We start from the raw sequence: 254,287 nt of genomic DNA, 5'->3' as shown, positions 1-254,287 counted from the left end.
AAATGTGAATAGCTTAAACAATCCATGTATGTGTGTGTGATATAGTGATAAATTAGATAAGAAAACCAGATCTTACAATCTCTTGCCTGTGAGAAACATACTTTATTAAAAGAATAAAAGGGGGAGAGTGGAGTGATTATGCATCAGATAAATCTAAAAATGCAGGAGTTGCAATCATACTGTCAGATAAAGCAAAGACATTCAAAGCAAAAAGGATGAACAAAACTACATTATACTGAAATGAACCATAGACGACAACGAAATTTATATCCTCCGAATGCCAATATCATCCAAATCCACGAAGGAAATAATAACTGAGCTACATGATGGCATAGTAACAAAGTGATAGGAAACTTAAATATCTTTCTGAATCTTGGATAAGTAAGATCATCAACAGAGAAATTATGGAATTGAACAAATTTCTAGGTAAACTACAGAGTTAAAAGACTTAGGACACCTAAATGGGACTGCAAAAGGAAACATTTTCTTGACACTACATGGAACTTTTCTAGAAATTGACCACGTGTTAGGAAAAAAGAAATAATATGAAAAACAAATGTAAAAAGACAGACTAGTAAATAACACTTTTTCTAGACCACTACAATAAAAATGGGCATCAGTTCAGACACCACAAACAGAAGACACAAACTCAAGAGATAATAAGTCCTAAATACTGAATGGTTGCAGAGAATAAATAAAAAGTGTGCAAAAGAAAATGATAATGATTAAACAGTATATTAAAATGTCTGAGATGCAACTGAAGACAGTCCTCAGGGCAAACGTGCATTAAAAAAATAAAGTATTAATGAACTACATGTGATTTTTTAAAATTAGTTAACAAACAAGCACAAAAGTGGAAATAAGATAAACTAGAAACTAAAAACTGTAGAAATTATCATATAAGAGTTAATTTTTAAGACACTAATAAAATCAATAAGCCTTTAATCAATCTAATTAAAAAGAAGACAGAAAACCAACCATAAAGTAGAAAATGAACTCGGTGAAATCACAACAAAGCCAAAAGAAACCTAAGAAATGATCAGAACTTATTACACATGGTTGTGTGCTAATAACACTGAGAAACTGAAATAGAGAAATACTATTAAAAATAGAAAAAACCCAAACTGACAGAAGACCAAATAGAGATCTTACATAACCCAAACTCAGAAAAGGAAATAGAAATGTAAAGAAACTACCAAAACAGAGAACTAATCCCGAAGGATTCACAGGAGAATTTTAGCTAAGTTTTACGAAAAGGATATAATTGGTCATTTTAAACACAAAAACACCTAAAAACCTGTGTTTATCTCAATAGATAGAGAAAAACAAAACGTCTGACAAAGCAGAACACTGATCCTTTAAAAAGTATAGGCATAAAGAGGCCCTTTATAATACCAAAAGTATCTAAAATTAAACACAAGCATCATATGCAATCAAAATACACCAGAATCTTTTCCAGTAAATGTGGAAGTGAAATAAGGATATTCACTCTTCCCACTATTCTTTAATGCAGTTCTGGAAATGATTGCAACAATGATAAAACAAGACAAGAAAATGAAAGGCATACAGACAAATAAAGAATAGATATAATTGTCCCTATTTCCTGATCATCTGTTCCATACTTGGAAATCTTAGGGAATCAGGAAAGAAATTATCAAGTCAATAGTTTAGGCAAAATGGCAGGCTACAAAATAAACCCTCAAAAATCATAAATTTATATATGATACAATGAAAATTCAAAAGAATGATAGAAAGTAAAATCCATATAACTGCAAGATCAATAAAGTATTTGAAGATCAGTCTACCAAAGATGCAAAAGACTTGTATAGATTCAATTACAAAGTGTTCCTTAAAGAAATAAAGAACATTTTAAATAGCTAGAAGAATATCAGTGTTCATGGCTACGCCATGACAATATAATAGAAATAATACTACCAAAGTTAATGTATATTTTAATACTATACCATTTGAATTATGAAAGGGATGCTTTAGAAAACTTAATAAGATAATTTATTTTCAATAAAGTCTAGACTATCAATTGAGGCTAAGGGATAGAAGGCTGGGCTTGGAGTTAGGAAGACCTGAATTCAAATACAGCTGCAGACACTTACCACTTTGTGACTGAGCAAATCACTTAAGCCCATTTGCCTAACTCTTGTCCTTCTGTCTTGGAGTTGTTACTAAGACAGAAAGTAAAGGTTTGAGGGTTTTTTTAGCTTCTATACAGAAAGTTTACCTAATATTAAAATGGGAACAGTACCATATCTCTAATAGTAAGAGAAATGCAGATCACAACAATCCCCAGATTTCACCTCACACCCTACTAACAGTCAAAAGTGGAAAAGTTGGCACCAGACCTTGTTGGAGGGATTGCGGGGAAATGGGATCACTGGTGAGCTTGTGAACTTCTGATATAACTTTTGGAAAACCATCTGGAATCATGCAACATGACTAAAACATGCACACCCTTAAACCCAGATACTGCATTATATTCAAAGGAAGCCATTGATAAGAAAAAAGTCCCCATATTTTTCAAATATTTATAGCAGCACTTTTTCTGATAACAAATAATTGGACACAAAGTAGATGCTCTTCAATGGAAGGATAGTTAAACAAGTTGTAATGCAGGTGTGTAATGGAATCAATGTGATGAATACAGAGAAGCATGGAAAAATATACATGAAGTGATACAGATTGAAATAAGCAGAGTTGGGCAGCTGGGTAGCTCAGTGAATTGAGAGCCAGTCCTAGAGATGGGAGGTCCTAGGTTCAAATCTGGCCTCAGACACTTCCCAGCTGGGTGACCCTGGGCAAGTCACTTGACCCCCATAGCCTAGCCCTTACCACTCTTCTGCCTTGGAGCCAATACACAGTATTGACTCCAAGACGGAAGGTAAGGGTTTAAAAAAAAAATAAGCAGAGTCAAGGAAAAAATGTTCAAAATAACCATAGCAATAACGGAAAGAATAAAACACACACACACACACACACACAGACACACCAAAAAATGAACTCTGCAAAAATTTTAAAGAATAAGGATGCTTAGGAAAAGGACTTCCTGAATTTGGAAGGTCCACAGGTGTTGTACATTACATATGTTTTTTGGACTTATTCAATTGATTGATTGTGTTGATTTTTTCCCCTTCTTTCTCTCTCTCTTTCTTGAATCTTTAGAAAATGCTTTTTGTTAAATGGGATGACTTTCTGGAAGGTATATTGGAGAGATACTCTAGAAAACTGGTGATATAAAAAGCAAGAGAGATGAAAACTTATTTAAAAAAAAAAAGAAATGATTGACTTTGCTAATACAAGACAATCCAAAGGGACTTATGAGAAAGAATGCTGTCCGCATCGAGAGAAAGACTGTGGGAATAGAAACACAAAAGAAAAACAAATGAGTTAACATTTGTTTATATGGATATTGTAAGGAGGGAAAGGGCTTATTTTTAAAAAATTTTAACTGTATTATTTAAGAGTGTGGTTGCCAGGAATTTATATTTATCCCAAAGAGATTTATTTATAATTTATTTATAAAATGTAGAAAGAGGGAAGTAAGAAAATCAGAGAGAGGATAGGGTAAGATATCTAGCTTAAGCTCTAAGTAATTTACTCAGGCCCCTGGCTCAACCTGGGGGAAAAAAAGCAAAGCCAAGGACTTGGGAAGTCTCTCTCAAGAGGTAAGTCTCTTCTGAGGATAGTTTTTTCAGGAAATCCAGCAGTTAAGAGTCAGTTTTTCACTTACCATGTGTCAGTTCAAAGGAAAAGATTTTTGACCAGCTTCACCAGGAACAGGGCCTTGGGTCCAGCCTCCACTCCAAAGAATGTCTCCAGTCTCCACCACTCCAAAGAATGTCTCCAGTCTCCACTTCCAAAGAATGAAGAACTCTCTCTCTCACAGGAAGTGGCAGCTCCTTTTAAAGAGGGTTCTTTTGCGCCACTTCCTATGTCTCCCCCTAATTTTACATCTACTAATCACAGTTGAAGCTTTGCTTTAGGACTGCCCAGGGGCAGTTAGTTTAATTCTTATTCATCACTCACTATTGCACATGTGGGTCACAGACCTCGCACTTAATGATTAAGTGGGATACACTTTTGGTGATTAGATCTAAAAATGGGCTGATCTCCATACTTTTAAGTATGGTATTTAAATTAAATTAATTTAAATTAAATTAAATCTAAAAATAGGCAGGGGTTACAATTTTAATCTTCACAATCAAGGAGACTTAATTTTAATCTTCACAATCCCCCCTGATGATCATTGGGAGACTAGTCTCCCCACTGATCATTTAACATAATCATCTTGTACCCCTAAAAATTTCTAACTACAGATGTATATAATATTTCACTTTCTAAGAGGAAAACTATAATAGTTAGAGATAAGAGGGAAATAGAAGAGAAAGAAAGCAAAACCCTAGTTGGACAAGAACCTCTCAATTTTTTAAGATAGCCTAAACTTTTTTAAGCCACATTTCTCCTGCCAATGCTTTTCACCCACCCCATTCACCCTCGCAAAATTCAAACTCTCTTTGGAACTGCTTCCCTTTTCTTTCCCTACTTTTTGCCCAGTTGCTCTCCCTACTGGCTGTGCTATTTTTAGCTGGGGGACTCTTGGCAAAGAGGAGATAATCCACTTCTCTCACCAATCTGCTTGAACTCATATTCCTCAGTTCCTACCTGCTGCCTCTGGCATTGCTGCTGCTGATACTGCCTGCTCCTGCTTCTGCTCCTACTCCTGAATCCTCCTCCTGATCTCTGGCCCCAACCCCAACTGCTATTGTTGGTCCTGCTGGGCTGCTGGTAGTTGCTGATGTGTCTTTGGAACTCACAACCTTCGAGCATATCTCTGGGCAACTGATAAAAACTGGGGTGTATTTTCCTTAGGCAACATTAGCCTCCTAACTCCCTCTCCATGTGGCTGGGGAAACTAGTGTTTTACCTCAGGGGGAATGGAAGAAGGAAGTTACTCTTCCAAACAGGAAGTAAATTGCAAGCATGGCATACTCTATGAAAGAGCAGTACCTTGCCTATTTCAAACAGCTTCTACCATTCATGAGTGCACTGATCCTTTCACTTATCTTGCCTGAGATTCAGGGGAGAGATTCATCTCTCTATAACCCTTTGCCATTTGGGCCTGCCAAATCTCTAAGATTCATCCAGTTTGAGATTCCTCAAATCCATGTTCTCCCTTGTTATGGGAAATACCACAGTTCTGACAAAAGGAATCTGAATGGAGAGAGAAAGAAATTTTAAAGAGACTGGACGTGAAAATTTTAAGGCTCTTCAGACTTCACTGTTTTATGAAAGTCTCTGTATTTTATTGTATTTTGCTGATTGTCTGCTTTAAGATTTAATTTTGTTGTTTTAAGTTCCTATAGTAATCTGATCAATACTATTCTATTCCACTGAATCATTTTAATCTGCTGTGTTTTAACTATTAAATATATTCTGTTACCTTTCCTCTATGACTACTGAACAAAATATTGTAAAAGCCCATAAACAGCTTTTTTTCCCATTTTGCATTTGTTAATTGTCACATAGATGATGGATGGACTCAACCTGGCTAGCAACCTTTGGAGAATGACCTAATTTAATGACCTAAGAATTTAAATGGTAATTCTTATATTCTTATATATTATATTATATTATTAAAAATGTAGTATTAAAGGTAGAGAAACAAAGAAATGTTCCTATCAAGGTGTTTCTATGAAGCAGGAAGGCAAAGAGCTACTGTAAAACTCTTCAGTTTAATTTACTCTGTCAGAACAATCTAGATTTCCTGGTGATGTTCTAGACCCAAATAAGTTTTACTTTGTTTAAACATATATTTGTCAAGGTTGAAATATTTTCTACATCTGTAAAAAATTTGACAAATATCCATCAGTTCATAGTTTGTTTTTTGTCATACAGCAACTTATATGAAATATGATAGTGGGTTCATTTGCTATTGTAATTAACTGGGCAATTGTGAATTTTAGGGACTTTGGTACTTCTTTGAATGTGCATTATCTACTATATTAGTGTTTTATTCTGAAAATCATTTGTATTCACACAGTTGTTAAGTTAAAAAGGAAATGCATCTCATTTTTTTGGTGAGAAACCTTTGTATTCTACCTCTCCTTGGCTGACAGTGTGTCACTGATTGTAAGCTATATATTTTTGACTTTTAAAACTCTTTTATTATTGTTTTTCTTTGATGTGCAATTTGTATGAGTTTTATTTTTTTCTCTTTTTGTATTTGAAGCACATCACCAGTATTAAGATTTTCTTTAACTTTTTTGATTTTGCAGTACTATAAGTTTAAAATACATTTGCCCTGATGTCAATACATAATAACCAAATACATACCCAAAAAGCTTTAGATTATAAAAATGATGCCATTGATTGTTTAAAAAAATTATGGGACTTTGCTTAATGATTCTGTCTGATTTCAGGAGAAGTAAATACAAAAAGAGTCATTGCACAGTACCAAAAAAACACAAAGCTACTTGCATAGTGCCAATAGTACACAAGGTCAAAGAGATCAAACCAATCCTATGTGGATTGATAACATTCAGTGCAAAGAGCGCAAGGACTTAATCATGTGTGAGACTCGAGGTTTTGGCTGTTTGACTTGTGTAAAATGCAGGTGTTCCTTGTACCACACCCTCTATATAAAATACATAACATTGATTATTCTGGCTCCATTCTGACTCTCATTTGCTCCTATAATCTAGACCCTTTTCTCTCTTATAGGATAACAACTTCCTGTAGTCTTGGCTGCAAATGGGTAAGTGAAATATTACTACATTTTGTCCTATAGACTTGTGGGATAGGAATTACTTTAATTGGGCCCTGATTCAATGGCCTTTTATAACTTTATTTTTCTTTTACTTAGAGGTTTTACACATAAGACTGTGATAGTCTGTATTTCATCCAGAAGTTATTTTGTCTCTTTTATTTGGATTTTTTTATGTTTTCGATTTTCTCTTGCCAATTGATTCATATACCTCATAACTCAGCCATGCATCCCTAAGTGATCCCTGTGTTTTTCAATCATCCTCTTCAATGGGGAATGTATTAATTATTCTAAAATGCAAAATTTAAATTCTTTTTGAGAGTAATTTTAGGGTAAGAAACACGCTACCTCTCTGAATCCAGAAAGTGAACTGTTTGGAGAAGGCACCATGAAGATGCCTCTACAGACCACACACTGCACTGGAAGATCCAGAGTGAACTGTGGGATGTAGTGATTTGAACTGTGTGGGGTTGAATGCATTTGTTTTGTATGTATACTCTTATGCCAAAGGGGACTGCCCCCTAACTGACTTTTTGTCAAAGTACTTAGCAATAATTGATTTTGTTCTCTTTTCCTTTTATCCCCAAATTATTGTAATTTAAAAGTTGGTTATGTTTACAAGATCCATTGGAGAGACCATTCTTCCACAGATCTCAGGAGGGAATGTATAATTGAAAATCTGTTATCCTAAAAAAAGAACTACATTTCCCAGGAGCCCACTGACTTCCTGTCATTACGTACTTCCTGTAGACAGGGGACATTAGGTGAGGATGTGGAGGGTCCCACCCTCTTTGGCTTCTTGGCTCAATGGTGGTAAATTGGATTTTCAACAGGTTAATCAGTCATGGGCATGTGGTCTTTATTTTGTATTCCCTTTATTCCTTGATTTCTAATGATCGTTAATAAATCTCCTAAAATATAATATTTTTATATTTGAGATCTAATTTTAATTTTTAAAATATATAATTTGGGATTGGTTTTAAAAGATTGCTTTATTGCAAAAACGAATAATATGGAAATAGGTTTAATTGATAACATTTGTATAGTCCAATGGAAGTGCTTATTGGATCCAGAGAGGGGAAGGAAGAGGAGAGGGAAAAAAATGAAATATGTAAACATGGGAAAATATTTTTAAAATAAAAATAAAATCAAATGGCAAAAAAGAATGAAAAATTACTAAAGAGAATCCATGAGAATATGAACTAAATGCAAAATGAAGGGAATAAAACCAGGAGAATTATTTTTTAATAGCAACACTAAATAAAAACAGCTTTGAAAGACTTAAGAATGCAATGATATTCTGTTTCTCCTGTTACTCACCTACTGAAAGAGTGGTAACAGACTCAATATGCAGAGAAGATACAAAGCTTTTCAACATGGCCACTGTGGATTTTGTTTTATCTGATTAGGGTTTATTCTTTCAGTTTTTAATTGGGGAAAGGGAGGTTATGATAATTATTTTTAAAAAGGGTTATTAACGTGTTAATATATAGAAAAAAAGTTTAAAAGGAAGCACAGACAGTACAGTTTTGAATGTAGTAGTAGTAGTAGTAGTAGTCTCTTGGTAACCGAGGATAACGATTGTCTTTGTGCTCTTTCATCTGTGATGTAGATGAGTGTGCACAAAAACACTTGTGCGTGAAGGAGATTTAAGTGGAAAAGTCGATGCACAGAGACAGTCCCACTCTCTTGGCGTTGGAAGCCTGGGTACACCTGGAGACTTCCTCAGCTGCATTGGATGGCCGTGTTGTCTTTTGTGCTCCATCATGCTCTAAGCACTCCACAGTGCTTTGCTGTGTTGCCATCTAAGCTGTTGAACCTTTTATTGGTTTCTTCCGTCTGTTCCGCCAAAGCAGTCTTCACATGCTGGGTGAGCAAAGCCCTGGTTCACCAGGGGTCGGTGACAACCTGATGGCTACCCTCACAAGGTTTAGCCAGCCTGTTGAAGCCGTTGCCCAGGGTGTGGCCGCTGCCACATGCTAGCAGCTACTGGGAGCCACAAGTGAGAGCTGGGTGTCAGGTGGGGGTCAGAGGCTAGAGAGCTGACCTAGGAGGGTACGACAAGCCCTCCATACCAGAAATACTACCCCTCCCTAAGCACCCCATACACCCCTTTGAAAGTAGAATATGGAATTTATTTTACATATACATTCTTAGAAGTTAGTGGTAACCCAGCTATGTGACTCTGGGCAAGTCACTTAACCCCCATTGCCTAGCCCTTACCACTCAGTACAATACACAGTATTGATTCCAAAATGGAAGGTAAGGGATTTAATTAAAAATAATAGTGATAATAAAAAAGTTAGTGGTAAGAAGAGATTTATATGTTCATGTAGTCTTTTTATGTTCTATATATTATATAAAAAAGTATTCTGTATTTTTTATATTTAAGCTAAGATTTTTTTTAAGATTAAAAAAAGAGTGGAGCTGCATGTCCCTAAACTAGTATTCTTTCTACATTATTAAACCTCTTTTTGTTAACTGTTAGATTGACTATAAAGTGACTTATTTCATTTAAATATTGAACATGAAATTCAAAAACTGCGTTTAGCCTAACTCACATTATTTTGGTGTAGAACGCAGGATTTGATGGAAATGATATTATGATTAACATCTTGGGTGAAATAGGGGAAAAGCAAGTGAGTTAAGATAAAACTAAGTGGAGAATCCCCTAGTTATTGTTAATGATCCTAGAGTTCTAGGTTATCAACATAAAGAAAATGGAAATAAGTTGACCCAGTACATTCAGAAATTAAAGATGGAGTTCTTTGATTCTAAGGCGTGTACCTTGAAGGCAGAGGAATGCCCAAAGGACCTGGTAAAAACCAATGTAATAAGATATAGTCAGCTAGATGGAGAGAGCACTGGACCAGAATCAGAAAAATTCATCAGACACATAATAGCTGTGTGACTCTGGGCAAGTCATATAACCCTGTTTTCCTCAGTTTCCTCATCTGTGAAATGATCTAGAGACTGAAATGGGAAACAGCCCCAGGATCCCTAACCAAGAAAACCCCAGATGGAGTCACAAAAAGTTAGACACAACTGAAATGATTGAACAATAATAAATGAGATGAAAACTGGTAAGCCATATGGGGAGTTTGGTTTCTAACCCCAAAGTCTTACTGGAATCTCACTAAATGAGAACTACAAGGTAACAGAATGGAAGCAGGGGTGAAGATGAGGACTAGGAATCTGGCCCCAAACTGAGAGCCTTGGAATAGCCTATTAATATCTCCAGGAGGTAGGGAACACAGAAGGTGAGCAGGCTTTTGCCACCCAGAAAGTTAGGAAGGTGCAGAAGTTTAAATAGGAGCCTAATGAGTTGACCTAATGAGGGTGATTGGAAATTGCTTCCCAGAACAAAATTCCATCAGCTTGGGGAAATGACAAATGACAAAATTACTTTTACAAAGCCAGTTAATAAATCAATTAGAGACTCTGATGGAGAACATTGTTTCTTTGTCACTGTCTCTCTTCTCTCTTTCTCTTTCTTCTTTTTGGTGCCTAAGCTGAGAAGTTGGAGAGTAGGGCAGTGAAAATCCTAAAAGGGATGAGTCCAATAGACTAAATCTGTGGGCTTCTCACTCCCTAATGAGTCTACTACTCCCTATGGCCAACCTACCACAAAGAAATTAATGAGAACCTTCTAGAAAGAGACTGCCCAAGTGGCTTCAAGCTTGATCTCTGGGGGTCCCCCACCACACCTCCATACATACATGGACAGATAAACTGATAAAATATAAATAGCAGATAAGGACAGCTGTCCTGGGTAAATATAGTTATCAATGCAAACAGACTCTCTTAGCATGGTGCAGAAGCCACAGAGCCTGCCTTCTTAATAGATAGGTGAATAATGGCAACACCCGCTCCCAGAGAGAGCTTTGGGTCTGGTAAAACTGAAAAATAATATGTAGAATTTGGTCATTAAGAGCACATTAACCCCACCAAGTGCAGATCTGACAATCATCTATATGGAGAGGATAACCACTGGAACTGATGAGGCCACCACGTGAAATTGTTTAGCATGAGGATAGAGCTTGAGGGAACCCCCAGGATTAGTGACCACAAGATGAATGAAGAAACAGCAAAGGAGAATGAGGATTGGTTGGACAGAAAGAAGACCAAGAGCATTATTTCACAAAAACTTAGACAGTAGTGACTCTATAGGAGGAGAAAGTGATCAACAGTGAAGAGAAGATCTGATAACCCAAGCATAAACCTATATTTCAAGTTTAGTACAGAAGAAAGGAACTGGATGCTAGCTAGTGAAAATGGTAGGATCAAGTGAGAAGTTTTCAAGAAAGAGGTAGACATTGGAGTGTTTGTAAGAAGCAGAGAGAGACTGAAGACAGAATTGGGATAATAGTGTTTGAAATCTGTTAAAGATGACAGGAGGCTTTGACCCAGCCATAGCACTGCTGGGTTTGTACCCCAAAGAGATAATAAGGAAAAAGACATGTACAAGAATATTCATAGCCCCACTCTTTGTGGTGGCCAAAAATTGGAAAACGAGGGGATGCCCATCAATTGGGGAATGGCTGAACAAATTGTGGTATATGTTGGTGATGGAATACTATTGTGCTCAAAGGAATAATAAAGTGGAGGAATTCCATGGAGACTGGAACAACCTCCAGGAATTGATGCAGAGTGAGAGGAGCAGAACAAGAAGAGCACTGTACACAAAAAGTAAAACATGTTGGAACAATCCGATGTAATGGACTTAATATGAGTAGCAATGCAACAAGCCAGGATACTCCTGAAAGACTTATTTATGTTAAAGAATGCTATCCACATTGAAAGAAGGAACTATGGGAGTAGAAATGCAAAAGCAAAATATATGATATCATTTGTCACATGTATATATGGGTATGGTATTTGGGGCTTAGGTTTTAAAAGCTCACTCTATAGCAAAAATGAATAATATGGAAATATGGAAATAGGTATCAAGGGACAACATTAGTACAACCCAGCTTGTCGGCTCTGTGAGCTTTGAGGGAAGAGGGGAGGGAAAGAAAATGAATCATGTAAATATGGAAAAATATTCTAAAAAATAAATAAAATGAAGACAGGAGGGGATGGAATCAAGAGTTCTTATAGAGGGCTGAAATTGGCAAGGAAAAAAGCGACTTCTTCATCAGGGATTGAATTTAAAGAGGAAATAGTAAGAGGAAATGTCTGAATAACATGAAAAAGAAGTAAGGAGGCAGAAAAGGGAGCCATCAATGAGTGGCCTCAATATTTTGGTGAATGGGCTCTTAACTGACAGAGTGGGGAGAAGGGCTGGCTGTGAGAGGCTTCTGAAGTGTGCTGTAGAAAGTAGGGTAGGACGTTGATTTGGGGATGAGAATGTTTATGTACTTTAGGGGAATATGGCACATCTAACTTCATTCGGCTGCACATGACTAGGGGGAGAAAGGGGATGGCTGAGGGGACTAATCCAGGAGTTTGGCAAGTCATCAGTGATAAAACAAGGAGGCAGGGGGGCTTAGAGGAGAGGGCAAAGTAGAATTACATTGTGTATTAGGTGGTTGATCTTTAAGGGTTATGGTGATGTGGAATCAGATCTGCCACCCAATCATTCATAATTGTCTCACTAAGGGGAAAACATTGTAGAAAAGAGGAGAAAGTGTAACCAGTGTGAAGATGAAGATGTGGGAAAGAGCTGAGAACTAGCAAGAGTAAAGATCATGGTACTGAAAAAGAAAAGAGCTAAGGGTTGTAAAACAAGGAAAGATGGGTTGATAAAAGATTATGGACAGAGAAAGGAATTTTAGAGTTTGTAAATAGGGAAATGGAACACTTGTAGGAACACAGTAGTAACAAAGTAATTGGGAAACAAAAGGTGCTACCAGCAACGGTAGAGATCTGAATGAGTTTCCACTTGGAAGACATGAGTTCCATGGAGTGGAGGTGAAAAGGAACAAAAAGGGGAACATTTTGTACAAAGACTGAGACTCAAGTAGCAGCATTATGTATGAAGAACAGCATCTAGGCTAGTTTGACTGAGAGCCCCCTGAAAAGCCAGATTATTAAAGGGTTTAAAAGAAAAACAATTGTGTGTGTGTTATAGTAGAACTGTATTGGCAAACCTATGGCACATATGCCAGAGGGGGGCTGCTCCCCTCCCCTTTTCCACATACATCTGAGAACATTTTTCACATAACCCACCCCTCTGCTCAGCAGCCTTACGGGAGTACTTCCTCCCTCTCCTATCCGGGATAAGGGGGTGACTCACATGTAGCATGAGAGTTGCAGTTTGGGCACTTTGTCTCTAAAAGGTTCATCATCACTGGCCTAGAGACAAGAGGTTACCTACCTTCTGGAGCTGGTGAGCGACATGGTCAGACCATGCTTTGGAAACACCGGTATGGCAGCCGTGTAAAAAAAAAAAATGAGTTTAATATAATAAGAAGATTGAATTCAATTCCAAAAACAAGATGTAGCCATCATACATGAAGCACTGAGCCAGGCACTCACTAAGGAGAAAATTAGTATAAGAAGTAAAAAAAAAAAAGCAAAAACAGACCCTGTTTTATTGAAGCATAAATTCTATTGGGTGTAAGGGGAGATAATAATAATAATAGCTGGCATTTATATAGTGTTTTAAAGCTTGCAAAGCTCTTTGCATCTATTATCTCATTTGGGAGGTACTCTCATTATCACTCTTTTGCAGAAGAGGAAAAAGGCTGAGAGAAGTTTATAGGAGAGATTAAAATCCCTAGTAGGTGACTGAGGCAAATTTTGAATTCGTCTTTCTGACTCCAAATACAATTATGGCATTACCTGCCTCTAAAAAAAATAACAAAACAAATATAAGAGAGAAGAGCACCTGGATACATACAAGGCGGAATGTAATGAGTGCAAAATAAGTCTTAGTTGCTATTTATACGTATTCATTCATTCACTAAACAAGCATTTTTTAAAACCTTACCTTTATAGAATCAATATTAAGCGATTCTAAGGCAGAAGAAGGGTAAGTAAGGGCTAGGAACTGGGGTTAAGTGGCTTGCCAAGGGTCACACAGCTAAGAAGTGTCTGAGTTCAAATTTGAATTCAGGACCTCCTGTCTCCAGGCCTGACTCTTTATGCATGTAGTCACCTAGCTTCCCCAAACAAGAATTTATTAGGCACCTACTGTGTACTTCTGTACCTCCAGCTAAGTGATGGCCATACAAAAAAATGCAAGGCAAAGCTCAAAAAAAGTCCCTGGTCTCAAGAAACTCACAGCCTAATATTATGCTTCCTTTATAAACAAGAGTAAAGCAGGTACATTGGTGAGTCACATATCATTAAACAATAGATGTGGATGTATATATACCCACCCACACATATGTATACATAAACAACTATAAATGTATGGGTGAATATATAGTAACATATATATACTGCCATCATTATTTTTTGTCAGGGTGGTAGAGTGTAATTTTGCCCAGATTTGTTTGTATTTTGTTTACCTTCTTTGGAAGACTTTTCCTGAGTACTTGCAAATATTTAATGATATTTGGAGAAGTGTCTATTGCAATCAAGCTCTTCTGCGTGTTTGTGTTAATTACATACTCCAAATTTCTCTGGAGATTCCTTTTGCCAACTTAATGACTCATTGAGTCCCAGGCATTATTCATCAAAAGGAAGAGCAATTCTCAGGATTAAAAGTAGGAAATATACCATATGCTTTCTAACTCCTTGATGTGTGTGTGTGTGTGTGTGTGTGCGTGCCAGAGCACACAATGATCTAGTTTGGGATGTCTCAGAAATGATTTTTTATTTTAAAAAAGGGATTCTCTGAGATGTGTGCTGTCATCTTGCTTTTATTTTTTTTAATAATGTATTATGCTTTTATTACTAACAAAAGTATTTCTCAGTACAATCTATTACCACCAGCTTCTCCATCACCTCTTCTGTAACCCTTTCTCTTCACTCACATTTGGATTTGTAGCCACATTTTTCTTCTCATATAACCATGTATTTTGTTTTTAAAATGCCGTAATTCTGGCAGGCCACAGCCAGGGCTGTGTGGCAGCCACCAAGCTCTCACATGCTCCCAAGAGACCGTGAAATTTTCAGTGTGAGCATTTGTAGCTGGGAAATTGTCAAACACTACAAATCAAGGCTTGATTGATTGTTTTGTTGATTGCCTAGAGAAAGTGATGGAGAATATAAGACTATAGACTAAACTTAAAAATGTCTTGTGGGTACATTTTTTAGAGTCAATCATTAATCGTTTACCAGAGGACCCTGAAGGTGACTGCTGCAAAAATATTCCTAGACCATTATTCTCTTTCATTAACAGGTCTGTCTTTTTGTTTAACTGCCTCACCCACATCTCCCAACCAATCTCTCTGTCTCTGTCTCTGCCTCTTTCTGTCTTTCTCCATCTCTGTCTCTCTGGTTTTACCTGTCTCTGCTTCTCCATCTCTTTCTCTCTGTCCTCTTGTCTTTGTCTTTCTCTGTCTTTCTGTTTCTCTCTCTGTTTTTCTGTCTCCATCTCTGCCTCTGTGTCTCTGTTTGCCTCCATCTCTGTGTGTCTCTGTCTCCATGTTGGGTGCTTCTTTCTCTGTCCCCACGCCCCAGCACTCTAACACGTTAGTGTGATGTTAATAGGAGTTAAGTTGGTTTTCTTTCCTTTACATATGGCCCCATGAAATGAGTAAACGCTTCGACTTTCTAGGATATTTGGGGAGATTTCCAGAATTATCGTTAATTGATTTTACTTGAGAACTCTTTGGTTGTCCAGGAGAGGGCAGGACAACACTGATGCATTAGCCATCTTAGCTTCTCAGACTTCTCTGTAGTAAAGAAATACCTTTAAAGGGGTCCCCATTCAGCAGGTGTTGGTTGGAGCACTGCACGGGCTGCCCTTTGACAACACCTCAATTCATGCAGGATCACAATCAGCCTGTGTTGATGCTCCATGAGAATGGTTATCGCTTCTTGTCATTTCCTAACAGTAGGTTACACCCTCCAAAAGACAACTCTTCCTGCCTTTTCCAATTAGCTTTGCTCACAGTGTCTACCATTCTCAACCTGTAGCCCCACTTTCCCTCTTCAAACCCTCCCCTAACAACAGGCATCTTATCTATTGATTTCCTGAAGTAAGGCTTCAGATATGAAGAGTCCCACCTACCCGCGAGCTCACTTCTAAAGTTCCTGAATCTACCTAGAACAGAAAGGTAGCCTAGAAGTAGTATTAGACAATCAGTCTAATAGTGTGAGATGTTGTATGCAGAAATGCTTTTGCAAAGGGCTATCAGTTAATCAATAAACATTTACTGAGCTCCTATTATGTGCCAAACACTATGCTAAGCAAGGGAGACACAAAAAAGGTTGAGAAAAATCTCTATCCTCAAAGAGGATGGGGGGGGGGGGGGGGCGCGGGGGGAACAGCATGCAAATATATACAAAGCAAACTCGATATAGGTTAAATAGGAAAGAATTAAGAGACAGAAGGTACTAAAGAAGTAGAAGACTCCTGTCAGCTAATCTCTCCACTTTTATCCCTTCTTCTACTTCAACTGTCCCTTTTCCCTCAGATCTCTCTGTCTCTCTGTCTCTCTCTCTGTCTCTCTCTTTCTCTTTCTCTGTGTGTGTGTCTGTCTGTCTCTGAGTGCTTGTCTCTGTATCTCTCTCTGTCTCTGTCTCTCTCTGTGTCTGTGTGTGTGTGTGTCTGTCTGCCTCTCTCTCTCTCTCTCATTCTCTCTCTCTCTCCGTGTCTCTATCTCTCTGTGTCTCTGTGTGTGTCTGTCTCTGTCTGCCTCTCTCTCTCTTTCTGTGTATGTGTGTCTGTCTCTGTTTCTCTAGGTGTCTCTCTGTCTGTCTGCTTCTCTCTCTGTGTGTCTCTGTGTCTCTCTCTGTCTCTTTCTCTGTCTCTGTGTATGTCTATCTGTCTGTCTGTCTGCCTCTCTCTCACTCTGTCTCTCTGTGTCTCTGTCTCTCTATGTGTGTCTGTCTGCCTCTCTCTCTCTCTCTCTCTCTCTCTCTCTCTCCATCTCTCTCTCTCTCTCTCTCTCCATCTCTCTCTCTCTCCCTCTCTCTCTCTCTCTCTCTCTCTCTCCCTCTCCCTCTCTCTCTCTCTCTCTCTCTCTCTCTCTCTCTCTCTCTCTCTCTCTCTCTCTCTCTCTCTCTCTCTCTCTCCTCTTTCCTTATGTAACACCCATTGTGGACCAGATCTTGCTTTACCTGCAAGATACAGTCTGATTTTCTGCCTACTGACGCAGGTAGGTGGTATCATAGATAAGAGTGCTAGATTTGAAGTCAGGAATGCCTGAATTCAAATCCTGCCTAAAGACATGTACTAGCTGGCCAATTCAAGGCAAATAACTTAGTCTCTCTCTCAGCCTCAATTTCCTAATCTGTAAAATGGGGATAATGAGACCACCTTCCACAGAGGATAATTATGATAAAGTGAGATACCATGTCAGCGACATTTCAAAATTGCAAGCTAGCCTTAATATCACTAATTTTTTTTAGAGATAGTGTGATAAAAGCTTCCCTATCACTTATCTGTTTCATAGTCATTTATAACAGAAGCAAGTAGATGGCTCACTGGATGGAGCACAGGCCAGGAGTTAGGAAGACTAATCTTCCTGAGTTCAAATCTGGCCTCAGACATTTATTGTGACCTTGGGTAAATCACTTAATGCTGTTTATCTGTTTCCTTATCTGTAAAATGAGCTGGAGAAGGAAACAGTAAATCACTCTAATATATCTGCCAAGAAACCCCCAAAATGGAGTCAGGGAGAGATGGACACAACTGAACAACTTCTCCTTTTCTCCAGTTCCTACCTTTAGATTTGGGGATTTCAACTGTTATAAATAAGAGAGTTATAGCATGAGAGGGTGGTCTGCAGGGGACAGATACAGTGGATGGAGGCAGGAGACAAATAGGGAAAGGATTTTGGAATGTTGAAAAGAGAGTTGAGCTGAAAAACTGAGAAGCAGTGAGAGTCTCTCTGGGGGTTTGCTGACTGCAAGTATCTAGGGGGCTTTGCTGCCAAGCAAATAATAAATAAATAAAGTTTGATTATTACATTGTGAGAGGAGATTTTGGAAAGGCAACATGATTACAAGCACAATGACATAGAATTCTGTGAAACAAGAGAGACAGGGGTTAACCCTGTTAGAATCTTGAGGAGAGGAGAATGCTGGGATTCCAAAGCCAGCCAGTGTATAAATGGAAATGTTCTACCTTTGAGCTATGTTCCCCAGCATTCCTTTTGTATTTCCCAGCATCCTTTTCCCTTCGTTTACATGCGTCTTTACTATGATTCATAACTTTCTGTGACTCCTCTCTCTTTCTCGTATTTATCTAGATTAAATGAGGTTGGTTGCTGAACACTTTCTAGAATTCTTCACTTTCATCTTCTCCTTCGATAGAGTCTGTACCTACTTCCTCATATTCCTTCTCCAGGGCAGCCAAATCTTCCTGGGCCTCAAAGAATTCTCCCTCCTCCATGCCTTCACCCACGTACCAGTGTACAAATGCCTGCTTTGCATACATAAGGTCAAACTTGTGATCTAGGTGGGCCCATGCCTCAGCAATGGCACTCAAGTTACTTAGCATGCATACTGCCTGCTGCACTTCCTCCAGGTCTCCTCCGGGCACCACAGTTGCGGGATGGTAGTTGATGCCAATCTTGAAGCCAGTGGGACACCAATCTACAAACTGAATGGTTCTCTTGGTCTTGATTGTGGCAATGGCAGCGTTGACATCCTTAGGTACCACATCACCTCAGTAGAACATGCAGCAAGCCATGTACTTGCCATGACGAGGGTCGCACTTCACCATCTGGTTGGAGGGATCAAAGCAGGCATTGGAGATCTACAGAGAGCTACTCATGATAGTCCTTTTCAGCAGTGAGTAAGGATAAGGCACCAGTTTGGTCTGGAACTCAGTGAGGTCTACATTAAGGGTGCCATGAAAGTATAGGGTGGCAGTGATAGAGGAAACTATCTGGCCGATGAGTCAGTTGAGATTGGTGTAGGTAGGGCGCTCAATGTCCAGGTTCCGGTGGCAGATGTCATAGATGACTTCGTTGTCCACCCTGAAGGCACAGTCTGAGTGCTCCAGTGTGGTGTGAGTGGTTAGGATGGAGTTATAAGGTTCTACCACAGCTGTGGATACCTATGGGGCTGGGTAGATGGAAAATTCCAGCTCAGACTTCTTGCCATAGTCAACAGAGAGTCTCTCCATCAGGAGAGAGGTGAAGCCTGAAGCGGTGCCACCCCCAAAGCTGTGAAATATCAGAAATCCCTGCAGTTCTGTGCATTGGTCCGACAGTTCAGATGTGCTCCAATACAAGATCAATTATTTCCTTCCCTGTAGTATAATGGCCCCGGGCATAGCTATTAGCACCATCTTCCTTGCCAGAGATCAGCTGCTCTGGGTGAAACAGTTGTTTATAGATGCTGGTCTGAACCTCATCTATTACAGCAGACTCCGAGTCTACAAAGACTGCTCTGGGTGCCTGCTTGCCAGCCCCAGTCTCACTGAAGAAGGTATTGAAAGAGTCATCAACCCCCTCTCCCCCCAAGGTCCTGTCACTGGATACTGGCTCTAGAGAGCTCCTTTTTTACTCTAGCTTTTTAATTTTAATAAATCGTATAAATATGATGCTGGATTTATTGCATATTAATTTTAATTCTCACATTTTGGCTTACCACATAGGGATAGAATTCTAAAAAAAGAAAATTTAAGGCTTTGTAGAGAAATTTTTTAAGCCATGGTTTCTCTCACCCATCCGCTTGAGCCAGCATTCCCCACTGACTGTGCTCCTGTATCTTTTCAACACACAGCCTGAGAGTTCTTAAGAACCAGGTGGAGTATAAATCCCTTTACTCCACCCATCAATTTGGGTTTCCAACCTGTCCTAGCCATTATTCAGCAGGGGAAAAGTAAACCTGGCTATTCAGCCCCTCCCTCCTTCTAGTTTCTAAGCTGATTTCTTAAACTGACCCTTTACTCCTGGCTTACAATTCAGGATTTTTCACAGGAAGGACACTCCCCTGCCATTTCTTTCTTTCTTTCTTTCCACCCTACATTCCAACATGAGAGAGAGGGCAGTTAGCCCAAATCAGTGGATTTGAAGTCAGAATTTTGGGGAAGAAAGCCTGATTTTTTTTTTAACCTAAAACACCAAGGAGTACTCTTTCTCTCATATGCAAATACACTATTGTTTCCCCTCACTATAAATTTTCACTATAAGTTTTGCCCCTAGGGAAGAGGCAAAAAAACTAATACTTTTCCAAGCCTCCTAGCTTGTTTTCACTGTAAATAGAATCCATTCTGCTTTTTTTGAGGGCTAATTCTATTAGGAAGCATGCTTGAAACTCTGAAACAACAGTTTGAGTTGGAAAAGCTGACAACTGGCTCTGTTTAATTCTTTTATTGGCATTGTTTATTTTCACTGGAGATTTCCCATTTTATTTCTCCTTAAAAATATGCAGCAGCAAGGTAGGCTGCTTGAATTCTAGACTAAACTGGAATATTTTGAAAAAGTTTTGAAAATCTTAAATCTCTCAACATGCAGAATGGAGATTCTGTCCAGTGCATGTATGAGGAACTCCAGAGGGGTAGCAACAGAAATGCAAATGGATGATAAATACTGGGGAGCAGAATGAACCTTAAAGATATATGGAAGTTATTGCTTGCTAACTATTTTGAGTTTATTCCCCTCCATAATAATGAAGAAGTCTATTGGAATTGGAGAAAAAAGGATTATTGAATTCATTGCCTATACCCTGTCAATGCTTCTTTTATTTTACTGATTGCTTTAAGGTTTAATTTTTTTAAGTTCATATATTTATCTAATCAATATATTCTGTTACATGACTTTTATTTGTATTTTTTCCCTATGACTGTACTGAAGAACATATCATTGAGAAAAAGCCCATAAGCACCTTTTTCATTAGCAAAACCTTAACTTCTTTGAGATACAGCATTTGTTACCTTATTCATTGAGGTCACATGTTGCCTAAACAGCCTTTGTTCCTTTTTTAATTTCTTAATTATCACATAGATGATGATGGATGGACTTCATAAAAAAAAAAAAACAACTGGTTACAACCTATATACAACTTTTGTAGAATTTAATGAGCTAAAATTTTAAATTAATGTTAAAGAATCTTCAGAAATTATTTTAAAATAACTAGTAGCTTCTGAATGTATAGTTTTATATATATATATATGTATATATATATATATATACATATATTACAAGGAATGTTGAATTAAAATATAGAGAACAAAATAGAAGTTCTTGCCATAAAAATGTTATATAAAGCATGAAGCCAAAGTAAGCTTCTGCATGGTTTTTTGAACTCTTCAGTTTAATCTACTTCCACCAGAGCAATCTAGATTTCTTGGTGATGTTATAGATCCCAAAAGGTTTTCATCAGCAGTATAGAGATCTGTGTTTTTTCTGGGCTCTTCTGCCAAATTTTGGAATAATGGCAGTAATAGGTTTTGTTAAAAATATCTTTGCCAAGGTTGAAAGATTTACTACACCTGTAAAACTTGTGACAAGCATCCATTAGCTTCTAAGGTTTATTAAATGTAATATAGCAAGAGGCTATATAGCAACTCATATGAATCCTATATGATAGTGTGTTTATTTGCTATTTTCATTAACTGGGCTATTGTGAATTTGGGGAATTTTTGGTACTTTCTTTAAATGTGCATTACTTGTTATACTAATGTTTTATAAGGCTGTTACTTTGTGAAGTCATTTGCACTCACACAGTGGTTCATGGCCAGGTTAAAAAGGAAACGGATCTCATTTTGAGGGGAGAAACCTTTGTATTCTACCTCTCCTTGGCTGACACAGTATGTCACTGGTTGTAAACTATATATATATATATATATATATATATATTTAAACTTTTTTATTATTATTTTTCTTTGCATGTGCAATATAATATTTGAGTTTTATTTTTTCTCTCCTTTTTATATTTGAAGCACATGTCACCAGTATTGAGAAGATTTTCTTTAATTTTTTTTATTTTACAGTAATCTAAGTTTACAATACATTTGCCCCAATGTCAATGCATATCCCAAAAGCTTTAGACTATGAAAATGATACCACTGATTGTTTAAAAAATTATGGGACTTTGTTTAATTATTCTGTTTGATTCCAGAAGAAGGGGAAAAAAAGAACCACTGCACAGTGCCAAAAAAGCACAAAGCTACCAGCATAGTGCCAATAGAGCACAAGATCAAAAAGACCAACTAATCCCAGTGGGATTGATGAAATTTTGAGCCAAGACAATAGGACTTTAACTTTTGGAGGGTTCAAGATTGAGGCTGTTTGACATATGTCAGAGGCAGGTCTTCCTCATCCTACGTTATTATATCAAGCACCTCACTTTAGCTCCTACCTGTCTCCCATAATCTAGTCCCTTTTCTGTCTTTCATAGTGTGGCAAACTTTCTGTAGTCCTAGCTACTGATTGGGTAAGTGCATAGTAGCTTAAATAACTTTAATTGGACCTTGATTCAAGGACCTGTTATAGGTTTGTTTTTCCTTTACTTATATTTTTAGACATAAGAGTTTGATATTTTATATTTCATCCATAAGTTATTTTTTCTCTTTTATTTGGATTTTTTAATGGTTTTGATTTTCTTTTGCCAATTGATTCATATACCTCATAACTTAGCCATGTATCCCTGAGTGATCCCTGGGTTTATCATCATCTTCCTCAGGGGAATTCTCTTGAGAGTAATTTTAGTACAAGAAACTTGCTACCTCCGTGAACTGAGAAAGTGAACTGTTTTGAGAAGGCACCAAAAGATGCCTACAGAGGTCACATGCTGCACCAGAATATACAGAGTGAATTTTGGGATGTGTTAAATTGAACTTTGGGGGGTTGAATGCATTTATTTTTAATGTACACTCTTATGTCAAAGTGGACTGCCCCCAAATTAGCTATTTGTCAGTGTAGCAATCATTGGTTTTGTTCTCTTTTCCTTTTATCCACAAATTATTGCAATTTATATGTTGGTTATGTTTTAAATGATCCCTTTAGGGAGACTGGTCTCCCAAAAAGATCACAGGGAGTATGTAGAAGTGAAAATTTTCTACCTTTGAACTATGTTCCCTAGAATTTCTTTTGTATTTCCCAGTATCTTTTCGTTTATTTACTTGTGTCTTTATGTTATGGTTTATAACTTTCTGTGACTCTTCCCTCTTTCTCTTCTTTATCAAGACCATGGCTTAAGTTAGCTCCCTTTTAACTCTAGTTTTTATTTTAATAAATATTATAAATATAATACTTGAGTTATTGTATATTAATTTTAATTCTCACACTGGGGGGGGGGGTTGGTTCCTGACTCTGGAGGCATAACCATATCAAAAACCCAGCTCTGATCCTTAGGAAATTCAAATTGTTCCTGAGAGATAATTTGACAAGAGCCAGAAGATCACTGAAGTTTATAACTCTCCTGTTAATCTGAGAAGATCAAATCTGATAGGGAGATGAAACTATTCAGTCCTGCCTTTGGTAGGCTCAGCCTCTCCAGACTAGACACGATCACTTCTGATTCCTGACTTCACCTTTATTTCAATCTATATTCTAGAGACTTGTTCCTACTTGGATTTAGCCTAGATTTAGTTAGAATAGAGGGGAAGTTATCAGGCAGAGAGAATAATCAGAGTATCCCCAGCTTGCTGAGGACCAAAAGAACTTTAAAGCAAAGTCATTTTGGTGTGTAATAAGTTAAAGTTATTTGAGTTAGAGAATAATACACTTGCCATGTCCATTATCCCCATATCTAGTTACAAACTTTATTAAACCCTGTTAACTTGAAGAAGCATTCAGATTGGTCACTTACTGGCCTGAGTCAGAGAGTACAGCCATTTTTGCTCTCTGTCCTTAAAGAGACTACCCTGTCAGACCAGGTTAAGCAAAACCCCAGTCATCCATTTACACCATCTTTACAAGGGCTCTCTTTACCTTAACAATATCAATGAATGTACCTCCTATCAGTTCTCATTAGCATACATAGCAGTAAATGGGTTTCATTCATGTACTGTGCATTGCCACAGGCATTCTGAACCCCTCCCCAGTCCTACTTAGATCACTGCCTCTCCCCTGCACACCACAGGCATAGAAGAGTCTCTTTTTTCTCCTTTATAATCAGCATAAGGTACACTTCAGAAAGCCTGACCCAGAGTACACTATGTGACTGTAATCTTTGCCCCAAGAACACAAATCCCTTGTTAGAACTCTGGCTAATGGTCCTCAAAGCTTGGTTTGAGAGAAGGCCAAAATAAATTTTCTATTCCCATAAATTATTTTTAGGAGTTGTATTTATGTAGAGAGAAATTCAGATGTTTCTTCTTTTTGTTGGTGACAGACTGTGAGGAAAATAAAAGGCCTATTTTCTTGGAGTTTCTGCATGTTGTAGAAATTTTTGACGGAAAACATAGGATTCGTTTAAGGACTAGACCTATGATTTCATTGATATAGGAAATTCCTAGATTAAGAAATTCCCTTTACCAATGCAGGTCAGCACCTTCTCAATAATTTATAGTCTTAGAGAGTTTCCTAGAACAGCACTAATGTAATGGGGAAATGGAGTTAATTTTAAAAGGGTTGGACTTGTTTATGTAAGAGTGTGTTTGCCAGGAATCTAATTAATTACAAATAGATTTTATTTACAAAACGTAGAAAGAGTAAAGTAAGAAATCAGAGAGAAGATAAGGTAAGATATCTAGCCTAAACACTAAGTAATTACTACTGGCCCCTGGGCAGGGAGGGTGAGTTCTTAACTGAAGAGTCCTCAGCCCTTGTAGCTGAGGCCCTGGGGATGCAGGGAATCTCTCTCAAGAGGATAGGTCTCTCCTGAGGTTAGTCTTTTCTGAATATCCAGCAGTTAAGAGTCATCTTTCACTCACCATGTGTCAGTCTAAAGAAACAGGGTGTCAGGTCCAGTCAGCAGATCCTTCTGCCCCCCTTCATCAGTCTCAACTTGAAAGCATGAAGAATTGACTCCTTTCAGGAAGCTGTCACTCCCTTTTAAAGACATTTTCTTTTGCATCACTTCCTGTGCCTTCCCCTATTTCTACGTCTACCAATCACAGTTGACACTCTGCTCTAGGACTGCCCAGAAGGCAGTCAGTCGATCCTGATTCTTCACCCGCTATCACACACGTGGGTCACAGACCTCCCACTCAATGATTAAGTGTGATGTTTACAGTTTTGGTGATTACATCTAAAAATGGTTAGATCTTCCTACTCAACTTTTAAGTAGGGTGTTTACACTTTCGGTGACTAAGTCTAAAAATATGAAAGGATTACAATTTATTCTTCACAATCAGGGGAGAGTTAATTAATTTCATTGTTATAACCAGGGGAGAGTTAGATTTAATCTTCACACTAAGAAATTAAATCACTTACATAATCTATATGTCAGAGATGAAAATTGAACCCAAGTCTTCCTAGTTCTTTAAGGACAGTTCTCTAGCTATTGTGCCATTCTGCTTCTCTTTGACAGATTTCAGATTACATAAGGTGACTGAACTGAATAATTTTATCAGAGAACTGGATAATTCTCTGCTTTCTGAATCTTGAGCCTTTCATAATTTTGAAATGGGAAGGGCAATTAATCTATACAGTGTTTATATTATTTTTGAGAGGTAAATGTCAAGTATCTGTTGCAGTTCTCTCCTTTGTAAGGATAATATTAGAAAATAAGTATTGTTTTATTAGTTTAGAGATAAAAAGTAGAGTGCAGGCTTCAGAAAGAATTGGAGTTTGAAGCAGAGCTGAGAGAGCATCTTGATTTCAGATGTTGACAGATATAACCGTTTTTCTGTGTCAATTACTTGCTCTGGAAGTTGGGAGTTGGTCTCTGTCAGTTGGCAGAGACACGCTCTCAGAGACTCTCTCAGGGCTGGAAGAGGTAAAGTCTTTGCCTTTTTCTCTGTCCAAGGGAAAGATATGAAGGAGCTCAGTGTTTTCCTTTCCCAATTTGGGAAACACTATTGAATATTTATTGTGGTTTTATAGGTTGTTTAACTCTGAGAAGACCAAAGAAAAACTTGGTCTTTGGTTTGGATTTTGGACTCTCAGACTGTTAAGACTTAACAGACTCAGAGTCCTAACTTGACTCTTGTTAAGACTCAAACAGCTAGCCTTTGCTATTTTATAATTTGAAGGTGAAGTTAAGAATTATAAGGATAATAGCAGTAGTTTTTATTTAGATAGTATAAATTTGGGTTAGTCAGATCAGGGAGGATTAGTGTAACCTGTAAAACACAGGAGAAGTGGTTATTTGTGGAACCTGGGAGTGTATTTGGGTGGATTTTGAATCCCTTAGAATTAGAAATCCTCCATTATCCTTCTATATTTCAATAAATATTTTATTTTTATAATAAGAGTCTCTTTAGTGTCCTTGATCCTGGCCCTGAAAGGAAGTTCACATTTGAGCTTTACTTCGTCACTAAGTATACTTTTGATTACATCTATCAAAAGTATCCAAACAGTTATTTTTTAAATTTTATTTTAATTTAATTTGGTCAATTTTAAACATTATTCCTTGGTTACAAAATTAATATTCTATTCCTCCCCCCCTCCCACCCTTCCCATAGCCAATGTTCAATTCCACTGGGTATTACTTGTGTCATTGATCAGAACATATTTCCATGCTGTTGATGTTTACACTAGGATGTTCCATTACAGTCTACAACCCCAATCATATATCCCTCAACCCATCAAGCAATTGGTTTTCTTTGGTGTTTTTACTCCCACAGTTTTTCCTCTGCATGGTGGATAGTGTTCTTTCTCATAGATCCCTCTGGGTTGTTCATGATAACTGCATTGCCACTAATGGAGAAGTCCATTACATTCAATTGTACCACAGTATATTGGTCTCTGTGTACAATGTTCTCCTGGTTCTGCTTCTTTTGCTCTGCATCACTTCCTGGAGGTTGTTCTAGTTCCCATTGAATTCCTCCACTTTTTTATTCCTTTGAGCACAATAGTATTCCATCACCAATTTATGCCACAATTTGTTCAGCCATTCCCCAATTGAAGGGCATCCCCTCATTTTCCAACTTTTGGTCACCACAAAGAGCACAGCTATAAATATTCTTGTACAAGTTTTTTTCTTTATTATCTCTTTGGGATACAAACCCAAGAGTGCTATGGCTGGATCAAAGGGCAGACAGTCTTTTAGCGCCCTATGTGCATAGTTCCAAATTGCCCTCCAGAATGGTTGGATCAATTCACAACTCCACCAGCAATGCATTAATGTCCCCACTTTGCCACATCCCCCTCCAGCATTCATTACTTTCCTTTGCTGTCATGTTAGCCAATCTGCTAGATGTGAGGTGATACCTCAAAGTTGTTTTGATTTGCATCTCTCTGATTAAAGAGATTTAGAACATTTTTTCCTGTGCTTATTAATAGTTTTGATTTCTTTGACTGAAAATTACTTATTCATATCCCTTGCCCATTTATCAATTGGAGAATGGCTTGATTTTTTGTACAATTGATTTAGCTCTTTGTAAATTTGAGTAATTAGACCTTTGTCAGAGGTTTTGTTTATGAAGATTATTTCCCGATTTGTTACTTCCCTTTTAATTTTGGTTACATTTGTTTTGTTTCTACAAAAACTTTTTAAGTTGATGTAATCAAAATTATTTATTTTACATTTTGTGATTTTTTCTAACTAAGTCTTGCTTGGTTTTAAACTCTTTCCTTTCCTAAAGGTCTGACATGTATGCTATTCTGTGTTCAACTAATTTGCTTATATATTCCTTCTTTATGTTCAAGTCATTCACCCATTCTGAGTTTATCTTGGTGTAGTGTATGAGGTGTTGATCCAAACCTAATCTCTCCTACTCTGTCTTCCAATTTTCCCAGAAGTTTTTATCAAATAGTGGATTTTTGTCCCCAAAGCTGGGGTCTTTGAGCTTGTCATAGACTGTCTTTCTGAGGTCACTTATCCCAAGTCTATTCCACTGATCATCCTTTCTGTCTCTCAGACAGTACCATATTGTTTTGATGACCACTGCTTTATAGTATTGTTTGAGATCTGGTTCTGCAAGGCCACCTTCCTTTGCATTTTTTTCCATTATTTCCCTGGATATCCTTGATCTTTTGTTCTTCCAAATGAACTTTGTTATGGTTTTTTCCTAACTCAGTAAAAAAGTTTTTTTGGTAGTTCGATTGGTATGGCACTAAGTAAGTAAATTAATTTGGGTAGGATGGTCATTTTTATTATGTTAGCTCATCCTATCCATGAGCAATCAATGTTTTTACAATTGTTTAGATCTAGTTTTAATTGTTTGGAGAATGTTTTGTAGTTGTGTTCATATAGTTCCTCTGTTTGTCTCAGCAGATAGATTCCTTATCCAAACAGTTTTGAACCTATATTGTACAGTTTTTCCATCTAAATATTTTATTTTTACAACTCGCCAATTTATTTTTACACCTTTAACAATAATGATGTGCAGAAGATAACACAAAAGTAGAGTCACAATCTAGAGCATTGACAGTATAATATGTCTACACAATATGAAGTGATCATAATAGGGAGTGTTCACAATCTAGTATGATTTATGAAAACTAAATTTTTTCATTTAGAATATGTCCACCTGTCAGAGTTCACTTATTCTTCACTCTGCTCAAAGTGAATTATTTGGCCGCTGCCTTTCCACAATGAAACATCATAAGAAAAGCTGAGTCCCTTAATCTCATTCTACTTTCTGAATATATCCAACTTTTGGGTCAGTTTTTGCTGTAAAAATGGATATTTGAACCCCAGACTTCAATTCCCAAAAGTCCTTGGTAGCTCCCAGAATTCCCTATAATTCGACCTGAATTCCCACCTGGGCCAAGAAGAGAAATTGTATTTAAGCTGACTCTCCACCTACTTCGGGCTCTCTGCTTCCACTTCTAGACCCATGTGTCTCTCAAGATGTAGAGTAAATGGCTGTGAATGGTCTCTGTGCCTAGGCACGTGCTTTCTTATTTTGTATTTGCTTTATTTCTTAATCTTTAATAAACCTCTAAAAATATAATACTTTTAATAAACCTCTAAAAATATAAACAGAGAAATTAAATTTTTAATCATAACAGTTATGGCGACCACTAGATTGGATGAGAACTTCTCAAATTTTTTAGCCTAGATAATGATTTCTAAGCCACGTTTCTCCAAGATGCTTTTTAGAAAACCATCTTGATCAGCTTCTGCCTGCAGCCATTCACTTCAGACTTTCTTGATTCATTATTGCTCATCTGGTCCCAGCCCTTCCGGCCTGGCTCCTGTTGCCTGTAATATGGACCTGCTTCATTCAGATCGCTCACCTGGTCCCTGCCCTGCCCACACTGGATGCCCGCTCCGGCTCTGGCTCTTACTCCTGGCTCTTACTCTCTTGCTCACCTGGCCCAGCTGATCCTGGCCCAGCAACCCTGGCCTCAAAACAGATTACTCATCGCCCCAGGCCCAAGACTTGCTTCTACCAGCTGGAAAAAAGGGGGGGGGGGTGATTTTTCTTTAGGCTACGATTAGCCTCCATGTGGACTGGGGGCAGGGGATCACAGGGAGGGGGGGAGAAGAGGAAAGAAGGAAGAGACTTTTGAACTTAAAGCATGGCTACTTTAAAAGGATATCTTTTGACTGCATTGATCCTTTCATTTACTTCACCTGAGTTTCAGGGGAAACATTCAACTCCCTGCAACTCTTTAGCCAAATCTGGGGAGGCATCTGCGTGGCTCAGTGAATTGAGAGTCAGGCCTAGAGACCTTAGTTGAAATCTGGCCTCAGACACTTCCCAGCTGTGTGGCCCTGGAAGGGTTGTGTAAACCCCATTGCCCACCCATTACCAATCTTCTACCTTCTGACAATAGGTATCTAAATGGATAAAAAACCAAGGAACTTTAAAGAGACTGGAGGTTATATTTTTAAGGCATTTCAGACTCTAGTGTTTTATAAAAATCTCTGTATTTTATTGCATTTTATTCATTGTTTTGTTTAAGATTTAACTTTGTGATTTTAAGTTCATATATTACTGCATTCAATACTATTCTGTTACACTGAATCATTTTAATGTACTGGGTTTTAACTACTGTTAAATTCTGTTGCTTTCCCCTTATAACTACTGAACAAACATTATTGAGTAAGCCCATATAACAACAGTTTTTCTATTTTTAACTTTGTAAATTGTCACATAGAGGATAGATGGACTCCATCAGAAAATTGCTATAACAACCTTTGGAAAATTCAATGAACTAAATATCTCAAATTGATTTTAAGGGTTCTGTTACCTTGTAAAATTAATTTGCTTGTACTCACAGTGGATCATGGGCAGATATGAAGAGGAAATGGATCTCATTTTTGGTGAGAAAGCCTTGTATTCTATATTTTCTTAGCTGACACAGTGTGTCAATGATTATAAGCTGTATTTTTGAATTTTAAAACTCTTTTATTATATTTTTCTTGCATGTTCAATATACTATTTTAGTATTTATTCCTCTCCTTTTTATATTTGAAGCACATGTCACCAGTATTAAGATTTTCTTTAACTTTTTGATTTAGCAGTAATATAAGTTTTAAATACATTTGCCATAATGTCAATTATGGCAAAGCTTGAGACTATAAAAATGAAGTCACTAATTGTTAAAAAAAATTATGGGACTTTACTTAATGATTCTGTCTGATTCCAGGACAAGATATAGAAAAGAGCCGTTGCACAGAGCCAATGAAGCACAAAACTAAACCTGATTAGTGCAGGATATATTAATGTGGACCCAAGGTTGTGATGCTTAACATACGTTAAGATGTAGGCTTTCCTTGTATCCACACTCTTTGTGAAAATACTTACAGACGAGTATCCCTAACTTGGCTCCTACTTGGTTTCTATAATCTAGTCCCCTTTCTGTCTTTCATAGTGTGGCAAACTTTCTGTAGTCCTAGCTACTGACTGGGTAAATGCTTACTTGCTTAGATCATTTTAATTGGGCCCTGATTCAAGGACCTGTTATAGATTTACTTTTCCTTTACTTAGACTTTTTATACATAAGACTTTGATAGTCTCTATTTTCATCCAGAAATTTTCTTTTTTTATTTGGATTTTTCTGATGTCTTTTTAATTTCTCTTATCAATTGATTCATATACCTCATAACTCAGCCATGTATCCCTAAATGATCCCTGTGTTTTTCAATCACTCTCTTCACGGGGAAATGTAAAAATATTATTATTTTAAATTGCAAAGTTTAAATTCCCTTTGAGAAGAATTTTAGGTTAAGAAACATGCTACCTCTCCAAATCCAGAAACTGAACTGTTTGGAGAAGACACTATGAAGATGCCTCTAGACCACAAGCTTTACGAGAAGATCAAGAATGAACTTTGGGTGTGGTTGATTGAACATTTATTTGTATGTATACTTTCATGCCAAAGGGGACTGCCCCCTAACTGGCTTTTTGTCAATGTGTCTAGCAATTATTGCTTTTGTTCTTTTTTTCCCCCTCTTATCTTCAAATTATTGTAATGTTTAAGTTGATTATGTTTTCATGATCCATTTTGGGGAAACCCCCAATAACGATCAGATGGGGTAATGTAAAAATGGAGATTTGAACCCCGGACTTCAATTCCCAGAAGTCCTTGGTAGCTTCCAGAATTCCTTATAACCCCACCTGAATTCCCACCTGGGCCGAGAACAGAAATTGTATTTAAGCTGACTCTCTGCCTACTTCAGGATCTCTGCTTCTGCTTCTAGATACATGCGTCTCTCAAGATGTAGAGTAAGTGGCTGTGAATGGCCTCTGTGCCTAGGCACATGCTTTCTTATTTTGTATTTTCTTTATTTCTTAATCTTTAATAAACCTCTAAAAATATAATACTTTGAGCAGAGAAACTAAATTTTTAATCATAACATTGCCAAGAATGTCTCATATAACATTAAAGTTCAATTTCTTACAAGTAATGCAAAATGAACTGTCCATAGAATTTATCCCAAAGAAGAAGGAAGGTATTATTATATGTTTTTCTTCTCATTTCCACTTTGGTGAATTCAAGATTAATTACTTTATGCTTGTATTTCCATTTAAAATTTCATGGTATTTAGTAAGCCTAATGGAGTACCAAATGTAATACCAACAGTATTGGTTCTGAATTTTTGCACAAACCTAGACATAATAATAACTAAAATTTATAGTGTGCTTACTATATAATTTCTCATTTGATCCTCACATCAACCCTGAGAGGAAAGTGCTATTATCACTATTCCTTACTTTCTATCTAAGTAACAACTCTAAGATAGAGGACAAGGACTAGGCAAATGGAATTAAATGACTTACCCAGGGCCACATGACTAGGAAATGTCTGAAGCTAGAATGGAACCCTGGCCTGGCTCTCTATGCACTGTGCTACCTAGCTGCCCCTTATTATCTTCATTTTACAGCTGAGGCAACTGAAGCAAAGAGAGGTTAAGTTATTTGCCCCGTGTAACACAGCTAGGAAGTGTCTTGGGCTGAATTTGAACTCAGGCCTCTGATTCTATCCACTGTGTCACCTAATCACCTCATAATGAAAATTGTGCTAAAAAAAATTTTTTTTAAATACTTCTTAAAATGTGGTCTATGAGCAACCAGTGGACCCTTTAAAAAAAAAAAAAAACTAATGTTTTATATTGTGGGAAATAAAAAGAATTAATTTGTTCTTCTCAGGGTGGACATCCATCCTACCCCTTGAACCCCTAATTAGGGATGAAAATCTGTTCAGAGTTGCAAAATAAGACCTCAAGGACATTTTATTATTGCCACAGGTCCTGTGAGTTGGGAGGACTCTTATCTCATTTCAAGGATGAAAGCCACTAGGCTTTCCTACTTCCTTATGTCCTCATACCTTTAGAAACTAAGGGAGTTACTCTGGAGGACATGGCTACCTCTCCATAACCTGACTCCTCCCTGGTGGAAGCTTGTGATGAGCTCACTATATGCAGCTTGCTGTTTTCTGATTGGGACAGAAGTCATTGCTCCTAGATTGCAGTCTCAACTCCTAGACAACAGGGCATCAGACAGAAGAGGGAGGGGGTCTTGTATCAGGAACCTATATGATGTTTTATTGCCATTTGCCATTAGGACCTTGTCCCCTTTCTCAGGAAGAAGAATAAAGACTGCTTCTTCTACTCTCACTCTCTGACTCCAGGTTTGTGGTTTTAATTTCAGTGAGTGGTCATTTTTATCCCACTCAATATTAATATTTACAATAACTCATGCCAAGCAGACAACAACAACAAGCATTTATTTGGTACCTACTGTGTGCTGGGCACCATACTAAGCTGAGGACATACAAAGACAAAAGACAGCCCTGCTCTCAAGGAGTTTGCAGTCTAAAGGAGGAGATAATAAGCAAACAACTTTACAGGAAAAATCTCAGAAAGAAAAGGATTGCCATTTTATCACTAATTATAAAAGCTCCTATGGCATTGTTCCAGTTTCCTGAATTTGACTAGATCTCATAAATAGCATAGACTAGGTTATTCACAAGATCTCTTCTGGTTTTGAAAGCTGTAGTTCTATTTTTTTCTCCTTATGGCATTCTTTTGTTATTGGGAAAGATAACAAAGGTGAAGAAAGGCAGACAAGGAAGGGAGGAGAAAAATTAATAAAGCAGTCTTCTCAATCAGATTCCTTGATGTTCTAGGAGCAGCCTTGGGTCTCAGGAGTGCTAGTATTTGGGTGTTTGAAGAGTCAATTAGTTGGCAAATGGGACAGTAAATATTAGAAACCCAGAGGAATGGAGTGATTATGAAAGGTTCAAGGATAACATAACTTAAGAGAGAAATGCTAATATTTGATTGCCTTTTTTGCAGCAGATTACAGATTGTGTCCTATGAGAGAATTTTTAAAATTTAAGTTGAAATATAAAATGTAGATGTAAGAGCAAATACAAAATGCAAGGAGAAAGGAAAGGAGGAGGTTTGGGAAGAAACCCAAATCCCTTAAATATAATTATGGACTAGCTACAAAAGAGGCAGACCTATGGTGGAAATGTTTAATGAAGAGCTTAACTTGCATTTATTGTATTTATTTCAGTTAATTTCTTTTCATATAATTTAGTATATTTCTTTAAGTAGTATATGAAACTAGAGTATCAGAAAGGTTAGTCTCAGTTGTTAATTAACTGTGAAGAAGAACTCAAGAGCTCCTGTTATAAGCCTTCTTATGTTAGGTACACATCTTTACCATCTCCTGATTCCTAATAAAGATAACAGAAGCAATCATATAGCTAGTTGTAAACTTAGGAATTTATTGTTAGTATTTGCTTTTCTAGAAATTTATATCCATAGTAGGTTCCTCAGATTTTATGACTCAAAGAGACAACTTTGTATATCTTTAAGTTTCTTCTTGTGAATTATTGTCTGTAAGTCTTTTCCTACAACATTTCTGAGGATATTAGTGACAGGATCAATAAAGTGCTTGGACCCTGTACTAGAATTTATTAATTATAGCTAACATACTTTGACTATTTGGTTTGTTAATCAATGTTTTCATTCAACTCTTAAAATCCTATAAAAATAAACTATGAACATCTATGAGAAGTCTTTTCATTACAGAGTATGGGTGATGGGACCACTGACTCTATTTACTCATGAATAAAATCAGTTTTCAGCTTAGAATTATGGCCCAGAGATTTCTTTATTTCTTACAACAATAACTGTCTCTCTGGTTCAAAAAATGTTTTTATGTTTATTATTATATTATATACTATCATGTATTATTATTAATCACTTTTTTCCACCTACACAATCAACAAAACAATAAATCTGTCCTGATTTGTAATGTTTGCTGATTTTTGAGGTATAAATGCTTGCACCTGAAATTTAGCAATTGGATCCAGAAAGCTTGTCCAGTTGACTCCAGCACACCTCTGGCTGTAACATATACAACACATGTTCATCTGGCCTGTACTTGAAGACTAGTGAGAGGAAAACCCCTACCACCAAAGACAACTCATTCTACTTTGGAAGGAAATTCCACTGTTAGGAAGTTTTCCCAAAAAAGTAATCCTAAACACACCTTCTGACAAGTTCCATCCATTGTTCCTGGAAAATGATTGTCTAATTAGGACAGAGTTCACATCACCAGCCTCCTTAGGATCCTAGAAACAATGCCCCTCTTCCTGAAAGCCAAGATTGCATTAGCTTTTGTAGCCATCTTATCGCATTGTCAACTTTTATTGAGGTTGTAGTCAACTAAAACTTCTTATCTTTTCCTGACAAACCACTATTAAGCCATGCTTTCCCCAATTCATGCCTGTTAAGGGTGTTTTTTTTTAAACCCAAGTATAAAAATTTACATTTATCTCTATAGCATTTTGTCTTACTTGATTTAATCCCATACTATAACCTGTTAAGATTGTTTTAGATCCTGACTGTCATATAATCCTTACTTCCTTTGTGTTGTCTGCAAATTTTGTAATCAGATTTGTTGGGGACCAAAACTTATCTTAGTTAATTAACATTCCCTGGGGCCTTGATTAAGTAAGGCAATCCTATTATTCCTCTTGATTCTCTATCCTACTACCTGTTGAGTCTCTGTCATCTCATTTCTGACCTAGCTACATTCCACTTTGGACTTACTTGACTTCTCTGGCAGCATTTATTTTATATTTCTATGGCTTCTGTACTATGCTTCCACACCACACACTGTCTCCCTTCCTCACTATCTCCTTTCAACTTTCTTTTATGTATTGTCTTCTCCCATTAGATTGTAAACTCCTTGAAGGCAGGAATTATCTTTCTTCTACTTTAAAAAAAAAATTGTATCCCTAAGACAGTGATGGGCAACATTTTGAGGTTGGTATGTCAAAATTCGCCAAAAAATCAATCATAACTTGAGTGGTGTGCCACTTTGAGAAAAAAAACATAATTTCATGATATTTATAGTTTAAAAAACAAAAAATGTATAATTGTAATATATAGTTGTATTTAATAAACCAAAAACTGGTTATTTAACTTGCCTTCTTAGTCACTTCTTTGTTCATCTTTCATCCAGTTTCTTTTGTTGGTCTTGATATTATTTAACTTGTGTGGGGTGCCATGAACTAAGATAAGTGAGGGAGAGGAGGAATTCTTTAACTAACCTGCCTATTAGTGACTTTTTTATTGCTGAATTTCATTGGCTAAATCTTCAGTTGAAGGTTGGTATTTTGTACTTCAAGATCAAGCAAGTGTTACTAACTTCATCTGTCAATCTGTTTCTTTTGTTGGTTTTGATATTATTTAATGCTGAGAATAAGGTCTCACAAAAGTGTGTAGAGGGAAAAATTGTGAGTAAAGCCATTGCTATATTTTTCCGGGTGCTAAAGTGTCTGGTAATCAGTTACAGGCACCCTTCTATTGCATGTGGGCCAGAGCCCTGCCCAGTCTTCCACAGGCCTGGCCATGCCACACCCCTCACCAGCTGACTGGCCCTGGGGCCTTGCAACCAGCCTACCTGCCCCAATGCACTCCTTCCATGCTGGTGCTCCACCTCCCTGCCCCTGTGGGAGTCCCATGCACCCCAGCCACCAAAGGCGTGCTGAGCCCGCATGCAGCTGCATGTCATTGAAAATGGCTACATGTGTCAGTGCTGACACATGTGTCATAGGTTCGCCATCACAGTCCTAAGACTTAGCACAGTGCCTGGCACATAGTAGGTGTTTAATACGTGTTTGTTTACTATTGACAATTGTTCAGAACCTTCTCTTCTTTCTTCAAGCCTCCCAAGTGCCTGTGTTTCCAGATGACTTATCTTAATTTTTAAGTTCTTTTCCCAATTGTCTTCAGTCTCTCTTGATTGTGTTTTGAGTTCTTTTGAGTGTTTTGAGTGTTTTGAGTCCACAGCCTGTATCCAGTTCGCTGGGATTTCTGATTTTTCATTTGCTGATCTCTCCCCCTCTGTTCTGTTTGCTGAATAGAATTTGTCTATTGTAGTTTCTTCCTTCTTTTTCTGTTGTTTGCTCATATTCACCCCTTCTTTACTCCCCATATTGGTCTGTGCTCTTGCTCCTCTCATTTTTTTGGTTTTGGGGGCTTCTGTCAGTCTCCCCTCTTGGAACTTTAACAGAAGACCTCTCTCTCTCTCTCTCTCTCTCTCTCTCTCTCTCTCTCTCTCTCTCTCTCTCTTTCTGTGTGTGTGTGTGTGTGTATGTCTCTGTCTCTGTCTGTCTCTGTCTGTCTGTCTGTCTGTCTCTGTCTGTCTGTCTGTCTGTCTGTCTGTCTGTCTCTCGGTGTAGTCTCTGGGGGAGGGTTGTTGGGGGTTTGAGCTTCCCTGTCTTCTGGAGGCTTTTGCTTGGATTAAAGTCCAGCAGTCAATGAGGATGGGTGTGGAGCCTGGGTTTCCCTGAGTTCCGGAGACTTTTGATGAAATTAAGTTCAGCTTTGGTGGGCTGGGTGTGCTCTGAGTCGAAAACCTCCTGGAAGGCTGGAGCAAATTGGAGGATCTCCACAGCTCTGGCCAAGCTGCCAGGTCTATGCTCCCTCTCTAGTTCCTTCCCTGCCATCTGTGTTGGATGCACAGCCCTGCCCACAAGGTACACCCTCCAGACCAGCACCTTTGCCAACCCAGAAGTTCCCACTACCACTGGAGTCTCAGCACTCTGGGTGGGCAGGGGGATGGGTCCTGGGACCTTCCTTCTGTCTTCCCCTTAAACCCAAGTGTTCTCGGATTCTGGCTTTTCAGGGAACATACATTTTGAATTAAGTACAGCAGGAGGGTTCCTTGACTCTGTCTTGTTGTTAAGTTTGATTTTCGGTTCCCTAGGAGCATTCAGTTTGTGATCGGTAAGGAAGGATATTCAGAGGTCTGAACTTCTGCTCCTTCTAGGCCACCATCTTGACTCCGCCTCTTTCAATGGATTTCTTGATTTAATGAGCCAATCAGGGTGAATAAAATTTAGAGACCTCTATTTAATTAACCAAAGATATAAATTAGGTCTGAGCAGATCCTTAAACAATTGGAGCTATTTGAGAAAGCTACAGAAAATGTATTGAGAGATTGGTCTAAAGAATTAAAGTGATCTCGGTCTATTTCAGAGAGGTATAAGAGAGGGAAATCAGATTAAGCATTAAAAAGAGCAACCCAAGTGGTGTAGGAGCAAGGAAGAAAGAGAAGTCCAGGAAGGAAAAGGAAGATCTGAGAAGATTCAAAGCAGTTACTTCACTTCTTGTTGGGAACTCCTCCAAAGTGGGTGGTCAAAGAGAAAATTCTGAGACAGAAGACCTCCAGAGCATTAACCATTTCTCATTGAACTAAACCCCTTGGATCCAGCTATAGGAAAAAGGGATGGATGGGACTTTATTATAAAGTCATCCACACAAAGAAGATTTTCCTCTCTCTATTCCCTAAAGTTGTCCTGTGAACTTCATGCTACAACTTGGATAGAAAGAAGTCAGGACAGGGATTACAACTGACCAAGGAGAGTCAGGCAAACAGCCCGAACCTCAGAATTTAGGGAGGAGGGTCAGTTGTCCGTTCTTAGGGATCTCCTATTTACCACGTTCCACTTCCCTTACTCAACAATTCTATTCTCCCTGTCTTTGTGTGTCCCTTTTAGAATAAAAGAATTATTCTTCACAGATCAAGTTGCCTGTTTCATAATACCCAAGAAGAGATCTGAAGCTTGAGGAGGAAAGCTATACTCTCTCATCAAGAGGGAGAGTTCAACTTCAGTCCTTGACTCTATACTCAACTCAGGTACTGAAGGGACATATTCTGTCCCTCCAAAAGACAACTTGTTCTGTCTTCACTGGGCAAAGAGAAAGGAAGACCAATCTATCCCCCCTCTCCACCTTCTGGCTCCATCCCACCTCTTTTACTCCCAAGAATCAAAGTAAAAGTCGTGGGTGACTCCATTCTCCCATCCATTACAGGAATTTAAGGAATTTAAATTTGGAAAATGTCAAGCATTGAGACTTCTAGAAAAGACAAACCCTTCGTGCCTATATCAGAGGACTACAGTGAGGGTGGGAGGAAGCAGTAAGTCCAGGGGCAGTATTACATTCCTCCCTTGCCCTTGAGAATTTTAAAAGGTCGAGGGATTTAAAGTCACCATGGGTATCTTCAGTAGCAATATCTCTGTAGCAATAGGTAATGAAGGCAGGGAATATCAGGATATCAGGATACAAGGAAAGAAGAAAAAAAAGAAGAGGAGAAAGAGTAAGCTAACCACTCCTGACTCTTCTACCTTCTTTTGGGGAATACTGATTGAAGCTTAATTTATGAAGTAAGTTTGACCCCATTGAAGAGATTTGAGAAGGCACCTCTCCTTGCCCTGCAGAGGAGGGGAGGAATCTGAGGTTGGGGAAGTAGTCTGTGGGTGTCGAACACTGAATATAATGTCAGACTTTCTCAATATGCTGGAAAGGTTTTGTGGAACATTTTTTCCTCCTTTTTTTATTCTTCTTTATAAAGGTTGACCCTGGGAGACATTAAAGGAATAATACATTGGAAAATATAGATTATGTAAAAACAAAAGTTAACAAAAATGTATTTTAAAAATAAATTTATATCAGACTAATGAAAGGAGCAAAAGAAGAGCTACAGAACTCCATATAGAAAGAAAAAAATAAGCAATAACACTATAAACAAATGACATATATAATCTGGCCACCGAGCTTCGTGAATGATAAAATGCTGAGCAATTTTCCTAAGTGAGACTAAGAATTGTGGGAGACTAGTCTCAGCAGAAGTGGTACTACAAATAGAACTCCAAACTTAGTCCCTATTTTTTTGGCTTTTATTGAAGACTATATCATTGCTAATCAGGTTGCTAGTATGATTTGATTTGATGTTGACATTGACAGCAATGCCTCTCTCCCATCAAAATCCGTCCTTTGAGCCATTAGAGAATCAACCCTTTGGAGATGGAATGCTTTTCTTCAAGAGCTCCCTTATTAAATTCTCAGCTAAGCTTAAAGGCAATTAGTTTAACATCTAGCTGACTGAGAGTAAGAGGAGAGTAGGAGAGAGGGCTAGTAAGGATCCAGAGAGGAGCAGTGGAGACTGAAAACGGAGATAGAGAGCTACTAGCCCCAGATGTTCTCAAAATACCAATTTGCCCATTTTATTTTAAGGATTGTCTCTTTTAATAAAACAATGTCCTTGCAGACTCTATACAGAAAAAAGTAAAGCAAAGAAGAAATAGAAATTCATGTTCTGGTCTAGAAGCTGGAGGGTAGACTCAATCAACAAGCATTTATCACCTACTCTGTGCCATGCATTGTGCTAGCTGCTAAGTTACAAGTACCAAGAATGAAACAATCCCTCATCACAAGGAGCTTAAGATAGACATTCTCCTGTTCCAACTGCATTAATCTTCAGTTATTTCATATTCCCATTGATGAACTATTTGAAATGGGATTTCATCTTTATTTTATGAAGAATATTGACTGAGACATTGACATATAATATAGAGAGATGAGTTTACAGTTTGGGAAATAAACACAAAGCAGAATAAAAAAGAAATTATTTCAATAAAATGTAAATATTCCCCTAAAAATTTAAAAACTCCTTTTTATGTTTAATGAAAACAAGAACTCAAAATTTGCTTAATTGTGAATCTTCTATAATTTTCTTTTGTGGTTATTTATTTGTTCATACTACAGAGAGTATTTGCAGTCTGTTGAAGCATATAATTTAACTATTCAAGAAGTTATAATTAAGACTAAAAATTAAAATTTAGGAGATTACATAGGAACATGCTTTAGAAAGTAAAGAGATGTGTAATATGTAGCAAGAGACTTTAAATGCTCATGCCACATAAAAAGGGATCACCCAGTGAGGGATTAAGTTTGATGTTTCACATGTATAGAAATAAATGAAGGATGATGGAACAGTGGAATCTAGGAGAGCCTCCCCTGAAAGTCTTTCTTCTATTCTCCCTCAATCCTGAATTGCAATTCTCCTTAGATTCCTAATATTTCATTGCTTATCACCTTTAGCTGTTTAGAAAACTGTTACAGAAGTTCCAATGTGTTGTGATTTCTCCAGAAAAAGCCCAGGATATAGCTGCTGACCTCATATTTCCTTCTGGAAGGGATAGGAATAAAAGGCAGGGAAATAGACAAATCTTTTTCTCTTATTCCAGGCTCACCTTTGTTCCCCACCTCTGACCCACAAATACATTGGTACACAAAAAGAAGGGGAAGAGGAAGGGAAGGATGCTCATTTCTTTTAGCTAGCACTGGGATAACCAATAGCAAGGGGGATAGACACAAGTCTCAGGGACAGGGAGGAGGATAGTACAGAGAGCTGGCCAGCACAGTTCATTGACAATAACAGCAGTCAGTGACTAGAAGGACAGGAAATGATTTTATCCTCCTTGGACCCTGGAGAGGGGCAATTAACAGAGGGGCTTTCTCTGAGGCTCAGAGTAGAAGCAGAGAGAAAATATTTATCTGGAATAGTCTCACTGAATGAGGTCCATTCAGCAACACAGCATCATCAGTGCCATCGATAACTCTTGGCATCAAGAACAGCTATTCATCATAGTTTCTCAGAAGGAAAGAACTGGAGCAAGCAACCCTGAGTGTCTCTTCACATTTATTCTCCACATGGAGGACACACCTAAAGGCACCAGACTCTACTTAATCCTCCTTCTAGACTCTTCTTTCCACAACTCTCCACATAGGATCCTGGACACCTTACTACAACTCTCCCAGGACCCCCAGTTCCAAAACATCTATTGTTGGTATAGGGTATGTATCAGAAGGAAGAGTTACACTAGCTATGCTTTCACTCAGATAAGTTCTACAGTGAGGGGAAGGAATGTGGGGACCAGGCTGGCTTCCATGTTGCTTCTTGATTAGCTGGAGACACTGGTGTTAAACTAATTAGTGTTCTTAATGCTAGAAAGTAGAAGATAGGTTGATCCTAAGGTCAACCTGAAGGGTACTAGAAAGGAGATATGGAAACAAAGTAGATGACAAAAATGGGGGAAGTGGGGTGGTGGAATATCAAAACAAAATGTAGTATGCATGTAAGAATGTGGTCAAAGTCATTCCATTCTATTTCAGCTTGAGGACACAGATCATAAATTACTAATAATCTTCTAATGGACAAATATAATGGCCTTTTCTTAGTTTTCATTATTGTGATTATTATTTACCTCTGCAGTCTTTGACATTATAGACCACTCTCTTTTCCTTAATACCTATTTCTCTCTAGATTTTTGTAATAGTACTCTCTCCTGCTTTTCCTCTGCCTGTCTGACTATTCCCTTCCAGCCAGCTTCCTGTGCAGGATCTTTATCCAGGTATCCAGGTCATGTCTAAATAGATGAGTATCCCCAAGGCTCTCTCCTAGGCCCTCTTCTTTTCCCTTTTTCTATAATTTCCCTTGGTGATCTCATTCTTTTCACAGATTTAACTATCATTTTTATGTAGGTGATTCTCACATTTAACTGTCAAGCTACAATATCTCTCCTGACCTTCAGTATCATATCTCAAGTTGCTTATTAGACATTTTGAATTGAATGTGTCCAGAACTAAATTCCCCCTAAATCATCACCTCTTCCTAATTTCCCTAATTTCCTATTACCATCCTACCCAGTTACCCAGCAGCCCAAATATCTTCCTTAATCCTTACTCTCTTATGCCCTCCGCACCCCATCCAATCATTTGCTAAGTCCTCATATCACTCATTGTCTCCTCTGACACTACCACATTAACTCATGTAAAATTAGGCAACAGGAGGCAACTCATCAAGTAGAGAACAAAAGGGATCATTTGGAGGAAGCTGCTTTTCTAACGCCTGTCCTTTTGAAACTCCCACTCTTTGGTGTCCAGCAGGCACGCCTGCCAAGTTTTGAGCCAGCAAGAGATGTAGTGGAAGTGGAAGGTATGATTGCAGACTCCCCAAGTGACAGACTCCCCACTCCCACTCTGACACAGGCCTTTACCATCTCCTTCCTGAACTATTTCAATAGCTTGCAGATTAGTCTCCAGGTCTCAAATCTCTCCCTGCTCCAGACATCCTACACTCAGCTGTCAAATCAATTTTTCTTTGAAAGTCTGACCCTATCACCCCCTAATCAGGACTCCCTATTGTTTCTAGAATCCTATATAAAGTATCCTAGCTTTTAAAGATGTCCATAACTTGGTACCTTCTTACCTTTCCTTTCCACACCCCCCACCAATAGTACATGATCTAGGGACCCTCTCTTCCTTGCTATTCTTTACACAAGACATTCCATCTTCCAACTCTGGGCTTCTTTGATAGTTTAATTGTCAGGACACTGAATAAGTTAATTAATTTAGGTAGGATTGTCATTTTGTTATATTATATATGTATAGTTATATTTGTTATATATATATATGTGTGTGTGTGTGTGTATATGTTGGCCTACCTATGAGCAATTAATTTTTCGCCAATAGTTTAGCTCTGTCTTTATTTATGTGAATAGTGTTTTGTGATTTTGTTCATATAGTTTCTGTGTGTGTCTTGGTAGATGAATTCCCAAGTATTTTAAACTATCTGGGCTCCTTCCTTAATTGGAAGTATTGAGAAGGGCTCTTTCTAGAATTAGCCTCAAAGTCGGGAAGACCTAGGTTCAAGTTCCACCTCTTAAATATACTGACTATGGGACTCAGTGGTGTAGGACAGGTAATGCTTTTTTAAATACCTTTATTTACAAAGATGAAGTAAAATGAGCATTATCATATATTGCTGGGAGCCATCAAAGACCAGGCTGTTTCACATGGTCACACATGGAAACCAGGGAATGCAAAGCAGCCCCTAGGAAGGATGGAAACACCCACTGAAACCTACCTAAGTGACTTTCCTTATTAACATCCCTTTATTATTGGAATTGCTATGATTATTATTCTTATTTAGCCCCAGGAAAAATAGATGAGAACAACATGATTGCAGGGTTAATACAGATGTCCCACTCTGTCCCCCCAGAATATTACCAGGAGAGCCTACTTTCAAAATTAAATCTAAGAATTCTTATATACTCACTTCTTATAGGACCTTCTTTTCTAGGCATAAAAACTTCTGGCAAATATGTGCTCTGAATTTCCCAATCTATATCTGGGTCATGTTGATTCTACCCTCTGACCCTGTACTTAGCAACAATGTTTTGTTGACTCTCTCCTTAGGCTTTGAGTTTGTTGTTAGGTTCTATGGAGACATGTATGTTGAAAAATGATTGTGTGCCAGAAAAGCATATACTCACTGAAGTCATAAAATAAACAAACCCCATGTAATGGCAGAACACTAAGTGACACCTAAGCACAGGTCTGAGCACTCAGTCATCTTTCATCTCTTATTCACCTGACTACTCCACCTAGTCAGAAGGACCCTCCTCTTTGGGAGACTGTGGGTTCAACTATCAAAAATGTATAAAGTAGATCAGATGAGAATTATTCATGAAACTGTGAATATCTTAGTTATAGCTTACTTTTCTTTTAAAATACATAATAAATTCAATGACACTTTCAATACTATTGTGAAGATTGGATTTGGCTCTCCCCTGACTGTAACAATGAAGGTACTTTATTACTTTATTGTGAAGATTAAATTGTAATTCCCTGTCTATTTTTAGATTCTAACTCCCCAGGTGTAAACCCACTACTAAAAGTAAATTACCCATTTTAACCACAAAAGAGGTATGAACTAACTACAAAAAAATGTGTGAACTAACCACAAAAGGTTTGAACACCCATTTCATACATTGAGTGGGAGGTCTGTGACCCATGTGTGAAAGAGTGGGCAGGGGAGGTGACACAAGAGAAAAGGGTCTTTAAATAATGGAAAAAAGGGACACACAGATTGATCATGATCAGTCACTAGGAGTTGGACTTGGATTGAATAGTCACTTGGAGTTGGAGTGAAGAGAGACACTTGAGGAGAGACTGGAAGACAGTCACTCGGACTTGGAGTGAAGCCACTTGACTGTGGTACTGGACCTCTGGAGGAGCTCCTGCAGGAGACCTCAGACTGCTTTCTTTTTAGATGGTCACCATGGTGAGTGTAAAGGCTGACTTAGTTTCTTGTCCTTTCTGGAGGTGTGAACCTCTGGCTTCCTCTCTCTCTCCTCTCTCCCCTTTTCTCTCTTTCTTAATATCTTCCCTCTATTGTAAAAACAAACTACCATAAATTCCACTTGACTTTAGTAATTCACTTTGGGATTTAGAAATTAAATACCTGGTGACCACCAATTAAATATTCAGATCCAACTATAAATCTAATACTATCCTGATCATCTGAATTTACTTCTGAACTTCCTTTTGTTCATTTCTGTGAATGTTCTTTTCTTTTTAAAAAATTATTTATTTACCAATTTCATGTAATAATAAATTTCCACATAAGTTTTGCAAAGTTATATAATCTAAACTGTCACCTTCCCTTCTTCCCTCTCCCATCCTGGAGTTTTCAAGCAATTCAATCTGTGTTATATGTGTATTATCATACAAAACATGTTTCCATATTATTCATTTTTCTAAGTGAATAATCTTATAAAACCAAAACCCCAAAACATATACCCCAACAAACAAGTGATAAATTATCTGCATTTATACTCCAACAGTTCTTTCTCTGGAGGTTTGTAGAATTCTTTTTCATAAGTCCTTTAGAATTGCCCTTGATCATTTTATTGCTGATAATAGCTAAGTCTGTCAGATTTTATTATTCCACAATGTTTTAGTTGCTGTGTACAATGTTTTCCCGGTTCTGCTTATTTCTTTTTTTTTTTAAACCCTTACCTTCCATCTTGGAGTCAATACTGTGTATTGGCTTCAAGGCAGAAGAGTGGTAAGGGCTAGGCAATGGGGGTCAAGTGACTTGCCCAGGGTTACACAGCTAGGAAGTGGCTGAGGCCAGATTTGAACCTAGGACCTCCCATCTCTAGGCCTGGTTCTCAATCCACTGAGCTACCCATCTGCCCCCTGGTTCTGCTTATTTCACTCCACATCAGTTCATGTAGGTCTTTGCAGTTCTTCCTGAAATCATCTTGTTCATCATTCTTACTTATAGCACAATAGTACTCCATCACCATCATATACCACAATTTGTTCAGCCATTCCCCAATTGAAGAACATACCTCTATTTCCAATTCTTTGCCACCACAAAAAGAGCTGCTACAAAATATCTTTCCCATTAAAAAAAATCTCTTTGGAATATAGACCTCCTATTTGTATTCATGGATCAACGGTATGCATTGTTTTATAGTCCTTTGGGCATAATTCCAAATCGACCTCCAGAATGATTGATCACAACCTCCATCAGGAATGCATTAGTGTAGGACAAATAACTCTTGAAGACTAAGTTGCTGGCCTGCATTGGTAGAGGGAGCTTCCTCACCTGAAAATTCTCTATGCCCTGTTCATCACAATTCTAGTCCCCATCCCCTATATTTATTTATATATCCTGTCACTCTATAATATTTTTTAAAGCACAGATAACTGATCAAAACAAAACAAAAAAGAGAATTAACATTTTTTCTAAGTGGGAACCAATTCTTCAATTGACATAAATCTTTGGTTCAGATTTAGTTCAACAATTAATAAAATATTGCAATATCTTCAAGTTTGTTCTTGGAAGACCCAAAGATAATGGGTATAAATTTATCCAATTCAATGATGGTACAGAATCAATTCACTGAAAAATGCTATAATAAACGAAATAGCTTTCTAATGAATTATAAATTCCTAAATGATAAAATAAAAAAATGACTGAATCTGGCTTTCATTTATGAATAAATCCTTTTAAAAGAAAAAATACATTTCATAAAATCTTTTCAAGGGAAAAAAGAATGGCATTTGTGAGGGTTGGTTATCATGGGCAAAGTTCTGAGGGACTCTTCAATGAACTCAATCTTATTGCCAAATGAAAGGGACAAGCTAAACAGATAGGAGGGTGAAATAGTTCTATCTTTTCTGAGTTGAGCTTAAAACCACAACAAGAGAATTAGATTGATATGCTCTGTGGACAGTGGGAGATATGAGATTAAATAACAGGGTTAGGAGAATATAGTGAAGGTTCATTTAAGCATTGTTTGCATGTCATAATTAAAATGAAAAAAGTTATTTTTAAAGTTTTTTTTTTAAATTTACACATAGAAACAATTTTAGACAAATGTTTCCTGTCATTTTACAATTCAGATTCTCTCCCATGTTTCCTCCCCCACCCCAAGGTAATAAACGGTCTGATATGCTACACCAGTGTTTTCATGCAATACATATTTCCATATTGCTACTGCTGTGAAAGAAAGCACATTTCACACATACAATAAAAATCTTATGAAGAAAATAAAGTGGAAGATGGCATGCTTTGATCTGCAATCAGACTCTGATAGTTCCCTCATTAGCTGTGGATAGCATCCTTCAAACCTGACTTCCTTGTGGATATCTTGGAAACTTGCTTTGCTGATAACAGTTTAGTCTTTCACAGTTGACCATCATACAATATTTCTGTTACTGTATACAGCATTATTCTGGTTCTGCTCACTTCACTTTGCATCAGTTCATATAAGTCTTTCCAGGTTTTTCTGAAATCATCCTGTTCATCATTTCTAATGGCGCAACAGTATTCCATTACAACCATATACCACAACTTATTCATCTGATCCCCAAGTGATGGACAACCCCGGAGTTACCAATTCTTTGCCACTACAAAAAGATCTACTAAAATATTTTTGTACAGGTAAGCCCTTTTCCCTTGTCTCTGATCTCTTTAAGATACAGACTCTGTAGTGATATTTCTGGGTCAACGCATATGCATAGTTTTATGATCTTTTGGGCATAAAAACCCAAACAATTATTTGAGAATAACAATGGCAGTTAGAACTTTCCAAAGTTGTAATCCAGGCCTGATTTTGAAGATATGATGGTTAAAGTTTGGAATTAAAATGAGATATATATCATTGTAAACTGAGGGAGGAACTATATGGAATTTAGGTCTCTATTTCTCCCAAGGGGGAACAAACACCCTGAGGTACCCTGAGAAACCTCCATCCCACTTTCCTAGAACAGGAAGGTAACCAAGAAATATGATGCCTTTAAGATTAAGATAATTTTTATTAAACAAGGACATACATGTGCAAGTGAAGGATAGTACAGACCGAAGGATTTAGTACAAAAAGCTCAAAATTTAGCCAGTCAGTGGATATACTTATAATTCTTAACAAAGGGAGGCAGAGAAGGGACTGATCCAGGGAAGGATCTGCAGTAATGTGGGTGGAGAGTTCCCAGGAACAGTAATGACATAATGCCAGTTGCAAGGGGGAACAGAGATATCTCTGATTCATATTTTTGGTATAAGACATGAAGATAAAAGTATGAAGTAAAGTCTCAAGATTTTAGAAATACATTGGGCAGAGAGTCTTAGGGTCAAGTGTACCATAATTGAAGCCAAGTGTTAATAGGGATAGAGAGTATAGAGCCCAGACTTCAAGGTGGCTTTGCTATCTCATCCCAGAGACCATGAGAGCTGGCTGGTGGGATGAGCCAGTTGTTGTCCAGTATGGAAGAGATATTGGAAAGGCATGCAGCAAGACAAGAAGCAGTGGCTGAGTGGTGACCTGACCATCAATCAAATGAAGATTCTGATTTGGAATGTTACTGGGAAAGGCAGTTTGGAGTCAAACCAACTGCTGACTGAATTCTGAACTTAGCTGATGCTGGTTGCCTTTGAGTCAGAGTCCTGACTGATTTCCTGGTTGTCTTTGAATCAGGGAAGGAAGAAGTTGGGTTTATCTCTGGGACTTGGGATAATCAAGCTGGAGGTGGCCTGGTGACTTTGAAGGCAGAAGAAGAGGGACAATAGTCCATATATCTCTCTGACTTGCTCTGTTGGTGATAGTGACTGAAATACTAGACCTATCAACCATTTCTCTCAATATCCTCTACTCTAAGGCTAATTATAGAAGTAGGGAAACCCCCAACCCTTTTACCTCCATCACCCATCTTTTCCAATCTTCCCCAAATAAACCCTTACTTAATATAAAAGAAGATAGAGAGTATTTTCATTTAAAACATCATTAACTCACCCTGACTAATTTAGAAACCAGAAGAAGAACAGGGGAAGGGGAAATTGAAGGGAAGAAGAGGGGAGGAAGGGAGGCTGGAAGAGGGAGGAAGGGAGGAATAAAGGGAGGAGGGTAGGCAAAAGAAGATAACTACCTGATTTATTAGTTATAATTTATTCATCAAATAAACCCCCCTCAATATTATCTATTACACTAGCCTAGTGTCCCAGAACTAAGAGAACTGGTTTTCATGGTTCCTTCATCTAGGCGGTTACTTTCAAAGATAGTTTTTTCAAGTTACTCTGGGTCCTAAAGACAGTCAGTGTCTCCAAATCACTCTGAGTCCCAGATAAACAGAGTCAGTCTTACATATCTTCAACACCCAAATGCAGGGTAACTAAAACATATCAAAATAATGATCAACCTAATTTATAGATCACCTACCAGTTAAAGTAAGTTTACTTAGCCCCAGCATGGAAAAGATACTCAGTAAGGATAAAACATCTCTGTAGTTTTCCTTCCCTGACTGTTGACCATACAGGTCCATCAGTCAAATGTCTGTTGGAGTTGTTTCTAATTTCTCATATGTTTGGCTTTTATACTTAGAACACAGGAAGCTATATCACTGATTCGACCTAAATTTCCTGGACCAATTGAGACTCAAGGATGGCTTCAATACATTTTTTTTTTTAAGAAACACATGGGGAGTAACGCGAACTCTGAGGAAGTAAGAGGAACAAGAGGACAGGTGGGGAGTATCAACCCCTTGATACCCCTATAGACAATAGAGTCTGAACCACAATGGGAAGCTTTGGGGGCGACTGCGGTGCTAGAAAACTGAGGGGAGTCACCACTCCTTAGCGCTGAGGCACTGGGGCGACAGGGTCGCCAAGAAAGGTGGGAGTCAACTGATTGGTGCCTACTATCTCAATAGGAGGCACTGGGGTCGCTAGGAAAGAGATACAGAGAAGCAAGAGTGGTAAGAGGAGAAGATGACAAGGGGGAGAGAGAGAGAGAGGCAGTGAAGGCCGAAGGGCCTGGTCAGAGAGAGCTGGCAAGAGAGAGCAAGAGAGGAGTTAGTAAGGGAGTTCCTAGGAGAATGCAAGAGAGAGCCTTGCTCCAGATCCCTGTATTCACTGAGGGTTCTAGGAATGCATATGCATCATGACATAGGTTCTAACATTGGTTGAATTGACAGTGACAAGATCAAAGAAGTAGAGTTCAATCCATCCCTCACCTTTGCAAATGAAGTCCAAGCTGGCAACGCCCTGATTCAAACTGCACTATGTTAATGATCTTGCTCCTAGAAGAGACAGTGTGGCTGTCTCCACACACAGCCCAAGAATTTTCCCGTCCTTTGCTAGTGCCTAGGACTGTCCCTTCAACATCAAGAGTTCTGACCATGCGTCTGGTAGTACAATGTCAATACATGAATCATACTTCCCAAATGCTAATACACCTGGCATGCTACATATCCCCCCTTTCATTTAAAAATAAAAACAAGAGTGTATAATGTTAAAAATAAAGAATTATAAAACTCAATCAAAAATAAAAGTAGTAGTGAGTATAGCAAAATTAATAAATCAAAAATGAATTCCAAATCAAATAGCAAAAATTAAATGTAAAAATTATGTAGGATTAATAATAAAAGTAAAAATTATCTTAACAGTAAAAATGCTGTAAAAATGAGAAGAAAGAATGATCTTCATATCCACTTAGCAAAATCACAGGTAAAAAGTTTCATCAAAAACCAAAATATTAAAAATTAATAATAAAATGACCTTCACTCTTTAGTGATCCTGAATTAATGTGATATCAGTCCCATAGTCCATAAGATAGGTGCATTAATACATCATCTTACCCATGTGCTATAAGAAGTTGTCAGACCTTTAATAGATAAAGAAAAGGACTATGTCTTGAGATGAGAGGGAATTCATTTCCTTCCCTTGTTCTGATCAAGCATAGACTTAGGTATAAAGAAGCCAAGATGCCTGCCACATAGATATATGGTTGGAACTTTGGTACCAGGCTGACCTGTGTATGAGGATATCAAAACACTGCACCCTTATACCACCAACCTAATCAAGCAATATATATCCATCTTACATGGAATATATATCTGTCTGTGGCTTAGGCTGTCTGGCCAAGTATAAGGTATCCATTGCAATCCCTTTTTATGCAATCAGGCACAATAGCTCAGAATAGTCCCATGAAGTTTAACAAATGCTGTCATGTTCCTACAGTCTCAAGCTTATGGGTATATACAAAAATAAAATTTCAGATTCATAGTTCAGGATCAGAGTATTACTAGTACTTGCAATGTACTTCAAGTATTATCAAAGTTGTGAAAAAAGAAAGAAAAATGAATAATAAAAAGTATTCAGCAAAAAGAAAGTAAAAGAAAAACCAGAAAATGTTCAATTAAAAATAATAATAGAATAATGATAATCTAAAAAAAAAAATTTTTGAGCCATATGGCAATGTGTCAATTAATTCACATTGTAACAGGAAGAATTCATCTCCCAAAATGCATCTTCCATGCCTAATATTAGATGGTCAGTATTCATGGAGCAAGCATACCAAATATATTAGCATGTAACAAATTTTTCAAAACATTAATGCAATCATTAATGTAACTCTTAAAAAGTACTGTCATTTTCTTAAACATCACATTCTGAATGACTGTAGTTCAGTTTCATCAGACAATAAATGATGAGAATGATGAGACAGAGCCACTTCTGGCTGTATATTTCTGATATGAGCCCTATTTCTACAACCTTTCCTGCAAAGGATGATTAAACCAATAACCAAAATAGTAAAGATTATAATATTGACAATGTTTGTCAAATTAATTCTGCCAAACCAGTTACTAGGATTCAAGGAAGCTAAAGTTGCTTCCCATTTGGATGTAATTTTTACCGCTTCTTGTTCATATACAATTTGGTCTAACTTAATTTCTTGCTGTAAATGCATAATGTCCAAAGTGCTGTTATGATGTCCCCAAGCACCTTTAATGTGCTCTACTACAGTTTGCCATCCATATGAGACATTATCATATTTTAAAGGTGTAATGCAATATCTAGTTTAATTGAAATGACATGGATAAGTAATTCTAGTGTCTAAAGCTTCAACCTCTTTTCCTAACCAAAATACAGCATCTTTCAAAGTTTCCAATTCATTTTAAAAGCTAAGTCAAGACTTTGCTGTGTGTGCCACAATTCAGATGAATTAGACATAACCTCTTGTATAAAATCATGGTTCTGAATGGAATTAGTGCAATGGTTGCTGTGGTTAATGCCATAATCATAGCAATGGTGGACACTACTGCTCCTATAATTAACAATATAAAATGTTTGGAGTGATGCACAATGATGTTAAATGCTTTTTGAACAAGATGGACAGTTGGAGTGGTTGCCCATCTCTGTAAGATTGACAGGTAACCACACCAATGGTGGTTGGTACATAATAGCTATAAAGGTATTATCATGCCTGGAATTTATACATTGATGTAGGTGACAATTTGGGCATAGAATCTCATACAGTCCCTTCTTGTTCCTAGAAATGTTTAGAGTGTTACCTACTAACATCACATAGGGAGCAAATACACATGCTGTGATGTTGATGTAGGTGGTATTTTCAAGATAGATCCCTGAATTTGTTATTTTTACCTGAAATTTACGAATTGACTATGTGGCAGCCATTATTTTCCATTGGGTATTTTGAATGGAACCTGCATCAATAGCAAGTCTGGGATCTGATATATCAGCCTGTGGAAATTCTTCAATCCTATGCTGTGTTGTGCATGGAATGCACCATCTCTCATATCCTCTAGTTCCATTTAAACGTGTCAGTAAATCATAAAATCCACAATGTAATCTTGGTCCCCAATTATAAATCTCAAAGTCTATTTTACCTGGCATCTCCACCTTCCTAGGAGACTGGACAGAGCAATTTGTCCAATGCAAATCCCTGTGCATATTCAAGCACAACCTCTTGTTCTCAGGATGGTGGTGTTTATGAGGTGGCTGAGATCTTCTATCCCCTTTTCCTATTACACCCATACCAATGCCTATATAATTGTTATCAGTAGCATTTTTTACAATCCAAGTTTGAATTCTACGTGGTATACAGAATGCATTTCTTTTTTCAGCACGCATAGTAGACACACAAAATGGAAGGTATACAGTAGAACCCTTCAGATTCTAAAGGAATGTCTTTGGCTAAAATTGGATATGATAGCCATTTGGTGTCATTAACATACACAAGTAGGGGCTTGTCCATCCAAGTTAACATTCTTAATATAGGAGGTTTAGATATTATAGACCAATAGACTTCAGCATGACAAGTGTCCATCAGTAGGATAATAGTAAATGTCATTAAAAGCAGTGTAACACCAGTCTTTGGTGTGTGTGTGTGTGTGTGTGTGTGTGTGTGTGTGTGTGTGTGTGTGTAGTCACCAGTGATGTTTTCATCCAGTGTGTCTGGAGTGTGGCTGGTGTGCAGCTAACTGATGTCATCAGTGTTGTTCGTCTGCTTCTCTTCCTGGTCCTGTGTCACATGGCATGGTGTGCTTTGTGGGTGACCAGATGTTTTCACTATCTGTAGAAATACAAACAAACCCTCAATCCAAAGTTATCAACCTGTTGTTATCAGTTGATGTCCAATAGATTTGGCCCCATCCTCTTACTTTGACCCTATGTGTGTCTACCTTCCTCATGTGTGTTTCTTGTAGACAGCATATAGTAGGGTTTTGATTTCTAATCCACTCTGCTATTTGCTTGTGTTTTATGAGTGAGTTCATTCCATTCACATTCAGAGTTATGATTACTAGCTGTGTATTTCCTAGCATTTTGATTTCTACTCCTATTCCTACCTTTTCTTCATTCACTATTTCCTTCTACACCAATAAATGTGATCCTGTTAGTGATTTCTTAAAGAGTAAAAGTAAAAATACTTTCCTCAACTTTTATTTAATATAGACTGCCTAGATTTAGCCCAAAGCTACATGGTATCTGTTTCTCTAGGGACAGATTAGAGTGCAACTCTTTAAAAATGTTATAAACTGCAAAGTAGAGGTGCCAATCACATTCTAAGAAATATTAATAATCATACACTTTTTTGGATAATGTATAAATTTCAACTATCTTAATGGTATTTCCTTTTAGATACACTCAATAAATATTTTCCAAGGCATATTGAAATATACTACACAGATAAAAAATAATGAATACAAAAATGTATTTAGGTGTTCTGGAATTCATAATATGTAATATATGCTCTGAAAATACTATGAATCCTAGTTGAAAACCGGTTGCACAAATGTAAAATGAATGATTTTGATTATATTAAATTAAAAATATTTTATGCAAATAAAACCAATGCAACCAAAATTAGAAGGAAAGCAACAAACTAGAGAACATTTTTATAACAAAACTTTGACAAAGGTTTAATTTCCCAACTATATAAGGAACTAAGTCACATTTACAAAAAATCAAGCCATTTCCCAATCAGCAAATGGTCAAGGGACATGAATAGGCAGTTTTCACATGATGAAATCAAAGCTATTAATAAGTACACGAAAAATTGTTCTAAATCCCTCCTGATTAGAGAAATGCAAATTAAAACAACTCTGAAGTACCATCTCACACCTAGCAAACTGGCCAATATGACAGCAAAGGAAGGTGATAAGTATTAAAGGAGATGTGGCAAAATTGGGACACTAATACACTGTTGGTGGAGTTGTGAATTGATCCAACCATTCTGGAGGGCAATTTGGAACTATGTGAAAAGGGCTTTAAAAGACTGTCTACCCTTTGATTTAGCTATACCACTGCTGGGTTTGTATCCCAAAGAGATAATAAGGAGCAAAATGTATACAAAAATATTTATAGCTGCCTCCTTTGTGGAACAAAAAATTGGACAATGAGGGGTGTCCATCGATTGGGAATGGCTGAATAAATAGTGGTATCTGTTGTTGATGGAATATTATTGTGCTAAATGGAATAAAGAACTGGAGGAATTCCATGGGAACTGGAATGACCTCCAGGAATTGATGCAGAGTGAAAGGAGCAGAACCAGTAAAACATTGTACATAGAGACGGATACATTGTGGCACAATCAAATGTAATAGACTTCTCTACTAGCAGCAATGCAATGATCCTGGACAATTCTGAGAGACTTATGAGAAAGAACACTATCCACATCCAGAGAAAGAACTATGGGAGCAGAAACATATTAGGAGCACAACTGCTCAGTCACAAGGGTAGATGGGGGATATGATTGGGGATGGAGACTCTAAATGATCACTTGAGTGCAACTATCAATAGTATGGAAATGGGTCTTGATCAATGACATGTAAAAACCAGTGGAATTTTGCGTTGGCTATAGGAGGGGTTGGGGGCGGGGGGGAGGAAAAGAACATGAATCTTGTAACCATGGTAAAATATTCTAAATTAATTAATTAAATAAAAATTTCCAAATAACATATGAAGTAGTGTGATAGGGATGTGATTGGGGTTTTGATGTTAAAGTATCACACTACTACAAATATGAATAACATGGAAATAGGTTTTGAACAATGATATGTATATAACCCAGTGGAACTGCTTGTTGGATTTGGGAAGGGGGAGGAAAGAGCTAGGGGTTGGGGATCATGAATCATGTAACCATGGAAAAATTTCTAAATTAATTTTTTTTATTTGGTCAATTTCAAACATTATTCCTTGGTTACAAAAATCATATTCTATTCCTCCCCCTGCCCTTCCTGTAGCCGATGTGCAACTCCACTGGATATTACATGTGACCTTGATCAGAACCTATTTCCATGTTGTTGATGTTTGCACTAGGATGTTCGTTTAGGGTCTATATCCCCAATCATATCCCCCTTGACCCATGTAATCAAACAGTTATTTTTCTTCGGTGTTTCTACTCCCGCAGTTTTTCCTCTGAATGTGGATAGTGTTCTTTCTCGTAGATTCCTCCAAGTTGTTCAGGATCACTGCATTGCCACTAATGGAGAAGTCCATTACATTCAATTGTACCACAGTGTATCAGTCTTTGTGTACAATGTTCTCCTGGTTCTGCTCCTTTTGCTCTGCATCACTTCCTGGGGGTTGTTCTAGTTCTTATGGAATTCCTCCAATTTATTAAAATATTCTAAATTTTAAAAAATTAAAAAAATAAAAGAAAGCTGGTTGTACAAAGTAGATGTCCATCAATTGGAAAAGGTTAAACAAATTGTGGCATACAGATGTAATGGAATATTTCTGTGCTCTAAAAAATGACAAATGTGATGAATACAAGGAAACATGGAAGATTTAGATGAACCGATAGATGAACTGATACAGAGTGAAATGAGTAGAGCCAAGAAAACTATACACAATGACTTTTGTTGTTGTTCATTCATTTCAGTAATTCTGTGACTTCATGTAAGGTTAGTTCTTAGCAAAGACACTGGAGTGGCTTGCCATTTCCTTCTTCAACTCATTTTGCAAACAAGGAAATTGAGGCAAACAGGGATAAGTGGCTAGACCAGGGTCACATGGCTAGAAAGTGTCTGCGGTCAGATTTGAACTCAGGAAGAATCTTCCTGACTCCAGGTCCAGCACTCTATATACTATACTCTATACACTACCCAGCTGTCCATACACTATAATTACAATGGAAATGGAAATAACACCCCCAAGAAGTCAGGAGAAAAATAACAAAATTATAAAGATCAAGTGTGACTCTAATGATGCAATAGAAGAAACCCTCAACTTTTTGTGGAGGTGGAAGGTCCACAGATGTTACCCATTGCACATGTTTTTTTTCACTTCCTGAACGTATTAATCAGCTAGGCTAACTTCTTTTTCCTCTCTTGAAAAAAAACAAAACAAACCACTATTTGTCATAAGGAATGGCTCTCTGGGAGTAGGAGGGGGAGGGATATGTGGAACAGTATGGTGATGTAAGAAATAGAAAACATCAATAAAACATTTTAAAAAAGAGAGTTGGCTGCATTGAGTGAGACAGTATTGGGTAACAACATATTTTACTCTACGGTAAGCTTTTAAATAGATACCAAAGCTTTTAAAAAATAAAATATAACATAGAAACCTAAAAAAAAACCCATATCTGTCAGGTCTTCCTTCCTTCATAAAATCCATAGATCCAGTAATTAAAACCACAATTATAACTAGCATTTATATAGCTTTTTAAGGTTTGCAAAACACATATGTTTGTCACACATCAAGCATACTCCATTAAGCCTATCCGGTCTCCCTAGTGTCCATAATTGGTGTTCATAATTGTGAAATTAGGAGTGAATGTTTCAAAGCACTACCCCAGAAACTCCTTATGACCTGTTGGCTAATAAGCCCCTCCTTGCATTTCTGCTGCAATTTTTCACTGACATGGAAGCCTGACTCAATCCGGTTGGCAGCTACTATGATTATCCCATCATTGCATTATACCATTAAATCATTACTTTTCCCAGCCAGCTTCTTTCTGTGTAGATATTTCTATCTTCCAAGCTTTTCTTCTCTCCAACTTTTCTGGCACTGAAACATTTTTAGCCAGGAAAAGCTGATCCTAGATGGTCAGCTTATGTCAGTGTTGATTTCTAGATCATGAGTGTTGTCCTAGAGTGGGAGGGACTGCAAAAAGAAGAGGCATTGAGGAATACACAATTATCCTCCAATTTGCAACATCTCTTCTGTGGGATTGTAACTGAACTCAGAAACACTGAAAAGAGGTATTTTTAATACTCAGACACATACTCCCCACACATTGTTTAGCACTATGAAATACTCTCCTAGTAGGCAGGACTGAGGGCATAAGGAAGCCAAGGAAATGAAGGAATGAGAATGAAAAGGGTAAGAAAAAAACTAATCCAAAGGAGGAGTTCAAAATGTTAAAAATGTTTAAATGCTAAAGTAAGTACTGTCCTTAGATAGGAAGTATTCCCTGACTTATTCTTCTAGAGCTAGGTTGACTATATCTTCCCCTTTAGCTTTTACAGAAGACTATTAATTTTTTTTTTCTATTTTTTTATTGACATTCAAAACAAATTTCCACATCGGTCATTGTTGTAAGAGCAAAGTCATACATAACTGACCCCCCCCCCCCCGATAAAACCAAAGATACCCTCATATGAAAGAAGGTTCCAACAGTTCTTTCTTGGACGGTGGAGAGAAGAGAGAATTTCAAAGATGCAAGAAGAATGAACGTACCAACATGTTCCCCCTACCGTCTTGGTGGCAGATTTGTCTCTTATTTCACCTTAATCTCAGGATAGGAAAGTGAGCTCAGACTTAGTTTAATTCTTTTATATCAAGTTCATGTACAGATACAGCATGACTGGCAGAGGAATGCCAGCTACCACTGCGAAGGATCACAAAAGTCACTCCTAAAGGACACTTCTTGCTCACTGCTCGTATCAGTTCTGATTTTCATTTAAACTATCTTTCTTCATTTTCTTCTGAACAATTATTCTGGGATGGGGCAATCTCTTGGTGTTTTAAGTTTAAAAGTTGGAGCAAAATGAGATACTATTAAGTCATTCAACAGCTAATTAAATGTGTGGTTTAATTAGCCATAGAAAGAGAAGGATGTTCAACATTGAGAACACCTTGGGCTGATTCAGGGGAGCAATCCCCTTTCCCCATATCCATGGTGACTTACCAGCTACACATCAGAGCTCCCCTCTACCATCTGATGTATTCTTTGTACTTAGGTGACGAAGATGTGATGTCAACAGTATGATCCTTTTAGTCTCAAGAACCAACCAACTATTTTTAGATAGATGCTTTCTTGAGTCATGTTTCAATATCTTTTAGGGGGAAGCTAACCTAATTTCCAAGAAGGAAAGGGTTAGAATATTGCTCCTACCACAACAAAATTATTCCATTATAATCATATATCAGAATATGCTCAGCCATTCCCAAATTTTTGCATAGCCCCAGAGTTTCTGATAATATGCTACCACAAAAAACTGCTATAAATATTTTCATATATTTAGGTTCTTGTCCTCTTTATTTAATCACCATGGGTTATAGACTGAGTAGTATTACTGCAAAGTCAAAATTTATGCAGTTTAATAACTCTTGGGACACAGTTTCAATATCACTTTCTAAAGTCTCACCAAAATGCATCAATGTACCTGTATCTCTTTATTATTTTAAAAATAAAACCCCTTTCTGTCTTAGAATAAATACTGTGTCTTGGTTCTAAGGCAGAAGAGCAGTTGGGCCAGGCAGTCAGTGTTAAGTGACTTGTTTAAGGTCACACAGTTTGGAAGTGTCTGAATCCAAATTTGAACCCAGTACCTTCCATCTCTGAGCCTGGGTCTCAATCCACTGGGTCATTTAGCTGCTCACCACCTGTACTTATTTTCCCGATGCACAACCACCATTTGTCATTCTCCTTTTTTATCAGTTTTGCTAAAATGATGAACATGAAGAATAATCTCAATGCTGTTTTATTTTGCATTCCCCTAATTATTTGGAGCTCCCCCCCCCCAGGTGGCTATAGATTGCTTAAATTTCTTCTCTAGAGAACAGCCTATTTATAAAATTCCTTGACCATTTATCAATTGAGGAATGACTTTTATTCTTATAAATCTGAATAAATTCCTTATATATCTTGGAAGTGAGAACTTTAGGAGAGGAGTTTTATTGGATTTACTTTTTAAAAGATGTTTACATTTTATATTTTTACCTCCATCATATTATCTTTCCTTTCTTGCTTCTTGATTTCTTTAAATAGAAGAGGAGTATAAATCAGGAGTGTGCTCAACACTAAAGAATTTGATGCAGATAGCTTCTATTCCTCTGCCCCTCCTTTATTCCCCTCACCCTGACCCCAAACATAGGTTCTTACTTAATCCTTCTTTTTTTTCTTTTTAGACCACTCTTTATAATTTCCATTCTGCACTTAAACTTTATTTTACTTATTACCACTCCTTTCTCATGTCTGGCCTCCATTTCCCTCTTCTGTTTCATCATTTACCCACTGAGGGTTTTTCTAAGCCAAACTCTTTGTGTATTTTTGTGTGGGTATGTGTGTGTATGCATCCTAACCTTCTTTGACCAGATAAGATAAAAGTAAGGTTCAAGTGGTGCCCATTCCTCTTCCTCTTCATTCTTCTCCTTTTCTTCCCTAATGTAATCTTTATTCTCATTCCTTCTCTTTCTTCTTTTAATGTCATCAAAATATAATAACAAGAAAAATTCCTAGATCCTTTATCTTACTTGACTCCCTCTATGGCCCTGATGATATTTTAGAATTTAAACACTTCATCCTTACCTGATTTTTTCAATTTTTATTATATTATTATTATTATTAAATATGTTTGCCTTTTGTGTTTCTCTTGATATGCTTGTACTTCAAAGATTTTACTCTTATATTTTTATCAGGAATGCTTGGGAGTCTTTTATTTAATTAAAGTTCTATACCGGCTCCTTCCTCTGTCCCCTCCCCCATAGGATTTTATTCCAAGTATCACTCTTAGTTGTAAACCTGTCCTTTTGGAATATCATATTCCATGCTCTCCATCCATTTATAGTGTAGCTGCAATATCTTGTATGATCCCTTGTATGATCCTTGTATGATTACTTAGTACTTGCCACCTTTCTTTTTCGATGCTTGCTGTTTTTTTTTTCTTACATGCTTTAGATTTTGGATATGATGTTGGTTTTCATTTGGGGGTTTGTTTTAAGATGACTGAAATATTTTCACTTTGCCCTATTGTTTTAAGAGAACTAGGGAATTTCCTTTCATTATTTTTTGAAATACAGCTATGCTTTTTTTGGGTGAGGGAAGGAATAGAAGTCATGCCTTTCAGGTAATCCAGTGATTCTCAATTTTTCCCCCTTGTTTTGTTTTTCAGGTCAGTTTTTAAAAATTAAGATAATTTATATTTTCTTCTATTTCTTCTATATTTTCCATTTTGTTTTAATATTTCTTGTCTCATTAAGTCATTAATTTATGTTAGGTTCATTCTAATTTTCAGGGAGTCTGATATCAGGAAATCAAAAGTAAGATTCTAAATCTCTCTTCCATAAATAATTTCTTTTCAGTTCCTTCCTCTAATTTCATTAATATTATTTTAAATTTAAAAAACAGTTTTTTAAATTTAAAATTTTAACTCTTTTAAAAATTTTTCTATAATTTGAATTGATCTGTGGACAAGTTGTTTTTCTTCAAGGCTTTTACTTGTGGCTGTTTCAAAGTTATTCTTCCTTTCTGGGTTTGTGTCTTGGATATCTCTGATCTCAATCATTTTGTATCTTGTTTTCTCATTCTTCCAGATATCTGCTCTGGGAAACCATAGCCTGGCATAACTGAGAGCTCTAGGCATCCAGTTCAAACTCCTGACCCCACTGGAGACTGCTGCCTGATGGTTCTAGGGATGAGACCCTGATGTTTGGTCTTGGGTAACTTGTTCTACCAGCATTAACCCTGAACTCTCAACACCGAATCCATCATCCTGGTTGATCCTTGTCTCAAAATTCCTACCTAGCCATTTACCTGTAGGCCAAATTTGTGGTTCTGAGTTGGAAAGATGACTTTAGTTTTTCCTTTGATTTTCCTATCACTGATTGGTTTGGTATTCTTAGATCATTAATGGATAAGTTGTAGGTTGTACTATTTCTTTATTCATTCATCTTGGCTCAATCTCTTATTAGTCCTTCTTTTAATACATCTGTAATCAAATTTGGTTGGAACCTTTAATTGACCATGTGCCTAGCTGACTAGAATAACCTGCAAAATACCTACACAAGTTCCATCTTTCCAAAGTCCTTCCATGAAACCATTACATATCATGATTCTCTTGGAAGCAGGTTCCTATCTTCCATTTGGAGAAACACCTTCAGAGGTATTTGGGGTATATGACAATCCCCATTAAATAGAATTACATTATTTTTTTTAAACCTTATCTCCCATCTTGGAATCAATACAATCAATATTGGTTCCAAGTCAGAAGAGTGGTAAAGGCTAGGCAATGGGGGTTAAGTGACTTGCCCAGGGTCACACAGCTAGGAAGTATCTGAGGCCAAATTTGAACCCAGGACCTCCCTTCTCTGGGTCTGGCTCCCAATCCACTGAGCAACCCAGCTGCCCCCTAGAATTGCATTCTTAATATTTCCAATAATATTCCATATTTATCTTCTAGTTAAATTCTTAATCTAGTAAGTGTGGATTTCAACTACTCAGGACTGCTGAATTATGTGTGCTGCCCTGCTAGGGCTGTCGCCTAGATGTTTTCAGGTAAATGCCTTCTGGGATACTGAAGTTTTTGGGGACCATGAGAGACCTTATCCAACTGGAGGCTTAAGGAGGCTGCCATCTGGTGGACAATTCAGATATGACCTATAGTATAGTGGTAGTCTCTCGGTGATCGAGTATGACTATTGTCTTTGTGCAGTTTCATCTACGGTGTACCCTCATGTGGCTTTGGAGTCCAAAGGCTGAGGCACAGAGTTTGTGGCACATGGGGCATGGGACGCCAGTTGTGACGGGAGGTGCGGTTGTGGCCTGGTGTCGGCGTTCACGCGCAGCGGCAAGACGTCGACGTCGCTCATCTTCAAAGGTGGTGGCGGCACGGTTAATGTGGGCTCACCAGCTGCTTCTGACAGAGGCAGCGAGTTCTAGTGGCTTTGGTGTCATGCCAGCCCACTTCAAGTTGGACTTTAGCTGATCCTTGAATCTTCTCTTTGGCCGTCCTTGTTTCCTGAGTCCGGCTGACAGTTCACCATAGAATACCTGTCTTGGTATTCGCTGTGGGTCCATGCGGATGACGTGTCCAGACCATCGTAGCTGGGTTTTGAGGACCAGGACTTCGATGCTGGTGGAGTTGGCTCTGTTGAGGACTTCCTGGTTGGTGATTCGGTCCTGCCATCGGATCCTCATGATTGACTGGAGGGAGCGTTGGTGGAATTGCTCCAGCTGCTTCATGTGCTTCCGGTACAGTGTCCATGTCTCACAACCATACAGGAGCGAGCTGAGGACCACTGCATTATACACTTTGAGCTTCGTCCCAGTGCTTACACCTCTGTGTTGGAGGACTTTGCAGCGCAGCTGCCCGAGTGCCTGGCTGGCCTTTTGGATCCTGGCATTAATCTCGTGGTCTAGGGACCTGTCGTTGGCGATGGTGCTGTCCAGGTACTTGAAAGTGTTGACGTTAGAAAGCTGCATGCCGTCGATTGTAATGCACGGCTGGTTCGTTGGCCTCCCTGGTGCAGGTTGGAACAGCACTTCTGTTTTGCTGAGGCTGATAGTCAGGCCAAACAGTTTTGTTGCGGTGGAGAACCTGTCCACAATGGTTTGGAGATGATTTTCTTGGTGGGCCATGAGAGCACAGTCATCTGCAAAGAGAGCTTCCAGGATGAGTCTCTCTGTTGTCTTTGTTTTTGCAGTCAGGCGGCAAAGGTCAAATAGTGAGCCATCCAGTCGGTATTTGATGTAGACGCCCAGGTCTAGATCCATCACAGCATGTCGTAATACTTGGGTGAAAAATAGATTGACTAGTACTGGAGTGAGGACACAGCCTTGTTTCACGCCATTGGAGATGTTGAAGCGATCGGAAGTCTCCACCAGATAGGACTTCCCCTGTCATGTTGACATGAAAGAGCTGGATCAGTTTGATGAATTTTGCTGGGCAACTGAGCTTGCTGAGGATCACTCACAATGCGTCCCTGTTCACTGTGTTGAACGCCTTTGTCAGGTCTATGAAGACAATGTAGAGACTCAGGTTCTGCTCAAGGCATTTTTCCTGCATTTGCTTCACCGTGAAGACCATGTCGATGGTGCTGCGATCTGGTCGGAAGCCACATTGTGATTCAGGCAGGTTCTGCTCTGAAACAGATGACAGGAGTCTGTTGAGTATAACACGGACGAAGATCTTTCCAGCAGTGGAGAGTAGTGAGATGCCTCTGTAGTTGTCACAGGCTGCTTGTGAGCCTTTGTTCTTGTATAGGGCTACGATGGAGGCATCTCTGAGTTCTGGGGGCATGTCTTCCTCTTCCCATATGCTGGTCAGCACTATGTGGAATGCCTGGAGTGCCTTTCCATGTAAGGCCTTGTACACCTCGGTTGGGATCCTGTCTTTACCGGGTACCTTGCCTGTACTCATTTGTTTAATGGCTTTTTGGACTTCCTCTATTGAAGGAGGGACGTCAAGTTGTTCAATGGTGCGGTTTGGGGGGATCTGGTCAAGGGCGCTTTGGTCGACTGAAGAGGGTCGGCTGAGAAGCTGACTGAAGTGTTCTTTCCACCTGTTGCTGATGCCTTTTTTTTATCTTTTATGAGAGTGTCACCGTCAGAGGATAGCAAGGGAGTGGTGGTGGGTTTTAATGGCCCATAGACAGTCTTGAGGGCACTGAAAAATTGTTTGTAGTTTTCCCTGACCTACCATGGGATAATTAATAGAGATAAACACATAGTTAAGGAAGACAGTCCACCTGCCCATTAGGCTGCTTCTATTACTAGTGTTTGAAGTGTTAGATGTTTCATACTCCAAAAAGAAGGTAAACTCTTTAAGGGGAGAGTTATTTCCATTTTGTCTTTGTATCTTCAGTGCCTTGCCCAGAATAGGTATTGTTGATTATTCTGAATCAAACTTAATTTAGCATAGTAATTAGAGAGCCACCCTAAACCTGAATACCAGTTGGTCTTTGCCACATACTGACTAAATAATTCTGGGCAAGTCATTTAAACTCTCAGTGCCCCAGGGAACTCTGTAAAACTATAAAACTGCAGAGGAGCTGACCATCTGGTTTAACAGATGGGGTATCCCCAATGTGGATGAAATTATAAGTCCAGCTCAAATATTTTTAGTAGCACAGATTTAGAGGCTGGAGGGGATCTCAGAGGCCATCCTGTCATAGTCTTATTTAAGAGATGTGTAAACTGGGACTGAGAAAATTTAAGTAACTTGCTCAGGATCAAACAACCTAGATCTGAACTCAGTTCTTAAGTCCAGCCAACCTGCACTGAATCGAGTTGGACCAGGAGTCAGAAAAACAAGGGTTTAAATCTAGTTTAGGCAATGGCCCTAGGCAAGTCATTTAACCTGACTGCCTTAGTTTCCTTATTTGTGAAAAAGGCATAACAATTGCCCCTACTTTCATGTATTATTGCAGGACCAAGTGGGATATTTCTAAAGAGCTTTCCAAACCACAAAGCATTCTATAAATACTATCTATTGTTTCTTCTAAAAAGTTAGAAGGGAAATTTGAAAACAGTTCCTTCAGGCTCCAACTTTATCACACTTTCCACTGAACCCAGACTAGCTCCCAGTGGTGCCAATTGTACCACCTCTTACACAGTAGGTGCTTAATGTCCGTTGAACTGAAAGTTGTTGGTCTAAATAGCTATCATTTATCTAGCTTTAACGTTTGCAAAACACTTTACAAGCAACTCAAGCATCATTATCTTCTCACAGAGACTCTTGGAGGTTGGTGCTATTTATTATTATTATTAATTTCTTTAAACTCTTCTGTTCCATCTTAGAACCAATACTGTGTATCAGTTCCAAGGCATAAGAGCGGTGGGGGTTGTCAATGGGGGTTAAGTGACTTGCCTTGGGTCTCACAGTTAGGAAGAGTTTGAGCTGAATTTGAACACAGGATCTCCCATCTCTAAGCCTGGCTCTCAATTCAGTGAGCCACTAGCTGTCTCAACCCTATTTTTTAAATTAATGATAATAATGGTAGCTGGTATTTTATATTATCTTAGTTATTTACTATTTATTTATTGTAAAGTGCTTTGCAAAAGCGCTTTACCTAAACATATCAGCTAAACTGAGACAGGGAGAGATTAAAGATTAAGCCCAAGGGTACACAGCCAGGAAATGTCTAAGGCGACTTCTCAACCCCAGGACTTCCCGACTCTAGGTCTGGTTCTCCAATCACTGCGCCATCTAGCTGTTATTTATTATCGATCCCACTTGACACATAAGGAAGCTGAGATTCCGTGATTTGCCTCAGACCTCAAAGGTATTCTCAGAGTCTTGGATAGAATTGCGGATACGAAGTTCCAACTCGCCCACCTATAATGAACCCTGCATGAAGGAATGGGCGGGAACCTCAAGCTTCACGCCTTTCGGATAGTACCACTCCATCAAGTCTGGAGGCTTCTGGATAAGAATGTCCAGGATAGTGGGAGCCTGCGCACTGAGCCCCAGCGTACTCGCCCCGCCCCTCCGCGCCCCCGCCGTAAGCTCAGGTAACGAGAGCGGCCGCTCTGTGCGGAAGTGCGGCTGACGTGTCTCGGCCGCGCGGAGGATTGTGGGGGGGGCGATTCGACTAATGGCGACGGGGGCGGCGGGACGAGGCACCGGGCGCAGCGGACGCTGAAGCTTCCTGCCCCGTTGGCGGCTGGACCGTCGCAGCTGGCGGAAGCGGCTGGGGTTGGCCGCCAGTGACCCCAACAGCCGCCTGGAGCTGAAGCAAAAGAGCCACGCTTGCAGGCCCGCCAGAGCCGAAGGACCGGGAGGGGGGAATAAGGCTAGCGGAGAGGCGGCTGTGGGGGGCCGCAGCCTCGGCTCTCCGCCGCCACGGAGCCCGGAGCGAGACTGCTGCTGAGGGTGTGTGAGTCAGCAACCGGGAGTCGGCCCGCCCGGAGCTCGGGAGAATCATGTCCGGGACCAACAGCCCCGAGGCGGTCAAGAAGCTGCTGGAGAACATGCAGAGCGACCTGCGGGCCCTGTCGCTGGAGTGCAAGAAGAAATTCCCACCTGTCAAGGAGGTAGGAGGGGCTCGGCCACGCCCCCAGAAGGTCCCTTCCCCCATCCCCGACGGGCCCTTCACCTCTCTCCTTGCATTCCGAGGACTAGTTTGGGAAGGGAGCAGGGTCCGTCGTCCTGGTGGCTCCCGCCTGTGGCTGCCCTCTCGGTCCCCTGCCTTCCCGCACCCCCCCCCCCCTTTTTCTTTTCACCTTCCAAGCTGACTTTTGAGTTTCTGAGATTTGAGCCTTCACCCGTCCCACTAGGATGAAAGCGGTATCATTCAGCATTACAGAGTATCACACCCATGGTGTCCCAAAAGGCTAAAAGCCGGGTGGGGAATCCTCTTTTGCACTAAGATTTTGGGGACACCTTTGTGAGCTCTTAGTGGCTTAAAATGTCTCTTAAGAGTTTTGAGATACCCTTTGGGAACGAACGTACTTGTTAATCCTGGAAGGGACCTTAGAAATGATCTTAGCTATGAGTTCTTAACTTTTTTCGTATCTTTTTGCCAATCTGATGAAATTTATGGATCTCCTCAAAATAATGTTTTTGAGTGTATAAAATAAAATACATGAGACTGAAAAAAGAAATCAGTTATAATGAAATGCAATTATCTATATCTATTTACACTGCATCTTAGAATTAATACTGTGTATTGGTTCCCAGACAGAACGGTAAGAGTTAGGCTTTGGGGGTTAAGGGACTTACCCAGGGACACACAGCTACATAGTGCCTGAGGCCAGATTTGAACCTGGGACTTGTAGGTCTCTGGGCCAGGCTCTCAATCCACCTAGCTACCCCCTATCAATATATATATGTCTTTTTTTAAAAAAATAGTAGTTAAGGATAGGTACTCCTTAATTTAACTCCCAGGTTAAGAGCCCCTCCCTCAGTTTATAGATGGCAACTGAAGCCCCAAGAGGCTAAATTATGCCTAATGAGTGACAGAACGGAGATGTTAGATACTGGTACTTATTTTAATTTTAGTATCAGGAAGCATTAATGAACTGATGAACACTATCTAAACTTTGGTGACTTTAATTATTATCTCTGTGCTGATGACTTGCTGATCATATTTTTCCAACCTGTCTCAAATCACCAATTAGATTTCCAATTGTATATCTCATAGGTATCCTAAACTCATTGTGGTCATCACCAAACTTAGTATCTGTTTCCCCCCTCCCCTTCCCCCCCCCCCCCCAGCTTCCACTTTTCTCAACCATCCTATTTCTGTCAAGGGCATCACAGTGGCTAAGGTGACTTGATGCCTCCTCAACTCACTCAGTACAGACTTATTAGATGCCCACTACATGCTAGGCACAAGGGATTCAAAAAGAAGCAAGAGTGCTGCCCTCAAAGAGCTTACAGTCTGAGTGGGGAGACAACATACAAATAGGTAAAAATATACAAAGCAAACTATATATAGGATAAATAGAAAATATCAATGGGAAGGCATTGATGAAAGTTGTATTGTCTTGTTCATGGAACAGCTGTATCACTGGATCAAAGAGGAGTTGAGAGTAAGATGAAGCAGAACTGGCTAGGTAGGAGGGGGCTAGATTATCAAGGTCTTTGAATGTCAGAGCATTTTGTATTTGATCTTTTAGGCAATAGGAAGCCACTGGAGCTTAATGAGTAGTGGGGTGCCATACATGATCAACCCTGCACTTTAGGAAAATCAATTTAGTGGCTGAATAGAAGATGGGTTAGAATAGGGAGAGACTTGAGGGTCTTTCTTGCATGCACTCCATATATCCACTATGTTGTTAAATCATGTTTCAATCTTTCCAATATTCTATGCATTATTCACTAGTCTTACCACCTTAGTTCATATCCTTTTCACCTCTTGCTTGGAGTATTGCAATAGCCTCCTATTGATCTCCTGTCTTGAGACTCTCCCTATTCCTAAACAGAATAGCAAAAGTGATATTTCTTAAGTGTAGGTTTTGTAGCACCTTTTCTCTACAATAACTTCTCACCTCTTGAATCAAATATAATCCACTATGCGCCCCTTTTTTAAGTTTTTTCACATCCTGGCCCCAGCGTACTTTCCAACTTTGCCCTTACTCTTCACTTCTTGCATTCTCCAGTTCAGCCAAATTGGCCTTCTTGCAGTTCCTTACACAAGTTACTTGAGCTCCTCTGTCAGTATGTTTGCAGTGATTGTCTCTCATTCTTGGAATGTGCTCCCTCCTTGTCCCTGTCCCATGTTTCCTTTAAAATTTAGTTCAACAACTGCAAGAAGCATTTCTTGTTCCCACCCTTCCTCTAAAATAGCCTGTATGTGTGTGTGTGTGTATTTTGTATACATCCTGTGTGTATTTTATTCTCATGCATGTTTCTCAATGGACCATAAACTCAAATTACTTAACCTTCCTAACCTTCAATTTTCTCATTTGTAAAATGACTGGCTTGGATTAGATGGCCTCAGAAATCCCATCTAGCTCTGGATTTGTTGAATTCCTGTAAGGCAGCAGGAACAGTTTCCTTTTATTTTTTTTACTTTATAACCTTTCTGCCTACCTCAGTGCCTGGTGAATAGTAGGTACTTAATAAATGCTTTTTGCTTGATTGCTCCTGGGGTAAAACTACATGTCTATATGTACTTATTTTTCAGCCATGTCTGATTCTTTGTAGCCCCACTTGGGATTTTCTTGGCAAAGATATTGGAGTGGTTTACAGTTAATGTCTAAGCCTAGATTTTAACTCAGGTCTTTTGACTCGAGGCCCTGTGCTCTATACTACAACATCTAATTGTCCTTTATCTTCATGTATGTAGAAAACTAAATGCAAAGCAATTTTAAATTCAGAGAAGCATTAACTGAGAGAGTCAGGAAAAGATTGAAAACCATAAAAGAAAGAGTCCTGGAATATATTCCTGGATATCTGGGTTTAAACTCAGAATTTAAAATGTATCAGCTCTGTGATAATTCTTAAGTCATTTGTCTTTTCTGACTCTTAAGTTTTTCATATGTAAAATGGGGATAATATAATAACTGTTATCTGTCTCACAAGATTCTTGTCAAAATGCATAAGATATATAAAACAGTTTTAAGGAATTTTAAAAATCATGAAGTATTTTGCAATTAAGAAAATTAGGCTGTAGGTCAATATACTGAGTTTGAGCAGTGATTCATAGAAGACAATTTTTGTTACTGCGGATTTTAAAACTAGCCAAATCATTACGTTACATTGAACATACTATTTACAAATGTTCTTGTTTGATCATTTTAAACTTCATATAGCTAATATAAATACTCTTGTGGACTTTGTTGAAAGAGATTTGTAGATCTAGAATCATAGATTTAAGATCTGTAAGGGGCCTTAGGGGCCATTGAGTTCACTTTTTGTTTTATAAATGAGTAAAGAAAAGCCCTGAAGGGTAAAGTGGTTCCTAGGTGTCTCAGGTGAAATGTGACCCCAGGTCTTCTGGCTTTTATCCTCTTTTGGAGCCTCTCCCTTCTTCAAAAGATTGTGTTTAACAAACTACATTTTCCTTTCTGCCTCAGTTTCTTCATCTGTAAAACGAGAGGATTGGACTAGATGTCTTAAAAGACTATCCAATGGTCCACAAGTGTATAAGAAAGCACATTGTTAATGTGTTGTGCAGCTTTAGGATATAAAATTAAATTGTGTGTACTATTCAAACATAAAGTTATTATTGACTTTACTGTACTTTTCTTTAATTCAAAGGACCTATTATACCCTGGAAGGGATACAGAGTTTAGCTAAGATATAATTCCTATTCCCTTGGGATTCTAGAAAGTGAGTTTCATAGTTAAAATCACTTAAATGCTTTTGAGAGGTTGTTTAAAACAAAATGCTTTGTGTGGTGGGGAGGATGAGGACAGAGGGGAAAAGAGTCAACTATAGAACTAACTAAAAACAGATTAAGTGATGGCATGTCTAACAAACATTAGAAGAAGCAGCTCTTTTAGTGGGAAAGATAATAGGTTCATTTCTGAACTTGTTGAATTTGAAATGCCTTATGTATGAATATTTATTTGAGACTTGGTGTAACTATTAGTTTCTTCCCTTCCCCCCCCCCATTTGAATTAGTTTATTTAGTCATTTTAGAACATTATTCCTTGGTTACAATAATCACATTATTTCCCTTCCTCCCATTCACTCACCCTTCCTGCAGCCAATGAGCAATTTCATTGGGTGTTACTTGTGTCCTAGATCAGAACCTATTTCCATGTTGTTGATGTTTGTACTAGGATGTTCATTTAGAGTCTATATCCCCAATCATAGCCCATGGATCCATGTATTCAAGCAGTTGTTTTTCTTCTGTGTTTCTACTCCCACAGTGTTTCCTCTGAATGTGGATTGTGGTTTTTCTTGTAGATTCCTCCAAGTTGTTCAGGATCACTGCATTGCCACTAATGGAGAAGTTCATTAATCTTGATTGTACCACAGTGTATCAGTCTCCATGTACAATGTTCTCCTGGTTCTGCTCCTTTTGCTCTGCATCAATTCCTGGATGTTGTTCCAGTCTCCATGGAATTCCTCCACTTTATTATTCCTTTGAGCACAATAGTATTCCATCACCAACATATACCACAATTTGTTCAGCCATTCCCCAATTGAAGGGCTTCCCCTCATTTTCCAATTTTTGGCCACCACAAAGAGCGCAGCTATGAATATTCTTGTACAGGTCTTTTTCCTTATTATCTCTTTGGGGTACAAACCCAGCAGTGCTATGGCTGGATCAAAGGGCAGACAGTCTTTTAGTGCCCTTTGGGCATAGTTCCAAATTGCCCTTCAGAATGGTTGGATCAATTCACAACTCCACCAGCAATGAATTAGTGTCCCTACTTTGCCACATCCCCTCCAGCATTCATTACTTTCCTTTGCTGTCATGTTAGCCAATCTGCTAGGTGTGAGGTGATACCTCAGAGTTGTTTTGATTTTTCCTGTGCTTATTAATAGTTTTGATTTCTTTAACTGAAAATTGCCTATTAGTTTCTTTTCTGAGACTTTTTTAGCTGGGGCTGTAGCACCTTTAGGAGCTGTTGCTAGACTATATCTCCATCAGAGTTCCTTCCCAGGATGACTGAAAATTTGTGGTTGAAATCATTGCTCTTCTCAAGGCTTTTTTGTTCATGGTTCTGGGCTCTTTTGGGTCAGGTTGGTAGCCTGGCATATGTGGCTACCTTTCCTGCCTTGTTTTTGAAACATTGTTTAGCAGTGTAGTGACTGATGAAAATCAAGAATTTCCTCCTAGCTTTGAGAACTGGTCTGGAAGCAGGATAGGTGCTCTGGGGATTTGCTATCAATTCCTAGGACCTCTGTGCGTATTTGTATCAACAGTTGTTCCTGGTGGTGGGGAGGAAGGTGGGGCTCCTCCTCCACCATGATTTTTTACCTCAATGATGTCTACACTGTCATTCCTGGGCCACTTGAGTTGAGAGTTCTGGGGTTTGACTTGCCTGGCCTATTCTGCCTCCTCTCTACCTGCTTTGGCAGAGGCTTTGATTACTTGGGCTTCTCACTTAGCTTTTTTTTAAACTCGTTTTCTTCTGCTTCTTGCTGTTTTATAGTGCAATACATATCATTTTTACCATTTTTTTTCTGCTAAGTTCTATGTATGAATTTGTATTCTAGAATAGTGTTTGCTTTTGTTGACATGCCTTTCCATGTGGCTAATGTAGTTTTTAGGGATTTCTTCATTATGACTTTTAATTTATGTTGGTTAGTATGAATAAAATTGGTCTGGTCATTATTACCATCCTTCCCTTTTGTTTCCCACTTTGGGGCATCAATACCATATAAAGTTTGGTTTGGAGTAGTTAAATTAAAATTGACTTTATCTTTTTCTTATAATTATTCTTCCTTTGCGCTTTATACTAATTTTGATCCAGTTGGTTTTTTTGGGTCTATTTATAGACAGCTGATTCAGGATGACTTTCACATTAATAATAGAGTGTCTTTTCTGGACTCTAAACATATTATATTTCATTTTTTTGGTGATGTTAGTGTTAATCATGTCTACTTCCTACTGGTTCATGAAGAGAAAGTGTTCCAGTCATACCAGACATGAGAATTCTGTGTGGATTGAGAGCCTTTATCTGCATTATTTTTGACCCTTGGTTTTCAGTATACTTTTTTCATTATCTAATTTGCTTTTGCATTGATGTTACCGAGTATCAAACTGTATCTTCATTTAATTTACTTAGATATTTTTTTCCTTAGAAATTGAATTAGAGAAAGAAAGAACTGGGGTAAGAACAGTTTGGATAGAAGTTGCAGTTATTTTCATAGTGGTCTTTTTGTAAATACTTGTCATGAACTATGCAATAGTGATGACCAAATAGTCTATAAAATTATGTTTGTTGATCTGGATTCATGATAAAGCCATCTCATTTACTTACCTCTCCAAGAAGAACCTGTGATCCTTTTCATTTATTATTAACTTCCCTCTGTGTATAGAAATAAGAATGACAAGATTGACATAGTTCAGTCCCTGAAATAGTATATCAGTTTGTTCATCATTGCATAAGGATTTCATATTTTAGTATATTAATAGTGAAGTTAATGTTTATAAATGCCCCCCAAACCATGTGATTCTTAGCAGTCTTTGCCCCTTCATTCCTTCACTCTACCACTGACCCTGCAAAAGTGAAAGGAAGTTGCTTAGGACTGTGGGCCATTATGTATTTTTCTGTGTTTTCATGTGTTGCCATGATTTACCGGGGACCAATCTAGTAGTAATGAAACAGACTAAGCCAGGCTAGTCCTCTGAAAATACAGTGTTGGGAAGACTATAGTTGAGCCCCTACCAGGATATAGTTATAGTCATAGTAACCTAGTGCCAAGGTCTTTGCAAAGTGCTAAGGGTACCCAGCCCCTCCCCTCAAGGAACTCACAGTTAATCAAGGAGAAATCATGCAGATAACAATGTGCACATAAGATCTGTACAGGATAAATTGGGAGGTAGTTAGAAAGGGAAGGCCCCAAGATTAAGCATTGGGAAGGACTTTTAGCAGAAGATGGGACTTTACAGCTGATACTTGAAGTCTAGGGAAATGAGGAGGTAGAGATGAGGAGGCAGAGTGTTCCAGGTATGGTAGACAACTAGTGAAACATACTCATTAGACTGTGAGTTCCTTCTTGGCATATCTTAGGTGTCTTGATATTTATTGACTGATCTACCTATATGGTGGAGAAATGCTGTTTTGTGCCTAGACCAGCCTAGACCTAGAGGTCAGTGCCAATGGATTGAATAGTGCTTTGAATAGTGAAGAAGAGTCAGTTGAGAAGACTGGAAAGGTAGGAAGGGGCCCCAAGAGGAGTTTACATTTGACACTGGAGATGATAGAGTCTCTGAACCATTAAATAGGAGATAATATAGTGAGACCCAAACTTTATGAAGACCAGTCAATCTGATGTCTTGAGTAGAGGACAGGCTGAGTGGGTGCAGACTTGAGGTGAAGACATCAATCAGAAGCTAACACAGAAGTCCAGACTCAAAGTGATGAGGACTGCACTGGAGCTGTGGCAGTGCCAGGGAAGGGGCCATGTAGGAGGGATGTGCCTGGGCCATCATGATGGCTAATTGATGTGGGGGAGGGGATTAAGGGATGAGGGAATCCGGGAGCATGGTAGTACTCTTGAAATGTATAGGGAGATTAGGGAAAGTGGAGGGTTGGGGAGGAAAGAATGAGTTCAGTTTTAGACATGGCTTAAAGATGACTGTGGAACATTCAGCCTTTTTTCTGAGTACTAATTATCTTTAATATTCTTAAAATCATTTAGGGATGATGGGGTTGGAAAATGTAGGAAGTAGGGATGATGGTATAGAATGGGGATCACCACCAGTTTGAAGAGTTAGCAAGCTTTTCTGATCTACTGATGATTTACAGAATTAACAGTGAGTTATAGCAATACAATATACTAGAAGGAATGAATCTTTAATAAGGTTTGAGAAATTTGTTTGTAATAGTAACTGATCTTGGGACGCTCCAGTTTAGGATCCAGACAGATTCATATAATTAGGGACATACATTTTTTTTTCCATACATCCAACTGAAAGGGGAGGGAAGAGGAAAAGATGAATGCAACAGGAGACTTCCATGGACACACTGCAAAAATATAACCCAGTATGTAACCTGGGGTTTTCCTCTTAAATGGGGAAAGATTCCCTTTCTAAAACAGTCAGAGAGAGACAGAGACAGAGACAAGAGTGGTGCTTCTAAGCCAGAATTAGAGATCCTAAAACATTTTCTTCCATTAGGGGAGGATAAAATAAGATCTACCATCAGAGGATCATTGATAAAGCATATTGTAAACCTTACATCTTATGTGTCATCTAACATGAAATCACAGGTTCAGTCTCTATCCATATATTACTCAGGGCTTGTGGAGATCAGGACCTGATAATTCATTCTGTGAAGGAAACTCTACTGTGAGGAAATGCTCTCTGCCAATGCATATGAACAACTTCCTGGTATTCAAAATTCTGTCTCACACCACTTTGCCTTTGCTCTGACTATTCTCTGGAAGTCAAATGTTCTCTCTTCCAAACTCTGTCTCTTAGAATACCTATTTCCTTTAAGATTCCATTCAAGTACCAATTTCTCCAGCAGACTTTTCCTTGTGCTGCTTCCCTCTCTTCCCTCCAATAGCTAGTACCTACCATCTATTCAAGTTTCCTTCCATCTGCCTTAACCAAAGTTTTTAATTGTGTAAAGTAAAATACATTGAATTACAAAGGAAACCAATTATATTGAAAGGCTTATTAAAATATTCTTTTAAAAATTATTTTATTTATTTTTAACATTCTTTAAAAAAAACTTTGACTTCTGAATTTTTTCTTTCCTGTCTACCCCCACCCATTAAGACAAGAAATTTATATTCATTATATATATGAATTCATGCAAAACTTATTTCCACATAAGCCATGTTGCCCCAAAACAAGAAAAATAAAATGAAAAAATTATACTTCAATCTCCATTCAGACTACCAATTTATTTATTTGTTTATTTCATCACCTGCCTTATGTCTTAGTATCTTTTCTAAGAAGAGTCGCAAAAATTAGGCAATTGGAGTTAAGTGACTTGCCCAAGGTCACACAGCTAGGACTTGTCTGAAGTTAAATGTGAATCCACTCTTCTGACTCCAGGCCTGGCATTCTATCAACTCTTTGCCCTTCCATCAGTTCTTTGTTGTTGGATAGCATTTTTCATAAATCTTTTGGAATAATTTGGATCATTGTATTGATCAGAATAGCTAATGACTCATAGTTGATCATTGAACAGTATTGTTACTGTGTAGATTGTTTTTCTAGTTCTGTTCACTTCATTTTGTATCAGTTCATATAAACTTCCTTGGTTTTTCTGAAACCATTCTGCTTGTCATTTGAAAGAGCACAGTAATAATCCATCATAATCATCTACTACAACTTTCTCAGCCTGATGGACATCCCCTCATTTTTCAATTCTTTGCCACCACAAAAAGCTGCTAAAGTATTTTGTGTGGATAATTCCTTTTCCTTTAATTTCTTTGGGATACATACCCTATTACTGGGTCAAAAGGTATGCAAAGTTTTCTAGTCCTTTGGGCATAGTTCCAAATTGTTCTCCAGGATGATTGGATCAGCTTGCAACTCTACCAACAGTGCATTAGTGTCCTTCCTGATTTTGTCACATTCTCTCCAACATTTGTCATTTCCTTTTCTGTCATATGAGCCAATCTGTTAGGTGTGAGGTGGCACCTCAGAGTTGTTTTATTTTGCATTTCTCTAGTCAGTAGTGATTTAGAATGTGTTTTCATATGATTATATATGGCTTTGATTTTTTTCTTTTGAAAATTGGCTGTTCATATCCTTTGACTATCAAATGGGGAATGATTCACGTTCTTATAAATTTGACTCAGTTCTCTATATATTTAAGAAACTGGACCTTTAGTTAAAAAACTTGAAATAAAATTTTTTTCCTGCTTTCCCTCTAATTTTGGCTGCATTGGTTTTTGTGTGTGAAATCTTTATTTAATGTAATCATAACTATCCATTTTACCTCCTTTAATCCTCTCTGTATCTTGTTTAGTAATAATCTCTTTGCTTATCCATAGATCTGACAACTAATTTTTTTTAAACCCTCACCTTCTGCCTTGGAACCACTACTATGTATTGGTTCCAAGGCAGAAGAATGGTAAGGACTAGGAAAGGGGGGTTAAGTGACTTGCCCAGGGTCATATAGCTAAGAAGTGTCCGAGGTCAAATTTGAACCCAGGACCCCTTGTCCCTAGGTCTAGTTCTCAAGCCACTGAGCTACCTAGCTGCCTCCAAGTAAATTTTTTTTAATGATTTGCTAATTTACTTTAGACATCGCCCTTTATGTCTAAATCATGTACACATTTGACCTCTTGGGCTGTATCTAGCTTTTGTCAAATGGCTTTCTAGTTTTCCCAGAAAATTCTTCTCCCCAAAAGCTAGATTTTGGAATTTATCAAACACTAGATTACTATGATCATTTACTGCTATGTATTATATAACTAGTCTATTCCCCTGATCTCTTAGGCAGTACCAGATTGTAACTCTTTCTCTTAGGCAGTATCAGATTTTTAAAAAAATTTTATTTGTTTATTTAAAAAATATTTTTACATGTTTATATGATTCATTTTCTTTCCCTCCTCTATTCCCACCCCGCTCCCAGAGCCTACAACCATCTGATTGTACAAATATTATCACTTGATACCCATTTCCATATTATTCATTTTTTCTATAGAGCTATATTTTAAAGCCTAAAATTCAAATCACATACCCATATATACATGTGATAAGTGATGTTGTATGTTTTGCTTTTGCATTTCCACTCCCATAATTCCTTTTCTCAGTGTGGATAGCATTCTTTTACGTAAATCCTTCAGGAGAGTCCTGCCTTGTTGCATTGCTACTAATAGCAAAGTCCATTACATTGGATTGTTCCACAATGTTTTACTTTCTGTGTAGTGTTGTTCTGGTTATGCTCATGTCATTGAGCTTTTCCCAGTTCATATGGAAAGCCTCCAAATCATCAATCTTTATAGCACAATAGTATTCCATCACCATCATATACCACAATTTGTTCAGCCATTCCCCAACCGAGTAACACCCCCTAATTTTCCATTTTTTGCCACCACAAAGAGTGCAGCTAGGAGTATTTTTGTACAAGTATTTTTCTTTATTATCTCTTTAGGGTACAAACCCAGCAGTAGTACCAGATTGTTTTGATGATTACCACTTTGTAATACAGGTTGGGATCCAGTACTAGTAGACCTAAATTTTTGGGGTGGTTTTTTTCACATTGATTCCCTTTTGATATTCTTGGCCTTTTGTTCTTCCAGATGAATTTTGTAATTTTTTTCTACATCTATGAAATATTTTTTTTTAACATTTGATGTGGTACTGAGTAATAAAATTAATTTAGATAGAATTGTCATTTTTATTATATTTTGTAGGCCTATCCATGAGCTATTAATATTTCTCCAATTGTTTAGATTCATATTTGTTGGAAAATGTTAATAATTGTGTTCATATAGTTTCTGTGTCTTGAAAGGTAGACTCAAATATTTTATATTGTTTACAGTTACATTAAATGGAATTTTTCTTTTTATCTCTTACCGTTGGACTATTGGTAATATAGGAATGCTGATGATTTATGTGAATTTATCTTATAACTTAAAAATTTCCTAAAATTGTTCATTGTTTTAGAGCCAGTTCTTTAGACATACCATCATATTGTCTGCAAAGAGAGATTGTTTTGTTTCCACATTGTTTATTCTAATACCTTCAATTTCTTTTACTTGTCTTATTGCTATAACTAGCATTTCTAGTACAATATTGAAAAATAGTAGTGATAATAGCTCTACTTGCTTCACCCCTGATCATTTTGGGAAGGGTATCTTATTTCCATTACAGATGATGCTTGTTGATGGTTTTAGACAGATTTTTTTTAGGGAAAGTTCTATTTATTCCTCTTTTAATTAGATGTATTTTTGCATTTGATTTGAGATCATGATCGCTACCCCTGCCCTTTTTACTTTAGTTGAAGCATAATAGATTCTACTCTGGCTGTCTTTCTCTCTCTTTCAGGTGTATTTCTTGTGAACAAAATATTGTTGAATTTTGGTTTCTAATTCAATCTGCTTCCATTTTAGGGTGAGTTCATCTCATTCATATTCACAGTTATAATTACTAGCTCTGTCTTTCCCTCCATCCTATTTTTCTGCTTCCTGTTCAGTCTCAGAAGTCTATTTTGCTTCTGGGCATTGCCTCCCTTAATTCATCCTCCCTTCTGTCCATAACCCCTCTGCCTTTTTCTCTTATCCACCTTCCCTGTTGGAGAAGATTGATTTCTATAATGATTTGAATGTATATGTTTTTCTCTCTTTGAACAAATTCTGATAAGAGTAAGTAAGTTTCAAGCTTTGCCAACATCCCCATTTTCCCTTCCACTCAAAAACTCTTCTTTGTGGCCCTCTTTTATGTAATTTCCTCTGTTGTTTTCCCTTCTCCCTTCTTCAAATGCATCCTTCTTTCCTTTATTTTTTTAGAACTTCCCATTATTGTCAATTAATACCCATGCCCTCTGCTTCTGTATACTTCTTTTAACTGCCCCAATAATGATAATGTTCTTAGGAATTAGAAGTATCATTTTCCACAAACAATTTTACCATATCAATAAGCACTTTAAGATTTCTCTTTTATGTTTATCTTTTTATGCTTCTCTTGAGTATTGTGACTAAATGCCTTATTTCCTGTTCAGCTTTGGTCTTTTCATTAAGAATGCTTGAAAGTGCTCTATTTCATTAAACATCAATTCCCACCCCCGGAGTTTTGCTCCGGTTATTCTTGGTTGTAATCCTAGCTCCTTTACCTTCTGGATTATCATATTCCAAGCCCTCTGTTCCTGTAACATAGAAGCTGCTAAATCTTATATCATCCTAAAGCTTCCTCAGAGGGGAGAGAGAAGCTTTAAGGTAGGAAGAGAGAGAAAGGATAGAAGTTTTAGATACCATGAGGGGGATGACGGAGTCAAAGTAGAGATATGAGGTGGCAGGAATGAGTCTTTATTAATTACCAATAAGGCACAGCCAAGCTCTGATCAAAGGACCCTTCCAAAGGCTTTTACCAGTCCAGAGATCCAGATTCAATACCACACAGGTCCGAGAGATGATAGAGAAAGATTAAAGATGGAGCCTGGCCAAAGGCCAGACTCCGACAAGGACAGCCATCAGTGCGAGCTGGAAGGGAGCAAGAGCAGAAGAGAGAAAGGCGGAGTTGACTGGGCCCTATTTAATCTCTTTGATATGCAAATATACACAGTACATAGGGATGATCATCATTGGTAAATGACAAGGTATAGGTGTGGTTTCTCTTAACCAGGTGAGCACAAAGAAACCTGTGTTCCCGCCAAACCTGGGGGAAGCTGGGGTCAAGGGTCAGAGGCTTTCCCAGCCATGTGCAATACTGAGCATGCTCAAGACTGAGCATGCTCTCTTCTAAGGCAATCTGTACATACCAACTGTTTCCCTTGCCCATAGCTAGGGGTGGACTGCTACACATCCTGATGCTGGCCCCACAATATTTGTATTGTTTCTTTTTGACTGCTTGCAATATTTTTTCTGTAACCTCAGAATTTCAGAGAAAACCTCAGAAATTTGCCTGTAATATTCCTGGGAGTTTTCATTTGGGGTTTTCTTTAACGAGGTAATTCAGTTCTATTTTATTATCAGATTCTAGGATATCACAGCAGTTTTCCTTGATAATTCTTGAAATATAATGCCGGGACTCTTATTTTTGATCATGAGTTTAGGGTCATCCAGGAATTCTTAAATTATGTCTCTTTGATCTATTTTCCAGATTAGCTATTTTTCTTATGAGATATTTTGTTTTCTTCTACTTTTTCATTCTTTTGACTTTTTGTTGTTGTTTCTTAGTGTCTCATGGAGTCTGCTCTCCCATTTCTCATTTTTAAGAAATTTATTTTATTCATTGATCTTTTGTGCCTCTTTTTCCATTTGGACAATTCTACTCTTTAAAGAGTTTTTTCTTCAGTGGATTTTTGCGCCTCTTCCACCATTTGGCCAATTCTCTTTTCAAGATATTATTGTTTTTTTCCAGTATTTTGTGTGTGTGTGTGTGTGTGTGCTACTTTTACCAAGCTGCTGACTCTTTAATTTTCTTATCCTTTTTAAGCTCTTTGATGAATTTTTGTTGACTTTGTGGCCTATTCACATTTTCTTTAAAATTTCTTTAAAAAACAACATCTTGCATGTAACAGATTCCAAGACCAAGGTAAAGGACTATGGGAAATCTGAGGTAGAAAATTGCGTTTGTCTGTAGGAGTCAAGAAAGGTTTCTCAGATAAGAAATTTGAAGAGGACCTTTTGGCATGGTTAGCATGTTGAGAAAGGGAGGAAAGGAAAGATAGGAAAGAGGAAAAGGGAAAAGAATCTCTCCTACCCCCCCCCCAAAAGGCAATTAAAAATAAAACTCCTTACTTTCTGTCTTAGAATCAATACTAATTTTTGATTCTAAGGCAGAATAGTGGTAAAGGCTGGGCAGTTGAGGTTAAGTTGACTTGCATAGGGTCATACACCTAGGAAGTATCTGAGGCTGTATTTGGACCTGGGGCCTCCTATGATTCCCTATCTCCTGAGCCACCTAAAAAAAAGCAAGTTCTTAAGCCTGATCTTAACTTCTGTCTACTCTCTTTTCCTTTTTATTCTGGTTTTTTATATATGTTGTTTTTCTCAGTAAAAAATACGCTTCTTCAATGCTGAGACTCATTGCTTTTTATTTAGTGTGTGACACATAGTAAATGCTTAATAATGCTTGTTAATTGCATTCTCTCTCATATCTCTGCCTCTCTTCACAGTGTTTCCTGTATTTGAAATACCTTTTCCTATATCTTCCATTTTCCATGCATTGGAAACTTTCCTTTTTTCACTGCCCTCTTCAAATTCCAGCTCATCTGTGAAACCTTTGCTGACTCCTACAGACAAGAGATCATTTTCTTCCTCACATTTCCCACAGTCCTTTCCCTAACTGGCTTCAGTATCTGTTGCATGCAAGATTTCATTGTTTTTTTTTTAATTTAATTTTTAATTTTTTTTTCCAAATCAGTCTGGTCCAACTCTTCATAAATCCAGAGACTGTAGCATTCAAGGCCCTTCTGTCCTCTTATTATCTCCCAAATTCTATCCAAGCTTATGTTCATTACTTCTATAACACTATTTATACATCTCATTCCCTGCTATCTTCTTTTCCTTTTGTCTTCACTCTTTCCCCAAATCAGGGTCTTAGATGAACAGAGTATTTAAATTTCAACCTCAGTGTTAGACTGTCTAGTGAGTAGTCTGAATTAATTTAAGTATTGACCTATTTAATTGATCTTCTTGCTGTCCAGAGGACTCTCAAAAGTCTGGCACCACAATTCAAAAGTGTTGATTCTTCAGTGTCCAGTTTTCCTATACTTCAATTTTCAAAACCATACATTGCTACTGGAATAACCATAGCTTTGATTATACATATCTTTGTTGTATAGTGATATCTCTGCTTTTTCAGGGAGGCAAATATCTTTTAATTTCATGGCTGTAGTCACTATAGTGATCTTTGAGCCCAAGAACATAAAACTTAGAATATAAAATCTAACATTGTTTCCACTTCTTCCTCTTTTTGTCTCTATTTCCTTTAATTGCCATTGGACCAGTTGCCAAGATACTAGTTTTTTGTTTTTTTGTTTTTGATATTGAGCTTCAAGCTAACTTTTACACCCTCTTTTATCTTCAAGAGGCTTCTTAATTTTTCTTTACTTTCTGCCATCCTAGTGGTATATTGTCTGTATATCTGAGATTAATTCTCCTATCAGTCTTAATTCTGGCTTTTGATTTATCCAATCTGGAATTTCTCATGTATTCTACATTAGAATTTATATTATGATTATTATAATTTATATTATAATTTCTTATTTATTTTATTCTGTTTCACATCTCTCCTCATTCTAGTCCTTCTCCACTCAGTTGTCACATTGACCTTCCTAAAAACCAGTAAATCCCAGTGGCTCCTTATCATAACCTTTAGAATCAAATATAAAATCCTCTGTTTGGCTTTTTAAAGTCCATAATAATATGGGCCCTTTCTGCTTTTCTAGTTATCTTATACCTTACTCCCTTCCATGTGTTCTGTAATCCATTGACACTGGTCTCCTTGTTTTCCTGGCACAAAACATGTTATATATTCCCTCTATATTTTCATTAGGTGTCCCCTATGACTGAAACTCTCTCTCCCTCCTCACTCATTCTTATTCTTTCATGTCTCAGAAAAAAACCTGACCTTCTGTAAGAAGCCTTTTCTAGTTCTCCTTAATAATTCTAGGGCCTTCCCTCTGTAATTATGCCCCCCCCTCCACATTTTGTTTGTACATATTTGTTTGCATAGTTGTTTGCTCCTTGAGCTCCCAAATAGTGACTGTTTATGGCTTTCTTTCTAATCCCAGCACTTAACCCAGTACCTGGCAGTAGCTACTTAATAAATGCCTATTAATTTGTTGACTTTTCTTTGCTAGTGCTTTCTTCTTATGGTCAACTTGTATTGTGTATATTACTGAGTTTGTGCCCCCAAAAGAGGGGAAATAGAGGAAACAAGTGGCTTACTGGAAACACATAGAACTAAGAATTAGTTAGAGAACTCAACTCTACCCAATTAATCAGTCTTGGATTCTGACCTAGGGGCTCAGGATGATTTTATTAAGAACTTTCTGTCATGTATAAACTTTTCCTACTTAGCAGAAAAAGTGCCACATGGAAGGGTATGATAAAGAACTATACTTTTTGCCTCTGGGTTAAAACAAGCTCCCTGTTTTAGCTTGCTATGTTTCATTTGCCAGAAGGAGCCTCTGACAGAACTCCAGCCTTTGGTATAGAGGTGATGATCAAATAGAGAGGTATATCCTTTAGCCATTCTAGTGAGAAGAAAAAATTATTCATCTCGTTCTTTGTCTTGGGTTTAGGAGAATCCCCAGTACTGATACCTTTTGGTTCCTTTTTTTAAAAAAATAATCATTCATTTTGGATTTGGGGGTTTCCATTAGCATATTTACTAATAAATAATTGGTATGTACTGGCAAATTTGATGAAAGTTTTGTATCATTCCAGTGCATTATCTGTGTTGATTTAAGGCTCAAACCAACAAAAAGCATAACAAGTTTGCTTTAGCAAGGCTTAGGCATAAGTTCTCTTTCTTTTTGAACTTGCAATTGCTCTTATTCCATGTCTCAAAACATTTCAGAAATGGGTAGGTGTGAAGAAAAAGTTTTCTCATACCTGGATTTGTACATTTTGTACATTCATGTGTGTGTGTATCCAATTGGATATATATATATATATATCCAATAAGAAATAATAGAGCAGTTTACTAACAGAATTTTATGCTTCAGAAAGGGATTGAGGAATTGTATCATAGATAAGTCAGTGAAGAAGTTGACATTCCATACCTTTGAATTATTTGTCAAGTGGGTGGGGAAATAATTTATTTTCTTCTTTATGTTTTGCTTGCTCTTATATTAAATTCATGCTAACATGAAAAAAATATGGAATTAAATAATCTACAAACATACTGAATAGAAAGGGGAATCCAAAATAGGTTTTAATATTGTCAGTGAATACATCATAACGTGGATAATTAAGTTTGCATAATAATATTTGAATACATTTAATATGAATTACCTTACTTTTTTGTTCTCAAAATCTGGTGCTAGATAGGTGACAAAATTTAGAGTTAAGTAAGGGATTAGTTACTTTTTTTTGTATTAGATGGTTGATTGACTTTTTTTTTTAAAGAAAGCTTAGCAAAGCAGTTTAAAGTTCTAATTGTTTTTTTTTTCATTCTTACAGGCTGCCGAATCAGGAATAATCAAAGTTAAAACGATAGCTGCACGAAGCACTGAAATTTTGACAGGTAAATTGTTTGAATTAAAAATACAATGATGAATAACATGAAAATTTAATAAAGTGTAAAGGCAAAATCTTCTTTAAAAACAGGATCAGTTACATTGCCTTTTTTCTCAACATTTCAGGAAGTTTTCCCAGTGATTTGCTCTATATAATAAGAGAAAGTACAGATAGTCCTCACATTACAAGTGAATTGTATTACAGAAATTAATTTGTAAGTTATTTGGTTGGAATTTAAAGTGTATTATAAGTGATGATTGGATTCCTGGGCTAGTTTGCAAAATATTTAACTCTTGATGAACTTGGTACCATTAATACACGAATGCTAGGAACAGAAGGGTGGACCATATTTGTGTAGAGATGGGGAAGAAGGGTTTCTTTCTCTTTTCTTGGCATGTACCTGGTCTCTGGCAAAATTTTGGAATAAAGTTGATCCTTGGTGATTTCCCTATTTCCTTATTTAAACTTTCTCCCCACTGATAATTATTTTTTCTAACCTTCAGTTTCCTCATCTCGCCTTGATCCCTATTACAGGATCTAAGCTAACTCAAAAAGTACTAGATACCTTGGAAATATATATCTGGCTCCCATCCCCTTTATCCCCCATATTTGTTCCCTCAATTTGTTACAATTGTAAATGATTGATAATCCTGCTTTAGTAAATGTCTGTCATATAAATTTCAAATTTCTGTCAGTATAATAGAACAAAGGAAACGTTTTAGGTAGTGTAGAAGAATTCTTTTTGTAGTTTGGACATTTCTTAGAAGCCTTCTAGAGAGCTGTGGATCTTGGGAGTTTCTTTTTCACAACTTCTTTTGGTTCTGAACCTTCATAGTCTCCTAATAGCTCCAAATATATTCACTATAATGCTATAGCAGTATTCCTGGGAGGGAAAGGGAGAAAAGATGATAAGATCCAGGACAGTTATTTGTTAGGAGCTGTCCATTGCCATATTTGACTACAATAATGAATGTTTTCTCTTGTTCCTGTCATTGTTTATATCTTGCAGGACTGTATATTTTAAATGCAAATAATTTTATTTCAGTAAAGATGGAACCTTTTCTTTAATTGATAATTAATTGACAGATTTTTAACATATGAATCTTTTCTGTTTCCTCAAGTATTCATAACTGTAGGATTTTTTACTATTCAGAAAGATCAAAATGTTTTTATGCTTCAAGTAATCCTACTCTTAATATTACCATACAGAACCCCTCTTGTAGGTTCTAGGAAATAGTAGCATTCAGCATAGTTTCTTTTGGCACTGCAGAAGGATTCTTTGATTTATACTTCTCTCCCTTTAGACATTTTCCTTTAATGCCTCCTTTATTTTTTCTTTGTTTTCATTGCTCTCATGAATGCTGACATAAGTGGGAATGCTATGCCAGGTAATGTCAGCAGTGACAAATACATAAGATTCAGAACTGAGAAAATTTTCTTTTTCTATTTGAGACTATAATACACAACACAAAAAATTAGCATGTTTTATATATGAGGCCAAATCTCTTGACCCTCCATTTATCTACAAATTGTGCTTTTGTAATCACAATTTTCTTTAGGAAGTGATAGTTTAAATTGACTTATAAAAAGCATAAGATTGGGAAGATGTTAACAATTGTGATAATTTAAATGATAAATGAAATTATAATTATTGATAAGTATTTTCAAGTTATTGTCTCATTATAAAAGGTAATTTTTGTTTGATTTTTTAAATATATTTTAATACTGTGCATTTTTAATACTTTTCAAACAACATTAGGATACTTTAGTCAGTAATTTTTGAATATGTGTTTATGTGCAAAAACTGTTTGCTTCTGCTTGGGGAGGGGGAATAAAGGGATATTTGTTATTTGCCATTAAGAGAAATGTCAGACACATAGGATAGTTTAAAGAATAAACCAATAATTTAATATAATAGTACAAGTGATAGATGAATATGGTCAAAATAAGTGCTAAGTTGTTTAAGTTCAGAGGAGAAAGATTTGGAGAGGCCTACTATGGAACTTCTCCCTCCTTACCATCAAAAACCATGCCATTATTCTATCTGGAATTCTGTGAGTTGTCTATCCTTCCGATTACATTGGGAATAAAATTTTATTTAGTACTTCTCTAACCTATTGCAGGCAATTTGCATAGTATTCATATCAGAATTTCATATTTCTCTATTAAGCATCTGTTTTACTTTTCCTGTTCTGTCTTTTCATGAATATTGACATAAGTGAGAATGATGTGGCAAGTAATGCCAGTACTGAAAATCTAGAAAATCCAATAAATAGCAATAAAAGCATATTTAAATTTTCGTGATCTGTTGCCTTTTTTTTTACTTGAGGCATACTTTGATTTTATATGTATTCCCAGCACTTCGTACTATAATATAGTAAGAGCTTAATAATTTTTTTTATTTGAATTTCAAATCCATCAGGAAATATGTCTCAAGGAATATTATCTTGGGAATTTGTATTTTTGGATAAAATTCATGTGAACTTACTACTATCACCAACAATAATCTGAAATGGATGTGCTAGATCTTAAATTGTGACTAGCTAAATTCCTTTGTCTTCTGTACTTTCTTTTATTGAAAACATTCTAATTGAATCTTTACTGATGGCTTTTTACCAGCATATCCATGTTCCCTGTAAATTTCTTGAGAATTATTTTTCTGTGAGTAATAGAGGAATTTTACTGAAAAAAAAAAAGACCTAAACTTAAATTAGAATATCTTTGTGTGACTTCAAACCTTTGGGTCTATTTAAAAAATCATTTTCCCCCATGAATCACCATACCTATTCATTATATAGCATCTGTTTTCATTTTTGTTGTTCTTTTTTCTCTTTGTTCATATAGTTGAATTCATTGTGTAGTTTTTATTTTTTGTCTTTTTCTTAATCAGTCCATTTAAGTCCTAACACAGTTCTCTCAATTCATTTTTTGTTACTTCTTCCAGTGTAGTGATATTTGATTACATTGATGTACCATGATTTGTTTATAACCATTCTCTAATTGATCATCATCTGCTTTGAGAACATTTCAATTTTATACCTAGTTATTAATGACCAGCTGGCTGTGTAGCTAAATTTTTTGAGAAAAGAGACTATACATCTTACTAATCCTTTGTGTGCTTCCTGTTATTGGGATAATGTGTGGATTTGTGATTTCATTGATGCAAAGAACTCCTAGTGAAGAAACACCTTCCACTAATGCCAAGCTTTTGATTATTGTCTAGAGAATTGATAAGTTGAATGACTTGCCAAGGGTCAAATAGTCAGAATGTGGCAGAAGTGGGACTTGATTCCAGATCTTCTATATATGAGGCCAGATCTCCAGCCATTACACAAAGGAGTGCTTGTGCACTCTCTCTCTTTCTTTTTCTCATCATAGGTATAGAAATATAAGGAACTGTTGGGAGTCATCTAGTTTCAGTCTCTTTATTTTACATTTGAGGAAACTGAAACCCAGAGAGAATAAAAAATGTGACCAAGTAGTCAATCCAGATTTAAACTGAGTCCAAATCTCTTTTTAGTGCTCCATGTTCTCCTCAAAGCAACCCTTTGAGATATCTGGATAGGATAAGGATTATCATTTCCATTTTACTGATGAGGAAGCCAATTTATCTGTTAAGTGACTTGCCTGTGTGAACAAAGTTAGTATATAAATATGTATTAGGGCCTAAGGTTGAACCTAAGGACTGAAAGTACTAAGTACTTACTGGGTAAGTAATCATTGAACCTCTATTCTGTACCTAGCCCTGTTAGGCAGTAGTATTTATACCATGAGATTCCAAAGATAGAATGCTTCATTGACAATGATATAAAAACACTACAACAATCTGGTATTTATCATAAATATAACTGAACTCCAAATTTGTATTTTTATGAGTTAAGTCTGAGTGGTAAGGGCTAGCCAATGAGGGTTAAGTGTCTTGCCCAGGGTCACGTAGCTAGGAAGTGTCTGAGGTGAGATTTGAACCCAGGACCTCCGTCTCTAGGCCTGGCTCTCAATCCACTGAGCTACTCAGCTGCCCCTTTTTATGAGTTAAGTCTTAAAGCTGCATTATTTTCTTTTCGAAAGCTTCAAGGGTTGGGAAAACATTTATTTTATTGTCCAGAGATCATGGATAATTTCTTGTCAGAAATCTTGAGTTCTGTAACTTTAGCAGATGTCTAACCTCTTTGGTCCCCAATTTTTTTTATCTGTAAAACTGAAGGATTGGACTAGATTACCTTCAATGTATGCCTATTTATGCCTTGTATTTATGGGCATAATGATACAACCTTTGTTCTGTAGGGGCAGGGGCAATTTAATTTTTGTGTGTGTGTATAGTGTGTGTGTGTGTGTGTGTGTATATGTGTTTGTTTTTGTGCAGGGCCTCAGTTTCCTTATCTGTAAAATGAGCTGGAGAAGGAAGTAGCAAATCATTCCAGTATCTTTGCCAAGAAAACCCCAGATAGGGTTATGAAGAATCAGACATGGTTGAAACCATTCCCACAGAGAGCACTTTCCTGTGACTAAAAGTCACTGCATTTTCTTGTGCTAACTCCTGGCTAAACACAAGAAGCAAAATTCTATATCATGAGTAGTGACTAAAGTTGAAATATTCTAATTCAAGTGGTAGGATATTTCAGTGTTTCAAAGATTTATGACTTATTTGATGTGGGGATTCCTTCTGCTCATGAAAGTTGCAATTCTTTTGCAACATAAGTCTTTGTGAGTTATCTCCGTTGAAATTTCATTGTTTTATGGCTAACCAGATGTTAATCCCATTTGTATCTAACTAGGCAGATCTTCCCCCAATAGATAGTTCAGCCCATCATGGAGCCTATACTAGTTTGTTAGGAATCTCTAGAACTAATTGGTCTACAAAATCACTGAGACATGGTTCCACTGATAGACAGAAATAGGACTTTGGTGGCAAACTATTATCCTTTGGATCTGTAACTCTTAGTGATCATGAAAGTCTATAAAATATAGTAAATTTCTTTGTAAAATATAAATAAGCATGTAGGCAGCTAGGCAGTGCAATGTATTGCACACTGGGCCTGGAGTCAGGAAAAGCTGAATTCAAATCTTCAAATCCAGTCTTGGGCAATTCACTCAATCTCTTCTCTGCCCTATCTGTAAAATGGGGTTAAATAATGGTAGGGTCCCCCCAGGGTGAAAATTGGATGAAGTGATCATTGTAACATGTCTAACATAGGGCCCAAAACAGAGGAAGCACTGTAGGAATGGAGACAATATTATAATTTTGTAAACATCTCAGCTAACTGGCATGATTAGGGAATAGAGTAAGCTCTGTGACTGAATTTATTGGTCAGCTGAGGGTTAGGCCAACTTTGTGCCCCTCCAGCTCTTCACCTTCTCTCCTTTACTTATTTCCTTTCCCATTATTTGGCTTTTCTTCATCACCTACCTTGTCTGGTGGCTGCCTTTGTCCTCTACTTCCACTTTTTGTTCTTCATCTGCTTTGGTGTCTCTGTGCTTCCCGGCATCAAGGACATACATTTTCTAGGTTCTCAGTTAGCTCATTGACCAGGTATAGTGACATTAGCCATTTGCTATTCTGATTGGTAATCTGATCAACTGAACTGCTGATTCTTTCTACCTCTGTCTATGATAGCATTCATTATCCACAGGCTTCACTGAAACAGTGAGGCTAAGAGGAGTCATGCACTTTTCATAGAAGGCTAAATCTATGGCAGAAGCCATAGAGTCTGACCCACTTCTTTACAGAAGAGGAAGATGAATGGACTCAGCCAAGGTCACACAGGCAGTAGATACTGCATTAGATTGTGATGACTCTTTGAATGTCATAGTCGCCCCATGGCTAATGTCTGCATAGTAAAGGTACTTTAAAGCTCTGAATCCCGTGTAATACAAATGACAGGAGAGGATCTTAGTATTATTTTAAACCCTTATCTTTCATCTTAGAATTAATACTACATATCGATTCTAAGACAGAAGAATGGTAAGGGGTAGGCAGTGGAAGTTAAGTGACTTAAGGTCACGCACAGTCAGCAAATGTCTGAGGTCAGATTTGAACCCAGGACCTCCTGTTTCTAGGCCACCTAGCTGCCCTAGAACATTTATTATATTTTAAATGATAAAATAAGAAAAGACATTTGAGTTTTAGTTAGTTTTTTAGCTTTGTGAATATTCTCTCTTGTCGGCTAAAGGGAGGCCATTTGTATATATTAGAAGAAAAGAAGAGATGACATCATAGGATGAAAAAGCTTGAGAATTATTATTAAATCATGCTTTTGAACCTTTAAATTAGGGCCTCTAATTTTAAGTCAACTCTCTGTGAGTTCCTATATTTGGTGTTAAAGGCCTCTCTGAATTAGAGATTATGTAGTGTTCAGGGTCTGCCCTAGGCAAGGAAAAAAGGAAGAGGAAGCTCATTCAGAAAGCTTTATGAATCCAAGAGAGGATATTCTTTTCAGTTGGCTAGAACCAGGAGTGTGATGCTTTCTACCTAGCGTAGGTATTCCAAATCTGTTCTAATTATAATTATAGTGGAACAGTTATTAACATGGTTTCCCAACTCTTTTTTCCTTCTCCCTATGGGAAAAGTCCATTTGTGATTTTTTTGAGATGCTCCTTAATTTGGAGGTAAGGGGAGCCAAGAGAAGTCATTTGTGGGGAGCAAGTTGTTATCTACCTATACTTCTAGATCTATCCTTTGGGTACTTTGAGCACAATAACTTGGAAGAAGAGAATATGAAAATGGAATGTTCCCCAATTTTACCTAAGATTTACAATTGTGGAGGATCTTGTCTACAATCCTAGTAGGTGGGGAGCTTTGGGGACTCAGATAGACATTTACCTATGAATTAAAGTTGAAAGGCAGGGAGCAACTTTCTTGGCTACATTCAGGGGTCAAAGCAAAAGAAAACAAAAAGAAATTAAAATTATATATAGGTATATGGAGTAGTTATTATTGGCATATGTCTTTCCAGGTCTGATAATTGTTAGGAAGATGAATGCCTGTTCATCTCTCAAGAGGGCAGTAGCCTTTATTGAGAGTTTTAAAAACGTTTCCCCTTGGTTTTCGTGGAAGAGTATCTTATTTCTAATACAATTGGCACCTCGAAGTCTGACTGAACCCCACAATCCTGTGAAAGGCAGAGTAGAATAAGAAAGAAACAATGTTTAGACAAGTTATTTGTGGAACTGTGATTGTTGCTGTCATAACTTGTTTCTGGGTCTATCACATATTGTACAGTAGAATGACCCATATGATAATGGAATCTATTGATTATATAGGCAACATAACAAGGTCTGTTTTGCAGTTGCCATTCCAATCAGACCCTATACTCTGGCAGGTCCTGACTCAAGGGTATGTACTCCTTATGGCTGTCCTTCAAACTCTAACCCAAGTAAAGATGATCTTTAGATTTGTGATTTCCCTTAAGACAGAAAAGACACTGACTATTGATAATAACCTGGAAAACATGATTAAGGCTGTGTTTGAGCAATTGATTAAGGAAAAAGGACTAGATCAGGTTGTGGGCAAGGACAATGGGCAAACAGAGAATGTACCTAAGGAAAATGAAGGTGACACTTAAGAACAAATCTGACTGTGAACCTGAAAAAATCTGTCCACTAAAAGAGGTCACCAAATTGTCCAGTAATGCTGGTGTGATACACTCCAAAGCCCATAGACAATTCACCCCACAGCAACTTGCATCCATAAAGAGCTGTTTCCCAAAATTTGTAGAAAATCCTTTCAAATCTCAAAAGGAGTTGAAATGAGCTTTCAGGATTTTTGATCCTGATTTTGAAGATGTTGAGTTCCTACTATCAGAACTGTTGAGCCCCCATGAACAGAGGCAATTCTTGGAAAAGACAAGATCTGATAAAAGCCTGACTAGCTGGCCAACTGTGGAACAAAGGGTAGATATGGATTTTGCTAACCCTACTTACATGTCCTTCCTAAAAAAATGCAGGGAGGATTTGCTTCAGGCCATAAAACAATGCTGTTCAAAACCTAATGCATGGGCTAGGTTTGACAAGATCTTGCAGAATAAAGGAGAACATCCTGCCACATACATAGACCGTCTGTCAGAGATGGCAGATTCAATCTTAGGTCTAGAAGCTGATAGTGAAGAATCTGCTAGCTATGTCCATGGGCAATTTCCAAGGGATTGCACACCTAATTTGAAATTTTTTTTCAAATACTATTTCCCCAAGTATGATTCGGTCACCCTGATTGAACTGTGTGAGGCAGCAACTTACTTGCATAAGAATGAGTCAGAACAAAGTAAACAAGTACAGGACCTAAAAGAAAGGTTAGAAATGACAGAGAATAGTCTTAAACAAAAGGAGATTGAAGAAATCAAGAGACTTAACATGGTTAAGACATACACAACACTTAGTTATAAGAAACCTAGTTACAAGGAAAAACCAGTGCAGAGAGAGACTAGGGAATGTTTCTTTTGTCACAAAAAGGTCACTTGATTAGAAAATGTTTTTTAAAGAAGAAACATGAGAGTAACAACAAGAACACACAAAATACACAAACTAGGTACAAGAAGTCCACTTGTTCACACTGCATATTAAAAGCTCTGGACTTGAATGAAATGCAACAGGCCATAAAAACTGGAGCCAAACCAAAGTACTCAGATATCGTTAGGAAAGAGTTATGAAGCCAGGCCCATAAGACATATAGTGTGACAAATGGAGATAGAAGAAATAGTGAGAATGAGGCTGCAGTTAAAAATAGTAGAAAAAAGTTGGGAAGTGGTGAAAATTCAGTGCAAGAAAGTGAATCTATGAGTGATAGCCATTGCAATAAAGCAAGAGAAAGGCAGAGACAGATTAAAGAAATTGATGTAGAAATAAAAGAAATTATTTCACAAATTGCAACTGAGATAAGAGACTTTGAAAAGTTTCACAGTAACTAAACAGGAAAAGGATTTAAAGGAAATCAGATCTTTCTTAGAGAACTTTTTCCAGTGTAGAGTGGATAATGGAATTGAATTATGTAAAAGAAAAAGTCAAAAGAACTCAAGCAAAAGTTTGTGACTGATACAGAGACACATAATTTCAATTCCCTAGAGGTTACTGTTGCTATAGATGACAATGCTTTAAAAACATTCACAGATGACCTCCCATCAAACTTAGTTAATTCTGTAAATAGCTTTATGACACAGGTACCCATAGAAAATACATCTAATTTGAATCCAGAAGCTTCCATCCAGCAATGAGTGATATAGATAAGGAAAAACTAACTGAACATGGAGCTGACATTACTTTTGAACACAATAATCCTATTCAAAGTAATGGAGGTGATATAACAGTTAAATTTGAATATGGGGATGGAATGGCAGTCTTAGTAACAACCAAGGATTGAGTTGGTGCCAACGTTCTAAATGGCAGAGGGGTATCTGGCCAAAGTTACAACTCTGATTTAGTTTCATGTTCCAATGAAGTAGAGAATACAACCTCAAATGAAAACTTCATAGGAAATGAATCAAATCAAAAAGAATTCACTGAGTTACATATGCACCTGGCAGAGAGTAGTAAAGATATGGACACTGATTCAGTGGTTAGGAACACCTTAGTTACAAATCCAGAAACATATGTTTGTTCTGTGGGACAGAATGAAGGTACACATCCTACTGATGATGCAGGGGGGACATGCAAACTTATTCCCAGAAGAAAATAATGGAGCAGAGGGGAAGATTCCTATCTCTACACAGTCAAATGAGAATGAAGATAAACATAAACCTCAGATTAGTGGTAGAGTAGGATCTATGATTATTAACATTATAGTAGATCTGCAAGAAGAAGCTAACCCCATACCATCAAGTTTACCAATTCAAAATGAAATTCTAAAGCTTACTAGTGAAAAACAAACTGAAACTGATTTGGGAAAGACAAAGCTGATGACATAGGCTTAGATCAAAACACAAAGCCAGAGTTATTAGCTAAATCTGACAGAAGTTTACATGGCATTGAGCAAAATCCAAAGAACATAATGATTGCTTTCAGTGAGTCAGATTCAGATACTGATTCAGAAGGACTACCAGAAGGTGTAATAATAATGGATGAAGATGATTTAGAATGAATGCCTTATCAATTTTATAAGCTTTATGAAGAGGTAGACAAAGAACGGGATGTGTGGGACACTAGTGAGAAGATTGAGTACCTGGAACCAGTGCAAACAAAATCTTATCAAGACTATGATGATGAGATGTTCTTTGGGCAAAGAACAAATTGCATACCATTAGAAGAAATTTATGCAAGATTAGGGGTTGATAATGAAGATGATTTTTATAGAAAAGTTGAATTACATGGCTTATGCAGATACAGATTTTGAATGGGAAGGAGAATATCAAGGAACACATTGAGAACTGGAGGAGGAGAGATAGATACACAATTTCACTTCTATTCTCTAACTTCAAAAACATGACAAGTAACAGTGAAACCAAGATTTGTTGGAGTTCCATAGGGTAACATACTACACAAAACCTTATGAGAATGAAGACTAGTCTTGGGGTAATATAGAAAATAAGTTATTCCAGCAAAAGAAGAACAAGTAATTCAACAACAAGAACACTCCTAACCTTGTAGCATAAAACTCCAACTTCATAACTAGGACAGACACAAACATCTAGAATGCTAGAGAAGCATGGATTCACATTGGTTGAATTTGTTAACAAAGACTTTAACAGCAAGTTATACATGAGAACTGAAAAAGGTTATCCATATCTCTCAACCTTCATCCTTAAAACAGTCTCTACCAGGGGAAGGAAGAGAGAGAGGGTATATCATGAAGATATTACTTCATAGTTTCAGATACCTCATTAGACCCAACAATATGATCATGTCATCAGTGAAGATACATCAGATGACATATTAAAAAATAAGCCCTAGTCATGAACTGCAACATGAATAGCCCAAGAAGAAATAAAAAACCAGTCCTAAACAGTCCTTGTGAATGAAAGCATAGAAAAGAACATGAGAGTACTTGCCACCCGAATACAGACAAGAGAGCACTGCACATGTTAACAGTTTCACAAAGAAATACGGCCAGTAACACAGATGAAGGAAAACATGCATTTGAAAAGATTAACAGCCATATAAAATATAAAATAGTCTCTGCCAGCCACACAATAACCGAACAGAAAGAAACAATGTTATTGAAAATGAATACATAATTCTTTAAATTCTATCTCCAAGAAATAAGTACAGTAACTATACAAGAAATAATTACAGTAACCATATATTAAATCTCCTTGTAAATAGTCACATAGCAAAAGATTAGAAACAACTTCAAATCACTATTCTTAACAAAAACTTGAGCACTTATGCATAATGCCCATACCCACCCATGAAAAACACATGTACAGCTTACTTGCATTCATGAAGATGTACATATGCAAATATTACCCCCATGCATGAAGAGAACTCATGTAAGGCTTACTTTCAAACATGAAGAATTACTAATATATTCTGAGAAACATTCATGAAGATTTCCATCCATTTACTTCCATGCACTTGTAAATTTCACTCTTACATGCATGCACATATAAAAATCTTATGTGCACATATGTTCGTGTGTTCCTGGTTCCTGATTATTCCAGTGGATCCTGATTTGAAAAACACAAGTCTTCAATCAAAAGTGAAAGAACACAGAAGAGTCATATGCTGACCAGAGAGGAAGAAAGTGTTTCTACAAGCAACATAAAAGGACATGGAAGGACTTTGGAACTTTTAAATTTTGGACTTTTGATCATAAAGATATGTAAGAATGCATCATACATATTAACATCACATATATGCAGACACATCCTACATAGAAAAGGAAGATAATTCATGGAATGGGTAAGTATACAACATGCATAGTTGCATAACAAAAAGACGCTGATAAATATTTATGGAAAATTCATCTGCATGAGTTTGCACAGAAATCTAGAATTATGTACACTTGTGAATACTAACTGACTAACAAGCTAACTTTATTGGTATAGTTTATTAATATTCTAACTACTAACAATAGTGACAGCCTAGTGAATTTTTATAAGTCTTATGGAAGTAGAGAGACAGACATTCAAGTTCTTAAGTATAGAAGTTAGATTGCATTGTTATTGTAAGTTAGTATTTGTTGGTGGTAGGAATTTTCTTGGTTAAATTTATAGATATTAGGAAATAGGACAATTGCATATTCTGAATGTTAGAGAAATTGTTGGAATGATTTGAAAACTTGTTACAGGATTGTTATGAAATAACTATGTTCATGTAAATCCCTTACCTAAACCACTTTCCCATACCCACTCTTAGCTTAGCATCTAGGTAGACAGAATAGCTAAGTTTAGTTAGGATGTTGTTATTTTGGGAAGGTAAAGGTATATTTCAGATAGTACAGAGTTGAGAATACATAGATAGAATTATACTAAAGGTAAGTATCATTAAAAAATGCAAGGTGCATTTTTTTTTGAAGGAAAAAAGGGGGGAATATGGAAGAGGCATGAAGGAAGAGAGATCTTCATGCATGCAAAACAGAAAGCTGGGGACCTCATCTGTCAGGCAAGGTGAAGATTCCAAATAGGACGTTCCCAGGAAAGTCAGTTGGAGGTAAACCAGGCTGAAGGGGGAAGAAGCACTGAACTGGATTGGATCCATGTTAGCTTCTGTCCTAGGCTGAAGGACCCTTGGAGGGGCTTCTGGAGCTAGGCTGAGAAGAAATTAACCTTTTGTTGATGGCTTTGTGTAATTGAAAGAAGAAAGAAGATTAAACAGTTATCCTCCATCTCCTTGACAGTCTTTTGTGTCACAGCTGTGATAGGACTGACATTTCCTATAATCCTCCTATCCCTCATTGTAGATTAGGGAAACCCTCATTCCTTTCACCTCATCTTACCTCAGTTCTCCATCCTGTTGTTCCCAATAAACCCCCTTACTTGAGAAAGGAAGAGAAAAGAGTATTTCCTCATAAATTTCAGAGTCCAGTCAGGGGGGAGAGGCAAAGCCACAGGTTTCAGAAGAAGGGTGGTAAAGGGAGGGATGTAAAAATGGAGATTTGAATCCAGGACTCCAATCCCCAAGTGTCCTTGCTAGCTTCCAGAATGCCCTCTGATCCCACTGAGATTTCCACCTGGGCGAGGTCAAAAATTTCTATTTAACCTGGCTGTAAAGGCTACTGGGTCTCTTTTCCTACTTCCGCTTTGGAGCACATGCGGCTCTCCACCTAGCAGGCAAGATGTGAGTGGTTGTGAATAGGCTCTCTGGGCCTAGACACATGCTTTTCTTACTTGTATTTTCTTAAAGGCCTAGCTTCACCCTTTTATGTTTTTATTATCTTTGTACGTTATTGTCACTTCCTAATATATTCTTCCTTTTTCCTCTCTCATTAAAAAAAATGGTAAAGAGCAGCTTACAAAACTGAAGAACATATGAGCCTAGTCTGACAGCTTACAGTGTTCCATAGCCATAGAAATCCCTTCTGCACAGAAGGGAGGGGAGCCCATTTTCTCTTTTCTTCAACAAAGTCTTATTATTACAATTACATATTGTACTGGGTTGTTATTGTTCTTTCACTATATTGTAGTCACTGTGTAAGTTGTTTTTCTAGTTGTCTTTGCATCTATTCATATAAATTTTTCTATGCTTCACTGTATTGTTTCTATGGCCCAGTAATACTCCATTACATTCATGTACCACCATTTGCTTAATTATTCCCTAGTGTGTAGGCATGATTTTTTTCCCAGTTTTTTGCTTTAATAAAAAATGCTTTTAGGGGCTAGGTGACTCATTTGATTGAAAGCCAGATCTAGAGATGGGGAGGCCCAGGATTCAAATATGGTTTAATACACTTCCTCTCTGTCTGACCCTGGGCAAGTCACTTAACCCCTTAGCCTAGCCCTTACCACTCTTCTGCCTTGGAACCAATATAAAGTATTGATTTTGAGATAGAAGGTAAGGGATTTAAGAAAAGAAAAACCATTACTATGAAATTTTTGGCATATGTTGGCACTTTCTATCTTTGACTTAGAATTTGTGCTTTGCAGTGAGATCTTTGGGTCAGAAGGTATGGACATTTTATTTTTTAAATTCATTTCCCTTTGTAACCTATATCCCACCCGCTACCCCAACCCAGTCCTTTAAACAAAGAATAAAAATGAGGGGAAAAGCTGTGCTGCAAAACTAACCAACAGGAAAAAAATTTTATATTTTTATGCATTTCATACTCCTAGTCTTTTTTTTTTAATGTAAATTCTTTAAAAAATTTTTTTTAGATTTTAAACATTATTTTATTTGGTCATTTTCATACATTATTCATTGGAAACAGAGATCATTTTAATTTCCTCCTCCACCCCTCCCCTAGCTGACACACGATTCCACTGGGTATCACATGTGTCCTCAATCTGAACTCATTTCCATGTTATTGGTTTTTGCATTAGGGTGTTCATTTAGAGTCTCTCTGCAATCATATCTCCTGCACCCCTTAGTCAAGCAGTTGCCTTTCCTCGGTGTTTTTACTCCCACAGTTTATCCTCTGCTTGTGGATAGTATTTTTTAGATCCCTGCAGATTGTTCAGGGACATTGCATTGACACTAATGGAGAAGTCCATCACCTTCGATTGTACCACAGTGTATCAGTCTCTGTGTACAATGTTCTCCTGGTTCTGCTCCTTTCGCTCTGCATCACTTCCTGGAGGTTGTTCCAGTCCCCATGGAATTCCTCCACTTTATTATTCCTTTGAGCAAAATAGTATTCCATCACCAACATATACCATAATTTGTTCAGCCATTCCCCAATTGAAAGGCATCCCCTCATTTTCCAATTTTTGGCCACCACAAAGAGCACAGCTATGAATATTCTTGTACAAGTCTTTTTCCTTATTATCTCTTTGGGGTACAGACCCAGCAGTGCTATTGGCTGGATCAAAGGGCAGACAGTCTTTTAGCGCCCTTTGGGCATAGTTCCAAATTGCCCTCCAGAATGGTTAGATCAATTCACAACTCCTCCAGCAATGAATTAGTGTCCCCACTTTGCCACATTCCCTGCAGCATTCATTACTTTCCTTTGCTGTCATGTTGGCCAGTCTGCTAGGTGTGAGGTGATACCTCAGAGTTGTTTTGATTTGCATCTCTCTGATTATAAGAGATTTAGAACACTTTTTCATGTGCTTATTAATAGTTTTGATTTCTTTAACTGAAAACTGCCTATTCATGTCCCTTGCCCATCAATTGGAGAGTGACTTGATTTTTTGTGTAACTGGTTTAACTCTTTATAAATTTGAGTAATTAGACCTTTGTCAGAGGTTTTTGTTATGAAGATTGTTTCCCAATTTGTTGCTTCCCTTCTCATTTTGGTTACATTGGTTTTGTTTGTACAAAAACTTTTTAATTTAATGTAGTCAAAATTATTTATTTTACATTTTGTGACTCTTTCAAAATCTTACTTGGTTTTAAAATCTTTCCCTTCCCAAAGGTCTGACATGTATACTATTCTGTGTTAACCTAAATTACTTATAGTTTCTTTCTTTTTATTCAAGTCATTCACCCATTCTGAGTTTATCTTGGTGTAGGGTGTGAGGTGTTGATCCAATCTCTCCCACACTGTCTTCCAATTTTCCCAACACTTTTTATCAAATAGTGGATTCTTGTCCCCAAAACTGGGGTCTTTGGGTTTGTCATAGACTGTCTTGCTGAGATCATTTACCCCAAGTCTATTGCACTGATCCTCCTTTCCTTCTCTCAGCCAGTACTGTAAATCTTGAAATTTCTCAGACTTGTGAATGTTAAAAATTTCCTCATAGGGGAATCCTCCATTGGAACAAATTCCATACTGGGAACATTCCCCATTTTGATGTAAGAACTTGCCAGGATCAGAAATGGGAGGACCTCTACTCCACCCGTACTTAAGACTGCTTTAGGGGAGAAAACTCCTTGCTAAACAATGAAAGTACTTGGACCCATGCTTATGATGAGGCAGGGAGTTCTTTGAGCCATGCCTGTTTTTAGAATTGATACAATGGGATGCTAGGTACCTATAAAGGTCGGGCAGGTTTTCTCTTGATGGGATTAGTCGACTCAGCTGTGTTTTCTCTGGTTCAGACTTACTGAGGGGATTAGTCCACACAGCAGTGTTTTCTCTGGTTCAGACTTACTGAGATTAGTCCACTTAGCTGGAATTCAGATGAGCTGTCTTTTAGAAATCATCTATGGTGATTGGTAGATGGAAGAACTTAGGGGAGGTGACATAGGAAAAAACCCCCTATCTAAGAAAAAGAATCTCTTGAGCAAGGGATCCTTGGAGATAGATCCTTTTGGAGGAGGCCCTTTGAAGATCTCTTGAGAAGTCCCTTGGGAGGCCGACTCTGGCTGGAACTCCCTCTGGGGAGACTCTGTTCCCTAGACATCCTTGCTTAAGACAAATCTTGTGGTGAGTGATAAAAAACTGACTGATTCTCTCTCTCTTAAGACTCAGGTCTAGGCCATGTTGGCTTAAGGCCCTTCATACTTATACCTTTTCTCTCTTCCTCTCTTTCTTTGATTCCTCATTGTATTATTAATTAAATTCTCTATAAAACCCAGTTGACTTGGGCATATTCATAATTGGGAATATATTCCTTGGCAACCACCTTATATTTGATTTAAAAACCAAATTACTGTAGTGAAACATATTTTCTGCAGTCAAATTTACTCACTCTCTCTTATATCTATCACAATTTATGTCTTCCACCATTTTAACTCACTACAGTTTACAACATCAACCATTTTAAATCTTACAGTACCAAATTGTTTTGATGACCACTGCTTTTTAATATAGTTTGAGATCTGGGACTGCAAGGCCATCTTCCTTTGCATTTTTTGTCATGATTTCCCTGGATATCCTTGATCCTTTTTTCTTCCAAATGAACTTTGTTATGGTTTTCTCTAATTCAGTAAAATTGTTTTTTGGAAGTTCTATGGGTATGGCACTAAATAGATAAGTTTGGGTAGGATGGTCATTTTTATTATGTTAGCTCGTCCCAGCCATGAGCAATGTTTTTCCAATTGTTTAGATCTAGTTTTAGTTGTGTGGAGAGTGTTTTGTAGTTGTGTTCATATAGTTCCTATGTTTGTCTCAGCAGATAGATTCCTAAGTATTTTATATTGCTCTAGGTTGATTTTAAATGGAATTTCCCTTTCTAATTCTTGCTGCTGAGTTGGATTGGAGATATATAGAAATGCTGATGACTTATGCAGGTTTATTTTGTATGCTGCAACTTTGCTAAACTTGTTGATTATTTTGACTAGCTTTTTGGTTGATTATTTAGGATTCTTTAAGTAAATCATCATATCATCCACAAAAAGTGACATCTTGGTCTCCTCATTACCAATTTTAACACCTTCAATTTCTTTTTCTTCTCTAATTGCTATTGCTAGTGTTTTGTTATAGTGAAATCACCTTTGAAGATTGACATAATATTAATTTATGGTTGCCAAGGAATTTGCATCCTTGTTTCACTACTGATCTTATTGGGAAGGCTTCGAGTTTATCCCCATTGAAGATGATGTTTGCTGATGGTTTTAGATATATACTGTTTATTATTTTTAGGAAAGGCCCTTCTATTCCTATACTTTTTAGGCTTTTAAGTAGGAATGGGTGTTGTATTTTATCAAAGGCTTTTTCAGCATCTATTGAGATAATCATGTGATTTTTGTTGGTTTGCTTGTTAATATGGTCAATTATGTGGATGGTTTTCCTAATATTGAACCATCCTTGCATTCCTGGTATGAATCCTACCTGATCATAGTGGATAACCCTTTCGATGACTTGCTGGAGTCTTTTTGCTAGTATCCTATTTAGGATTTTTGCATCTATATTCATTAGGGAGATTGGCCTATAGTTTTCTTTCTCTGTTTTTAACCTGCCTGGCTTTGGGATCAGTACCATGTTTGTGTCATAAAAAGAATTTGGTAGAACCCCTTCTTGGCTTATTCTGTCAAATAGTTTGTATAATATTGGGATTATCTGTTCTTTGAATGTTTGATAGAATTCATTTGTGAATCCATCCGGCCCTGGGGATTTTTTCTTAGGGAGTTCCTTGATGGCTTGTTCAATTTTTTATTCGGATATGGGGTTGTTTAGGTAATTTATTTCTTCCTCTTTTAGTCTAGGCAATTTATATTTTTGTAAGTATTCATCCATATCACCTAGATTGCCATATTTATTGCCATATAACTGGGCATAATAATTTTTAATGATTACCTTAATTTCCTCTTCATTAGAGGTGAGGTATCCTGTTTCATCTTGGATACTGTCAATTTGGTTTATTTTTTCCTTTTTTTAATTAGACTGACTAGTACTTTGTCTATTTTATTTGTTTTTTCAAAGTACCAGCTTCTTGTCTTATTTATTAAATCAATAGTTCTTTGACTTTCAATTTTATTGATTTCTCCTTTGATTTTTAGTATCTCTAATTTCGTCTTCATCTGAGGATTTTTAATTTGTTCACTTTCTAGTTTTTTAATTTGCATGCCCAATTCATTGACCTCTGCCTTTCTTAATTTGTTTACATATGAACTCAAGGATATCAATTTCCCCCTGAATACTGCTTTGGCTGCATCGCATAGGTTTTGAAAGGATGTCTCATTATTGTCATTTTCTTCAATGAAGTTATTAATTGTATCTACTATTTGTTCTTTAACTGGTTTTGGAGAATCATATTGTTTAATTTCCAATTAATTTTTGATTTATCTCTCCATGTACCCTTACTAATTATTATTTTCATTGCATTGTTGTCTGAGAAGGTTGCATTTATTATTTCTGCCCTTTTGCACTTGTTTGCAATGTTTTTGTGCCCTAATACATGGTCAGTTTTTGTGAATGTTCCCATGTGCTGCTGAAAAGAAGGTGTATTCCATTTTGTCCCTATTTATTTTTCTCCACATGTCTACTGACTCTTTTTCCTAAGATTTCATTCATTTCTCTTACCTCTTTCTTATTTATTATTTGGTTTGATTTATCTAGTTCTGATAGAGGAAATGATAGAGTCTCCCACTAGTAGAGTTTTTCTGTCTATTTCGTCCTTGAGTTCCTCTAGGTTCTTCTTTAGAAATTTGGATGCTATGCCATTTGGTGCATACATGTTGAGTACAGATATTTCCTCATTGTCTATATTGCCTTTTATCAGGATGTAATTACCTTCCCTATCTCTTTTAATTAGATTTATTTTTACTTTGGCTTTGTCAGATATCACGATTGAGACTCCTGCCTTCTTTTTATCAGTTGATGCCCAAATAAATTTGGCTCCATCCTCTTACTTTCACCCTATGTGTATCTACCTTCCTCATGTCTGTTTCTTGTAGACAGCATGTGGTAGGGTTTTGGATTCTAATCCACTCTGCTACTCTCTTGCATTTTATGGGTGAGTTCATTCCATTCACATTCAGAGTTATGATTACTAGTTGTGTATTTCCCAGCATTTTGATTTCTACTCCTGGTCCTGCCTTTTCTTCTTTCACTATTTCCTTCTACACCAATGTTTGTTTATAATCAGTCCCCCTAGTTCCCACCTTTATTTTACTTCCCTTTCTACCCCCTCCCTTCTTATTCCATCCCTTATTTTCCCCTGTAGTCTTTTTAAAATTGCTCCCCCCCCACTCTCCCACCCTTGTATTGCTTCCCTCCCCACCAGTCCGTTTTTTACCCTTCTACTCCCCTATAGAGCGCAAATTTATTCTCCTCCCCAATGGATTGGATTGTTCTTCCCTCTTTGGGTCAGTTTCAAAGCAAGAGTTGAGTATTTCCTATCTCCAACCTCTTTACCCTTGCAGTGTATCGATGTTCTGCCCCCTCCCGCCATGACTTCTTTGTGACATATAAATTTACCCCATTTGTTTCTTTTCTAATTTCTTTTAATATTAATCTCTTTTTTAGCTCTGTATATATATATATATATATACATACCTATACACACCCATATATATGTATTTATGCATGCATATATCTATATACGTATTTAAGTCTTGTCCTTTCATCATACACAGTTTGTCACTGTTCCGCCTAAGTGTAATTCTTCTAGCTGCCCAGGTGATAGCAACAGTTTTTAAGAGTTACCAGTGACCTCTTTTCTGATAGGGATACATATCATTTTAACTTAATGAGTCTCTTAAAAATTTATTTTTGTTGTTTTGTTTTGTTTTTCTTTTTCCCTTCTTTTTAAATTATCTTTTGATGATTCTCTTGAGTTCTGTGCTTGGACATCAGATTTTCTGTTCAGGTCCAGTCTTTTCCTTACGAGTGCTTGGAATTCTTCTATTGTGTTGAATGACCATACTTTCCCCTGTAAGAATATAGTCAGTTTTGATGGGTATTTTATTTTTGGTTGTAGACCTAATTCCCTTGCTTTCCGGAATATCATATTCCATGCCTTTTGGTCCTTCAGTGTGGATGCAGTCAGATCCTGCATTATCCTCACTTTGTTTCCGTGGTATCTGAATGGCTTCTTCTTGGCCACTTGTAATATCTTTTCTTTGGTCTGATAGTTTTTGAATTTGGCTATAACATTCCTGGGTGTTGTCAGTTGAGGATTAAATACAGTAGGTGATCTGTGTATTCTTTCAATCTCCACTTTCCCCTCTTGTTCTAGGATATCGGGGCATTTTTCCTGAATAATTTCCTGTGGTATTATGTCCAGGCTTTTCCTTTTGTTATGGTCTTCTGGTAGACCAATGATTCTTAAATTACCTCTTCTCGAACGATTTTCTTTCTTTCTTTTTTTTTTAAAATATATTTTATTTGATCATTTCCAAGCATTGTTCCTTAAAGACATAGATCATTTTCTTTTCCTCCCCCCCCCCCCCCCATAGCCGACGCGTAAGTCCACTGGGCATTAGATGTTTTCTTGATTTGAACCCATTGCTTTGTTGATAGTATTTGCATTAGAGTTCGAACGATTTTCTAAATCGTCTGTTTTGTGAATGAGATGCTTCATATTTTCCTCAATTTTTTCATTCTTTTCATTTTGTTTTATTGTGCCCTGCTGCCTTGTGAGGTCACTTAATTCCAGTTGTTTTATTCTGGTTCTTAAAGACTAGATTTCATCCCTTGCTTTTTGGTCATCCTTTTCCTTCTGGTCTGATTTTCTTTGACAGTCATCTTTCATCTCCTTTGCCTCATTTTCAGCTGGTTGATTTTGGCTTTCAAGACACTATTTTCCCCTTTTAGTTCAAGTGCCTCTGTTTCCAGATGATTTATCTTAATTTTTTAAGTTCTTTTCCCAAATGTCTTCAGCCTCTCTTAATTATGTTTTGAGTCCTTCCACAGCCTGTATCCAGTTTGCTGGGATTTCTGATTTATCATTTGCTGATCTCGCCCCCTCTGTTCCGTTTGCTGAGTAGAAGCTATCTATTGTAGTTTCTTTCTTCTTTTTCTGTTGTTTGCTCAAATTCACCCCTTCTTTACTCCCCGTATTTGTCTGTGCTCTTGCTCCTCTCATTTTTTTGGTTTTGGGGGCTTCTGTCAGTCTCCCCTCTTGAAGCTTTAACAGGAGATCTCTCGGTGTAGTCTCTGGTAGAGGTTTGTTGGAATTTGAGTTTCCCTGTCCTCTGGAGGCTTTTGATTGGATTAAAGTCCAGCAGTCAATGAGGATGGGTATGGAGCCTGGGCTTCCCTGAGTTCTGGAGACTTTTGATGGGATTAAGTTCAGCTTAGTTGGGCTGGGTGTGCTCTGAGTCCAAAACCTTCTGGAAGGCTGGAGCAAATGGATCTCCACAGCTCTGCCCCGCTTGCCAGGTCTATGGTCCCTCTCTAGCTCCTCCCCTGCCATCTGTGTTGGCCACTCTGAACTTGGCACAGCCCTGCTCCCAAGGTCAGCCCTCCAGACTAGCACCTTTGCCCGCCCAGAAGTTCCCGGTGCCACTGGAGTCTCAGCGCTCTGGTTGGGTGGGGGTGATGGGTCCTGGGACCTTCCTTCTGTCTTCCGCTTAATCCTGAGTATTCTCGGATTCTGGTTTGGGGGGGAGGCGTGCCTTTTGAATTAAGTCCAGCAGGAGTGTTCCTTGGCTCTGTCTTGTTAAGTTTGTTTTTCAGTCCCCTAGGTGCATTCAGTTTGTGATCAGTTAGGAAGGGTATTCAGAGGTCTGAACTTCTGCTCCTTCTAGGCTGCCATCTTTCATGCTTTTAGTCTTTAACTTCTTAAAGTCAGTGGGGGTGGGCAAGGGGTACTTTCTCATTTTCTTGGGGGCTGAGCTTGATCATGATCATTTTTTAGCCTTCTGCTTGGATTGTTTTGTTGTTTCCTTTCAATGTGTGTCGCACATGTGCATATGCATGTGCATGTGTGTGCTGGGTGGTTTTGTAGATAGAGTGCTGAACCTGGAGTCAGAAAGATCTGAATTTAAATCTGTCCTTTAATGTTCCCTAGATTGTTACAGCAATTAATTTAACTTCTGCCCAATTTTGGTTTCCCCATCTTTAAAATGGGGATAATGGTAGCATTTGTCTCCCAGGTGATTAGAAGGATAAAATGAGATACTATTGTATTTGTGTACAGTTTTCCTAGTACTACTTATTTCATTTTGTATCAGTTGACATATATCTTTCCATACTTCTGAGTATTTATCTTCTTTATTTCTTAATTTATTATTATGAATATTTTATGAATATTATTAACAATAATATTCAATTACATTTGTGAATCAGTGTTTCTTTAGCCATTCTCCAGTCAGTGTTGTCGATTAGTTTCCAGTTCTTTGTTCCCACCAAAATTGACATATATCTTTACATACTTCTGAGTATTTATCTTCTTTATTTCTTAATTTATTATTATGAATATTTTTATGAATATTATTAACAATAATATTCAATTACATTTGTGAATCAGTGTTTCTTTAGCCATTCTCCAGTCAGTGGTGTCGATTAGTTTCCAGTTCTTTGTTCCCACCAAAAGTGCTGCTATAAATATTATGTGATATTTGTGGTATGTGATCCTTCTTTTTGTCATTGACTTCTTTGAGATATATACCTGGTAGTGGAATCTCTGAATCAAAGGGTATAATCATGTTAGTTACTTTCTTTGCATGATTACAAAATACTTTCTTGAATATTTGGATTAATGCAATGCTCCAGCAACAATGCATTAATTACGTTGCATTTCCACAATTTCCCCAACATTGAATAATATCATCTTTTATCAATTTGTTTAGCATGGGGTTGAATTTTGATTTGGAGGAGTCTTCCAAATGATTGTTAATAGTTTGATATTCTTCTTTTAAGAATTGCTGGTTCATATTCTTTGACTTCTTTGGAAAGAATTGGCTTTTGTTTTTAAATATTTCTGTTGTCTGTGTATCTTGGATACTATCAGGGATATTTGATACAAAGATGTTTCTTTTCCATAGTTTTCCATATTATATTCATTTTGTTTGTGCAAAAGCTTTTTAATTTCACATAAACAATGTGACGTGACCATGAATTTGACCCTAACTAGAGTTGTGAAATATGTTTGAAAAAATGAAATAATCATTAATATGTGAAAACATGGAGTAGTGACAAGAGTAAAGCTATCTAGGAAGGCCTATACCGGCCATGTGATTTGGGGCAAGTTATTTAATCTAAAAATGTCCTGGGCAGCTCTCTGAATCTATAAATTACAGAAAATGTGCAGACACGTTTCCTCATTCTTTAGAGAATCTTTATACCAGTGAAATTTATGTCTTTATCCTTATCCCTATGATCTTTCTTTTAGGTCATGTGTCCACTTTGAGTTTAAGAAGTAAAGGATGATTAAGATATAGGATGTAAAGATTTGAGACACATAATTTTTCAGTTAGACTGCTTTCCAGTTTGGGGAATGGAAATTAGTCACTTTTTAGAATGTTTGGACCAATTCACAGTGACCATTAGTGTATTACTGGGGTCACAGGTAGGCAGCAGAATACAAAGAGCACTGGACCCGGAATCTGGAAGACTGACTTCAGCTACTTAACTATGTTATCATGGACAAGTCACTTAAACTTTTGACTCATTTTCAACTAAAAAAAAATTGGGATAACAAATGCCTGCTTATCAGGGTTGCTGTGAAAACGAAATGACAGTGCCAGACACATAGAAGTCATTTAATAAATGCTTGTTACTTTCCTGCTCCTCATTCCACAAACCCTTCAGCACTGATTATTACTATCTTTTGCTATTTTTGCCAATTTGCTGGTTTTGAGGTAAAAACTTAAGAGTTTTCATTTACATTTCTCTTTTTTCAAATTTCCATATTATTCATTTTTGTAAGCTAATATCTTATAAAACCAAAACTCCACAACATATCCACGAACAAACAAGTGAGAAATCATATGCTTTCATCTGTATTCCTACTCCAACAGTTCTTTCTCTGGAGGTAGATAGCAATCTTTGTCATGAGTCCCTCAGAATTGTCCTCAATTGTTCGTTGTATCGCTGTTAGTAGTTACGTCTGTTGCATTTGATCATTCTCCAATGTTGCTATTACTTTGTACAATGTTTTCCTAGTTCTGCTTATTTCACTCTGCATCAATTCCTTGTAGGTCTTCTTCCCGTTTATCATTCCTTACAGCATAATAGTATTCTATCACCATCATATATCTCTATTTGTTCAGCCATCCCCCAATTGAGGGTTTAGTTTAAAATTCTTTGCCACCACAAAAAGAGCTGCTATAAAGATTGTTGTACAAACAAGTCCTTTTCCAATTTAAAAAAAAAAACTTTTTGGGATACAGACCTAGTAGTCATATTAATGGATCAAAAGTACGCATTTTTTTTTTAAGATCTTTGGGCATAATTCCAAATTGCCCTCCATAATGATTGAATTGGTTCACAACTCCACCATTACTGTCCCAATTTTGCCACATCTCTTCCATCATTTATCATTTTCCTTTATTGTCATATTGGCCAATTGAATATATGTGATATGATACCTGAGAATTATTTTAATATACATTTCTCTAATCAAGAGGAGTTTAAAACATTTTTCATTATTATTTATAGCTTTGATTTCTTCATCTGAAAACTGCCTGTACATATCCTTTGACCATTTGTCAATTGAGGATAAATTTCTCTTCATACTGATTTGGAGCAACCTTTCACATGATTGATAATTTTCTCAACCAAATCTTTCATTATAGGTCATCTTTAAAGGGGGAGTAAGATAAATTCATTTGATGACCATTTCAAATATAATTCACTTTATAAAAATAAGTTTTATTTAATAGAATTTAGAGCTAGAAGGTACCTAATAGAGAATCTGGCTCAGTCCTTTCTTACAGATCTGAAAACTGAGCCTCTAAGAGGTTAAATGACTTGTTCAAACTCCTACAGATATAAATAGCAGAATCAGTATTCAAACTCAAGCCCCATGACTCCAAATTCTGTGGTGTTTTCAATTTTTCCCTTTTTATATTTGTCTTTTTGTATCTATGTGTATTGTCACTTTATTTTTCTATCTATCCTCTTCAACAAGCCTTGAAATAGAACTCAGATATTTGCTGTTTTATATTTTTGGAACAAAGTTCAAAAGAAGGTTGAACAAGTTCCTTGTCCATAAATTTAAAAGCCAGTGAGTTCAGTGTTCAATATTTAATATTTCTCTTCTTTCCCTAAATGACCCAAGTCCCATCCAGATTAAATTACTTTTTACTTAGATGTTTTCTTACCATGTTTGTCATAATTTTTTTGGTAACAGCACCCTGCATCCTATTCTTCACTCTATTTTTGAGTTGCTCTTTAAATGTTATTTTGTTTGTGTTTTAGATGGCTCTTTTTGCTTTATGATATATAATGTCTATTTAGTTCTTAAGTGACACTATGCTCTTTAAGCATAATATTAGCATTATGGCTGGAGAGATATCCATTATTTAGTTCACTAATTTGATGGTGATGAAGTCTCAAGAATTTTCCTTTTTTTAAAATTTCTATTATAATATTGTTTTATATCTTAAAATTATGACTTTATGATCTCTTCTCTGCAATAAAAAAAAGTAGGGAATAGAGTGTTCCTCCAAAGGAAAGCTCAGGATAGGTCATTTTGGAAGGGACAGAATGTGGACAATAAATATAAATAGAAAATGAAAAATCTCAATGATTTCTTTCAGAATCTACTGCTCTTCCTACCAAAGGTTTTTAGTTTTTATAGAATCAGAGCCTTTTAGAACTCGAAAGGACTCCTTTAGGGCTCCTTCTGTCTAGTATTCATTTTGGTGAGGAAGTTGCTGGGCCATCATTCTGAACTGAAGATCCAAACTTTAATTGTGGGAAATTAAAGTTAGAGGTCTCACCACACCTAGTCTGTGACACCTTCCCCATTTTATAGGCTTTGACAGTTAATTAGCATAAGTCATTAAGAAATGTGCTATGGCATTTGGTAACAAGGGTTTGGAACATTTTATTCAGAGTCCTAAATTCCAGTATAAGGTTAAGATAAGAAAATTTAATTACTCTTCCAGAATGATCATATTACTTCTGGCAAGGGTTAGATCAAAGTGACCTTTCTTGGCCATAATATTTTGGGGACCCTGTAGTTGGCAAAAATCTTCACAGAATCAGACAATGACCTCATTAGGTCAGTTGTGTACTCACTATCCCAAATGAGCATAACTCCATCTGCATGAATTTCAGCTTCCTAAGATAACCACACAGACCTAGAGCTTTTATTCATTCATCAAAAGCTCTTAATCTAGTTAGTTAGTTATAATATTTTAATATACCAAATTATATCCTTTCTAATACTATAGTTAATTATCTATTATCTATTATATATGTATAAAACTATATATAGTTAATCATTATTAGTGGATCTAACTGTGTAATCATAGTTGCAGTTATCTAAAGGATTATATGTAATCACTTGGTTTATGATCAATAATATAAAAGCAACAAAAAACAATTTTCCTTTCACTGCATCACAAAAAAGATTAAATTGTCCAGTGCCAAACAGTGGTGCTGAGAATTCAAACCTAGACCTCCTGATTTCAAGTACAATATTCTTATTACTGTAATGAGCTTTTTAAAAAAAATTATTTTTTAAGAAATTATTTTAATTGGGGATATCACTGCTTACTAATTATTGAGTAAATATGTTCAGTTATGAATTGTTTACTAGTTTTCTTCATATGTATTCTAAAGCCTTAAAAGAGAACAGCTCAGAAGTTGTTCAGCCTTTCCTAATGGGATGTGGAACTAAGGAACCAAAGATCACTCAGCTATGTCTTGCAGCCATTCAGAGGCTTATGTCACATGAAGTTGTTTCTGAGGTAAGAGAGGCACAATATTTGCACAATTTTCTTTGGCATAGAAAAGTGTAGAATATGTCCAAATATGATCAACCATACTTAGGAGTAGCAGATGCTACTTACATATTTTTCTAGGAGAAAGTTTAAGCCTATCCAAATCTAGTTGACATCCATAATAAAGGATGCACTGAAATAGGAATGAATACTAGGTATTTTGTGGGTATTCCATTGGGTTGGAAAGATATTCTATTCTGATAGCTATCCGATAACATTATAATATTAGTGAAACATTTAACTAGTGTTGGACGCTCCTGGCATAGAATCTTCTTCAACTTAGACAAATTGGTAGTTGCTTTGTTATTTAATATATTAAAGAGTCACCCTAATTCCTGAGAGAAGAAATGTTATGCCCCAGGACATCTACCTATTAGATACTGTAAGAGGCAAGACTTGAACCCAAAGTCTTCTGGATTCTAAGTCTGGTCTTTTTTCTACTACAACATGTTAACTTTCATTAACAGTTTTTAAGGAAAGTCACTTATATGTGAACTTTCTCTTTACCCAAAGATTTTTGTATTTTAAATATCAGGTAGAGTCCCTATATTCAGATCTCATCTCTGCTACTTACTATGTGAGTGACCATGAATAGGTCACTTAACTTCCAGGAGTCTCTTTCAGCATCCTATAAAAAGAGATAAATGATTGTTTAAAATACCTTCCAGTTTCTAGATAGTATCAGTGTTTTGCAAATGGCTTACACAAATATATTTTATTTCATTGATAACAGTTGACATAGTATGCTTTTTTACAGACTGCAGCAGGAAATATCATCAACATGCTTTGGCAGCTGATGGAAAATAGCCTTGAAGAACTAAAGCTTCTTCAAACAGTTCTTGTTCTTTTAACAACCAATACTGTAGTTCATGATGAAGCACTCTCTAAGGTAGGAACTCTCTTCTGCCCCCCTTGAATTGTTTCTCTAACACATTCTATTTAATTAAAACTAATTTCAGGAGAAAGAGATGCTTTTATGGGGACATTATTTTGGCTAACTGCATATTTTATCACTTGTTTTTAGTAATCAATAACTGATATTTATAAAACAATTTGAAATTTGCAAATTGCTATTATTGAACACACTCAGTAACCTTGTGAGTCTACTTATCTACACCTGCTGTAGGTATTATCATCAACCCTAATTTTTAGTTGGGAAATCTGAAAATTTAAGTGACTAGTCATATTTAAGTATTTAAGAATTTAATTGTGGTTATATAGGTAGTAAGGGATACTACACACACACACGTACAAAATAGCATGACTTCTAGTTATAATGTGTAGAGAATGCTTCCCAGAAAGAAGCCAACAACAGTTGTATAGTTGTGTGGTTTTTGTTATGAAAACAAGGATGATCTAATAAAAAGGATTTTACTTTGAAATTCTAAACTATTTTATATTTTGGCAAGAACCTGTTTTCTGCATCTACATTAGAGCATGTAACACTTATCCCTGTGCCTAGATTCACACTGGCCATTGGTTCATTGTTTCTTCTAAACATTGCAATTGATTGATATGACATAGCTGTGGTGGTGGATATCAGTTTTGCCTTTTTAGTACTGATGTTATAAAAGGAGTATTTTATAGTTTTTTTCTTATACCTCTTCTCAGCTTAAAACCATAATACAAAAGGAGAGCTGCCCATGATTTTTAATTTTTTTTTAATTGAACTATTTTTTTTCCCAGTTCCTTTACCTAACTGACCATTTCTCTTTGATTTCCATTGGTTAATTTTCCAGCTTTGGGTTCTTAAGTATATGTATCTTTAACTCTTAGAGACCTCCCTCACCCTTTCCTTCTTATTTCTCCCATTTCTTCCCCCATCTTGGCTATCTCAGCCCTCCCTATGACTCTATTCACTACTTTTATACAGATTACTCCCAAATCTGTCATCATCTTCTTCAGAATCCTTCAGTGGAGGATAAATTGAAATTATTCCACTTGTCATTATGTTCGTCCACAGTTGATTTCCAACTTCATTTTCCATCTGTATTTCATGTTACTTCCTTTCACATACTCTTGTTCTAACCAAACAAGAATTACTAGCTGTTCTTGACCCTAGATCATTGATAAAGAGCTGGAAGGTCCAACCCCATCATTTTATATATGTGGCATTATCCTTTTTAGCTTACTCCTCATCTTAGTCTTTTTAAATCCTTTACTTTCTTTCCTGGCTCTTATTCCCTTTATCTTTACATTACTTAAAATTCAAAGTGATTTGAAATCATTTATATGATTGACAAATACCTGTTAGTATGAGTATATAAGTTTTAATGAGAACATTGAATGAAATGAAAAGCTTTAACAACTGTCTGTTTGTGACATTGGTTAGGTAACTTAAGTGCTAGGGCTCAATTTTTTTATATGTAAAATGAGCCTTAGACTGATTTCTGAGGTCCCTTCTAGCTCTGAATCTGAGCCTATAGTCTGTTAAAGGAGTTCCAGCCATTAGTAAGTGTGGAAAATCTTTGTATGGCTGAGCAGAGGTGGAGTTCCAGAAATTACTAGACCAGTAATGGCAAACTTTTTAGAGATGGAGTGCTGTTCTGTAAATCTTGAAATTTCTCAGACTTTTGAATGTTAAAAATTTCCCCATCGGGGAATTCTCAATTGGAATAATTCCCTACTGGGAACATTCCCCATTTTGATGTAAGAACTTGCCAGGATCAGAAATGGGAGGACCTCTACTCCACCCATACTTAAGACTGCTTTAGGGGAGAAAACTCCTTGCTAAACAATTAAATACTTGGACCCATGCTTATGATGAGGCAGGGAGTTCTTTGAGCCATGCCTGTTTTTAGAATTGATACAAAGGGATGCTAGGTACCTATAAAGGTCGGGCAGGTTTTCTCTTGATGGGATTAGTCGACTCAGCTGTGTTTTCTCTGGTTCAGACTTACTGAGGGAATTAGTCCACACAGCAGTGTTTTCTCTGGTTCAGACTTACTGAGGGGATTAGTCGACTTAGCTGGAATTCAGATGGGCTGTCTTTTAGAAAACATCTACAGTGATTGGTAGATGGAAGAACTTAGGAGAGGTGACATAGGAAAAAAACCCCTATATAAGAAAAAGAATCCATAGGTCCTTGGATCCTTGGAGATAGATCCTTTTGGAGGAGGCCCTTTGAAGATCTCTTGAGAAAAAGTCCCTTGGGAGGCTGCCTCTGGCTGGAACTCCCTCTGGGGACACTCTGTTCCCCAGATATCCTTGCTTAAGACAAATCTTGTGGTGAGTGATAACTGACTGGTTTCTCTCTTAAGGCTTAGGCCTGGGTTGGCCAGGCCTGCCCTGGGCCAACCTATTCTTTTCTCACTAATTCCTTTTCTCTCTCCTTCTCCTTTTCTTTAATTCCTCATTGTATTATTAATTAAATTCTCTATAAAACCCAGTTGACTTGGGCATATTCATAATTTGGGAATATATTCCCTGGCGACCACCTTATATTTGATTTAAAAACCAAGACACTGTAGTGAAACATATTTTCTGCAGTCAAATTTACTCACCCTCTCTTATATCTATCACAATTTATGTCTTCCACCATTTTAACTGCCACAGTTTAAGGCAGACAACTATTTTAAATCTTACAGTTCCCCCACCCCACCCCAGACCAAGTGCCATGCCTCTTCCCCATCGAGTGCTGGACTGTGCCTCCCCCCCTTACCCCACACTGAGGACAGAGAAAGCATTGCCATTGGGCTGCTGGGCAGAGAGGCAGATAAATTGAAAAATGTCCTTAGTGAGTATAGAGAGGGGAAGGGGAATGGGCTGAGTGCTTAACTTTCTCCAACTCTGCTGCCTGTCTGAACCTCCCACTTTTCCCCCTGTGCATTCCCATTGGGCTGCTGGGCAGAGGGGTGGGGGATATGAAAAAAATGATATCAGGCACGGTGGAAAGAGGGGAGGGAATCACTTCCCCTGAGTCCTTCTGCCTTTCTAGTAATGAATTGAGTGCTGAGGGTGGGACAAGGGGACACTGCATGCCCATAGAGAGTGCTCTGTATGCCATCTTTGGCACCTGGGCTATATATAGGTTCACCATTACTGTACTAGACAAACTTCAAGCTAGCATTGAGAACAAAACCTACCTACATCAATCAGTTGGCATTCATTAAATGTATATTATGTATCAGATACTGTACTATATGTTGGGGATACAAGGACAAAACTGAAATAGTCCTAACCCTCAAGGAACTTTCATTCTAATGGAACAGGTAACATACTTATTTTTCGCATATGCTACAAAATTAATAACCAGCAGTTTAGGAGGGAGCTTTTATGTTGAATGTCTAAAGGTAGGAGTTAAGGAATCTCCTCCCTGCCAAATCCCTTGCTGTATTTAAGAGATGTCCTAAGCAATGCTGGGAATAAGAGAGCTTTTTCTCTTATTGCTGATTTTTCTTCAGACCTTGGAGCCTCAATGCCTCAGCTCAAAGGGACTGTGTGGTTCCTTCCCCCCAACCCAAGTGTAAATTATGTTCCCTCACCTGAACTCTTCCCTCCCATTGAAAAATGTGTATGTGGAGCATAATATCCCTACAAATAATGTAATATTATTTTTTACATACATTTATAGAGAATATTCCTCTTTAATGGAGAAACTATAATTAAAATGTTTTAGTTGGAAATGTTTTGCATGATCACATGTGTATAACCTAAGTCAAATTGCTTACCATCTCAGGGAAGAGGGAGGAAAGGGTGGGGGAGAAAATTAGATCTCAAAATTTTGGGAAACATGTTAAAAGTTGTCATTACATGTTATTGGGGAAAAATGGTCTCTCTCTCTCTCTCTCTCTCTATATATATATATATATATATATGTAGATAGATAGATAGATAGATAGATAGATAGATAGATAGATAGACAGATAGATAGATAGTTCAGTCTTGTCTTTGTTCTCCTAGTTGTGTGTTACTATAAAGTTTGCCAAATGCTTATACAAAAACAGAAATTATTTATTTTTCTGTAACTTCAGATAGAAAAAAGAAAATGGGCAGACAATATTAAATTTTATTTTAATTAGCTGAAAATTCCTTTTTCAGGCAATTGTTCTTTGTTTTCGCCTGCACTTTACAAAAGATAATATTACAAATAATACTGCTGCTGCTACTGTACGACAAGTTGTTACTGTGGTTTTTGAGAGGATGGTTGCTGAAGATGAACGACATAAAGGTAAATCTGTAATTTCCTTTTTGTTGTGGTTAGACAAGTTCTTATTAGTATGGTTTCCTATCAATGATTGATATTGTGACATTTTGTGTTTTGGGATATCTTAACAACAAAATGCTTTTTTAACATGTGTTTTTTGATTGATAGAATTATATTTCCCTTCATCTTTAATTATATGGAATTAACTTGTTACTAAGTGACATCAACTTTATTTTTCTATGCAATAGATTGGTTCAAAAGTTCATTTATTATTAAAAATCATTAATATTTTTATCTGTTTTATGCAATCAATAAGTGATGGACTAAGTAAAATTTTTTCCTGTGTAGAGTTTGTCTTGTTCTCTTTTGCTTTCCATTTTTTGTGCATTTTGTATTAATCTTTTTCTTTTTCTTTTTTTTTAAAAACCCTTACTTTCCATCTTGGAATCAATACTGTGTATTGGTTCCAAGGCAGAAGAATGGTAAGGACTAGGCAATGGGGGTTAAATGACTTGCCCAGGGTCACACAGCTGAGAAGTGTCTGAGACCAGGTTTGAACCTAGGACCTCCTGTCTCTAGGCCTGGCTCTCAATCTACTGAGTCACCCAGCTTCCCCCTTTAATATTTTTCTTTGAGGGGGTTATGTTGATGACTGTTTACAGTGAAATTTGTTCAGAAAAATGTTCACTCTTCCTGAAAACAAACAAACAAACAACAACAAAACCACAAAAAAAACCTTTTAGCTCCTGCACAGATCTGTTTGGGTTTAACTTTGGCTTCTGAACTTTCTGATTGTTTAATTGAGCAGTATTTCTATTAGATTTGACATATTTGATTTGTACCACCTTTCTGTTGTATTATGTTCCATGAGGTGGAAATTTAAAAAAACTATTTAATCTTTTTTAGTATATTGCATACAGAGGGAGAGGGAGAGAGAGAATGAGAATGAGATCGAACTTTTTGGGTCACATTCAGAAAAACAACCCAAGAAAACTCTGATTTATGTGTCTTATATATCTATGTATAAAATAGAAAAAGTTCTCCTTCAGGGAATCTTAATCTGTACACTTTTTAAGACTTTCTAATACAATATTAAGCAATGAACCTTTATCAGGGATGTAACTTGAGTAACTAATTAATCATTAAGTCCATGGGAATGTTAGGAATGCTCACAGAAACAGGAATTAATTGTGTGGGTAAACTTAATATATTTCTACTTTTTTTAAATTAACATTCAGAAACCATGTAGAATGGTTGTCCATGTAAGTCCTTTCTTGTTAAGACTGGCTTTCATTTATTGACCACAGTAAAATCTTCTTTGTTAGGATCCTTAGAAATGAATTTTGTGCCAGATAATTCCATGCTGTCTTTTTTTTTTTAAATAAGGACTATCTCTCTGAAATTATAATGAAAATGATTTTAAAAATACTTTGCAAGGAAATGCTTACTTTTTAATATTCATGTTCTGTAAGCAAACAGCCAGTGTATGAATCTTGATTAGGCTCCATTACATCAATACAAGGGCCCACAATTTACTATCCAGCTGTTATTAATTCCTATAACTTGACTTTTTTGGTTACAGATGTTGTGGAGCAGCCAGTACTGGTTCAAGGAAACAGTAATAGGCGCTCTGTGAGTACCCTGAAGCCCTGTGCAAAAGATGCATACATGCTCTTCCAGGTATTTGTATGATCGAATTTACTTCTATAATTTTATGCTTTTTTAATGCTTTTTTTTGAGTTTTAGTCTAATTTCATTTTTCCCATTAGAAAATATGTTTTAAAAATTGATCAAAGAGGAAGACATTCTTACTATTTATAATGGAGATATGATATTTGAATTTTTAAATTAAGGAATAGAGAGTAGTAGTGGTATTGTACAATGACATGTTTTATGTTTATTGAATGATTTTCTTATAATAACCCTGCATCATACATTTGGCTGTAAAGATAATTTTAGGGTTGTGACTTAAAATTAGTGTCAGCACTTCATTTTATAGACAAAGAAACTATGGCGCTTTGTACCAGTTGTCTTCCATGCCTAGAATATGCTGGTATCCTCATCCTTGACTTTTAGTTTCCCTGCTATCCTTCAAGACTTAACTCAAATCTCACCTATTGCAGAAGACTTTCCCCAGTGTTCTAGCTGCTACAACCTTCTTTTCTAAGATTAACTTGGTCATTATTAGTAGGGTTTTTTAACCCTTACCTTCTGTCTTATATTGGAAAGAATGGTATACTAACTAGATGCTTATAAATAATATTAGTAATGGTTGCATGATACTTTAAAAAGTTATTTTTTGGGTTTGCTAAACATATAGTGTACATACATACTGATTAAATTATGCTTTTTAGAAAATATTATTTAGAAAAGTCTCATTTTTGAAGGTGAGATTCTATTTTTATCTTTCAACAGGAAAGAATGAGTTCTATAAAAGGGGATCAATTATGTTAATTGAATTAATTATATGTGACTGACAATTTTTTTTATCCCATTCGCTAAAACTTATTTCTGTTGCACTTGTTTTCTCAGGATCTTTGCCAGTTGGTTAATGCTGATGCTCCATATTGGCTAGTAGGAATGACAGAAATGACTCGGACTTTTGGCCTTGAACTTCTGGAGTCAGTCTTAAATGATTTTCCACAAGTTTTTTTACAAGTAAGCCATTTCAAATTTTTTTCACCAATGAAGTAATCCTTATTTGTCTCCATTCTTCACAAAAAATATTAAAATATTTTTTAAACTAATTTATTTTAAAATTCCAGATTAAAATTTGTAGCATGAAGCATGTAGCATTTTTTTTTTGAGCAAATGTAATTTTGTTTCCATAAATACAAGGAAAACATCCCCTCTACACAAAAGGAGAGTTTAGAAGGTGGGGTCCCCAGAGAAACTTTTTCTAGGGGAGACCCCAATACTGAAAACGGGGTAGGGGTCACCCCAAACCTGAGACAGGCCTCATTGGCTATAGATACCCCAATACTGACAGTTCAAAAACAGATTTGTCCCTGGGATCACCCCACCGGGGGACACCAGATTTCCCACCCCAGGTTGTCCTCCTGGGGACTCAGGGGAGTAGGTAAAGAAAGGGAACGTTTGGGGAACATAAATTTAAAATGTCCTGAGTCACTTGGAGGGAACCCCCACTGTGAGGGAAATGGCTGGGTTCTCCCTCCATATCCCCAGAGTATGGGGACAGCAGCAGCCAAGAGATGAAAATCCTAATTTTTTACTACCCTCTCAGAATTGAGAGGATATAGGGATGAGAGAGGGAGGAGGGTTAGATAGCTTTCAAAAACTTTAATTATCTTAGTTTGGTAATTATCTTTTCATATAACAGTTGTGTAACACCCCTCCCCCTCAACACACACATTGCAAGATGCAAACCTTAGAATGGCGACATATGTGAGCTATATTCTTTTAAGTGTAGTAAAATAATTGAATTGTTTTACTGGATGTTTTATTGGATTGTTTTACTTAGAGATACTCTCTAATCTCTTTATGTTTTTAAAATTCATTAACTAATTAAACTTTTACTAAATGCCTTGTAATCTGCAGTGCCAAGCTAAAGATAGGAAGATAAAAAGATAAAGGAATGATAGTCTTTCTCTCTGGGAGTATATGCATTAGTTTGAGGCCCAAGACTTGTACCCATTTTGAAGTACCAGTAGAATTTCACACGACAGAGAGAGAGTACTTTTCAGGAATATGAAAAGTGTTGTGGGTTGTGATGTTTTGGGGGACCATAAAAGAGACCAATACAGCAGAACTGCAACTTGAATCCAGAAAATAATAATAGACCTTGTTATTATAGCAGTTGGTAGTTTACATATTATTCTGCATTCAGTATCTCATTGAGCTACACAACAGTCCTGGGAAATATGGACTTAAAGTCTGTTAATACCATTTACAAGTAAGGAAGTTCAGAGGAGATTGCCCAGGATCTAAGGAGCAGAGATGGGATTTAGCTTCAGGATTCTCACACTGTCTCTTCTATGCCACACTGCTGCTACTCACAAAACTTCAATGACTTTCTGTTGTTCTTAAGCTAAAGTACAAAATCCTCTGCCTGGACCTTAAAGCCATCCACATTATGGCTCCCTCCTATTTCTCCAAGTTTATTTGATATTATTTTCTCTCATGTACTTAATGTTCAATCAAACTGACCTAACTACTCCTTGAACTCAGCATTCTGTCTTCCTAAAGTTGATCTCATTCAATGCCTCTAGGTTTAAGGCACTATACTAAGTGCTAGGGATACAAAAGAAAGCAAAACAGAAGCTCATAGTCTAATGAGATATGATTTCCTTTAGATTGTGAATCTAATTCCATCCCTATCATTTATCTCCTCTACTTCTTAGTCTTACTTTTCCCAACATTCATTGGCCACCTCCTTCAGGAAACCTTTTCCCTTTCTTTCTCTAGCTAGTACTTTTCCTCTATTTACTTATTTATAATCATAATATATCTTTCCTTTTCCCTTTCTAGTAGAGATAAACCATTTCTGATGTATTAAGGTAATGAAATAGTCTTTATTTTTTGATGGGTGGATTTACCTTATTTTTATCATTGTATCCTCAAGAGATACCTAGCACAGTGCCTTTTTTCTCTCTTTTTAAAAAAAATTTGGTCAATTTCAAAACATTATTCCTTGGTTACAAAAATCATATTCTATTCCTCCCTCCCCTCCCCCTGCCCTTCCCGTAGCCAATGCGCAATTCTACTGGGTATTACATGTGACCTTGATCAGAACCTATTTCCATGTTGTTGATGTTTGCACTAGGATGTTCATTTAGGGTCTATATCCCCAATCATATCCTCCTCAACCCATGTAATCAAGCAATTGTTTTTCTTCAGTGTTTTTATTCCCACAGTTTTTCCTCTGAATGTGGATAGTGTTCTTTCTCATAGATCCCTCTGGGTTGTTCATGATCACTGCATTGCCACTAATGGAGAAGAAGTCCATTACATTCAATTGTCCCACAGTGTATCGGTCTCTGTATACAATGTTCTCCTGGTTCTGCTCCTTTTGCTCTGCATCAATTCCTGGAGGTTGTTCCAGTCCCCATTGGAATTCCTCCAGTTGATTATTTCTTTGAGCACAATAGTATTCCATCACCAACATATACCACAATTTGTTCAGCCATTTCCCAATTGAAGGGCATCCCCTCATTTTCCAATTTTTGGCCACCACAAAGAGCACAGCTATGAATATTCTTGTACAGTTCTTTTTCCTTATTATCTCTTTGGGGTACAAACCCAGCAGTGCTATGGCTGGATCAAAGGGCAGACAGTCTTTTATCGCCCTTTGGGCATAGTTCCAAATTGCCCTCCAGAATGGTTGGATCAATTCACAACTCCACCAGCAATGCATTAATGTCCCTACTTTGCCACACCCCCTCCAGCATTCATTACTTTCCTTTGCTGTCATGTTAGCCAATCTGCTAGGTGTGAGGTGATACCTCAGAGTTGTTTTGATTTGCATCTCTCTGATTATAAGGGATGTAGAGTACTTTTTCCTGTGCTTATTAATAGTTTTGATTTCTTTGACTGAAAATTGCCTATTTATGTCCCTTGCCCATTTATCAACTGGAGAATGGGCTTGATTTTTTGTACAATTGATTTATCTCTTTATAAATTTGAGCAATTAGACCTTTGTCAGGTTTTTTATTATGAAGATTGTTTCCCAATTTGTTACTTCCCTTCTAATTTTGACTACATTTGTTTTGTTTGTACAAAAACTTTTTAATTTGATGTAATCAAAATTATTAATTTTACATTTTGTGATTTTTTTTTTCTAGCTCTTGCTTGGTTTTAAAATCTTTCCCTTCCCAAAGGTCTGACATGTATACTATTTTGTGTTCACCTAATTTACTGATAGTTTCCTTCTTCATGTTCGAGTATTCACCCTTTCTGAGTTTATCGTGGTGTAGGGCACAGTGCCTTTTATATAGCAGACCCTTTATAAGTTGAATTTGGACAAAATTTGTTCCGCTAATCCACCTGATATTCTAAAAAAGAGTCAAAAGTGATTTAATGGATACCTTGGTATACTGCATCAGACAAGAATTGCTTTTCTCCAAACTGGTAAATTCTACAACCACTTTCATAATTTTCTAATGCTTAACTTAACTTTTTTATTTGACTCCTGATATAGTAAGGAGGAACAGTTACAATATATTGAAAATTTTGCTAATTTTCATTCTATTATCATAAAGCTATTGTTCTTTGTACGCATCATGTATTTATATTTAGTGCCTATTATGTGCCAAACTTATCCTAAGTGTTTTACAAATATTCTGTGATTCTTCACAATGACTCTGGCTAGTCAGTGCTATTATTCTCCCCATTTTATGGTTGAGAAAACCAAGGCACCTGGAAGCTAAGCCTAAGGTCACACAACTAGTAAGTGTCTGAGGCTGAATCAGATCTTCCTTATTTCAGGCCCTGTGCTGCCTACTGTACCATTTAGCTATCTCGAGACTGCCAAAAGATTTTATTTGTGAAGTGTTTTAGAAATTTATCCATTTTCACTCGTTATCCATTTTGTCCTTTTAAAAAATTTACTTTATTATTATAGTATGAAAAATTATTATTATCATTTAAATAGCACTTATAGGTTTGCAAAACAAGTAGCATCTCATTTGATTTTCACATCAGCCCTGGGATGCAATCTTGTTATTCCCATTTTACCAATGAGGAAACCAAGTCTGATTAAGGTTTAGTGGCTTTCCCCCAGGGTCATATAGCTGGTAAATGTATAGGTTTGATCTTAGGACTTCATGCCTCCAGACTCAGTGCTCTATCCGTTGCACTATCTAGTTGTCTCTAATAAATGAAAAAGTAAAACACTATTAAATAGTACAGGGATTACGAATTTGGTTTTGCCTATCATTTTGACTATGCGATCTTTAAGAACAAATCTTGACAGTGTCTAACAATTGTTGTAAAAGGCAATAGGAATTATATGACTTGTTAATATTGATCCTTAAAATGCTTTATTGGCTAAAAGGTAAGATTTTACTTTAGAATTATTATGTTAATTTAACTTTTTTTTCCCAACAGCACCAAGAATTTAGTTTCCTTCTTAAAGAAAGGGTATGTCCACTTGTGATAAAGCTCTTCTCCCCAAATATCAAGTTCAGACAAGGTTCCTGTACTTCATCTTCCCCTGCACCAGTTGAAAAACCATATTTTCCTATTTGTATGCGTCTGCTGAGAGTAGTTTCAGTTCTGATTAAGCAATTTTATAGTCTTTTGGTAAGTACTACTTGGTAAGTTTCTTGTGTTAGGTATATGGGATGGCTTACTTTTAGAAATTGATCCATTGGAAACTTTAATTTCTAAATCATTCAACTTTTAAGTATGTCATCCATTTTTAAATTTTGTCTATGTTTTTACAGTATTTCTAATGTGTAAAGAAATATGATGTTAACTGAAGGGACCATGTGATTAGCAATGTCACTAATGTCCATTTTAATTGTCCCTGTGTCCCCCTTGAAGACCAATAAAGACTGATACCTTTTCTTCTGCTTTTACTTATATAAAATATTATAGTTCACTAAACTGAAGCCAAGAGTTTGTGATTTATCCTAAATCACACAGTTAATTTTGAAGTCCAGGTCTAGAATGAAAGTTCATTTCTCAATTACACATTTGCATAAATTCATTGCCACTTATAACAAATGAAATCATTTAACATGTCAAAGGATTGGGATCTAATTGATGTGGGTACTCTGCACTGGCTGAGATCACAGTCTTTTCACATATTTTCATTTTAACATGCACACTCCTTCTCCCTACCAACTTACTGTAGAAATTTTCATTAGTTGATTTGATCAAAAACATTTATATAGTGACCACAAAAATGAAATTTAGTTACATAGAATATTTTGTGTAATTATAAATTACTAGACCAAGTTATAATTCATTGATAGACATTTAAACTGGGTTTTTGTGGAAATGATGTAATATATCTTTATATAAGCCAAAATGTATTATATATTATACATAAATAATTACATATTACTATAATGTGTATAATTTTTAACTTAGAACTGTCAAAAGCTTTTGAAAAGAACGAGATGTCGTTTGTGGTAAATCCATGGAAAATGGAATAGAAGCAGTGTTTTAAATTGTTGTAATATCTGAGACATAATGTCTCTAAAATAATTAACAGTTTCAATATATGTCTAGTTCCTATTGTCAGTTTTTTAGGGAGGGACAGGTGTTAGCCATTTATGGTATTTTTGTGTTTTAAAAATTATTGATCTTGGACAGCTGGATAGCTCAGTGGATTGAGCGTCAGGCCTAGAGATGGGAGGTCCTAGTTTCAAATGTGGTCTCAGGCACTTCCTAGCTTTGTGACCCCTGGGCAAGTCACTTAACCCCCATTGCCTAGTCCTTCCCAGTCTTCTGCCTTAGAACCAATATACAGTGTTGATTCTAAGTTAGAAGATAAAGGTTTAAAAAAATTATTGATCTTGTTTAGGTACAGATGAGAAATTGGCAAAATATGCCATGTCATATGTAAAAATGATTGGTATGAAAGCTGACTTTTCCCAGTGACATAAAGCATATCTACCAGCTACTCCACTCCCTTCCTAATAACACTTGTGAGAGTTGGTGCCCAGTTGGCTTATTATAAGTTGCCCTACTTTTTGTCTAGTTTAGTTTAGAAATAGGACTAGAGTTTGGGCATAGTGTAAGATTATGTCTGGTTAGGGTCCATGATGCACAATGACTTTTCCTCTCAGTGAGGATTACTTGGGGAGAGAATTACTGCAAGTAAGTATTGTGGGACAGAAATGTTAGGAAGATTGAGGTTTTCTTCCTGACTCTGTTAACTAGCTCTGTGACCTTGACCAAGTAATTTAACTTCTATAGGTTTTTAGTTTCTCCATCTATAAATAGAATAACTGCTGGACCAAGTGATTTCTAAGAGCCCTTCCAAAATTAAATCTCCAAGGCATTCTTATCATATACCTCATTTTATAGATGAGGAACTGAGGCCCAGAGTAATTGTGAGCCTTTAAAATGACTTAAATACTAAAGAGCAGAGCCAGTATTTGAATCTATATCCTGACTTCACATCTAGTATACTTTACACTGTATATCTCTACTTTTCCAATATATTTGTTTTTATCATATATTTTTTGTGATATGTTGATATATAGGAACATGCTAATTTGTCACATTTTATTTTAATAGGGATTGTTTGTTTTGGCATTGCAATAGTTTCTGGTTTGAGCTATATTTCAATCAATCCCTTTTATCTCACAGGAATTATCTTAGTTTTACATGAGTATATTATTTTGTTCAAAGTTTAAATGAACAAATTCCATCTTTTTTTTCTCTCAGGATTGACAATTAAAAAAATTAAAATTATCGTCAGAAAGTCAGACCTGTTTACTTAAGCATTTCATTTTTAGTACCATTTTTAGCAATAGGTTTAATTGAAAATCAAATATTTTGCTTTTTTTTTTGTCCTGTTGTAGAAACAGTAAGGGTTCTTTCAATCTTTGTGGCCATACAAACCACAGAATCATAGGTCTAGAGCTGAAAGGGATCTCAGAGGCCTGCTTCTTCAGCCTCCTTAGTTTACAGATGAGGAATCTGAGATTCAGAGAGGTTAGTTGATTTGCTCAACATCACACAAGTAGCAAGCCTCAGAAATTAGATTTGAAGCCAGGCCTGCTGTTCCCAGCACTCTTTGTGTTATGCCTTTTAACAAAAATGCATTTCAAAATCTAAAGTTGATCTACACCGTCTCAATTTATAGCTCCCTTGATATTAAAATATGAACATATTTGGCTCATTAAGGTGTTTGATTCCAATATTACATATTTTACATCCATCAGATTACAAGATACCAAATTCAGTGTACCTTTATTTTTTTTTATTTTTTAAACACTTACCTTCTACCTTAGAATCAATACTATTTATTGGTTCCAAGGCAGAAGAGTGGTGAGGGCTAGATGGGGGTGACTTGCCCAGGGACACATAGCTAGGAAGGGTATGAGGCCAGATTTGAACCTAGGGCCTACCATCTCTAGGCCTGACGCTCAACCCACTGAGCTACTCAGCTGTCCCCTTCAGCATACCTTTATTAAGCACCTACCATGAATTGGGTAGTGTGCCCACTGGGCATGCAAAGAAGAAAATCAAGTCCTCCCTCCCCACAAAAGAGCTTATATTCTTTTCAGGACACAGCATTTACACATGCAAAATATATTTCAAGTGATTTTAACAGGGAGAAAATACTGTAACGGTGAGGTTGGGGTAAAGGTTGAGGATCAGAAAAAGTCTATGATGGAAGTGAGTGACGACAGATATTTGTGCCTCATCCTAAATTTTAACAGTCTCTGATGCTCTTTTCTAAACTTAATAAATCTAAACCTAATTTTTTTGTAATGTTAACTAGGAAATTGGGTCCACCACATCCACATTAACACTTGTGGGGAAAAAATGGTAGCTGAAATACTTATTAAAACAACTTTTAATTTTTCTAAACACTTCCTTTAGTGGATTCCCTCAAACCCCAAATGTTCAGCATTTGCTAATTTGAATTAGTTATAGAGTATATTTTAGAAAGTGGTTAGATTCTGATATCAATTACCTAGAAATGTATTGTATATTCTAAATGTTTCTTCCTTTTAGGTTACCGAATGTGAGATATTTCTTTCACTCCTAGTGAAGTTTCTGGATGCAGATAAGCCCCAGTGGCTAAGAGCAGTTGCAGTGGAATCAATTCACAGGCTCTGTGTGCAGCCTCAGCTTTTAAGGTAGGACCTCAGAGACACAGGCTTTCAATTGCTAAACAGTGAAATTGTTTTTCCAAATTATTAAGGATTTTTCCAACAAAATGAAACTTTGTATGTATGGGATTAGAGAGGTAGGGAGAGGAGGGTAATTGTTAATTTATGGCTGAGCAAGTGATGCCAAATTCTTTCATAATGATGAACTCTGATTGGCAATAAGGAACTTTAATTTTGACTGCTTTATTGGCATGCTTTGTAGCTAAACATTGTTGTTTAGAAACATTTTAAAGTATTTTGCAGGTCCTTTTGTCAATCTTATGACATGAAACAACATTCTACTAAGGTTTTCCGAGACATTGTGAATGCACTGGGATCCTTCATCCAGTCATTGTTTCTTGTCCCAACAGCAGGGACTGCATCTACTGCAACAAATCAAGCTGGTAAGTTCTCTTTTATATTTTTTCCCTTTCCCTTTTTAGTTATTTCATATTAAATTGTTTAAATTCTCATAACTTAATAGCAAGAGTTATTCCAGTTTTGTTCTTTGTCCTAAAAAAAGTTGTTAGTCAATTAACTAATATTTTTTAAGTGCCTATTGTGTGACAGGACCTGTGATTGGGGATACAAAAACAAAAAAATGAAATAGGCCTTTTCCTTAAGGAGCTTATGTTGTCAGAGAAGACAAACCCATACCTACACTAGTATATAGAAAAGATAAAGAAATACAACTTCAAAAAGGGGGAGATTGTGAGGGGAACCAGGAAAAACTTCACCCTGAAGCTATGGTTTGAGCAGAGTTGTGAAGGAAACAAGGGGATTCTAAGAGGTAGAGGGAAGAAAGAAGTGTGTGAAAAATCCTAAAGATAGGATATAGAATGCCATGTATGAATATAACAAGAAAGGGAGTAATATATCAAATTACTAAATATCAATATATTTAGAAAAAATATGTTGGGAACAGGTTATGGAAGGGCTTTAAATACCAGAGGAACTTATTATAATAAAGAATTGACTGTGCTTTTAAGTCTTACTTGTAAGTAAGAAGACTGAAGGTAAGCTAAAAATTTTCCTTATTTCATAGGAAATAATAATTCTGGTGGCCCAGCATCAGCACCAACAAACTCAGGAATGTTGGGAATGGGTGGAGCTGTTACTGTACTACCTGCTTTCGAATATAGAGGGACCTGGATACCTATCTTGACCATAACAGTCCAAGGGAGTGCCAAAGCGACCTAGTAAGTAATAGCAATATTATTTTTTTATAGAAGAGGATCTTAGGGATAATTGATTTTCAGTGTATCTTCTTTATTCATTAGTGTAGAGAACTACTGTTAAGGACAGAATAATATTGTATCCTTTTGTATTCATAGCTTTGCAGTGACATTGTTGACTAATTCTTCTACTCTGAGATCTTGCTTGGGGGATAATTTTTTATGTTATTTTTATTGCTTATGTACTTTTAACAATATACCAAGGCAAGACAAGAGAGAGGAAATACAATTCATTCTCTATGTGTTATTTTTATCAGTTTATCTTTGTTTATGTCTAATAGCTTCACTTCATTTGTGCTGTTTTCTTACTGGTTGGTTTTAATGACCCCTGTAGTTGTTACATTAGAGATTTCTTAATGTTGTTTTTTTTTTTTTTGGTTTGTTTGTTTCTTGGTCCTACTTAGTATTTCAGATGCCAAGATAGTGCTGTGCTGAATCTCATTGTTACGGGGCATTTGCTAGTATCTATTTATGTAAAAATTAAAATTTATAAAGAGGAATAGCATCCATACTTAAGTGGCTAATCTGACCTCTTCAAGGTGGTACTCCCTCCATCAGTTCAGATTGTAATGAAGTTATGCTCTTATCACCCTATCATCAGTGATTGTTTCCCATAATTTTTTTTTTTTAATTTAAACCCTTACCTTCCGTATTGGAGTCAATACTGTGTATTGGCTCCAAGGCAGAAGAGTGGTAAGCCTAGGCAATGGGGGTCAAGTGACTTGCCCAGGGTCACACAGCTGGGAAGTATCTGAGGTCATATTTGAACCCAAGACCCCCATCTCTAGGCCTGGCTCTCAATCCACTGAGCCACCCAGCTGTCCCCGATCCCATAAACTTTTGAGAGTGAGTTAGGACATTGTTTGAGCAACTTTCCTCTTTTTCTCTTCATTTTGTGTTTTTGCCACTGGAGAGTCTGGCTTCTCCTTACTTGTTTTTTCCCTATGTGACTAGTTTATCTTCTTCTCTGGTTTTATATCTCTCTGATGGCAATCTATGGTGCTTTTTCTTGGATGATGTACTTAGGCTGAGCATGCGCCACTCTAGTTCCCATTGAGTGATCATTCTGAACTTCAGTTCTAGGACAGAGGACAAAAAAACTAAACTACTGGATTGTAATTCTTTACTATCCATAAACATGCCTACTCATAATGGCAGATCACTTAATAACTGTTACATGAAGATTTGTGGCTTTATAGGCTGCAAGTTTTCTCTTATCTCTGTGTAATGGAACAGAAAGTCCAAGATGAATTATAGGCTTTTGGAGCTACAAAGACTCACAGACAAGGTCTAGTTCAACTACCTCATTTTATAGTTAAGAAAAGTGAGACTGAGAGGTGAAATGACTGATGCTTGGCCTCAGGTTTTCTGAGACAAAAGGACTCAATTATGCATATTCTTTTCAAAGTTTACTTATAATCTTTTAAAAACAAGTCATTGTGATTATGTATGACATTCAAAAACTCACTGTCATAGATATATGTAGATTTTTCTTGATGTCTTTTTTGTTTAAATCTTTTTCTGCTATCTTAGAAGCAGTACTGAGTATTGGTTCTAAGGCAGAAGAGTGGTAAGGGATAGGCAATGGGGGTTAAGTAATTTGCCCAGGGTCACACAGCTAGGAAGTATCTGAATCTAGATTTGAATCCAGGATGTCTCATCTCTGGGCTGGGCTCTCAATCCACTGAACCACCTAGCTACCCCCAGTAAAACAATTTAAAAAAATTCTTTTGTTATATTAACTACCCATTCTTTCTGTGAGGGAAGAACAGTCTTTCATTCTTGTTCTCAGTATTTCCAGATTTCTTTTATTTCAGTCTAACCACACATCCTATATTTTTGAGCCTAAGTGTGGTATTTACTTCTATGACATTTCATCTTATTAGGTTCAACTCATTCTAGTTGGAGGGATCTTCATGGATCTTTCGAGTCATTGGTTCCCGAGTCTCTTGTGTTCAGTACATTTTTTTCCTAGCTCTGATCATCCGAAAATTTGATAACTATGACATTCATATATGCATGCTCTTTTTATTCAAATGAAAGCCTTGAGTGTAAAGCATAATTGGCCTTTATACATAGATTAATAAGTTGATTATCATTGTCCCTTGCAGTTGGCTGCCTTTCTTCCAATGTGTGTGCAATTAAAAGTGTTTTTCCACTAATTCCTTTGCAAGCATACCACATAAGTATATTTTATATAGTCTGCCATTTTAGTAAGTTGTTGAATAAGCACTAAAGTGAATCCTGACTTTAGAGTTAGAAAAAATGGCTTTGACATAACTGTGATCCTGTGTAGGAATATACCTAAATCAATGTGTCCTTATCTCTGGACATTTTCTCCTGGTGGTTTAAAGAGTCATGTCTCAGTCACTTCCAGGCACTGTGCTCAATGGTAGAGAGACAAATGAAGGCAAAAAGAGAGTTCTTAAATAAACTCTCATTGTAAGGGGGGAGATAGCCTCCAAGTAATGATGTGAATATAAGCATTATACAATGAAAATTTTGGGGAGGGGGGGAGTAAGGTGGCCACCCACAGAAGGTGGGATTTAAATTGAGTTTTGCAGGAAGTTGGGCATACTAAGATGTGGCAACAAAGAGAGAATGGCCCAAGGTGTAAGAGACAACCATAGGCCATAAATGTATGTAGGTGGGAGATAGATATATGAGGAATAGTAGGTAGACTAGTGTAGTTATATCATAGAGTAGGGGCCTAGAGAGGAGAGAGAATGGAATAAGCATGTAGTAAGTATCTACTCTGGACCAGGAAGGGCCAACAACCTGTGAAGTAGGTGGTATTATTATCCTCATTTTGCAGTTGTGGAAACTGAGTTAGAGAGAGAGTGACTTGTCTAGGATTACACAAGCTAGTTAGTGCCTGAGGCTGGGCTTAAACTCTGATCTTCTTAATTCCAGGCCCAATGTTCTTTTCTTTGTACTACCTAGTTACTCATCTTTCCAGGTTGGAAAGATAAGAAGGGGCCAGATGGAGAAGTATTTTAAGTGCCAAATAGAGGCTTTTATACTTAATTTTGCAGGTAATAGGGAGCCACCAGAGTTTATATTCACCTTGATGCAGCTAGGGTCTGGAAAGTTGTCTCCTGGTTGCCCTTTCATTTTGTGTGAAAAATTTCAATTTGTGCATTTTCATGATTAAAGCATGTAGGCCATTGCTAAAACATTTTATAATTTTGATAAGACACTCTTCATACTTGAAAATATTGGAAGGTTATTTTTTTATGAACTTTCTATAAATCACACACAGATGCAACAATTAGCATGTTCGCTTTTTCCTGCTGAGGGGAGTGTGACAGATTACTGAGGAGATAAGAAGCTAAGCCTTAGTATTCCTGTACTGTACAAATATAATTTAATTCATCATTAAGAAACATTAGTTTATATTTCCCTTTTAGAGATAGATAGTTGTAGTGTAGTATGAAGTGTCCCAGGTCTGTTAGTGCAGGTTTCAGGTCCTGGCTCTTTAATCTTCAGGCAAATAACTTTGGCCTTAGTGCTCTAATTTCTGAAATAAGAGATATTGAGTGAGATGACTTATAAGATTCCTTCTAGCTTTAAAACTACCATCCTGTAATCTACAAATTCCCTGAATACCCCTCTTTCCGAATTACGGAGATAATGTTGAACATCGTAAAGTATTCATAGAATTGTTGAGGGTTTTTTTTGTTACTTTCATCAGTAAAGTTTCTTTATTCATACTGTCATTTCTTGATAATTTCAGCCTTGAGATGCTAGATAAAGTGGAACCTCCAACAATTCCTGAAGGCTATGCCATGTCTGTGGCATTCCACTGTTTGCTGGACCTTGTCCGTGGCATTACTGCTATGATTGAAGGAGAGTTAGGACAGGCAGAAACCGAGAGTCAGACGACCCCGGAAACAGCTTCCTCACCAGCACTGTCATCAGAACAGCAAGATTTTCAGTCAGTGTCTGATCAGATGGATAAGGAAACAGGTATGCAATGTGAGCCTTTGCTGAAAGTGTTACATGCCATCAGAGGAGATCCTTCCTGCAATGAAGCCTAGCCTTAAGTCTGAAATTAACTGTAACTGATGGTCCAAAAAGAAGGTGCAGTCATACTCGCAAAGGATGACATTATTAAAAATTGAATTGTTAATAAAACATTGAACATTGTTAGTATCTAGTAAGTACTTTGAGCCCTTTTTTCCTTTAAGTCAGCAGAGCTGTGTGGGAAGAAATGGTGAATGCCTGCTGGTGTGGTCTTCTTGCTGCGCTATCACTCCTTCTGGATGCCAGGTATTCAGTCTTTGTCATTCTTAGCTTTATCATTTGTAGTTTTGAGAGATAAGAAAAAGAGTGATTGCCTTTGATGAAAAGTAATCTATGCCTTGCTTTTTTTTTTTAAACTCTTACCTTCCCTATTGGAGACAATACTGTGTATTGGCTCCAAGGCAGAAGAGTGGTAAGGACTAGGCAATGGGGGTCAAGTGACTTGCCCAGGGTCACACAGCTGGGAAGTGTCTGAGGCCACATTTGAACCCAGGACCTCCCAGCTCTAGGTTTGACTCTCAGTCCACTGAGCCACCCAGCTGTCCCCTGTATGCCTTGCTTTTAACTAGCTGAACAGAAAACAAAATATTAATAACAAAAAAGGTCTATGTCCACCTCAGAACTCACCTTTTGATAGGATTGCAAGATTAATGAAACACATATCACTAATTTAACTTTTATTTATTAATTAATTTTTTAAAGGCTATAAAATTAACTCTTTGGGAAAGTATTTGATATTTTAAGTATAATCTTTGTTAATTCCTAAGTAGTTTTAACTTTATGTTTATGTTTGTATTGCTTATGTTATTATTCATATTTGTAGAATACCATAATGATTATATAATTATAATAATTTGATATACAGTATAGTACAATAGGTTCAATTTGACGAGTACAAATAATGATTGTTTTTCTAATTATTAGAATTTTGCCAATACTTTGTATAGATTTTCTCAGAATCTTGGGGGGCTACATATTACTCTTTTTTACCAATTAGTTAGGAAGTCCTAAATAGCTTATTCTCTCTCTCTAGCACAGATGAAGCTGCCACTGAAAATATTTTAAAAGCTGAGCTGACAATGGCTGCTCTCTGTGGGAGACTAGGCCTTGTAACTTCAAGAGACGCTTTTATTACTGCCATTTGCAAAGGCTCCTTGCCTCCACATTATGCTCTTACAGTATTGAACACAACAACTGCAGCTACACTTTCTAGCAAATGTAAGACTTCAAATCTAATTTCTGTTTTGTTCATCTATTTGTATTAGAAATTAATTCAGTGATAACATTTCATTATCACATTAATTTGAAAAAAACTGGTATATCTAAAAGTATTTTCATTTTGCATGTATCCATGTATGATTCTAACAGTATATTATTTCAGGGTGATGGTTTCCTGACTAAAAGTATTAAATAACTTGGGTCTCCATTACTGGAAAAATTTATCCTTTAACTTTCATTTTCTTCATGAAAATATCTACTAGTGGTATGGGAAATTTTTTTCTTCTTCATGATTTACTACTCTTTTTTTACACAATCTTTAAAATGTACAGTTTCCTTATTCCACAAAATTTAGATATATAATTACTGTTTTGTGCAACAATTACTTAGATATTTTTGAAAACTGATTTTTAGATTTTAGATAAAACATTCACTATATTTTAATTATTAAATTTTTCTTTTGTTCCCTAGCATATTCCATTCAGGGACAAAATGTTCAGATGATCAGCCCATCAAGTGAATCTCATCAGCAAGTTGTAGCAGTTGGTCAGCCTCTAGCAGTCCAGCCTCAGGGGACAGTAATGGTAAAAGTGATGCCCATACTTATTCTTGGCTAGCACATTAACAAGGAAATCTTTTGAATTTTCTCCAGACGTGTATTAAAATTTTACCTTTTTTCTCCTAAGTAAGTTATACAGGGAGATGTTGAACTTTGCAGTTCATATATATATTCTAATTTCTTGCATGAGTGTAGTTTCTTCTTTGTAAAACTTTTTAATATAATTCTGTTTAACATTTAAAATTGCCTTCCAATCTACTTGTTTATTGTTTTTTTGTATATGGATACTGTTACTTATCTTCTCCAATTAAAATATATAGCAGTTAACCTTTTTTTATGTCTATTTAGCTGACTTCAAAAAATATCCAATGTATGAGGACTCTACTTAACTTGGCACACTGCCATGGAGCTGTTCTTGGGACATCGTGGCAGCTTGTTTTGGCGACTCTGCAGGTAGGTATTTAAACCCAGACCTAACAGGATGGTTTTTATGTGCAGCAATTAGGACTTCCCTCAGAACCAGTCAGGATCTCTGTGGCAATATCACTTGTACTTTCTTCCTTTTGCATAGATAATAAGGCGATAGGGCAAAAGAAAGAAACTGAACTAAGAAGGATGAAGTGAATGAGAACCCAGAGTAGAGGAGGGAATGAGAGGAAAGATGCAAGTACTGTATGGCCTTCTAGAATGTCACTTGTAATTGCCTCATTCTAAAGAAGGCAGTGGCAGCATCATCACTAGCCTTTGGAGTAAACATTTATTACTGTCATTAATGGTGCCACTGATAAACTTTATGTGTAGCAGTATCCTTTAAAAATATTTATTTTTGTTTGTATTAGTTTGAAATGGCCTTTTCTCTCTCATTACAGCATCTTGTATGGATTCTGGGGCTGAAACCTGGCAGTGGGGGTGCCTTAAAACCTGGGAGAGCTGTGGAAGGACCCAGTACTGTAAGCATGAATCATTATTCTTGATTTAATAACTGACCAGAACTTTTTGGTATCACATTTAATTTTATCTTTCTCCTAGGTTCTAACTACAGCAGTTATGACTGATTTACCTGTCATTTCCAATATTCTTTCAAGATTGTTTGAAAGCTCACAGTAAGAGATAATTTTTTATAGAACTTTTGACTTCAACTATGTTTATGATCACAATGTCTTAGCACTTTTTTTATTTTTTAGGTATCTTGATGATGTGTCATTACATCATTTAATAAATGCCCTTTGCTCCTTATCTTTAGAAGCAATGGATATGGCCTATGGAAACAATAAGGTATAATATTTTACCTTTATGTCTTAAATGTAGATTGCTCTGTAAGACAATGGAATTAATTCATGACCCAGGTTTTAGGGGACAAGATTAAAATTAGCCTTTTGGTCAATTGCTCTGCATGATATATGCATATCAGTGAAGCCTTATCATAGGAAAACAGTATCCTTGACTTGGAGTCAGAAAGACTCAGGTTCAGATTCTGACTTTTGACACTAGATAACTCTCAGATCACTGGCAATTACTTCATCTCCAGATGTCAGCTTCCCCATCTATAAAGTGTACAGTAATATCCAGTATACACCTCAGAATTTTTCTTTTAAACCCTCACCTTCCATCTTAGAATCACTACTGTGTATTGGTCTAAGGCAGAAGAGTGGTAAGGGCTAGGCAATGGGGGTTAGTTAAGTGACTTGCCCAGGCTGTGTTACAAAACATAGCTAGGAAGTGCCTGAGGCCAGATTTGAACCTAAGACCTTCTGTCTCTAGGCCTGGTTCTCAATCCACTGAGCCACTCAGCTGCTCCTTAGATCTCAGAATTCTTGTAAAGCCCAAATGAGATCAATGAACAAGTATTTATTTGTTAAGCATCTTCTCACCACCAGGAATAGTGCTAGACTAAGTATATAAGCATGTGTGTGTGTGTGTGTGTGTGTGTGTGTGTGTGTGTGTGTGTGTGTATAGTAGTCTCTCGGTGATTGAGAATGACTATTGTCTTTGTGCAGTTTCATCTACGGTGTACCCTCATGTGGCTTTGGAGTCCAAAGGCTGAGGTGCAAATTTTGTGGCACATGGGGCCTGGGACGCCAGTTATTATGGGAGGTGCGGTTGTGGCCATGAGAATGAAACAAACCTTACCATCAAAGCACTTTTAACACTGGGGAACTAGCTTGTAAACAAACATATATATACTATATATATATCAAATAAACTCAAGGCAAATTTATTTGTAGGAGGTGAGTAGCAGTAGGATCAGTGAGAATTGGGAAAAGCTTTAAGCTTTATTTAAAAGGTGTGGCTTGAAGGGCAGTGAGGTGGCTCAGTGGATAGAGAACCAGACCTAGAGATGGGAGGTTGAAATGTGGCCATAGACACTTTTTAGCTCTGGAACCTTGGACAAATCACTTAACCCCAGTTGCCTAGACTCCTCATTCTGCCATGCAATCTCTACTTGTTACTGATTCTAAGACAAGACGATTTAAGGGGAAAAAAGGTGTGGCTTGAGAAGAATTTTTAACAAGATAATTTTCATTAATTACTTTTGGTTTTATATTGCCTACCTCCTCCTCCAGCTATCCCATATAACAAAAGCTTTTTTTTTTTTTAAGGAAAAAAAAAGAAAAATCAACAAAACTGATCAGTACATGGGGGGGGGACGACCCTGGAAATACACAATGTTCAATACCTGTGGACTTGCCACCCCTGCAAAGGAGGGCAATGGAAGAACTGTCTTCTTATATATCTCTTCTTTGGGGCTATATTTGTTGTTTGTAATTTTGCAATCTTCATTTCTTTCATTTTTTTCTTGTTCTTTCCATTTATATTATTGTAGTTATTCTGTTGTTTTTTATGGGCTCAAGAAGAATTTTGATGGGAAAACAGAAATTCTAAGAAGCTGGGGAAAGAATATAATCCAGGCTTGGAGAAAAGCCAAGGGACAATGGCAGACAAGGCAGGTGTAGGATGTGTCAGCTTTTTTTTTCCCTTTAAGTTCAGCCAGCATTTATTCATCACCTCCCATTATAAAGAACACTATATGTAATAAGTTTTCAGAGTAATACAAACTTTAGATAATAGCTTACATTTACATATAAGCTTTATGGTTTATAAAATACTTGCTTTATATTTTATTTGCTTCTTACAATGGCTCTGTGAGGTAGGCAGTGCCGCCAGGGTCATTATCCCCATTTTACAGATAGTGATATTGAGGCAAAGAAGGACAAAATGACAATGAGAAATCAGAAAGCTAACAAACACAGCAGCCAGAATGTCAGTTAAGTCTTCTGACGCCAAACCCAGGTGTCCTGGCTGACACACAATACTACAAAACAGAGAGCCTGTCCTCATGGAACTTATGGTGGAGTAGAGGGATATGATACAGTGGCAGATAATTAGAATATCCACTAATTCTAGGTGTCCATAGCTCATGGATGAGCTGAATGTACCAGCATACCTAGGGGAATCTGCTCAATGGTTCTTCAACTTCTCCTGAGGCCAGTGAGAATACTCAAATAGAGTATTTTATCTTATGTGTATGTCAATGATGCCTTTATCAGTGGTCTATAAGGTATACAAAAATTGTTCAGTGGGTTCTGGAAGAGGTAGGCACTAACCGAAGAGATAAGGAGCCTTCTGGGAGGAAGTAGTAGTTAAATTGGGCTTTAAATTATGGATAGGAAGTTGTTGATCTCCCCAAGAAATCTCCTATACATACATACATTTAAATTTATCCAAATATAAAATAGCTCAAATTTGTCTAGCTTTATAATTTTTTTTAAATGTAGTAGGATCTACAAAGACCACCTGAGCTCCAGATTGGGACAGGGATGTGCGAAACAAAAGTCCAGGAGATAGACTGAGTTTATACAAGCCTGCACTCAGTTTGGTGTTTTCCCTCCTTAGTGAATCAGGAGAGAAATTACTGTACAACCTTTTAATTTGAGTCTTTCCATGATGCTAGTCCACCATTCTTTTCCATTTGAGTGCTAATTTAGGCACTAGAATGTGGAGAGAGAAGGGAAGAAGGCAAACCATCAGGGACAACATGTGACCTAGATGGAAGATTACAGAAGGCTTCAAGGAAGAGATGGCACCTGAATTGGGCCATGAAATGTGAAAGATCAGGGAAGGCTTCAGGGAAGAGATAGCACCTGAATTGGGCCATGAAAAGTGAAAGGAAAGGGGCTTCAACATCTGCAGATGGGAGTGGGTGAAAGCAATGGAGAGATGCATATTGGTGAGGATGGTGAGACCAGAAGGCCACTTTGATTGGACTATGATGTGCATGAAGGAGTATAATGTAATGTTTAAAAAAGGTGAAAAGTAGGTTGGAGCAAGATTGTAAAGGGCTTTAAAAGCTAAATAAAAGGGTTTATATTTATTTGATCATAGTGGAAAAAAGAGTTATAGGAGTATGCCATGATTAGTCCTGAGCATAAGTAAAATCATTTTGGCAACCATGTGTAGAAAGGATTAGAAAGTCAAGGAACCATTTAGGAACTATTTCAGTAGTTGAGATCAGAGGTGATGACATTATGAGCTAGAGTAGTTATGAGTGGTTTGAGTAGAGAGAAAGGGGGATGAGTGAGAATTGTAATGATAGAAATGTAGTGATAGAAATAATAACTTAGATATGTAATTTGAAGGGAGGCAAGAGTTAGCAATCAAAGACAAATGCCTATGTTAGAAAGATGGATAACTTGAAAGATAGCTATGCTGTTGGGAGAAATAGGGAAGTGCGAGGATGGGACATAGAAGTAGTTTGAGGGAAAGAGAATGAATTGTGTTTTACTCATATTTGAGTTTGCAGTAACCTCAGGATAGCCAATTGAATAGTTAGTAGGCAGTTGCAGAAGTGTGATTGTAGTTCAGGAGAGACTAGGGTTATACTAGTTTTGGAATTAATCTGCATAGAAATGATATTGAACCTTTGGGAGCTGCTGAGTTACTGAGTGAAAGAATATAGAAGACCAGAACAGAGCGTAAGGTCATGTTGGCAAACCTATGGCACAAGTGCTGGAAGGGACTGCTCCCCTCCCCCTCTCCATGCACACCTTTTTCTCATGTGATGCACCCCTTTGACCAGCAGCCCAATGGCATTGCTTCCTCCCTTTCCTTTCTGGGGTAAGGCAGGGAGCTCACATGCAGCTTAAGGGTTGCAGTCTGGGCACTCAGTCTCTAAAAAGTTTACCATCACTGTTTTAGGGGAAGACCCTGATAAATGGTCATAATATGGATGAGCAAACAACAAAGAGATGGAAAGATAATAGTCATACAGGTAGGAGGAGGACCAAGAAGAAAGCAGTCTCGACATCTAGATAGAGGAGGGTTTGCAGAAAGGGAAGGTGCTTAGTTTGAGGTTGAGAAGGATGAAGACTGAGGAAAGGCCATCAGATCACTGGTAACTTGAGAGGGAGCGATTTCATTTGAGTGTTGAGATCATGAACCAAGTTACAAAGGGTCAAGAAATGAGAGAGGGGAAACTAGAAGCTGAAAGTAAACAGCTTTTTTTTTCTTTTTTAACCCTTACCTTCTGTCTTGGAGTCAATACTGAGTATTAGCTCCAAGGCAGAAGAGTGGTAAGGGCTTAGGCAATGGGGGGTCAAGTGACTTGCCCAGAGTCACACAACTAGGAACCAGGCTGAGGCCAGGTTCAAATCCTAGGACCTCCTGTCTCTAGGCCTGGTTCTCAATCCACTGAGCTACCCAGCTGCCCCCTAGACAGCTTTTTAAGAAAGTTTAACTATAAAAGGGAGGAGAAGTAAAGAATAATAGTGATAATTGTGTGGTTGGTAGGATCATGAGTATTTTCTAATTATGAAAGTTTTTGGGAAAGTAACTAGTTCTTATATTTTCTCAGTAGAGTATGAGATGGGAAGCTTTAGCCTCTAGCTAGTGGGATAGGAAATCACTTTATTGTATTGAGTGCCCCCCAAGATTAAATAACCTAAATTCTTAGTTGACTCAGTTGTGTAATTTCCTTTAGTTCCATTTAGCAGCATATGAATAGGAGAACTGAGGAGGGAAGGAAACAAGAATTAATGTCAGGTATGTGCCTGACACTGTGTAAGTGCTTTGCAAATATTATTCATTTGATCCTTACAACAAGGCTGTGAGGTAGGTATTATTATCTCCATTTTTTGAAGGAGACAGGTTAGATGACTCCCCCAGGATCCCTAAGCCTGACTTAGGTCTTATTTGAACTCAGATCCTCCTGTCTTTAGGCCCAGCACTCAGTCCTCTGGACCACATTGCTATCTCTAATTAATAGGAACCCAAGTGACAGGGAGTGGGATTACTAGAAGCATCAAGGGAAATAAGGGGATTCTAGAGTAGAAATTAGCTAGTTACCCAGATGGTTGAGATTGGGAAGGGACTAACAGGAAACTGGAGCTGGGATGTTGACTTGGGAGGGTCTGGGAAGAAGGTTCAATCCAAGGCGTGCATAAGCATAAGTAGGTGTAAGACAAATATGGCACCAGAAGGGATAAGAAGGTCATGTTAGGATATGATGACAGGCATTTCCCATTAGGGCTAGTTTGTCCTGTGCTACTTGCATTGGATTCCAAGTGTTGGGTTAAATCCTGACCCAAGATCAATGGCAAGTCATTTTCCAGAGGGCTCCAGTTGCCTCATTTGTCACATTACTGGATATGACCTCTCTGATGCTCTGCTGGCTTGCATGCCGCTGGTGCTGTCCTTCGGCACCTCTGAGGCCAGATGGCCTCTCCTTGCCTCTTCCCAAGACCTGTGGAGCCATTGTTATCTCGTTTCTAGTTCTTGTCAGTGTGGTTGCTGCTTATTGTCCACTGCTTTACCCTGTGATCTCCTTGCTTGCTCCTCTTCTCTCCAGCCCAGCCCCCATCACTTTTTGTGGCCTTTTTTTATGAAATAAAAAGGAAGAAAGCATATTTGGTAGCCATGATCAATGATAGTAGTACTTTCTTTCTGGTTTGAGAAATAGCCAATCTAAATATTCTTCCCCAAAAGAGACTTCTCTTTTGGGTGCTTCTTTGTCAAGTGTTGAAAGGTGCTGCTTGGCCACCCTACTTTCCCTGCCCCCACCCCACCCTTTTAGCCTACTTTGAGGTTTGTAGGCTTTTCATTTTGAAGATACCAGAAGGCATCTCTAGATTCCCAGGGGTTTGGTTGTAGCTTGTGCCATTTCCTGGCTTATAACAGGTGCTTCATAACGGTTTATTCATTTGCTCTGTTAAGTAGCTTTGGCAATCTTTTTCACCTACTATAGTTTGATGTTAACAATTGTAATTGCTAAGGATTTTCTATACAGTGTCAAAATGTAACTCATTTTTTTCTTCCTAGGAACCATCTCTTTTTGCAGTTGCCAAGTTGCTAGAAACAGGACTTGTTAACATGCACAGGATTGAAATTTTGTGGAGACCTTTAACTGGTCATCTTCTTGAGGTAACTTGTTTTTCCAAAGATTTATTACTTTGTTTTTGATGAAGAATTTTTAAGTAACTGTTTTCCTCTGTCAGTAAATAAGTACATCCCCCTCAGTCACAATATAGTATGAAGGAATAGCCATCTTGAAAATACGTTAATATTTGGTTATTTTTTTTCCTGCATTGGATACTCGTTGCTACAAATAAGGTAAATACATGTTCAGTGAATTGAGAGATTGTTGAACCTGGAGTCAGAAGACCTGAGTTCAAATTATGCCTGAGACACTTACTAGCTCTGTGATCCTGGACAGGTCCCTTAAGTTCTCTCATCCTTAATTTTCTTCTCTAGAAAATGAGGGAATCTCTCAAAAGAAACTGGGTCCTTTGATCTTTAAGTATATAATCTATAATTATCCCTTAACTGAAAGTGTTCTCTCTAAAATTCTGCAATAGCTTTCAAAGCAAGCACATTGTACATGAATTGCTTTTAAGTAATATTAATTAAATTAGTAATTGGAATCAGTTTTTCTTTTAAAATTACTTTTATTGCAAGAAATCCTTATTACTCAGTTTCTAAAGTATATTTTTCAAAGGAAGCTACCTATTAAAAGGGTGACTGGGAACAGAATTTACTGATAGTCTACTGTGAAAGTTTTGAAAGTAGGATGGATTTTTTTTGTAGCTTAATCATCTGATTCCATATTAAATTCTCTCTGATAAAATCCTATATTTTTTCCAGCAACTTTTGTCTTAATTTTCATTTTTTTCCTCCTGTCTTTCTATTGCTTCCTTTTGTCCTCTTGTGCAGAAGGTAAGTTTACATATAAGTATATACATTTTTAAAACTTTACTATTAATAAGTTTATTGTAGTCAGAATTTATGCTTAATTTTCTTTTCCTGTCTCACTTAAAATCAATGGGATATAGTTTTTAAAATGACTCACCAGGATATAAAAAACATTTTTTCATAAATTAACTTTTGGTTTTTGTATATATTTTTAATCAGTATTTAGAAGATTAATGTTTGAGTTTTATTAATATATTGTATCTTCAGGTTTGTCAGCATCCAAACTCCCGAATGAGAGAATGGGGAGCAGAAGCCTTGACTTCACTTATTAAAGCAGGATTAACATTTAACCATGATCCTCCACTTTCACAAAATCAGGTAATTTCAAATGTGAAGTAAAAGATGATATTGTTCCAGATATAACCATGTTACCAATTTAGAAAATGGGTAAAATTCAAAATATCAAATTCTTTTAGTGAATACTTTATGTGGTTTGGGGTGATGTGGATATCATCTACTCTAAAATAATATTTGTAAAGGCCTGCTTGTTTTCCTCTTATAACTTCATCATAAATTACTTAAATATATGTGTAGATTTTTTCCTCTAAGAATTTTAGTGATAAGAAAGTAATCAAAGATATCAGTAGTTTATTGATATCTAATTTGATCACCTTTTTCCAGTAATAATGAAATATTTTTTAAATGTGGTAAATGTCATTTTACCACATCCTCCCCAAAAAATAAGAAGGGAAATAATTTTGAGAATAGGCTATCCACTCTCCCCCCTTTCCCCTCATTCCATTTTATATATCTCTATCTATGTACCTGTATGTCTATTTATCTATCAATAAGTCATCCTGTTCCTGGGGTGGAAATGGTTACCTAGGTCGTGCTGGCTTCAAATCAGTGTACAGTTGACCTCCATAAATCCTTTACAGATCAAAATCTATGGTCTTGTAAACATAAAATCATAAATAAACATTTTTTTCTATCTTACTATATACTTTTTAAAAAAGTAACAAATGACTTATTAGTATTAACATTTTTTTTAATCTTCTAGTAAAAGGGTCAAAACAAGATCAGCCTAGGCTTTTTATATTTATAAATATTATAAATTTTTATAGATATTTATAGATATAAATGAATGTTCATAATAATGTCCCTAAAACATAGTTTTTTAGGTTTTTTAAAAAATAGATATCATTTAAATACTTTTTAAAGCACCTTTATGTAAGCTCTGTTGTAGATAGCTCTCTTATTCACATTTTGGATCAAGGGAATCTACTTTTATTATTCATATAATTTTCTGCTTTATATAAATGTGTAGAGTTGTTTGTTTTTTAAATATTCATTCACCATGTTTGTCTATGTTATTTTCCATCATTTAAAAAAATATCCCTTCAGTTTCTTTTACTAATTTTTTTTTCCTTTTAGAGGTTACAGTTGCTTTTATTGAACCCCTTGAAGGAGTTATCCAGTATTATCCACCCTGATATAAGACTCAAGCAGTTGGAATGTGTATTACAGATTCTGCAGAGTCAGGGAGACAGTCTTGGGCCTGGATGGCCATTAGTGCTTGGGGTTATGGGAGCAATCCGAAATGATCAAGGGTGAGTAATTGAAGTAAACATCTAAAAATTTATATAAATTAGGTGTAAGTCTGAAACTTTGTTTAAATTAGACATTTTTCCAAGGCCTGTTCTCTTCTGTTGTTAAGTGGACTTCCTTCTATTCCTTTGGTTTCAGTGGGGAAATAGGTCTTTGTGTCTTTCTCCCAGGCTTATCTTCATGTAACTTTTTTCTCTTAGCACTTCCTTATAAATAAATCTTACCTATGATAAAAATGTTTCATAGGACATCCAAATTATATAATAATGGAATTGTGTCTAAACATTTTGCATAAGTCACCAGCAAAAAATTCTTGAATGTAAAATCTTTAGACCAAGGATTACTTTTCATTTTTTCTTTACATCCTGTGTGCCTACATAGTGAATTGCACATGCTAGGTGCTTAATGAATTTAATCATCTTCCTAATCCATAGAACTTGTATATGAAATTTACTGAAGGCCTCGCTTCTATAAAAGTTAAAATTAATGCCAAATAATAAAAATGTTATATTTTAGTTATTAAATGATCATTAGAAATCAAGGAATAAAGAAGATACAAAATAAAAACCACGTGCCCGTGGCTGATTAGCCATTTCAAAATCCCCACTCACCACCATGCTTGCTGTACACCCAAGAGAATGAGCAGGGCCACCCACTCAATATTTATCCCTTGTCTACAGGAAGTATGAAATTACAGGAAGTCAGTGGTCTCCCAGGCAATGTAGTTCTTTTTTAGGGTAACAGATTTTCAATTATACATTTTCCCCTGATGATCGATTTGGGGGGACTAGTCTCCCCAATTTGATCATTTAACATAATCAACTTTTAAATTACAGTAATTAGGGGATAAAAGGGAATGATTTCTAGGCACAATGACAAAAGCCAGTTAGGAGACAGTTCCTTTTGGCATAAGAATATACTTACAAAACAAATACATTCAACCCCACACAGTTCAAATCACCACATCCCAAAGTTCACTCTGGATCTTCTTAGTGCAGTGTGTGGTTTGTGGAGGCATCTTCATGGTGCCTTCTCCAAACAGTTCACTTTCTGGATTTGGAGAGATAGCATGTTTCTTATCCTAAAATTATTCTCAAAAAAAATTAAATATTGCATTTTAGAATAATTACACATTCCCCCTGAAGAAGGTGTTGAAAAACACAGGGATCACTTAGGAATGCATGGCTGAGTTATGAGGTATATGAATCAATTGGCAAGGGAAATAAAAAATATTTTTAAAAAATCTAAATAAAAGAAAAGACAACTTCTGGATGAAATATAGACTATTAAAGTTTTATGTGTAAAAATTCTAAGTAAAGGAAAATAAATCTATAACAGGTCCTTGAATCAGGGCCAAATTAAAGTGATATCTGTCCCACAAGTCTGTAGGACAAAATGCAGTAATATTTCACTTACCCATTTGCAGCCAAGACTATAAGAAGTTGCCATACTATAAGAGAGAAAAAAGGACTAGATTTTAATGTGATAGGGAAGTGTTATTCCCTGGTCTGATTTTTTGTCATTCTCAGGTATTGGGGGAACCAGCATGATAGCCAGACTTTGGTACTTGTCTGTGAGTATTTCACAGAGAGCGTGGATCCAAGGTGTCCTACATCTTAACATATGTCAAGTGTCCCATAATATTTTTAAACAATCAGTAGCATCATTTTTATAGTCTAAAGGTTTTTGGGTATGTATTGACATCAGGGCAAATGTATTTTAAACTTATATTATTGCAAAATCAAAAAATCAAAGAAAATCTCAATACTGGTGACATGAGCTTCAAATACAAAAAGGAGAGAAAAAATAAAATTGAAATAGTATATTGCACATGCAATCAAAAACAATAAAAAGTTTTAAAAATCAAAAATATATAGCTTACAATCATTGACACTGTGTCAGTTAAGAAAAGGTAGAATACAAAGGTCTCTCGCCCCAAAAATGAGATTCATGTCCTCCTTCAAACCTGACCGTGATCCACTCTTGAGTATAAGCCAATGATTTTCACAAAGTAATAGTTTTTTATAAAGAACAGTAATACCACAGGTAATGTACATTCAAAAAGTTTCAATATCCCCAAAGTTTTAATAGCCCATTTAATGACAGTAGCAAATAAACCCACTATCATATTTTATATAATGGATACTTGTCACAATTTTTTCAGGTGTAGCAATTTTTCAACCTTGGCTGAAATACTTTTTTAAAAATCTATTACTGCCATTATTACAAAAATGTGGCAGAGGAGTCTAGACAAAATCAAACCTTTGTATTGTTTATGTTGGGTCTAAAAATGTCACCAAGAATCTAGATCATTCTGGTGGAAGGTGAGCTGAAGAGTTACAATTGAGAGATGCTTCCTCTTGGGAGCCATCTAGGGGTACCATGCCCTGGGATCAACTTCTCAGCTCCTTTGGTACGAGACTGTTATGTCCCATCCATTCACATTTTCACAAATGCAGGAGGTGGGGATTATAATTGTACTTCACTTCAGCTACTAAAATGGTTTTAAAATTCACACTTACCTCTTGTTACAAATAACTCAGAGGCAGGCAAAATGATCAGAGTTGTTGAAAAAAAAATTTTTTTAATCATGTCTAAAGACCCCTTAAAATCAATTTGAGATATTTAGCTCATTAAATTTACCAGAGGTTGTTAACCAGGTTGACAGAGTCCATCCACCATATGTGTGACAATTTATAAAGCCAAAATGGAAGAAAAAGCTGTTTTTATATGGGCTTATTCAATAATATTTGTTCATTATAGTTATAGGGGAAAAGGAACAGAATATATCAGTAGTTAAAACACAGTAGATTAAACTGATACAGTGTAACAGAATAGTATTAAATACATTAATATATGAACTTAAAACAAAATTAAATTTTAAAGCAGACGATCAGCAAAATACAATAAAATATAGAGACTTTAATAAAACAATGTAGTCTGAAAGGGCTTAAAATTTCCACCTATAGTCTCTTTAAAGTCCCTTTCTCTATATCTCCAGATTCCTTTTGTCAGAACTGTGGTATTTCCCATAGTGAAGGAGAACATGGATTTGAGGAATCTCAGACTGGATGAATATTAGAGACTGGGCAGGTCCAAGTGGCAAAGGGTTGTAGGGAGATGAATTTCTTCCCTGAATCTCAGGCAAGATAGGTGAAAAGATCAGTACACTCATGAATGGTAGAAGCTGTTTGAAATAGGCAAGGTACTGCTCTTTCATAGAGTACATCATGCTTGTAATTTACTTCCTGTTTGGAAGAGTAACTTCCTCCTTCCCTTCCTCCCTGAAGTAAAATGCTAGGGAATAGTTTGTTTAGGAGGCTAATCATTGCCTGAGGAAAATACATCCTGGTTTTTACCATTACCCTAAGAGTGGCTTCAAGTTTGTGAGCTCTGAAGATACAGTGGCAGCTACCAGCAGGAACGAAGTTGGGCTGGGGCCGAAGCCAAAGCAGGAGTATGTAAAGATTAAAAATTAGGGGAAACTGAGGCAATAGAAATTAGTTTCTCCCTGCAAGGAGTATTATATTTTTAGAGGTTTATTTAAGATTAAGAACTTAAGACTATATAAGTAAGAAAAGCACGTGTCTAGGCCTAGAGAGAGGCCTAGACATCCTCACCTACATCATGAAAGACCCGTCTGCTTGCAAGTGGAAACAGGAAAAAAAAGAGAGACCCAGAAGCCTTTCCAATCAGGTTAAATACCCCATCTCGATCTCGGCCCAGGTGAGAATTCAGTGATATTACAAAGCAGGAAGGAGAGTAAGGACTTCTGGGGGTTGGAAGTCCTGGATTCCAGTCTCCATTTTTACATACCTCCGTTTGATCCTCTGGGAAGAAGGACTTCCCCAAAGGATCATAAAAACATAATCAATTTAAAGATTACAATAATTTGAGGATAAGGGGGGGGAAAAACAATAATTGCTGGACGCATTGACAAAAAGCCAGTTAGGGGGCAGTCCCCTTTGGCATGAAAAGTATACATACAAATAAATGTTTAATCAACTACACCCAAAGTTCAATTTGGATTTCTTTTTTGTGCAGCTTGTGATCTTGAGGCATCTTCATGGTGTCTTCTCCAACAGTTCAGTTTCTGGATTCAGGGAAGTAGCATCTTTCTTTACCTAAAATTCTTCTCAAAAGGAATTTAAACTTTGCAATTTAAATAATGAGCAGGACTAGGAGCAAGCAGGATAGGCAGCAGCAACCAAAAGCAGCAGTGAGGAATGAGGAACATAAACACAGGCTCAAGCAGATGGGCAAGAATCCTGAGACTGAAAACAGTCAGGCCCATAGGGAGGGCGACTGGGCAAAAAGTAGGGAAAGAAAAAAATAGAGAGTTTGGAGTTCTTGGGGGGTATGGGGGAGGATAGCACCAAAAAAAGCCTGGGCAGGAGAAACGTGGCTTAAAAAAAATTATCTAGCCTATCTTCAAAAAATTGAGAGTTTTTCTCATCCCTTCTGTTTGCCAAAAACTGTAAAAATTAACATTAAACCTCAATAATAAAAATAATAATATATTATAGGAGATTTATTAAATGATTATTAGAAATCAAGGAATAAGGAGGATACAAAGTAAAGACCATATGCCCATGGCTGATTAGCCATTTCAAAATCCCCATTCACTACCACCTCATTCACCATGCTTGCTATATGCCCAAGAGAGCAAGCAGGACTGCCCACTCAATATTTATCCCCTGACTATAGGAAGTACATAATGATAGGAAGTCAGTGGGCTCCCAGGAAATGTAGTTCCTTTTTAGGCTAACAGATTTTCAATTATATACTTCCCAGTAGCAGATTATTAAGTAGAAAAAGTGAACTTTTCCACATTTTTATAAGTGATAAATGAAAAATGAAACTCTTTGATGAAGGAGGGATTGACTGTGCACTGGACTTCTACCTTTCTTTCTTATAGCTCCTTGATCTCTTTGTTGTGTCTATTTTGGTGGCGTTTGGATGTTTGCAGCATTGTTCTGAAAAACATTTTCCCCATTTGAGAAGCATAAACATTGAATCATACTCTAACTTATAGTATCTGTTTATTTGTGAAGTGTAAGTACCTATATTGAAGATTTAACACTTCTTTTGAGCAAGTCAGAGCTGAGTTCAGCACACTCCTGCTAATATCTGGACATAACATTTGAAGGTTCCCTGTTCCTTATCACAACCCCCATCACTCGACCCTTTCCTTTTCCGGACTTTAAATTTTTTTTCTTTTTTAAAAAATCTGTATCTTTAGTTAACCAGTTCAATTTTACAATATTTTTTGGATCTTAAATGCCTTGTACCGGTGTCCAGTTGCTGTTCATCTTTTTAAAATCTAATCTAACTTCTTTCCTGCTTTATTACCATCAAATGTAACAGAGAAAGCAGCATAATTATGTTGACTGAGTCCACTACAGATCTCTTAGTCAATCTCAGCTGGCCCTCACTATTACATGCTAAGTCCTTTAACCTTTTCTGATCACACGCACACACACATGCACGCATGCACATACATGTACTCCTTTACATCTTCTCATCTCAAGACAATTATATCTCCGGCTGCCAGTAAATGGAGAACTTCATTTCATCCTGACATTGCCTGAAATTGACACTGTCCATCATGAGGCTCCTCTCTCTTGTACTCATCAGATCACTTCAGTGTCATTCATCAACTTTGCTGTCATCAAAGAGAATGGCTAGGCTCCTCCCTGCCAACAATAACTCCTCTATTCATGCCCTTGATTCCATCGTGTTATTCACTGGACAAGCTCTACAGTGACAATTATGAAGCAGTCTGTGATGAGCTTACTTTTGTGACAAACTCAACCAGATAGTGTAGATTATTACAAAGTTTAGAGATGTGACCCCAAAACTATCTTAAACAAGGTGAGTTAGTAGTCTCTATACATATAATATACATGGAAATTATAAAAAAGAATTTACCAAAAACTTGTTGTAAGCCAGTGATTTCATCTGTCCTTTGTTGTTACTAAAAAAGGGCAAGGTTTTCTTTTTCCATCTCTACAACTTCTGGCCTTCACTCTCTCATTCTTGAAATGTGTAAAAATTGAAATTAATTTTAAATTATTGTAATTTAAAAGTTGGTTATGTTTACAAGATCCATTGGAGAGACTAGTCTTCCAAGGAATCTAGGGGGCAATGTGTAATTGGAAATCTTGTGCCTTTGAACTACATTTCCCAGGAGTCCACTGACTTCCTGTCATTATGTGCTGATGTAGACAGGAGATAAATTGGGTGGTCTTCTGTGGCTAGCCTCTCTTTCCTTCCTGGGTTGGGACATTGGTGGAGTGGGCTGTTTAAGCAGGTAGATTAGCTATGAGCATGTGGCTTTATTTTGTTATTTTTAATGATAAATCTTATAAAATATAATATTTTAAGTTATTATATAATTAATTTTAATTTTTACAAATGCCATTTATTTTCTGTATTTGGGAATTTTTAAACTTCCTCCAGCTTGAACAATAGAGCTTCATATTTTAGTGGAGGTTTTTAACAAAAGTCATATGAGACTACCTTAAGAAAATAAGGGCCTCGTTTCTTATTGTCCTATAGTATACTTTTCTTATAAAATTGTGAAAACAAAATAGTAATAGTGTGCTGTCTTTCTCACTGATTAAAAACATTTATACAGGTCCCTAACATTTTCTTAAAGTTGCTTCCTTTTTGAAACAAAAGCAAATTAAATTGTTATCTAAACTCTGCAAAAAATGTTGAAGTGTTATTACACTTATTTGTAACAACTTGAATATTATTATTAGTATACATGTGAGGAAAATTTGTGAGGTAAGAATGGCTTTACTGTGATTTGTTTTATTGTAAAATAGTTAGAGTGAGTTGTGATTAGTAATGTTAGAGTTGTGAAATGTTCCAAGTTATACCTACAGATCCATATTTCTTAACTTTTCATATTCCCAGAGAGTCCTTAATAAGAACTGCATTCCAATGTCTTCAATTAGTTGTGACAGATTTTCTACCGACAATGCCTTGTACCTGCCTACAGATAGTTGTAGATGTTGCAGGTAGCTTTGGACTTCATAATCAAGAGCTTAATATTAGCTTAACATCAATAGGCTTACTGGTAAGTGTCTTGCTGCTTTCTTTCTCTTATTATATTAATATCATAATTGAGCAGTTAGTCATTCTTATAAATTATAAATCATTCCTAAAGATTGCACAGTAGAGAAAGTATTTGATTATAAGGTCAGAAGATTAGTCTAATTCCGTGATTAAGAAACTGTGACCCATAGAACTTAAGTGATTTTCCTAAGGTCACATGGACAACAGAACTAAGATTAAAACCAAGGTTCTTTGTCTCTAGCTACATCATTCTTGTCATTGCATCCTTCTCTCATAGTTGTCTGTCTATTGTTCCTGATTCTTACTACATGGTTAATGTCTTTTATTTGTTATATACATAACCTTAATTAATGACTTTTATTACATTTCTATTATAATCAGTTTTATCAGTAGGCTCTATCCTACTTAATTTCACCACTCACATTTCAATTTTTTTGTTACATGCTTATAAAATTTTCAAGAGACTGTATTTCCTGATTCATAACCTTATAAGATCACCATATTGGTATTAAGGGGGATTGATTTTTGTGCCTGCACACTGATTGCCCAAATTCTGTTTGTCAGAATCTTTTATTTTTACTCAGTGTTGACCCCATCTCATTTTCCATTTGCAGTTCTAGTCTAATATAAAACCTTAATTAATTGATCTTCCATATGCAAAATCATGTATCAAAAATTATAGTGTTTATACTGCAAAAATAATCTATTAAGTTGGAAATCAATTATGCCTAAACACTAAAAGAGTTTTCTCAAAGTGTGTTTACTTTTCATCAGTGTATATAATAGCATGATTGTGCATACTCTATTTAAATAAACATTTCTTTATTTCAAAAGACTGCTTTGAAAGATACAGTTTAACTATATACCAAAGACCTGAGTTATATTTATGAACTAATGAAGTAAATTTTTTTCTACCTTATTTTATAGTGGAATATTTCAGATTATTTTTTCCAAAGAGGTGAAATTATTGAAAAAGAATTGAACAGAGAAGAGGCAGCACAGCAAAAGCAAGCAGAAGAGAAAGGAGTAGTTTTAAATCGTCCCTTCCACCCTGCACCACCATTTGACTGTTTGTGGCTGTGTCTTTATGCCAAGCTTGGTGAACTCTGTGTGGATCCACGGCCTGCTGTCAGGAAAAGTGCAGGGCAGACTCTCTTTTCTACCATTGGGGCCCATGGAACTTTATTGCAGCACTCAACATGGCACACTGTTATTTGGAAGGTATTTCAAAGGAGCTGGGGGTTTGGAGTCCTATAAGAGAGGAATTTATTAGTTTAAGGTATTTAAAAATAATGGAATTTCCCTATTTGCCTTTTATAGTGAAAAAATAACATTCTGATCATTTAAAAAAAATTTTGTTTCATACACAGAGAATATATTAAAACATCAAACTACAATGTTTTTCTGATTCATATCTTGTTCTTTTCTCCTCTTTGATTATTTGTCCCTATTTCTCCTGGCTCACAAACTGGAAAAAACTAGAGGATAGTATAAAAGGAAAATATTATTACTAATAACGGTTATAGAGAATTTTTTTTAATTAAGGACCACTGACCAAGAGAAAGGAAAAAAGAGCCCCCTCCCAAGTTAAAAAAACAAAACAAAACAAAAAGACAACTTAATTTTTTCTTTTTCTTTTTTTAAAGCCTTACCTTCTGTCTTAGAATTTAATCCTAAGGCAAAAGAGGCTAGGCAGTGCCTTGCCCACAGTCATACAGCTAGAAAGTGTCTGGAGGTTGGATTTGAACTCTGGATCTCCTGTCTCCAGGCCTGGCTCTCTAGCCACCGAACCACCTACCTACCCCATAACTATATAATAGACTTTTAGAATACTTAAGGTAAAGATTTTTAAAGTCAAACCATTTTTTAGGAGATACCTTTTGGTACTTATCCTATAAGTTAGAAAAAACTAAATTGATGGCAAATTTTGTTCTTTAGGCTAGAGATACCCCTTTCAGTTCTGTGAAAGGAAGTCTCTTTGTTGAAATCCATATAATGGAATTCTGTCTAATTTCTCTTACCTGGAATGAGAAATGACCTCAAGATTACTTTTATCTTAAGTATGAGTATACAGAAGACCATAACTATGGAAATAGACTACCTCTCAGAGTTATTTTGATGAAGTTCAAAAAGTAAGCTATTATTATGATGATCAGACCCATTTTCTACCATGCATGGGGGGTGATGCCTTTTCTACGATACTTTCCCAGTAGTTTTTACCATCATTTATAATTGATATGTAACTTGTCACCTATATTCAACTTAGGTTCTCTTTCATCTACTGGACCGTGTTCGAGAAGCTTCTACCACAGCTGACAAGGAGAAGATTGAGTCAGGTGGTGGCAACATACTCATTCATCATTCAAGAGACACAGCAGAGAAACAATGGGCTGAGACATGGGTATTAACATTGGCTGGAGTTGCAAGAATATTCAATACAAGGAGATACTTATTGCAACCTCTAGGTATGTTATTCTATAACTTAAGAACTATTAATTGCATTTAGCAGTTGTAAGGGGTAAAATTTATGGTTGGACTGAATATTTGAGAGTTGGTTGCCAGGGATTTAAGTTACTAAATTCCAATGAATTACTCAAGTCAGAATGGCTTTTATGGTAGTTTATTTACAAATAGAGGGAAGAAATTAAGGAAATGAGAGAGAAAGAAAGAGAGAGATATATCCTTTCTGTACTAAGGCAGGAATTCATAGGCCCCAGCAAGGGGGAGGGGTGCCAGAGGATTAAATTCAACATGGCTTCCAGCCACAAGACCTTCTTCAAGATGAGGGGCTCTCCAGAGGCTGGTGCTTCCAGGAAAGCCAAGGAAAGGTAGTCAGCCTTTTCCAAGTGGCAGTCCAAAGAGAAGCAGTCTGAGATCTTAAGCCTGAGTTCCTCCATGGTCAAGTTCCAAGGCAAAGACCTCCTCACAGGAAGTGACCGTGAAATTTAAAGGCTGTTCTTTGCATCACTTCCTGTGTCTTACATGTACCAATGGTGGCTTAAACTTGGCTTTGGCCTGCCCAGGAGGCAGTTGGTTGTTTCTGATTTGTCACTGGTCACAGACCTTCCTCCCACACTTAATCCTTAAGTGGGGATGTCTACATTCCTGGTGGCCAAAATTCTAAAGAATAAGTAGGGTGGAGTTAATCTCAATTTCATACAGTGAATACATTAAACTAGGTCATGTAACTTTTTTTCTTAACTTTTAAGGTTAGAATCACAGGGGATATGATTTTAAGAATACTTAATCATAACATGTTTTTGAAAGTGTTGTGTATATTAATATATTAACCTTTTGGCACAACTATTTGGTTAACTTTTATGTGCAGAAGACCTTTTCTGTAACAATTCCTAATACAAAGATAGGTCATTATGTTATGTCATTATGTTATTTAGAAAATTAATGTTTTGAATGTATGGCTCATTCGTTTAGCAGGCACTTATTTGGCACTGATCCTGTACAAAGCAGAGACAAAAATAAAATAGGCCCTCCTTTTAAGGAGCTATTGGTGGGGGAATTGGGGCTGATTAATGTGTATATAGAAAATTGAATGCAAAATGTGTGCAAAGTAAGGAGGACACTAGCAATTTGAGGATCATGATAGATTTCATGTAGGAGGTGGTACTTGAACTGAATTTTGAAGGAAGCTGGGATTCTACAAAGTAAAAGTGAGGAGAGAGGGTATTTTATGCAGGGGTGGACAGCCTCATACAAGGGAATGGAGATTGTAGAAGAAATGTCAGATTAGGAATAGCAAGAAAGTAAGTTTGGCTAGAGTAATATGCAGTAAACCTGAAAAAGGAAGTTGGAACATCTTTACTCATTTGATCTATCTGGTTCTTGGCCCTTAGTGAGTCTCAGTTCTTGTATTTGTACTGAAGACTCAGGATATGAACAGTTCAGTCTCCTTTTACCACCACTTCTGCCTCACCTTGTCTTAGAGTCAGCAGAATCCTATTAGTAGAGCCTTTTTTGTGGGATCTGTTTAGGACCCTTTCTTGTTCAACATCAACTGCAAAATGTTTCTTTTTTGTGTTATATATGCTTAACTTTCATAGGCTTTAACCATGGAAATTCTATTTCTGCATTTCTCTTTAAAGAAATATCTGGATCACAGTTTTTCATAACTTCTAGAGAGAGTCAGATGTGTCTGCTGTTGTACCTAGTAGGGCTTCTATGCCAGATCTTACTGCCAATAATTGATTGTTCATGCATTCAGTATTGGTGACATCCTAAAAGATTCCATTCCTCTTCCATCTGATCTGTGCAGCCAGGGATATGGAAAAAAGCTGTTTACCTTAGCCCAAATTGAAAGTATTAGAAGCTTTCTAAAGTTGAATGAGGAGAAGTTAGTGTGTACTTTCCTACAACTCCTTCAGCTTCCAGTGATCATATGAATAAAGTCTTTGTAGTGAAGGCTAAGGCTGTCCCAAATTCTGTAATAACAAAGCAGACAAAAGATCAGCATTTTGAATGATAGGGCTGAGAGATACTGAATTCACTCTCCACAAAAGGCCTTCCCACAGAAGGAACCAAGTACCATCATATGGCAGTGGCAGTCTATATGTTAAAATGGCAAAATGAAGAAGTAACAAAAGAACATAGATTATTTCAGTCCACTCTTTTTCAAGTAGCGTACCCCATTCTTTTCTCATATAAAAATTCAGTACCTACTTTGCTCATGGATCCTCTTCTTCCTAACTTGGCCCAGGTGTCAGCAGCAGGGATTCTGAAATAGGTAAGGAACAGAGAATCACCTGAAAAATGGAGTTTTTTAGATCTAAAAATCAGGTGAGGGCCTTATCTCACCAATTACAGAGGTTCTAACAACCTCCAAGCAACCAAAAATGAACTTGATGGAAAGAAAGAAAAACCCCCATCGACTCCTAACCTCAAATTAAGGGACATGAATATGTTGATTCCTCAGGATTCTACAGCTCCCTTTTTTATGAACAAAGATATTTTTTCTGGGACCTGTGGTTGCATAGTAAGCATTATAAACATACTTCTCCTGCTTTGTATTAATCTTGCACTTGAAATGGAAAAGATTTCCCTTATTCATAATTCTGCCCAGACAAGATATTTGTGAAGAAGTGGTCATTGGCTCTCTACATGTTTGTAGCAAGGCCTGAATCTTTTCTCTTTCAAATAGACTCAAAATACTAGCAAAAAGACTCCAGCAAGTCATCACAAGGGTTATTCACTATGACCAGGTAGGATTCATATCAGGAATGCAAGGATGGTTCAATATTAGGAAAACCATCCACATAATTGACCATATTAACAAGCAAACTGACAAAAATCACATGATGATCTCAATAGATGCAGAAAAAGCCTTTGATAAAATACAATACCCATTCCTATTGAAAACACTAGAAATTATAAGAATAGAAGGGCTTTTCATAAAAATAATAAATAATAAACATTATATCAGCAAAAAAAAAGACATCAGCAAACATCATCTGCAAAGATGATAAACTAGAAACCTTCCCAATAAGATCAGGAGTGAAACAAGGATGCCCGTTATCACCTCTATTATTTAACATTGTACTAGAAACACTAGTTGTAGCAATTAGAGAAGAAAAAGAAATTGAAGGTATTAAAATTGGCAGTGAGGAGACCAAGCTATCACTCTTTGCAGATGATATGATGGTCTACTTAAAGAGTCCTAGAGAATCAACCAAAAAGCTAGTTGAAATAATCAACAACTTTAGCAGAGTTGCAGGATACAAAATAAACCCACATAAGTCATCAGCATTTCTATGCAAGAATTAGAAAGAGAAATTCCATTTAAAATCACCCTAGACAATATAAAATATTAGGAATCTATCTGCCGAGACAAACACAGGAACTATATGAACACAACTACAAAACACTCTCCACACAATTAAAACTAGATCTAAACAATTGGAAAAACATTGATTGCTCATGAGTGGGATGAGCTAACATACTAAAAATGACAATCCTACCCAAATTAATTTACCTATTTAGTGCCATACCCATTGAACTACCAAAAAAACTTTTTTACTGAATTAGAAAAAAACTTAGTAAAGTTCATTTGGAAGAACAAAAGATCAAAGATATCCAGGGAAATCATGAAAAAAAAATGCAAAGGAAGGAGGACTTGCAGTCCCAGATCTCAACTATACTATAAAGCAGTGATCATCAAAACAATTTGGTACTGGCTAAGAGACAGAAAGGAGGATCAGTGGAATAGACTTGGGGTAAATGACCTCAGCAAGACAGTCTATGATATGCCCAAAGATCCCAGCTTTTGGGACCAAAACACACTATTTGATTAAAAACTGCTGGGAAAATTGGAAGACAGTATAGGAGAGATTAGGTTTGGATCAATATCTCACACCCTACACCAAGATAAACTCAGAATGGGTGAATAAAGAAGGAAACTATAAGCAAATTAGATAAACACAGAATAGTATACTTGTCAGATCTGTGGGAAAGGAAAGACTTTAAAATCAAGCAAGAGCTAGAAAAAAATCACAAAATGTAAAATCAATAGTTTTGATTATATCAAATTAAAAAGTTTTTGTACAAATAAAACTAATGCGTCCAAAATTGGAAGGGAAGCAACAAATTGGGAAACAATCTTCATTACAAATACCTCTGACAAGTCTAATTAATCAAATTTATAAAGAGCTAAACCAATTGTACAAAAAAAATCAAGCCATTATCCTATTGATAAATGGACAAGGGACATAAATAGGTAATTTTCAGTTAAAGAAATCAAAACTATTAAAAAGCACATGAAAAAGTGCTCTAAATCTCTTATAATCAGAGAGATGCAAATCAAAACAACTCGGAGGTATTACCTTACACCTAGTAGATTGGCTAACATGACAGCAAAGGAAAGTTATGAATGCTGGAGGGGATGTGGCAAAGTCGGGACATTAATGCATTGCTGGTGGAGTTGTGAATTGATCCAACCAGGGCAATTTGGAACTATGCCCAAAGGGCTCTAAAAGACTGTCTGCCCTTTGATCCAGCCATAGCACTGCTGGGTTTGTACCCCAAAGAAATAATAAGGAAGAAGACTTGTATTCATATTCATAGCTGCATTCTTTGTGGTGGCCAAAATTTGGAAAATGAGGGGATGCCCTTCAATTGGGGAATGGCTGAACAAATTGTGGTATATGTTGGTGATAGAATATTGTTGCGCCCAAAGGAATAATAAAGTGGAGGAATTCCATGGGAACTGGAACAACCTCCAGGAATTGATGCAGAGTGAGAGGAGCAGAACCAGGAAAACATGATACACAGAGACTGATACACTATGGTACAACAGAATGTAATGGACTTCTCCATTAGTGGCAATGCAGTGACCTTGCACAACTAGGAGGAATCTACGAGAAAAACCACTATCCACATTCAGAGGAAACATGGATCGAAGGGATATGGTTGGAGATGTAGACTAAATGAACATCCTAGTGCAAACATCAACAACATGGAAATAGGTTCTGATCAAGGACATAATTAATACCCAATGAAAGTGAGCCTTGCCTGCGGGAAGGTTGGGTGGAGGGGAGGGAGGGAAATAATGTGAATATTGTACCCAAGTATTAATGTTCTAAATTGACTAAATTAATTCAAATGAAAAAAAAAATAAAAATGTTATTCCCCCCCCCAAAAAATAAATAAAATAAATAAAGTAGACCCAAAGTTGATCTGATAAACCTCTTAAAATACAATTAATTGCAACCAAATATATTAATCTACAGAACTAGATTACAGTGAATAAATTGAAAAGTTAAACTGAAGCAGAGTATTTTATATACCTAAACCGAAACACAAAAAGGTAGATTGAAGTCAAATTGTAAAGAGTTCCAAAAGTCAAGTAATTATTTGTATTTACCCCTGGAGAAAGAACGAAAACAATAACTAACTTGCCCGGAACATGATATGGTCAGACCTTTGCTTTAAGAATACTAGTTTGGTAGTGGTGTGGAAGAAAAATTGGAGAGGCCCAAGGCTGGAGGCTGTGTCAGTAATCTAGGCATTAGTTGATAAGACCCTGAACTAGTATGATGATCCTTGGAAAGTTGGTAGGATTTATTGTGGATTCTGCAATCAACAATATGAGTCCTTTTCTGTTGTGTCAACCTGTCTTTCCAGCCTGATTAAACATGGTTTCCCCTCATGCTTTCTACACTTTAGATTGTTGAGTTCACTATTTTATAACATTCCATTTACAGCCTCTGTGCTTCTGTAGAGCCTGTCTTCTGCTTTTTGGAATCTCTAGATCCACTTAAAGCTTAGCTAAATTATCACTTCCTTTAAGAACTCTTTCCTCATTCCCTCAGTTGTTTATTGTATTCCTTCCCATCCCTGTGGTTTTGTGATATATAATACTGTATTTATCTATAGTCATTATCCCCATAGTATTGTGATTCTTAACCTTCTTTGGCTCATGGAATAGTTTGCCAGTCTGGTAAAATATATTGAATCTTTCTCAGGATTTATTTATTTAAAATAATAAAGTCAATAGTTAGGATTACAAAGGAAACTAATTGAAATACAGTTATCAAAATATAAACAAGTTTATATAGAATTCAGATTAATAACCCCTTTCTGCCCTAGTAAAACATAAGCTCCATAAAGGGCAGAGACCCAATGCCTTCCTGTGTCTAGCATATACATTGTTTAATAAAATTTTTGATTGTAACAGAATAAAGGAGGAAGAAGACTTTTAGGTTTCATATTTCTTTGTATCTTTTTAGAAATGTCAATCTTTAAAGCAGCTTTTATTCTCTTTACTGTTTTAAAAGAATTTTTAGATGTCATGAGAGACAATTTCCTGGTTTTAATTTTACGTATATATGAAAGAATTCCACACCAAGGGCCTATTAGTTCACCAATTAAGAACAAAGGGCCAATGAGATCCATGGATTTGATTCAAATTTAAGCCAATTAACTATTGTAAGTGCCCGGATTTTAACCAACAAATAAATTGAGGCCATTTCCCAAGTATAATATCACTTATTAATAGGGGCATGTGATCTGTTAATAAAGAATGGGTCTGTCATGTGTGGCTTCTGCATAGAGAGACTTTCAAGAGGCCCCACTCTCTCTTTATAGGGAGAGTTATGTCTTCTTCCTGATTGGCTGGACAGTAATAGCATTTGGACCTTCCCTTGGAGCTCTGATTGGTGGACTTAGAGATCTTAACTCCTTCCCAATTACTTCCTTGCAGGGAAAAGGCTACTGTTCAGGTGGGTGGATACCTACAGCTTTTCTCTAAGCTAGGGAAATGTGGCTGATCTGCCCTTGTCTGGTACTTTAAGAAGTAGAATGTTGGTGAGTTTATGAAACCCAGCTTCCTCTTAGTAAAATTTGGCTAGAAAAATATAAGTTATCTCAATCAAGTTTTCAGTCATTCTTTCTTCTGTTGTAGTCCTACTGACCCCAAATCTAGATGATATGTTTAGTAAGGACAAAAGAAGCATATGCTTTTTGAGAGTGTTCTTTAAAGAAAAAGGAGCAAAGATATCCACTCTGTCTTTTTAAAAAAAATAAACTCTTACTTTCCATCCTCTAATCAATACTGTGTATTGGTTCCAAAGCAGAAGAGCACTAAGGACTAGGCAGTAGGGGCTAAATGACTTGCCCTGGGTCACTCAGCTAAGAAGTCTTTTTTTATTTGAACCCAAGACCTCTTGTCTTTAGGCTTGGCTCTTAATCTACTCAACTACCTAGCTAGCGCGCCCCCCCCCCCATCTTTTAACAAAAGACAGAGGCCCCATGTTAGTCAGATACGTTGGGGCCTGAGAGTAAATTACCTTAGCTTGAGAATTGAACTGCCCAACCTTCGGAGGTCAGGATTTGAGAAAGTGGATGAGTACACATAGAAATGTTGCTAATAAATAATAGAACTCAACATTAATTAATATTAATTTTACTCCTTGTTCTATTCTCTTACTAAAGAACATACCATACAGCATCCTTACCCATAACTGACCGTTAGGCAAATGCTTAGTTTGCAAGATCAGTAAGGCAAAAGAAAGCAAATATCAGCACAAAACATCTTTTGGAGGCAGCTACTCAAATTCCTCATACTTATAGAGTAGAACTTTTATGTACTTGCAATAGGAAATAAATATTATTAGAATTCCTGCACACAAGTATTAAATGCATTGTGTTATGCTTAAAATTCTCTAGAGACTGTATATTAATTTGTAATTATTTATTAGTAAAAGTGAGAGAGAGAGAGAGAGAGAGAGAGAGAGAGAGAGAGAGAGAGAGAGAGAGAGAGAGAGAGAGAGAGAGAAAATCAGATAACCACCTGTCCAGGCCTAACTAATCTGAGTTTACCATACTCAACTCCATTTACTAGCCAAGGTGGCCATGCCAGGAAAAGTCCAGCTCAAAAGAGATCTGAATATCTATACCCCACCCCAAGTTTGCTTCCTCAGGACCCTCTGTAATAAAGTCATTCATGTTGCTCTGCATCTCTTTGGTTGGACAGACTTGACTTCAATCCAGTCTTCTGGATGCCAGGAATTATGTGGGACAAGAGGCCAGTCTTTTCTGGGTGACCAAAAGGCTACACCGCCTCTGACATTCTCCCATTGTATGCATGGGCACCCAGACAAAAGGTGGGACTAATACCAACCAAAAGGGTTTTCACAAGGAATAAGGGGTAGAATTTATGTTAAATTCACACAATTAGAATCATAAGACAATGTAACCACTGATAATAGCTAGCACTTATATAGCACATTAAAGTTTGCAAAGTATATTACAAACATTATTTCATTTGATCCTCACAGCAATCAGTTGAAGTAGTCAGCTAACATTTAAATGCCTATTAAATGCCAGACATTGTGCAAAGCACTGAGAATAAAAAGAAAAGCAAAAAAACAAGGAGTTCACAATTTGATGATGGAGACAGCATGCAGGCTTGGGTTTTTTTATTGGAGGTGATCTGTGAATTCTTTCCATTGGAATTTCATTGTCTTTGTTTTGAAATTCTGTGCAGTTCTTTTCTATGATTTCTTTCATTGTGGCATTTTTGTCCTGCCATGCTCTTCCAAGAGACCTGTGATCCTTAGATTGTCTCTATGCCTCTTATCTTTGAGATCTATAGATATGCTTTGCTTATGTAGTGAACATATTTCTTTTAATGTTCTTTTTTGCTTCTCTTCTAATTTATCCTTCTGTAAATTTGCCTTTCCAATTCATTGTTCACCCTTTTTTTGGTGAGACTTGGCATTGCAGATTCTAATTTTTTGGTACAGGACAAAAATTCTACTTTCATAATTTTCATTTCTCTTTTAAAACACTTAGGAACAGTGTGTTGTGGTTTCTCCTCACATTCTACATGGACCTCTTATCTGTTGGATCATTTTCCTTTATTTTGCAGAATTTATTCATAGGTGTTTGAACTCCTTATTTAGATTTTGTGGTCATAGTTCCTTCTGTTGTTACTATTTTTCCTGTTGATTTTATCTGTTTATGCTCAAGGTCTTTGAGATTTCTTCTTCCTTAGATGTTGGATATTTTCAGTCTTTTTTTCTCCCTCTTATTTTCCATGTTGTTTATGTCTGTACTCTCTCTGTTCTGATTGTGGTTTCTAGGAGAGACCAGATCTCAAAGCATCTCAACTTCTTTCTACACTGGGTAGTTCATGGTTTACTTTTGGGTAGTCAGAACTGGCCCCAGCTGGATATTGTACTCTGTACATGAGGCTTCATTGAATGTTGCACAGCTCCTCACATGCTCCTGGACCTTTCCTATGCTGTCTGGCCTGGCATGAGCAGTTTAGTGCCTCTTTCCCTGCTACCACCTTGGCACCTACAGTTCAGAGCCTTCTCCCCCCTCTACTGGTAGTTCAGAGCTTTACAGTGCTGGTATTTGTGGGTTGCAGCCCCTGGCCGACTTTTGTTTTTTTAGTTTTGTGGCCAAGCTAATGAACCAAAGGAGGTTCACCTCTGGTGCCTGATTGATCACAGCATTAAGTTGCCTTGGGTTCTTGACAGCTATGCAACCCAACACAGTCTCTGGTAGGCCTTATCAAATGGGAAAAGCTTCAATAACCCTTTGGTAATGATGGCATGTATGACTAATATAAGCCCCCAACCTAGCATAGTGAAGGTGGGCCTCATGGTGGTGATCTTTATAGCCACAGACACTCTTGAAAAAAGGATCATAAAGTTGTTGGGTTGCTCTTCAGTGGGTGGACTACTTAGATTAATGTCAAAATCTTGAATTCATGAAAAAATAGATTGGTATACTTTTCTTGCTTCTTTGTATTTTGTACTTTATTGGTAAAAAACAATGAAAAGTTCAAAGCTAATACTGATAAATACAATGAAATTCTAATTAAAATTTAAGTATAATTTTCTAGTAATTTTTTCCCTACATTAAAAAAAATTTCTTACTTCTCTCTATACCTTCTAAGAGAGCTGTCTCTTTTACTGACAAATGTTTTAAAAAGGAATTTTTTAATAGTTCTTCAAAATAAACATAAAAAAATGTTCAATATTCTTTGCAATATTCCACATCAATGGGCTTCTCTCTGTAAATAAGGATAGGTGTCTTACCATATCTCTTTAAGGCCCAGATTGAACATTAAAACTTTATAGTATTTAAATTCAAATGATAATGTTGTTTTTATTTCCATTAACATCATTGCAGGGTATTGTGCAAATTGTTGGCTTAATTTTGCTTACTTTATGTCAGTTCCTGTAAGTCTTTACACTCTTTCTTATTTTTCATGTTTGTCATTTCTTACATCAGACATCTTACAACCTACATCTTACATCATAATATTCCATTACATTCATGTACCACAACTTGGTTCAACATTTTGTAGTCAATGGTTATCTACTTTGTTTTGGAAAGTCCTTTTACCAAGAAATTAATAATTATTATTTTGTTGATGTGTCATATGAAAAAATCCCTTGCAATCACCTTTTAACTAATTTGTTTTTCTCCTTTTCCTTATAGGAGATTTTCCTAAAGCTTGGGATGTTCTTCTTGATCACATACAGTCAGCTGCACTCAGCAAAAATAATGAAGTTTCTTTGGCTGCTCTGAAAAGTTTCCAGGAAATTTTGCAGATTGTATCCCCTATGAGAGATTCTGATAAACCTGAGACACCACCAGCAGTTAACGTCCCTGTTCCTGTCCTTATAGGACCAATATCTACTCCTGGTCTAAGTAGGCCATTTATGAGAACAGATTCCATTGGAGAAAGACTTGCACGATACCCTGGATCAGAGCCAGCTATAGTTACTGATGAGATTGAAGATTTGAATCTCTGGTGGGCTGCATGGAATACCTGGTATAGAATTGGATCAGAAAGTACTCAGCCTCCTCTTACTTGTGACAAACTAACTTTCATTCCCAGCCAGCCTTTTCTCACAGCTTTAATTCAGATATTTCCAGCTCTTTACCAGCATATAAAAACTGGTTTCAGCATGGATGATCTTCAGAAGTTGGGTATCATCTTGCACAGTGCTGTCTCTGTCCCTATCAGTTCAGATGCTTCTCCTTTCATCCTTCCATCATACACTGAAGCAGTTTTGACAAGTTTACAGGAAGCAGTGCTTACAGCCTTAGATGTTCTCCAAAAGGTAATAATTTTAGATGCCTTCTGAATAGTAAGGCAGATTATTCTATGATATTTTAGCCTCATCATGCATAATTTGAGGATGAAGTAATTCTTAAAAATACTTCTTAAGAACCAATTATTTTGACCATAGTTTTCTAAGGTACCTGAAATACTTTCTGCTAAAGTAAAAAATTTGTCTTAGTCCCTATATCTTGTTTGTGTTCTAAGTATTTTTGGTTTGGGGCCTATAGTTCTACGTAGGAAAGAATGTCATTTAGAGGGAAATAAGGTTTGTAAGTAACTCGGATTGACAAATTGCTAATAACTTCATTTGATTTTTTTCTAAAGTAATTCCATCAACAGTATCTAAATATAAAATTGTCATGTAGTTTCTGGTCAAAGTACAATCACTGATGGGGGCTCTGGGAATGGGGATTTCCAGTAGCATATGCACAGGCTGGTGCTGGAGTGTTCCTTGTCCTGTCTCCCCCTTCCCCCCCACCAAGGAAACCCCTAAAAATGTGAAAGTGGAAACAGAGGAGACCTTCACAGGTAGACTTCCAGCACTTTGTGGACAGACTTCCAGTGTTTTGGAGGTGAACCTCCAATGACAGAAAATTTGGAATTACCAACTGCCTCCTGGAAATCTCTTCTTGGGTATCCCATATCATAAACTCAAAATGTCCAAAACAGGGCTTATTTTATTTCCCCCAGTACTTCCCTATTTCTGTCCAAGTCACCCCAATTCTTCCTCTTACCCTCCTTAGTTGCTAGGCCTTCCAGTTCTTTGTCACATCAGTCCATTTCATTCTATTCAATTAGGCTCCATCCGATTTCAGACTCTTATCTTACCTGGACTGTTTCAGTAACCTCTTATTTGGTCTCCTAGCCTCAAAGTCTAGCTAAGTTTTTTTCCCACATAAGCTACCAAAGTGATATTCTCTAAACACAGGTTTGACCATATCATTCCCTTGCTTAAAAAAAAAATCCCCAGTGATTTCCTAGTATCTTGAATAAAATAGGAAATTCTCCAAACAAAACAAACAAAAATGTAAAGGATATCATATTGCTTGCCTTCTCAATGACTTGGAGACTTTATTATTTGCAGACCTATGGTTAGAAACTATGCAACACAGGGGGCAGCTGGGTATCTCAGTGGATTGAGAGCCAAGCCTAGAGATGGAGGTCCTGAGTTCAAATTTAGCCTCAGACACTTCCCAACTATGTGACCCTGGCCAACTCACTTAACCCTAATTGTCTAGCCCTTACCACTCTTCTGCCTTGGAACCAATATACAGTATTGATTCAAAGGTTTAAAGAAAGAAAGAAATCATGCAAAACAGCCCCTCTCCCACCCATTGAGAAGGCAAATAATATGATGCCCTTTATACATGTGAAGTAATTCAAAACATATTTCCATAATAGGACTATCTTATTAATCTTTACATTTTCCCCAAAGCCTCATACATTGAATTATATATAAGAGGTGATTAAGAACTGTTTTTTTTAATGTTTTCTGTTTTCTGATTCAATGAGATAACTACTTGTTTTTTTTTTTATAAATTCCTATTTTATTCGAGACCACTATAAATATTTTTGTACAGATGTGTCCTTTCCCCTCCCTTTTTCTCTCTCTGGGATACAGTTCTAGTAGTAGTATTAATAGATCAAAGCATAGGCACAATCTAATAGCCCTTTGAGAATAGTTCCAAATTGCCCTCCAGAATGGTTGGATCAGTTCACAACTCTTAACAGTATCCCATTAGTGTTACAGTTCTGCCATGTTGCCTCCAACATTTATCATTTTCCTTTACTCCCATATTGGCCAATCTGATAGGTGTGAGGTGGTACCTCAGAGTTTGTTTTAATTTACATCATTTTTACATGATCATTGATAGCTTTGATTTTTTTATTTGTTCTGCCTATTCTTTTCCTTTGACTATTTATTGGGGAATGACTTGCATTCTTATAAATTTGACTCAGCTGTCTTTATATTTGAGAAATGAGGGCTTTGTCAGAAATTTACTCTAAAAATCTTTTTTCCCCCAGTTTGTTGTTTCCCTTCTAAACTTAAGGTTACATTAGTTTTATTTACACAAAATCTTTTTAATTTAATGTAATCAAAATTATAATTTTTACATCTTGTAATGTTTTCTATCTTTTTTGGTCATAAATTCTTCCTTTCTTCATAGATCTAACAGGTAAATTCCAGATTCCCCCAATTTGCTTGTGGTATCACTCTTTATGTCTAAATCATATACCCATGTTGACCCTATCTTGGTATAAGATATCAGATATTGGACAATACCTAGTTTTGACCATACCATTTTCCAATTTTCCCCAGCAGTTTTTGTGAATATTGAGTTCTTATCTCAAATGGTGAGATTTTGGGGGTTTATCAGACATTAAGGTCATTTACTTTAGGATTGATTCTAAGAAAGAAAGTAAAGGTTTAAAAAATTTACAATATAGTCCTTCAAGAATTTGCTATTTAATAACGATGAAAATTTGTACATGTTACTTTATCTACTAATAGTAAACATTTATGTACCTTCTATGTGGCAGTGCCTATGTCCATAAGCTCTCTGGATACAAAGACAAAAAAGAAAGGCCTTAGAAGGAGTTCATAATTTGATGAGTGAGAACATGCAAACAACTTTGTTCAAACAAGCTTTATACAGAATAAATAGAGAATAATCCTAGAAGGAAAGCAGCAGAGTTAAAGGGAATAAGGGAATGTTTCCCTTTGAATGTGGGATTTTTGGGGGGCCTTGGAGAAACCCAAGATAGTCAAGAGGTGGAGATTAGGAGGGAGAGTATTTCAGACAAGAGGACATTAATGGAAAATGCCCAGGTTTAAGAGATGCAGTATTTTGTTGAAGGAAAAGCAAGGAGGCTTTTCCTGTCTTCATTCCAGTAACTGGAATGAAGAATATGTGTGAGAGGGAGGAAGCATAAGTTGTAAGAAGACTGGAAAGGTATGGGGCAGTTATGAAAAACTTTAAATTCCAAATGGGAAGACTACATATTTGATATGTGGAGATAACAGGGAACCGTTAAAGTTTACTGAGTACAAAGGAGGAGGGGGGGGATGGTTTGGTCAGACTGCTCTTTAGGAAGATAATTTTGATGCCCTAGTAGAGTATAACCTGGAATGGGATGAGACTTCTGGCAGACAGACCAATTAACCAGACTGTTGTAGAAATCCAGGCCTGAAGTGATGAAGGCCTCTACCAGGGTGTTGGCAATGTAAGAAGAAAGGACACTCATTTGAGAAATGTTGCAAAAGTAAACTTGACAGGTCCTGGCAGTAGATTGGATATAGCTAATGAGGAGTTGGTGGGTGATACCAAGATTGTAAGCCTGGAGGTCTGAGAATATGGTGCCATCCTTGACAGCAGTAGGGAAGTTAGGAAAAAGTGAGGGTTTTTAGGGAAAGATGAGTTGAGTTCAGTTTTGAAAATGTTGAATTGAGAATGTCTACAGGGCATTAAGTTGAAATGTCTAATAGGCATTTGAATAGGAGAGATAGATTAGTTACCAGCATAACCATGATAATTGAGCTGATGAGATCACCAAGTGTAATTGTGTAGAAAACAAAGAGAAGAGGGTGTCCATGAGAAAGCCTGAGAAAGAGTGGTCTAATAGATAGGAGTGGAATCATAAGGGGGGTGTCACAAAACATTAGACCTAATTCAGTAACCATTTATTAAGGATTATGTGCCAGGCACTGTGCTACCCTAGGGAGACAAATAAGAAAAAATAATCTCTTCCCTCATGGAGCTTACACTCTAATGGAGCCAATGGAAAATAAAGTTATTCAGAAAAGCTTTGGAGGGAAGTTGACTGCTCTGCTCTCCAGTCAGAGGGGAGAAGCACCTGAGGTGATTTTGGAGTATCAAAAGCTGAGCCAGTCTGTATGGCAATGATAAAATGGAGAAGAGAATATCAAGGAAAAGAAGATGATTTACAGTGTTAAAGGCTGTACACAGGGTAAAAATGATGATGATCCAGAAAAGGCCATTGGATGTGGCAATTAAGAGGCCCTTAATAACTTAAGAAAGAAGGCATGTCCCAGAGTAGTGGTATTAGAGCTTGAAAGTACTACCCAAGATATGTTTAAATCTATCTTGTTCATTTTATATAGTTAAATAAAGTGAAATACAAATTAAATTATTTGCTTAACATCACATAAGTATAAAGTAGCAAAGCCAGAATTGAAGTTTAGGTCTTGTGATTCTTAAATTCAGCAGGCTTTCTAATTTGATAAATTCTTAATTGGGGTCAGGTTAGGTGACCCAGTGGATAGAGCGCTAGTCTTAGAGCCAGAAGGACATGAGTTCAAATCTGTCAAGTCACTTTAACCCTGTTGTCTCAGTTTTCTCATTTGTAAAATAAGCTGGAGAAGGAAATGGCAAACTAGTCTCATGTCTGCCAAGAAAACTCCAAATGGGGTCACAAGGAGTCGGATATGACTGAAAAACAACTGAAACAAAAAAGTTCTTAATTGCAGGCTGAAATAGATCAACTTAAAGAGAAAAGACTTTCAGCTAGGGATTCAGGGAAAGTCTTATTTAGAAGGGGGCATTTAAGTGGAATCTTGATGCCAGCAAGTAAAAAGTGGCATAGGGCCAATATGAACAAATACATTGAGGTGGTAGAAACTAGAGAGATGGGGGGGGGGGGGGATTCCTATTAGGAGCCTATTGCATTAATTACTGTAAGCAGTAATCAGAACCTGGGATAGAATAGTTACAGTTAGAATGTTAGAAGGCTCAAATGTGAGTAAATCATTACCTCTTGTTGTTCAGTTGGACCCAACTCTTCATGATCCTATGGGTCATAATACAACAGTATAGTCCATGGAATTTTCTTGCTTAAGATACTGGAGTTGCTTGCCATTCCTTTCTTCAATCGATTAAGGCACACAGGGTTCAATGCCTGGGTCCACAAAGCTAGTCTAGTAAATGGATGAGCCTGCATTTGACCTCAGGTCTTCCTGACTCCAGCCCCAATGTTCTGAGCCACCTCGCTGTCTCATAATGCTAATAGAAGTAAGGGATGAAGGGAAAGGTAGAATCAAAGATGATTTAGGGATGATTAGAAGAATGATGGTATTACTGACAGATTGGAAAATGAGGGAAAAGAGCAGGTTTGAGTAACATGATGCTGAAATGAGTTTGAAACATTTTTAGCTTGAGGTACTATTGAAATTGCCCATTGATAAATGGATATATGAGCCAGAAGCCTGAGAAGATGTTGTCAGGATTCGAAATATTCTATAGGTCTAGGAGTTATCCATATAAATGAAGCTGTACTCATCGATAAAGTCATCAAGAAGGAGAGGTTTTGGAGAGCCAATGCTTACATTAAGGGAAGACAGCAGGAAGAAGAGCCAGGGAATGCATTATGAAGATGTAGAAACTAAGGGAGGAATATCATTTAAACTAATTTGTACAGAACTTTACCTTTTATGAAACATTTTCCAAATGAATATGAAACATTTCCAAAATTATCACATCTTTATCACCCTCCTTTACTGTAGTAGTATTATTACTATTTATAGCAGGACAGCTTCAAGCTGGAAGATCTATCTTTGTATTTACATATTCAAAAATGAAGTATTTTTTTCTCTAAACCCACCCTTATTTTGAAATATCTTTTCTATGGACTGTTATGCCAGCATCAAATGATGAGTTTTATTATTACTTATGTCATCTTTGATACTTCCCTTTCCTTTAATATTCCTGCCTTATTCCTTGATTACTTGCCAAGTCTCAAGCTAATTCAGAGAGTTACCACACAGTTTTAGACCATTATTACCTCTTGCCTTGAAATAACATTCTAATTTGACTCCCTGTTTGTCCTACCACTTCATTCTGTCCTCTACAGAACTTAAAAATGGATATTCCTAAGACATGTCTGAATTTCATACTCTCCTACTTAGAAAAAAACTTCAGTCTTTTCCTGTTCCTTCTAGGATAAAATGACAATTTGTCTGTTTGGCAGATTCATGGTCTCATTTCAGCATTACCTTTCCAGGCTTATTTCACCCTGTTCTCTTTCATATATTCTGCATTATAACCAGATTGTTCTACTTCATGTTCCTTGTATATGATACTCTGCCTCCTGCTTCAGACCCTGTAGATGCTATCTCCCTTCCCTGGAATGGTCTCACCTCAGCACTAGCTCCTTTGTTATTGTTCAGTCATGTCTGACATATCGTGACCCCATGGTCCATAATCAGGCCCTTGGGTATTCTACTATCTCTCAAAGTCTGTCCAAGTTAATGTTTGTTGTTTTACACAACACTATCCATCTCATCCTCTGCCATCCCCTTCTCTGTTTGCTTTCTTTCTTAGAATCAGTAGTGTCTAACTGGTTCCAAGGTGAAAAAGCAGTAAGGGCTAGGCAGTAGGAAGGGTTAAGTGATTTGCCCAAGGTCACACAGATAGGCCATGTCTGAATTCAAATTTGAACCCAGGAACTCCCTTGTGGGGCTGATTTTCAATCCACTGAGCTACTTTCCTCTCCCTTGCCCTATCCCCCACCCTTTTGTTTTTAGTCTTTCCCAGTCTTTTCCAGTGAGTCTTGTCTTCTCATTATGTGGCCAAAATATTCAAACTTCAGTTTCAATAGCTAACCTTGTAGTGAATAGTCTGAATTAATGTCTAAATGTTGACTGATTTGATCTCCTCACTTTCCAAGGGACTCTTCTCCAACATCACAATTCTAAAGCATTGATTTCTGTGGCACTTAGCTTTCCTTATTTGCAGACATACATTGTTACTGGAAAAATCATAGCTTTGACTAATACAGACCTGTCAGCAAGATGATTTCTCTGCTTTTAGTATGTTGTTCTGTTTTGCCATAGCATCAGGACTTTCCTGATTTCCCCAGTTGTTAGGCTTTCCTGTCATCAAATTAATTGTATTTGCTCATTATATTGTCCTACTAGAATGGAAGCACTTTGTCACAGCTGTTCTTTCATGTTTATCTTTCTTTTCTCAGCATCTAGCACAGTACTTTGCACATAGTAAGTGCTTAATGAATACTAATTGACTTGAACTCAACAACTTTAGAGAGTACAAATGTTATTTTACTCTTAATTTAGAGCTGAAAAAACATGTTCAGAATGTGGCCCATATTCATATAAGTAATAGGTATCAGATACAGGATTCAAATCTCAATTTTCTCTTGGTTCTAAAGGTAACAAGTCTTTCTACTCTAACAAATTGCCTTATATTCAGAAGTAGTTGTCAGTATCATTTTTGTAGATTGGTCAAGAAGAAAAGGGATTGAGAAAAAGACTTTGAATTTATTGAGACATCTCTGATCATTTACAAAAAGTTTCATTTTAGTGATAGAGATGGAATTCAGATTTTTATGGAAGTGATATGGGGGTTACCACCAAATGCTTTTGGTCTGGCAGCAAATGTTGATTACTTGCCCATTTAAGTTATAATTCATTTCATTAAAAATATAAGTACCCTCTTAATGTAGAGCCACCATACTTGACACTATTTGTAAAGTTTAAATATTACACGATTCTGATTTTGATAGATGCTATTGGATATTAGACAATAAAATGTATATAGGAAAGTAACTTGAGGAAGCAGCAACAAAGTAAAGGGAGGATATTTTTTAGAATATAATTTGTACTTATTTTTAGGTAGAGAAAGACCAAAGATGGAAGAAAAAGGAAGGATTCTAATAGTGAGATCTTGGAGGAGACAGGACAAAATTGGGATGAAGGGCACAGATGAGTAGGTTAGCTTTAGAAAGGTAAGGAAAGGCATCTTCTTCTTAGAGACAGGAAAGAAATAGGAGGGAATTTTGAGGTGAAGAGGGAATATATGTTGGATGGCTTCCATCTTCTCAGCAAAGTAGAAGTCAGGGTCATCTGTTAAGAGCATCTATGGTGATAAAGACAATTTCCAGGATGGAGAGTTTGGGAAGGTACTAGAGGGAATGGGATAGGGAATCATTAAGAAATAAAAGAATTGCTTAATAGCAGGGAGAGTCTAATAGCATAAATTTGTAATAGGCTAAATTTATGTCCTTTATGACTTTCACCAGGAATCACCAGTCCAGAAACAAGAGTGAATAAAACAGATGGTGAAAGTTACCCAGACTTGAAAATTTGAGTATAAATCGCAGAAAATCAAGTAGACAAAGGATTCCTATATGATAATGGTTAAAATACTTGTGTTCTGATTAAAATTCTCTGGAGACTGTATATTAATTTCTATAAGAGAGAGAGAGAGAGAGAGAGAGAGAGAGAGAGAGAGAGAGAGAGAGAGAGAGAGAGAGAGAGAGAGAGAGAGAGAGAGAAAATCATATGATCACTTAGCCACACCTAATTAATGTCAACTTGCCATGCTGTCTCCCACCACTTTGTGCCCAAAAAGAATCTGTGCTTACTCTGTCCCCTTTCTTATAAAGCCATTTTTTGCCACTCTTCCTGGGATTCTTAGTCCAGGCAGCTAGGGAGCCATGGCATGCCCGGTTAAAGGGTGAGACTGATACCAACCAAAATGGATTTTCAGATGGAATAAAGGCATACAATTTATATTAAATTCACACAATTTCATTGGTCATCATTCATTGGTGATCATTGAAATAGCTACAAATGAGGGCAGCTACTTGACTCTGTGGATGAAGAGTCAGGCCTAGAAATGGAAGGTCCTAGGTTCAGATTTTGCCTCAGACACTTCCTGGCTTTGTGACCCTGGGCAAGTGACTTAGTCCCCATTGTGTAGCCCTTACTTAGCAATACACAATATTGATTCTAAGACAGGAAGAAAAGGTTTTTTAAAAAGAAAAAGAAATAGCTACAAATAAGGGACAGGTACGTACCTCAGTGAATAGAGTGCCAGGCTTGGAGTGGGAGGTCCTGGGTTCAAATGTGGCCTCAGATACTTCTTAACTGTGTGACCCTGGGGAAATCACTTTGGTGACCCCAGTTACCTTGCCCTTACCACTCTTTTGCCTTAGAACTGATACTTAATATTTGTACTCTAAGACAGAAGATATGGGTTTATTTATTTTTCTTTTTAAAATTTTTTAAAGAAATAGCTACAAATTGAGTACAAGCTGAGTAGAAAGGGAAGCCAAAGTAAACGGGATAGTGGATTTAGGAGAATAAGGACCTAAGGAATAGAAGTCATTCTAAAAAAGAAGAGCTGATTCAAATGGAAAAATGATGAAGGAAATAAAGATTCTTGTTCAGAGGAGACTTTGAAAGTTTATAATGTAGGAGGGAATCTTGTAGCATCAAAAAATGGCAGTCTCTGAAAGCTGGAAAGCATTTGAACTGAGGGAGACCCAGGGAGGCTTACCTGGTTCAACTCCTCCTTTTCACTTAGGAAGAAACTAAAACCTGGAAGGCTAAGGTAAAATAGCTAATTAGAGACAAGATTTTGATTTTGGAGTCCATTTCTCTGCATTGCTTAGTATTCCTTGGTCAAAGTCTGCTACTTGCACTAATACATATACTCTTTTAAAAAATTCAGAACTGACTATTTTCTTCTAATCAAAAAGATCATGGCTGAGGAGTGGTGATGCACACCAGTAATCCCTGCTGCAAGTAGATTGAGGCTGGTAGACCTCTGGACATGTGCTATATCCTTGAAGTGTCCATACTTATTGTGACCCCAGGATAGTGAGGCCTCAAGAGCATAGGACCACCAGGCTACCCAACGAGGGATTAGCCAGTTCCCATTGGTCTTGTGCCAGTCAGCAATGGGATCAGTGACTGTTGCAATTCCACCCTCATCTCCAAAAAATAAGAGACTATGATTCTGTGAAATTACATTTGTGGGAACCTAAAACTTAGGAAAAAATTAACCATCTTAAAATAATCTCTTCTTATTTAGTTCTTGAAATTGATCAGTTACCACATTTCCAAGGAGGAGGGAAATAAATTTTGTGGCCACCTAAAAGGCACTGACAAAAATATCTGTATGATTCCCTAGCCTAAAATGGTTGTTGCCATAAAACTTCTCCTGTAACTTCAATCCAGTAGCTGGAGGATTGTTAAATATTGTTAAATCCTTGAATTTTGTAGTTTTGGGGGGAGCAAATAAAGATTGCCCAATGGCTAACAATTAACTGGTTATTATGGTAGCGTAAGGGATGTTTGTTTTTTACAAGTTTCATTGGCCCCTAACCATCCCTTTCTTTCTTGATTTTTGTTGCTTTTCTTTGTGCCAAGACATTTGGGCACTCATTCGAAGTCCTGGGTTTTTTGTACAGCCATCACATTTTCATTTGCTCAGAATAGTAAGTATCTAAAATCCACCCTTAAGAATACTCATTAATATAAGAGGGAAATCAAGTTGCTGTAAAAGCACTGTGGCAATTCCATGTTACATTTGTCTTGTTGAAAAGTTTTAATACTAAATGTAAACATTTAAAAGTATACAATTTTTAAATGCCTCTTTGAGGGGGAACTAGGTAACATAATATTAAAAATCTTGGCTTTTTAGAGAGACTGTATGCTCTTTTAATAAAGACTTAGTTGTTTATCTTTGGTCAAGTCATGTTAACTTTTCTGTCCCTCAGTTTCCTCGTCTTGAAAATGAGGGTTTGGAACTCAGTGGCCTTGAAGATCTCATCTAGCTTTAAATTTAGCATCCAATGATGTTCTGTTTGTGGAGTGAATGAATGCCAATTTATGCATATCTTTTAAAAATATGAACTTTAACTGATTGAAAGTAATAATTGAACGAATCTGGAAGTAAGGAGCCAATTTTTAGCCCCTCACCACTGGACTGGAATTTGTCATATTGTACCTCTAACCTTTCCTTACCATTATGAAATATAGTTTAATGGTGAAAGGTATCCATTTTTTATTTACCATGATGAATCTGCTGCTTCTAAAATCCCAGATTTTTTCTAAAAACCTTATTTGGAGATTTGATTACCAGTAAAATGATTGTAGCTTTAGAGTCATGTCCAAGTAGATATTTTTCTTAGTATCTTTTTGATACTGATTGGTCTTAATTGATAAATCTATTTGGTAATATATCAGATATTTCATTTTCCCAGGCAACTGAAATGACTGAGAAATTATAGTAACATGAATTTCTAATTTGATTACTAGGCCCATTTTGGAGCCAAGAACAAGACATAGATTCAAATCCTGTCATAATCCAAAAACACAGGAGGTTTTAGATCCTGGATATGACACAAAGTCCTAGTCCAAAAATTGAACCTGTAGATGTGGAACTTGGGAAGAAAAGAAAAAGAATAAGGAACGTAAACAACTTTCATAATTGGAAATATCAGAATAATATAGAAACCCAGAGGTAGGAATGGAGAAAGCATACATCTCATGAACCTCATCTCTTGGGAGACAGATGGTTGAATCCACATATAGTCAATTGTAGAAATACATTAATATCAGTCAGTAATAGGAGAAATGAGAGAGCATAGTAGTTGAAGAGAGGGTGGGTAGACTTCAGGAAAGAATATTCAGAGCAAAACAAACTACCTACACAGAATAGATTATAAAATCGGAGAGGAATTAAAAAAAGTAAAAAATAAAAGATAAGATTCAACAGCTTTGATCTGGATGGTTAAAGAGAGAAAAAGGTAAGGAATAGGATCGGACCATTACAATTATAGATTACTAATATTGATCTTGATTCTTTTCTCTTATCAATTTGTTTTTCTTTGTAAAAGGAGAGAGGTTGGGGAGATTAAGAGAAGGATCATTATAATAACATTTGATGAAAGGAAAAGCACACCTAGCAAATATAACTTGTTAATGTAAGTTATATAGATTCATCCATAAAAAGAAAGATAGTAAAGTGAATTAGAAAACAGAATCTAGCAGTGTTTATGAGGAACATAAAGATTCCCAATGTTAAGTACTACCAAAAAAATAAATGCTCTAATTCTACTGATTGAAAAAATGCAACTCAAAATAAAATGATAAAAATGCAAAATGACATAATAGGTGTTTGTTTTTTTAACTTGGATAGACCTACATGAAGTAGAGAAAAGTGAAACATTTAGAATCGAGAGAATTGATAGTTGAAAAATAATTTGTAAATGTCTAACTCTAAAGAATGAATTGAAAAAAGAGAAACATTAAAGACTATATAAATCTTTTTGTTGGGTGATACCTTCCATGGTATAGGAAGAGGAGAGGGGGGCTGGGATACCTGAGAATAAATTCTATTAAACAAATAAACAGATGAGGGAATAGAGTAAAATATGTTATGCCTCAGGTGAATCTAATTGGTAGTGGCAATCATACTTTCAGGTAAGGGAACAGCAAAAATACAGATCATCTGAGAGATAAGCATATAGAAACTTTAACAGCATCATAGATAATGAAACAATGTCAATACTAAAATTGTAAATTCCATCTAAGATGCTGGCATGATAGTTTACACAGGAGCCCAATGCTGCCACTTTTATTCCAACAATTACAGAGAAAGAGCACCAAATTGAACAGCAACCAAGAAATCCAAAGTGATACATCAGTAAGGTGCTTCATCCAAGCCCTACAAAAATACATTCAGATGCTTTGGACATTGGAAAGAGGAGTCCTGCCAGTGAAGTCAGCATCAGCCAGGTCAATAGAACAGAAACCTTCAGCAGTACTACAAATAGCAAGGCCATGGAGGGTACAGAGAAACACCAGAGGTAGAGACAAAAATGTCTATGCCTTTACCAGGGAAATCCGGGGGGAAAACAGAAGACTCCATAGCTCTAAGACTGAGGAAGCCCCAGAAAGAAAAGAGAGGAAATATCCCAACAATCTAATAAAAAAAAAAAAGACTACGCAGTGCCCCTGATAAAGAAACCTTTTGGGTACATAGACCATCTAATCCATTAAGCCATGACAGCCAATTGCAGGTATGATGAGGGACACCGAATGAAGTCTACCAGTAAACTGAATACAGATACAACAAGGGAAATGAAAGTCAGCAACAGAACTCAAGAAATCAGGTCAGGACTACCAGGGAAAAAAGGAATAGGTTTTTATAGGTCAGGTGAGGGAAAGATTTTAGGAGAATGTAGAGGTGGGCCCTTGCACTAAACCTCAAATCAATAACTGAGGCTAGCTGTATGTGTAAATAGAGAAAGATGCCAAAGAATATAAAGTATATATACAAATGGCATATCATTTAAATAACTAAAAGAAAATCAAATTGAGCTATAAGAAGAAATTAATGGTGTAACACTTGTTGAGGACCTTAATGTTCCCTTATCAGACCTAGCCAAATCTAAACCCAAGATAAGTAGCAAATACTTTAAAGATTTGAATAGTGTTTAAGAAAAGTTAGCTATGATAGCACTCTGACAACTATTGAATTGAAATCTTAAAAAATATAAAGATTTATTTCCTCTGTATTGCATAGCACCTTTGATCACACACAAAACTTAAAAACTAAACAAATGCAGGAAGGCAAAAGTTGATGATACTATTAAACTTAACTAAGTACTTTAAAAAGTTACCTAGATTAATAGAACTAGAAATAAGGACTTTAAGTTAATGTCAGAGAAAAAAATTGAAGAAGCCATAAATGAATTCTCAAAGAAAAGAACATTTGCAAGCACAAATGGATTTAAAACCCTCCAACATCAACTGTTAGCATCTTTTTGTCATCTTTGCCAATTTGAAGGATGTGATGTGAGGTGAAACATAAGGTTGTTTCTCTTAGTAATTTGAAGCATTCTTTCATATACTTTCTAATAGTTTAAAATCCTTTTGAAAACTTTTTAATATTCTTTGATTACTTTCGGGAAATTACTTGTTTTTGAATGTATGTGAGTTTATGTATATGCATATGTTCATATTTATACACATATACATTGGTTAGTTTTATATCTTGAATATAGTTTCATTTGCAGATATCAGACATGTTCCTTTTCTAGACCTAAGAATCAGTTTTGGTTTTCTTGAGAAAAGAAAAACTCATACTCTCTTTTAACCACACAGTTTATTGACTTTTTAATTTCAGGAACAGCTAGACTGGATATATCCATTTCTAATCAAAGGAAAAGTATATCTCATAGTACCTATAGGGAAATAAGGGTAATTTGTTTAAACCCCTTTACTTTCTGACTTAGAATGAATATTGTGTATTGATTCCAAGGCAGAAGAACAGTAAAAATAAGGCATTGGGGGTTAAATGACTTGCTCATGGTCACACAGCTAGGAAATTTCTGAGGCCATTTAAGTTTACAAACAACCCTCTGTGTGGGGAAAGTGGAATTATTATCCCCATTTTATAGATAAGGAAATAGGCTCAGAAATGTATGATAAGCTGATAAGAACATCCATAAAAGATGGTTTATAGGTAAATATTTTATCTTTGTCCCAGAATTAATCATAACTAATTTTTGTTTTTTATTATGGGCTTTATATTTTTTCCTATTTAAAATTTATAAATTTAGAAAATTTAAAATTTCATAGATCTAAAAGTTTTTCATTATGTTTATAATTTTACATAATTACATAATTTACATAAAATACATAATAATAATTTATAACGTATAATTTTTTAAAGGCTATCTGTATAGGTCCAGAAAACATGCAGATTATGTATCCAGCAATATTTGACCAATTACTGGCATTTGTAGAGTTTTCCTGTAAACCACCACAGTATGGACAGCTGGAAACAAAGCACATTGCAAATGCAAAATATAATCAGGTAATTTGCTTGAAATCTTATTTATGCTTTTAGATTTAACAGCATTTGAATATAGTTAGTTCCATTTAAGATAAATATTGGTTGTCCAGACAAAAGCCATTTTCCCTCTATAGATAGGCTTTCTTGTTTCTATCATGGTAAGGATATACAAAATTAATCTGTGTGGGCTTCCTTTGCTCATTGTTTGCAACGTACTTTTTTTTTTTTAGCAGATTAGCTGATTTCTTTAATTTCTTCCCTTAAAATTTTGAGATTCTTGACTGGTTTTCCCTAAAATCCTATCTGCTCACTCCAAAAATAATTTTCATATCCCCTAAACTAATAGTTCCTAATAGATAACAGGAGAGAAGAGTAAACCAGGAGGCACCCAAGAAAATAACTGTTTAACGGGTGTTCCCTCTACTGGTGTAAAATGTAGTTGGACTGATTTTTTAATAACTTTCATGGCCATAAATAATTGACAAACTCTAATTTTTTTATTTCAGAAAAATAGTTTTCTAAATGCATGCATATGCTGATTATTCATGCAACAATAAATTTACTTCAGTTTTGAAAGATAGTTTTTAATAAATGTATTAACTTTTCTCATTCTATTTGCTCTGCAACACAATGGAATCACAATAGATCCAACTATTTGCACCGGTGAGTTAAATTTCCTTAAAAATTGTCCTAATCAGTCAGGCAGAACGTTTTGACATTCTAGCTAATAAAGCACATCTTCTCCCAGTTCACATCAAATGCTGAAAAGTTTAAATATTTTGGGTTTTTCAAAAATTGTTTTATTTTTGCCTGGGTTATATTAAATGCATTCTTTAGAAAAAGTTGCATGCATTAAAGTGGCAGTCTGATATATAACTTAACTCTTGGGTTTATAACAGCTTTACTCTTTGGAAAATCTATGATTTTTAATCTATTCTGTTTTGTTTATTCATATTAAAATATTGTTTTCTAGGCAGAATGGGTAGCCTTGAATTATGTACCATTTGCAGAGAGATCTTTAGAAGTGGTGGTGGATTTATACCAAAAAACAGCTTGTCATAAAGCTGTAGTGAATGAGAAAGTACTTCAGAATGTTATTAAGGTAATTTTTAATATTTTATTTATACTTCCATTTTGAAAATGACTTATTAACACCATAGGATAACATAGTTAAAAACTATTTTCTGTAAATGTGTTTAGTTAATTTGCTTTTCAGACATTTTTAACAAGGTTTAGTCAGTGATAAGTAATATAATAAAATCTCAAGTTATTTTATTTAAATATAATTATGTTTAATAATTATATAAGGCCCTCTAAACCTTGCTCTTAGATCTTTTCAAAGAGAAAAATATTCACGCAAATATAGACCTGTACTTCCCGAAACACATCTCCACTTTTGATTTTTTTCTTTCCAGAGTCTCCACTAAAACCAAAAATATGTCAGCGTGGTTTTTATTTTGAAAATATTTCTATTTAAAACATGTTTCTTTGCCTGTAATTTGTGTTTATTTTATTTTTATAGTTACCTATTCACTAAAAATGTATAAAAGAATATGTATTTTGTGATAACATATTTCACCCTTTTCTTTGATAAGTTTTTTTAACTTCTGTTATTTCAGAAAATCTCTTTATTCAAATTTATATTAATTGATCATACCATAATGGATTAATGCCTAACCTGGATTCAGCTCCCAATTGACACAAGTCACTTAACTTCATTGCCATAGGCAATTCTCTAAGGCTCTAAGTTGTACAACATTTTCTATTCTGAATTTCCTATATCTGTGAAACCAAAGATCATATCCAAAAATAAAAATACATATTTGTGGTGATGTTAAGAATTTTTTTCAACAAACCCAGAAAAAAAGTGATCTAAAAAATTAGCATGGAGAAGAATTTTTAAATGAGGTGGTTTTTTTCTATTTAAAAATTTTTATGCCTAGTAGAACCAATTACTAGACTACAAATTCTTTTGTACTAAGTTCTTTGAGTTCAAAAGCCATGTATGTCTTTTTAACTGACAAAATGCTAAATACAATGCTTTGAATAAACAAATAATTATGAAGTAATGCCTGTAGATGACGATAAAATATGACTGCATTGTGAATCTTTAAAATTAATATTTTGTTTTATTCACCAAGGAAATTAATAAATTTGAGAAACTTCTTTACTCTCGAGTAAGAGGATAATCCTTATCCACACTTTTTGCTCCTAGAAATTGAACTAGTTGACTGAGTATTTTTTATTAAAACTGAACCTTCCCTCTCTGAGGTTGAAAAAATCCAGCATATTTGTTGACTTGAAGGTTCTCTAATTTAGTTATTGCCCTTAATAATGTTGGCTGGTATGAAACATTTCAGATTTGGAAGATCTGTTTTGCTTAACTTCCCATTTAATTCAGAAATATCTGAATGAAAAAGTAAAGTTTAACTGTTTCTTCTAATCATAGATGGACACCAAATTAACATCTTATGTAATGGCCAAAAAAGAAGTAAGGTGCCAAGCCAATTGTCTGATTATGTAGTTCTATTATACTCATGTAGTAGGTTCTTCATTCCTATATAATCATTTCTTGGGATTTCTTAGTAGTAATTGGTATTCAGCTTTTCTAAGAGATAACATTATTTTATCAGTGTGTGAAGTCCCATTGGTGGAGACCCAAGTTGGTGCATGATAGTTGTATTTTTTTGAACAGCTGTAAAATAGGAGAGTGTAAGACTTGTTTTCAGAGGACAGCACTTAGATTAGTGGGTCTCAGCTAGAGGAAGACAGATTTAAGCGTTACTTAAGGAAATGTTTCTTACTAGAATTATTTAAAAGTGTAATAGCTACTCCAGGAGACAAGTATTCTCTATCTCATAGGGTTACCATTTTTTGTAGATATTTGAAGTCCAGAGAGCACATCTTTAATATATACTAGGTATTGTGCTAACAGCTGGGCGTATTGAGGCCAAAAGAAAGACAGTTATCTGTTTTTAAGGACATTATGTTCTAATGGCAGAAGAGATTGTATTAAAGGAAGCTAAAATGGGGGTAGAGAAGGTTCTTAAGAGTCTAGGGAAATGGGAGAGAAAGAATTCCATGGACTAATGAGCAAAGCCTGGAGAGGAATGAAGGCATGAACATGTCTGGCCTAGTTCCTTAAAAAAATCCAGATTTCAGGAGAAACTCAGGAAGGAGCCCCAGGACCCAGAGGGGTTTTACAGGATGAAAAGAGAACAGAAGATAAGTTGCATGTTCTGCCTTTTCAGAAAATGAGAATAGATCCATAGTCTTTACTAGACTGCCAAAAAGTTTTAGGACACAAAAGAGTAAGAACCCCTGGATAGAAGGCATCGGATCTTTTCAAATTCTTAGGTTCTTTGACTATTGAATTAGTAATATAATCAGGGAATCTTATACGTAGCCATAAACTGATATAAATTATAGAATTTAAAGAAAATAGAGATTTTGTGAAATTACAATGATTTAAACCATTGGTTTTTAGATATGCTAAGTAGACTAATCTCAGAGAACAATATAAAACCTCAGTCAATTATAGAAAAGAAAAGGAAAGGAATGATAACCTGATCTGGACCAGTTAGTGTTTACAGTAAGCTTAGTGTGAGACTCAGATATTTAAGGATTATAGCAGCATTTAAAGATGACTCTTTAAGGATGAAGAAAAATGGGTATGATCTTATCCTCATTTCCTTAATAATTTTATTTATCAGTGATAGTGAATCTACTATAGTTAATGTCTAAGATAAATTTCTGCTTCATGAGAAAATCAAAATAGAACTAAAAAAAGACAAAGATGAAGGAGTACTTTGACCAGATTTAATAAAATTCTGATACAATTTAAAGGGTAGTGGAGGAAAAATTGGGTGGGTGCATAAATATGATGTAGAATATTGTCAATAACTAGTTTCCTGACATCATTTAATATGATAATTATACTATAATATAAATGACATCATTTAGGAAATATATAAGTAGAAAAGGTTTTAGACTAGTCAAGTTACAAACATAAGGAATTGACATGAGCATTCATGAGTGCTGCGCTGTTAACTATTTTTTATTTAAATGATAACCATTTCATGTTAAAGGAACTTTGGGAAGCCTTTTACTACATTGATTCAATACCTTTTGTATGATTTATGGAAAGACAGATTATAAAGCATTAATAAGTCTTTTTTTCTCAAATTTTCATTCAGTTTTATCTGGCTCTTTGTGAACCTATGGGCCATACTTTCCATTGGGTTAAAAGATCCTGAAGTAATTTACCATTTTCTTCTCTAGTGAATTAAGGCAAGCAGTGGTTAAGTGATCCTTGCCCAGGATCACACAGGTAGTAAGTATATGAGGCTGAAATTCACATCTTCCTAACCCTGGGCCCAGTACTCCATACACTTCAGCCACCTGTCTAGATCTATGGTAGATCACCCATACTTGATATCACAGATCCATTTATTTATAATACAGATTAGTAAGTTATTTTGTAGAACTAGATGTTACCTAATAACCAGAGTTATATAAGAAAAGTAAGCAAACTATATGGGACCACTTAAAAAAAAGATTAAAAAAAATCTTCCCCTATAATATGTTATACACATGTATGAATATATACATTTCTTTCCCTTTTACCACTAACCTATGAAAACCTGCTTACTCTCATTCATTGCCACTACTTCTCAAGCATTCTGACTTCCAGTTTGTCACTCATCTGAGACTGCTCTTTCCAAAGTTACCAATAAACTCTTAAGTTGCCAGTTTTGGTGGCCTTTCCTAAGCCTCCTTCTTCTTTCCCATTCTGTGGCATTTTGAGATTGTTGTTTATCCTGTTATGAATTCTTCTCTCTAGTTCTTGTTTTTGTTTGTTTTTGTGGCTGAGGAATTCTTTTTTTTTTTTTGTGATTTGGTGATTTTTTTGACCATATAAACTTCCATGAGTTTTGTGGAGTATTGTGGAGAATAATTGAGTATAGTGCTATTAAGTGGCACATGAGTAGTATAAAAAAGTTTTGGAAAACTTATGAAATAATGCAAAGAAGGCACAACTAGAACAAAGTTTATACATATACAGTGTAAATATTACTATGAAGGTAGAATTGCATACACAAATATTAAGGTAAATAGATAAAACAGAAGGAGACCAGAAATATCAGATGTTATATATTTTTGTATAAATTCATTTTTTCTAATCGTATAGAGTACTGAATCAATTTTGTTCATTTTAGAATAAAGGGTTTTTTCCCCCTAAGTATCCTTGTCATGTTATATATCATAGTTACATTATAGTTATATGTTATATTATGGCCAGTTAAGGAATAGAGGTGGTGTTAACAGGATTTCAAAAGATGAAAACACATGCGATAAGGAGAAAGAATTATGTTGAGGAGCAATATATGATCCTCTTTTCATCCCCACATTTAACAGATAGTTGGAGATACCCATCTCCTACTGGGATGGAAGTGGGTACAAATAGAAAATGAAAAGAGGAAGAAGAGAAAGTAAAAACGAAGAGAGCTCAGTCTTTCAGATTGGGTCATAAAGGCCTTCTCAGACTCCACTGTTCATTTGATTTATCTGTTGCGGAATGTTAATACCTTTTGTCACTTCTAGTTGAAAATCTGATTAGTTCCTGGAGAGTTTGAGAGTTTGACTCTTTAAGTTTCAGTGGCCATCATTTCAGAGGATGTATTTTGTGAGCTAAACAACAGCAAGGTGAGGTTTAGATTGAGCTGATAGACTGCTACTTCTGCCCTACAGAATGAATGAATATCACATCTTTTCAGTGAATTGCAGGTATGGTAAAATGAAAAAATATATACTTCTGCCCATTCACATATAGAATATAAAATATTCATATAATGAAAAAGACAATGTAAACAATTTTTCCTATATGTTATAGATTTTTGTAATAACTGGTTTTCAATGTAATCTTTTTTTTAAAAAACAGACTCTTAGAATACCTCTTAGTTTGAAGTATGCCTGCCCTTCTGAAACCACATGGAAGTTGGCAGTATCTTCTCTGCTCAAAGTTCTGTCTATTGGATTGCCTGTTGCAAGACAGCATGCTTCTTCTGGGAAATTTGACAGCATGTGGCCAGAACTAGCCAACACATTTGAAGATTTTTTATTCGCTAAAAGGTTAGCTCATTAATTTTAAGTTATGAACTTTAAAAAATAAATAGCAAATTTTATATCTCTAGCTGATTTTCTAAGAACACATTTGTATTTCATTCATCAGTAATGCTAAGTAAGCACTTAACAAAATAGAAAATTATTTTTTTGACATTTTGTTCTGTAGATTATTGGCTTTAAATAGAAATCAATATAATATAGCTCTGGATATACAAGTTAAGTGATTAAAGAATCATGATTTTGTCCCTTCAAGAAAGATATAAGAATTCATAAAAAGAGGAAAGAGGTGGACTTGTATTTGACAGATGGAATCCTAGAGTTGTAATTCATCACTGGAAGGGACTTTAGAGGTCCTTTCATCCAGTCAGGATAACAGATCTGGAACTGGGAGGAATTTTGGAGATCATCTAAAAACCTCATTTTCCAGATGAGGAAACTAAGGCCAAAGGAAGTCAGGTGACTTACCCAAGATGACAGAGGGAGTAAGCATAAAAGGCACAATTTGAACCTAGGCCACTAACTCCAGGGCTGGTGTTTTTGCATTTTACTGTCATCCTTTTATAGGTCAGGAAGCTGAAATCCAAAAATATATTTGTCCAAGTGTTGGGAAGGTCAATTATCTGACCCTAGGAAAGATGTCATATGAAATGTGTTTATACTTTGATATATACATATATACATACATATATAGAGAGAGACAGACAGACAGACAGACAGAAATCTGGAATCTATAACAATCCAGAGGGAACCTAAAGTCCAAATTTGATTAATCTCTGATAGCTGTGGTGACCAGCTCCTATCAGTCTCTAGGATCTTCTTTGCTCTCTATTGTCTTATATGGGGAAATTCTACCCTGGGAGTATCCCATCATATCCAGGAATCAACAAGCATTTATTAAGCGCCTCCTATGTACCAGTTTCCTTGTTTAAGTGATGGGAATGCAAAGAAAAAAATAGTTCCTGCCCACAAGGAACTCAGTCTAATAGAGGAGACAATATGCAATAACTGTATATAAGTGAACTATAGACAGGATAAATTGGAGACCATCAGCAAATGTTATATACCGTATGTACATTGCTGTAGCAGTAATTTGCTGCCACAAAACATCGTTATTTATTCTTCTGGGTTTTGTTTCCTCATTTAGAAAACAAGGAAATTCATTCTAACTTTTATTTGCCTTTTCTAATCATGATTAATTAATTAATTGAATAATTAATTATAATTAATCTCAAAGATAGAAAAAGTAAAAAAAAACTCATAAAAGAAAACAAAAAGAAACTTCAGTATGGAAAGATGTGCTCTGCTTTACATTGACTGTGATAACAAATCCCTTTCTCATCTGTCTGCTTGTCCCATTCTTTGAATTTTAAAAAGTTTGTTTATTTTTCATGTCAGCAACTACATTGCTACTCACTGTATTGATTAATCAGAGTTTTAGAGTAATCTGATTTTTTTGCTTGATTTACAATGATTCCAATCACCTTTGATCTCTTGGGAATAAGTGTTTCTTTGGAAATAGTTTGAAATCTTCTCTCTGGCTGCTCTGTCCTTAATAGTAAAGGCTGATATTATGTTGGTCTCAGCAGAAGGTTCACAGGTTGTTCCTTTTTATTAATTTAAGCCCTGGCTTAGAACTACAGCTGTGGGTTTACAGGGACCAATTTAAGTGATTCTCACAAATCACTCTTTTTGGCTTGTGCTCCTAGCCTTGTTTTCCTTTGGGAAAGTCAGAATATAGCTTGTGTTAAAGAAGTTACTACAGAATGTATAAAAGAGTATTCAGCTACTACGCATCCCCCAAAGCTATGGCTTAGAATACATAAAATATTGGTCACCATCAATTTAACTTGTAAGATAAGACCTCCGTACAATTAGAGTTGGCCAGAAGTAGAGTAGGCTGCCTTGTGAAGTTTTTGGTTCCCCCTCACTGGTGGTCTCAAGTGGAGTGGAATACCATTTGTTAGGTTATACCAGTGGCTTTTGTTTGGGTATGGGTTGGTTTAGGTAGCCCCGAAGTTCAGGGATCTGTGAAACCAACAAAAGTTCCCAAACAGAAAAGATGCTCACCCAAAGCCATAAGACAATGCAAGACAATTTTACTTCCTTCCCCAGTGGCCTCTAATTCCCCCCAAATCCCCTTCCCGAGGCCTATATATATACACCCTTCCATCACCACCTATACTATCCTGCCCCAAAAAGGAAAACCATTGGGAGAGTTGATTATAAATTGACCTTTCATGGTTAGCCATAACTTCTCAGAGACCTGTGTGGTTGCCTTCAGATTTATCATCTTATATCCTAGTTACAACTTTGGGCAGGTGGGAATTTGAGTTCATTAGAGGTCTTCTTTTCCTCATGTAACTCAGTGAAGGTCAAGGCTTGATATTTGGCCTGACATTATCTCCTAATCTACTGAAATCCACAAAATTCCTGGGTTTTTTCCCCAGGAATTGAGGAACTGCCCAGGAACTACTCTGTCATTTGCCTTTCTACTAGAACTGACAATGACCATGACTGGGCTTTGGGTCTTTGCTCTTCTTTTAAAAGTTCAAGTCCTAGCACATAGCTTAGGTGTATTTCTGGGCCTGATTGTCAGTCATCCTTAGAGGAAATGTTTCTACCTTGTATTAGGGAACATTTTCGCCATCAAAACAAATAACTCATGATTGTGGCAATAAAAGCTTATATCAGTGCCTATATAAATATCCACATAATAATATAATCCAGTGATGGTAAACCTTTTAGAGACTGGGTTCCCAAACTGCAATCCTCACACCGTGCCAGCTTCCTTCTTATCTCATACAGGGGAAGGAGGAAGCACTGTCATTGAGCTGCTGGGCAAAGCAACAGGTCATGTGAAAAATGTCCTCAGTAGAGAGGGGGAGTGGAACAGCCCCCTCTGGCATGTGTGCCATAGGTTTACCAACATAGATATAATCTGTACCTTTTCACATTTTTTAAAACAAAACCTATTTGTAACTTTAAATTTAGTCAAATTGAGCTTGAGCCCAGATTTATAGAGAACCTCACAATTGCTTTTAATTTAAAGTAATTTTTATTAAATATGGTTTATTATTATAGATTATATACTACATAAAATACTTTTTAAAATGAGTATCCTAGCATAAAGAAAAAATGTTCCCAGTATTTTTCTTAGAATTGTTTAAATATTTCATTATCTAGTTAATTTTCTAATTTAGTTCACAGTCTCTTTTTCACTTAAAAAGCTAAAATTTAAGGCTTTATTTTATTTTGTTTAGCATACCTCCAGATAATCTTTCTATTCAAGAATTTCAAAGAAATGAAAGCATTGATGTTGAGGTAAGTAATTTCTCATAAGCACTTTTATATGGCTTCATGTTAAACTGTGCTGGAGAATTGTTAAAACTAGTATATTCAAGACTTGAATTAAAGTGACAAGACTTATTTTTCAATGAATTTAGCAAAACCTGCCTCCTTTATTTTTTAAGTAGTTTACCAATGTTTGAATGATGGCTGAATAATAAAACCTCATATAATGTATTAGAAATATATTTTGTGCTTTGGGATTGAGTTTTTGTTTGTTTTGGTTTCATTGTGAATCTGTGATTTCATCTGCATCAGGAGCTCCTAGACAGGAAATTCCTTCTCCTGATATGTCAACTACAGTGACGGAGGGCACTGAGAGATTGTGCCTTGCCTGTGTCAGCAATCAGCCTGCTTAAGTAGTGGGCCTGAACCCTGGTCTTGAATTTGAGCTTGGCTCTTGTCACAAAACATTTTGCATATATTATCCTATTTGATAATTACTTATTGAGGACTGATAATGTGCTTTACTATTACCAGGCAATGCAATAAACTAAAAAAATTTGTAGAATATTTGGATTTTTCGCTTTTAAGCACATTGAATGGGATAAATCACTTTAAATTATCCATTTTAAAATGCAGTGACTGTCATAACAATGTATTTTTAAAGAAAAAGGTATTATAGCATTATATGTCTAATTCTATTAAAAATTCAACTTCAAGAAGTTAAAAACAGTTTAAAATGTTTAAAAAAATGGTGATGCTTTTTTAAAAATAGCTCAGATATATGTAACATTTGTTTTCAAAACTCTTTATATGCATTTTCCAGTTTAATTCTCATAGCGGTATGGTAATATGGGTAGATAAAATAATATTTTTTTCTTTTTCTAGAAGAGAAAATTGAAACTCAAAGAGATTGTGACATGCCCATGGTCAAAAAGGCAGGGACACTTACTATATACTTATTTTCTACCAGCTTTTTGTGAATCATATTTAAGAGGTTGACCATGATAGTGTTTCAGAGTTTGCCATAATCATATTATAGAAAGTTGTTAAGGATAGTTTTTATTTATATCTCCTTGATACCTTTGGAGATGAGTAATATTCACTCCAATAATATTATGGCCTCCAGCACTTCTAGCTGTATGACCCTGAGCAAATCACTTAACCCCAATTACTTAGCTATTGCCAGTCTTCTGCCTTAGAATCAAGAGGGATTCCAAGACAGAAGGTAAGCATTTAAAAACAACAACAGCATTTATGTCATTGAGGGTTTTTCCTTTTTATAGAGAGAGTGTGTGTTGTAGAGTCATTCACTTTTTTGGGGAGAGATACATATAAGTGTGTTTAATTTGTTTTAGGTGGTACAGCTCATCAGCACAGAGATACTGCCTTATGCTAATTTTATTCCCAAGGATTTTGTTGGCCAGATAATGACTATGCTTAATAAGGGCTCCATACATTCTCAGTCATCTTCATTTACAGGTATGTTATTTGATAAAAAACAAATCACTGCTAATCAGTATTAATGTGCTTTTGGAGCAGCTTAACTATGGTGATGTGATTATGGCAGTCTCAACACAGTGTAGCTTGGGATCAAAAAACAGAAAACTCAGCTGTAGAATCAGTGAAAGAGTATTGGATTTGACATTGAAAGACCTGATTTTAAATCCCAAATCTTAGTTTTTAGTATCTATGTCAGATAGTTTTTCTTTTGGCTTTAAATCCTATTATCTTGCTTTGCAATTAGCTGTTGATTTTTAACATCTCTTGGCAGCTAGGTGGCGCAACAGATAGAGCATTGGGCTTGGAATCAGGAAGACATTTCATGAATTCAAATATGGCCTCAGACCTTAATAGCTAGTTGTGTGACTCTAGGCAAGTCAGTTAACTCTGCTTTAGTTTCTTCATCTATAAAATGAATCAAAGAAGGAAATGACAAACCACTCCAGGGTTTCTGCCAAGAAAACCTTTAAATGGGGTCACCGAGGGTCAAGCACAACTGCAAAACAACTGTTGATTTAGGGAATTTAAGGACTAGAATTTATAGATCAAATTCAAATTATGCATATGTACAAAAATATTGAAATTGGTAGCCTGTACTGAGAAAGTGGTACAGAATGCAATAATAATTATCAAGTTTTATTATACTACAAACTTCATGCCAATCTCCTGTGAATCAAAATTCCATTTGAGCAAAATAGCAGACACAATGTCTTGACTTAGTTAGGTCCAGTATTTTATCAATAAATTGGAAACCTTAAAACTATTCTTAACTTATTGAAGTTACATACAATTAATGTTGTCAAGTTATTAAAATATTTTTGAAAACAAAAATTCATGTATTCTGGATTAATTACCACTTCATTCAATATTTAAATATGAGCTTTCTGAACAGCTTTGTTCTTCTTGGAAATGTAAAATTTCCAGTTTAACATACCTTATTAGTTTCTTACCTTACGAAATACTCCATCTCCTATCCCCATGATTTTGCAAAGGCATTCCAGTGCATGAAAGCTCTTTACCTCCTTATCAAATCCTTATTCCCTTCAAAGTACAAGTGCCACTTTTTATAGAAGACCTTTTCCTACCCATTCCCATAACCCCAGAAATTAACCTTGTTTTATATTTTTTTAACCTCCTTTCTTCCCCCCAGGAGAATGTAAGCTACTTGAGGGCAGGATCTGTTTTGTTTTGTCTTTATATTAGCATTGTCCAGCATAGTGCTTGACATAGAGTATTTAAATGAGTGAATGAATAACAAATGTTAGAAAATTCATAGAAATTGATTTTTGTGTTGTATTTTACTATTTATGAGGAAATTCAGAGAATAACAGTATGTTTCTCTTTTTCTGAATGTGTTAAAATCTTAGTATAACAATGTAATTTTCTACAATGCTCCTACAAAAGTTGTATATTTTGATTCTTATTCACCAGAATAATTGCTTTTCCCACTAGATGGCTCTCCTGAGTATCCTCACTCATTCCTAAATTATATATACAATTTAACCAATACATGGTACTTATGCTCTTTTCAGAAGAAAATTGCCTCTTAACACCTGTCCAGGATGACTTTTAAAACTTAGCATTTCGATCCCTATAGATTCACAAATGAATTCTGTAAAACATTCAAAGAACAACTAATCGCAATATTATACAAACTATTTGACAGAATAACCAAAAAAGGAGTTCTTCCAAATTCCTTTTACAACACAAATATGGTACTGATTCCAAAGCCAGGCAGGTCAAAAACAGAGAAAGAAAACTATAGACCAATCTCCTTAATGAATATAGATGCAAAAAATCTTAAATTGGATACAAGGAAACAGACTCCAGCAAGTGATCACGAGGGTTATTCACTATGACCAAGTAAGATTCATATCAGGAATGCAAAGATTGTTCAGTATTAGGGAAAGTATCACATAATTGACCATATTAACAAGCAAACTGAGAAAAATCACATGATTATCTCAATGGTTGCAGAAAAAGCCTTTGACAAAATATAACAGTCATTCCTATTGAAAACACTAGAAAGCATAGGAATAGAAGGGCCTTTCCTAAAAATAATAAATAGTATATATCTATCTATCTATCTATATATATATCTAAAGCCATCAGCAAACATCATCTGCAATGTGGATGAAATAGAAGCCTTCCCAATAAGACCAAGAGTGAAACAAGGATGCCCATTATCACTTCTATTATTTAACATTGTATTAGAAACATTAGTTGTAGCAATTAGAGAAGAAAAGGAAATTGAAGGTATTAAAATTGGCAATGAGGAGACCAAGCTATCACTCTTTGCGGATGATATGATGGTCTACTTAAAGAGTCCTAGAGAATCACCAAAAAGCTAGTCGAAATAATCAACAACTTTAGCAAAGTTGCAGGATACAAAATAAACCCACATAAGTCATCAGCATTTCTATGCAAGAATTAGAAAGAGAAATTCCATTTAAAATCACCCTAAACAATATAAAATACTTAGGAATCTATCTGCTGAGACAAACACAGGAACTATATGAACACAACTACAAAACACTCTCCACACAATTAAAACTAGATCTAAACAATTGGAAAAACATTGATTCCTCATGAGTGGGACGAGCTAACTTACTAAAAATGACAATCCTACCCAAATTAATTTACCTATTTAGTGCCATACCCATTGAACTACCGAAAAATTTTTTTACTGAATTAGAAAAAAAATAACAAATTTCATTTCGAAGAACAAAAGATCAAAGATATCCAGGGAAATCATGAAAAAAATGCAAAGGAAGGAAGCTTTGCAGTCCCAGATCTCAAACTATACCATAAAGCAGTGGTCACAATACAATTTGTTCCTGGCTAAGAGACAGAGAGGAGGCTCAGTGGAATAGACTCAGGGTAAATGACCTCAGCAAGACAGTCTATGATAAGCCCAAAGATCCCAGCTTTTGGGACCAAAATCCACTATTTAATAAAAACTGTTGGGAAAATTCAAAGATGGTATGGGAGAGATTAGGTTTGGATCAACATCTCACACCCCTACACCAAGATAAACTCAGAATGGGTGAATGACCTGAATATAAAGAAGGAAACTATATAAGCAAATTAGGTGAATCCAGAATAGTATACATGTCAGATCTTTGGGAAAGGGAAGACTTTAAAACCAAGTAAGAGCTAGAAAAAAATCACAAAATGTAAAATCAATAATTTTGATTACATCAAATTAAAAAGTTTCTGTACAAGCAAAACTAACGCATCCAAAATTGGAAGGGAAGCAACAAATTGGGAAACAGTCTTTGTGAGAAAAACCTCTGACATAGGTCTAATTACTCAAATTTATAAAGAACTAAACCAATTATACAAAAAAATCAAGACATTCTCCAATTGATAAATGGACAAGGGACATGAATAGGCAATTTACAGTTAAAGAAATCAAAATTATTAATAAGCACATGAAAAAAGTGTTCTAAATCTCATAATCAGAGAAATGCAAATCAAAACAACTCTGAGGTATCACCTCACACCTGGCAGTTTGGCTAATATGACAGCAAGGGAAAGTAATGAATGTTGGAGGGGATGTGGCAAAGATGGGACATTAATGCATTGCTGGTGGAGTTGTGAATTGATCCAACCATCCTGGAGGGCAGTTTGGAACTATGCCCAAAGGGCTCTAAAAGACTGTCTGCACTTTCATCCAGCCATAGCACTGCTGGGTTTGTACCCCAAAGTGACAATAAGGAAAAACACTTGTACAAGAATATTCATAGCTGTGTCTGACAAGGGCTATTCATTTTGGGAAGATTCATCAAAAAATTCAATTTATTTACAAAGAAAAAGACATTTACAAAAATATAGTTATGCTCTTTGTGGTAGCAAAAAATTGGAATATGAAGGGATACCCTTCAATTAGGGAATGGCTGAACAAATTGTGGTATAGGTTGGTGATGGAATACTATTGTGCCAAAATGAATAATAAAGTGGAGAAATTCCATGGAGACTGGAACAAACTCCAGGAATTGATGCAGAGTGAGAGGAGCAGAACCAGGAGAACATTGTACACAGAGACTGATACACTGTGATACAATCGAATGTAATGGGCTTCTACACTAATGGCAGTGTAGTGATCCTGAACAACCTGGAGGGATCTACAAGAAAAAAACACTATCTATACTCAGAGAAAAAACTGTGGGAGTAGAAACACAGAAGAAAAAGAACTGCTTGAATACATGGGTTGAGGAGATATGGCTGTGGAGGGAGACTTTAAATGAACATCCTAATACAAACACCAACAACATGGAAATAGGTTCTGATCAAGGACACAACTAATACCCAATGAAATTACGGGTCGGCTGCGGGAAGGGTAGATGTAGGGAAGGGAGGGAAGTAATGTGATTATTATAACCAAGGAATAATGTTCTAAATTGACCAAATAAATTAATTTTCTTAAAAAGTTAGCATCTACCCAGTAACAATAATAGTAGATGATATTTTAAAATTCATTTTCTGGTATATAAAGCCCATTTTGTTCACAGCACATTTGCAAGGTAGTAAAATTAGTATTATTTCCATTTTACTGGTAAGGCTCATAGGTTTAGTCAACTTTCCACTGCTATGTTTAAGTGCCTCAACTAAAACCTACATATTTTGACCCCAAATCTAGTCATTTCCCCACAGCATCATACTTCTTATCTTTGGTCAGATAAGCTGCTTTTTAAAAAAGCTTGAAAAAATCAGAAATTACTTTTATTTATCTTTTTAATTATATTTGAGATAGTCTCTGCCTTTCTCCTTGCAAAGAACTGAACCCCTCTATTTGTATCTTCAGCATCCCATCCTTTCTCAAATTTACCACATTGTCCTGCAGTCCTTCATCTGCCCCTGCATATTTATTCTTTCTTACACCCCCATCTTCAAAAATATTTCGCTAAACCCTACTATCTTCTCAGTTTTCATCCTATATTTCTTCTACCTTTTTCTGACAAATTCCTATGAAAGAGTATCTAGTCATTTCTTCTTCTTCCCTCTTTTAATCTTCAATTCTTTGAAATCTCTGGGTTTCAGCCATATCACCTTAGCTAAAATACCTCCCTCCATAGTTATCAATAGTCTCTTAATTATTAATCTGATGAGCTTTTCTCTGTCTAAATCCTTTGTGACCCCTGTTACTAGCTTTTGGCCTATACCATCTCCTGGATGGGTTTCTTCTCTGGGTTTGGTGATGATTCTCCTTTCTGTCTCCTTTTCTGCTTCATGATCCATATTTTCTCTACGTATACGCTCGTCTTCTCTGCATAAATGACTCAAATATCTATCTAGTCCCATTTCCCCCCTAAAATGTTCTTTCTGTCATGTGTACCAAGTTTATCACCTTTGGTATTCTTGGTTCTCTGGCTCTAAGCTACTTCTTGGCACTTTTGTTTCCACAACATGTTTTAAAGCCAAGTACTCACCTTGATACCTCTTGTGTAGGCTGTTTTAATAGCATCTTAAATGATCTTTCTTCCTCACGTTTCTTTTCCCATTTTATTCTGTTCTTAACAGCTACTAAAGGGGTGTTTTCTAATCCCAAATCAATGAATTCTACAGGCTTCTTGCCTTGAGGATAAAATATAAACTTCTTTATTTTTAAAAACCTTTTGCCACCTGACCCCAATCAGTATTCCCACCATTGTTCTGTATTATGTCCTTTGCCACAAACCAAGATCCAGTTTCATTGCCCTTTTCCTCTCCCACCCAGTTAACTCCTTTTCTGGAATGTATCCCCTCTTCAGGAATGCACTCTGCCTCTTGGAATTTCTCACTGCCACCCAGATGCTACTTAAGCACCACTTTGTTTTATATCAACCTTTTCCATCTTTCTTAAAATTGCTAGTACCTTCACTTCCTGATTACTTTATACATGATTTGTTTGTACTTGTACACAAACAGTGAAATACAGGATATGGAGTGCTATCTTTCAATCCAGAAGCCTGTATTCAAGTTCTGCTTCTGAAATATATTACCTGTGACCTGGCCAAGACACTTTAATTTCTTAGTTTTTTGGACATCTTTCTTTAAGACTGTAGATTCAACATTATCACCTCTATTATTTGGCATTGTATTAGAAACACTAGCAGTAGCAATTAGAGAAGAAAAAGAAATTGAAGGCATTAAAATAGGCAAGGAGGAGACCAAATTATCGCTCTTTGCAGATGACATGATGGTCTACTTAAAGAATCCTAGAGATTCAACCAAAAAGCTAATCGAAATAATCAACAACTTTAGCAAAGTTGCAGGATACAAAATAAACCCACATAAGTCATCAGCATTTCTATATAATTCCAACACAGCTCAGCAGCGAGAACTAGAAAGAGAAATCCCATTCAAAATTACCTTAGACAAAATAAGAACAAAAGATCAAGGATATCCAGGGAAATAATGAAAAAAATACAAAGGAAGGGGGCCTTGCAGTCCCAGATCTCAGACTATATTATAAAGCAGCGGTCACCAAAACAATCTGGTACTGGTTAAGAGACAGAAAGGATCAGTGGAATAGACTGGGGGCAAGCAACCTCAGCAAGACAGTATATGACAAACCCAAAGATCTCAGGTCTTGGGACAAATATCCACTATTTCATAAAAACTGCTGGGAAAATTGGAGGACAGTGTGGGAAAGATTAGGTTTAGATCAACACCTCACACCCTACACCAAGATAAATTCAAAATGGGTGAATGACTTGAACATAAAGAAGGAAACTTTAAGAAAATTAGGCTAACACAGAATAGCATACATGTCAGACCTTTGGGAAGGGAAAGACTTCAAAACCAAGCAAGACTTAGAAAGAGTTACAAAATGCAAAATAAGTAATCTGGAATACATCAAATTAAAAAGGTTTTGTTCACACAAAACCAATGTAACCAAAATCAGAAGGGTAGCAACAAATTGGGAAACAATCTTCATAAAAACCTCTGACAAAGGTTTAATTACTCAAATTTACAAAGAACTAAATCAATTGTACAAAAAATCAAGCCATTCTCCAATTGATAAATGGGCAAGGGACATGAACAGGCAGTTCTCAGCCAAAGAAATCAAAACTATTAATAAGCACATGAAAAAGTGCTCTACATCTCTTATAATCAGAGAGATGCAAATCAAAACAACTCTGAGGTATCACCTCACACCTAGCAGATTGGCTAACATGACAGCTAAGGAAAGTAATGAATGCTGGAGGGGATGTGGCAAAGTGGGGACACTAATTCATTGCTGGTGGAGTTGTGAATTGATCTAGCCATTCTGGAGGGCAATTTGGAACTATGCCCAAAGGGCGCTAAAAGACTGTCTGCCCTTTGATCCAGCCATAGCACTGCTGGGTTTGTACCCCAAAGAGAAAATAAGGAAAAAGACTTGTACAAGAATTTTCATAGCTGCACTCTTTGTGGTGGCCCAAAATTGGAAAACGAGGGGATGCCCATCAATTGGGGAATGGCTGAACAAATTGTGATATATGTTGGTGATGGAATACTATTGTGCTCAAAGGAATAATAAAGTAGAGGAATTCCATGGAGACTGGAACAACCTCCAGGAAGTGATGCAGAGCAAAAGGAGCAGAACCAGGAAAACATTGTACACAGAGTCTGATACATTGTGGTACAATCGAAGGTGATGGACTTCTCCTTTAGTATCAATGCAATGTCCCTGAACAATCTGCAGGGATCTAAAAAATACTATCCACAAGCAGAGGATAAACTGTGGGAGTAAAAACACTGATGAAAAGCAACTGCTTGACTACAGGGGTTGAGGGGATATAACTGAGGAGAGACTCTAAATGAACACTCTAATGCAAATACCAACAACAGGGAAATGGGTTCAAGTCAAGAACACATGTGGAACTAGTGGAATCATGCATCGGCTATGGGAGAAGGAAAGGTGATGGGAGGGGGGGCGGGGAGGAAAAGAAAATGATCTTTGTTTCCAGTGAATAAAGTTTGGAAATGACCAAATAAAATAATGTTTAAAATTAAAAAAAAAAAGACTGTAGATTCAAGAAAATTGCTAAGCTACATTGGTAGAGGAAGTTTTTCACCCTGAGCTCTTTATCCCAGTGAAATCATAGGTCCATTCCCTATCTGCTGATGAGATGTAAGGCCCTACAGAATAGAGATAATTGTGAGGCAGAGGATCAGAGAGAGAAAAGAAATGAGTTGAAAATATTTTTTTAATGTAAATTAATTTATTTGGTAAATTTAGAACCTTGTTCCTTAGTTACAAGAACCATATTATTTCCCTCCCTCCCCTCCACCGACCCTTCATGCATTGGACACACAATTTCATTGGGTATTGCATGTGTCCTTGATCAGAACCTATTTCCATGTTGTTGGTGTTTGCATTAGAATGTTCATTTAGAGTCTAAAGTTCCCAGCCATATCCCCTGACCCCATGTATACAAGCAGTTCTTTTTCTTCTGTGTTTCTGCTCCCACAGTATTTCCTCTGAGTATAGATAGTGTTTTTTCTTGTAGATTCCTCCAAGTTGTTCAGGATCACTGCATTGCCATTAGTGGAGAAGTCCATTACATTCGATTGTACCACAGTGTATCAGTCTCTGTGTACAATGTTCTCCTGGTTCTGGTCCTCTCACTCTGTGTCAATTCCTGGAGATTGTTTCAGTTCCCATGGAATTCCTCCATTTTATTGTTCCTTTGAGCACAATAGTATTCCATCACCAACATATACCACAATTTATTCAGCCATTCCCCAAGTAAAAGGGTATCCCCTAATTTTTCCAATATTTTGCCACCACAAAGCACAGCTATATTTTTGTACATATCTTTTTCCTTATAAATGAATTGAATTTTTTGATGAATTTTCCCAAAATGAATAACCCTTGTCAGACACAGCTATGAATATTCTTGTACAAGTATTTTTCCTTATTGTCACCTTGTGCTATGGCTGGATGAAAGGGCAGACAGTCTTTTAGAGCCCTTTGGGCATAGTTCCAAATTGCCCTACAGGATGGTTGGATCAATTCACAACTCCACCAGCAATGCATTAATGTCCCATCTTTGCCACATCCCCTCCAACATTCATTACTTTCCCTTGCTGTCATATTAGCCAATCTGCTAGGTGGGAGGTGATACCTCAGAGTTGTTTTGATTTGCATCTCACTGATTATGAGATTGAGAACACTTTTTTCATGTTCATATTACTAGTTTTGATTTCTTTAACTGTAAATTGCCTGTTCATGTCCCTTGCACATTTATCAATTGGAGAATGGCTTGATTTTTTTACAATTGGTTTAGCTCTTTATAAATTTGAGTAATTAGACCTTTGTCAGAGGTTTTTCTTACAAAGATTATTTCCCAATTTGTTGCTTCCCTTCTAATATTGGTTGCATTGGTTTTGTGTGAACAAAAACTTTTTAATTTGATGTAATCAAAATTTTTGATTTATATTTTATGATTCTTTTCTAGCTCTTGCTTGGTTTTAAAGTCTTTCCTTTCCCAAAGATCTGACATGTATACTATTCTGGATTCACCTAATTTCCTTATATAGTTTCCTTCTTTATATTCAGGTCATTTACCCATTCTGAGTTTATCTTGGTGTAGGGTGTGAGATGTTGATCCAAACCTAATCTCTCCCATACCATCTTTGAATTTTCCCAACAGTTTTTATTAAATAGTGGATTTTGGTCCCAAAAGCTGGGATCTTTGGGCTTATCATAGACTGTCTTGCTGAGGTCATTTACCCTGAGTCTATTCCACTTAACCTCTTTCCTGTCTCTTAGTACCAAATTGTTTTAATGACCACTGCTTTATAGTATAGTTTGAGTTCTGGGACTGCAAGGCCACCTTCCTTTGTATTTTTTTTCCCATTATTTCCCCGGATATCCTTGATCTTGTGTTCTTCCAAATGAACTTTGTTATTTTTTTTCTAATTCAGTAAAAAAGTTTTTTGGTAGTTCAATGGGTATGGCACTAAATAGGTAAATTAATTTGGGTAGGATTGTCATTTTTAGTAAGTTAGCTCGTCCCACTCATGAGGAATCAATGTTTTTCCAATTGTTTAGATCTAGTTTTAATTGTGTGGAGAGTGTTTTGTAGTTGTGTTCATATACTTCCTGTGTTTGTCTCAGCAGATTGATTCCTAAGTATTTTATATTGTCTAGGGTTTTTTTTAATGCTATTTCTCTTTCTAATTCTTGCTGCTGAGAAGTGTTGGAGATATAAAGAAATGCTAATGACTTATGCAGGTTTATTTTGTGTCCTGCAACTTTGCTAAAGTTGTTGATTATTTCAACTAGCTTTTTGGTTCATTCTCTGGGGTTCTTTAAGTAGACCATCATATTATGTGCAAAGAGTGATAGCTTAGTCTTCTGTTACAAGGGAATCACTTTAAAAGACTGATATATATTAATTTAAGGTCGCCAAGGAATTCAGCTATGTAATTCCTAAATGAAAACTCAAGTCAGCAGTCTATCTTTTATGGAGTTTAATTACAATAGGAGGAAGAAAGGAATTAGAGATAGAGAGAGAGAAAAAGGGAGAGAAGGGAATAGGGCTTAAATACTCCTTCTGTTTAGGCTGGGCCAAAAGGCCCAAGCCCTTAGATAGCTGGGGCAAAGAAAAGAGATCAGTCCCTATTACTCACGTGACCAAAATGGAGAAACAGTCTCAGAGGCCCCCACTTTCAGCTTCCTTCAGAGCAAGCTTCTCAGAGCACACACCAACCACACCGACCAACTTCTCAACCCCCTCCTCCAGTCTTCAGACCCCCCCTATCCTTAAGGAAAACATCCAAGTTCCCTCCCCTCAGTCCTCACATCTACCAATCACGTGTCCATCAATTTCCCTGTGCCAATGGAGGCTCTAGCTTAACCCAGGACCGCCCAGAGGTCTTCTGGCTTTGCACATGTCTGTTGAAGGTCATATATATGCATCTATATTCATTAAGGAGATTTTCAAATAATTAAATCTTTGATCCTTTGCTACAGCCCTTTCTAAATCCTGTTAACCTGAGTAGGGTAGAGATTGAAATAATTAAATTTTGATCTAGGCTGCAGCCCTTACTCAATCCTGTTAGGACTGAATAAGGTGGAGATTGATTCCAAGTATCTCCATTGTATCAATTCTAAAATCAATCATGACTCAAAGAAATTCCTGTTCTATGCTTAAGCATAGGTCAAAGTCCTTTCCATTGTTCAGCAAAGGGTTTCTGTCCTAAAGTAATCTTAAGAAGGGAAGGAGAAGGAACCTCCCATGCCAATGGGATTCACATTCCAAAAGTCAAGACCCACTATCAATAGAAAATTTTTCAAGTATGAAATTTCCCAATGGTGAAATTTCCAACATTTATAAGTCTAAGAAATTTTGAGGTTTACACTTCTCGTTGCCTATTTTAATACCTTCAATTTCTTTTCCTTCTCCGATTGCTAGTTAGTGTTTCTAGTACGTTAAATAATAGAGGTGATAATGGGCATCCTCATTTCACTCCTGATCTTATTAGGAAGGCTTCGAGTTTATCCCCATTGCAGATGATGTTTGCTGATGGCTTTAGATATATACTCTTTATTATTTTTAGGAAAGTCCCTTCTATTACTATACTTTGTAGTGTTTTTAATAGGAATGGGTGTTGTATTTTGTCAAAGGCTTTTTCTGCATCCATTGAGATAATCATGCGATTTTTGTCAGTTTGCTTGTTAATATGGTCAATTATGTGATGGTTTTCCTAATATTGAACCATCTTTGCATTCCTGATATGAACCCTACCTGGTCATAGTGAATAACCCTTGTGATGACTTGCTGGAGTCTTTTTGCTAGTATCCTATTTAAGATTTTTGCATCTATATTCATTAAGGAGATTGGTCTATAGTTTTCTTTCTCTGTTTTTGACTTGCCTGGCTTTGGAATCGGTACCATATTTGTGTCATAAAAGGAATTTGGTGGAACTCCTTCTTTACTTATTCTGTCAAATATATTGTATAATGTTGGGATTAGTTGTTCTTTGAATGTTTTACAGAATTCATTTGTGAATCCATCTGGACCTGGGGATTTTTTCTTATGGAGTTCTTTGATGGCTTGTTCAATTTCTTTTTTCTGATATGGGGTTGTTTAGGTAATCTTATTTCTTCCTCTGTTAGTCTAGGCAATTTATATTTTTGTAAATATTCATCCATATCACTTAGATTGCCATATTTATTGCCATATAATTGAGCTGAATAATTTTTAATGATTGCCTTAAAATTCTCTTCATTAGAGGTGAGGTGTCTCCCTTTTCATCTTGGATACTATCAATTTGTTTTTTTTCTTTCCTTTTTTTTAATTAGATTGACCAGTACTTTGTCTATTTTTTTTGTTTTTTCAAAGTACCACGTTCTAGTCTTATTTATGAAATCAATAGTTCTTTGACTTTCAATTTTATTACTTTCTCCTTTGATTTTTAGTGTCTCTAATTTAGTCTTCATCTGAGGATTTTTAATTTGTTCACTTGCTAGTTTTTTAATTTGCTTGCCCAATTCATTGACCTCTGCCCTCTCTATTTTATATGAACTCAAGGATATAAATTTCCCCCTGAGTACTCTTTGGCTGCATCCCATAGATTTTGAAAGGATGTCTCCTCATTTTTATTTTTGTCAATGAAATTCCTGATTGTTTCTCTGATTTGTTCTTTAACCTATTTTGGAGAATCATATTGTTTAATTTCCAATTAATTTTTTATTTACCTCTCCATGTACCCTTATCATTTTTGTTGCATTGTGATCTGAGAAAGTTGCGTTTATTAGTTCTGCAGTTTTACACTGGTTTGCAATGTTTTTATGCCCTAATACATGGTCAATTTTTTTGAATGTACCATGTGCTGCTGAAAAGGAGGTATATTCCTTTTTTTCCCTATTTATTTTTCTCTACATATTTATGAACTTTAATTTTTCTAAGATTTCATTCACTTCTCTTACCTCTTTCTTATTTATTTTTTGGTTTGATTTATCTATTTCTGATAGAAGAAAGTTCAGGCCTCCCACTAGTATAGTGTTTCTATCTATTTCATCCTTTAGCTCCACTAGTTTCTCCTTTAGAAATTTGGATGCTCTGACATTTTGTGCATACTTGTTGAGTACTGATACTTCCTCATTGTCTATACTTCCTTTTCTTAGAATGTAATTACCTTCCCTATCTCTTTTAACTAGATCTATTTTTACTTTGACTATGTCAGATATCATGACTGAGACTCCTGCCTTCTTTTTATCAGTTGATGCCCAATAGATTTGACTCCATTCTCTTCTTTTGCCCTATGAGTGTCTAAGTTCCTCATGTGTGTTTCTTGTATACAGCATATGGTAGGAGTCTTGTTTCTAATACACTCTGGATTGCGTTTTATGGGCGAGTTCATTCCATTCACATTCAGAGTTATGATTATTAGGTGTGTATTTCCCAGCATTTTGATTTCTATTCCTAGTCCTGCTTTTTCTTTTTTCATTTCCTTCTATACCAATGTTTTGTTTTTAATCAGTCCCCCTAATTCTCACCCATATTTTATTTCCCTTTCTACCTCCCCTTCTTATTCCCCCCTTATTTTCTTTACAGTCTTTTTATACTACCTCCCCACCCTCTCCCTCCCTTGTACTGCTTCCCTCCCCACCAGTCTGTTTGTTATCCTTCTACTTCCCTATAGGGCACAAATCAATTCTCTGTTCCAATGGAGTGTATTGATGTTCTCCTCCCCTCCTGCCATGAGCTTCTTTGTCACATATAACTTTACCCCCTTTTGTTTCTTTTCCCATTTCCTTCAGTATTATCCTTTTTTTTAGCTCTAGTTGTGTATATATATATATATACATATATATGTGTATGTATATGTATTTATGCATACATATATCTATACACATATTTATGTCTTGACATTTCATGCTATATATTTTCTCACTGTTCCCTCTAAGTGTAATTCTTCTTAGTGCCCAGGTGATAATAACAATTTTTTAAATTAAATTATTTCATTCAGTTAATTTAGAACATTATTCCTTGGTTACAATGATCACATTATTTCCCTTTCTCCCCTCCACCCACCCTTCCCACAGCCGACGCGCAATTTCATTGAGTATTACATGTGTCCTTGATCAGAACCTATTTCCATGTTGTTGGTGTTTGCATTAGGATGTTCATTTAGAGTCTATATCCCCAGTCATATCCCCTCTACCCATGTATTCAAGCAGTTGTTTTTCTTCTGTGTTTCTACTCCCACAGTTTTTCCTCTGAATGTGAATAGTGGTTTTTCTCATAGATCTCTTCAAGTTGTTCAGGATCACTGCATTGCCACTAATGGAGAAGTCCATTGCATTCGATTGTACCATAGTATATCAGTCTCTGTGTACAGTATTCTCCTGGTTCTGCTACTTTCACTCTGCATCAATTCCTGGAGTTTGTTCCAGTTCCCATCAAATTCCTCCACTTTAGATAATAACAGTTTTTAAGAGTTACTAATGACCTCTTTTCTTATAGGGATGCATATCATTTTAACTTATTGAGTCTCTTAAAAAAAATAGTTGTTTTTTTAATTTTGTTTTTCTTTTTTCTGTCTTTCTTAATTAGCTTTTGATGATTCTCTTGAGTTCTCTGCTTGGACATTATGACTATAATTGATTCTTGGTTGTAGACCTAGTTCTCTTGCTTTCTGGAACATCATATTCCATGCCTTTCGGTCTTTCAGTGTAGATGCAGTCAGATCTTGTATTGTCCTTACTGTGGTTCCTTGGTATCTGGATGACTTTTTCTTAGCAGGTTGTAATATTTTTTCCTTGGTCTAATAGTTCTTTAATTTGGCTATAACATTCCTGGGCATTGTCAGTTGGGGTTAAGTACAGGAGGTGATCTGTGGATTCTTTCAATCTCCACTTTTCCCTCTTATTGTAGAATATTAGGGCAAGTTTTCTTGGATAATTTCCTGTGTAGAATGATGTCCAGGTTTTTTCTTTTGTTATGGTCTTCTGGTAGACCAATGATTCTTAAGTTGTCTCTCCTGGAACGATTTTCTAAATCTTCTGTTGTGTGAATAAGGTGCTTCATATTTTCCTCAATTTTTTTCATTCTTTTGATTTTCTTTTGTAGTGACCTGCTGCCTTGTGAAGTTGCTTCTCTATTATTTCTAGTTTTTGTGTTCTGGATTTTAAAGACTGGGTTTCTTCCCTGGCTTTTTGGTCATCCTCCTTCTGGTCTGATTTTCTTTGGAGGTCATGTTTCATTTTCTTTGCCTCATCTTTCATCTCCTTTGCTTCATCTTTCATCATCTTTGCCTCATCTTTCATCTCCTTCGCCTCGTTTTCAAACTGGTTAAATTTGGCTTTCAAGACTCTATTTTCTTGTTTTAGTTCAAGTACCTCTGTTTCTAGATGACTTATCTTAGTTTTTAAATTCTTTACCCAGTTGTCTTCAGCCTCTCTTAATTATGTTTTGAATTGTATTTTGAATTCTTCCAGAGCCTGTATCCAATTGGCTGGGGTTCCTGGTTTTGTTTTGTTTTTTTTTTTTTGCTTGGTGCCCCCTCATCCTTCTCTGTTCCATTTGTTCTTTGTTCATTGCCTGTATAGAAACTGTCGATTGTAAATTCTTTTTTCTTTTTATGTTGTTTGCTCATATTTACCCCTTCTTTACTCCCTGCAGTTACCTGAGCTCTTGTTCCTCTCATTTTTTTGTGTGGTTTTAGGCTTTTCTTTCTTTTCTTTGGAGCTTTGTCAGCAAATCTCTCAGTTTAGTCTGTCAGGGAAGAGTGTTGGAGCTTGAGCTTCCCTGCCCTCTCATGGCTTTGATGGGATTAAGTCCATCTGGATTGATTTGGATGTGCCCTGAGGCCAAAACCTTGGGAAGGAGGGTCAATATGGAGTGTCTCCTCTTTGCAACTAGGCTGCCCACTCTGTGCTCTGCGCTTCTTCTCTACCTGCTTCCCCACCACCTGTGTTTGACACTCTGAACCTGGTACAGCTTGCCTGAAATGTACTCCCTCCAGACCAGCACCCTTGCCCACCCAGAGGATCTATGTGCTGCTGGAGACTTAGCACTCTAGGTTGGGGAGGGCCTTCTTTTTCCTTCCTCTTAAACCGGAGTGTTCTCGATTTCAGGCTTTTGGGGGTGTACCTTTTAAGTTAAGTCTATCAGGAGGGTTATTTTGCTCTGTCTTGTTGTTATGTTTGATTTTCAGTCCCCTAGGAGCATTTAGCTTGTATTCAAATGGTAAGGAAGGGTTTTCAGGGGTCTGAACTTTCACTGTCTCTATTCTGCCATCTTGACTCTGCCTTCTGAAAATATTTTATAACTGCTCATAAAAGATTAGGAATTATAGTCTTCCTGCATCTATTTTGAGAAATGTGAATCTTCTACTTCTGCACTTCAGAAATTGGCTCCTTTCATTAACTAGGATCCAGAGATTTTTTTTCACACTTCTGCTTTTATTATTTCAAGTCAGATAACAAATGTAAATTACTTAGTAGAATGCCTGGTACACAGTAGGCACTGTTATAATTGGTAACTATTGTTATTATCATTTTAAAATTAAGTTGGCTCTGAAGAGCATAAGCCGACACATAAAGTCATTGAAGGTAGGAACTCTTAGAGCTGGAAATGAAGCTCATCTCACTTCAGACTATTTAGATTCCCACATATTACCACTTAAGAAAATCACACACATATTCTATTTCTAATCTGCTTCTTTACTCAGTCACATCTTATACTTGATCACTACTACCCTTATTCACTAATCCTTTTTGATATAATTCTCAAGTGAGACAAACTCAACTAAAACTGACTTCTCTAACCCCATGTCTAAAGAGCCTTGGGACATAAGTATAAGCTCCTTAAAGGCTCTCTTCCTGATTTAGTCCAAGCAAAATTATGTTGTTCTTTTCATTTTTATTTGCTAAATAAACATTTCCTTTTTAGTAGTAGCTTCTATAACATAGAAGTATAGTACTTTCTTATCATGAAAAGAATTATACATAACTAGACTGTGATGCAACCATTTAAAATAGTAACAAATCTTGCATGCAATAACATTATCCCAAATATATTTAAATATCCCTTATTTCAGAAGTCTTCTAGAGTTGTGCTTAGAATTTAATACGAGCCTTTTGTACTTTAATCTCTTATTTCACTGTTAAATTAAAGATCATATATTACTTTCACAGAAGCCGAAATTGATATTCGAATGAGAGAAGAATTTTCTAAAATGTGTTTTGAAACACTACTTCAATTTTCCTTCAGTAACAAAGTCACAACTCCTCAGGAAGGCTATATCTCACGCATGGCGCTCTCAGTGCTCTTGAAAAGATCCCAAGATGTCCTCCATCGCTACATCGAGGATGAAAGACTCAGTGGCAAATGTCCTCTTCCAAGGTTCCATCTTTTATTTAACTTTATTAAAAATTAAGGCAAACCCTTTTTTACTCATCAGTAAACAATGATGGTAATGATTAATCATAGTGTATTCTCTTTATTTTTTATTTTCTTTTTTTTTAAACCTCACCTTCTGTCTTGGAATCAATACTGTGTATTGGTTCTAAAGCAGAAGGGTGGTAAGGGCTAGGCAATGGGGGTCAAGTGACCTGCCCAGGGTCACACAACTAGGAAGTGGCTAAGGGCAGATTTGAACTCAGGACCTCCCGTCTCTAGGCCTGGTTCTCAATCCACTGAGCTACCCAGCTGCCCCCAGTGTCTTCTCTTTAGCATCAGTGTAATGTGTAAAATGCAATTTGAGAGCATCTTACTTCCCTGGTCAGTCTTCTGTAGAGTGTGTCTATTGGTTATTTCTGTTATAAATCTTCCTGGTTTCTGTGTCCACTTAGTCTACTTAATTAACCCCTTTGGCAGCAAAACCAGGGTATTTTATTTACTCTAGCTATCAGTGTCATCAGTAATTACTGTGGCCAGATTAACTAGAAGAGAAGGCCAAGAAAATTCAACCCAAACTCAATTGCAGGGAACTATGGAACAGTTACAGCTTAAGCTTACAGTGTAGCATTTAACAGGGCAAATGTCTGCAAAGAGAGTATAGGTGTCTCCAACGACTGACCCTGGCTCATAAATTTATTTCCAGCTGTCAGTATCACTTCCTACTTAGATACAGCAGAAGGAAAAGGAGAATTCCTAAGATTGAATTGCTAAAATTCAAAATAGGACTGATTATATGGAGTATGAAATTTAGGAGTTATCCCCAGACATGAATAAATTTGAGATAACACTGAATCTGTAAAATGAATTCCTTTATCTGAATCAATTTGTGCTGGCAGGCCCAAAGAAGGAATAATTTCTTTCAAAAGGATTTTCGCAACAAAAGCCGCTGTGGCATGAGCAGTAGGAAATGCTTCAGGCCACCTGGTCAGTTGATCAACTATGACCAAACTAAATTTATACTGTCCAGCTTTTGGCATAGAGATAAAGTCAATTTGTAGGTGTTCAAATGGTGTCTAAGCAAGAGGAAGTCCACCAAAGGCTTTTCCTTGAAAGGCATGTTGATTAAAGGCCTGGCAGGTAGGACACGCTGTACATACTTTGGAGGCAATTGTAGTTATTCCAGGTGCTATCCATACTCTTTTAACAGAGTCTACAATCCCTTCGTGGTTGCCAAAATGTGAGTTTTTAATTAATAATCAATAACAAAATATTATATTTAATAATTTTTATTAATAATAACTAAAACAAAAGAACTGCCTGACTTCAGCCCAGTCTCAGGTCCAAGAGAGGAAGAGGGAGGAGTGACAGCCACTTAAATACAATCATGCAAAATGCAGGGACACAAGAAAAGGGAATTTTGGGAAATTCTAAGGAACTTCTGGGGGATGAAGTCCAAAGGCTCAAAATCTCCATTTATGCAATTTGGACAGGTGCTTTAGATAAGTTTGGGAAGTGATGAAAAGACATTTCCAGGGAAAGGATAGCAAAACTGGACAATGTCCTGCTTCCTGAGTGATATCTTCAGAGGGTAATATCACTTCTTGTTTTCAGTACAATCAATCTTAATATAATTCCATTTGAAATGTGGAATTTTAGTTGTTGTGGGTTCAAGTTTACTCTTGGAAATAGGAGAGTTTGCGGTTACTGCAGAGTAAACCTTTGTGCCTTGGAAGTTGCTACTGACTACTCTTCTTTATGAATTCTACTGTTGCTTGGACAAAAGTGGCCAAGTCAGCCACTACTTTAATGGTAACAATTTTCCCATATCTATGCAACCATTTTTAGCCACTTATTTACTAAATAGCATTTCTCTTGGTTAGCAAGGTCTTGCATAGATTAAAGAACCTGACTTGGGCACTAGAAACAGGAAGCAGGCCTCTTATTTAGGTAGCTTTCAGAGCTCTGGGCAGTAGAATTCATTTGCAGTAACCTTGGGGAATATAGCACTTGTAATTAGCAATTGCTCCATCTAAATCTAGAAACTCAAAATTCAAGCTAGACACTGAAACTGTCTTTGAATATATGTTTTTGCTTACAATATGATATATAAACAAGTGATTTTTAGTATATTTTATTTGTTTAAAATACCATATAAATATTTAAATTAGCTTATTTAGCTTCAGATTCATTTGTACTCAATACTGTTTCTTTTCTGATAGAAATTCATTGTAAATTCATATATTTTAACTAAAATAATTTTCTTTTAGGCAACAAGTGACAGAAATCATATTTGTTTTAAAAGCAGTCAGTACTCTTATTGATTCACTTAAGAAAACTCAACCTGAAAATGGTAAGTGCTTCAAAAACTTTCACATATAAAATATTTAAATTGCATCTTTCTTTTATTTTGGTATTATCAATGTTCTATAGAATTTTTTACTCATAAGCCTGATTTCATTGAAATCTTTGCCCACTCTCCTTTCTTCAATTAGAAGAAAATACTTTCAAACATTCCATATCTGCCTATTGAAGTCCAACCCATTTCTCATAATCCAGATCAAGTACTACCTTCTCCATAAAACCTTCTGTGATCATCTCAACCATAAGTGATTTTGCATTTCTAAATTCCCATCAGAATTCCTACTTTTCTTATTTACTTCAGCCATTCTACCTTGTATTACAGTTTTTATGGGAATGATTTGTAAGCTGTTAGGGGTAAAATTTAGAGGTTGAGACTGAATATATTAGTGATCACCTAGGATTTACATTCAATCCCAATGAAATACTCAAGTCAGTATGGGATTTATGTTGGTTTATTTACAATAGAAGGAAGAGAGTAAGAAGAAGGAAAAGAGGGAAAGGGTAGAAGATCTGTTCCAGCCTGGCCTAAGCTAAGGAGAGTTCAGAGGCCTCAGCCAAGAGGGCCTTCTTAGAAGATTAAATCTAGTTTGTCTTCTAACCACAAGGCCTCCTCCAAGATAAGGGGCCTCCTCAGAGGATAGTGTCTTCAGAAGGTCAAGAAAAAGGAGGATTCAGCCTTCTCACTCACCAAGTCTGATTCAAGGGAAATTGCCTCACCTAGACCACACTACAGAGCTCCTCCCAATAAACTCCAACGCCAAGTCCACCAAAGCCTAAAGCACACCAAATACCACCAAAAGCGAGCTCACAGGAAGTGATATGAAATATATAGGCAGTTATTTACATCATTTCCTGTGTCTCACAATGTACCAATTTTGGCTTAAACTTGGCTTAGGACAGCCCAGGGGGTCAGTCAGTTGTTTCTGATTTGTCACTTCCTAGCACATGCTGGTCATAGACCATCCTCCCCACATTTAATCCTTAAGTCAAGGTGTATACATTCTTTGGTTTCTAAAATTCTAAAGACTAAGAAGGGTGGAGTAAATCTAAAATTCATAAAGCCCAGAGATTGTATCTTATTCATATGTGCACATCCACAGAGGAAAATGCTTATTGGATATTTAGTGATTGAAGGAATGATTCATAGGACACAAATTTTTTTCTAAATATTTTGTTGGCTTTTGGTTTTTTGATCTGTTTGTTTTTGTTTCCAATTTAATCCAAACATGATGGAGTACATATCTATAATTTCAGTTACATAGGAGAGTGAGGCTGGGGCTGGTGTCTTTTGAAACTCAGAAGTTCTGAGCTTCAGTGAGCTATGCAGATTGGATATCCTCATTAAAGTTCAGTTTCAGTATTGTAAGACCTTAGAAGCAAGAAGCCACTAAATTGCTAAAGGAGAGGCAAACTAGCCCAGGTTGAAAATGCAGTAGGTCCAAGTTACCTTGCCAGTCAGTAGAAGGATCAGATCACTTCCAGCCAGGCCAAGATGAGCAATGATAACAACAGCAATAATAAACAATAATTTCAGCCATTTCCACTCTGGACTTAAAAGATGGGTATGATCCAAGATTTTGTGACAAGTGAAATTTTATTATGCTGGAATGAATTTCTGGTTAATTAGTTATCCCTGATTTCAACCCTTAGGCTTTCAGAACTGAGTTCTTTTAGTAAGAGTGTTTTGGCCAGTTTTAATTATTAGATAATTATTAATGAGAAGTAGTTGTGTATTTTAAATATTTTGGTCTCTTTTTTTATTATTTTATTACTGTATATATCAGTATGATAAGAATCTGATTTTGTGAGAGTAGGAACTCCTTCCATGAATTTAGGCAAGTCTTGAGAGAGTAGCCTGAGGATCAGAAATGCTAAGTTGATTAGCTAATTTAGCTAATAATTGTCACCTCATGTTTTCTTTGCTACCAACTCTAGATCTCTCTAAACTGCCAAAGCTGGATGACTTTAGAGAAAAAAATAGGAAATAATCCAATTTCTCAATATTTTAAACCCCTGTTTGCCAGTTTTTAGTATGTATGACAGGATGAAAAAATCATGTTATGTCAATAATAACTGACACTTATATTGGTTTTAAAAGTTAACAAAATACTTTACATACATGACCTCAATTACATTCATCTTTCCCTATATCTAATAGTTTTTTAGAATTATAAACAAAGACATCATAGTTTTTCAGTCGTGGTCAACATGATCAGAAACATTTGTGATGTTGTATAGTAGTGGATCAGAGAAAGAGTAAGAAAGATAGTGTACGTAGAGAAGGACTTCTGAGGGTTTCCATGTGGAACTGGCCCTCTTTTCTAAATTGGCATTTTTCAGAGTTCTTTATCTCACAGCTTAAAGCTACAGATCTAAGGTGGTCAAGTTATCATTCCAGTAGATGGATTTTAATAGAACCAAGTATGTGGTACATTTTTCTCTTAGGTTGTGGACATCTATCTCACTTTATATTTGTTATTTTAAAAATAAAAATTCATATAAAACTTGATGTGTAATAATGCTACAGAAAAGTTGCATGAACCTGTTGTATCTCTGGCCTTCAAAAGTACTTCATATTCATCGTGATTCTCTTTCAACTAGCATTACTAAAAGAATATTATGTTGTAAATATGGACATTGTTTCTGGAAGAAGATTGCAGTTGTTGAAAGTGATTCGGTTTCCAAAGTACAATCGAAAGTTAGAATAATTCACATTGAAATCATCACATATTGATATAATTTAAAAGGTCTTGTCAGGTTCTTCATAGAATTTCTCGGCCTCTTTGTCCTCAGTAGCCAAGGTTGAAGAAAACAGTTATAATAATTTTGTATGTCATCTTTCTGTTGTATTTAAAAATTAAAGTAAACTGAGAGAATATATCCAAGAATGACCAATTTATTAATTATGCTAGCAGTAACCAATAAATTAAGTCAGTGGCCTTTGTCAATGATCAGTGACCATGAGATAGGACTTACTAGCCTTCATATAGTTTTCTTTTTCTCTTTAAACTCTTACCTTCTGTCTTAGAATCTATACTGAGTATCAGTTCTAAGGCTAAAGAATGATAAGGATTAAGTAATCAGGATTAAGTAACTTGCCCAGGATTCTGGTCTCCAGACCTACCTCTCAATCCACTGAGCCACCCAGCTGCCTTGCTTTCATATTTTCACTTCATTTTTGAGAAGTCAAGAGAGCATAGAACAGAGTTGCATAGGTGGGGAAATCCATGTGATTGATTACAGGATAGAGAGCTTCATGGGAATGGAGACATATTATTGGCTACATTAAGGAAAGTGGGCTAACTTGGGGCTAGTAACCACACCTCTTTGTCATTAAGAAGTGCTTGATTGATTTATGGGATCCCTCTGTATCCTGAGGACATTGTTAGTGGACCAAGGATAGCAGACTTTCTGGCTTCTTGGAGGGTTTTTCAGAGAGTTAAGACCCTTCTTAACTGTACAAGAACAGGCAAATATACCAGATCAGTTTGTAGGTCCTTAAAATATTCAAAAGTTATCCTATAATTTTCCTAGGAGCTGAAAATATGGTAGATAAGTTTCCCCATTATTTATAACTTTAAACTACCTCAGAGGGAAAGTTTATCCCTGAGCTCTACTCAAGAACATAAAAAGGAGGGCTTGGACAGATGCAGACTCAATTTTAAAAAATCGATAGAACATAAAGTCAGTTGCATTGTAGTATCAATATAGTAAAAATCAGTACAGTAAAAACTCAAAGTAATTTAATTTTGATCATCTCACCAGTTCTGGGCCCTGTTCACAGTTTATATGAAATGTTTGTCTAATACATATATACTGGTTGACCATATTGATGGATCCATTTCTTTTCCTTAATCTTCTGGCCTTCCTCTAGATATCTTATAAATACTACTACAAAAATCTGGCTGTTTATATGTCATCAATTATTCTCAGTATAAAACTAGCCTACCTCTTTTTCTGATACTACACATGCTCAGTGATTTTCTTCTGTATAACTCATTTCTGGGAATATGCTGCAGCCTGCTTGACTTCACCATGCATCTTTACATTGTTCTTTGGGTCACTTACAGTTTTGATATTTCTGGGAGCACTGTTTTCTGTCATTCGCCACTTTAGAGGCTTTTATAGAAGGTAACATCTTGAGATCTTTCAAGATTTTACAATTTCTCAGAATGTCATTTTATCTTCCCCTCTCTTCCTCATTTATAGCCTAGGTCATGGTCTATCCACTTTCCCTATCCAAAGGTCACATGTTGTAATAGAGATGTAAACTTAGAGAAACTGTTACTGCTTGAAATAAAGAGGATAAACTGTCTGGCTGTGACTTGAGAGAGCTGCTATAGGGAACCTGAAGCTGCGTATTAGTAATGGAGGTAAAACAAAGAAATGCTGGGGAATGCCACACACATGGTACACAAGGGACTACTTATAAAGGAATGCCCTGGGGTTTACTCTGGGGTTTTGCCTATTGATCCCTACTGATTGCTGATGGATCAATCTTTTTCCTAAACCCCTTCCTCCCTCACTCCCTCCCTTAACCAGCCTCTCCCTTTTGCCTTCCTCACCTCCCAAATCTTCTTGAAGCCTTTGTTTCTTCCCTCCCTCCTGAGTGAAACTATAAAGATACCTCAGTTGCTTTCTCAGTCAGGGGGTTTATTGGGATAACAGGATGGGAAACTGAGGTAAGAGGGATGAGGATTTCCCTAGACTACAGGGATAATTTTAGAAAGGTTTGAGGAAGTATTCTAGTCACAAACTATGACTCTTAGACAGTTAGGAAGATGGAGGTCAACTGTTTGAATCTTCTTTCTTCTTCACCATGAAAACTTCTTCTATGTCAACTTCGACTGCTCAGAACCAGAGTAATCTCAAAAAACCAAGTCAGCCTCACAAAAGGTCTTTCAGCCAGCTTCAAACTTCCAGGGGAAAAGAGTGACTTCCAGTCAGAGACCAAGTCCAAAAGCCCAGTTTCTCTTCTCAGTGTGGCCAGCAAAAGCCCCAACTGCCACTCCTGGGAACCTTCCATTAGAATCCTGGTTCTTGCATCTTGGTCCATAAGTCCTGCAAAACCTCTCTCTTCATGTCTCTATCACAATGTGTACTAATGTACTAACACAAGAACAAGCAAATCTAGACCAATACCTGTTTTTGTACAAACTTCAAGCTCAGGATAGTTTTTCCATTTAAAAACATTATAAATTATATATAAACTTTTAAAATTGAAAAATCACTCAGAAAGTTCATGTTACAAATGTCACAACATTATCCCATGTCATAGGAATCATTGGAAATTATATGATTATGGGGAAGCTAGGTGGTTCAGTGGATAGACAGCCAGGCGTAGTTCCTGAGTTCAAATCTGGCTTCAGTCAGATCCTAGCTATATGACCCTAAGCAAGTCACTTAACCCCAATTGCCTAGCCCTTACCACTTTCTCTTCTGCCAAGGAACCAATACTAAATATGGATTCTGAGTAAAGCCTCTTCAGGAAAGTAGTGTTTGCATTACTTAGAATGATCTTTAGACAACTGTCAGGCAATTAGCCCTAATATTATCAAAGGGGAAAAAAGGAGGAAAAGCCAACTTTTGTGTTTTAAAATAAAATATTATTTATCTTAGCCATAATTTATAAGTATACTATGTTTTTTATACTACAAAACCATTCAACTTTCAGGCCATACAGAAACAGGTGGCAGGCAAGATTTACCCACTCCCTGATTATATCACTGGGCCCATCCAACTGTGTCATTTTTAGTTGTTTTTCTAGGGCAGTGATGGCAAACCTATGTCACAAGTGCCAAAGAGGGTACTCACAAGAGCTCTCTGTGGGCATGTGGCCACTGCCCCCCCCCATCCCCCTGTGGTAGAGGCATGGAGAGAGAGCCAAGAGTAAGCCAAGATGCAAGAAACAAGGTGGGGACCTGACCTGCCTGTCATTCAAGAAGAAGGTTCCAAATGGAATGTTCCCAGGAGTTGGCAGTTGAGCTGACCAGGGGGAGGGAACTTGGAGTCACTCTCTCTGGAGGTTGAATCTGACTGAAAAATCCTTGTGGGGCTGACTTGGTTTTGGGGAGCTTTCTGACCAAGGGAGAAACCTCTGAGATTTGACTGACCAACAGTTGGAGGAAAGCCAGGAGAAACTGAGAGACTTTGAACTTTGTTTCTCTCTGGGATTAAGCTGAGAGACCTTGCTGACTTTATGAAGAAGGAAGAAGATTTTAAATAGCTGTTGTCCTCCATCTCTGACTTTCTCTCAGACACAGTTAGTGACAGGACTGATTATTTCCATAACCCTCCAAAATTCTCCTTGTAGTTTTAGGGAAATCTTCATCCCTCTTACCTCAGTTTCCCATCCTGTTATCACAATAAACCCCTTACCTGAGAAAGAGTATTTTATAGTCCACTCGGGGGGAGGGAGGAAGCCAAAGGCTTCCAGAAGAGGGTGGTTAAGGGAGGGAGGGAGGGAGGAAGGAGGTTAGGAAATAGATTGGTCCATCAGCCATCAATAGGGATTAGTAGGCAAACCCCAGAGCAGTTCCCCTGTGTGGCAGCATCCCTGTATTAGCATCTCTCAGCATCTTTCATTCCTACCACCATTACAATCAGGCGGTTTTAGGTTCCTGTAGCAGCTCTCTAGTCACAGCCAGTCAGAGTATAGTCATTTACAGCAGCAAGAAGCAGTTTCCTCAGTTTACTTATTCTATTTCACCCCTTGTCATTAGACAGGCAGAGGGACTTGGGCAGAGCTGCTCCCCTCCCCACTCCCCCATGCCTGACATAATTTTTTTTTTCCACATCCCTTACCCCTCTGCCTAGCAACCCAATGAAAGCCCATCCTCCCTCTTGGGGGGGGGGGAGCATGACACTCAGTCTGGGGGATAGGGGGTAGGCACTCTCTCTCTAAAAGGTTTGGTTTCACTTTTCTAGAGCTTTCTCAGCAAAACTTATTCCTTTTATCTTTTGTATTGACAGATATTTCATCCTTTATAAAGCAGAATATATGTATGTACTTACAGAAACTATGTAAATTTATGTGCTTAATATCATTAAGATTAAAAGTAAGACATGATGTTCTCATTTTGGAGATTGGAAATTTGAGCTATAAGAATATTAAGCAGTTTATCAAGTATCATAGTCAGTCACATTTGGGAAATTTGTATTTGAATCCAAATAACTTAAAAAGTTTGACCACAGTGTAGCTGCCCTTTTTTAGCAGAGCCTTTTTTAAGTGTTTGCTCATAAGTAGTTTATTAAAATTCTTTCCTGGAGTCTTCTGACATTTAGCCCATATTGCCTGAGAGATGTAACTAGAATGCTTTGGGAAGTATAGATTATTACTTTAAACCATAGTTAAACTTTTCTTACCATATTTATATTTATGAATATGTTCATATATTTATTTTTTGCATTTCTGAAATCTTTATTTGGCATATATTTGTGCAGTCATGATACTGTATAAGTTTTCCATCCATAGAATTTATAGATTTATAAGTATAGATTTTTAAGTAATTGCTATGTGGTAGGCTTCACATTGAGTACTGGGGATACAATGACAAAAGTGAAAAGTCCCTGTTCTCAAAGAGCTACATTCCAATGATGTTTTGATATTTAGGTACATATAAAATACATGAAAAGAAAATGTATATTTACCTTGGAGGAAAAGACACTAGCAACTGTGAAGCCCAGGAAAGACCTAGCATAAGATAACTCTTAAGCCTATTCTTGAAGGAACCCTGTATTCTCAGAGATAGAAGTGCATAGGGAATTCATTCTAGACATAGGAGACAGCCAGTGGAAAGATAAAGATAGAGGAGACGCAATTTCACACACATGCATTTCTTATAATAATCTCTAGACAATGATCAGAAAATGAATCATAATAAAAAGAGGCAAAGGAGAAAAAGCCAGCTTTTATATGTTTTAAAAGCCAGTGTACTGTGGGTAGGGCAGCACTGATAATGAAAATGAGTCCAACAGATTGCAATATACTCACATGCCCAGATGGATCTATAATCTATTCAGTTTCAAGGTTCTTTCCAACTAGGTAGGTCCTATTTCGGGACTTCCAATAAGTTTCTCAAAGAGTGTCCACCTAACATGTTAAAGCCATTCTTTGCTTTCTCTGAACATCACAAACATACAAAAAGAACACCTTTCCATTTATTACTATTTGTGATTTTTATTTTGATTCCTCTAAATCAGTGGTTCTCATCCTTTCTAATGCCATGACCCCGCAATACAGTTCCTCATGTTGCAGTGACCCCAAACCAAAAAATTATTTTGGTGGCTACTTCAAAACTGTAATTTTGCTACAGTTATGATTGGGAATGTAAATACCTGATATGCATTATGTATTCTCATTGCTACAAATTGAGAGGTTGAGAACCGCTGCTTTAGAGGCTGTTATAGTCCATGTTTTACAGCCAACATTGGTAAAATATTGGTATTAAGAAAGATGAATCTTTGCTTTCCTGGCAAGCTTGAGGTCATTAAAGGACTTCTACATTTTCCTAAAGGCAATCCAGGTTGCTATCTCCCCCTTGTTCAAATCTCGACCTGATTGTTGGACCATCATCCTCCAATTATTTTTTTTTTAATTTAGTCAGAACATTATTCCTTGGTTACAAGAATTGTATTCTCTCTCTCCCTCCCTACCCCCACCCTTCCCGTAGCCCACGTGCAATTCCACTGAGTATTACATGTGTCCTTGATCAGAACCTTGTTGTTGTTGTTTGCATTAGGATGTTCATTTAGAGTCTATATCCCCAACCATATCCCCTCAACCCATGTAATCAAGCAGTTGTTTTTCTTCTGTGTTTCTACTCCTACATCATCCTCCAATTCTACAAGTACAACTTAACTGTCATCCTCCACCCCCAGTGCCACCCCATAAAGAATCTCTTGTCAAGGTCAGTTGATTCCACCTTTTCAATATCTCTTGAATATACTCCTTCTCTCCTGTGATGCTGCCACTACCCTGGTGGCACTTATAATTTCTAACTCCATAGTATTTCTTAAATACTTCCCTTTCTCATTGCTCACATGGCCACTACCTGAGTTTAGGTTTTTATCATGTCACTTGGATTATTATAATAATTCTTCTAACTGGTCTTCCTACCTTATCACTTTCCAGTTACTCCTACGCTCATTTGTGAGAGTCATTTTCTTAAATTTCAGGTCTAGGCATGTCACTTCTCTAATCTATATGAATTCCAAGGATTCCCTATTGCTTTTAGGATAAACTACAAACTTTTTTTCTCTTCTTGCAACCTCTGCCCCTTATTGAGAAAGTAAAACAAAACCTTTATAATAAATATGCATGGTCAATCAAAACAAATAACTACATTGGCAATGTCCAGAAATGTATGTCCATTTGCCTTTTTTCATACCATAATCAGTATCATCAATTTTCTGGAATTGCAGTTGGTTAATGAGATTTTTAGGTCAGAGTTTTCAACATTGTTATTATAACTTGTTCTCCTATTTCTGGTAACTTTACTCTTATTCAGTTTATATCATCACTTTTATAGCATAATAGCATCCTGTTATATTCCTGTTTTGTCTAATCCTTCCCCAATTGTCAGTCAGTTCCCCTTAAAGTTCTTTGCGGCTACAAAAATAAGTAAATATTGTACATATGGGTTGTTTTCCTTTTTCTTTTTAAATCACTTTGACATTTAAGTCTTGTAGTGATATTTTTATGTCTTAAAGAATACATATAGTTCAATAACATTGGAAACATGATTCCAAATTGTTTTCCAGATTGGCTAGACCATCCATAACTTCCCTAACAGTGCACTGTATGCTTTTTACCATAGTTGTCTTCTGTAACAACATTTCTTTTCTTTTTTTAGTCATATTTTACTCTCTGATAAGTATAAGAAGGAACTTCAGAGTTGCTTTAATTTGTGGTACTCTTAATTATTAACATCATGGAAGATTTTTCACGTGGCTATAAATGTCTTCTCTTGAAAACTGCCTGTCCCCATAGTCTTTCACACCATTTATTAAAGATTGGTTTTGCTTATAGCAAACTTTCCTTCTGTCATGTAAATCAGATATTTCCTGGTTAATATGATTTCTGAACTCATGATCTCATTGTTTTCATAACTAATTTATAATAGTTAAACTCTTTTGTAATTTAACTTATCTAGAAAACTATATTATTATAATTAGTGTTGCTATCACTTAGTGACACACTGAGTGTAAACTATCTCTGAAAACTGAAGTGTGAAAAAGCCTAAAGCTTGGCACAATCCCCTTCTCCAATCAAAGGAATAGAGCCCAACTTTAACATAAAGTTCAAAGTCAAAAAATGGGCTGGGAAAATGAGCAAACAACAACAAAAGAACCTGACCATAAAAAGCTACTGTGATGACAGGGAACCTCAAAACACAAATTCAGAAGATAACAGTGTCATATATAAGCAAAGCCTCTAAGAAAGTAAATTCTCCAGAATCCCAATGAGAATACTTGGAAGAGCTAAAAAAAATTATATAAAAAATCAAATGAGGGGCAGCTAGATGGCTAAGTGGATAGTGTCAGGTTTAGAGCCAGAAGGTCCTGGATTCAAATCTGTCCTCAGAAACTTCCTAGCTATGTGTCCCCAGGCAAGTCACTTAATGCCAGTTGCCTAACCCTTACTGTTCTTCCACCTTGGAACAATAGTATTGATTCTAAGATGGAAGATAATTGTTTTATTTTTCAATCAAGTACAAAGAAATGAAAGTTATGCAAAACATGAAAAGATAATTAACAGCTTGATAAAAGAGGCACAAAAAATACTGAACAAAAGAATATCTTAAAAAACAGAACTGGTGAAATGGAAAAAGGTGCTATAAAGCCTTGTTGATGAAAACAATTCCTTAAAAGAAGTTCTAGAGGGCAGAGCTGGGTAGCTCAGCAGATTGAGCCAAATCAGTCTTCACATTACCTAGCCCAATACATAGTATTGATTCCAAGATGGAAGGTAAAGATTTTTTTAAGTTATAGGTCATACCAGAAAAAACTATTCTTTTTTAAAATGGTTACTAAAGGGGTAAGTCAGAGGAAGGCTATAATTGAAATTTACCTCAATTTTAGTAAGATGTTTGACAAAAATTCCTCCTGTTATTTTTGTGGGAAAGAGACAGAAATATCAACTAGCTGTAAATACAATTAGTTGGATTTGGAACTTAAAATAATCATATCCAAAGAATAATTTCATTAATGTCAATGTCAATTTAGAAAGTAATTTCCAGCAAAATACCACCAAGGAACTGCCTTTTGTCCTTCTATTTAACATTTTTTCAATGATTTGAAGAACTATATAGATTAAAATCCTTCTCATTTGTAGATGGCACAGAGCTAGGTGGTTTGGATGACCAACTAGATCCCAAAAGGCTGGAAAAATCTTGACTAAGATGAAACCGAGTAAGGATAGATGTAAAGTATTATATAAAAATTAATTTCCATACTATAATATTTCAGAAGCCTAGCTAGGTAGCACTTTTTCATCTGAAAAAGATCTCAGGTTTTTAATACATTTCAAGCTCGATATGATTCAATAATACAATACGACAGCCAAGAAAGCTGATGTGATTTTAGGCTACATTGAGAGGCATTGCATTCAGGAGGAAGGAAATCATAATCTCACTGTACTTTGTCCTGGTCATCTCACATCTGGGGTTTTCTATTTGGTTCTGATTGCTTTTAGTAAGGACTGTAAAGATAATTTTAGGGTTGTGACTTAAAATCTAGAGTTAATTGGTCACCGGGGGAGGGGGGGGGATCCCAAATAAAATCCCCAAGTCAGTCTGGAAATTTATGGAAATTTAATTAATATAGAGGGAGGGAATTTAAGGAGAAGGAGGGAAGAGGATATAGGATTCTCCTGCCTGGCCTGTGCCAGGGGGAATTTTTAAATCCCCACCTCTAGGTCTCTGAAGATTAGAGGTTTCTAAGGGGATAAAGTTGGAAAAGTAAAGGAGGGAAACTCAGCCAGAAACTCACCACCAAACCGAACAATAGCTTGTAGTCACGCTAAGATGCCGAAAGGCCATCACGCTGCTCTCAGCCAGTTCTCCGCCGCAAAGGGTGCCAGAGAGAGGAAGTGATACAAATATATAGATCTTTCACACTTGTGTCTTATATTAGAAATAGGATACTGTGGAGATATTACTAGTTGTAATAAATGAGATACTCTGGTTTGAGAGATACTAGGGGAAACCTGAGGGTGCCTAGTTGTAATGGAGATAGAGATACTTCTGAGAGATAGAGAGATGCTACTAGAGGGGATACTCTGGGGTTGCCTATTGATCACTACTGATGGCTAATAGATCAAGATATTCCCTACCCTCCACCCTTCACCTCCCAGTTTTTCAACCACGCCCTCCTGCCTCCCTTCCCCTCCCTGTTAGTCAGCCACTTTTCTATGTAACTCAAAGGTGAACTGTGAGGTTTAGAGAAATACATTTTCTCTCTTTCTCAGGTAAAGAGGTTTATTGGGAAAAACAGGACAAGGATGGAAATTGAGGTGGGAGGGATAGGGTTGTCCCTAGTGTAAAAGGAAAGTTAGGAGGATTTTAGGAAATGTCAATTCTGTCACAACGGTGATACAAAAGTCTGACAGGGAGATGAGAGGACAACTGTTTAATCTTCCTTCAAACTCAAATCTCAAATCAGTTCTTCACACTCTAAGCCACCAACAAAAGTTAATTTCTTCTCAGCCTAACTCCAGAAGCCCCCCCCCCCCCCCCCCCCCCAAGGGTCCTTCGGCCTACGACAGAAGTTAACAGGGAATCAGTTCAGAGCTTCTTCCCCCTTCAGCCTGGCTTGACTCTCCAACAGTCTTTCCTGGGAACATTCTATTTGGAATGTTCTTTCTTGATTGAGAGCTGAGGTCCTTTACTTTGTTTTGCATGCATGAAATTCTCTCTTCCTTCCTGCCTCTTCCATATGCTCCTCCTCTAAATTTTCACATCTACCAATCACATCAAAGGCTTTTCTCCAGGACTGCCCATACTTTTAGTTCTCATCTTCTTTTGATTAGATTATATCTTTAGAGTTACTTAACACTTCTTTGTTAAATTCACCTTTTGTTAGTTACTTGACCTTTTGTGATTAATTTAACCTTTATAGTTACTTAACCTCTTTTTGTATTAAGATTTTAAAATAGACTTAACTTAAAGTTCCAGCTTCACTATATGGTAAGAGTTAAGTGCCTTCATTGTTCAATCAGGAGATTACAACTTTATCTTCCCCTAAAGTAAGGTGGAGTAATTTAAAGTTCCCATGACTCCTGATTTTGTTAAACTAAGTATCTTCATTGTTACAATCAGGAAATAACTAAATACAATCTTCACAGGACCTTGATAAGCTAGAAGATGTTCTAAGGATATGAGCAGCTAAATGGCACAGAGCATCAGGCTGAATTCAAATTCATCCTCAGATATTTAATAGCTGTGTGACTGGCAAGTCACCTAACTCTATCTCAATTTCCTTATCTTTAAAATGAGCTTGAAAAGGAAATGGCAAACCACTCCAGTATCTTTGCCAAGAAAACTTCAAATGGTATCACAGAGTTGGGCCCAAGTGAAAAATGACTAAATAACAACAGTAATCCAAAGTGTGCAAACTGGGATGGTGAAGTTCCTAAGTTTATAGCAGATGAAGATTAGTTGAAGAATAGTTTTTTTAGCCTGGGAATTCCTAGGAACGTCACAAACTGTTTTCAAGTATTTGAAGGACTGTGTATAGTAGCAATGAAACTTGTTAGGCTTGTTCTTGGAGGACAGAACTAGAAAGGGGATAGATATTTAAAAAGAAGCAACTTTAGAATGAATGTGAAGAAGAAATTCACGATAATTAGAGGTTCCAAGCGTGGAAAGGACCACCTCAGGAGGAAGTGGTTTCTTCATCACTAGAAGTCAGACCTTTCCGCACAGATGACTAATCATCACTGTCACAAGAATTTTAAAAAAGAGAACCTGAGACAATTCTCTGAGTGAAGCAGCATGTAGCCTGTTAATAAAGGTATCTTATTTATGGTCTACCTCCATTTGTGTTTAAAGACCCTGAAGTGAGTGAGGGCTAGCAGGACTTTTTAAACCCAAATTTATCTTCCTTCTGATGCCTGTTGGTGCACCCTTTGGACCTCCTCTAGTAAACAAATGTAAGGCAATCCTGACTAGAAACTTTAGTGAAAAGATAGGTTAATAGTTCTCAGCTCCTCCCTTTTACTTTATCATTAGGGGGCAAGACTAATTCTCAAAATCAATCTGCAGCCAGGCAAAGTTGTCTGGCTTTCAGATGTGGCTCATCACTTCCCTCTCTGGCACCTGAGAAATGCTAGCTCCCCCATGTGGCCCTGCTGCCTCCAGCACTTGTCCAGAAAAAAAGAAGCCCTTTTCAGTCATTTTTTTTTTAGAACTTGTCATCCCAAACTTTGATTAGGAGAAGCAAGAACCCAACCAGCATCCCCTGGGCTTAGCTCAATCTGGCTTCCAGGCTGGTTTAAGGAACAGATTTCTAGAGATTTGAGAATGATTGTCTTATTCAGTTATTACACCCTTCAGAAACTACCTGACTTTGAGAAGTGAGTCTGAGGAAATGGATGGATTCATAGAGAAATAGTAGTTCTTAAATAATCTAACACAATATTAATTTTCCTTATAAATTATGTTTTTGGAAGAGATTCTTTTTTCAGGCATACACTGAACTTGCTGGCCACTTTTTAATTCTAAAAAATATATAGGTAGAAAGAACTTTCAAAAATCTAGTTGCTATATTTCAGTCTACAGGCAAAAACCAAGGTTTTTTGTTTTTTAAACCCTTACCTTCCATCTTAAAATCAATACTGTTTTTTAGTATCAAGGCAAAAGAGCAGTAAAGGTTAGGCAATGGGAGTTAAATTACTTGCCCAGGGTCACACAACTAGGAAGTATCTGAAATCCAGGACCTCCTTCCTGTCTCTGGGGCCTGGCTATTGAGCCAGATTAGCTGTCCCCTGTATCATCACCACCACCCCCAAGCACTTTTATCTAGATAGATAGTACACCCCAAGTGCAAAGAAAATTTTTATTTGGAATTTAAAAGGTATGAAATTGCATATTATGGTTCATATGCCTACATGGTAAAATATAAATGGATAAAGTATTCATCTTAGGAAAGGAACATTATTATTACATTGTGAAGCAGTTAGAACCTAAAAAATTATCTGAAAAGAATTTATTTTAAAATTTTGAGTTCAAAATCAGTACCAAAGTATATGTTGTATATGTCACAAAATAAAAGATTTTAGAGTTCTATTCATTTACCTTCTGTGATTTTAAAGACCTTAAGTGGTTTTCCCCACTATTCTTTTTCCTGAAGAACACTAAATTATAATTCGAGGAATCCCCAAGTAGTCGTGCTTATCATTCTTTTTTTTTATTATTTCATTAAATATTTCCCAATTATATGTAAGCATTTTTTAAGAATCTTTTTTGAGTTCAAGATTCTCTCCCTCCCACTCTTATTTCCTTAAGGTGAGTAATCTGATATTAATCATACATGTTATATTATACAAACCATTTCTATATTAGCCATGTTACAAAAGAAAACACAAAGAAAATTTAAAAAGTAAAAATAAGGAGAGTTTTAAAAAACTATGCATCTGTCTGTATTCAGACTTCATCAGTTCTGTCTGTGGAGGTGGATAGCATTTTTTTTATGTTGGGACCTTTGGAATTGTCTTCACTCGTTGTCTTGATCAGAGTAAATAAAGTCTTTTACATTTGATCATCCTTACAATGTTGGTGTTACTATGTGCAATATTCTGGTTCTTCTGTGTACTTCACTTTGCATGAGTTCATATAAGGCTATAATATTCTCAAGTTTTTTCTGAAATCATCTTGTTCATCATTTGTTGTAGAACAGTAATTAATATTCCATCACAATCATATACTACAAATTTTTCATCACTACCCCAGTTGATGACCAGCCCCTCTATTCCCAATTCTTTGCCATCACAAAAGATTTGCTATAAATATTTTTGTACAAATAGATCCTTTTCTTTTTTTTATTCCTTTGTGATACAGACTTAGTAGTGATATTGCTGGCTCAAAGAGTAAACACAGTTTGATAGCCCTTTATAGTCTTTTGGGCATAGTTCCAAATTATTCTCCAGAATGGTTGGACTAGTTCACAACTCCACCAATGCATTAATGTTCCCATTTTTCCACATCCCCTGTAACCTTTGTGATTTTTCCTTTTCTGTCATGTTAGCCAACCTGATAGTTGTGAGGTGGTATCTTAGAATTGTTTTAACTTAGATTTCTCTAATTAGTAGTGATTCAGAGCATTTTTTTTAGGTGACTATTGATTACTTCGATTTCTTCTTCTGAAAACTTCCTATTGATATCCCTTGACCATTTATCAACTAGGCAACAGCTCTTATTTTTTTTAATTTAGGTCAGTTCCCTATATATTTGAGAAAATGAGGCTTTTATCTCGGAGAAACTTTATGTAAGAACTTTTCTCCAGCTTTCTGTTTTGCCTACAATTTTGACTGCATTAGTTTTATTTGTGCAAAACCTTTTTAATTTCATGTAATCAGAATTAACCATTTTATATCCTGAACTGTTTTTCTTGTTTGGTTATAACCTCTTACCCATTCCATAGATGTCAGGTACTTTTTTCAGTGCTTATCAAATTTTGTTTATGATAGCTCTCTTTATGTTTAAATCATTTATCCATTTCGACCTTATCATGGTAAACAGATATGTATAGAGTGGTGAGATATTAGTCTGGGACTAGTTTCTTTCTAAACTAATTCTACTTCTCCCAGCAATTTTAGTCAAATATAGAGTCCTTAGCCTAAAAGCTTGGATCTTTGGATTTGCAAAACACTCAATTACAATAGTCATTTGCTGTCTGTTGTATGCCTAATCTAATCCACTGATCCACCAGTGTTTCCTAACCATTGTTATTGTTATTGTTTTGATAATTACTACTTTGTATTTTGTCAGTATTCATCCTTTTACTTTTGTCGGTTTTACTGACATTTAATTGGGCAGAACAACTCCAAATAATGACTTTTTTGATACTGGTAATTTTCTTTTTTTTTTAATCAAATGTTATTTTGTTTTGTTTTTTATAAAACCAACTCCTGATTTGATATGTAGTTCAATGGTTGTTTCGATTTCTTACTTTCAATTTTACTAATCTCTCTTTTGATTTTCAGGTTTTCTAAATTGGTGTTTAATCAAAGATTTTCAACATGATTTTTTAGTTGAATGCCCAATAGTTCTTTCTCTTTTTATTGGTACATGCATTTAGAGATACAAATTTTCCCCTAAATACTGCTTTGGCTGCATTCCCACAAATTTTGGGATGTTGTCTCATTGTTGCAATTCTCTTAATTGAAATTATTTCTATGCTTTGTTCTTTGAACCACTCATTTTTTAGTATTAGATTGTTTAGTTTCCAATTAACTTTTAATCTATGATTCTATGGTTCTTTATTAAATGTAGTTTTTATTTCATTGTGATCTGAAAAGGGTATATTTAATATTTCTGCTTTTCTACATTTGATTGTAGTGTTTATACCCTAATACATGGTCACTTTTTGTGAAGTGCCATGTACAGCTAAGAAAAAGGTCTACTCCCTTCTATTCCCATTCAGTTTTCTCTACGGGTCTATCATATCTGACTTTTCTAAGATTCTGTTTGTCTTCTTTCTTATTTATTTTATGGTTTTGATTTATCTAGTTCTGAGAGGGGAAGGTTGAGGTCCCCCATTACTATAGTTTTATTGTCTATTTCCTCCTGTAGTGCATTTAATTTTTCCTTTAAGAATTTGGATGCTATGCCATTTAGCTCATATTTGTTTAGTATTAATACTATTTCATAATCTGTAGGTCCTTTTAGCTAAGATGTCATTTCCCTGCTTACCCTTTTAATTAGGTGTTTTTTATTTTGTTTTGTCTGCGATCATGACTGCTACCCCTGACTTTTTTACTTCAGCTGATGCATAATACATTTTGCTCTAGTCCCTTATTTTAACTCTGTATGTGTCTCTCTGTTTCAGATGTGTTTCTTGTAAAGAACATATTGTTGGATTCTGGTTTCCAATCCATTCTGCTATCTGCTTCTGCATTATGGTTGAGTCCATCAGATTCACATTCACTGTTATAATTACTGACTGTGCATTTCCTTCTATCCTGTTTTCTTCTTTTTATCCTTCTCTCTTTTGATGTTGTCCCTCCACTCAAATCTATTTTGCTTCTGACTGCTGCCTTCTTTAATATCTCCTTTTTATAGCTCCTTTCTCTTGTCTCCTTCCCTTCCTACTTCCCTGTTGGGTAAGGTAGAGTTCTATTACCATTTGAATATGTATATATATATATATATATATTTTCCCTCTTTTAATCATTTTAAATGTGAGTGAGATTCAAGCATTACCCTCCCCCGCCACTCGCACACCATTTCCCCCTCCACTGTAAAAGCTCTTTCTTGCATACCTCTTAAATATGAGAAAATTTTCCCTTTTCTTCCTCTTCCTTCCCTCTTCTAGAGCATGCCTATTTATCGCCTATCCATTTTTTTTTACTTCATCTAAATTAATGGACTCAATATCACACCTTCTTTCTATGTAGAATCTTTCTGGCTGTCCTAATAAAGGTAAAGTTCTTAGAAGTTACATGTATTGTCTTCCCATGTAGAAAGGTAAATAGTTTATCTGTATTGAATCCCTTATGATTTCACTTTCATATTTATCTTTTCATACTTTGCTTGAATCTTATATTTAGAAGTCATTGTTTCCATTCAGCTCTGGTTTTTTTTTGTTTTGTTTTGTTTTTGTCAAGAATGCTTAAAAGTCCTCTATTTCATTAAATATCCATTTTTTCTCAAAGAATTATTCTCAGTCTTGCTGGACATGTTACTCTTGGTTGTAATCTCAGATCTTGTGCTTTCCAGAATATATTCTAAGCCTTCTGCTCATTTTAATTGGTATCTGCTAAATTGTGTGTAATTCTGGCTGTTTCCAGGATATTTCAGTGGTTTCTTTCTGGCTACTTGAAGTGTTTTCTCTTTGACCTGGGAGCTCTGGGATTTGAAATATTACTAGGAATTTTTATTTTAAATTTATTTGGAGGGGAATATTCAGAGGTTCTGCTGAGCACTTTCTCTGCTCTGTCATCTTAACATTGCCCCAAGCTAGTCTTATATTCTTGCTTGTCTGTATTATTTCCCCAAACAGATGGTAAATTTCCTGAGGTCTTATTTCTGACATATTGAAGAAGAATAGTACTGAACATATAGTGGACACTTAGAAAATATTTATTTATCCCCAAAATTAGCTTGTCCATTTGCCTGTGATAAAATTGACTTAAGAATCGCTTTCAAACCACTTCAAAAACCTTTGGATGCAGGGACTGTTTTCATCTTTGTCTTTGTACAATTAAAACCTAGTATAGTATGTTGGTCACAATAGGCTCTTAAGAAAAGTTTGTTGAAATTTGTTTTTATTTTGTCTGTTCCAATCAACTGAGCTCCTTGAAAGGAAGGACTTTCTTTGTATTTGTATTCCCAGAGAATAGCATGGTGCTTGGCACATAGTAGGTATAAGATTTGCTTCTTTAATCTATTGACATTACTATATTACTCAGATATCAAATCCAGTCCTATTTTGACTGAACTCTACTCCAGTAAGGTGATCTATTTTTTTTAGACAGTCCTACTTTAAGGAAATTATTTATATTGAGATAAAAGTCTTCTAGGCTACCTCAAAACATTTGTCTTAGGTATACGGTCCTAGGTAGAGATAAACTAAATGAAGTCTCTTTGTATGAAAATCTTACAGCAATTCAGAACAGAATCATGTCCTCCCTGTCTTTTTTTTTAAAGAATAGTTTCTTTTGATTATTCTTCCTTGTAGTGGAAATTCTTTCCGAGAAGGATTTATATAGTATCTCTTTCATTTTCAGTGCCTAGAACAATAACTTTCAAAGTATAATTTCTTAATAAATATTTGCTGAATTCATTTAAGTGGCAAAGTAATTAATTAAAGAGTAATTAAAAACCATATCAAAATTTGCCAACTCCAAGAAAAAAAAATCTAATTGTACTTAAGATTGAAGAACTCAAGCAGTTGTTCTCAATCTTAGCCCTCAGACTTTTGGGTGTTTATATGTGAGAGTAGAGGGGAAATATCCAGTTTTTACAAAAGCCAGTAAATCTATATATGAATCTAGAAATAAACAAATACACTTTTCAGTTAGATTCCTCATGTAAATATTACTTTTTAAAATGTATGTAGATATGATTAAAATGAAATTCCCTTTTTAAAAAAAGAAATATTTGTTGATCTCTATGTTTTTATAGTTTATTGGGGTTTTTTGGCAGGGAGGGAGTTAAAGTCTAAATTCCTCCCCTGAGATCCTCCTACATCTCAACCAAAAAAAAAAGGTTCAATAGCCACTACTGGTAGACATCAGAACCTTTTCATGGCCTTTTCTAAAGCAGCTATAAATGAACAATAAGTAGGCTGGTGGTGTTATGGGCCAGGCCTGACTGAAACTGGTCTGGTGGTTCACATTTGAGATTGTAGTGAAATGGGACAATTGTAAACCATCCAATAGGTATTTTATGCCCCACACTGTTCCAGACCTTAGCATAGAGCACTCAGCTAACAGTGGAGGGAGAGAGAAGGAAATAAGTATTATTCTGTCATACTGGGCTAATGCTTTATAATTATTGTATCATTTGAACCTCATAACAACTTCACCTGGGAGATAAGTGAGTCTCATTTGCTAAATCAAATATTTACTGTTAACTTTGTGATCACATATATAAGAAATAGAGAAGGAGGGTACAGCTAAGTGGTTCAGTGGATTGAGAGCCAAGAAGGTCCTGGGTTCAAATTTGTCCTCAGATACTTCTAGTTTTGCAACCTTGAGCGAGTCACTTACCCTGCCATTCCTTACTACTCTTCTGCCTTAGAATCAATACATAGTAATGATTTTTAAATGGAAAGTAAGTTTTTAAAGTTTTTTTTAACTTGGTGTATAATCTGATTGGGGAGATTAAAAAAATATGAAACTGTAGCAAATAATACCAAAAAGAATAAAGATGCATCTAATCCTTTAGAATTATGATCTAATGCCAAAAAAATAAATTAGAGCAAATAATTTAAAAGCATAAAGTCCTGAGTGGAGTCTAGACCCTTATTTGCTAGAGGAAATCACTTCACCATCACAAAACTCTGGGTTTTCATTTTTAAAATAACAAGTGTTGTCTTCCAGATTTTCCTCATTGAGGTGTTTTTAGGATAAAATATGTAATAAATGAAAGAGCTGAAAGTATTGTGAAACACAGTTGTATGGTATCATCAAAGAAAAGATTCAGAGGCACAAATCTTAAGACAATTTTTGTGACACCTCTACTGGTATTAGAAGCTTTACATATTGTTGCTCCGTTATTGTCATATCATTAATTTCAATGACTTTCAGTGACTTTAGGAAAAAGCACAAACTTAAATTCTTTCCTAAAGCTGTTCATGATTTGATGTAAGCCAATCTTTCCAGGCTTGTGGGACAGCATTCCTACTGACTGACCCCCACTGCTGTTTCCAATTAAACTGGCTCATTTGATGGTCCATGTATGACATTCCATTTCCCACCTATGTATTCTTCTTTCTGACCTCCCAGTTGTTGATGCTTCCCTTTCTCCCCCAGACTCCATTGTATAGTGTCTCTTCCAGTTTGGAATGTAAGCTACTTAAGCAGGGGCTGTCTTGTTTCTATCTTATGTCCACAGTCCCTTGTATGTAGTTGATAAATTCTTGTTGAATTAAAAGATACAGTTTTTAAACAAATTTTGTGTCATTTGCTTTGCAGTTGATGGCAATACCTGGGCACAAGTCATTGCCTTATACCCAACTTTAGTAGAATGCATAACCTGCTCCTCTCCAGAAATCTGCTCAGCACTTAAAGAGGCATTAGTTCCCTTTAAGGACTTCATGCATCCACCAGCATCCAAGGTACAAAATGGAGAATCTTGACGGCATATTTGTATTTGAAGGAAAAAAAATTCAAAAAAAGAATGTTTGCTTCTGAGTGAGGAGGACTCACTTTTGCTTCTGTGAGGACATGTCTTGCAAATAACACTTGGCAGCTGTTGTTGGCTTCCTTTTAATTGTACTAACAAGAGCTTGGTGATTTATGTATACTACAAGCTTACACCTCAAAAGAGTTCCAGAATGGGTGGCAGTGCAAGCCTTTAATAAATTAAACTGAATAAATGGAATCATTTATAATCTAATGTGCCTGCTACCATATATTGAAGTGGTGACTGAAAAGTGGGCTTATGTACAGTTTGTGGTGTATGTGTTAATGATGTAATTTTAGTATTTCAATTCAGTCCTTTATTAGGCTGGTGTTTTGCACCCTTTTTCAAGAATAAAATTGTACTAAAATTTTATGCAAGATGGTACTGTAACATTCCATATTGTCTGTAACCAGCCTTTGTAAACAAAGGGAGATGATATACTTGTGTATACAATAAATGGTACAGTTCTGTATAAAATAGTTGCATTTATTATTTAAAATTTTTAAATATTGATAATGCTAAATGCTTGAGAGGATATGTATTTATTATGAATATAAAATTGTGTGCTTACATATTTACTTATTTTTTTGATTAGCAGATATACTCATCACATGATCATGCAATTTACTTTGTGTTCGTTTTGAGTGTATTTACAATGGTTATGAAGCATCTGACTAGTAAGTTCATAGGAAGACTGTGGCAAATAGAGATTTGCTGATTTAAAATTTTGAAGTGTTTGAAATAGTGATTTAATTTAACATGTTGAAATATTGTAGCATTATGACTCCATACCTCATTTCTTTAAATATCTCTTGCCAATTTTGCTTTATCTATTCATTTTTGTATTTTCCCTCTGGATTTTAAATAGTATTTCTTCTGATGCTTACCCTCACTCCCCACTGTCTGAATTACAACCCAACCAGGTTGATTTAAAATATCTTAAAATATTTTGAACTTTTGATTATACCAAATTTTATTCATTTCAGTTATCTTCACTGATTCATCTCAACGGGGGATATTAATTCTGTGCTAAACTTTAAGTAGAAAATGTATGTGTCTTATAAAATAAGAAGTGTATTTTTGGAGATAGTCATTGCATTTAGAAGTGCAGTAAACTTTCTGTTGTGGAGTAGAATGCTCCTTTGTTCTAAGTTTTGAGGAAAGTACTCTTAAGTACTTTTACTGTTTCTTTTTTTTTTTAGAAAAAGTATTGATTTATGTCCTGGCTGAATATACTTTTTATTTTATGCATTATGGTAATGTGGTGTTTCTTAGTTCAAATATTCATTGATTGGAAGAGATAATAATGTTTAATGCAATGATTATTTGTAAGAATCGCAAATGGCATTAATGTGCTAAAATTCTTTCATTTTAATAGATTTTATACATTTTTTATTCATCTAATCAAATCATAAAGCTGGTAGAATTTATAAATATTGAGTAATGGATTTCATAGAAATTTGGGGCTCTTGTTAAAAAATTTTCACATTGTCATTCTCTTACACCATACCTAGGGACATAAAAATAGTGTTGGGATAGGTAGAAGATGTTTTAGTATGATTATTTTATGAACTTTTAAAATTCCATCTTAACTTTATATAATAGATTACATTTCTTAAGTTCTGTGATGTGATGTTTTTCCTTGAAAGTTAAAGAAAAACCATTTAAGCAGAATTTACTTACCTTATTCTGCCTTTAAGTATGGCAAATTTAAAAGTAGGAAATCAGTATATTGTGTTAATGTAAATTCTTAACTTATATATTTCAGCAGCTTCCTGGAAAAAATGTACAAATATAGTCAAAATCGGTATTTGGATGTCATCATGCTAAAAGTAAATCATTTTGAAAAACAACTTCAAAATGAACTGAATCACATGGATCACCTAACAAAAGTTAAAATGTGAATTTTATTTCTAAATTAGGATTCTGCTAGACTTAACTTGGTAGGAACGTGTTGCACAAACCCAGTTAACCACATTGTAAGTTTTAAAAGTGCATGAAATGATCACCAAATACTCTTTCTAAGTGTCTCTTTTGAAATGCACAAAACATCAGGAGGGGTTAATAAATTAAGCCATTAACACCTGAATTTTAATTTCTTTCAACAATAACAAACTTGCTTAAAGAGAACTGCTTTGCTGGGGCTTCCAAAAGGAAGATGCCCAAATCTCCCACTTTATAGCCCTTCTATTGAGTATTCATTTTTAAAATGAGGAGAGTTTGAGCTAGATGATCTCTAACAATTTGAATTTATGATTGTGTTTTTATGGGGGAATATCACTAAATGACCTCTGTAATTCATGTGTTAAGCACAATTTCTGAACTCTCATATGGTCAGTTATCAATTTTTCTGCATAATTAGTGTTTAGAGTTTTTTTTCTTTTTGACAATAGATGGATATTTTTTCACCAAAAAACTTACATAGCACATATTCACCATTCTCTTACCCATCTTATAGATGACAGAACAACTATTAAACACTCTTTCTGATATTGCTTACAAAAGGTGAAACAAATTACAGAAGCCCTCCTTTTCCCTGCTTTACCATTGCTGCCAAAAAAGGAAGCAGGGACAATGTAAAACACTATCATTTAATTCAGATTCTTTTTTTTTTTAACCCTTACCTTCTGTCATGATATCAGTTCCATTTCAGAAGAGTATTGAGGGCTAGGCATTTGGGGTTAAGTGGCTTGTCCAAGATCACACAGGTAGGAAGTGTCTTAATTCAGATTCTTAAAATTTCTTCTACTTGCTGTCCAAAGAAGAGAAAAATTGTACAGAAGAAAAGGCAAAAAAAAAATCATCAAAGATGTATAACCTAAAAAAACTTGGTCCTACAGCAAGAGCTAGGGCTAACAGATCTACTGGTTGAGTGCTGCAGATATTCACATAATCTTATGAGACCTAGAAGGTGGCTTCCAGCACACTGAGTGCTCCTTTTGTGGAAGATTTATGGTTGAGCATGAACAGGAGCCCGATAAGAGAAACAAGCATGGGTGAGTTGTGAGCTACACCACAGTAATAAGTATTGAAATTTGTGAGATTACAAATCCACTGAAGTATTCCTTAAAATCACTGCTAGCTTTTAAAAAAATAATAATTCTAGTATATGTAAGCCCTTATTATTAACATTTATTTTTATACTTTTGAGTAATTAAGAATAGAGAGGAATTAAAAAGAAAGTAAAACATCAATCCCTTGCTTTTGAGTTGTATGGAATCAAATAACATATTTACAGATTGTCTTGTTGAAGGATCATTTAAGTCATTCTGCTTTCCTTCCATAAGTGGACTGAGTTTAAAAGATTGACCTGTGATTTCATTGGTACAGGAAACTCTCAGGAAAGAAACTTATTCTACCTGTGCAACGCAGCACCTTCTCTTCAGTTTTTAATCTGAGTTGCCTGAAGCACTGAGTTGAAGTGACTTTATCAGGGTCACACCGCCAGTATGTATGTTTTACAAGAGGAACCAGACAAGGAGTGTGGATGAATGGGGTAGCAGTAATTCATCATCGTGATTTAAAAATCAAAAAATCTCCAAAAGCACATGTCATACTGATGTGTTGTGATTTTTTTTCTTTGTTCAAGAGATAGAATGAGGGGCAGGAGTCATCATTATTGTTATAACTGAAACCAAATATGGTAGAGCCAGATGATGGCCACAATCCTGCCCTAACCCTCTACTTTTCCTAGGGATCCCATTGTATCTGTTGGTAGTTGGAATCACTATTGCTAACAGCAGATGCAAATTTCTTTGGGAGCCTGCCCACATGGGTGCTAGCAGTGGCAGTTTGAGGTCTATTGTGTGAATCAAGTAATCTACCCAAGACTGATGTACAGGCTTAAAACTGAATTGGGGATCCTTATGGAGAGCTATACAGCTACTCCTGATAGAATTAGCCACATTTCTCAAGTTTTGAAGGATATGTTTGTAACTGAAGCTGTGGTGCCATATAAAGAAGACTGTTGTACCAAGATTAAAGTACAATATTGTTTTATGACTGTCTACTACTAGAGCAACTTATTTGTATGAAATAAGGATTAACATCATTATGAAGTATCTTTATAGGATGGAACAAACAAATGTATTACTATATCCAAATGACTCAAAACATTTCCTTATGACAGGGAAATTGTTATGTTTTCAATTTGAGAGTCAAGGGATTTTATAGATTAGAAAACTAAGGTAAAATAGTATAGTTGTACTTCTGTGTGATGAATGTGTTCATGAAAATTAACAAATAATTTTTAATAATAAAATCATATTTTAACTATATTAGGGCAAATGGTTTTTTTTTAAGAAAATGTGTGATGAATTCTTTTGTAATGAGTCAAAATTTGTCATCATCCCTCCTTCCTCCCACTTCATGAGATTATAAATCTAGAAGAAACATCAAAAGCCATCCAGTCCATCTCCCTAATTTTATATGTGAGAAACTAAGGCCCCAAGAAGTTATGACTTGTTCAAGGTTATACAAGAATTATCAAAAGAAGGATTCAAACCCAACTCCTTTAATTTAAAATCCACAGATACTTCCATTATATCATGTTCTCAATTATGTGACTTTAAAAATTTGCATATCTCATTTTCTTAAAGCAAAGTATATCTGAAGTGATTTGAACATGGTGACAGAGTGATTTTATTGTGGAGTAAATAAAATCTAGAACTTTCAACTCATACATTTTCTGTCCATAATTCCAAAACTGAGCAGAATGTGATTGTTTCATGTTTTTAGATAAGGAGTGATTTTTGATACCACCTATATTAGTCGTTTATTGTTTGATTTTTTTGTTATCTATTATTAGAAACATTTCCTCATTTCCACTTCTTTCCTTTCCCTCCCATACCAAACTTCTTCATCCTCTCTTTCATTATACTTCCATTTCCTTCATGCTTTCCTTCCTTTTACCTCTTATTCCCCTATCCCTTTTTCATTTCTCTCTCCTTCACTATTTCAGTTCTTGTGATTTCACCCTTCTACAATTCATAAGAAATATATTTTGCAATGAAGGCATCTTAGCTAAATATATTTAAGTAGCAACAAGTGCATATACTAATGCCACTGCTGCTTTTCTGCAGGTATGTTGTGGCCTGGCACAGTCTCTTGTTTGTAGGAGCAAAAAAACTGTAACCATCTCTTCCTCCTTAAAGAAGAGTCAATTGCCAAAACTATCCATTGCATTATTTCATTTGTTTCTGAGACCTAGTACCAAATTGAATGAATTTGCTCTTCTCTCTTTTAATCCCAATCTTAATTTAAGGCTATTTATGAAGCTCTCAGCTTTCTATACAGTATTGATTTTCCCTTAGGATCACAAAATTCTCTACAAGGTACCTTAGAAGTTATCTAGTCTAACCTGTACCTAAGCAAGAATCTCCTGTTATTCTAATTTTACGTTCTGGGTCAGCACAAAATAAGTCTAATCCTTCTTCAGAGGACATCTAGGCAGCTCAGTGGAATCAGAGCCAGGGGTTCAAATCTGACCTCAGATACTTTTTAGCCATGTGACCGTAGGCAAGTCATTTAATTCCCTTTTCCTAACCCTTACCACTTTCATGCCTTGGATACATGGTATTGATTGTAAGATGGAAGGTAAGAAAAAGAACAAAACCAATGTGGTTGATAGATTGGAAAGAGCATTGGTTTTGGAGTCAGAGCATCTAAATTGAAATCCTTCCTTTGATATTTAACTGCCTAAATGCAATTTAAACATTGAGTATTTGAGATGTTGTCTGATTAAGGTAGAGTAACTTCCCTTGTTCCAAACCCTGTGCCTAAGGTAATGAATTAGATTTTTAGCTGCTATCACACACTGTTGACTCAGATCAAGCTTTCATTCTGCCCAGACCCCTAAATCTCTTTCAGATGAACTACTAATTAGCTGTGACTTCCCCATCCTATACTTAAACAATTAAATTTTTGAGCCCAAATAAGACCTATTTATCCCTAATAAATTTAATTATGTTATTTTCAGCCTATAGCACTTGCCTGTCAAGGTGTTTTTGGAAACCAGCTCTTGTCATTCAGCATTCTATCACTCCAAGGTTTGTGTAATCTATAAATGTGCTAAATACGCCATCTGTGCCTTCAAGTCATCAGTGGACTTTTTTTAATAGTTTAAGGCCCAGAACAAAGCCATGGGATGCTGCTTTCCTAAACTTTCCTAAACTTCCCTGCAAGTTTAGGCTGATTGATTTGGGTACTCTCTCAGTCCAGTCATACTGATAGTTCTGAATCCACCAAACTCAGTTGTGATCTAGTCTACTTCTTTCTACATCTGACTTCCAGGATAATGAAAGGGATTTCCATGTTCAGGGAAACCTTAGACCATATTCTTTTTTTTTTTTTTAATTAGATGATTTTGAATAATTTTCCTTGGTTACAAGACTCATGTTCCTTCCCTCCCCTTCCCCCAGCCCCCTCCTGTATATGATGCACAACTCCACTGGGTTTAACATGTGCCATCGATCAAGACCTATTTCCTTATTATTAGTATTTGCACTAGGGTGATCTTTTAGAGTCTACTTTCCCAGTCATAGCCCCACCGCCATCAAGTGGTTGTTTTTCTTCTGTGTTTCTACTCCCACAGTTCTTCGTCTGGATGTGGATAGTCCTTGAGAATTGTCCTGGATCATTGCATTGCCACTAGTAGAGAAGTCCATTACATTCTATTGTACCACAGTGTATCAGTCTCTGTGTACAATGTTATCCTGGTTCTGCTTCTTTCGCTCTGCATCACTTCCTGGAGGTCATTCCAGTCTCCATGGAATTCCTCCACTTTATTATTCCTTTGAGCACAATAGTATTCCATCACCAACATATACCACAATTTGTTCAGCCATTCCCCAATTGAAGGGCATCCCCTCATTTTCCAATTTTTGGCCACCACAAAGAGTGCAGCCATGAATATTCTTGCACAAGTCTTTTTCCTTATTATCTCTTTGGGGTACAAACCCAGCAGTGCTATGGCTGGATCAAAGGGCAGACAGTCTTTCAGTGCCCTTTGGGCATAGTTCCAAATTGCCTTCCAGAATGGTTGGATCAGTTCACAGCTCTACCAGCAATGCATTAATGTCCCAATTTTGCCACATCCCCTCCAGCATTCATTACTTTCCTTTGCTGTCATGTTGGAACATTCTTGACAATTTAATGAAATATCAAAAAGGAAAGGATGTTGGGCAGTTATAATCTGTTTTTGGTGAACCTATATGCTATCTTTTTGTGATCCTTCAAAATGTTCAGAAATCACCTTTAATAATGTTCTCAGAATTTTCCAGAAATCTAAGATAACTCTAGCACCTTATTGTTTGAAGTCTACTCTCTTCCCTTAAAAGAAAATTAGGACATTGCCTGACCTTCCTATGCCACTTCTTCCATTCTCTCTTATTTATTTACTGATTATACCTGAAGATATTATCTTCTATGTTTGGGTCATTTGAAATCATTAAACATTCTCATGCCACCTCTTTCTTCTCTTAGGTTGAATTTCACTTCTCTGCTAAACATTTTTAGTCAATAAGAAAATTCCCCAAACTCAGTCTCATTGGTAGATACAGGAAGAGCTGAAATGTTCTAACTTTTCTCAAATATCTGTTGTTATCTCATCTACACCTTGAATTATTCTCACTCTTCTTTGATCTTCCTTTTAACCATAACATTTTTGTTGCTTTGATTTGTTTCAGTCCCATCCAACATTTTGTGACTCCAATTGGAGTTTTCTTGGAAAAGATACTGGAGTGATTTGCCATTTCCTTCTCCAGCTCATTTTACAGATGAAAAAACTGAGGCAAATGGTTCAGTGTCTGCAGCCAGATTTGAACTCAAGAAGATGAGTTTTCTTGACTTCAGGTTCAGCACACTAGCTGCCCCTAATCCTAACCTAATGTAGTTGATTTTAAAATACTCCTTTGTTCTAGGAATTCTTGGACAGTCTCTGCTTTCCTGTTCCGGATACTGTTTATAAAAGATTGTTTAAGTCCTTTGTATTTAAACTAGGTTACTTTTCCTCCTCTCTACATCCCTTTTTCAAATCTCATATGGGGTTCCTGCTTGTCCACATCTGTATCTGTGGACAGCTCCCTTTTTTCTACCTCAGAATTGTTTTATGAAAGATTTCTCTTTCTTCTTGAGCCTACTTCCCATTTTCATTTTAGGCTCTCTGTTATCTCAGAGTCCTCAAACCAATTAAGAATTCTCTATGGTGTGGATGAGTGAAAAGTTTACATTAGTTCAGTTTATACAGCACTTCACAGAGTACTTTCTTCTAAGCCTTTAGATTATTACACCCATGTGGGAATGGGCTTAGAAAAGTCAATTGACAGCCACGACATGGTTAATAAGCTCAGGTCCAAATCTAAGATTGATTTAGAACTGGAAAGGACCTTAGAAATCATCAAGTTCAACTCCTTTATTTTACAGCTGAGGAAACCAGGGCAAAGAAAGATGAAATTACTTTCCTAAAACCCCAGAGAAAGAAAGGGTCAGAGCCAGGCCTTTTGTATTCTGACTAAATCCAGTGCTCTTTGCACTACATCTTGTTGCCTCAAACATAAAAATACAACACTTATAGGAAACTATTTGAAATTTATTTTTAAAAGGATTTTAAAGCATGCTTAAAATTTTTAGTAGTCTGTCATTAATCTATTGTTTTCAGCTTTTCCTCTTCTGTTTCACAGCAACATATTTTTATGGAAAACCTAACACTCAGAGGCAACTAGGTGATTCCGTGGACTGAGAGCCAAATGTGACCTCGGACACTTTCTAGCTGTGTAATCCTGGACAAGTCACTTAATTCCCATTGCCTATTGATTCTAAGACAGAAGGTAAGGGGAAAGAAAGAAGAGGGGGAAAGAAAAAGAAACTAGCATTTGGCAGTTTTTTTATTCAGTCTTCCTAGTGTATATTTTATACATACATACTCAGCCCTAGAAATGATATCAGCTGGATCAACTGGAAAATGAATTTTTCTTAAATACTCTGTGGAACTAATTCTATCTCCTCAGATAAAGAAAACAGTAGTATTGCATCCCTGAATTTTGATACCTTTTTCATTTGCTACAAATATGGTCACATCATTTTAAGCTAATTCAGTAAATGGTATAAGCATGAAGTACTGATTTGTACTATTACCTAGAAAATCATTTCAACATATTAGGCAACAGCTTCCCTCTGCGAAGTTTTACTAGATAAGTGAAAAATACGCCTTTTTTTTTTTAACATAAAGGAAGCAATAAAATTCTAGTTTGTAGATTTAGCTGAGTAGAGTATTACTTGCTCTCTTGGTTTTATCTCAAAAACCATAGTTTTGCAACAGAATTTATGATCGTTTCTTAAGCCTGTTCCCATACTGGGAAGAGTATAGATGTCTGGCATGAGCATATGCATTTATTACCTTTTTATAAGAATTTTCCTTAGCTATCAACAGAGCCCTGAGAACAAAATAAAAGATAAACATGGCCAAATTGTTATGCTTTTCTACTTAATTTTTTTTTTATAATGTATATCAGCTATATATTGTGATCATGTTTCCATGGCCTTAGACCCAAATTTTTTCTTTTAGTATAATTTCATTGAAAGTTGTGTAGTCTTTATAAGTAGGATAAACTATCATGAATTGCTATTATCTTTAGTTACCACTCTTCATATTCCTTAAGAATATTTAATTATATTCCACAAATCATGATTCCTCATACTGCATAATCAAATCTATTTTTAACATTTTTTCTTGGTTATCCTAAGTCAAGTATCAGTAATTTTATCACTCAGAACTGAATTCAGCAGTGTTGATCATAACTCTTCTATCATGAGCCTATGATAAATTGTGGTTTTAACACATAATAAAATATTTCATCACAGATTTAGAGCTGAATGAGACCATTTAGAACAATCTCTCTTTATACATAAAGAAACAGACCTAGAGAGATCATTTGAGTTGCCTGTAGTCACACAGTTAATAAGTGTAAGAGACAGAACTCAAACCCACATCTTATTTCCAAGCCAAGCACTATCCACTGTGTTATGTCATGCTGCCTCTCCTAAAAATACAGTAAAAATCATTCTTTAGAAGACCTGTTTTTTCTCTAATAAGCTTTTTGTTTTCAGTGGATTTATCCTCTTTAATCAAGTAAAATAAATTTTGTAGCTATGTCATGACCAACTGTATTAGAGTTCATGAAATTAGAAATTTATAAAAATTTCCCATACCAATGATTAGGAATAATTAGAATCTAAAGCAGAAGAACATTATTAAATGAAAGGAGGAAAGTTACCGACAAGATTATTTGGTTGAAACTACTTACTGTTTTAAAACTGTTTTTGAAACTGTTTTAAAAGGAAAACAGAATTGGGACTTTGTAGTAGATAAAGTAAAATTTTAATCCTCACATGGACTGAACCAAATCAAAGAAATGTTTGCTAAATGGCTGCTGTGGGTAGGACACTGCAAAGCTTCAGAGTTGATCACTTTTGAATAATTTTGTTTGGGAAACAAGTTCAAGACAATCCATTATGCATTATTTCTTTAGGGAAACTAATGCTAGGCATTAGGGAAGTCTATTTTGCATAATTTCTTTTAAAGAATTCAATTTTTTTTTTTAATTAAACCCGTACCTTCCATCTTGGAATCAATACTGTGTATTGGTTCCAGGACAGAAGAGTGGTAAGGGCTAGGCAATGGGAGGTTAAGTGATTTGACCAGAGTCACACAGCTGGGAAGTGTCTGAGGCCAGATTTGAACCCTGGACCTCTCGTCTCTAGGCCTGGTTCTCAATCCACTGAGATACCCAGCTGCCCCTGAGAATTCAGTATTCTTAAAATGGACAGAGATTGGGGGACAGAGGACCTCAGCTCCAGTTCTTGAACAACTATTTACCACCTCTATGATGTTGAGCTAGTCTTCAATTCTTTGGGGCTTGCTATAAATAGGGCTTATATAAAATGAAGTGATAGGATTAGATGGCTTTTAAGGTCCACCTCTAAATCTTTGATTGTGTGTTTTATGACACAATGAAGTTGTTGTCTGTAACTGATGCCAGATCATCTTTTAAAAGCAAAGACCAAAATTAATGTGACCACATGTGAAAAAATAAAAATGAGAAAAAGATATTGTATGCAACTAAAACAACTTTAACTTAACCTATTTAATAATAATGCTGAAAAGGAAAAATAGGTCAAGAATTATTAAGCGCCTACTGTGTGCCAGGCATAGTTATGAGCTTTGGTGATACTAAGAAAGGCAAAAAGAGTCCTTGTCCTTAAGAAGTACATATAAACAATATATATACAGGACTTGGACACAGTCCTGGAGAGGAGGAGGACCTAAGAAGACTTCTTGCAGAAGGTGAACTTTTACTGAGACTCAAAGGAAGCCAGGAGCCAGCAACACAAAGAAAAATAATTCTAAGGCTGGAATTGACAGATGGAGCATTTTCTTTGAGGAACAGCAAGGAGACCAGTGTTACTGGATCATGAAATAGATGGGAGAGAGGCATAAGGGGCAAGAAATTTGGAGAATTAGGAGAAAGAGATCAGGTTATGAAAGGTCTTAGAAGCCAAACATGGGATTTCCATTTGATCCTGGCCATGAGAGGGGGCCGTGGAGGTTATCACATTGGGGAGGGGTATGCGGCCTGCCATCCCTGCACTTCAGGAAGACGCAAGACAAGGTCGAGGGAGAAGAAGTTGAGACTCATAACTGTACTGATGATGATTGAATTCATGAGATCACCAAGAGAAACGGCATGGAGGGAGATGAGGGCAGACCCCCTTGGACAGCCAGCACATGGACTTGATCCAACAAAAGAGACTAAAAAGGATCCTTCACACACTTGGGACCAAGAGAAAAAAAGAGTACCAAGATAGTGTCGAACGTTATAGAGAAGTCAAGAAGGATGAAAATTGAAAAAAGACCATTGAATGTAGCAATGAAGGGATCCCTAGTAACTGGAGAGAATTAAGGAAGGAGAGGACAACCGCATTCACCACAGAAAGCTTTTCCAAGGAGTTTAGCCGAGAAAAAACAATAGGGAGGTAGGAAATAGCTCACAGAGACAGACCTATGAAATAAGAGTTTCTCAAGGCTGAGGCAGTGTGTCAGGGAAGCAGCCAGCAGATGGGGAGATGGAAGAATAGTGAGGGGTGGTGATCCAGAAAAGAGGAGACAGAATGAAATCGTTTGTACTTGGGCCACTTCTCTGTATGAGATTAGGGTGAAAGGAAATGTAAGGGAAGGCATCGCAGTAATGTGATATGCGGAAGATGGACTTGGGCAGCACATTTTGTCGGGAGAAGTCACAAGAATTTCATTCAGAAGTTTAAACTACTGTCAATCAGTTTCTATAGGGAGGAGCCCAGAAAACACCTTTATTCAGCTGAAAAGAAACAGGGTAGCCAAAGGCCACCCCATGAGTTTGTAATGTAATATCATTTTTTTATTAAACCCTTGCCTTCTGTCTTGGAGTCAATACTGTATGTTAGATCCAAGGCAGAAGAGTGGTAAGGGCTAGGCAATGGGGGTTAAGTGACTTGCCCAGGGTCACACTGCTGAGAAGTATCTGAGGCCAGATTTGAACCTAGGACCTCCCGTCTCTAGGCCTGGCTCTTAATCCACTGAGCCACCCAGTTGCCCCCTGTATTTTCATTTGTTAGAGCTTACAAATAAGAATTATATTCCTTTCCAAAGCAGCATCTTAATAGAGAGACACCCAATTTTAAGAAGTCAACCCAAGGCTATTTAAGGGTGACCCTGGAAAGAGAACAGACAGAAGATGGAAAATATATTTTTATATAATCTCTTCTAACCATGAAGAACGGTAGAGCCACTACATTTGGACTGTCACAAACAAGTTCAGGTATGTTGTATGAAGAATTCAAAATGGCACTAAGAAAACCAAATATATCAAAAATTCAGGTGGACTGGACTAATATACAAAGTAGAGGGTCCTGCAAGTTTTTAAGAGAGTGATTTTCATTGTATCTACAGGAAAAGAAGCTACTAAATAGTGGGGAAAACCTCTTCAAAAAAAGGCAGCTAACCAAGAAAACAGAAATAAAATTATATGCTTATTTTCCCATATAGTTTTTAAAAATTGAGACTAATCTCCACATGCACACAAATGTGAAAGTATTAGAAGGCAACTGGCTGATTTCAAAAAAAGCTTTCCAATTTGTCCAAAAGATATAGTAAATATCCTACTGTTCTTATTGTCTATTTATCATAGAAAAGCTTTTTATTCAGTTGACCAAAATGCTGCCTTAAGGCTCCACTACAAACAGGTATCTCCCTAACTGTCCACATAAACAAAAACCAAATGGGCAATAAATGCCTGTTCTCCAGACTATGAGAAAGCTTGTGTGTGTGGTGTGTGGTGTGTGTGTGTGTGTGTGTGTGTGTGTGTGTGTGTGTGTGTGTGTGTGTGTGTGTGTGTGTGTGTGACACAGCAAATGGACAGATAAGAGGGAAATTACATTGGTGAAATGGAAACATTTTTAAAATGAACTCGGGCTTGGGACTATCTTTTAATGCTATATTCTTTTGATGTTTAATTCCATTCAGGTTCACAATATTTAAGCTACTACTATGCACTGTGCTAAACACTGGAGATACAAAGACACAAATAAAACCTCTCCTGCCCTCCAGAAACTTACTATTCTGCTGGAAGTGAAGAGATCAGGATTGGAGGAACTGGAGAATCAGGACAAGCCTGTCTTATCATTTTATGCTCCTAGGAAGTGTCCTTTGAAAGCAGAGTTCAGATGGAGGAGTAGTCAGAAATAGGGTTGTGTAACTATTTAGGCTACATTTTGTATAAAGTGTTAGTAGCTTGAAGAATGAATTAAAGTGAGGAAAGCCTAGAGGCAAGAAACTTTTTGCAGTCTAAGGCATTTACTTGATGGAGTCTAGAGAGTAAGCATATTGAGGTGAATATAAGAGACATTACAAAAGAATGGACAAGACCTGGTGTCTGATTTGATATGGGCCAAGGAAGGAAAAAGACTAGTCAGAGATGACTTGGAATTTCAAAGACTAGGTCGTTGAGCGTATGATTATGCAAGTGACCCATGGAAATCCAAGTTGGAGGAATATATAGGTCAAAGAAAGGAGAGACTTTTTCATTTGTGTATGTGTTGTTTTTTTGAGGAATAAAGATGGAAGATAGTGACTTTGGTTTGGGATATAATTGCTTAAAGTGACAGGAAAATATCTTAAGTGGAAATATAATATTAAATTTATAAAAAGGGACGTATTTTGTACTAAATATTTGAGGAAGTAATCATTTGAGCAGTAATGGAAAAAAGTCCTGAGGCTGAGCCTAAACCTGGCCTCCCTACAACCTCCACTCATTGCTTCTAATTCTGCCTTTTTGAACCAGGCAGAACATAGACTAATCTTTTCTCATGTATGAAGACCCTTCAGATATTTGAAGATTGTTACTATACCTTCTCCCCACTGAGCTATATATCCTCAGATCCTTTAGTCTACTCTCATATGGAATGATCTGAAGGTCCCTGTCCATATAAGGAATCCTCTTTGGAATGCTTACCAGTTTTATCAGTGCCTTTCCTAAAGTGTAGGACCCAGAATTGAATATCTGGTCAGGGAAAAGTACCACAAAATAGTCTCAGTGCCTCTCAAAGAAATCTAAGGTCACACTTGCTTTTTTGGCTGCTTAACTCATTGAGTTTGCAATTCCACTCAAACTACAGATCTTTTCCAAAATGTTTGCATTCATTTCTTATGTTGTACTTGGGAAGCTAAATTTCTTTAACCCAAATAGAAGGCTTCACATTTGTCCCTATGTAGTCACATCTAATTTGCTTAGGCCCAACATTTTAATTTGACTGTGTTGAGAATTTTTTTTAATAGTCCTATTCTGTCATCAAATGTATTACTACCTATTCCTCCTACCGTTGTGTCATTAATGTTCACTGAATTGAACTGAATTGAATGCATTTTAATCCCCATGTCATCAGTGCCCTTATCCAATTCACTGTTTAAAAATGTTAAATAGCACAAAGCCAGACACAGATCCTTAGGGCCTTCCATAAAAGACTGATTTTCAAGTTGATATCACACTATTAGTAACTATTCTTTCTGTTGGTCCATTCCAGTTCTGAAATCACAAAATTACTATCTTCTAGTAAACATTTCTCATCATAAGAATAGCATGAAAAATAACAAATACCTTGTTAATATTAAGATAAATTACACCTCTAGCATTTTCCTGATCTAATAAACATGCTGGGTGCTGAATTTCAAGGTACAAAGCATATCATCTTTAGTTGCTTTACCCCTGCGTAATCATAGTGCATCTCTTTTCTGTTTGTCCTTCATCACCTTGCAGGTTTCCATTTTTTCTCCTCAAAAGCTAAGTTGGCCAAAGATCTGTAGGTTTCCCCATCAGTCTCTCTAAACAACTGCCTGCCACTTCTTCCTCTGGTTTCTCATTGTGTCATTAACATTTTTTTCTTAAGAACTTGCCATCCCTCCTAGGGATTCTGACAGACCTCAGAATTTTTAATTCATGGGATCCTACATATCTTTTGTCTAAACTCTGAAATCTCTCAAAATATATTGTGCACATCAAACTCCATCAAGCTTTCCTTTCCTCACTTACAAAGATGAAGTGTTCAGATTCACCCAAGGATCCTATTATTTACCCTCCAGTCCCTTTTTGGTGAGAATCAGATCCAGAAAAGACATTCCTTTATTGGCTGCTCTCCATTTTAAAGGTTAAAATCTAGACAAGCCAAGAAACTATTAGTAGTCCTGCTTTTGACAAAGTGAGAGAGCAGATAATTGAATAATATCTCTATCATGCCTCTGTGCCAAGATTTGTGGTCTATTTTCCAAACTCCACAACTATTTCTTCTTTCTGTTTAGGTTTTCTATAGTATACTCTGATGACATACCAGTTTTGTTTTTGCTACCATTTATCTTCACTCAGAAGCTTTCCATCATCTTTCTGTCTTTCCCCCACTGTTTCCTGGATTTTCTCATATGGTTATATATTTCAATATACAATTATTAATATTTTCCCCTCCCTTTTTAGCTATCCAATTCCATGTGAATAAGGTATACTCTTTCTTAACCATATTTCTGTTGTGGGACTCTCCCCTGCAAGTGTCAGTAATATCTACTGTCAGGTCAAATTCCCTCCTCACATCGGTAGTTCTGTTTCACCTTTGCCACGAATATTATGCGTCTTTAATGATGCCTCAAGTTGTATTAACTTTATTGGTAGCTACATCATCTCCTGGACTTTGTATCTATTTTATATTTGCTTTTCTGTTTATGCAGTGTTTTTCTCTCAGAAGAATGATAGCTAATATTTAATTAGTGTCCACCATGTGCCAAGCATTGTCTTACATGTTTACAAATATTTCATCTGATCCTTACAATAACCCAGTCAGATAGAAACTGTTAAACCCCTTTTTTATTAGAAAGAGAAAAATCTAATAATTTGTATCTGCAGTGCCAATGCATATAGTAAGTGCTTAATAAATGCTTGTCAAATTGAACTGATTCATATTGAACTTAAAGTTCAATAGAATGCCCATGTCTTTTTTACAGGAACTATTTTCTAGCCACATTTCTTCTATCCTCTATTTACAGAGTAAACTTCTTGAACTCTGGTCCAGGTTTTTCTGTTCCTCCTTTAAAATGTGTATTTTCTCATTTCCATCAGGGGTAGATAGTCTTGATAAGTCTCTAGAACATTCCTATAGAAGTTTTGGAGATAGGAGAAAGTAGTCAAATGAGTTGGTCATTGCTAATGGCTTCTTAATATGTTTTTAAGAATATCAACTGTGATTACATATTGTTTGGAATTGACCAGTTTTCAAGACATCTTGGAAACTGATCCATGAATAAGCATTCATTCAGAAGTGCCTTGTCTCCATCTTTGTTTTTTTTCCATGTTTGCTTAGTCCAGTAGCCCCACCCAACTTTATCTCCATAAATTTCATTTCTACTTTTGGGAGAATCCAAATGTGATGGCTTGACTATCATCATTGACAAGAAGGGCTGCTAAAATGCTTCCAAATCTGTTCCATTTTCCATTTATTTTTTCCTTCCAGGTTCATCTGGAATGCTCTTGCTATTATAATTTGGCATAACTATGTCTGATGACAAACTTTCTGCCCCCTTATTTCCATATACTATTTTGTGATGTAATACTATCTTCTGTCATCCTTTTCCTTATTTTGCAAATGAATTTGTACTCTCAAGTCTGTGTTGCCCTTGGCTGCCAGTCTCTAAACTTGGCAGAGTTCAAAAGTTTGCTGGCTTAGGCAGTTTCTAAGTAATTTTGGCTTTGTTAGTGTACTAACTGCTTTGGTACAGAGGAAAGAGCACAGGCTTTGGAGTCAGAGAGCCTGGGTTTCAATTCTGGCCCTTATTGTTTGTTAACTTGAGGGAAATCACTGCTCTTGGCCTTGGATTTTTCACCTTTAAAATGAGAGAAGTCTCTAAGCCTTATTCAACTCTAAATATGATCTCATGAAGCTTGTTTTTAAAATAGTGATAACCAATGACTGATTTAATCTTTACCTCTCAATATTCTTAGAGTTAATTTGTTTAAAGAGATGAGGTTTGCACTGTTGTAATTGTCCATTTTTACTTTTTGTTTTAGTTCAATGTTAATTCTGGCTCCTTGAACATAGACAGCTAATAAAAAATTGTTTCTACAATAATAACTAATCCTTTGCTAGTAATATGTCAGTTTCAATTTTTGTGCTGGAATTTTGTTGTCACCATTTGCAGAGCCTTCCCATAACTCTCAGCCTAAAGAAAATGTTTTTAATGATAAACTGACCTTGAAGCTTTGGAGTAGCCCACAAGTGTCTTTGGCCTCTCATTTCCTAATCCTACTTTTCTAATATTCTCTCCTTTTGCTTATTGTTTTTCTTTTATTTATTTTGTTTCCTTATTATTCATTTTTAAGTGAATAATCTTAAGAAAAAAACCAAACCCCCAAAACATGTGCCCAAATAATTGAAAAATCATCTGCTTTCAAATTCCAATAGTTCTTTCTCTGAAGGTGGAGGGCATTCTTTGTCATATTCTGCTTATCTTTGGAATCAAAGACAAGAAGTATGAAATTTAGGTAAGTTATGGAAAGCACTTTGTAACCATAAAACTCTATTAAAAAAGAAGTATTTTCCTGACAAAATGTCAAGTCAAATGAAGTGCAAGGAGTTCAATTATTACAGTGCCATTTGACAGATGGGAAAATAAGCTTAGAAAGGTTTAAGTGAATGAATGAAGCTTTTATTTATTAAATACTGTGTGCAAAGCACAATGAATAAAGATAGAAAAATATGTCATTGCTCTCTAATGGAAGAAACATTTAGCATTAAGGTGGAAAGGTTCCAGGATCCTAGGGTTGCAGAAGTAAAGCACCAAGTCATGCCTCTTTAATGTCATATTTATGGGGGGGAAAAAAACACAAAACCATTATTTTCTGATTTAAACTAATTGAAGTAACTTGCCCAAGGTCACATCATTTTGAAATGGCAGAACCAAATGTCAGATCCAGTTCTGCAAAGTACACCTTGCCCTGTGTGGATAGAGTGCTAGATCTGGACCACTAGTGGTGAAACTTTGGACAAGTCATTTAACCCATCTAAGCCTCCATGTGATAAACCACCCTACCAAACTTAAGAGCCAAGTGAGGTTCAAATGGTATGGTGTGTAAGGTGCAGATATCACTAACCATTTATACTTTGTCAGATGTTTTTTTCTTGCCTTTATATAAGATATTTTCCTTTTCTCTTTTTTTTATTATTAAAAATTAGTTTCTTCAAATATTTATATTACAAGACTGACAAATGTGTCTTAAAGGGCAGGCACACACTAAATATGAATTCCTCCAATACATGTATTTTATATTCTTTCTTAAACGCATGGCATTTTCACAAGTTTGCATCATAAAATGTAGAAATCTACAAAGTGCATTTGTTCGCACTACTTCTTGACCAGATGTTTTTCTGGGTGTTTCAGCTAATCTGAAGGGCGATTCCAGCCTGCACAGCAGTCTCCTGTTCCATGCATGCCAAAATGCCGTATTTCTGGCTTGTGCTGGCAACCGGCCTATAGAGCATCATTCTGCCCAGTACTGGCCGCTCTTGCTAACAATTGCCGGGCTTTTCTTTCACCCGCTTTCTCCAATCTGATGTGGCCCGACCCTATCGTCTGCACCAAAGAGAAAGGGGAAAGGAAGGCATTCAACACTTAACATTTTTTAAAACAATTTTTTTTTTTAGATTTGTTTCAGTTAGTCAGGCATGGTCCTCAGATCTGGGTAAGAGCAGGGCAGTGGTCCGGCTTCGTTCCCGCCCCCTCCCTCCGTGGACTACACATCCCAGGAGCCCTTGCGCGGCCCGGCGAGGAGCCTGGGACGTGGAAGATGGCCATCTGCTTTCCCGCGAATTTTCTATTAAAAAAAGCGGCAGCAAGCGCCGCAGGGGCGAGTCGTGTCCCTCCTTCTCCTCCGAGGCCAGACCAAAATAAGCCAGAAGCTTCGGACTGCAGCCTTGCGGTCTGCCCCTCGCAACGTGCCCGCCGAGGCGGAGGCGAGCGCCGCCATCTTCTCTGCCGGCAGAGGCAGCGGGCAGCCTGGTGCCCCTCCCCAGCAGTGGACAGGGTGGCGGGGGCCCGTGGCCACGAGCGGCAGCACTTGGGTGACGTGGGGGTGCGGGTCCCCCGCGCTGCTCCCCCGCCTCTAGGGAACGCGATGGGGCGGGGCGGGCGTGGAGGGGAAGGATTGAGGCACGGCGGGGCCCCCGATGGAAGATGGCGGCGCCGGGAAGGGGGGAGGTGGCTGCGGGGCGGTCACGTGGTGGAGGCAGCGCGCGAGCCTCTCTTAAGTGATCTCTGTGGTGCGGCCGGACACACTGGAAGAGCGGCGCGCCGGAGTCCGCGTGGCGAAGCGGGAGCGCGAGCGGAATAAGCCGCTCGCTCCCCGCGGAGCAGTCGTTGCGTTTGTTTTCGATTTCACGAGCGTTTTCCTTTTCTCAGATGCTGGGATTTCCCCGAAGGGTAACGTCAGGCGGGGACCTACGGGTCCTGCCTCTGCCGGGCGCTCCCAGAGCCCGCCTGGGCGGCTGGAGTCGGAGCCAGTGAGCCCGCGCGGGTCGCCCCGGGGCCGCCCGACCTCCGACCCTTCGCCGGGCCCCTCCAGGCGCGGAGCGGAGCCGAGCCCCGGGCTGGGCGGGGTCGCCCTGCCGCAGCCACAGTCGCCGCCGTCTCGCCGCGGACCTTTGTGCCTGGGTCCCGCGCCCTTGGCCCATGGCGCCCCCGGCCCGCGCCGCTCCAACGTCCGCACCATGGCCCTGGCTGAGGTAGTAGTTTGTGCTGTTGGTCGGGTTGTGACATTGCCCGCTGTGGAGATAACTGCGCAAGCTACTGCCTTGCTAGTGCTGGTGATGATCAGCCGCGGGTGAAGACAATGGCCCGGGGAAATCCCCTTTGTTTGCGGGGGGTCGCCGCCGGGGGCCGCCTGCTCCTGGGGCGCTGCCGCGATCCCCGCGCGAGGGGCCGGGGGTGGGGTGGGGGCCAGTGTGCAGAGTGGGGGTGGGGAAAACGCGATGCATTCCCGAGTCTCGAGAAAGGGCCCGGGTGGGGCGGGGGGGGCGCTGGGGAGCTCGGAGCAGGAAGGACTGAGCTGGTGAAGCCACATTGTGCAAAGCCTGTTTCCAAAGTTAAAGCCGGCCTCGGCTCCTTTGAGCTTTCTGGTAGCCGGGAACAATTGGTCGGGGATGGATTGGCTTGTTCCAGGGTAAAGTGCCTGACCGGGTCATTCTCGTTCGGTCCGGGCATTAAAGGAAATCCTTCCTGCCCTTTTTGCGTTTGGTTTCTACTTTATCTGCATGGATTTTTATCTTGCTTTTTTCAGCATGTAAACTTGAAGTGATTTCAAGAAGCTGAAACATTGTGGGTTGTAACTCTAACTGCACTTAAATTTACGGATATAAACTGTATGGAACCTATTAAACATAAAATAAATTTCCCTTGTATTGAAAGTATTGTGATTTTTTTTTTAAGTCTAACTTATGGGGGCTCAAATTTTAAAACTAATTTAGTGGAGCGGTTTATTGGGGTGGTGCGTTCCGTCTTAGGGTCTGTGACTTTGAATCTCGATAAGCTTCATTTTGAATGTAGTGGAAACGGAGGAGCCCCTTAACTGCCAAAAGTGTATGTTAAAATTTTAACTCGCTGCAAAAGGGGAAAAAACCGCAATACAAATTGGGACCCTTGCTGAATACAACTTCCAACTTCCTAAATAAAGTTCTTGTAAATAAAAGAGAAGCTTCATTTCATAAGCTTATAGTTAGGTCAGCCGGGGGAAGGGAATAATTTGGTCTGGGCATTATGCCTAGAAAAGAAATATCCGTTGATTGTATCTTGTTTTAATAACTAAATGATTGGCTACATTACTACAGATTTGCTCTATTTAATAGCAGTGTGTTACATTTTATAGGGAAAAATACGTTTTTAATAGAATATTACATTTAAAAATTTTTCTCCCTCTTTATAGGATGGTTGTTTTGTTGTTTTTTTAAGCAAAGTTCTGAGTTAAAATTGATTAAGTAAATTGACTTCACCACGTTAGGGACGCTGTAGCCGTAAGAGAAACAATATTTTACAGCTCTACAGTTCCTTTACTCTTTAGCACCATCTCATTCAGAATAGAGGTGACCCTCCTGAAGTTAAGATAGTTTTGAAAACCTTTATGTTGTCTCCAGATAGGAAATATTAATGTGGGGTTCTCCAGTTTTGCTTTTTCTGATATTTCAGTAAAGTAACTTCCAAATTTTCACTTGACTTAATTGAGCATGTGATGTTGAACAAATGCAAAAATAGTATATCTTGGTCACAGCATTTAATTTTAAATTTCAAA

At 36.6% G+C, this 254,287-nt stretch overlaps 1 protein-coding gene, 1 non-coding gene and 1 pseudogene across 3 annotated transcripts; 2 read left to right on the top strand and 1 right to left on the bottom strand.

The window, feature by feature from the left end:
- Positions 1-18,116: 18,116 nt before the first annotated feature.
- On the bottom strand, positions 18,117-50,139 carry LOC100019750 (tubulin alpha-8 chain-like; annotated as a pseudogene).
- A 15,570-nt stretch (positions 50,140-65,709) lies between these two features.
- Positions 65,710-236,662, top strand: MON2 (MON2 homolog, regulator of endosome-to-Golgi trafficking). Of its 2 annotated transcripts, XM_001363373.5 has the most exons (35): positions 65,710-66,465; positions 84,323-84,386; positions 111,465-111,592; positions 112,383-112,514; positions 116,666-116,795; positions 118,354-118,451; positions 119,304-119,429; positions 123,837-124,031; positions 127,431-127,555; positions 127,832-127,971; positions 128,613-128,766; positions 132,539-132,771; positions 132,993-133,074; positions 133,862-134,046; positions 134,518-134,630; positions 134,954-135,058; positions 135,475-135,555; positions 135,635-135,708; positions 135,790-135,880; positions 141,920-142,021; positions 143,057-143,167; positions 144,224-144,399; positions 151,322-151,484; positions 152,411-152,704; positions 153,750-153,948; positions 164,447-165,075; positions 179,585-179,728; positions 180,353-180,370; positions 180,681-180,809; positions 185,649-185,839; positions 189,094-189,154; positions 190,480-190,603; positions 207,750-207,957; positions 210,222-210,304; positions 232,175-236,662. In XM_001363373.5, the coding sequence occupies exons 1-35, from the start codon at positions 66,355-66,357 to the stop codon at positions 232,336-232,338; spliced, it is 5,163 nt and encodes a 1,720-aa protein (XP_001363410.1). In that variant the 5' UTR covers positions 65,710-66,354; the 3' UTR covers positions 232,339-236,662. The 2 variants fall into 2 exon arrangements, with proteins under 2 accessions (XP_001363410.1, XP_001363491.1); XM_001363454.5 differs by lacking the exon at positions 180,353-180,370.
- A 16,057-nt stretch (positions 236,663-252,719) lies between these two features.
- MIRLET7I (microRNA let-7i) lies at positions 252,720-252,803 on the top strand. Its single transcript, NR_032208.1, has one exon. It is a non-coding gene; the product is annotated as a microRNA let-7i (primary transcript).
- The last annotated feature ends 1,484 nt before the right edge of the window (positions 252,804-254,287 follow it).

Source organism: Monodelphis domestica, chromosome 5 (assembly GCF_027887165.1).
Source record: "Monodelphis domestica isolate mMonDom1 chromosome 5, mMonDom1.pri, whole genome shotgun sequence".
Classification (NCBI taxonomy): Eukaryota; Metazoa; Chordata; class Mammalia; order Didelphimorphia; family Didelphidae; genus Monodelphis; species Monodelphis domestica.
The sequence above is the reverse complement of the archived record's forward strand: the minus strand, read 5'-3'. Positions and strand labels throughout refer to the sequence as shown.

Excerpts from the sequence above, each read along its gene's own strand:
- MON2 (XM_001363373.5), top strand. The coding sequence starts at position 66,355 with ATGTCCGGGACCAACAGCCCCGAGGCGGTCAAGAAGCTGCTGGAGAAC. Across the intron at positions 116,796-118,353 it reads TGAAGATGAACGACATAAAG|ATGTTGTGGAGCAGCCAGTA; the intron begins GTAAATCTGTAA and ends TTTTGGTTACAG. Across the intron at positions 119,430-123,836 it reads TTCCACAAGTTTTTTTACAA|CACCAAGAATTTAGTTTCCT; the intron begins GTAAGCCATTTC and ends TTTTCCCAACAG.